This window comes from Carcharodon carcharias, chromosome 14 (genome assembly GCF_017639515.1).
Source record: "Carcharodon carcharias isolate sCarCar2 chromosome 14, sCarCar2.pri, whole genome shotgun sequence".
Lineage (NCBI taxonomy): Eukaryota > Metazoa > Chordata > Chondrichthyes > Lamniformes > Lamnidae > Carcharodon > Carcharodon carcharias.
Window position 1 is genome coordinate 53,454,728 of NC_054480.1, and position 288,358 is coordinate 53,743,085.

At 43.0% G+C, this 288,358-nt stretch overlaps 1 protein-coding gene across 5 annotated transcripts; it reads left to right on the forward strand.

Moving 5' to 3' along the window:
- The first annotated feature begins 80,680 nt into the window (after nt 1-80,680).
- Nucleotides 80,681-241,092, forward strand: bcas1 (brain enriched myelin associated protein 1). 5 transcript variants are annotated; one of them, XM_041205115.1, is made up of 12 exons: nt 80,681-80,929; nt 99,381-99,462; nt 105,044-105,128; nt 150,046-150,584; nt 198,508-198,672; nt 202,663-202,725; nt 205,785-205,952; nt 206,851-206,871; nt 213,063-213,242; nt 224,976-225,029; nt 235,415-235,699; nt 238,413-241,092. In XM_041205115.1, the coding sequence occupies exons 2-12, from the start codon at nt 99,391-99,393 to the stop codon at nt 238,485-238,487; spliced, it is 1,707 nt and encodes a 568-aa protein (XP_041061049.1). In that variant the 5' UTR covers nt 80,681-80,929; nt 99,381-99,390; the 3' UTR covers nt 238,488-241,092. The 5 variants fall into 5 exon arrangements, with proteins under 5 accessions (XP_041061049.1, XP_041061052.1, XP_041061050.1 ...); XM_041205113.1 differs by having other exon boundaries at nt 80,682-80,929; nt 150,043-150,584; XM_041205114.1 differs by having other exon boundaries at nt 80,682-80,915; nt 150,043-150,584.
- Nucleotides 241,093-288,358: the final 47,266 nt, after the last annotated feature.

Here is a 288,358-nt window from a genome sequence, read left to right on the forward strand (position 1 = left end):
GAGAATTGAAATAGGCAATGGTGGCATTTGCTCAGTATTTGTAATAAATTTGGGAATGAACCTTCCTACCAACTGCAAAATTTCAACTGTTGTGAGTAAATTCATTAAGGGTGGTTCAAATGTGCTTTTTCATTCTGACATTAATCTGCTCAACAAGGAACATGCAGAACCTAAGGTCAGAGAGTTTGTAGGGAAACTGAAAAAAAAGCACTTCAACATAGCTTGATAAAACCTTCACACAACAAAAGTGTGGCTACATGGGAAATATCAAAGTGTCACATGTAATATAACAAGTAGCAATGTTTTATACATAGCCTGAATTCTTACATTTTGTACTCAAAAATTGAATAGCAGAAAAATCTTTAATAGTACAAAAAATCCATACCAAATGCTAAAAGAATGTTACTTATTAATCGCACTCAACAGAATGCTGCCTTGACAAACTTAGCAACTTATTTGGACCTGTACCAAATTGTGTTTTGTTGTCTCCAAATGATCAGAGCTGCAATCAAAAAAGAGCCATGATTATAAGTAAGGTTGAAGCAGACACATTTGGCTAATGTTAATGTTAAAGAGTTTACCTGCCCATCTTGCAGCAACAAACTCATGTTTACATTTTCATTGACTGAATCACTCCACAGGTCAGAGAGTGCAAAGAGGTTATCTAGTTACAAAGTGAACTGTTATTACACCAACTAAGCATTCCAAGCTGAAGATATATGTCTTATGACCTTACAGCTAATGGAGCTCTTAATACATGCTCAATACTGGTTTCTTCATGGTTCAGCTTCAGAGGTCCTAAAGTTCAGGTTGTGTTTAAGCCATTTGACAGTCAGCCAGTCTTCAAAATGCTTGTGGCTCTGCTAACAATTCCTTCTTCCATCATTCTGAAAAGGAAAATGAACGCTGAATCTATTGGGCTGGATTTTAATACTCAGGCCTGTTGCAGTGGGAATAGCTGGCAGCAGGTTGGGAACCTGGAAGGTCGTGGAGCAGGTTTTTCTTTAACTGAATCACAACATTTGTATTCTGCTTCCAGGTTTCCCAACCAATCAGAACAAGTGGGCATGATCACAAGCCGCACCTGACTGTTAAAGCCTCCGCAGACACAAGGAAGAAGACTGCCTCTGAAGCCAAGCAAGCGTGACTGGAAGTGGCTGAGGAGGTGAGCAGCAGGAGTGCATTCCCTCCCTCGTGGATGTTGTGTCACAGAGGTTCAAAGTCCTCATCAGGGCAGGAAAAGTGAGTGACATGCATATTCAAGTGGCAATCCCCTCACCATTACTTTCCCAGCCTCATCCTGCACCACACTCCTCAGACCAACTCACATTCCTCTTACTGAGGCAGCTCCTTACAGCCCTCTGAACAGTAATCCCTGACACACTCATTTTGGTGCATCTCACACACATCCTCAGAGTCACCCTCTGGAAATGTTGTGATTCCATCCTTCATTTTCCATTTCTCATACTCACTTCTCCCTCTCCCTGCAGTAGAAGACAGCACAGAACTCCAAGGAGAGGCAGAACAGTGGGTGGTTGGAGGTTGGGGTGGGGGTGGGGGGGCATGCTGGTGGTCCCTCATAGCCAGCCTAATCGTTGTGGAGGACAAAGCATTAGAAATAAGCAGAGCGTTGGAATGCATGGTCATTGACGATGGAGAGACGTGAGTCTCCTGGATACCTGGTGTCAGGATTTTTTTTTATTCATTCACAGGCTTTAGGCATCGCAGGCAGGGCCAGCATTTATTTCCTATCCCTAATTTCCCTTGCGAAGGTGGTGGTGAGCTGCCTTCGCGAACCGCTGCAGTCCATGTGGTATAGGTACACCCATAGTGCTGTTAGGAAGGAAATTCCAGGATTTTGACCCAGCGACAGTGGAGGAACGGTGATATATTTCCAAGTCAGGATGGTGAATGACTTGGAGGGGAACTTCCAGATGGAGAGGCTCATTGGATTCAAAACCCAGGGTACGTTGACCACGAGCAGCTGAACAGTCAGAGCAGAAAAGCAAGCAGCCCATCAAGGATGTCTCTAGTTCTGCTGAAGCCACAGGGCTAGAACCATCTGGGAACATTAGGAAAAGGAAAAGCAAGACAAGGGAAATCACACGATAAAAGTGTTGTAGAGTGTCACTTCTTTGTCAATGTTGTTGCAGCATAGACTTTTGCCCGGATCTTCTGAGGAACATCAATCATGTTCAGATCTCTGCCGCACTTGTAATTTTCTGCACCCCAACTCTGTTTTGCATTTCTGGCCGGGTCTTCTCAACCCAGCTTCTCCAGAATTGTGGAGCATACTATCCCATGAAGAGCTTCATCACTGAACTGGTGCATCAGAGGGCAAGGCTAGCCATGCCCCATTTTTACGGCATTAGCTGCCGTTAGGTAAGTTTAAAGGTCAAGTGGAAATGTGAGTGAATGGGTGAGTGGATGAATGAGCGAACAGGCAGGGTGATAGGGTGGGTGAAGCAAGTGGGTAGGGTGGGTGAGGTAAGTCAGTAAGGTGGCAGGTGGGTAGGGTGGCAGGTGGGGAGGGTGGGTAGGGTGGGTGAGTGTATAGGTGGCTCAGGGGATAGTCAGATTGGGAGGTGTAGTCAGGTCACGGGCTGGTCAGGTTGCATCGGGTGGGTTAGTTAGGTGGTAGTAGCTCATTGGGTCTGGTCGATGGGATAGTCAGCTGGTTGGGGGTTAGTGTCATCGGGAGAAGTAGTCAGGCCGGATCGGTGGGTCAGGAAGGTAGTTTAGGGATCAGGGTGTTGTTGGCTGGTTGACAGTTAGCTTGGTCAGGAGGGGTAGTTGGGAGGTTGGGGGGTAGTTGGGGGGTCAGTGTGAGTGATTGGGATGTAGCTCTGGAGTTACCAGAGAGGTTGACTAGGATTTTTCTGTCTAACATTTCCTGGGTAAGTATCCAGTTAAGTAAATTGGAACTGTCTCAAGTTTCCTACTCTAACTAAGAGTTGGAAACTTTCGGGCAGGGTCCCAGGGGGCAAGGGAATTGCCTTTCAGAAGTTCAAACTTCTTGGGCAATTCTCTTGGAGGTCAGCACATCAGGATTTCCACGGGGTCCCAATGTCCAATGTACATCCGGTCTCAGACAATCCAGAGACTGGAATATTTGGGCCTTTATTTCAAATTTCCATTGCCCAGTCATCCATATTATCCAACACCTGCTCACCTTGGCAGGTTAAGATTCAGCCCATGCTTGCTACAGCTACAACATCAGAGAATAATTCAAGGCAAACTAATTAATCTCTGCTCCCAGACTAATTCTCTTGTTAATAGCAGCACTGAAAATGGATACTCATGCCAAAATTTTAAGCCATTTTGTTCTGACAAGGAGTATGATTCACACTCACATGCAATTATTAGCACTCAACATATGTTACAGTAAATGCTGGTAATTCCATGTGCTGGACTGCAGGAATTTCTAATTCCAACAATAATTGAGACTTGTTACTGCCTGGACTATTGCTAAATTGCTCTAATATCTATAACTCAGATCATCGGCATTATTATTTTAATAATATTTTTTCGTACATTTAATAGGAAATACTTTCATCCATATATTGTCAGCTTGTGAAGGTTGCCTGAAATATGAAGTGACTTGCACAGCAGATATTAACATCATTAGATTCTTCACAATAAACAACTATAGAATCCGAATACAAGTACAACCTTCATAAACTGAGATTTTCTGCCCAAGTTACAGTGGTTTTCTGGTGTTGCTTGTGTAGTTAGGATAGAAAACTGGATAGGGAGCCATACTACTTGGTCTCAGCCCCTTTTTGCACCCATAGCAATTGGGTAGGTTATTCTTGCTGTACTTGCTGTAACAACTAACTACTTTAAGGTGCTTCAGCACATTTTTGCACGAACTAGTTAAGTAATTCACTGCCAGTTTTAATTTAATCAGGCAGAATTTTATTGGCACTCCCAATGGTAGGTAAGGAAGGTGTGGGTAAAATAGTGGGGAGCCACTTTGGGGTCCCCTACCATATGGGGAGGCCACCAGCCTCATTGCAGCATCACTGGGACATCATCGGAGTCTGAGGCTCCATCCCCCGCAGAGGGGTCCCTGGACAAAGATACAGTCCCCACAACCCCAAATATTCCCCCTGAGGTTCTTTGCCCAGTGATCAGTGGGGTCTTTCTCTTCAGCTAACCTGAATTTTTATATATACTTACCTCTACAAGGGCCTCTCCACCTTGAGGAACCTCCAAGGTCCCTGACTTGCCTCAGCAGCATCCAGCTCTCATGATGGCACCGTTGAGGGTTCAGAGCTGTTGGCGCAAGCTGCCAGCCCTCTAATTGGGCCAGGACCTTCAGGAGCCTTCCCATTGTCTTTAATAAGGCAGTGGGCCTTCAGGCAACCAATCAGGAGGCTGCCTGTGGTAAAATCATTGAGCTGGTTCCTCTTCTGGCATGTGTTGGCTCAGGAGCTGCTTTTCAACCTGACATCAGGGTCCTGAAATCCACGTTAAAATAGAGCCCATCATGTCAATTGCGACCACGTCTAATTCACCTCAATCAATGTTGCCTGGTATCATGGAGTGCAAGGATAACACAAGGCTCCTGTCCCCATGATCTCCTGCTGCCAGGAGCACCTTGCTAACTGTAACTTTTTCCTACCATCAACTCTCAAGAGTTCCTGAGTTCTGTAACTCCACTGGCTTCTGGATGATGGAGGACAATAAGATGGTCCACGGTCTCAAAGATTGTGAAGCAATCAAAGAGGACAATTCAGTCCCGTCATTGTCACCATTTATAATGTTAGCCAGAGAAGACAGAAACTGGACTGGAAAAAATAGAACAGTGTTTTGAGGGTGGGAGGGGGTGGTGACAGCATTAATACCCTGTATATTCACAGCAATATAAATAGTGTTATTTATATTTATTTACTGTAACATTTGACCAAAACACTAAGTTGATTGATACTACACTTGATCTTAGCCAAAAGGCCGAGAAACACCAAATTTGAAAAAAAAACACTGCAAAGCTAATTAATAAATTAATTATCTAAGTAGAGATGGCTGGGCAGGTGATGTGCTGTAACTGTATGATGTGGGAACTGGCAGATCCCATTGCAAGCCGCAGTGACCACAACTGCAGCAAGTGTTGGTTGCTGGAGGAACTCTGGCTCAGAATTGATGAGCTGGAGTCCAAGCTCTGGATGCTGCGGCACATCCAGGAGGGGGAGAGTTACCTGGACACTTTGTATCAGGAGGCGGTCACACCCGGTAGATTGAGTACCTCAAGCACGGTCAGTGGTCAGGGTCAGCAGGGTGTGACTGCAAGTGAGGCAGGAACAGAGGAGCCTCAGCTCTTGACCTTGTCCAACAGGTACAAGGTACTTGCTCCCTGTGTGGATGAGGAAGAGGGCTGTAGGGAGGATGAGCCAGCTGACCACGGCACCGTGGCACAGGAGGCCATTCAGGAGGGAGTAGCAAAAAGACAAGTAGTAGTTGTAGGGGATTCTATAATTAGGGGAATTAATAGCTTCCTTTGTAAGCAGGATCGAGAGTCCCGCATGGTATGTTGCCTGCCTGGTGCCAGGGTGAGGGACATCTCTGACCGGCTTGAAAGGATATTGGAGAGGGAGGGGGAGGATCCAGTTGTTGTGGTCCACGTCGGGACAAATAACATAGGTAAGACTAGGAAGGAGGACCTGCTTGGGGATTATCAGGAACTAGGAACTAAATTAAAGAACTGGTCCTCAAGGGTTATAATCTCTGGATTACTACCCGAGCCACATGCAAATTGGCATAGGGACGTGAGAATAAGGGAAGTAAACATGTGGCTAAAGGAATGGTGAGGGAAAGACGGGTTCCATTTCATGGGGCACTGGCATCAGTACTAGAACAGGAGGGATCTGTACCTTTGGGACAGTCTCCACCTGAACCAATCTGGGGCCAATGTTCTAGCGAAAAGAGTAAATAGGGTGGTCAACAGGACTTTAAACTAGAAAGTTGGGGGGGGGGTGGTGGGTAAAATTCCAAGAAGTATGACTAATGGGAAACAAAGCAGCAGGTTAGCGTGTGGGGGGCTGGATTCAACTTCATGGAAAATTATGAAAAAACTGAAAAGAAAGGAGAGCCCAGGAGAAGCTATTTACTTCTCCAGAACACAAAATAGGACAGAGTGTTTGGAAAGGGCTAGGAATCTAACTTCAAGCACATCAGATAAATGAAAAAGGGGAGGGGAAATACAGGACTGAAGGTGTTGCATCTGAATGCACGCAGTATACGAAATAAGGTAAATCAGCTTGTGGCGCAGATTGAAATTGGCAGGTATGATGTGGTGGGCATTATGAAGACATGGCTGCAGGGGGATCAGGACTGGGAGCTGATTATCCAAGGATATACATCCTATCAAAAAGATAGGCAGGTTGGCAGAGGGGGTGGGGTTGCTATGTCAATAAGAAATGAAATTAAATCGATAGCAAGAAATGATGTTAAATCAGATGATGTAGAATCTGTGTGGGTAGAGTTGAGGAACCCCAAAGGTGAAAAAACCAAAATAGGAGTAATGTACAGGCCTCCGAACAGCAGTCAGGATGTGGGGCACAAGATACACCAGGAGATAGAAAAGATGTGTAAGAAAGGCAAGGTTACAGTGATCATGGGGGATTTTAATATGCAGGTAGACTGGGAAAATCAGGTTGGTAGTGGATCCCAAGGAAAGGAATTTGTGGAATGTCTACGTGATGGCTTTTTGGAGCAGCTTGTGGTGGAGCCCACTAGGGAACAGGTAATTCTAGATTTAGTGATGTGTAATGAGGCAGATTTGATAAAGGAGCTTAAGGTGAAGGAACCCTTAGGAGGAAGTAACCATAATATGATAGAATTTACCCTGCAATTTGAGAGGAAGAAGTTGGAATCAGATGTAATGGTATTACAGTTGAATAAAGACAACTACAGAGGCATGAGGGAGGAGCTGGCCAGAATTGACTGGGAGATGAGCCTAGCAGGAAAGACAGTGGGACAGCAATGGCAGGAGTTTCTGGGAGTAATTTGAGAGACGCAGCAAAAACTCATCCCTAGGAAGAAGAAGCATACTAAAGGGAGGACGAGGCAACCATGGCTGACAAGGGAAGTCAGGGACAGCATAAAAGCTAAAGAGAAAGCATACTATGCAGCAAAGGGCAGTGGGAAACCAGGGGATTGGGAAGCCTACAAAGACCAACAGAGGACAACTAAAAAAGAAATAAGGAGGGAGAAGATTACATATGAGGGTAAACTAGCCAGTAATATAAAAGAAGATTGCAAGAGTTTTTTTAGATATATAAAGGGTAAGAGAGAGGCAAAAGTGTACATTGGGCTGCTGGAAAATTACGCTGGAGAAGTAGTAGTGGGGAACAAAGAAATAGCGGAGGAACTGAATTGGTACTTTGCGTCAGTCTTCACAGTGGAAGACACGAGTGACATCCCCAAAGTTCAAGAGAGTCGGGGGGGCAGAGGTGAGTATGGTGGCCATTACCAAGGAGAAGGTGCTAGGAAAACTGAAAGGTCTGAAGGTGGATAAATCACCTGGACCAGATGGATTAAACCCCAGTGTTCTGAAGGAGATAGCTGAAGAGATAGTGGAGGCATTAGTGGCGATCTTTCAGGAATCACTGGAGTCAGGGAGGGTCCCAGAGGACTGGAATATCACTAATGTAACTCCCTGTTTAAGAAATGAATGAGGCAAAAGACGGGAAAAGACAGGCCGATTAGCCTGACCTCGGTCGTTGGTAAGATTTTAGAGTCCGTTATTAAGGATGAAATTTCAGAATACTTGGAAGCTCATGGTAACATCGGGCAAAGTCAGCATGGTTTCATCAAGGGGAGATCATGCCTGAAAAATCTGTTAGAATTCTTTGAGGAGGTAACGAGTAGGTTAGACAAAGGAGAACCAATGGATGTTATCTACTTGGACTTCCAGAAGGCATTTGACAAGGTGCCGCACAGGAGGCTGCTCAGTAAGATAAGAGCCTATGGTGTTAGAGGCAAGGTACTAGCATGGATAAAAGATTGGCTGTCTGGCAGGAGGCAGAGAGTGGGGATAAGGGTGTCCTTCTCAGGATGGCGGCCTGTGACTAGTGGAGTTCTGCAGGGGTCTGTGTTGGGACCACAACTTTTCACTTTATACATTAATGATCTAGATGAAGAAACTGAGGGCATCCTGGCTAAGTTTGCAGATGATACAAAGATAGGTGGAGGGACAGGTAGTATTGAGGAGGCGGGGAGGCTGCAGAAGGATTTGGACAGGTTCGGAGAATGGGCAAAGAAGTGGCAGATGGAAGACAAAGTGGGGAAGTGTGAGGTCATGCTTTTTGGTAGGAAGAAAAGAGGCATAGACTATTTTCTAAATGGGGAGACAATTCAGAAGTCTGGAGTGCAGAGGGACTTGGGAGTCCTAGTCCAGGATTCTCTTAAGGTTAACTTGCAGGTTGAGTTGGTAGTTAGGAAGGCAAATGCAATGCTGACATTTATTTCGAGAGGACTAGAATATAAAAGCAGGGATTTGCTGCTGAGGCTTTTTAAGGCTCTGGTCAGACCACATTTAGAATATTGTGAGCAATTTTGGGCCCCGTATCTCAGAAAGGATGTGCTGGCCTTGGAGAGGGTCCAGAGGAGGTTCACGAGAATGATCCCAGGAATGAAAGGCTTAACGTATGAGGAACGTTTGAGGACTCTGGGTCTATACTCAATGGAGTTTAGAAGGATGAGGGGGGATCTGATTGAAACTTACAGAATACTGAAAGGCCTGGATAGAGTGGACGTGGGGAAGATGTTTCCATTAATAGGAGAGACTAGGACCCGAGGGCACAGCCTCAGAGTAAAGGGAAGACCTTTTAGAACAGAGATGAAGAGAAACTTCTTTAGCCAGAGAGTGGTGAATCTATGGAATTCATTGCCACAGAAGGCTGTGGAGGCCAGGTCATTCAGTGTATTTAAGACCGAGATAGAAAGGTTCTTGATTGGTAAGGGGATCAAAGGTTACGGGGAGAAGGCGGGAGAATGGAGTTGAAAAACATATCAGCCATGATTGAATGGCGGAGCAGACCCGATGGGCCAATTTCTGCTCCTATGTCTTATGGTCTTGATTGATTGGACAATCATCAGATGAACAATAATCTAATCATTGGCACTATCAGGTGATTTTCTCAATGAGAGACAGCACCAGGTAATAGAACTCAGAGAGCATCGTGCTTGATCAACAGCCTATTCTCAATAGGTGAAAATATTTGGATTTTAAACCTACATTTAATCTGAGGAAACATAAACAAATATAGCTAAAATATTCAGACCATTGCTCCTTGTGTCCTTGGATATATAATTATGGTTTTAGGTTGTATTCACTGAAATGCTTGGGTTGTTTTTTTACAGCTACAACTGTAAGTTTAGCATAAGTTTGTATGGGTCATTATTAATCAAGGCCTTCTGCAAAAGCCAGATGTAATATTTATAGAAATGAAACCACAAGGCAGTGCTGAAGATTGTTGTCATCGTCTCTCAGTGCAAGCACATAGCTCCATGTGCCACATTCTCTGATCGAACTCTTGAACAGGGGTCCCATATAAAATGGAGGTTGGCTTTCCATTTAAAAATAAAATTGAAAGTTGTAAGAAAATACTGGCATCCCCTCCCTTCCCCTTTCCCTTTCGCGAGATGACCCCAAAGCTCATTTTAGCCACTTAGCTGCTAGCTAGTGGGTGACCGAGGTGGTAAGTACACCAGCAGTATTTAAATAAGAACCAAGAGTTGAAACTTAGACCATTTCATTTTTGCTCCACCTCCAACTGCTCAACACAAAGTTGGCTCTGTGTTGGTCAATCAGGTTTTCAAACAAAGCAGTAAGAGCAAGTCTAAACAAGGCAGAATAGTATCAATGTGTGATGGTGAATTGGAAGCCTCTGCTGATTTTTAAAATTTTGAATAAAAATCAAGAAAGGTGTGGAACAGTCTGCTGATTCACTATCACCCGATTTATACTGTTGCGCAATGTCAAAATTACATCCATTTCATTTAAGCAACTTGATCCACTGATGTTAGGAAACACTGCCTGTTCATTATTTTCCATATATTATGCAAAGACAAACTGCACTAATTAAAGTTGCTCTGCATGTTCCCTTGCTGTGAAATAAAACATCAGCGATTCATTTTTGGCTTTGCCTTACCATGTCTGCGTTCAGGAAAATTGAGAAATGCAAAAATACAAATGCCGAATTCACATCATAGAGGGAAATCTTTGTTACGTTCCTAGGTTTTGCTATTATATACAGTAACATCTTTATTATCCGGCATGTGCAGGGAATAGGTGGTGCAGGTAATCAAAAATGCCGATTAACAGGGAGCTTCGTTTACTGTTGGAATATAGTGCAATTATACTTGTTGCATGAACTAATATGCAAGTCCCCAGGAAGTAAAGAACAGTATTTTTACTTCTAATCTTCATCTGTACCTTAAAACATAAACTAAAGCATAAAATTATATAGTAAACAGATACGAGTTCCATAATTGCTTCCAGTTGGTAAAATGACGATTAGGAGAACATCAGAAATTCCGGTTAGTAGAGAATTCCGGTTGGTAGAGTGCAAGATAACACAAAAGTTAGATGCTAGATAATACAGGCGGGCCTCTAAATATATTGCAGTTTATAGCAGCGAGGAGCTCTCCTGTAGACAAGGGGCAAGGCCCTAAAAGTTCTTTAAAAATATTCCTGGAAACAGCTGTTTTGTTAGTACAAAAATGCTTTTAAAGGCAAAATATTGAATTACTGAAAAGGATCATCTTATGTAAACCACCTAATCTTCACCATTCTATTCATGTTTGTTTAATCTCAGGGCAATGGTACATGTTAAATTCTAGGAATTTCTTCCTAGATTCACAATATCTCTGAAAGGGTTGAATCTACATGCAAATATTTTAAAGGGTGGGTGTTTAAAGGTCACCTATTTCTCAAGGTGAAAAATGAAAAAGTCCATGTCTAATTCAGTATCAAAATAAACTTAAAAGACCTGACTGAACCCCAGAACTGTTTGGCATTCAAGGTACAATTCATCTTGTTGATAATTTTAGCTAAGAAATTGGCATAAATCCAACATGAGATTTCATCATTCATTTTGTACTCAGCAACTATTTATTAAAATGATCAAGCCTAAGAGTTCTACCTCTGGCTTCCTTCACATGCTGAGTTGCCATTCATGGCTGGGTCATCAAGTTCAATATGAGCTTAGACAAGGTAACTAGTTGACAGGAGAGAAGGAAAACAAGTAAGTGTTCCACCCTTCTAGACCATTCATTTCCTGATCACATATGAGGACCTACACATTATAGAGATGCTTTACTAACTGTTCATAGTGAATCAGTAGGGAAAAATGAAGAACATAGGCTGAATATAGAGATTTTTAGTGTCAGGCTCATTCTTATCAACAAGATATACTTAGAAATTCATAATACTTGAAGACATGAGGGTAGTATAAGGTTTGCAATGTAATGGGATGATCACTAAAACAAACAGAATATTTCATCTCCAGAAACTTAGAGGCCAAATAGAGTTAATTGTGACATAAAAGAGATCACAATCTGAATACCATATTTCATTTGGTACATAACTGATGCTAAAGGTTCTATTGGTCATGTTTGTGATATCAAGTTCTAAATCATTTCTTTGTATCTGTAAGAGTTGAACATACTTTTAAAATGTGACTCCTGTTGGATAAATAGTAATTCTGGTAATACCATGTATTTTAACAACATAAAAATTCAAATCCACAGAAACAATTAGAAATTAGAAACAACGTTAAATATGGCATCCTGGCACTGCAGTGCACTGCAGGGATTTTAATTTCGTATTGGGTTTCATACCTTAGAAATGCTGCTACAAGAGTTGCAGAGCAGAGCTCAGTCACCACTGCAGGTAGCAATGAGAGAGAGAAAATCACATGGAAGTCTTCATTGGCTTCTGTATGCTTTTTCCAGAATTTCTTCTCAAAATCTTTCTAGCCTGCCCACAGTGCAAAAGATATAGGCAAAGTCATGAATGACATTTCCCATGTCATGTTATCTCTCCTCATCCTCATCCTCTCGTTGCTGTTTAAAATAGTCACCAATTCTAAAATTTTCCACCATTCGTACTTTTGTTTGGCTCCTTCCAAATATTGCATACCCATGTTCCTGATTGTTTCTCCTCCTCAGCTGCTCACTCGAGTTGATTCAGATGATGGCATGTCTCTATTCCTGCTTCAGCTTATATGTTGCTGAAATCCTCATCCATGTCTTTGTTACCTGTGGACTTGACTATTATAATGCTCTTCCGGCCAGCCTCCCACATTGCACCATCTGTAAACTTAAGCTCATCCAAAACTTTGTTGCCTAATTCCTAAATCACTCTGAGTCCTGTTCACCCTCTATTTGTTGATCTACATTGACTGTTGTTCTGGCAACGCATTGATTTTAAAATTTCTTGGGTTCCAATCTCTCAATGGTCACCGAACTCCCTAGTTCTATAACCTTCTCCAGCCATACAACATTCTGAGATCTTTGCACTAATCCAATGCTGGCCTCTTGAAAATCCCTGATTTCCATCATTCCACCATTGGCATCCATGCCTTCAGCTGACTAGACCTTAAGCACTCAATATACCACAAAAACATCAATGCCGCATTACTCCTCTTCCTTTAAAACACACTTTACATCTACCTCTTTGATCAAGTTTTTGGTCATCTGCCAATATCTCCTTAAGTATCAAATGTTGTTGAATCATGCTCCTGTGTTATAGTTAAAGGTGAGTTGTTGTGTGCAACCTGAATGTTTTATTTAACCAAGAGTTGAAGTTCAAATTCCACATTTAAAATTGTACCAGAGTAAGAGATGGAGCTACAGGCTTTAGAGTGCTCTGCAGTACTATAGGTGTACAGCTTTAAGAATTAGAATAACATATCAGAATGACCAAGGCAAGGCAATATAGCTTTAAGAAATCATTGTCCTTAATTGCCTTTAATCAAAAATTAATCCCAGTCTGCAAGGATAAAAGATATATATAGTTCCACCACTGCAACCCATATACTGTTTATCTATTGCCCCTTTCCCTGTAGACCTTCATTGGTTCTCTGCCTCCCTTGTCCTTATTTATAAATTCTCTTTTTTTTTGCTCTATCTCTTAAGTTCTAGCCCACACTCTACTGTTCTCTGGGTTCCTGTGCATCCCTGTAATCAAGATAACGGTTTATGTGGCAGCCAACCATGAGGTAAGCTAGTTAGCCTTGTTTAAGTTAAACATTTTGTTAGATTTATATTTTATAAGTTCTTTACTGATAATCTAGGAAAATAATCAACCAACTCTAATATTTTAAGCCAATTCAAGAGGTGAAATGTTTTAACCAGATGTTTTCCCAGGTTCTTAGCTGATGAGTTTACAAACAGTAAGCAAATAACTGCAAAGTCATCCTATTTACTTTGAGATGAATATCTCTAATAGGCTAGATGCAATCTTAGGCTTGGAGGTTAATGGGTGCATTTGTTAATTTAGTTACAAATGTAAGCCAGTTCAGGAAACAGTTGAACTCAGAAACAAACTTTTCAACATATATTTAGGCTATTAGACTTCATGTTAAGAGTTATAAAACCAACAAGAGTAACTATACTGAGAGTACATGCGTAGCATTTAAAAAGATCAGACTTCATCTCGCTTGGTGTGTAATAAGAAATGATGGATGCATCATTCAAACATAAATGAGGGACAATTCATTTGGTCTTCTGATACTTGGCCTGCAGTAGAAAATTATTTTTATAAGGAAAACAATGTAAAAAGAGCTACAAAGTCTAATTTGAAATATATTTTCCACATTTATGTTTCTATAATAATTCTGATTTAGCAGTGAAATTTAATTTTGATCCAATGAGATGCAACTATGCATTTTTTAAAAATTGAGCTATTTTCAAAATCAAGTCATCTTAGAAAGTGGGCAAAATCTCCTACATTACGCAAAGCTATTGACTTGCACGTAAAAGTGGGTGAAAGGTTCTTGGGGGTAGGCAGGAATGTGGAGTTGAGGTTAAAATTAGATTAGTCATTATATTATTGAATGGTGGAGCAGGCTCGAGGGGCTGAGTGGCCAGCTCAAGCTCCTAATTTATATGTTTGTAATATTGAAGGAGGACAAAATGAAATGTAAATGAACTATCAAGGTTAGAAATCAATGGGAATAAAGATTAGGGGAGATATCAAGTGGGATGTTGATCCACTATCGCTATTTTACTCTATCACACTAACATAGGAAGAGTAGACCATTCAGCCCCTTGAGCTTGTTCAGCCATTCAATAAGATCACAGGCTGATCTAATTTTTAAAATATATTTATTCATGGGATGTGAGCATTGCTGGGTAGACTAGCATTTATTGCCCATTCCTAATAGCTGCCTTTGCCCATATTGTTTAATCTCTTTGGTTAATAAAAATCTGAATTGCAGATTTAAATTAACAATTGATCTAGCATCAGTTGTCAACTTCAAACAAATGTCCCAAACTTACTTGCACTTTTTTTTTGTGTAGAAGTTTCTTAATTTCATTCCTGACAGATTCAGTTCTAATTGTTAGTATGGACCCTAATCCTAGACTCCAACCACTGGAAATAGCTTCTCTCTCTCTAGCCTATCTGTTACTCTTATTATCTTAAAAACTTTGGTCAAATCCCCCTCTAACCTTTTAAATTCAAGAGAATTCAACCCTGGTTTGTGTGATCTTTCCACTAACGCACTCACAATGGTACATTTACAGGGATTTACAGCCATGGTTTGAGCCACAGCCTTGTCTGCTGTGCTTTCTGTCAGGGTCCCTTTGGCTGGAATGGTTTAATGTATCCTGACAAAACCTATGGATTTTCCCCATAATTTCCAGCAGTTGTTAGACAAAGTGACCTGCCTTGTTGCAATGGAAACAAACAGGCTTTTCTGCATCACTCTGGTTCTCAAAGCTGTCACTTTTGGCCTGAGGAGGGCCCCCTGTACTTCCAGCTTTTCCTTTCCACCTGTGGGCTTTGTGTAGCTGACTTCTATCCTTGCATTCTAACCGGCTAGACATCAAGACCAGCATTCCATTAGCCATTTGATTTTTTTTGTACTTGTCCATGACAATTGTTTACGTACCTGGACTCCCAAGTCTCTTTGGGCCGCCACTATTTCCCAGCTTTCACTATTTAGAAAGTAGATTGTTTATCATTTTAGGTGCGAAATGGATGACTCATGTTTGCCTACATTGTAATCCATTTGCTATAGTTTTACCCATTCACTTAATCTATCTAGTATTGCAGAGTCAACATCTACCCAATCAAGAACATAAGAGAAAGCATATAAAGACAGTAATTATATTTTGAAAATGAAGGTACAAAAATATCTGTTTAAGCACTTAAAACCATTTGTGAATACAGATGAATGTCTGAGCCATATCAAATCTTAAAAATATAGAATTCTGAGGGCATTATTAACTATATTAAATCACTTGTGGATGAGCAAAAACAGGACAATACTTTGTTAAGCACTAAGTAACATTACAGGTACTGATCTAATTGTTGTTCATTCAGGGTTATCATTGAGTTAAATATGTGTGGACGTTATATATTTGGTACACCAATAGTCCCAAATGAACAAATATGTTTTATCTGGTCCAATCCTAATATTTCTGAGGTGAGAGTGATGTCCTTGAATCACGGCAACATTTGACTGTGTGCGTGTGCGTGTGCGTGTGCGTGTGCGTGTGCGTGTGCGTGTGCGTGTGCGTGTGCGTGTGCGTGTGCGTCAAAGGAAGTGGTTGTTGGAGGCCAATCATCTCAGTCCTGGGTCATTGCTGTAGGAATTCCTCAGGGTAGTGCTAGGCCCAGCCATCTTCAGGTGCTTCCTCAATGGCCTTTCCTCCATCATAAGCTCAGAAGTGGGGGTGTTCACTGATGATTGTACAATATTTGGTACTATTCGCAACTCTTCAGATACTGAAGCAGTTGACTAAATGCAGCAAAACCTAGACAACATTCAAGTTTTGACAGACAAGGATAAGTGGCAAGAATCATTCAAGCCAGGCAATGACCATCTCAAGAGAGAATCTAACCATTTCCCCTTGATGTTCAATGACATTACTATTGCTGAATCTCCCCACTACTAACATCCTGGTTGACTACTGTTGACTGGAAACTGAACTGGACCAGCCATGTAAATACTGTGGCTACAAGATCAGATCAGGGGCTGGAAATTCTGTGACAAATGAGTTGCCTCCTGCCTCCCAAAATTCTGTCCGCCATGTACAAATAAGTTGTATGCTGGAATACTTTCTGCTTGCCTGGATGAGTGCAGTTCCAACAACACTCTAAGCTCGACATCATCCAGAACAAAGTAGTCTGCCTGATTGGCAACCCATCCACTACCTTTAAATATTCACTCCCTCCATTACCGATGCAGAGTAGTAGCAGTGTGTGCCATCTACAAGGTGCACTGCAGCAACTCACTCAGGCTTCTTTGATAGCACCTTCCAAACCCACAACTGCTCCCATCTAAAAGGACAAAGGCAGTAGATGCATGGGAACACCACCACCTGCGGGTTCCCCTCCAAGCCACAAACCACCCTGACTTGGAAATAAATCACTGTTCCTTCAATGTCTCTGGGTTAAAATCCTGGATGTCGCTTCCTAACCTATACCTACACTAGATGGACTGCTGTGGTTCAAGAAGGCAGCTCACTATCACCTTCTCATGGTCCTTTAGGGAAGGGCAATAAATGCTGGCATTGCCCATGAAAAAGTAAAATAAAAGTCCAGGGTAGAAGACCAGAGAAAACTTATCAGCTAATTTGTAATATCCTTTGCATTCATTCATCTCTATCCCTTTGCATCACTATTGATAAAATAGAAACAATGAGTGATCCTCTGAAATTGTCCCTTTTCCATCTAACATGTAAATTCACCATCCAATGCTCTTCATCCTTCCTACATCTTCAGTGTGTGAAATCAAATCATTATATGGCATCTTACTCATTCTTCCTCAGGACCTTAAACCTGTTGAACTCCTTACCACTTCCAATCTTTGCTACCTCTAACAAAAAGAAAACAAGCTTGGTGTCACCTAATCGCTACTTTTTGATTTACCTTATCTCTTTTAATCTTTTGAACCTCAGTGCTGTCCTGTGCCATGAGCCTTGGCCCTTCACCTTGGTTTCTCAATAAAAGATAGTCAAAACCTCAAAGGTTCTAGAGTTCTTTGGCAATCACTTGTATTTTTTCTGCAGAAATTCCAATCTAGAGAGCTGACTAACTGGTACCACCAAGTGGTCGCAAAACTGAAAGTGTTACTGCAATTTATAGCAGTTTTCCAGCAAAGGCTGTGTCTGGATGGTGAAAATCCTGCCAAGAGTTGATCTTGTCGTGATTATGGGGCATTATATTTAATGGGAAACAGCAGAGTTGAAGTGACGGCAGAAGTCTCACTTTGACTCTCCTCCAACAGGAAAGAGGAAATTTAGCTCTGGGTGTCATAAAAATTCTAAGATTGAGTCCTCTCTGTAATTTAACCAATTTACTTTTTTGTTTGACCCAGATTTTACACCAAGAAATCAAAAGATTAACAAAATTAAACTGAACAGTAAAATTATCTATGAATTCAGTGCCGGCAAAATTAAAATACTTAAAACATTCCTTGCAAATTGCCAGTTGTTTGAGGTGAATTAGGCATGTATTAATTAACACATTTGATCTATACTAGATATAATTTTGGTCATAAGGTCAAGCAAACTAGACACTGACAGTAAGTCCTAATAACATGTTCCCTATATTCACAAAATAATTTGTTAGATAGTTCTGCACATAAAAAAAAGATATCTAGTTTCCAGAAGATCTATATTAAAAAAAAAATGGCAGTGAAAGAGATTTCTTCTATTTTGCCTTGGAATTTAACTAGTGAACTCCATGGAGACAAATGTCACAGTGGCCATAACATTACAAGTAACAAAACAAATACATTATAATACATAACAAATTATCCAAGAACATTAAGTCATGAAGGAGACACCAACTGACATCTATTGTCAGATTTTCATCAAAGTCTGGCCAAATGATTTTGGACCAGAAGGCACCAGATAGAACTCACTCCAACTATTACCTTGATTAACTGCCAGGGCCCCATTTTAACTCTGTGTAAGTGATTGGGTTTGGGGTGAGTTAAAATTGGGCCCGCCGATTTCGCATTACTGATCTTTGGGAATCTTACAGAATTTAATTATTCACAATTTTGTCCACTTACTTCACAAGGATATGGTTCCTGGGTGCCCATTGCCCTTCGTAATTTGCCAGTCATCATTTTTTTTTTGTAAACCATGACAGCAATTGCTCGTAGGCTTTCTTAACTAATGGAGGAGGATATCACAAAAATCCAATCTTGTTTTCATCTGAGAGGTGATTTTTGTTCTTGCACTATTTAAGCAAGCATTGTTGTTATGCCACCTCGTTGATTATATCAGTATAATGCACTTGATAGTTGGGCCTCACTGGCGTGCAGTTGGTGAGTTATGAATGCCGAATGGGTACTCTGAGACAGCTCATTGGTCCGGGTGGCTCCTAATGCCAGGCAAGCCAGTGATCCAGCCCTGATAGAGGTTGAGAGGGAGGGCAGCAGAGGGCTATCCTGGGGAGGAGGTTATCTGGTAATTATTGTCGTTTGTGGGACCTTGCTGTGTCAAAATCAGCTGCTAGATCTTTTACATTGTAACAGTGACTACACTTCAAGAAGTATGTAATTGGTGCGCAACATAAATTTAGCTGCTTGTTACTTTTTTCCAGCCAGGGCACTAGAAGAACTCCCCTACCCTTCTTTAAATTCTACCATGGAATATTTTAAATCTAATGTAACAGGTAGTCGATGCATCGCTTTAGTCAAAGTTCTTCCCCATGGTTTCCTACAGTTATACAATACATAAGTAGATTAGGCCATTACAATTTGTACTTTTATATTTGGCCATGCAAATTTCATTACATAATTATGATAAAAGTGGACTTATACATAGATTTAAAAACAAAGTGCCTCAGGATGACTATTACAGTTTAAAAGAGAAAATGTTTTAAAATTCTCACATTGTGGACAACACTGGCAATACAGTGCCTTTACTGCCTATCCCAAAATGGCCTGAGAAGTGAATGGTAGGCTTTCTTCATAGAAATTGTTCATGTTAACAATTGAGTTGCTGCTTCATTCAGAGCATTTTAAGAGTCAATTATATAGCATTGGACTGGAGATTTGTGCAGCTTAGCTCAGTGAGGGTGGCAGGTTCCCTTCTCTGTAGGCCAATATTGAACCAGTTGAGTTTTTAAAATAATCAGGCAGCTTTCCTAACCTTTTTTCTGACATAACCAGATTATTTGAATTTCATTTCAAAAGTTGCCATGCTGGGATTTAACTTCCTTATCAGTGTGTTGCTGGTCTAGTACTACGATCACTATCTCACCCTTAATATGAATGCACATTTCCATGGGCCTGAATCTTTGGCTCGGCGATCGGGGGCGGTTGCTGCTTGCCGAGGCATTAAAATGACGTGTGGTGATGTCGGGCGGGCATCCCGACGTCACCTTGTGTCATTTAGATTTTCAGTTCAGTGACAGTTCGGCCACAGAACTGTCAAAGGCCTATTAAGACCATCTAAATATCAATTTAAACTAATAAACTGAGCTGCCTGTCCGACTTTAACATTGTTAGGCAGGCGAAGAGCTCAGGCAGCCTTCGCATTTATCATGGAGCCTCTTCCACCGGCGGGATAATGTTTCGTGAAGGGTTTATAAATTAAATTAAGTTTTTCATTAATGTTTATTGACATGTCCCAGCTCATGTGACACTGTCACATAAGGGGACATATCTTAAATTTTTTTCTTTAGGTTAAGTTCCCAAAATTTGAATAATTTCCCTGTGGCAGCTCTGTGAGCATGCCTGAAAGAGCGCAGGCCCCAACTCAGGGAACTCTCCTCTCTCTCCCCCACCCCACCACCCCCCCTCCCCCAACCCGCCCGCACAGGGAGTGCTCAGTGCTTCCGTGCGCACGTCACACTGGTTGGGCCTTAATTGGCCCGCCCATTTAAAATGGAAGCGTGGACCTGATCAGGGGTGCCAATCGGGTCTGCGCCCACCCGCGTACAACCCCCCTGACAGGGGGAAAATTCTCCCCATGATGTTTTTACTCTTTTTGTTTTTAAGACTCTCATTTAATTCTGTTTCTGCTTTTGTTGTGTCAGTATTAGAGAGTATATCCATATTCTGCCAACATTTGTATGGTCAGTGGTAACTAAACCAGGTACGACCTGCTGAGATGGTAGTCCTGATAATGAAAACTTTTAAATGGAAATAATCTAAAGATGGCTCTTGAAGATATCAAGTGAGGGTTTTATGACTATTTCCTTTGGCAGTTTGTTCCATTGTGGGATTGTCCTTAAAGAAAGTTTGTTGATGCATTATCTTGGAGTTTCCAGTATTCATCAAGCAGTCCCATGCTGTGGTTGAGGTAAATATGGGAAAACTCTGTCTCAAGATGTAGAAGTAATATCTATTTTACGTGGGAACCGTAATGGAGCCGGTTATCCATTTAATAATCAGGACTCACCAGGGCTCTGACCATGGCCTAGGTCTGAAGTGGATCTGGCCTTGTTCAGACTCATGAAGGAGTTTGGAACAGTCACTGCATTCTTCAACATTAAGCTACAGACTCAATGCCAGTTTTGGAAAATTCAAAGAGCAATCAGCTGGAATGATAAACTGCTAGTTTTGCTCCTCTTAAAACAGCCATGAAGATACATGAAAGAGCAACATAGACTGATGCCTCTCTCTTTTTTTCTTCCTTTTGCTGAGGCTATAATTTCATATGGTTCATGAGAAGTTCAGCTGAGATTAAGAATGCCCTGGGTGGTGGAATATGTGGCACTTATACCAGCTTGAAAAGTGATTATCATGGCATTACATATTGAAATAAAACATATTTTGTTTAAAGTAACATGATCGTTTTCAGTCAACAATTCCTTCAATAATTTTCACAGCATTGTTTTCTACTGAGAATTGGAGGATACTTTTTATGAGCTGCAAGTGCCAAGTTACTCAAGGGACTGTTTACACAGCTGCACTGAAGCCTTCCATCTGGCATACAAATGAGCTTTCGAAATATCCAGGCTAGACTATTCAGGTGTAAAAAAAATTGTCATAGACTGACATAATATATATTCATCCTAATTTAAAGTCCAGTGCTTGCATTTTAGAAATAGCTGCCCTTTTCTGGACCTCTTACTAGTGTGCGTGCTCTATAATAGTTGACAGGGGAAGCACAATTAGAGAAACTCAAGTATTAGTGTTTTGGGGAATAACAGTTCATCAATGAACAAGGTTCCAGGCACAGACATTGTTATTCTTTCGGTGCTATTACAGCACTTCAGAATGTTTGTAACATCAGTATTGAGTGGTACTTTTGAGTTGCATTTTTATATGCAGACAAGAAGGCCAGGTCAAGCTGTACCATTTAAGTGCTTTGTTTAATCAAGTTTGTTTGCTTTTCTCTTCAAATCAATGGCAAATTCAGGACATTTAAAGAGACAAGGGCTGAATTTTCACCAGGATCTGAGCAGGGAAACAGAGCTGGGTATTTTTTCAGGTTGGGATCCCGCTGCCAGTGGGGAAACTGATTAAAGTCACCATTTTCACAAGCCATTAGTTGATATTGAGGCAAACTTCCTGTTCAATTAGAGTTAGTGTGGGCAGGAATGGAGGTGGGTCAGATGAATTATGGGACTTATTTAGACTCCCGACAGCAGCCATCACTGAGGCTGATAGATACCCTAAGGGAGAAATCTGCTGATTGTGACAAAGCCTTCCACAGCACCAGATGAGTGAGCCAAAGAACCAGCATCGTGGCTGTCTTGGGCAGTGCTGACCCTTGCTTCATCAGGGCCAACCTGGATCTAATACTGGAGTCATGAGGGAGAGGAGGGAAGTCCACTCCCAGGAGGGTGGCAGGAGGAGGCCACCAGCCAAAACCAAAATGGCCTAGCTGCAGATTTCTGCTGCCTGGATTCAATGCCTTAGAAGGTTCAGCCTCATACGTTTTCACAGGGTAAGTGCAATGCCCAACTCTCCAGACAGGTCTTAGGGCTTGCACCATCCAGCAGACACACTACCTGTTATATATTGCTGCATTACTTGTAAAGTTAGGAACTATTTAGCTAGGAACTAATGTGTTATATGTGTCACATGTTCCAGTGTGCCACACTTCATGGCTGCACTAGAGACTTGTGTGAAGTAAAGAACAAAAGTACAGCACAGGAATAGGCCCTTCAGCCCTCCAAGCCTGCGCTGATCATGTTGCCCGTCAACTAAAATGTTTTGCACTTCCAGGGTCCGTATCCCTCTATTCCCATCCTATTCATGTATTTGTCAAGCTGCCTCTTAAACACCACTATTGTACCTGCTTCCACCACCTCCTCTGGCAGCAAATTCCAGACACTCACTACCCTCTGTGTTTAAAAAAAAAAAACTTGCCCCACACATTTCCTCTATTGTTTTCTCTTCTCACCTTAAATCTATGTTCCCTAGTAATTCACTCTTCCAACCTGGGGAAAAAGCTTCTGACTATCTACTCTGTCCATGCCACTCAGAATTTTGTAAACTTCTATCAAGTCGCCCCTCAATCTCCGTCGCTCTAGTGAGAACAATGCGAATTTCTCCAACCTCTCCTCATAGCTAATAACCTCCAGACCAGGCAGCATCCTGGTAAACCTCCTCTGCACCCTCTCCACTGCCTCCATATCCTTCTGGTAATGTGGTGACCAGAATTGCATGCAATATTCCAAGTGTGGTCTAACCAAGGTTCTGCACAGCTGCAGCATGACTTCCCAGCTTTTATACTCAATACACCTGCCAATGAAGGTAAGCATGCCATATGCCTTCCTGACTACCTTATCCACCTGCGTTGCCACTTCCAGTGATAAAAACAAAAAACTGCGGATGCTGGAAATCCAAAACAAAAACAGAATTACCTGGGAAAACTCAGCAGGTCTGGCAGCATTGGCGGAGAAGAAAAGAGTTGACGTTTCGAGTCCTCATGACCCTTCAACAGAACTAAGTAAAAATAGGAGAGGGGTGAAATATAAGCTGGTTTAAGGAAGTGGGGTGGGGGGGGGCGGGGGCATGGGGGGTGGGGAGGGGGTTGTAGGGAAAGCAAGCAGTGATAGGAGCAGATAATCAAAAGATGTCACAGACAAAAGAACAAAGATGTTGAAGGTGGTGATATTATCTAAAACAATGTGCTAATTAAGAATGGATGGCAGGACATGCAAGGTACAGCTCTAGTGGGAGTGGGGTGAAATAAGACTAAAAGGGCATAAAAGGTATAGATTTAAAAATAATGGAAATAGGTGGGAAAAGAAAAATTTATATAAATCATTGGAAAAAACAAAAGGGAGGGGGAAGGAAAGGAAAGGTGGTGGGGATGGAGGAGGGAGTTCAAGACCTAAAGTTGTTGAATTCAATATTCAGTCCAGAAGGCTGTAAAGTGCCTAGTCAGAAGATGAGGTGCTGTTCCTCCAGTTTGCGTTGAGCTTCACTGGAACAATACAGCAAGCCAAGGACAGACATGTGGGCAAGAGAGCAGGGTGGAGTGTTAAAATGGCAAGCGACAGGGAGGTCTGGGTTATTCTTGTGGACAGACTGAAGGTGTTCTGCAAAGCGGTCACCCAGTCTGTGTTTGGTCTCTCCAATGTAGAGGAGACCTTCTGTGACCTGTGGACCTGTACACCCAGATCCCTCTGCCCGTCAATACACTTAAGGGTTCTGCCATTTACAGTGTAATTCCTGCCTGTATTAGACCTTCCAAAATGCATTACCTCGCATTTGTCCAGATTAAACTCCATCTGCTATTTCTCTGCCCAAGTCTCCAACCGATCTATAACCCCTTGTATCCTTTGACAATCCTCTTCACTATCTGCAACTCCTCCAACCTTACGTCTGCAAACTTACTAATTAGCCCAGTTACAGTTTCCTCCAAATCATTTAGGTATACTACAAATAGCAAAGGTCCCAGCACTGATCCCTGTGGAACTCCACTAGTCACAGCTCTCCATTCAGAAAAGCACCCATCCACTGCTACCCTCTGTCTTCTATGACCAAGCCAATTCTCTATCCATCTTGCCAACTCACCTCTGATCCCGTGTGACTTTACCTTCTGTACCAGTCTTCCATGAGGGACCTTGTCAAAGGCCTTACTGAAATCCATGTAGATAACATCCACTACCCTTCCATTGTCAATCATCTTTGTCACTTCCTTGAAAAACTCGATCAAGTTAGTGAGATATGACCTCCCCTTCACAAAACCATGCTGCCTCTCTCTAATACGCCTATTTGCTTCCAAATGGTAGTAAATCCTGTCACGAGGAATCTTCTCCAATAATTTCCCTATCACCGACATAAGGCTCACCAACCTGTAATTTTCTGGATTATCCCTGTTACCCTTCTTAAACAATGGAACAACATTGGCCATTCTCCAGTCCTCTGGGACCTCACCTGTGGCCAGTGAGGATACAAAAATTTCTGTCAAGGCCCCAGCAATCTCCTCCCTTGCCTCGCTCAGAATTATGGTCACTTTTCCCAAAATGCTCCCCTCCTGAAACTTCGACCACCTGGCCGGGTTCATGAGCCCAGTTACATTTTCCTCCAAATCATTTAGGTATACTACAAATAGCAAAGGTCCCAGCACTGATCCAATACCAGGTCCAGTATTGCCCCATCCCAAGTTGGACTATCTATATATTGTCTCAGGAAGCCCTCCTAGATGCACCTTACAAATTCTGCACCCCTAGCACTAAGTGATTCTCAGTCAATATAGGGAAAGTTAAAATCACCCACCACAACAACCCTACTGCTTTTACATCTTTCCAAAATCTGCCTACATAACTGTTGCTCAATCTCCTGCCTGCATTTGGGAGGCTTATAGTAAACCCTCAACATTGTGACTGCACCCTTCCTATTCCGGAGCTCTACCCATATTGCCTTGCTGCATGAGCCCACTGAGGTGTCCTCCTGTCATACAGCTGTGATATTCTCCTTAACCAGCAGTGCAACTCCCCCACCTCTTCTACATTCCCCTCTATCCTGCTTGAAACATCTAAATCCTGGAATGTTTATCTGCCAACCCTGTCCATCCTTCAACCAAGTCTCTGTAATAGCAATAACATCATAGTCCCAAGTACTAATCGAAGCTCTAAGCTCATCTGCCTTGCCTGTTATACTTCACACATTGAAACAAATGCATTTCAGATGCCCAGTCCCACTGTGTTCAGTAATTTCTCCCTGCCTGCCCTTCCTCTTAGTCCTACTGTCTATATTCACTGGTTCCCAGTCATTTATTTCACCTGCTGACCTATAGCTCTGGTTCCCACCCCCCTGCCATACTAGTTTAAACCCTCCCGAATGACACTAGCAAACCTCACAGCCAGGATATTGGTGCCCCTCCAGTTTTGATGCAACCTGTCCTTCTTGTATAGGTCCCACCTGCCCTGGAAGAGATCCCAATGATCCAGATATTGGAAACCCTCCCTCCTACACCATATGTGCAGCCACGTGTTCAGCTGTACTATCTTCCTATTTCTAGCCTCACTGGCACATGGCACAGGGAGTAATCCTAGAGGTCCTGTTTTTTAGCTTTCTGCCTAACTCCCCAAACTCCCGCTGCAGGACTTTGTCACTCTTCCTGCCTATTTCATTAGTACCTATGTGTACCACGACCTTTGGCTGTTCTCACTCCCCTTTCAGAATGTCCCATACCCGATCAGAGACATCCTGGACCCTGGCACCAGGGAGGCAACATACCATCCTGGTGTCTCTTTCATGACCACAGAAGCACCTATCTGAGCCCCTGACTATAGAGTCCCCTATGACAATTGCTGTTCTGTGCTTTGACCCCCCTGCTGAACAACAGACAGCCGTGGTGCCACTGCTCTGGTTACTGCTGTTGTTTTCCCCTGATAGGCCATCCCCCCAACAGTATCCAAAATGGTAAACCTGTTAGAAAGCGGGACAGCCACAGGGGATTGCTGCACTGACTGCCTGCCCCTTCTAGCGGTCACCCATCTATCTGTACCTTGGGTGTGACCACGTCTCCAAAACTCCTGTCAATGACGCTTTCTGCCACCTGAATGCTCCTAAGTGCATCCAACTGCTGCTCCAACTGATCCATGCGGTTTGTGAGGAGCTGCAATTGGGTACACTTCCTGCAGATGTAGTTGTCCAGGACACTTGAAGCGTCACAGATTTTCCACATCCCACAGGTAGAACAGTATCAGTCTAATCCAGCCCTTCTATTGTACTAGACAACATGGCAAAATTAAACATAAGTTTCTGATTTTAAACTCAGTGTGATTTATTAATAACACTAAAAGATAACAAGAATGTGTAGCATGGTAACAGTAAGTGTCTGAGTAAACATGAAACAATTTAAATTAATTTAGTGCTGATTTGGAAAATTGACCCACAATAGTGCCAAAAGAGAAACTTAGTGAATTGTGAGCAAATGAAAAGTGAAATATCAACTGGCACAGCAATGAAAGCACAGTTACAGCCCATAATGAATTGGGAAGCTGATGATATGGTAGAGGCATCTGCAAAGTTTAAGCATAAGTGCAGATTGACATTTAGTAGTTTCCTAGAAGGCACTAGCAGTGAAGAGAGGGTCAACTATATCCTTCTGTGGCTGGACATACAGGGTTAAATTTATATAACAGCTGGGAGGTTACTGAAAAGGACAGCAAAGATCCAGACACAATTTTTGAAAAATTCAGCACCCATCTCCAGCGAAAATCAAATCATCGGATCTACCAGTATGAATTTCAAGACCTCAGACTGAAATTAGGTGAGCCAATTGAGAATTTTGTAAAAGATTAAAAAATGCAGCTCGAAAATGTAAGTTTGAGGACACAGATGAAAGGCTGATAGATCAACTAATTTGGGGTTCTGCACACAATGAAATACAGAAAGTGCTAATTGGGAAAGATAAGCTCTCAATATTGCAGGCTGCCAGAGCACATAAAGCCACGAGCAGACAGGAGAAGACCCTAACTATCCGAATGGCTAGCCTTCAATTAAGCCAAGAGAAAGGCAGCAGGGTTGATGCAGTGCAGCAGAAACAAAATGTACACCAAACAGAACGACATTCAGGAGCTATGGACAAAAACATTAATTCAGCAAATGAACTGCATATTGATCAATCTGCAGAACTTGTGGAAAGGCTAATCATTGGCAAAAGATGAGCAGAACAAAAGTAGAAGATGGTAGACAAGGTGCCAGAGCAATTGGATGAATGGACAGGAACAGAAATCAACATTCATACCCTGGAAGATGATGGACATAGGAACCATACAACAGTATGAAATGGCTGGATGTGACAGCTCCCAGAGGAAAAAAAATCTCAACTATTCAGATCAGGAAGAGGGTTAGAGAAAAGCCATAACAATAAATCTGAAAATAAAGATTGATACCAGAGCACAGAGTAACATCATCCCACTCAGGCTATACCAGAAGATCTTTCCTGAAAATCTGGGAGAAAATGATTTGCTTGGTTTCAGAACACCAGGACAATGCCATACCAACAACATGGGGGAGTTGAGATTCAACAGGTAGGACCAACCCATATCCGAGCGATGAACAAAGGCAAAGTTGTTAATTGTATGTTCTATGTCACTGAAACAGATGCTCCTGCCATCATGGGTTTGAACAGTTGCAAAGAGCTGCAGATGAGATAAAGGAGGTGACACTAAGAGTTAAAGAGTACATCCATTGAAAAGCACCCTCTGATCAAATGCAAAGAGGATGTGGTATAAAGATTCATCACCTAGTGAATGTAACACCATTGAAACTGAGTCAAATTAGAGATGAGATCAGCAAAGATGAGAAGGTACAGATGTTCTCTCAGCAAATGATCAAGGGATGGCCTGATAAGATACAGCAAACACAGGCAGAAATACAGCAGTGCTGGTCTATCAGAGGTGACCTCTGGTGTTCTGCTAGCCGGATCCAGAGTAATCATACACAAAACACTGCAGGAAGAACTTCTCCAGGAGATGCATGAAGGCCACGTGGGAATGGAGAAGTATATGCTTAGAGCCAGATCAGCTGTGTACCGAATAGACAGACATATACAAAGACATTGAAAATATGGTGTCTACATGTAAATGTATGCCAGAAGTACAGAAGCACGCAGCAGAAAGCGGAGTTACTAAAGTACCACCAAGATCATGGCATACTGTGGGAGTCAATTTATTCACACACAATCAAAAATGGTATTGCATAGACACAGACTACTCAAAAGTTTCCTTTTTATCCAGAAGGTGAAAGACCTTGAGGGCCATAACAACCATCTCAGCAGTACAAGTTCTGTATGCTGAGTAGGGGATTCCTGAAAGATTGTGATAATGGCACCCAGTTAACATCCAAGGATGTTAAGGAATTTGCTGAACAGAATGGGTTCAACATCACCTCATCACTACCCTCGAGGAAACTGGTAGACACGTCTAGATGATCAAAAGTACTCTTGCGAAATGCCGGGAGACAAAGGAAGACCCAAGCCTTGCCTTTATCGTTACTCCGATCCACGTTGCTCAAAGCTGACCTGAAGTCACCTACAGAGTTGCTAAATGGAAGAAAATATAAGACTACCCTGCCAAGTAAAATACATTCTCCAAGTGACCAGGAGGAAGTGAGGAGACAACTCAGAGGCACAGGAAAGAAGTTCAACACTTCAACAAACACGCTAAATCCCTGATGTGAGCTGTTGAAAGGACAAAGTGCATAAGTACAGGATCCAATCATGAAAACCTGGAGCCAGCAAAGGACGTTGCTGAAGCCAAGACACCATGGTCGTACATAATTGAGACCGAAACCGCTAAGCAAATAATAAAACGGCATCTACATTCGACCTACACTAGAGCTGAAAAAAAAAAGACCATCAGCCACAGCAGAAACCTCAATATCCAGGGAAACAATATTAACACATTACCAGCAAATAAGACAACATTTACAACAGCAAATATGACTCCTGCAACACCAGGGACAACACGCAGAACATCGCCTGTTCAGCATGCCAACTCGCCACTAAGAGCAACGAATGCCAAATCTACAAGGTGGAGGCACAACATCTTACTATCCAAGTGATACCGTGGTTAATATTGTAGAAAATAATACACACTATAAAAGGCTCTTAAGGGTCTCAATTTATTTCCAAAATTCAATTGATAATCTTTATTAGTTTATAAAAGCTAATGACTGGAACAGCTACACTGACAGGAGTATTACATTTTAAAGAAAGAGGGATGTTATATACTGTTGTATTATCTATAAATAGCTAGGAACTAATTGTTGTGTAAGTGTTCTAGGAGCCACATTCCATGGATGTGCTAGACTCATGGGAAGCGGAACAAAACCAGTTCAATCCATCCTTCTATTCTATGGGAATAAATGGCAAAATTAAGCATAAAGAGTTTCTGATCTTTACAAACTTAGTGTAATTATTAACAACATCTGGGAACCTGAAGATGACAAGAATACACAGCACCACCTGAGGAGCATCAGGCAGACTGCTGCTCCTGACCATGGGAGGGTGTTGTGCCCAGGGCATTACTGACCCCTCAGAGAAGCTCTGTGATAGGTCTGCTGAGGATCTGACACCACAGAGGCATGCAGCATCTAATGGATAGGAGCAGATGACTGATTCAGTGTTACAACCGGGTGAGAAGGAGTGAGCTGGCTCCCTTTATATCCCACCACCTTAGCTGGTCACAACAAAGGTTTAAAAATTACTCCTTTCTCTCCTCCTTCCTCCTCCTCCCCCCCACCCCAAATAGATACGTTTTCCTTCAGTCAAAGAGTAAGTTTATTAGTTATTAAAACCTGAGCGGAAAAAGATGAAAGACATGGTGCCACTTACAGACCAGGATTAAGAAGAGTCCAAATAGAAGTTAACAATATGAGTAAGTTCTTTGCTTGTCCAAGAGGCATGGATTGTGGATCACTGCGGCTGTTGAAGTTAGGTAGTTTCTGGTAGAATTTGGGAGTTTGCTTGGTTCAGGTCGGCATTCTCTTTAAGATACACATTTCTTTTGCTTCTAGAGAGATCTTCCTGCCCTTTTCCAGCCTTTTCAGAGCCCAAACGTTGTTTCTTTTCCTTCTTATTCTTCTTTGTCTGTCGGAGCCAGTTTTCAAATTCAATTCTGTATATTCCCAGAAGGGAATTCATCTAGCATATCTTGCATCCCTTGTTGTAATCTCAGTTTTTTGATCTTTCATCTCAAACCTTTTGACATATTTTTGAGATATAAATCAACAGACGTTGGGGGTTATTTCATCCTCGGGGGGGTGGGGGCGTGCGATTTTGAGCGTCTGGTGAGGTGTAACTGGCTGGGTAGTAAGTCCCATCATCTTCACAAAATTATAGTGGATTAAGAATCCAGTACTTTGCATTTTAATGCCTTCCTTTCAAGAATATCTGTTTGAATTGGACCTTGTCACTTTCCCAACCTCAGTATCAGCTTCCATGCAACATCTCAGAGCAGAAAACTGGTCACTTACAATACCAGACATCACTTGTTGTTTTTTCCTTTTTAAAAATACAGCTCCTCTTTAAATAGTTCAATATATCTGTGTTTAGCTGGTGAATTTGTAGATCGATCTCACTCAGCGATCATGTCCATCATGACAAGAGGACAACAGTGCCTTCTTTTGTTGCAGGAGAAATGGGCACATAATAACTGACTGAGGGCCCAAACGGGAGGAGGCGGGCATTCTTCTGCATCGCCCCAATGGGAGATAGTCAGGATAGTAGAGGAGGCAGTTAGGTCTGGCAAAATGGGAGCTCTTGGTGATTTAGAGACCTGGGTTTACAGAGGGCATTAAAGGGTTGTATGAACTTTAGAATAGCATGAACCAGTCAGTGACACTGTTGGTCCAGAGATCTTTTGGGGGTGGGTGGGGGAGGAGGGGGACACCAGCTGTGCTCCAGCTGGTGTCCTCTAGGCATCCAGAGAACCTGGCAGGAGCTGAAGATGTCATGGAGAAGGAGGATGCCATCCCTCGGAGTATCCACTGCCTCTTTAGCCCCTCTGATTGAAGGACCAGCAGGACAAAGAGCCTGAGGTTGCTCCAGCAATGATGTAGTTGTAACAACCTCTGGAGGTTTCCTCATAGGCATCTCCCCGATGACGACGACTGCCACATGCTGAGATGAGTGAGCAGGCTGCCACTACCTTTCCTGGAGCCACAAGGGAGCACTGCATAAGGATGGCCAAGTGCAGGGGTGAGCCAGTCATGGAGAGCACTGAGTAGGTCACTGGGCTGTTTTATTACTGTCTATTGGTTTTCCCTATTTGCATTGTATAAGTTTTAACAGTTTAAGCCACATACCTGGGACTCCTTTAATGGATGTTGAAATGGAAAGGTTGTATGAGGTGGCAAAAGAGATAACAGGATCCTCTACGGTGAGAGCAAAGACTCTCAGCAAATGTGCTTCCTTTATTGGTGGTAAGTGATCAGATGTTCCAGGTTGCATCTTCCGTGGATGTGATAGCGTAGGGATTCCAGACTCCCTTCCATGCCATGTTCCTCAACCTGGATCAGAGAAGCTCAGTTGAAATGTTCCTGAATCAGGAGATCCATGGCATCCTTACAAGCCCTTTGCACTTTGAGCCATGCCTGGCCACCTCATTGTGCAGCAGGGTCATCTTTGTTTACTGTCATGTCTCTCTCTGCCTCCACTTCCTCCTGCTTCTTCCCCTATGAATTGTCTCCTTCCAGGGTCTCACTGTCTTCAAAGTCCACACCCCTCTGGAGTGTCATGTTATGAAGGGCACAGCAGGCCAACATAATGACCATGATCCTTGCAGGAGGGTACTGCATGGCACCACCCTACTGGTCAAGGCATTGAAATAGCATCTTCAGAGCTTGATGGCTTGCTCAATAGTTGTTCTACTGAGCAGGTGGAATTGGTTGTACCAGCTCTGTGCCTCTGTCTGCATCTTCTGCAGAAGGGTTGGCAGCCATGTCTTCAAACCATGCTATGCCCTTTTCCCTGAGGATCCATTCACCAACTTGGAAGTTTGGAATGAAGAACTGCAGTAGCCTGAATTGGAAAAGGAGCCATGGCAGCTGCTAGGAAATTGTGTACTTCTGAAGGAAGCTCTTGTTATGGTTGTAGACTATTTGGATGTTGAGGGAGTAGAAGCCCTTCCTAATGATGAATCTGACTGGCCAGTCAATGGGGGCCATGATGGCCACCTGGGTGCAATCAGTGATCCACTGTACCAATGTGGGTATCCAGTGATGATAGTGACAAAACCCAATACACTCTGTCCCAACTGAGACCACATCTATTGTGAAATGAATGTACTGGCCGGCTATGGCAAAGAGACCATCGGTGACCAGTGAGATGCAATGGTCTGTAGCCATTTGTGAGATACTGCAAATGTTGAAGATGATCTTTGGAAGGACCCAGAATTGAAGAAGTTCAAGGACTCAGTGACTTTGACTGCTGGCAGGGCATAGCTACCAGTGCTAGAAGGGGCAAGGTCTTTGGTAACAAGGGGACAGATCACCATTACCATCTGTCTGGAGAATGTCTCCTGTCGTGCTGATTCCCAGTCATCCCCAGGTAGTTTCATCTTCAGTGGTAGATCCTGTGTTGGCTTTGATGTCCTTCCTGCTGCTGTTTCCCTTCCCATGCCCTCCTAGTGCACAGGGTTCCACCCTTCAGCCAGACCCTTTATCGCTACCAGGCCCCAAATCTGACAGTTGTGTCTCCATTGCCAGCTGCAGCCTTTATTTTGGATAGGAAGCTGCTCAATTGCGATTGGCAGACTTGGCCCCTGCTCTTCTGCCCTTGCAAATCAGCAGGTGATAGCATGTGGGAATTGAACGAGAGTGCTCACTCTCTCTCCATTATCTGCGCAATGCCAAATACTGAGTCTCCCTTTATCCCTTTGACCCTCTTATAGGGCAAAGCACACCCTCGCTAAATTTCCAAAAAAAAAACCCTGTCATGGTCAGACCTGGAGTGGTAGAATAAGGGAGTCATTTTACCCTGTAACAGAAATTCGGGGACTCGAGTCCAGGTTTGATCCCATGGCCATACAAGACAATTGGAGTGGGATAAGTAAATCAGTCCCCAGAAGCAATTTTAAATAAACAAACTGCTATGCAGGTTTTCTAGGGCTGTAGATACTAAAGGGCAAACATGTCCACAATTGAAGCCAGTGTTAATGTTGGATTCATGCTATAATGGAGTACATGCTTTGGTTTGTAATTGATAGCAGCTGCCACTAAATGGGGAAAGATTAGAGAATTATTCCAAATGTACAAAAAACAGTTTACACTGGGCATTGGCAGGGGTTGGTTGGTTGGGGGTGGGTGGGGGGTGGTGGGAAGAGAAGGAAATCTGTGCCTGTACTCTCTGATCTTGCAAATAAACTTGGATTAAGGAAAAGTCTGGCTCCAGATTCATCCTTTCCTCAATGTATGAATAGTGACTCTAATAGCCAGGGCCTTTTGGATGGAAATTGTTTTTGATAATTTAAAGGCTATGTCCCTTGTGGAGTTGAAAAGTGTAGCTAAGGAGTTGGAGTTAATTTTGTCCAACAGCCAGGAAATCTAAAATTTTAAAGCTCCTGGCTGGAGAACTGGATTGTGAACCTGGAGAAATTGCAACAGTCAGCCTAGCTTTAGTGAAATTACAGCGAAAACAGATGGCTAGAGGTAGAATTCTAATCTAGGGGAAAGGAGAAAGAAAAGGAATAGAGAGAAGTGAGAGAACAAGCTTTCCAATGAGAAAAGAAGGATAGGGAAATAAGAATACATGAACTGTGTAGAGACATGTCCCCTGTGCCCATTGAAGGCACCCCTAGATCAAATCTGAGTACCAAGGTATTCAAGCTTGTCCACTTAATCCTTAGGTTTGAGGGAGAGGTGGGAAGCGGCCTCTGTCTCTTTTGAGAGAGCAGCTCAACAAGTAAGGTGGCCAGTAGAAAGTTAGACCCTGTTGTTTGCTCTGCAACAACAATCAGGCAAGGCTCTTAAAGTCTCCTCCTTATTGCCTAATGAAAAGGTGGCAAAAAAGGCTATCTTAAGGGCATATGAACTGACAGGGCTAGACAGACTGGATGCAGGGATGATATTTCCTCTGGCTGGGGGCCACAAGGGGCCACAGTCTCAGGATATCGGGTAGGCCATTTAGGACTACTTCTTATCGTGGCCACAGACAGTCTATACATGGCCCAGCCAGAACTGGACACGTTTTTGCACCTTGTTGTTGAATTCGGCAAGATCTGCAAGAGTGCAGGGTTCCTCTAGCGATAGGCATTGCAGGAGATGTTGCATAGGCCGTGGCTTAGTTCCACATTCACAAGTTGTCGAGCTGGTTGTATATCCCCCTTTTGCTGAGTGACACCTTTGAATGACCTTCACTGTTCCTAAGTCTGTTAAGGCACTTCCAGTTTGCCCAGTTGCAATTAGCTCCTGGGGAAAGGCTTTCATCTGGTAGAATTTCCATCGCTGGGGGTTGTTCGAGGCTGGCGAGTTGGTCTTTCCACAAGGCAATGTGGGCTTCAGATGGGGCTAATTGTAATGGAACAACACTGTTCATGAAGCTCTTCCTTGACTTTAGGTGGCAGGGTGTAGGTGTATGACCATGTAGAGAGTGCCTCTCATCTAATGTTTGACAGAGTCGCTCTTTCTTGCTGACTACCGTTCTTGTTATATCATTTAGGACTGGGATGAGAAGAAAGTTCTCTGAACCTATGAAATTCTCTACCACAGAAGGCTGTGGAGGCCAAGTCACTGAATATATTTAAAAAGGAAATAGATTTCTGGACTCTAAAGGCATCAAGGGGTATGGGGAGAGCACAGGAGTGTAGCATTCTGATAGAGGATCAGCCATGATCATATTGAATGGCCGAGCAGGCTCAAAGGGCTAAATCTCCTGCTCCTATTTTCTATGTTCCTATGGTGTTGGAGACATAGCATCAGAAATTCTGTATCCTTCAAAAATGGCAAGACCAGACATACCTTGCATTTGAACCGCTTAAGCAGCTCGTGAATGATCACTGGATACGATTGCTCAAGGCCGAGGCCACAAATGAAAACCTTAGAAATAATGGTCCTTGAAGTGTTCAAAAACTTCACTCCCTCTCCCTATAAATTTACACATTGAGGAACAGAAAGTGGCAGGGGCCAAGCAGGCAGCAACTCTGGCTGATGATTGAGTTTGTCTACGAGCTCTCATACCAAAGGAAACCCTTCTTTATTCACGCCAACAACCTAAGAGGATAGGAGGTGGGTGAGTGATAGGAAGCCTAGCATCCATGGGAGAGAAGGGATGGCTTGGAAAAAAACAGGGGCCCCTCCTTGGGCCAGAAAGGGTGGTGCTGAAACAAGCCATGAGGCTTGTAAGCCTGTGTTTCATTGTCATAAGGCCAGATTTGTGCTGATTATTGGAGGTAATGGGGAAAGCGCATAGGATTTATTGGGGCACATAGGCCCTGTGGAGAAAAAGAGTCAGTCTGAGAACATAGACCAGGCTGTGGCTCTGACCGCAGCAGCAAGTCCCTGTAAGTGGGGTGAGCCTAGCAAAGTACCTGAGAGTTACAAGGATTTTTATCTCAGGAACGTTGTTCCAGTTTCCCCTGAGCAAGGTGAGTAAGCCTGTAGTCATACTGAGGAATACTGGAGCCAGCCAATCTCTACTGCTGGGAAAAGGCATAACCTTTTCCTTGACACCCTTTGCCAACACTTTGGCCTATACTGCGCTCTCTGGAGGAGAGTACATACCCATACCTTTATATAGGGTATACCTGAAGTGTGACCTTATTTCAGGACCAGTGATCATGGGAGTCATCCCTAGTTTACTTGTGGATGGGGTTGACCTGCTCCTCTGCAATGACCTGGCAGAATCAAAGGTGGTAGCATCCGTGTTAGTTTTAGAGGAGCTGAGAGATCAGGGAGACTGAGCAGACTGAGAAATTCTCTGGCATTTTTCCTGACTGCATAGTAACTCGGTCTATGGCCAAACAAGCCCTGTTAGAGGAGGCCAAACTGGCACTGCAGGTGGATGACCCTGCCATCTGGTTATTCAATGCTTTTTTCAGGAGTATAGAAGACCCTAAGGATGTACTGACTAGGTCTTCATTGGCTGCAGCTCAACTAGCTGACCCGGTGCTAAAAAGGTTAACACTGACTCCCCAAGCCGAAGCTGAAGCAGAGGGAATTGTGGAGTGCTATTTATTTTAAAAATGAGGTGCTGATAAGTAAGTGGAGACCTGCTCACAGACCTGCAGACATGGAGTGGACAGTGATACATCAGGTAGTGGCACCATTGATGTACAGTGGGGTAATATTGATGAAATGCTGATGGCTGGCCATGTCGGTATAGAGAAAAACCCAAGCCTGCATAATCCTGAAAATTTTACTGGCCACACTTCTGCAAAGATGTGGTGAGGCTCTGCAAGACCTGCCATGCCTGTCAGGTAGTGGGGAAACCTTCACCTGCAGTTAAACCTGCACCTATGATTCCTATACCCACTTTTGGGGAAACCCTTCAACAAGGTGCAAGTGGATTGTGTGGGGCCCCTGCTGAAAACAAAAGGGGACTACCAGTATATTCTTACTGTTATGGATGTGGCTACCTGATTCCCAGAGGCCATTCCCCTGAGAACTGTCTGCCAAGGTAGTGGTGGAGGGATTAGCACAATTCTTTACCCGATATGGGCTGCTAACTGAGACCCAGTTGGATCAGCGCTCAAATTTCATGCCTGAAATATTCCAGGAAATCCTAGGTAACCTGGGTGTAACCCAGTTAAAGTCCTCAGTATAACACCCACAGTCACAAGGAGCTTTAGAACAGTGCCTTCAGACCCTAAAAACAATGATCAGGGCATACTGCCATGAGTAACCCCATGACTGGGATAAAGGATTGGATTTTCTTCTGTTTGCCATCAGGGACTCACCCAATGAGCCCACTGGGTTTATCTCTTTTGAATTAATTCACAGGCGCCAAGTGAGGGTCCCCTGAAACTAATCGAGGAGAAATTTTTAGAACAGAAGAAGGAGGTATCCATGTTAGACTATATATCTGCATTCTTAAGCAGCACATGAGAGCCCGTGATGTGGCTCGGGAGCACTTAACCTCCTAAAAACAGCAATGAAAAAACAGGCAGACAAACATGCCAAAGCCCAAACTTTGTGCTTGTACTCCTACCAATACAGTGTGAACCCTTGAGAGCCCAGTTCAGTGACCAAAGGTTACAGTCAGCTGACCTAGCAGTCAGTCTTGTAACCAAATTTGCTAAGGTTTGGGTAACCTACCTAGGACATGTGGTGGATCGAGGACAAGTATTGCCCGGAGCTGCGAAGGTACAGACAGTTGCGAATTTTCCCATCCCCACAACAAAATGGGAAATAATGAGATTCCTAGGGATACATGGTTTCTACTGAAAATTTGTCTTTAAATTCAGTACTTTGGTTGCCCCACTAACAGACCTATTATAGAAAAAATAAAATTAGTGTGGACAGAGTGAAGCCAAATGCCCTTTGAGAAGCAGGAAGCCATTCTAGCAAATGAACCAGTGTTAGCAGCTCCAGACTTCAACAAAGCATTTAAAGTAGCTGATGATGCTAGTGAGCTCAGGGTAGGGGCTGTTCTAACAGAGGAGGATGAATCAGGTATAGAGACCGACTGGGTATTTTTCCAAGAAATTGAATGAACACCAGAAATACTATTCCACTGGAAAAAGAAACTTTCGGATTATTATTAGCTCTCAAACACTTTGAGATATATGTCCAAAATGGCTACACCAAGACCATGGTCTATACAAACCACAAACCCTTGTCTTTAGTGGAAAAATTCAAAACCAAAATGCAAACTCTTGGGATATTTTTTCTCCAAACATATCACTGAAAAATTATCGACATTGCAGGAAAAAATGATTGTGGAGGCTCTGGCTGGAGTTTAAGACCCATAGTAACAGTCATCCAAACCTCCACAGAGGAGGACCAATAGAGTGAATGAGAAGATGTAAGGGTTTGGATGAATGTATGGATGCTTGTTACGGGTTCCAATTTTTAAAAAATTATTCGTGTTTTTCCCCAGTCTTGTAATGAAATGAGTGAATCTCATTTCATTCTGTGTGGTGTGGAAGTGTTACAAGGATTTTTTTTTTTTTCATACAATTTCTGTTTACTTTTTCTGGCTGGATTTTTAAGAATGAGCTGAAAATCTTCTAAAGATAATGGAGGACTACCAGACAGCTCCAATATACAAGCTTGCATTCCACCAAATGGGATGGAACAGAACAGACCCTCAACCCCCTGGGGAGCATGGAAGGCCCCATCTCCTGTTGGCTTTACACTATCCTGAAACTTTATAAAAGTTTCTGAGATGGGACATTAAAATGCAACTACCTGTTCTAAAAACAATGACGACAACAAAAGGACAGAACAACTTACCTAGGATCCTGGGTTCCTTTGTGCCTGAAGCACATCTTTACCAGAGATACAGATCATTAACTGCAGGGCAAGCCTAGAAAATCCGGACACTTTGTATCGGTGTTCACTAAGGAAGAAGGCACTGACAAAATATCGGTGGAAGTGGAGATGGTAAAGGTAATGGATGTGATGAAAATTGATAGGCAGGATATACTAGAAAGCATGGACATGCCCAGTTGTCTGGCCTGGATGTCTTGCATCCCAGGTTGCTAAGGGAAGTGGGGTGGAGATGGTGGAAGTGTTTGTCATAATCTTCAAATCTTCCCTAGATATGAGAAAGTGCAAAAGGATTGGAGAGTGGCAAATGTGACACCTTGTTTAACAAAAAGATGTAAAGACATTTCTAGTCAATAGAAGCTGATCAGTTTAAAATCAGTGATTTGGTGGGGGTGGGTGAGGTAAGGCTTTAGAAACAATAATTAGAGAAAAAAAATCAAAGGTATATGCAAAGGTTTGCATTAATTGAGGAGAACCAGCCCAGCTTTGTAAAACGTTAGATCCTGCTTGGCTAATCTAGTTGAAATCTTTTGATGTAACAGAAGGATGATGAAGGGAATACGCTGTATACTGTCTAAAACAAAAACAAAAATACCTGGAAAAGCTCAGCAGGTCTGGCAGCATCTGTGGAAGGGAGCATAGTTAACGTTTCGAGTCCGCATGACTCTTCAACAGAACTAAGGAAAAATAGAAAAGGGGTGAAATATAAGCTGGTTTAAGGTGAGGGGGGGAGGTGGTTGGGGTTTGGGGACAAGAGAGCTGGATAGAGGGCCAGTGATAGGTGGAGATAACCAAAAGATGTCACAGACAAAAGGACATCTTCCGACTCGGCACTTTACAGCCTTTCGGACTGAATATTGAGTTCAACAATTTTAGATCATGAACTCTCTCCTCCATCCCCACCCCCTTTCTGATTTTTCCCCCTCCTTTTTGTTTTTTCCAATAATTTATATAGATTTTTCTTTTCTCACCTATTTCCATTGTTTTATCTCTACCTTTTTAGACTTTTTCAATTCCTTCACCCCACCCCCACTAAGGCTATCTGTACCTTGCTCGTCCTGCTTTCTACCCTTAATTAGCACATTCCTTTAGATAATATCACCATCTTCAACACCTTTGTCCTTTTGTCTGTGACATCTTTTTTGGTTATCTCCACCTATCACTGGCCTTCTATCCAGCTCTCTTGTCCCAACAGCCAACCACGCCCCCCACCCCCCCCCCCAACCCCTTATATTTCACCCCTTTTCTATTTTTCCTTAGTTCTGTTGAAGAGTCATGCAGACTCGAAACGTTAACTGTGATCCCTTACACAGATGCTGCACCTGCTGAGTTTTTCCAGGTATTTTTGTTTTTCGATTTCCAGCATCCGCAGTTTTTTGCTTTTATCTTACTGTATACTGTCTATATGGGTTTTAGTAAAGTGTTTAACCAAGTACCACATAAAAGGCTTGTTAACAAAATTGTGGCTCATGGAATAGGAGGTCAGTGTCAGCTTGGATAAAATATTGGGCCAAGTACAGGAAATAGCGCATCATGGTAAATGGTTGCTTTCAGTCTGGAGCATGGTAGACAGTTGTGTTACTCATGGGTCAGTGCTAGGACCACTATTCCATTTGATGGATAGGAATATAAATTTTGATATTGGAATATAGAGTAAAATTTTCAAATTTGCAGATGATAAACTTGGAGATGTAGTAAATACCGAGGATTATTCCAGTCGACTGCAACATAGAGAGCCTAGCAGAATGCGCAGGTAAGTTCTAGATGGTGAAAAGTGTGATGTGATGTATTTTGACAGAAGTTTTGAAGGAACAATAAGGACTTAATGGAACAGTTCCAAAGCATGTGCAGGGACAAAGGCACCTCATGGTTCTTGTGCAGTGACCTTTTGAAGGTGATAGGACATATTGAGAGATTAATTAGCAAAGCCTATGGGATCTTGGATTTCATAAATAGAGGTGTTGAATGCAAAAAGAAGGGAAGTTATGCTGAACCTTTTTAAAGCTCTGGTTAGGCCCCAACTAGAGCATTGGTTTCATTTCTAGTCACCACACTTTCGGAAGAATGTGAACATTCTTGAGAGGGCGCAGAGAAGATTTACCAGAATGGTTCCAGGGATGAAGGATTTTTGCTACAATGTTCGGCTAGAGGAGTGGAGTTGTTCTCATTGGAACAAAGGAGTTTGAGGAGAGATTTGATAGAGATGTACAAGATTGTAGCAGTTTTGATAAGGTAGACAAAGACATGTTCCCATGAGCTGATGATACCAGGCCTAGAGGACATAGTTTTAAGGTTTTGGACAAGAGATGGAGAAGGATGTGAGGAACTTTTTTATGCAGCAAGTGGTAATGATCTGGAACTTGCTGTAACAATGGTGGTGTAAACAGGGATGATCAACAATTTCAAAAGGAAATTGGATGGGCACACAAAGGAAATAAATTTGTAGGGCCATGGGGGTTGAGCAGGGGAATAGGACTCGATTGTTTTATGGAGAGCTGGCATGGGCTTAATGGGCCAAATGGTCAGCTTCTTTGTTGTAATGATTCCAAGACTCATTTTGATGTATTGTTATGATTTTACATTCTGTTAAAGATCTGTAAAAGAGGCTAGGATTTTCAATTAATCAGCCGGGCTTGGTGGGAATGGGCGGGGGCACCCACCATCGGCTCCGCACCACGGTTTCACGTGGGCGGGCCAATTAAGTCCCACCCTGCGTGGATCGTGAACAGTAGCGCTGTACCTGTGCGGGTGGGAGGAGGAGGGAGAGCTGGGTCCAGCACTCCTTTGTGCATGCGCGTGAAAGAGCGCTTCAATCTCCCTGAGGCACAGAGCTGCCTCGGAGATTGAAGCGTTTTTAAAAAAAGTAAATAAATAAAATAAAAATTTAATGAAACGTCCCCTCAGTGACTGTGTCACATGAGATGGGACATTTTTTATTTTTCAAAAAATTTTTATTTAATTTGTAAAAGCTTTAGGAAACCTTATCCCGCTTGTGGATGAAGTTTCCTAAAAAACGTAAAGGCTGCTTGGCCTTTTCGTCTGCCCGCCTACTGTAATGTTAGAGGGGCAGTGTAAAATTCTGGTCAATGGCCTTAATAGGCCTATTAATTATCAATGGGTGCGCAGCCGACTCCGCGCGCCTGCCAACCGAAATATCATGTGAATTTGTGATAACGTCAGGACGCAAGCCTGATGTCATTGTGCGTCATTTAACATTCCAGCATGTTGGGTGTGCACCCCCATGCCAAATGGAAAATTCTGCCCAGAGTGCATACATTGGCAGGGACACGGCCATAAAATGCAGCGAGCCATTATAAACCCCATTGACTTCAGCGGGAACGGAAAATCCCACTGCTGCAAAATTCTGTCCATTGTGTCAATTTGGATGCCGGAGATTGGTTTATCAATTTTTTTTAGGAGAAGATTAAGGAAATGCCAAAACTAATTCCCATGCATTTTGTGTTCTGATTATTCTTAACCTTTCCCCTGACATTTTTAGAGAGCCAATTTACAGCTTAACAAAGATGGAAAGAGAATAGCGAAGTTACGTGTACTTGTAGCTGTTCCAAGGTAGATGTGATTCCCTCACAGGACAACACCCATTAAAATTATGAACATGTCAGGAAATTCTGCTAAGATTGGGGATGAATCATGAGCTTGCAGCTTGTGACTCAGTAGGCAGTGCTACCAACTGGGTCAAGCTGACATTGGAACATTGGTAGTACAGTACATAGTAATACAATAACAGTAATGAGGCCAATAATAGAATTTTTGGTACCAGTGGTGTTGATCTGCACTGTCTAAATGCTCCCCACATTATGGGACAGAAGCGTGAAAACTTCTTACCACTTGGGTTTCCTAATAGGACATCATGCATTCTCAAATCAGCTATGGTGTTTACAAACAGCCACCTATGATACCTTTAGGTTTATTTTGGCATTAACTTCAATGCAAATTAGGAGGCTTCTTACAGTAACATTGTGAGTGTACCTACACCACAAGAACTTCAGTGGCTTGATGTCACTCACCACCAAGGGCACTTTGGGATGGGCATTAAATGCTGGCTTTGCCAGCAATGCCCACATTCCATGAGTGAATTTAAAAAAATGTGGGAGAACAGAGCAGCACTCCAGAGAGTAAACATAATTTCCAACAGGTGCTTGAGGAGTGGCCTATAAATACAATCTGAAACTTTGATGGTTTTCTCCTCCTTTAATGCTCTGTTTTACTTGGCACCCAACAGTGAACTCCTGAAAACAGGCTTTGTTTCCACTGTATTTAAAATTTGGAGGAACTAGGTAGGCAGCCATCACCTCTTCCAGGACGTTGTCACCTAAATTCTGGTTTCAATTCCTTTGAGACTCGCAGCACATTATATTTTGTGCCAGATTTATGAAAAAATATTTAAATAAGCTTAAGTCACATTATCATGCAAGGGTTGCTCATTATTATGCACCCCAGTGAAAGAAGCTATGCTAAATTCTGATCAGCTCAAACCCAATTCATATTCAATCCCTACATCTATAAAAGAGGATTCATGCATGTTACACATGCAGCTAATTTCATCTAATTTCTAAAGTAAATTAGCTCTCATACATTTAGGGGCAGTTTTCTCCTTCAGTGCTTTGACTTAAAGCATTGCCTGAACTAACTAAATAGAGGAAAATTAGGAAGGGAGGCATGCCCATAATAACATTGGCCAACTTTTGATTTATTTAAGCTGATGTTTGGAAATTTGGACAGGTTGCATTATGGGCATATGGGCCTCCACAGCTGATTTTCCTTTTGTGCTTTATCCAGGAGGTGTTTTACACCCAAGTATGGAGGGGGAAAATTCCTTGTCACATATGTAGGTCCTGTTTTAATCATTATATTTTAACCATATTGAGTCTGACTGGTAATAAAATGGAGACCCCTTAATAGTGACCGAAACAGGAGGAGGGGAATGCACAGAAGGACATAATTGGAGAACTGAAGGTATGAGAAGATAAATGACTGGAGAAGTTTGCAATGATGGTTAACTTGAAGACCAGGAAGAGGATTTTAAATGTGATGTGTTGATGGACTGGGTGCCAGTAAAGGTCTGTAAGGATGGGCTGATGGGTGAGTAGGACTTTGCATTCTACAGGATATGGGCAATTTTTTTTCGGATTCTTTAGAGTTTATGAACAATTGGAAAACAGTGCGGAGGAAATTCAAGAGGCCAATGAAGTATGGGTAAGGGTTTCAGTGGTGGATGAGCTGCAGTAGAAGTGAAGGTCAGTAAAGTTGTGGAGGGGAAAGCAGTGTTGGTAATGGATTGGATATGAAGTTTGAAGTTCAACTCTGGATTGAGCAGAAGATCATGGTTTTGCATGGATGAGTTTAATCTAAGTTAACAACTGCAAAGGGCAATTGAGTAGATGGAAAGACAGTAGAGTTTGCAGCAGGTACGAAATTATGTTATTGGGTTCCTTGATGTTCATTTGGAGGAAGTTGTGCCTTATCGGTAATTTCATGTAGAAGAGTCCATCTGAAAGAATGCAGGTAGGGTAAGTCCATGGTGGAGCGTTAGAGTTGGGTGCCAAATGCTTACATATGGAAAGGCTTCATGCATCCAGTTGCACAAGAGTCATAAAATGGCCATTTGCAAGTTTAGGCAGTAAATGTTAGTCAATTTAACAATGAAATGCAACAGTTGATGCCAATCATGCCCTTATCTGCTAGCAGGAATCACTAAGTATACAGACTGAAAGCACATGGTGAATTGGACTTTAAATCTTATGTTTTGTATGCCTAGGACTACAATGGACTTCCCCTTTTCCACCTGGCCATCAGTGGAGTGAAAATATTTATTCATTATGTTAAAGTGTCAGCTGTGACTCAATTGGTAGCACACTTGCCTCCAAATTAGAAGGTTGTGAGTTCCCACTCCAGAACTTTACACAAATTAAGGCTGACACTTTAGTGCAGTACTCAGGAGAAATGCTGTATTGTTGGAGGTGCCATCTCTGAAATGAGACATTGAACTGAGACCCCACCCATGTGCTTAACTTGACATAAAAGAATCCATGGCACTATTTCGAAGAAGAGCAAGGGAGTTATCCCTGGTGCCCTGGCCAGTATTTATCCCTCAATCAACATCAAAATAAATGATCTGGTCATTATCGCATTGCTGTTGTAGGAAATTAGTGTATGCAAACCATCTGTCACGCTCCCCACATTAATACAGTGGCTATACTTCAAAAGTACTTCATTGGCTTTAGAGGACTTTGGGCCATCTGGTAGTCATGAAAGTAGCTATGTAAATGCAAGTAATTTTTCTTTATTACATAAAGAATTACAGGTTCCTGGACTGATTTTTAAGACAATGATATAAGCAAGATGGCATAAAAACTTTGAAAAGTGAAATGGTAACTCGTCAAACACAGAAATTAAATCCCCATCATGAACTGTCAATCACTATATCATTAGACCTCCCATAGGTTTGGTGAAATGCTTTGGCTGAATTAGTTTTATTTGCTTTCAGTTCATGCCATATAATGGTGAAATATAAACCAAATATTAATAATACAGCAATTAGCTATTCAAACATTAGAAATATCATTGCCATAAATAATGCTGAAATATTAAATTTCCTAAGTAAATAATCAGTGGGCAGGATTTTTAACTCAGTGGGTGGGCACGCACCTGACCCAACTGAATGTGAAATGATGCGCAATGAAGTCGGCCGATTCTACCAACGTCAACGCGCAGTTGCGTGATAGGTCAGTTGGTGGGTGCGCACCAGGGCTGGCAGCGTACCCACTGACAATTAAAAGGCTTGTTAAGGCCATTAAGTTATCAATTGTGCTGAAGTTTTCACTGCCCATTCAACCTAACGGGTGGGATGAGGTTTCCAAAATCAAATACAAATGAAATAAAAACTTGAATTAAAATCATGTCCCTGAGACAGAGACAGTGAGTAGTGAATTAGGTTCACATGGGAATTCAGTGCATGGGGAAAGAGGTGTGTATACATAGAATAATTCTAAGTTAATTAAGTGAATAATTAAATTAAGCTAACTAATATCATAAGTAACAATGACAGGGCATGTGTTCGATTGCAGCTGTGGAATGTGGAAACTTTTGGACGCCAAGGCGATCCATGACAAACACATCTGCAGAAAGTATAAGCAGCTAGAGGAATTCTAGATCAGGATCATTGATCTGGAAGCTGAACTGCAGACACTGTGCAACACAAGGGAGAAATATTTGGACACTTTGTTCCTGAAGATGGTCACGCCTCTTAGAATAAGGTCATCTGTTTTGGTCAACAGTAAGAGACAGGAGAATGAGACCATGAGTGAGGCAGGTAAAGGAACCAAGCAGACAGTAGTGGAGGAGATTCAGACTTTGCAATTGTCAAGCAACTTTGAGATGCTCACAACCTGCATGATGAAAGTGAGGTCTGCAAGGTGGATGAGCAGGCTGGCTATGGCACCATGGTAAAGGAAACCATTCAAGCAGGGGAGCAAACAGGAATATAGTGGTAGTAGGGGACAGTATAGTGAGGGGGATTGGCACTCTGCTCTGCAGCAAAGAGCAAGAGTCCAGACGGCTGTGTTGCCTGCCCGGTGCCAGGTGTCAGTTAGCACTGACTTCATTGTCAATGTTATAGACATGAGAAAGATCAGATGTGATTTTGGACCAAGGATGGGGAGGAACTTCATGTGAAATTGGTGGTGCTTTGTGCTGACTTGGCATACGCTCTTGATATGCCTTGCACTTCTTGATGATGGCTTCAATGTCATTGTTCATACCCGGCCAAATAGGCTGTTTCTTTAGCGAGCCTTCTCATCCGATCTATGGCCATGTGTCAGTGATGAAGTTGTTGAAGAACATCAAGTTGCAAGTATTCTGGTATGATGACCTGCCCACCTTTAAGAAATGACTGACTTCCTGGGAGTTGCCTAGCTCATCCCAGTAAAGCCAAATGGTCTCACGTGTTCATGGACATGCTGAACTGAATTAGAATATCCTTCAATTATGGTTTCCACAGTTTCTGTAATATGGAATCCTTCACAGTTTCTTCTTTATAGCTGCTGGCATTTGTGTTGCACAAAATATATCAATGGAGCTGCAACTCCTTTGAAACTGCCAATTTTGTCAAAACATTCTGGATATTTCGATGTTAGGTCAAGAACTGAGATGATTTGTTTCTGGGGTTGATCTGCTGTGTAAGGTCTGACTGATTTGCACCCGTCCATGCAAAGTCTTGGCATGCTGGTAGACCTGCGATCACTGGGCCTGCAGTTTCCACAATGTAGAGCATTCGACACCCAGGAGGATGATTGTGCTTGCACTCCAGCACTATGGATCTGACATGTGGAATTAGTGAACTGTTGTACACCAAGTGTGCAGTAGTAGGTTTCAGCCATGGCCTTCCATGGCTGTGGATACATGTCTTTTAGAACGTGCAGAGATAATATATTGGCTCTTGCCCAATAACAAATAGTTACCAACTGTGCTTAGGAAAAATAATTCAATCTTTGGCATGCATTTCAGATGGTGTGACGGCATCTGTTTTCCATGAGATTGACGGCGTGAAAATTATACTCATCGCTTATCATCATGTCAAGCACACCATTGTCACTTCTGGTTTGTGAATCACCTCATGGAAATATTTCTGACATGACACCAGATAATTATTTTATATTGCTTGAAAGTACTCAATGTGTATGATCTGTTTGGATCAGTGCACGGTCCTCTGTAGCTGCATCAGCCTTTGCTCCAGTGCACTGCCGCTGCCAATGGCCCTTTTTCTGCTGCATGCTTTGCAGAATATATGAAAAGCTAGGCATTCCCTTGTTGCATGCAGAAGGCCACACCTTTCACATTTCTTGCTAGGTTTGGGTGTTCTAGTGAGTGCGTCAACAATTGGGGTTGTACTGGGAACCTATAAGCTTTGTCAACCTACGAAAATCACTTCATACTTACATTCATCCTTGAGTAGCTCTTCAATGCTATTCATTTTGGGCTTGTCTAGCAGGTCTCTTTGGAATGCTTCCATGGATGTAGATGCGATCACAATTCAACAATTCTGTCTGTTTTTTCTGCATTTGAAAAATCACAGTACATACCCTTTTCTCTGCATCTGCTGATGAAGTGGTCTATGGATTCTGTAGGCTATTGTTGAAATGATATGAGCTTTAGTCATTGAAAACGGAACTCTAACGTGACTCAATCATTCTTCTTCAATGTCATCCATATCTTTTGGGAATCCTTTAGCTCTTCTGCTGTTAATCCTGATATGTTCAGCAGGTGTATACCTTCGTTCCCAATTTCAAGGTGAATTTTTATGGCTTGTCTGGTTCAGACACGCTTGAATCAAGATATCATAGCTCCATATGCTGCTTAAACAGTCTGAATTTGGATAGTAGGTCAGCTGCAACCCAATTCAAACTGGGGAATTTTGTGGACATTTTGACAATATCACTCTGTAATACCTGGGATGAATGTCGCTATATCCACTTTCATGCACTTTTCTGAAGCTTCGCCCATTATAATTGCAACCTCTGACCTGTTTTTTTTCTTTACTTTTTAAATTTTTTTTTTTGTTTGAATCTTTCTCTCGCTATCAATCCAGCCCAACTTATGAATGTGGAACTGAGCCACAGACTACGCAACATCTCCTGCAATGCCTATTGCTAGAGGAACCCTGCACTGTTGCAGATCTTGCCGAATTCAACAACAAAGTGCAAAAATGTGTCAATTTCTGGCTGGGCCATGTATAGACTGTCTGTGGACATGTTAAGAAGAAAAAAATGCAGCTCACACTTTGGTCACTCGCCTCTCCAGACTGAGCTAACCTGGTGATGGTCCTCTCAATGCATTGGCTCACACACTGAACTGACTGGCTATACGCTGCAACCTCAGGGACCCATCTGCTTACCATCTCTTTAATTGAGCACTTTCTCTACACTGTCTTCAAAGCTTTTCTGTGCAGTCACCACGCTGTATTTTCAACGCTGTCTGATGCTGCAACTCCGTTGCAGTCTGACTAGAATTTCAAGGGTTGTCTCATGCCAAGTAGCATGACCTAAGACTGTTCAAAATATCATACCTGTACTTAATCTTGCTGCCAAGCTGTTTGACCACCCAACGCTGAGCATCATGTCGTGATGTTATAATGATATAAACACCAATTGTTCATAAGGGATTCTGTAAACATGTTGTGGGTTTGGTTATTGAGACTAGGCACATGGGAACATTTATACATAGGTAGGAAGCTTGCAGACATCAGCAAAGGTGTGTGTGTAGCAAAAATGCAACTAAGACTGGATCGCATGACGTACTTCCCTTCTAGTGATGTCATGCTGTTATCCCTTAAAGGCATATTACAACAATTGTGGGGTAAATATTGACCAGGGAACCTGGGATAGCTGCCCTGCTCTTCCTCAAACAAAGTGCCATAGGATCGTTTACATCTACCTGAGACAGCAAATGAGATCTTGGTTTAATGTCTCATCTGAAAGAAGGCACTTATTGTTAGCCTAGATTCAGCATACCTTTGAACTCAGAACTCTGTAACTCAAAGGCAACAGTTCTACCACTGAGTTACATCTGATGTAATATTTGACAGGTTGTTTGTGGTAAAATTCTTTTGACAATACTACTAGTTAAAATAGCAAACACAAAAAGAGCATTTCTTATGTGCATGGGCTTGATGTGCTCATCAACATGTGTGGTATTAATGCAGAGAGCTAGAAGCATTTTGGCTCAAGTCATATATATCATGGTTGAACAGAGAATAAAGATGCCTCCATATTGGGTGGAATTTTAACCCTAGCATGCCATTCCTGTTGGCAGAACAGGAAGTAGGCGCCACTTCCACTCTTGCTTTTTGCTAGTTCACACGCAATCCCAATTTAAAATTTAGTGTTGCAGTGTGTATGGGAAACATGGCGGGGAATCTTTTGGTGCAATCGACTGTCAGCTGACAATACTGCAACTGCAAGTGAACTATAAAAGAGCCTCTTGGTCAAACAGGGAGGCTCTGCATTATGGCCAATAATTTCCTACCCAACTGCATTGCCATTAACATGAGACTTATTGAGAACACAAAGGTGGCACAGATATTTTTCAAATTTAAATTTAACTTGTATATATTTTTCACATTCCACTGGTTTCACTTTATTCATGTGTATATCATTTATTTGTTGAGACTAGCTTAGCCTGAGCTCTAAATATACAGGCATGCCTCATGGGAATTAGGGAAATGTATTTTTCTTTGTGGAAGAAATTGTGTTTTTGTGTTCACTCTTTATTGAATGTTTCTGTTAGGGCCCAGTGTTGTACTCATCACTCCGTGGGACATGACTGAATTTGCAGGCTCAGCTGGCCCTCCCTTTTCTGCATTGTACAGGACATTGTCTGAGATCATTATCAGTGGGATAGTTGAAACGTTAGTGAACTCAAAGCCCTGTAAAGAGTCTACCCTGAGATGGACCCACATGTGGGCAGTACTGAATCTGTTCTTTAGGCCCCTCATTTTCTTACCTCTGACTGTCCCCACCACACCCAGGACATGAGGCCCTTCCTGTTTCATTCCTCCATGCCCCCACCCCCTCTTCACCACTGACTGACCCTTGCAGGTCCTGAGTTTCCATTCTCCTGCTTCCCTCCCTTGTGCTGCAGAGTTCAGCAAAGAAAACAGCTGACCTTAGACACAACTGCACAAAGCCAACTATTGCACGCCACCTTTTTAAAAAAAAACGTGAACTGGGTGCAATGAGATTTTCATGTGCTGCTAAATTATTATGAAGGTTGGACGTAATTGTAAAAATGTTTAACTTACTAATTATTCATGGCATGCAACCTGCCACAGGATGGTGTGAGACCTGATCCGCCACAAACACTCGCCACCAAGTTAATCTCTAAATTTCAACCCATCATCGGAAAAGTGAAATTTCAGCTCCTGACTAAGTCACCCAACTAACATGTTTCCCGCTCTTGCAGGCCCCACAAAATCCCTTCCATTGTCTCAAGAATGTGATAAGCTCAAATTGGCATCCCATTTCCACCAGTACGATATTTTTCCATTTGTCACATTTAGTCATAACAAGATTACAATTTCAGTATAGATGAGAAGGACTATTTAACCTATATTATTTCATTAATCGAGAAACGCCCTTTCAATCCCCTGCACAATCTAATGGTTTCCTGGATGATAGTAGGGTTCTCACTTCCTCTCCTTTCACTTGGGAGTGCATTCCATATGGTACTCACTCGTCAGGGTTAATTTTACCTTTTAGATGACCACCAGCAGAGCATACTGGCCATTTTCCCATACTGAAATGTGGAAATGGTGGTGTAGTGGCAATGTCACTGGACTAGTATTCCAGGTTAATGCTTAGGGACCATGGTTCAAATCCCACCATAGCAGCAAGTGGAATTTAAATTTAATTAATGAATCTGGAATATAAAGCTTGTCTCAGTAATGGTGACAATGAAACTATCATCGATTCCTTAAATAAAAACAAAAAACTCAGTTCTGCTGAAGGATCATGAGGACTCGAAACGTCAACTCTTTTCTTCTGTGCCGATGCTGCCAGACCTGCTAAGTTTTTCCAGGTAATTCAGGTTTTAAGGAATCGATAACAAAAACAATCTGGTTCACTAATAGTCTTTAGGGAAGGAAATATGTCATCATCCTCACCTGGTCTGGGTTTAGTGACTCCAGACCCACACTAATGTTGTTGACTCTTAACTGCCCTCTGAAATGGCATAGCAAGCCATTCAGTTCAAGGGCAATTAAGGTTGGGCGACAAGTGCTGGCCTTGCGAAAGATGGCCACATCCCATGAAAGAATAACTAACAAAAAAGTGAAGATGCGTCCTGATGCATCTCTCCAGTTTAAGGCTTAGGATTAGGAGGCTATTTAGCATTTAAGAAATGGGTGTTGTGTGGCCAAACTTTCAGGCCTCTGATTAGTGCATTTACCTTCAGCTGTGATTATGAAAGCAAGCTATTTGCTTTTCTATGAACCAGATCTTTTATTATGCAGTAAAATTACTTGTGAAAAACAAATCTTGGTACATCAGGGATATAAGCTCATAAGAAATAGGAGCAGGAGTAGGGCATTCAGCCCATCAAGCCTGTTCCGCCATTCAATAAATCATGGGTGATCTGATTGTGGTATTAATGCCACTTTCTTGCCTGTCCCTCATAATCCTCGACAACCTCCATCAGTTAAAAATCTGTTTAACTTAGCCTCAAACATATCCAGGCTCCCCTGCTCTCTGTGGAAGAGAATTCCAAAGCATAATGGCCCTCTAAGAGAAGAAATTCCTCCTCAACTCCTTCTTAATAGGAGAGGCCTTATCTTTAAACTGTGCCCCCTATTCTATATTCCCCCCACGAGAGGTAACATCCATGCAGCATCCAACCTGTTGAGACCCTCAGGAACTTAAGAAGTTTTAATAAGTTAATCTCTCATCTTCTAAACTCCAATGAGTATAGGCCCAACCTTCTCAACCGTTCCTGAAAAGCTAGCTCCTTCATTGCAGCAATCAGAGCAGTGAACCTTCTCTGAACTGTTTCTTATGCAAGTATATCCTCCCTTAAGTTTTTTATTTGTTTACAGGATGTCTGGGCATCACTGGCTTGTTCAACATTTATTGCCCATCCCCATTTGCCCTTGAGAAGGTGGTGGTGAGCTGCCTTCTTGAGCCGCTGCAGTCCCTGTGGTGTAGGTACACCCACAGTGCTGTTAGGGAGAGAGTTCCAGGATTTTGACCCAACGACAGGGAAGAAATGGCGATATTTCCAAGTCAGGATGGTGAGCGACTTGGAGGGGAACCTCTGGGTGGTGGTGTTCCCATATATTCGCTGCCCTTGTCCTTCTAGATGGTAGTTGTCGTGGGTTTGGAAGATGCTGCCTAAGGAGGATTGGTGAGTTTCTGCAGTGCATCTTGGAGCTGATAAACACTGCTGCTACTGCTCTTGAGTGGAAGGGGGAGTGAATGCTTGTGGATGGGGTACCAATCAAGCAGGTAGCTTTGTCTTGTGTTGTGTCAGGTTTCAAGTGTTGCTGGAGCTGCACTCATCCAGGCAAGTGGAGAATATTCCATCCCGCTCCTGACTTGTGCCTTGTAGATGGTGGACAGGCTTTGGGGAGTCAGGAGGTGAGTTAATCACCACAGGATTCCTAGCCTCTGAACTGCTCTTAGAACTACAGTATTTGTATGGGTAGTCCAGTTCAGTTTCTAGTCAATGCAAACTCCCAGGATGTTGATAGTAGGGGATTCAGCGATGGTAATGACATTGAATGTCAAGGGACAATGTTAGATTCTCTTATTGGAGATGGTCATTGCCTGGCACATGTGTTACTTGCCACTTGTCAGCCCAAGCCTGAATATTGTCCAGGTCTTGCTGTATTTGGACATGGACTGCTTCAGTATCTGAGGAGTTGCAAATGGTGCTGAACATTGTGCAATCATCAGCGAACATTCCCACTTCTGACCTTATGATGGAAGGTCATTGATGCAGCTGAGGATGGTTGAGCCTAGGATGCTACTCTGAGGAACACCTGCAGTGATGCCCTGGAATTGAGATGATTGACCTCCAACAATCCCAACCATATTCCTTTGTGCTAGGTATGACTCCAACCCTGATTAACATTGATTCTAGTTTTGCTAGGGCTCCTTGAAGCCACACTTGGTCAAATGCTGGCTTGATGCCAATGGCAGTCATTCTCATCTCACCTCTGGAGTTCAGTTCTTTTATCTATGTTTGGACCAAGTAAGGTGACCAAAACTGCAAATAATACTCCAGGTGTGGTTTCACCAATGCCCTTTACAGTTGTAGCAAGACATCTTTACTTTTATATTCCACCCCCTTGCAATAAAGACCAAGGTTCCATTTGTCTTAATTAATTGCTGTAGTTATTTGTTAACTTTTTGTGATTCATGTACAAGGGCACCAGGTCCCACTGTACTGCAGCATTCTGCATTCACTGTCCATTTCTGTTTTTCGATTCTTTCTACAAAAGTGGACAACCTCACACTTTCTCACATTATACTCCAATCTAGCAAATTTTTGCTCAAATGCTTAACCTATCCATATTCTTTTGCAGACTCTGTATCATCTTCACAACTTGCTTTCCTACCCAGCTTTGTCTCATCTGCAAATTTGACTACAATACAGTTGGTTCCTTCATCCAAGTCATTAATATAGATTGTAAATAGTTGAGTTCCCAGCTCTGATCCCTGCGGCACTCCACTAGTTATAGTTTGTCAACCTGAAAATTATCCATTTATCCCAACTCTATTTCTTCTTAGTTAGCCAATCCTCTTTCCATGCTAATATGTCACTCCCAACATCTTGAGCTCTTAACTTGTGCAGTAACCTTTTTTATAAAGCACCTTATCAAATGCTTTTGGAAATCCAAATACACTACATCTATTAGTTTCCCTTTCTCTATCCTGTTTGTTACATCTTCAGAGCGCTAATAAATTTGTCAACCACTATTTCCCTTTCACAAAACCATGTTGACTCTGCTGGATTGTATTATGATTTTCCAAATGTCGCTTTACCACCTCCTCCTAAATAGATTCTAACATTTTCCCAATGACAGATATCAGACTAACTGACCTATGGTTTTTCTGCTTTCTGTCTCCCTCCTTTCTTGAATAGTGGTGTTACATTTGCAGTTTTCCAATCTGCTGGGAACTTTCCAGGATCTAGGGAATTGCAAAAGATTACAACCAATGCATCCAATATCTCTCCAGCCACTTCCCTTAAGACCCGAGGATGTAACCATCAGGTCCAGGGGACTTAACAGCCCTTAATCTCATTAGTTTTCCTGGTACTTTTTCTCTAGTGAATGTGATTGTTTTTAAATTCCTCCCTTCCTTTTGGGCTTTGCTTTTCTTCTATTCTTGGGATGCATTTTTTTGCCTTCTACTATTAAGACAGCTACAGAATACATGTTCAAAGTCTCTGCCAGTTCCTTGTTATTGATCATTACTGATTCCCCAGTCTCACCCTCTAAAGGACCAACCCTCACTGTTACCACTCCTTTTTTTCTTTTCGTACACTTGTAGAATATTTTACTGTCTGTTTTTATATTTCTTGCTAGCTTTCTTTCATACTCCAGTGTCTCCCTCATTTTTTTTAGTCTACATTTGCTTGTTTCTCAATTTTTCCCAATCCTCTCGTGTACCACTAATCTTTGCAGCATTGTCCATCTTTTCTTTCAATTTAACACCTTCCTTAACTTTCTTTATCCACGGATGGGGCATCCTTCTTGTAGAACCTTTTTCTTTCTCAATGGAACATATTTTTGTTGAGCTACAAAACATCTTACCTTCTCTACTGTTTTACCTTTTTAACCTATTTTCCCAGTCCACTTTAGTCCACTCTGTCTTCATACCCTTGTAATTGCCTTTATTTATATCTAGATTGTACCATAGATGTTTCTGTCTATGACCACAATAGAGAAAGAGAGATTTGTATTTTAATCGGTGTAGTTGCATATTTTAAAATATCAATTCTGTACATTGATTGTATAAATAAGAATATCCAACAGAGACATTTACTTCTGTCAGTTTGTGATAGATGTTATTTTAGGCTAAAGTAAATGACAAAGCAATAAAATTATCTGAATATTATAACTATCATTGGTCAGATTTTATTGAGACTGACTCAGGGGATTTATCAGTCACTTGAAATTATGTGAACACCTGGCCTTGCACATTGTGTCGCTTTCTTTATACCTTTAATTTTAAAATGTTCTCACATGTTAACATTTGTTTCCTTTAAAAGACACTTTGTACCATCCGATGTTTGAACATCTGTGCAACAGTTCTAATTGTGAGAGAAAATCAAATGGGATTTGATCCAACCCCAATCAGGTTGGAAAACAGAATGGTCTCCTTAGTATCCACGAAAAATGAAGGTTGGAGTTATCAGAATATTCCAGTAAACAGCTACACGCAAACACGGAGACACAGAAAAAGTAATTGACTCTCTGCTGGTGTGCTTCATTCAAACTTATGATAGGATGTACATCAGGTCTGTATCGATTTCCTTTTATACTATGTCCATTTCTGAAAGAACAGCTGTGCATTAATTCAATAAAAATTAAACTTTGATCTTGTTTGAAACTTTTGAGAGATACAGTTAACAGTAACAGGAGTAGACCAAATCTTTATTTGGTATATATTATATACACAACAGTTTGAATTCATAACTCATATTACATAATGTAACATATTAAAGCTCTTTGAAAAAAAGATAATATATTTAGCTTGTATTAAACATACACTGAAAGGTGGCTAATTTTTATTTAAGAAAGTGTCTAATTGAATAGATGCCAAAAGTAGCAGCCGCTTGTACAGGAATATTGACTAATAATGAATAATGTCAAAGTACCAGTGAACGCTCAATGCCTGTGCAATCAGCAATATTCACATCTTCAAGAAAGGTAGGGTAAGCTGTACTTTGGGTTTGGGTAAAATTAAAGAAAGTCCAAGGACATTATTAGTGAGAAACCTGTGCAAATTCATTTTATGTAATTGCCCACATAATGGTTGGCATTTTAATATTTGTATTGGTTTTACTTTCCTTTCTCAGTGAAAATAGTAAATACCTTTTTGTTTTAACAGTTTGATGGTTTCATGGGATAACTGTAAATGGAATCAACCTTCAGACATCATTGTGTCAATTTGAAGCAAAGCAAATAACTTTCGATGATGTGAAGAATGCAATTTTATATATGGGTGCCTGACAGATGAAAATTTATTTTTATATCACTGTAGACAAAGTCAGTAAGGAGACCTTACTTAAATAATGCTATGCCCAAAGCAATATACCTGTTCACAAAGGCTTTAATATTTTAAACACTGAATTACTGAGCACAAGCTTGCCTTTGCACTTTGCATTAATGCCAGCATAGACCATTTGAGCCAAATGGGCTGTTTCTGTAGCTATAGATTCTAAGACCAATTTTTTGCTGTAGCAGGTATCTAGCAGCATCTACCATTAGTTAGATTTGCCTTTGCATGTTTAAGTTTTTAAATTGAAAATGTGAGCTGACAATGTCTTGGAGAGAAACCAGGCATCAGGAGCCTAAAGGAACAGGGCAGGCAATTGTGTAGCTCATTAATCAATCAAATCAAAGCATTATTGTGAAATAAATAGAGCAAGAACTAAAAAAGTATAAATTGAAAATCAGGAATACAAGGTTGAACAGGTATAGAAAGAGAAATGAAGTGATGGAAAGTAAGATTAAATTAAAAGACCAAAAAAGGCAGAACAGAAAAGGTTTTAAATTACATTTTTAAAATAATCTCCAGGAAAAATTAAAACTTGCAGAAATGAAACTCCACACATGTAGTATTTATTTTTTAAATGCTGGAGTGGTTGATTTTCCGTAATTAGCACTTATCACATGTTAAAATGGTACTTTAAATGTTTTAACTTTTTGTGGTAGGTTTAGTTTGTAACTACCTGCAACTTCACAACTTTCAAAGCATTTCAAGGGTGAGTCAGGCATCTGTTTTCATAGAGCTAATGGTGGAGCTGTGCAACTCAGACAGCAGCTTTTCAACATTTGAACTTAACTTCAAAAGAGGCTAGATGTGTAGTTATTGTACCATTTGTGCAGAAATAAAGGCAAGTGGATTAGTCTTGCCATTATCACAGGAGATTCTTTCTTCGAATATTCGGGTTTGTGGTTGAAAAACTATTGTTTTAGACTGCAGCATTATGTAAGATGGAAATCAGAAAGGCCAGAGACAAGAGCACTGGAGTAGTTTAATTTATAGTTGATAGCAGATGAGCGTTTTAGCAGCAGGAGTGGTGGCAAGGTAAGGGATAGAACAAACAGAACACTACGGTGACATATTAGGATTCAGCCTGTGTGAGCCAGCTCAGAGGATGGAATCAGGGGCTAAGTTGCTCAGTTTTTTTTTTGCCGGAAATGAACATTCAATGCTCTTGCTGATAATTTAGAAAAAAAAATCAATTAAAATTTCCTGTTGGAGAAGCAGGAAGCTTGGTAGAAAAACAGAACTACATGCTACCAGAATGCCTGTGTACAGTATATTGCCAAAATGAGAAAGAAAAGGGGATCAAGGATAGACTCTTGGGCACAATTTGGTTTTGCAGGGTTAAGAGGAAAAGTCATTGCAGGGACTCTGCTAGTAGGTTGTAATCAAATGGAGCAGTGTCACATCATTCAATGAACAACACTTGCTGCAGTTTCCAGATACAATTAGGTGAACAGTTTAAATTCAGCATTTATGCAGTAGATGGTTAAAATATATCAATAGTTCATGGTGGATGCTTTTCTGTCTATGCCTTTGCTAAGCTACTGGCAAAATTTCCATTCTTAAATTGTGGTTTCATTTTTCATGCAGATTATAGCAATTTTTAAAAAAAACTATTTGTCTTAGTTTCAGCTCTGTTGCTAAACTACTGATACCACTTCCGCTAAAAGTCAATACCAGTATCTACATTTTCCTAAAGTGTTTGAAAATCGATAAAACACAATCATTACTACATAATTAGAAAACCTAACAGCTCCACACTGAATGATACTTATACTAGAATTGTACAGTAAGGTCATAATATGTATTATATCAATGTGCAAGTGTAAATAGGTGACATTGATTAAGAATATTATATCATACAAATTACTGCAGTGAAATATTTGTTTGAGTGTGTTATCTGATAGTGGTAAGCTGTTGTGAAATAAAACTGGTAGTAACTAAATATATCCATAGATGGCACTACTGGTCAGTTTAATATAATGTAATGATTTTAATGAATGCTTCTATTGTATAGTACTTCAGAATAAAAAAAAAACAAAATTCTTATCCCTTTAAAGGCAATGAGAAATGCATTCACAGCACATTTTAACATGATGTCTGAATTTTGCAATGCACAGTTTGTTACGCTATATCCTGGAGATGTGTTATTAAAAATGATAAACACGATGAAAATTGTACACCAGAAAATGAACAAACATTATCAATGCTTGCCTGTTGAATAAATAGGCAAGTGAGAATAGGCGTGTACATTCTTTTCAAGATATCACAATACATATGGATAAGGGCAGCAAATCATACAGTCATCGGCAACAAAAAAAAGCAAGTTACATTTATATCACCTCACTACAGTATCCAACTGTTTTGCAGCTGATTCCAGGATTTTTGTCTCCACCAGACTCTCTGTAGCTCACTTCCATTCTACATATTGGAAGTATGCAGTCTGGTTCAGGCTAGTATTGATGGAGGCCTAACAACAGATTGCCCACTTATGCTATCAGTCATAGATGCAGTGAGTATTCTCAGCAGGCTAGAGCAACTGGGGACAAAACATTATTTTAAAAAAAAGATAAAGTGCTTTTTGCGCTGGATAAATAAGCAAATGTGCTTGATATCCTCCTCTAATTCAGGCCTCTTGTGTATCCCCAATTTTAATTGCTCCGCCATTGGTGGCCATGCTTTCAGTTGTCCCAAGCTCTGGAATACCCTCCCTACACCTCTCTACCTTGCTACTTCACTTTCCTCCTCTAAGCCAAACCTACCTCTTTGATCAAGCCTTTGGTCATCCAACCTAACGCCTCCTTGCATGGCTTGTGTCACAGCTTGTTTTTATAATGCCTCTCCTCTGTGAGTCACCTTGGAATGTTTCAATACTTTAAAGGTGCTGTATAAAATATAAGTTGTTGTTATAGAAAGAAATGGTTTTTCTGGATTACTTGGGGTGGGGAAACTTCAAAATAGAGAAAATAAAAATAATTTTAAAAACAAATTAGTTTGTTCATGTAGTTTCTTTTAAAGAGAACCTACTGTAACAAACAAAAAATTAAACAAATATCCTAAGGTCCTTTTTCATGATTTCAAAAATAAATTACTTCTTCCTATGCCCTACTCCTCTAGTAACCTAGAGGTCACCTCTGGAAGAAAGGGAGTAAATTACAATTATCGTGGCAAAGTGGAATTTTGAGTCAGACGTCACTGAGAAGTAGAACTGGGGAGTTTCAGATCAGGGCATTAAGATCTGAATATGACAGAACAGTCTATAAGTTGGAGAATACGATGGAGCAGCTCTGAGCTGGAGCTCATGGTACTGGAGTTCCCTGAATGCAGGAGTCTCTTGGAACAAAGGCTTAAACAAGGCAGCTTAATGCAATGGTGGCCTGAATTCAGGAGCACCTTTTAAAAAGTGCCTTGAACTGGGGAGAGTACCAAAACAATGTTTTGAGTCAGAGCAGAGCATAGCACAGTTGTGGCCTCAGCCAGGTAGCATGATGTAGATAAACAATCACTGAACAATTTCCCCTTTGTCTCACTTCCTCCAAATAAAAGGCGTGGCTATGGGTATTTGCATTGGCCCCAGTTATGCTTGTCTCTTTATGGGGTATGTGGAACATTCCTCATTCCAGTCCTAATCAGGCCCCCTCCCACAACTCTGTGTTAGTACCACTTCATGCTCTCGTCTGGACCTGCAAAAATGTATCAATTTTGCTTCCAATTTTTACCCTTCTGTCACCTTCGCATGGTCCATCTCCGACATCTCCCTTCCCTTCCTTGACCTCTCTCTCCCTCCATTTCTGGTGATAGACTGTCCACCAATATTCATTGCAAGCCCACTGCCTCCCACAGCTACTTTTAACTACAGCTCCTCACACCCTGCTTCCTGTAAGGACTCCATGCCATTCTTTCAGTTCCTTTGCCTCCGTTGCATCTGTTCCGATGATGTCACGTTCCAAAATGGCACTTCTGACATGTCTACCTTAACTGAGCTTTGCCACCCACTGTGGTTGATAGGGCCCTTGATTGTGTCTGACCCAAATCCCATGCCTCTGACCTCACGCCTTCCCGTCCTTCCCAGAACCATAATAGGGTCCCCCGTTCTCACTTTTCACCCCACCAGACTCCTCGTTCAAAGGATCATCCTCCGCCATTTCTGCCAACTCCAGCATGATGCCACCACCAATCACATCTTTCCCTCACCGCCCCACCCCCCCCAACCCTCATACCGTCAGCATTCCATAGGTACCGTTCCCTCTGGGACACCCTGATTCACTCCTCCATCACCCCCAACACCTCATCCCCTTCCCATTGCACCTTCCCATGCAATCACAGAAGGTGCAACACTTGCCCCTTCACCTCCTCCCTCCTCACTGTCCAAGGGTCCAAACACTCCTTCGGTCTGTCCACAAGTATGACCCAGATTTTCCTGTCGCTTGCTATTTCAACACACTGTCCTGTTTCTCTCTCCACGCTTGCTGAAAGACCTGCTGAGTTTTTCCAGCATCTTCTGTTTTTATTTCAGATTTCTTTTATATTAGCATGATTAGTCTTGGACTCAGGACCTTGAATGGAGGTGCTAAGCAATTAGCATTCTAGACCAGAGCCTTGATCTGGGAATGTAATATATTAGGGCTTTCAGCCAAGGCTTGGTGCCAATCTTACCACTCAGGCAAATGGACATGTTCTCAGACAAACCAAATCTCAGGCATACAGCCATATATTTGCTAATTAAATGTTGACCACAACTATCAATTAATGCGAAAGAGTGATGGAGCAGTGCCCTGCATTAGTAAGAATGAAGGAGTAGGGCCTTCAGCAATCCTGAAATGGAACTTGAGTAGACTGTTCATAGAAAGTTACCTCTGACAGAAAACCAGTTATGTTCTGAGGGCCATAGTGTTGTATTCCACTAGATCTCAATATTTTAGGGAATACAGAAATATAGATACTATCTATTATAGTATAATGGTCTGCCACATGCAGGTTTAATGTAGGACTGAGTATGGTACCGCTCACAGAGTGATGTAAGAAGGCGTATGACCAAGATCTAGGGTCAGTGTGATGTTGAACAGAGATGTTAAGACCTAGACATGGAGATCACCCCTTGCCTGTACCCTTTACTGTATATGTGTACAGTTATAAGTAGTTAATAAAGACTTGCTGTAAATATACAGAAGACTATGAAGACTTATTTAACAGACACGTTCTGTAACCAACACCATCCCAACATGGTGTCAGTTCAGGATCAAAAACCCACAAACTCACGAAAATGATGAAGGACTAAGAAAAAGAAAATAGTTAATGGAAATTCTGTCCTGAAAGAAGCTCCCAACTGAAGCTGAAGACATTGAAAAAATTCACCAGAAAAAGCTCCACAGAAAAAAGCCTGGGAGCTGAAAGCAGAGATTTCACTGCAGCAGAAGACTCAATAAAACCTCCCTTGGAAGTCCACTTTCAGTATGCAGAGTCCAGAACCTGCAAGTGTAAGCTAAATCCTTGTAAATTCTAGACTGCAGCTTACTAATCCAGGGGCAGAGGTGCCATTTGAACAAAACTGATCATTAATTCCAATTCTGATTCCAAGCCTCAACATTTTGCATAAAAAGCATTAGTTGAATTACTCAGCCTCTTGAAAACGTTGTGACCATCCAATTCATAAAGCAGCAAATCTGCATTGAATTTGAGAGTATCGCTACTCTCAACAGTAAATTGCTGAACAAAATAAGCCAGTAGAAGGCTGACCCACGTAGGCATTATGAAAATAATTTTCTTCCAGAAGCACGCAGCCACTATCTTGCAGAGCCTGCCAAAACCAGCAAGCATAGGAAATCCTTTGTACTGAAGTGATCAGCAATGCCATCTTGAAATCCTGTAAGTTATTAAAAGCTGTACCCACACTTTAAACATCTTTAACATGGATCTCAATCACGCACTTCCAACTCGATTTGGACTCTTTCCCCCCACACCCCCTCCCCCACACAAAGGCCCAAGCCAGTCACAAAATTGGGGTCTTTGAGATTTTTAAGATACAGCATCATTTCTGGTTTAAATAAAAAGTCAGAAGTAAAGCAAGTAAACACACTTCTTTAAATGGGGCCAATTGTAGATGACATAATTGCCCAACAGGATATTAATGAGTCATCTGCCAAATTTGATGAGGTTTTAAAATCCTTTGACATTTATTTCAAATTGTTATCCAATAAAATATCGGAGAGAGCTAAATTCAATGATAGGTTCCTTCATAGTTGAACTCTATCAATTCCTCCTCAAACAATCTCTACAGGATGGCAAAGGGTGTGAATATGGAGATTTGAAGTCTGAGCTCATCCAAGACAGACAAAATAGGGATGGGTCTTGTAGATGATTCACTCTCTGACCTCCTACAAGCAAAAGATGATCTAACCCTAGACAAGACAATCCAGATAGACTATCTGAGTTACGCGAGCAACAAGGGATAATCCTAAGGTGAAAGAATACAACATGGGACAGAATCCAACATTTAGTCCAGCCTATCAGGTCACAAAGATGCAGGGACAATCCAAGTTGGAGAAAGCAATTCCTGAACTGTCCAACAGAGCAACCTTGCCAGTACTGCGCTGAGAAGCACATTCACAAGAGAGATCAGTGCTCTGCGAGCACTGCTCAATGCTTACACTACAACAGATGGGGACACTTTTTGGCAAATTGTGTAAGTCAAAACCCCAGCACCACACAGATAGCCCAAAAGCTATCCGTGAGGTCGAGACTGAAAACACAGAAGAGAGGCAGCATGCTTTTGGGTGAGGTCAACGATTGCAGTTCTTCATTTTGGAATGCTGGCATCCTAGCAAATGGTCATCTAACATATTTAAAATTTGATTCTGGTACCAGTGTGACAGTCCTGTCAGACAAGGGGCCATGACTCAAAGACCTCTGGATTCGAACAATGGATATTTGACTTTACAGGGCACGGGGAGTCTGACTCCCGATTTTGGACATGATCTCGAAACCACTGAGGTATGGCAGCAAACAGATTTTTGAGCTGCTGTACATCATCTGGAACCAGCCTTTCTCTTCTCCTGAGCAGGGATGCCTGCATAGCCCTGGATCTCCTCCACGTGGCAGAGGATGTCAAGACTACCACTGTCATTAGCCAGCCAGAACAGCATGGTGCTGAGTACTCAAATGATAAAGAGTATTTAGACGTGGATTTCACCTTTGAACTCTTCTCTTTTTGTGGAGCAGTTCTGTGCATTATCACTCCAAGTCTGGGAAAGACCCCAGTGGTCAGACCAACATACTGCCCACGAAATTACCATGATGCCTCCAGTGGAAGCAATACTAGAAAATGCCAAGTCTGAGAAGCCACCTCCAACTACGATGATAGAACAGCTGGTCAACACAGCAATCATTGTTCACACACTGCAACTTCCAGCCAACATGTCACAACCGCAAGTGTAGCTGGGACTTGGTAGCAGGCTCTCATCATTGACAAACAAAAACAGGTAGGCGCACCACTAAACCACCTTCCCGCCACAGGAATGCTCTTCCTCGGCCTCAGAGGACCTCAAGATGGCCCACATGGAGAAAGAAGGAAAATCAGCACCATGGAGACGAAAATCATGTTCGATCACCACGCAAGAAACGATAGAGAATAAGAGTGGTCATTGATCAATGCAACAGCCGAACCAACCAGGTATAGTTCAACCTTAAGCAATGGAAGAAAAAAATGAAGCATGCCTAAATGCCAGTTTAGCCATCAAGCTAACAGCAAGAACCAGAAGCAGCAGAGCCTGCCACTTCTCTGACAGAACAGTGAAAGAGATATGGAAAGATTATAAGGACCCCAGGCAGCCGGAACCTCTAACTTTAAGGACTAGAAGTGGGCAGATGGGGTAGTGAGAATGTTGTAACAATGCTAATACAGTCATAGCAATAATGTTGTATAGCATTAAGGCAGTGACAACAAGGTAAATGCATAAGATGAATAACAATGTAAGGCTTGAAGTAAACTAGTGTAATTCCATATCCCTGGGACTTGGGGAAGGTCTAGTATAGAAGGTCTGGCACATACAGGGTTAATGTGGGACTAAGTACAATACCAACCACACAGTGATGTAAAAAGGCACATGGCCCAGACCTAGTGTCATTGCGGTGTTGAACAGAGATGGGTTAAGACCTAGACATGGCTCCTTGCCTGTACTCTTTACTGTAGAAATGTATATAGTTACAAGTAGTTAATAAAGACTTGCTGGAAACATATAGAAGACTATGAAGACTTATTTAACAGATATGTTCTGTAACCAACACCATCCCAACGCCTGTTGGTAAAGATTTTCCTTTTTACCTTTCCTTCTGTTCTAGGAATTATAACCAGTGGTGTGTTTCTGCTTAATTTTCCCTTGACCTTGAAAATATGTCCTTATAATCTCCCAAAGTAAAAATTATTCCAAAAATGGACCAACTTTTCAAGTTGTTTAATGTTTTTTATACCTCACCTGAATCTTCCATTTTCAGCTTATACACATCTGTTTCTATGACAAAATTACATAACCTTGACTGGTCTTCTAACCTCATAGCCTTATTAATTGGAACTCTTCCATAATATTCCCCTCCATCTTCTCCTTTCCAACAAAAAGACTCTTGGTTCTCTGATTCCATCCTCATATTTATTCCTTAGAATGATTAAACTATTTCTTCCCTGTGCTTTTTATTGTTCAACTATATCCTACCCATAATGAGGGTTCCAGAACTACACACAATATATGAGCTGTAATCTGACAAACACTCTATTTGGTAAGAGAGCCTCCTTTGATCAACTTTCTGTTTCTCTTTTTATATAAACTAATATTCCACTTGTGTTTTTGATATAAAGCCACACACCTGGCTTGATGTCTTGAGAGATTTATATGATTAGACTCCCAGATCCCTTTTCTGATTCACCTTTTCAGTATTTTCCAATTAACGTTATAATACATCTTCTTCTTTTGTTTCTTTAAATGGGTGATTTACACTTACCTACATTGAATTCCATTTGCTAATTGTCAGCCTATCTATCCTGTTTCTCTCACCCTGTACTTTGCCCTCATTTCCACAGTACTAAGCAGTTCCATTACTTTTAGGGAAATCCAAAACTGCGAGCTGAAGGATCGCAAGATTACAAGAGACTTCCAAAGATCAATGATTTTAAAATCCAATTCCATGGTTTGATAGTACTGTACCCCATTTGAGACCAAGCATTCAGCATGGATCAGAGGCTGAAATTTTGAAGCTTCTTGGTTTGTTTGGTTCAGTGTCACACCACATATGGCATTTATCCAGGTGATGCAGCCATTGCGATGAGAGTGAGGAATTTGCATTCGGTAAAGATCACTAACTGGTATTTAATCCTCCAGTTGTATTTTGCATAATAAAAACAAAAAATGCTGGAAAAACTCAACACACCTAACAGCATCTGTGGAGAGAGAAGCAGAGTTAACATTTCAGGCCATGACCTTATGTCAGAATTGAGAAATGTTAGAAATAGAATAGCTTTTAAGTAGATAAAGGTGGAAAAGAGAAAAAAAAGGAAGTTTTTTTTTATAGGCAAAAGATGGGAGACATGAAATAACAAAAGAGTTGGGGCAGTGCCAAGGGGTGGAGTAATGGGACAAGTAAAGAGACAAAGGATGGATCCAGAGGAGGTAGTGCATGGTAGAATAATGAACAGCTCTCATCTCGAAAACAAAAACAAGAGAAACAAGATTAAGGCCAGCATATGCAAAGAAGGGGAAACAAAATGGGGGAGAGAGAGATTACAGTCTGAAATTATTGAACTCAATGTTGAGACCAGAAGGCTGCTAAGTGCCTAATCAAAAGCTGAGGTACTGTTCCTTGGCATGTGTTGGCCTTGTTTTTCTGGTTTTTGCTTTCAGGATGATAGCTGTTCATTATTTTTCCATACATTAACTTCTTTGGATCAATCTGTTGTCCCTTGTTCCATTACTAGACCCCTTGGTTCCTGCACCAATACTTTTGTCTTTTAATGTCTCCTGTCTTCCACTCTATCACGGGGCTTCCCTTTTGTTCCTTTTTCTACCCTCCTCAATTTACCTTCTTAAAAACAGTTCCATTTCTAACTTTTCCCAGTTCTGATGAAAAGTCATGACCCAAAATGTTAACACTGTTCCTCTCTCCGTAGAGGCTGCCAGACCTGTTAAATATTTCCAGAATTTTCTGTTTCTACTGCAGATTTCTAGCAGCTGCAATATTTTGCTTTTTTTGTATGTATATCAAAAAGGCCACAGAGTATGTATCATACAATCCAATATATTGAATTGTTTTTTTTACATGTCTGTACCTATATATTGAAATGATAGATGAGTGAATTAAATGCAAGTATAACTTCTTGTTTTATCAAAATGACAACTAGATTATGAATTATGATTTTTTTTTTGTGCCTTGCACTTATAATTAGAGATCTCACAATTAGAGATCTTTTCCAAACCTATCAAACTTCATAAAATGTTTTTATGTGTTCCACTGATGTAAAACAGCACCACCATCTCTGCTTTTAATAGTTATTTCAAGCATTCCTCCTTCAGAGTGGAAAAACCTGTATAACTTTAGTAGCCGCACCTTTTTGGATGCTTCACATTACAATGCATTGCTTTCAGAACAGATTCAAGGAGTTTTCTGTTTCCTTATAGAACATTGACCCCACTTACTCACTGGATGAGTTATTAAAATGCTTACACAATCAATTGGTGGGGTTCAACAGAAAGTGAACAAGGTCATGAAACCTGTCAAAACTAGCCCATAAGTGGTTTACAACACAGATCAGTCATCAATTTAGGGATTTTAAAAATCATTAGGACCAAGGCCAGAAAATTTGTCTCTGCACTGGTAGTTTTGGTGCCATGGATGCCAACAGCATGGCGTCTGTCTTGCTCCAACACACTTAACTAGTGCTGAAGCTCATGTTGTTGTGGGTGACAGCACGGGCATTATGAGGAAGCAGATCAAGTCAGTCAGTGCCTAATGCTGATTTTATGCCCAACTTGCCATTTTTGACCCTGCACCTCTAGTTAACACCCTCTCTCAAACACTCACATCTAAACGAGTGGGACACCCCTAACCTTTGCTATTTAAAGGCACCCATCCAACTTGTCGGCTAGTTGCTTCTTACTATCTATTGGCTCTTGGGGAGTGTGTGGGAGTAATGAGTTGTTAGAAATGTACAGGAAAGTTGATAAAAACTGTAGGGACTGGTGGTGAACATTGGTAGGACATGGGTTCAAAGGCCTCTGGAATTGGTCCCAGTCATGGAGGCTATAGTTGCAATCCCCCTTAGACTGGAGCAGATGCAACAAAGGTGAAAGGCTGCTTGAAGATGGAGGGGGCCACTCTCAGCAGGAGGCCTTTTCCATCTAGGGTCTTCAACTAAGCCAGGAGCAGTGTGTTCAGTGGCTTCACTTCACTAAGGTGTTGGTCCCAGAACTGTGTCACCTTTTGGAGCCAGACCTGCAGCCTCCAAGCAGGTCAAGGATGGCACTGTCACTGGCAGTCAAGGTGACTATGGTTCTGATTTTCAGAATTGGATCCTTCCAGGCTGGGACAGGCAACATAGTGAATATCTCACACAGTTTGTCATCCATCCCTGCATTTGAGCAACCCCAGAGGCTCTTCACACTAGGAAATTGACTTCTCTCAAAATAGAGAGAAGGAGGGGCATGCAGGTGGCTTTGCCAGGGTAGTGGCTTTCCCCACGACGCAGGGTGCCATCGACTACACACACTTGGCTTTGCAGGTGCCGCACCTCAATACTGAGATATAATCACTCACTCAATGTATAGTTTGTGTGCAAACCACACCCAGATCATCATGCTGCTGAATGCCCACTGTACTGATGGCAAACATGATTCATTCATCCTGTGCCAGTGTGTTGTGCCAATAATGTTCCAGCCACCACATTATACCACAGATTAGCTGCTTGTCAACAGAAGTTATCCACCATATACCTGGCTGGTGACCCTCCACAATTACACCACATGTTGACAACAGGCATACAATCACAGCCATTCTGCCATGAGGAATGTCATCAAACAGACCTTCAGGGTGTTAAAACTACAGTTCCGCAGCCTGGATTGTTCACGAGGAGCACTCCAAAACCGACTGGAGCAGGTAACCTGATTTGTGTTAGAATTTTACATCCTTCACAGCTTGGCCATCATGAGGGTGTAGCCCTTGTCACAATGGGTTTGGTGAGGAAGAGGGAGAAGAGGAGAAGGAGGAAGAGAGGAAGCTGTCAGTACATCCACATTCTGAACAGGTTGTCTCTCAGTGCCCGTCTTGCAGGTGCCTTTGCCTAGCTTAGTGCTCCTATGCAGTGCCATCCAGTGGCTGCAGCGTGGATGGTAGCAAGATTCTGCTTTTCAGTGGGGAGCACTGAAGACGGAACCCACAAGCTGTTCTGAGCCTTCAGATTGCACCACTTCTTTCTGGGTGACATGAGTCTGGGCAGGCTGGCCGATGGGCAACAGCAAGGGAGCTGACGGAGTGGTAGTGGTAGGAGCACAAACGCTGTCACCCTGAGAGAGAGCAGCAGGTTCATGCTTTACAGACCCACTGCCATTTTCCTGGTGCAGCACCTCAGCATTCCTAGTAATCTGCTGGAACACAAATTGCTGAACTGATATGAGAGCCTGCACACCCCTTTGTTCACTGATATCCACAACCATGGTGGCAACAATCTGAAGCTGCATTGGAACAAACTCAGAATTCTTCTGTCTTTTTCTATATGTCACCCATCAAATTCCTCATCTGAGTCCTTTGCAGCAGAATCCATGTGAGACCTTGCCCTCTAGGGAGCTGGCACCCATTCTAACTTTTTCCCCTAGCCTGGCTGCAACCCATTCATCCCAGTGTAAATCACACCTCATTGCTACTTTCTAAATGACCTGCAGTGTCAGTGCCTGACCTAGTGGCTACAACTGTCCCATCAAGTGGTGGCATTTCCTCATCTTCAGTTTGTTCTCTTTCTAACCCTTCAGCCTCCCTCACCATTGACAGGCAAGATGGCAGTGCCTAGGTATCTGAAAAGCACATTTGCAGAAGGGGAGGGTAACAGTGAGGGGAAAGCAAATGATGCAAGATTACACTATTTGCAGCTTGTGCAGCAATACAGTTGCAGGATGAAGTGGGATTTTTTTTCAAATTTATTCTGTCACAGGGGGTGGGCTTTGCTGTCTAGGCCAGTATTTACTGCTCGTCTCTAACTGGCCTTGAAGATGGTGATGAGCTGCCTTCTTGAACCACTGTCAAATTAGCCTGGGTGAGTTACTGCAGTGCATCTTGTAGATGGTACACATGGCTGCCACTGTGCATCAGTGGTGGAGGGAGAGAATATTTAAGTGGAGGATGGGGTGCCAATCAAGCAGGCTGCTTTGACCCGGATGGAGTCAAACTTTGTGAGTGTTTTTGGAGCTGCACTCATCCAAGCAAGTGGGGAGTATTCCTTAAAAATTCTGACTTGTGCCTTGTAGGGTAGACTGACTTTGGGGAGTCAGGAGGTGAGTTACTTGCTGCAGAATTCCCAGCCTTTGACCCAGTCTTATAGATTCTCTCTTGACGGAGGTGGTCATTGCCTGGCACTTAAGTGGCAAGTAACATTTGTGCCACATATCAGCCCAAGCCTGGATGTTGTCCAGTTCTTGCTGCATATGGACATAGGCTGCTTCAGTATCTGTGGAGTCCCGAATGGTTCCAATAATTGAGCAATCATCGGTGAACATCCCCACTTCTGAATTTATGATGGAGGGAAGGTCATTGATGAAGCAGCTGAAGATGGTTGGGCCTAGGACACTACAGAGAGGAACTCCTGCAGTGATGTCCTGAAGCTGAGATGACTGACCTCCAACAACTACAACCATCTTCCTTTGTGCTAGGTATGACTCCAACCAGCAGGGAGTTTCCCCCTGATTCCCATTGACTCCAGTTTTGCTTCTTGATGCCACACTCGGTCAAATGCTGCCTTGATGACAAAGGCAGTAACTCTCACCTCACCTCTGGAATTCAGCTCTTTTGTCCATGTTTGGACCAAGGCTGTAATGAGGTCAGGAGCTGAGTGACCCTGGAGGAAACCAAACTGAGCGCCAGTGAGCAGCTTATTGCTGTGTAATTGCTGCATGATAGCACTGTCGATGAACCCTTCTATCACATTTCAGATGATCCAGAGTAGACTGATGGGGCTGTAATTGATCGAGTTTTTGTGGATAGGATGTACTTGGGCAATTTTCCACATTGCTGGGTAGATGCCAGTGTTGTAGCTGTACTGGAATTTGAGAAGGTGCATTAGGCAGAAACATACAGCTTCAGCAAATCTGCTGGCTACGGCCTCAGTGATGGGCATCATGTCTTCAGCATCAATTACTGCCAGCATCATGTCTTCCATGAAGGTCAGCACATTCGGCTGTATTGCATGCTACCATCCAGTTGCAACTGATGTCTATTATGAACCACCTAGCTCTGCAAAAGAGGGACAAGTTGTCAGTGAGTGTGGTATAATGGGTGAAATTTTCTGTGCCTATTGGCGTCAGGTGTCTTGGTGGGCGTGAGCAGCCAATATGGCAGGAAGACCAAAAATCAGTTTCACGACATCGTGAACCAGACTGCAATCATCCCCATTGCCTGTTAATGGCAGGCCACCTTTCTCACCACCTACTTGCTGCAATCATCCCACCATGCTGGATCATCCAGGCACATCAGTGTGATTGCATGCTGATGTGTTTCACAACTGTACATAAGCAACAAGCACCTGGCAAGCTGCACTTCACTTGGGACTTCGCTTGTTTGCTTACCTCGCTTTGGATAGCACTCAGTCATCAGCGTCTGGCTTCACAGACAGCACCACATCACTTTTACAGGTGCACACAGGCAGGTGTCTACTTACAAGACCAGCCATAAGGTAGGATGGCTGTTCAACAGCTGCAAGGCTAGGGCTTGCTTAGGGAAAGGGAAGAAGTGACCTCAGGCAAGGGAAGAGGCTGCAGGGCTAGGGAATTACTAGGGAGGAGGTATCCCAGAGTATGTGTGGGGACACATGTTGATCTGTGCAAGTGGCCTCCAGAGGCTGAGGGGGCAGTCTCCAGAGGAGATGAGGCCAGGTGGAAATGAGGGTCTGTGTGAGAGAGAGAGAGTGATGTCCCTTGAGTTGGCAGTGAGTGAGAGGCCAGTGAATGTTTGATTGACTTGAGTGTGAGAGTTTAGAGTGATGAGATGGTTGCCTTACCCTGGTGACATGGATGAGATCACTCATCCTCTTTCTGCACTGGATGGTGAATCTCTTCTGTGCAGTGTTGACATTGCCCAACACTGCCACTGCCTCCCAAGCCAGAGTGGTGGCACAGATGTGCCTCCTGCGGCTAGAGTGGGAGGAGGGCGTGGGAGGTAGAAGACATTGTGACACGTTCCACTGGTATTCGGAAGGCTCCCCAGGGATGCAAAACTGAATTTGGGTGGGGGGGCGTGAGGGGGTCTGCAGTCTTTTTGCCTTTCGGGGCCATGTCTTCTGTGCAGCAGTCCTGGGCTGGAAGCTCTGAGAAGTGCGCGCGCCAGCACTTTAAATTTGTGCCCAGCGTGAGGAAGCAGTGAGGTGATGGTGTGATAGGTGAATTGGAGGCCACCGGCCAGTGAAACGGCATGTTTCCTGGGAATGCATAATTAATGAGGTGGGATTGGGATGATATGGTACGGAAACCCGCCATTGTGGCCAGCAGGTATAATGTCTTTTTTCCTGCCTGCTACAGCACTTAGTGCAAATCTGGGACGATTTCACCCAATGTGTTTGGGTGATGTGGCTATCATTGCTGAATAGCTAGCAGGGTCTGTAAGCTGAGAGATGTGAGTGTGTGGTTTCCAGCAGTACTATGTTGTGAGGGTGAGATGAATGAGATTTCAGTTGTGGTTTATTCAGATTGTTGATAGGTGAGTGAAGGATGCATTCAGTGATTTTAACCACTTGTGTGAGGTCATGAAACATCTTGGGCCCTGCATCCAGATCTTCACCACCATATTGGTGGCATTGTTCGGCCACCTGCTCTCACCACCTCCTGAGCATTTGTCTGGTGGGCATCATGCTTCCCTGGGAGAAGTGAACCCCTCTCCTCCTGTAGTTTTCCTTCACCTATTACTCCAGTGATACACCCAAAAAACATGGGGACACGTTCTCCAGCTTGTTATGCCATTTGTGTTCTTCCCTCCAGGTTTCCCAACCTTGTGCAAACAGTTTCAGTAGCTGTTGCAGCCAGAATGCACCTCGTCTTTGAGGTGCAGCCTGATTTTAATTAGGCTAGTTTTGAGTGGTGCTGCCCTTGCACAAAATTGGGCCCCTGATGAAGCATGCAGCCACTCAGCTGTGCATTCAGCACTGAACTGCATGCCACAGTCGTGCTAATGAGCAGGCAGCACAAAGTTTGCATGGTGCCTGCATCACTATGAAAGGGCACATGGTAATCTGGAGTTCCTTCTCTACACCCCTCCGCCTCTCTACCTCACTTTCCTCTAAGACAATCCTTAAAACCTTTCCCTTCTACCAGGCTTTGGTCATCTGATGTAATATTACCTTTTGTGATTCTGCATGATACTTTGTTTTATAATGCTCCTGTGAAACACCTTGGGATGTTTTATTACATTATAATGCTAAATAAAAATAAATGATTGTTGTAGCTGTTATTGTAATTGCACAATGTGATCCCAGTGCCCACTTTCAATTTTGCTCTCTGAAATTCTGAAATAAACAGCAGAGAGAATGCTGCAAATGCACAAGTTTTGATGAAGATCATACTCAAAACATTAGTGTATTGTTTATTATCCAGCCGCTTTTATACAATATAAAGGCAGTCTCTTCCACGTCCATGCCCACGTCCTAATCCACCTGCTTTGTTTATCTAGTGCTTTCTGTCTTTATTAGTTGATTAGGTTTTCAGCTTTGTGTACATGTTAAATATTCAAAAATTCCACAATTTCCAGTCTAAGGATCATCAACATGCATCAACAGATTTTCTCTCTACCAATGCCAGTAGGAACCACAGATCAACAATTCAATTATCATTTTTGTGGGAGCTTGCACTGCAAACAATACTTGCCAACTTTGTCTACATAGTAACAGGACTGATTAGTTATATATGAAGTGTCTTGGGGCATTTATGATAATATAAGAGTAGTGATGCAATATAAATTCTAGTTCTTCCTTTTGAAAATGCGACTGATCAGAATCAGGTCCAACCTGCTGTGTTCTCTGTAAGTCACAATTCCCCATTCTCTATTTTGTGCACTGACCACCATTGACTATATCAACATTGTATAATGATGTGTTGTAGCTCAGAACAATTGCACTAAAAATTGCATTTATTAAAATAATTCCTAAAATTTAAAACCTATCAAAAAATACCGGTGCCCTTCATTATAAAATGTTTGTTTCTGAGTGCAAAAGAAACCGTTTAAATAATTCACTATACTTACACTAAATAAGGCATGATTTTCGAGCTTGTAATGTGTGGCAAGCAATAGGTGTAGCCAGAACACAAACACTGTATCAAAACTCTTGTTCCACCCATTGTGTCCATACTCAAATTCTGTGGTTTGTTGTATTGTAATATACAGGGACATAGCCAATAACATTCATCAATCTGACATTGACTCATTATTGACACAAGATGTTTATTAACTATGACTTAAGCGTTAGTATGTATGAAATCCAATTAGCAAGAGGGTGTCAAGATCCTAATCACACCCCAATCTTTCAGGACTTTTTTAAAGAGAAAAGAATATCAATAGGTTCCAGTCGCACAGTCTGTTATTTTCTTCCAAATGCAAGTACGCTAGAAAAAAAACAAACTTTTCAAAACATACATTTCTAATCAGACCATACTAAACTATAAAAGTAAGCAATCTTCTAAACTCAGGTAAAAAAAAAAAGGGCACAATTTTAAACTGCTGGCTGCCCACTTCTTGCCTGTAAAATGAGCAACGGAAATTTGAAATCAGCGAGAGAAGCCCCTCAGCCAAGGCCCAACTTAAACGGGCTTGTATAATTCTATATTAAATTTAAATCACTGGGGGGATCAAAGTTGAATTTCTGGCTTGGACTTCACCAGTGAGGAAACCAAAGTGTCTCCATGCACAATGGTGAACCTACTTCCACAAAAATGCAGGGTTCTGACCGAAGAAACAAGGTACCCTAGCTTAGGCAATCTCATCTATTGCCAGAAGGTTTCTAGCAATGGCTTCTCTTCCCACTCCCAATGTCAAATATGGAATTCCTTAGGTCCCTTCTCTTCTTTATGTGCTGTTCCCCAATTCTCCAGAACCCATTAGCTCCACTGTAATGCTGTCAAATCCAGGACTTCTGTCAAACCCTATTCCTAGTGCCACCAAAGCATAGGACAGTTCTCAAATAAAGTAAAACCCAACTTTCTTTCTAAGCACTGCTAAATACCAGATGGATGCCTCCACTAGAGCATGCTGCATACCGTTCCACTGTGTGCTTTCAGTTTTAACAATGGTAAGGGATACAGTAATAACTTATATTTATATTGTGCCTTTAACATAGTAAAACATCCCCAGGTGCTTTACAGCAGCATTTTAAACATACCATGACACCGAGCCTGATAAGGAGTTCTTGGATCAGATTACCAAAAGCTTGGTCAAAGAGGTACTTTTTAAGGAGTGTCAAAAGAGTATGTGAAGTAGAGTGACAGAGCTTGGGGCCTAGGCAACTGAAGACATGCCACCAATGGTGCAGTGATTAAAAATGGGGATGTTTAAGAAGCCAGAATTAGAGGAGCGCAGATATCTTGGAGGGTTGTGGAACTGGTAGGAATTACATAGCTAGGGAGGTGCAAGGGCGTGGAGGAATCTTGAAACAATTTTGAGAATTTTTAAAATCAAGACATTGCTTTACTGGGAACCAGTGTAGGTCAGTGAGCACAGGGTGAATGGGACTTGCTGTGAGTTAAAACACAAACGTAGAGTATAGGATGACCTGATGTTTGCACAGGGTTGATTGTGGGAGGCCAGCCAGGAGCATACTGGAATATTCAAGTCTAGAGGTAACAAAGGCTTGAATGAGGGTTTCTGCAGCAGATGAACTGCAACACATGAAGTCAGACAACGTTACAGAGGTAGAAATAGGCAGTTTTAGTGACGATGTAATTTGTGATTGGAAGCTCATCTCGGGATTAAATATGACAAGAAAGTTGCAAACAATGGTTTAGTCCAAGACTATTGTCAGGGAGAGGGATGGAGTGGGTAGCTAGGGAACAGAATCTGGTGCAGGGATTATAATTAATGGCTGGCTTCTGTCCTCCAGTAATTAATTGGAGAAATTTTCTCCTCATCCAATCATCATCTGTCCCTCGATTTGAGGATGACATCTACTCAGGGTCATGAGTTTCTGCAATGGGTCTTCATGTGACTGAGCAGGCCAATTTTAACCCACAGTTCTTTGAGTACATGAGGCAGGATATCCCACAAGGTAGTGGGATTTGAGTGCAGGCTTTGCTTCCTTTACTTTCCTTCTCTGCGTCATCATTAAGACATTGTGACTCAAAGCTTGATGGACAAGTTGTCACCATTGGTATCAAACTCCTCTCGGTCATTAATGTCAATGCTTCCATGCTTCAAGGGAGCCCTCAAAGTGTCTTTGAAACATTTTCTTTGTCTTCGCCTGCAATGTTGGCAATTTGAGAGTTGAGAAAACAGGATCTGATGGGGGAGATGTTTTCAGCCATCTGAACATAATGTCCAGTCCATTGAAGTTGATTTTGCAGGAGTCATGCCTGAATGGTTATGGAGCTAGATTCAAGGACAGTAGCATTTGTTTGATGGTTCGTCCATTGAATCCAGAGGATGCATTGATGATGGAATTTCTCCAGTGCTCCTTTGTGTCACTGATGCACAGTCCAGGTCTCACTGCAGTACATGAGTGTGGTGACAACATCTGTTCAGTATCTTTCGACTTTTGTTGACTTGTGGAGGTCTTTATCGTAGTTTGTAGAAGGCTGAGCTGGTGTAGCTGATCCAGTGTTGGATCTCATTGTTAATGGTGGCCTTTTGAGAGAGCTGGCTGCCAAGGTGTGGGAAGTGCTCAATATATTCCAGGGTTTTTCCTTTAACATATATGGGAGGTGGAATAGTTGGCTAATTGGTGTGGGTGGACGTGAGTTTTTTGTTTTGGCAACATTCAAGGACAGGCTGAGTTTCTTATCTGCAGAATTAAAGGGATCAAGAGTGGCTTGCAAATCTGGTGCATAGTGGGTAATGACACTGCAGTCATCTGCAAATTGTAGCTCATGTATGTTTATGATGGGCAGTTTAGTTTTGGCACCAAGGCGACTGAAGTTAGAATTTTCCATCTATCGGTATTTAATGTTGGCATCAGAGGGCAGTTAATCTTTGAGGTGAATAGCAACTGTCAGGTAGATTGTAAATAGTATGGTGGCTATGAAACAGCCTTGCTTGACCTTGGCCTGGATTTTGGAGGTGTTTGTTTCAGATTTCCCACTAAAGACAGTTGCAGTCCTACCATTGTGAAGCAACTGCAGGATTATGAAGTCTTTTGGACATCCAAATCTTTGCAGCAAAATCTGCAAGACTATTTACTGAGTGAAATGCTTTGGTCGGGTCGATGAATGCAATGAAGAGTCCCTGGTGATGATCTCAACATTTTTCTTGGGTTCGTCCAGCAACAAAGACCTCCACGTTGGAGGCTCCTCTGGAAGATCTAAAGCCACACTGTGCCCCTGGGAGGATTTCCTCAGCCAAAGTAAGTAGGTGATTCATCAGAAAGCATGCTAAGATTTTCCCTGCAATGGAAGAGGGAAACACCTCAATAGTTTCCACAGCATGATTTATCTCTCCTTTTCTTGATAATTAACAATTGTTCCATCTTACAATACAAAGTCAAGAACATCACACTATACTCTAACTATGGACCAACCAATGTCTTGCACTAGTTCAACATACTGTATGAAATATTATGTTTATAATATGCATAATACATTTCCTACAAATCCAGTGCCCAAATTGGTAATTTTACATTAAGACGTTGCAGATTAAGGCATGAATCTTTAGATCCTGCATGCCTGTCATTTTTATTTATGCCATATCAGGTCTTCCAAGTTCAGCACAGTGGTTAAAAAAATTAAATATGATGCATAAATGCCTGATGAAGAATTAAAGGGAATAAATTAAACATTTAATTCCCACTAATATTCATAAATGTGCCTGATGATCATCTTTACACAAAATTCTACAAAATGTGGTTAATTTTATAAAAATTGATTTATTTCATTTTGAAATATTATGAAATTTGTGGTTTAGTATGTGGTGCTGCAGCACCTCATGTCACTTGGCATAAACAGGTCACTGCTTGCCTTTTTTGGCCTGGAATGGTAAATAGTCTGAGAAAATCCAAAGAGGGGGAGAAAATATATTTAAATACTTTTAAAATAATGAAAATCTACATCTAAACGCTTAATTTGATATGAAAGGAATGAATAAAACACATTGTTGAACATTACCATAATATTTCAAGTATGCTGGCTGTCTAAAGCAATTAAGGATTGTCAGAAAACAGCTATGAATGACCCAATCATCATGGCATTCCCTCTACTTTATCAAAATAACACCATTCACACTGAAATATGCATTAAATCCTCCTACTCAGCTTGTAGTATTTTGTGAAACTATAAACAATAGATGCTGCATTACTGTTAACTCTTATTTACTAAGTTACAAATACATAGAATGAACATAGAACAAGTGTTTCAGCACTGGGGGGGGGGGGGGGGGGGAACGACAGTACATCATGCTGCTCACAAAAAAACAGTTCAACCAATGCTATATAATATTCCAAATGAATAATTGAGAAATACAATCACATGAAATTAACAACAACAAAATGCTGGATCAGATTGGGTTTAAAATGAAAACCAGAATTTTTGGCACAGCAGGAAACAAGTCATTTTTTTTGGTGTTTTAGTGGAAATTTTTGGAGCAATTTTTAATTATCCTCTCAGTAATTTCTGTTTCTCTGAAAGCATCTTATTGCCACAGCATGTCACATTAAAACCTGAAAAACTTCCAGGATTGCACATTCTTAAAAATGCTGTTCCTAATGTACGTGACTGGTTAAATTGCTTGAAACTTCAATTCTCAAACTTGAAAGAAGAATTATATGATGCTTTGCTTAAGTTCCAATTGTTTGAGCTGAGTTCCTTCTCTTCATACCTATTTCTATTTTTCAGTGTCTATGAATGAGATTGGCAGGATGTTTAAGTCTAGATAGAAATTAGCATACCAGGTACACGAATGTGACTAATATTGGATGTAATTTACTGATTAAGTCCACTTAACCTTAGAGATCTTTTTCAGCTTGAATCTTGGCTATTTCAATACCATTGAATGGGCATGTGTGTCATCTTCTAATGCACACCACTTTACAAAAGAATTGTAACAAGAAAGTTACAGCTGCTATGTGTACTGCCTGTGATCCTATCGTAAGTGTAATGAGTAAAGACTCAGGGCACATGTAGTTCAGAACAGCTCATTGAAACAACTCAAAACATCTTTCATCATCATAGCTTGTACGAACTGGTTGCTGCCTGTCACTTACTTTCTTCTAATGATTGTAACATTCTAGTGGCTGATATAAAATATGGAATGATTCAAGAGATTGTTCCTATTGTTATTCATACTTCTTACACCCTCTGTAAACTGGAAATTTTCCAAAACTTTGCTGCTGGTTTCCTAAATCACTCTCAATTACCCTTGTGCTTGCTGACTTACATTGGCTCCAGGTTTGACAATGTCTCAATTTCAAAATTCTTATTTGTTTTCAAATCTGTCCATGGCCTTGCTCTTACCTATCTCTAAGCTCCTCCAGCCCTGAACTCTGCCAGATCTCTGAACTGCTCCACTTTTGGCCCCTTGCACATCCCTGATTTTAACCACTTCACCATTGGAGTCAATGCTTTCTGCTGCCTAGGCCCTAAATGCTGGATTCTCTCCCTAACCCTCTCAGCCTCTCCTTCCTCCTTTTATGGTGCCCCTCAAAACCTACCTTTGTCAACTGTCCATTATTTCATTCCGTGGCTTGGCGTCAAATTCTGTTTGATAACAGTCCTGTGAGGCACCTTGTGACAATTTATTATGTTAAAGGTGCTATATAAATGAAAGTGGTTGTTAAATCAGAATGGTTTTATTTTTCAACAATGCTCCATCTCTGCCACAGGTCTCCTTTTTGCAGTAGCTCTGGAAGGTCACATACCAACCTTTTTTAATTATTAAAAATCTCTAACTCTATAGTTGTCATGATGGTGTGATGCTGGATATTTTCAGAAAACATTGTATAAATGTAAAGGATAATAATTCAATTAAACAAAACTAAAATCTAGAAGTATATATAGCCCTTTACTGCATTGGGGTTCATGCACATCACATGCCAAGCCAAAATCAATTCAGTGTCATGCACTTATCCGCCCTGGCCATCAATAATTTTGTATACATTTACCAAATGTATCAATATGAAATTATCTCGCATCTTAGATGCTTTCTTTTTATATTGCTTCTGAACTCAGCTTTCAAAACATTCACATGTCAAACACACATTTGTTGCAATGTAATGAAAGGGTAGGGCAAAAGTTTAGTCGAAGGTTATTCAACTGAAACAATTTTTAGTTTAGTGTCGTGCACAGATTAGCAAAAACAGCGGCTGTATTGTATGTCCTTAAACTTCTTGTCTGAAACGTTATCTCAACTCCTGCAAAGAATTTATGCTGCCAGCTTTTGTTTCATGTAAAACGTAGTACAAACAGCGGGGTATCATCCCAGTTCATTACTGACAGAAAAGTGTTACCTCGATATTTGAAAGATATGTTTCTTTTTGAATTTTGATACAGTTGCACTGTTAATTTTATTATGTCCATTCTTTACACTTGTTAGGCATAGATTTTTTTTGTATCTTAACTTCCTGCATTTTCCCCGTGACTGCTTAGTCATTGTTATGGAAATAGCGAAAGGCTAAAAAATATTTTGCATTCAGTTAAAAGTGTATTACTAAGGAGGTTTGCACACTATAGTAACAGGAAAAAAATCCCTTCATAAATTACAATTTTCTTATTTTAGTTTGATTACTTTATGCAGTGAATCTCTTACAGTATTTTCTAGTTTTTAACTTGTTGTTAGCTGCTCCAGTATTTTAGATCGTCCACTTTGGTTGGCATGAGTTGGCCTTATGTGGGTTGGGTAGATATTTTTCATTGTTACTAAATTTCTGCTGCAAGTTCTCTTGAGAAACTGTTTACGTGTTGGATTTTTTTTTCCCGAAGTGCCACACCAACTCCAAGCACGATCTGACAAGGACTGCTGTTGGCAGTGACAGCTCCACCCTTAAGCAATTGTGTTAAACTTTAGTTCCTAGGTAGCAGTTTGTAGCCGGCGAGGCTGGCCACCAGTGACAAGAAAGCCGGCCAGTGGAAGGAAACGATAGCAGTTGGCACTTGAGTTACCACTTCTTGTATGTGACTGCAATCGGATCTGTGCTGAGGAGAGCGAACTACAGGTACTTTATTGCAGGCAAGTCTTACCTCTTTTCCTTGCAAATTAATCCACATTCGTCTGGAGAAAGACGCCCCGCCTCGCAAATTTAAGAGCCTATTGCGACATTTTAAAAAATGTGCCAGAACGTGATTGAAGTCATGATATTTTCAGAGAGCTTATTTCATAAATTAGAATGTATATAAACATTAAAATACGAAGTTTTGGCAAAACTGAAACAAAAGTGAAGGAAGATTACCCTTTCGTTTTCAGAAATTATTTTTTATCTTTGGGAACAATAATATTCACACTTATCGGTACATTTGCTGAGGTACAACAAGTGTAAAAAGGGTGCCTTTTTCACAGGCTCAAGTGTTCAGCCGTTGTCCATTTTCAAGCCCTAACCAGTCATTTGCTGTTGGATTGTGCTATAGACTATCCTCTTTCTGCAATAGCTGGACAAATTACTATTGATAGTGTAGATTTAAGTGATACGAAAACTACAGAATATTACACAGTTTAACATTGCTTTGTCTGTAACTGACCATTTTAAAACGGCTTTTATAACATTGAAACTTCATAGCTACCACGTGGTTGGGGTGACAACTAAGGCATGTGAGCTGAGTGCATACTTTTTAAGAATGAGAATGTATATTGTTGCAGCAGCATGGGTGCATACAAAACTACTCCCAACTGAAGGTGTAGCTACTTGTCCATAATGACCAGCAAAAGCTAAGGTTCTCCAGGGAGATGTCTACTGACTTCTGCCACCGACTGAAGGATAACTTACAGGCAAAGTCTTCAATCAGCACTATAGTATCCCCATGGTTGCCAGTATAACAGCATCTCTCAGTTTCTGTGTCAATTGTAGCTTCAAGGTCCAAGTAGAGTTCTAGTATAAAAGCAAATACTTTAGATTGTTTATATTGATGCCTGCTTCCCAAGATGGTCCCGTAATTCATACATTCTCCACAAATCCAACTTTACTGAGGTTTTAAAGGATGGAAGGAAGCCTTGATGATGAGGCGATAATCCTATGTCTTGCTCCAGTGGTTCATGGTGTCACTACATATTGACACCACAGGTAATAAATTACAATGGTGCCTATAGCCAGACCTGAGTGCTGGTTGAGTACTGAAGTTGTTCTTCAATTTCTGAACTATTTTGTCCCTCACCCCATCCACTTGTCTCAGTTTGAAACAGACTGCTTTAAGGCATCCTAAGCAATGCCAAGCTCAGGTTCTGCCATCAAATAGATTGCATTCCAACTTTGTAAACTTTGCCTCTGCCTCTACCTCAAAATCACAGAATCTTAACAGCGCAGAAGGAGGCCATCTGGCCCATTGTGTCTGAACCAGCTCTCCAAATGAGCATTATGACCTAGTGCCATTGGTCTGCCTTTTCCCTATAGCCCTGCAGCTTGTTTCTGTTTAAATAATCATCTAATGCCCTCTTTAATGCCTCAATTGAACTTGCCTCCACCACACTTCCAGGCAGTGCATTCCAGACCCGAACCACTCACTGTGTGAAAAAAGTTTTTCTGATGTCACATTTGCATCTTTTTTTCAAATCACTTTAACCCTGTGCCCTCTTGTTCTTGATCCTTTTATGAGCAGGAACAGCTTCTCCCAATATACTCTGTCCAACTCTCTCATGATTTTGAAAACTTCTATCAAGCCTCCTCTCAGCCTTCTCCTCTCCAAGGAAAACAGTCCCAACTTCACAGCCTCATCCATGTCTTTCTTAATTTATTCATGGAATGTGGGTGGCATTTATTGCCCATCTCTAATTGCCCTTGAGAAAATGTTGGTGAACTGCCTTCTTGAACTCTTGCAATCCATGTGCTGTAGGCATACCCACAGTGCTGTTAGGGAGGGCGTTCCAGGATTTTTACCCAGTGACAGTGAAGGAACGAGCAATTTATTTCCAAGTCATGATGGTGTCTGATTGGAGGGGAACATCCAGGTGTTGGTGTTCCCCTTTATCTGCTACCCTTGTCCTTCTAGATGGTAGTGGTCATGGGTTTGGAAGGTGCTGTTGAAGAGGCCTTTGGTGAGTTCCTGCAGTGCATCTTGTAGATGGTACACACTGCTACTACTGTGCATTGGTGGCTGAGGTAGTGAATGTTTGTTGATGGGGTGCCAGTCAAGTGGGCTTCTTTGTCCTGGATAGTGTCGAGCTTCTTGAGTGTTGTTAGAGCTGCACTCATCCAGGCAAGTGGAGAGTATTCCATCACACTCCTGACTTGTGCCTTGCAGGTGGTGGACAGGATTTGGGGATTCAGGAGGTGAGTTACTTGCTGCAGGATTCCTAGCTTCTGACCTGTTCTTGGAGCCAGGGTGTTTATGTGGCTTGCCCAGTTCGGTTTCTGGTCAATGGTAACCCCCAGGATGTTGATAGCGGGGGATTCAGCGATGGTAATGCCATTGAATGACAAGTGGAGATGGTTAGATTCTCTGTTGTTGGAAACCGTCATTGCCCGGAACTTGTGTGACGCGAATGTTACTTGCCACTTGTCAGTTGTCCAGGTCTTGCTGCATTTGGACATGGATTGCTTCAGTATTTGAAGAGTCATGAATGGTGCTGAACATTGTACAGTCATCAGCAAACATCCCACTTCTGACCTCATGATGGAAGGAAGGTCATTGATGCAACTGAAGATGGTTGGGACTAGGATACTATCCTGGGGAACTCCTGCAGTGACCGCCAACAGCCTCAACCATCTTCCTTTGTGTTAGGCATGAATCCAGCAGTGGAGAGTTCTTCCCCGATTCCCATTGACTGCAGTTTTGCTAGGGCTTTTAAATAAGTCGGGTGTCCTGGCCCCAATCATCCAAGCAACCTGTTTCAGTCATTTATAAAGCTCTATTTAAGAAAATAATTCTTGAATTTCTGTCCTAAATTTATCAATTACATTACATTTGAATTTCTTGCCTGACAACTCTAATGTATCTGAAAGCTCTTTTGCTTTATTTTTTTCTATCCTATTGAGAATGACATTTCTTTAATATCCCCTCAGAAATATTTCTTTGTGAGATTGAAAGATGTTAGCTAAGTAAATCACTTCTCAAAGCTCCTCTGTCCAATTCTGGGGATCAGCTTCATCTTTCTCTTCTTCACTGTCTAGGACTTGAACGGTCTGTTATCATGTCCAGAATAGTATGTAATACTTCAACTGCCATCCGTCCAGCACACTATATCATTCCAGCTTGACTTCTGGGAATTTAAGCTCAACTGACTTGGAATATAACACAGCATCCTACTTACTTTGCTACTGCTTCTCACATTGTTTTTAGCATGGTGAACGACAAGTCAACTAACATTCCTCAGTCTCTCTCAACACCCTCTTGACAATATCTATCCCTCTTATTTTTACTTCTAGTACATAGAATTATGCAGTTGCCCTGTACAGTGCCCATGGTACATTACTTTGTATTACTTTCTATTATAATGTGGCAATAGCCTTCGGTTGCCCAATTATCTGGAGGGCTACAAAGTGAGCAGGATAAGAAATATCCATCTATTGAGCATGCCGCCATTTGATCTTAATCCTTTTGTGCCTCACTGTGTTTCTCTGCCTAGTCTACTTTTGCTGTTTGGAGTCCATGTGCAGAATTATGATGCTGTGATAAGAGTACAATAACGTGCAAAGATTTTTATGATTAATTATGGAAATAGTTTCAAAAAGCACAGCGAGATGATTGCTATTGTGGATACTGCCATGACCCTCTGGCCTGAATGTTACTTCGATCCTAATTTACATCTAGTTGTTGTAATTCCTGGGCACTTACCTGGGATTGGTGGCTGCTTTGCAGATGGCTGGCTGGTGATGATCAGTTCCAGAAGGTTTTTGAGGTGTCATTGTGACATTCCAGGCCCAAGAAATGTTCCATTGACAGTTGTGCTGGGTGTGGTGTTGACACAGCACTGACATCAACATGAAAGCCAAACAGCAAAAGCCTGACCTCTATCTTGTCTCAGGTTGTTGGAGAATGTGGGCTTGTAAGGTGCCATCATCTGCTTCAGCACAAGTTGATGTAGCTGTCATTCCTCCTGCATGTCTAGCTCCGCTGCTGCATGATAAATTCACTTAGAAGAAGCACAATGTATAATTGTGCAAAATGGTAATGAGGAAAGGTTATTTTATATTTATGCGGAAATTATAGATAGTTATTTCAATTCACAGGACATGGGTCATTTGTGATCTGCTGTGCCAAATTAATGGTGCATTCCCATTCATTCTAAGGATGAGAATGACAGTAAATGCACATGCAGTGGACTTTTGTTCAGCTGCTCCCACACTTTTTTGAGATTTGAAGGTACTATGTGATTGTTTGTAATGACTGACAGGATTTACCCCATATGCTCTTTCAAAGGCCTTCTTTTGAGTATATTCGCACCATTTTGGCTGGTACTGTGATAACGTAACAAGCAGCTTCCACTATATGATCACAGCCCCTATCTCTGTTTTTATATGGTATTTAACTCTGAATGGCCTCCTTCTGTACTGCAAGATTCTGTATGATTCCATATCCAGGAGATTAGGGATGCCATTCACCTTCCCAACAACTTTTCAAGATGCTTAGTGCCACTTGGCCTTCATGGAAATGTGAAAAAATCAGTCCAGCTCTTCAAAATCCCATCAAATAACTCTGAAGGGGCCTGGGAATAAAACAAACTTTCATTCTGTAGCATCGTGCATAGGTTCCTGCTGAATTCCACCCTCCACAGCACTGTTCACCTCTGCAGCTGCTATACCAATAGTTAGATGGCTATTACGCCACTTCAGAATTGTGAAACACATGGGATCGTGGTGTCCTGGCCAATATCGATCAATCAATCAACACAGTAGAAGAGATTATTTTCATTCACCTCATTACTGTTGGTGGGACCATGCTAAGAGCAGGGTGAAATCCCGATTTCCGGGACTTTCCCAGTCACTACTGAACTGGCCTCTACTGGGCTGGGAAAGTTCTGCCTCCAAATCTTTCAAATGCTGCTTATAAATCTCTTGTGACAGATTGTCATAATTTGCTTTACAATGACAGCAGTATTATCCCATGTCACCATTGAGCACTAACAGTTTACAACTTACATTTAGTCGCTTCAAAAATATATTCACAGCAGAGTTGTGGAGCTTGTATCAAGTAAAGCTCTGCTTCCAAAGTAAAAAATAAAACTGGCACTCTTTAAAAGAGAAGGGAAGTTTGGAAGATTGTTTTAAAAAAAACCCTTTTTATATAGAGGAAGATAATGCCCTCAGTAAAATTTAAAATAAAAGGAACAATTATTCCCAGCTGGTAGAACATTAGAATGTTTGGGCTCTCTCATGGGCAGTGATCTGGAATTGCTCTATTACAAATAACAGGGACTGTGAATTCAAACCAGTTACCTACGGATCTGCGTGTCTGCAGGTAATTAGAAAAAAATATTTCTTTGTTTCAGAATAACATGTTTTTTTTCCTGAATATAGTGAGTGCGTTGAATAAAAAAAACTCCTAAAATTTTCTTCTTCAATCTGTTTGACAATGCTTACAATAGTATCTATTCTGCCAGTTAAAATATAGAAAACTTTTTTTTTCAAATGAAGCTCCAGTAATTCCACTATCTTGCCAGGATCCTTCTATTATTGTGAACATACTGAACAAATTGCAAATTTATTTTTGTCCCTTGTTTGTGATTCTGGTCCCATTTCTGGGACAGTCACTGTCGAGGCTAATCTGGAGCAAGCCTGGACCAGCTTGGTTCCAGCAGCTTTAAACAGATAAAGAAGTGGAGGAAACTGAGGATATTAAGTACACAGTATGCTGGTAGACAAAAATCCGAATAGAAATTGATCTGAAGGTTATGGAGATAAGAACAGGTGATTAATTATACCATGGAACACAGTGGTTCCTGTGATGACTGGGACCATAGAAAGCAATTAGCCTTGGCTGACTAACAATATAGGTTTCATTAGCAGATTTCTGGAGTTTTGCACCACAAAGAAATTCAGAACATAATTATTTATGTTATTTTCTTTTTAATTATTCACTTAGATCTTTGACTAAGGTAAAGTCCATAATAGTGCAGTTTGTACATGGTATGTGTAAGAAATCCATTTTAAGGACTACATAATTTAATATTGTGTCAAACTAATCCTACTTACTTATGTTCAGTAATATGAATTAGAAGAAGAAAGCAATACCTGTGGCAAACAAGGTAAAACAAAGGTACTTGGTTCAAAATGAAGTTGTGCCAACAAATATTATTTTCAGAAAGATTTGAACCATCAATGAATACAACAAGTATGCAAACAAGATGTGAATCTTTTCATGATTCATCGAGCAATAATGGCTTGTTGATAATGCAAATCCTATGCCTCTGTGTACATTAATTTTGTAAATTTGACTAAAGATTATGTTTTAAGAAGGACATATTGCAAGCCATTTACCAAAAGCCAAAACAAATTCTATCTTAATGGTATCACTGTGTTTAGTTTTATTTAATAGTGTTCACTTAGAGATTGTGATTGTCAAAGAGATGTGAGAGACTAATTGCAGATTGGGTGATTGTTTTACTGATCACCTCCTTTTGGTCTGCAAGCAAGACCCTGATTCTCTGGCTGCTTGCTAATTCAATTCTTCAGCTCACTCCCACTTGACCGTTCTGTTTTTGGTTTCCTAAGCTGTTCAAATCAAACTTTAGGAACACCAGGGGCAGGATATTGAGGTCGGTGAGTGGGGGGGGGGGGGGTGGGGCCCGCTCGTCAATGCGTAAAATGATGCGAGATGACGTTGGGCGGACCTCCCGATGTCACTCCATCTCATTTCAATTTTCAGGTCGGCAGGGGCTCAGCTGAATCAGCTGTGCACCTGCCGATCTGTCAATGGCCAATTGAGGCCATTTATAAAGTAATTAGACTAGTTAATGGACCTGCTCATCCAACCTTAAGGTCGGCGGGCAGGCCGGGAGCCCTGGCAGGCTTCAGAAGAAGCATGATACCTCATCCACAGGCGGGATGAGGTTTCCTGTAAGTTTTTAAAAATTTAATAAAAGTTTACTTAAAAGTGATGGACATGTCCCAACTCATGTGACATGAGGGGACATGTCAGGGAAATTTCATTTCTGTACATGTACCATGTTTAAATTTGGCGCTTAGCCTCAGGGAGATGAGTGTGCTCTTTCGTGCGCTTGCGAGCACACTCCCAGCTTAGAGAATTTGTCATCTACCCCCCACCTGCACAGGGAGTGTATAGTGCTTCCTGGCAGACGTCATGCTGGGCAGGTCTTAAGTGGCCTGTCCACATAAAATGGCAGCACGCCTCCGATTGAGGGCGCCGATTGGAGGCATGCCTGCACGCGCCCATTCCTGAACTTGGCCCACCAATGGGGGGAAAATTCTTCCCCTGATCTTTTGATCAGGTATTTACAGCCTTTGCAGCCTCAACATTGAGTATAAATCATATCCATTGCTCACATTTTCTCATGCAGCAGGTGCTGGTAATAGTTCTGCTGTAACAATTTACACCTCCTTTGGACCCTTTTATTTCTTTATTCATTCCATTCCCACTCACTTTTACTTTGTACCATTAACCCTCTAGCCATTTAATTGCAGGGAACTCTAGCCATTTAACCACAGGTTCACAATGGAGAGATGGCAGAGCTATGAAAGAATTATTTTGCTTAAGTATTTACCAGGGAGTTAAAAACAATAGGCATGACATTGAATGATGAAATGAGTATTGAGAAGTGTGTTTAAAGTAAAAAAGGTGTATTGAATAAACTAAATAAACTCAAAGGCCATAAAATCCCTGCTTGAAGTGGAATGCATCCACATATTTTAAAAGAATCCAGGGAAGGGATAGCAGAGGCATTAGTACATATATTTAACAATTTGTTAGAAAATGATGTAGTGACAGAGAACTAGCAAATAGCTGAGGTAACTCCTATGATTAAAATGGGGAGCAGAATATGCCCAGGGAATTATAGACCAGCCAGCTTAACATCCGTGATAGTAAAAATACTGGAATTCACACTTTAGGAAAGAAAAGAAGAACATCTAGAAACAAAAAATATAAGTATGAATAGTCAGCATGGATTTCAAAAGGGAAAATCTTGCCTGGCCAACCTTGTTGAATTCTTTGAGGAGGTAACAGAGAGAGTTGACAATGGTCATACAGTACAAATAATTTAACTGGATTTTCAAAAGGTCTTCAATATGGTGCCCCATGATAGATGAATGGAGTCAGAGAATGTGGAGTCAGAGGATATGTGGCAGAATGGATTGCTAGCTGGCTTCAAGATAGAAAGCATACAGTGAGAATAAAGAATAGTTATTCATAGTGGCAGAAGGTGGGAAGTATGTTCCACAGGGATCAATGCTGGGGCCACTGCTGTTCACAGTTTACATTAATGATTTGGACTTTGGAATCAAGGCAGAATTTCTAAATATGCAGACAACACCAAATTGGGGAAGGTTGTCAATACTGAGGAGGACTGCAACAAATTGCAGGAGGACATGAATAAATTTGCAAATTGGAGCAAGTATTGGCAAATGAAGTTCAACACAGATAAATGTGAGGCATATTTTGGTAGGAAAAATCGGAAGGTCACTTATTACTTGAAAGGTGCAAGTCTAGGCGGGGTAGAGGAACAAAAGGATCTTGGAGTACAAACATATCAATCACCAAAAGTTGCGCCACAGATTAGTGTCATTTAAAAAAAAAGTGCTAGGCTTTATTTCCAGAGGAATGGATTTGAAAAGTATTGAAGATATTCTAAACCTGTGTTGGATCTTGGTTAACACTAGATTACCACATGCAGTTCTGGTTGCCATATTATGAAAATGATACAGAAGTACTGGAGATGATGCAGAGAAGATTTATAAAAATCCTGTGAGAAATGTGTGGGTATACATATCAGGAAAGGATTGACAGGCTGGACCTCTTTGCTCTTGAAAGGAGAAGGCCATAGGGTGACCTAATAAATTTATGAAAGGTTTTGTTGGAGTGATTAGAGAAAGCTCAAGTGGAGCAGAAACACCTGTATGGTTGGGCTGAGTGGCCTGTTTCAAAGCCATATATCCTAAGTAATCACTCCTGCCTTCCACACTATCACAGATATCAGCCTTGCTCTTTCCTTTGCTCCATCACACCCCACCCCTTTTCCCTTGGCTCTGAACTTGCTTAAAAAAATCTGTTACATCTCTAACCTTTTCCAGTTGTGATGAACACTTATTGACCTGAAACATTTGCCAGAATTTTACACTCCCCCAGGGATGGGTTGGTAGGAGAGTGGAGCCCTCAAATTGGGTATCATGGCAGTGGCACTGTTCCCACCATCTACCCAGCTGCTCCTGTGTGTATTTTACCTGTGGCAGGGGAAGCTGTTATGATCAGGTGAGGAAGGGTTGAATGACTCCTCTCTTTTTTCCCTCTCCTTGTTTGCATGTAACAGGTTTCTTTTTAAAAAATGAATATACTTGCTAATTCAGTGAGTGTTTAAGTGCTGTGACCATAAAATACATGATCAGACAGGTTTTCTTGAGCTTTAAAAAGAAAAGAGGATAGTTTTTATTGTACTTAATCCAGTCTTAGTAAAATAATAAAAGTGCTCTGACTTTCACACACACACACACAAGTTTGAAGTTCACACAGACACAAATAGATTACAGAGCGAGGAGGTTAGATTAGATAATTTAGAGTCCAGTAAATTAAAGGGCTATACTTGAAGATTCGTGACCTGGTTGCCTTCAGGCTGAACTTGGCAGTCCTGATGCTATCACTAGGTGGCCCTGCTGCTTTCAGCATTGGGGCAGTTTAAAGTTGTAGACAGACTATTTAGCTGTTCTTCTGAAGACAGCAGCACTGGGTTAAGTTCTTTTTAACATCTTGGTCTCTGGTACCTGTATAGTCAAAATCAGCAGACAGGGCTCAGAAACTTGCAAATTGGATGGAGAGAGGGGCAAGAAACCCACTCAGGGTCTTGTTCCTTCAGCATCTCAATTGATTGTCTAGTTCTACAGAGAAAACAGGTGCTTAAACACACAGAATTGGCTTGTTACATGACCTTATCTCTCCAACTGCCCAGTGACCTAAATATGGTTGTGGCCAGTGTATTCCAGTGACCTTGATTAGATCGTGGCTGGGAATTCCTCTCTCAGCCAGGGTCCCATTGTCCAAGAGATTAAATTTAATGATTTAACTCCACCCAGGTCATTGTCTGGCCACTTTGCTAATAGGATAAGAGATGGCCCCCAGTCATTTCTTTCAAGACCATTATTCGTGGTGCGGCTTTGCAGACAGGTTGTCTCCATTTCAATAGTTTTGGAATGCAGCCAATACAATGATGTAAATGTGCAGCTATCTTTGACTATTATCCTAAGGCACCAGAATGTGGCTTTGGACTTTATAAAAATATATAATCAGAGTTTTCAGTAAATTTAAATATCATTTTTTCATATAAAGCATAGTTTCACAACAAGTTATTGGGCGGCCCACTCACCCATAAGCTTGTAAGTGGCCAATTAATGGCCACTTTAGAGCCTCCTCCCACCACCACTCAGATTTTTACCCACAGCGGGGGAAGCTGCCTCCCAGTATCCAGTCTGCCCAGTACAACCTTACAAGAATTGTAGCCAGGCTGGTTGGGTGGGTGGGGGTGGGGGGAGGGGGAGATTGTGTTTGCCTTCTGGTCAGGCACCCTGTGCCCATCAGACATCCCTTCTAAAAAAATTCTACTCTCATTGTTTCCCTCCAGCCTGCCTGGTCTATCATGGTCCCACCTGCCTCCTCACTGGGGCTTCCAAACTAGCCCTGGCAAGTCTTTGGACTTACCTGTATGTCCGGGCTTTACGCTGTTTGACTTTGGGGACTGCCTGCACTCCCAGCAATGGCCACCACTCCTGGTAATGCTACTGGGACATTTGATTGGCTGGCAGTTTTCAGAGGCAGGATTTCCTCTTTGATGCAGTGGAATATCGCGTCAAGCTAATTAAAGACCTGATGGCCGTAAATCGGTTGCAAGATGAATTGGCCAAGTCCATGTGGGCTCACCACCAAGTTTGTGCCAGCAGATGTGGTCCCAATGTAACATTCAGCCCATTAACTCTATTTCGTTTGCCACAGATGCTGCCTGACCTGCTAAGTCTTAACAGCACTTTGTTTTTATTTGGTGTTTGTAGGAACAGGATTCCTTAATTGATTCCTGCAGTAGTATTACTAATATACCAATTAAAATCTATTTGGAAAGTTTTTCTCTGCACTGTCTCACTACAGCCTTCCCAGGAGATCTGTTGGTAAATACTATGGCCTGAAACTTCTGGTGGAGTGGCAATTGAGTCAGATTGCCACTCTGCTCGCAGTTACTTACCTTGAAATTCAACAGCTTCTATCTTGCCTGACCTTCCAATTCAGGCCAGGCAAGATCTGTGTAATGCAATTGGCTCCCTAGGCTTACAGTCGAGGGCAGCTCAATCGCAGTTAAGTAATCCTCGCCCCTTTTTTTAACTGCACTCACTGTTGTAAACCAGATATGTTTAAAGGTCCAGCCAAGTTTAAAGTTCTTTCACAAGTCAGGGAGAAGGGAAGTATATAAGGTAAGTGTTAGTATTTGGTAGGGGTTGGGGGATTGGGTTGGGGGGTCGGCCCTGGAGGTAGTTGGGTTGGGTCTGGTCTGATTTAGGAGTTGGGGAGTGGAGTCGGGTTGGGTCGGGGGAGTCAGGGGCCGGGGTGGGCATGAGGAGTTGGGAGGGGATTTGGGAGACGTGGGGGTGGTCGGGAGTTGGGGGAGTGTCTGGAGTAGGGGGGAGTTAGGAGATGGAGGGGGAGTTGGGACACAGAGGTGGGGGTAGTTGGGAGTTGGGGGGAGTCAGGGGTGGGGGGGAGCTGGGAGTCGAGAGAAGCTAGAAGTGGTGATAATTCTTCTAACTTTTTCCTGGGTAACAGTCAGAACCATTCGAAGTTTGCGATTTTAACTGTGTTTTTGGGTGGTTCCCAAAGCAGGACAATTGCCCAAAGGAAGTTTGAACTCACCAGGCAGTTGCCATGCTGTCCTTACCTGGGAACTTCCAGGAGTGGGTGTTTCCTAGCCCATCTTTGGGCTATCCACCAGATACACCACCCTGGAGCTCAAAAGTTACGGCCCGGTACTTATTCTTCTAATCTGAGAAGTTCCAAGATTTGATGCCTAGAAAAAGTAAACAGATTAGAAACATGCCAACGTAATAAAAATAAAAGGAGTATTTTCTGGAAGCACAGCAATTTCATTTTGGTTATGAACTGAATCAGGCAATTTCAATTTGTACTGCAGTCTAAGTTCTGCAATCCTCATTCTGTGAAATTGGCCTGAATTTTCCAGGCCCATGGCGGAGCAGGAGTGAAGGCAGTAGGTGCTGAGTGGGGAGGCTGTTTCAGGGTGGCTCTGTCACCCATTCCTGCTGCCAGGAATGTTTCCCAGGAACAGCTGGGGAAGCAGAACACAGGCTAGCAAATTCAAATAGTTAAGGACTCAATTAGGGGCGACTTTGTGGGCTCTGCTCTGATTTGAGGAGTCTGCCATCTTCCCCCTCTAAAACATTGAATTATTTTTATACCTCCATTTTGAAGCATCCTTGTATTCTCTGACCTGCCACAGCAGCGCCCACCTCTCCTGGTGGAGCTGCCAAGGCTCTGGAGCAACCATCCTCTGATTGGACTGGCAGCATTGGGTGCCTGCCCTGAAGAAGGATCATACGGACTCGTAACGTTAACTCTGTTTTGCCAGACCTGTTGAGTTTTTCCAGCATTTTCTGTTTTTATTTCAGATTTCCAGCATCTGCAGTATTTTGCTTTTAGCGTGGGTGCCTGCCTGCTGCCCTTAATAGGACAGCAAGCGTGAATGTGGCCAATTAGAAGCTGCCTCCTGGAAAATAGCTCCCACTGATATGGCACCCAGAGAGTGCAAGTTTGGGATCCTTATTTGCTTTTAATTTTGGGATCCCTCAGCCCATGAGAAAATCCTGCCCATCTTCTCAGTGGGGGATGGTCTGGTATAAAGATGGAAGACACATTCACGACACAGCCTGTCAGAATGTAATTGGCCTGTGGATCCTTCCACTGCTTCAGACTTTTCTCTAAGGAATGAATGTGAAGAAATAAAAATGACATCCTCTTATTGTAACAGGATCACTTCGTAGAGTAAGATCGATGTTTGGGACAATGTAGAAATGAAGAGGACATACTGCAGTTTATTGATCTGTGTCTCACATGGGAATACTTAGAGCTGTTACTAGGTTTGCCTCATTTGAAACAGCCAATATTATGTCGATACAAAGATGAGTTTTATTTTGAAGTTGCTATTTTACAGGAGTGGCTTTCTAAGCCAGCTGACTAAGCTCAATATCCAGAAACATAAATCATGTACTAGCTAAGACCTGCAAGCGTGAACACCATGTACTCGTATGCCCACAGATAATCTCACAGTAAATACTGGTATATTATTGTGTAAATTCTGAAACATTGCCTGTTAGGATGACTGTTTCTAACTATTTACTAATAATCTGGATTTTATTTTCTCATTTAAACTCCCTCTGATTCCTCCTGTTGCCCTGCTTCATTTCTTTTTCACCCGCTTTTCTTTTCTCTTGGTCCCTCTTGGCCACTTTCATTTCCTTTTACTCTCTCATTCTTCCTTTCTGAATTGCATATATTCATTATATTTCACATTCCCAATTCTCCTTTCTCATTCATTGGCTTGCTCATTCCTTCCTTCATTCTCTCATTCCCACCATCTTTAATTTCCTCTCCCTTTTAATCCCCCTCTCCTTCCTTCTTTCTGAGTAATGCTCAGTTTTAAAGAGAACTTTTATCAGTTATCATCAAAACACAAGCACTGTAAGATACTCCAGTCACCATGGACACAACAGTCTGAATTTTCGCTTTGAGGGCCGGAAACAGGAGCCTTTTCCAGGTCCTGAACCCATTCCTTGGTGGTGGGGCGCAACACTCACTCTTTGGGGTTTTAACCAGGGAACCCCTGAGGCTGGAATTTTGGCAACGCTGCAGGACCCCTGATGATGCGCCTGAAAGCCAGGGCCAACCCCGCCTTGGCTGTTTGTGGGACCCCTGCTTGTAATTTTCAGCAGTCCGGCAACTAATTGATTGCCGTCGAGACTCCTGTCCCTTTAAAGAAAGGGTGCCCTTGTCCAAAACCTGCTGACCAACCTGAGGGCTGGCAGCTCAGCGGTTTCAGAAGCAGCATCGGGAGGGACTGTACCCAACAGAGGATGCCATGGAAGCAGGCTACCCTTGTGCTCGGTAAATGGGGCCTGAGAGGTCGCCAAGGCCAGTTGTGAAGGCCCTGGTGAATTTGGGGAATGGTGAAGGCAGGGGGAGTTGCCGTGGGAGTGGCTATTGATGTTGGGAGCCCTTCTGTTTATCATAGTGTGACCAATGAGGAAGGCTATCACCTGAGCACGCAGGGAGACTGCCAGGATTTACCAGGCAATCTCTGGACTCAGGAAAAGGCCCACTCGCCATTGGTAAAACGTCAGCAGCAGTTGGAAGAGGCCCTAAATTGGCTACTTAAGTAAATCAATTGGCCTTTGGGCAGCAGGGCCATCCTCCACCATTCCTGGCACTGGTAAAATTCCATAGTGGCAGGAAGGCACTGGTCACTCTGCACCCCACCCCCCACCTTTTCACATCATGGGCAGAATTTTCTGCCTTCTGGGTGGGCAGGCCTGACCTGATCTCCAGCGGGTGGGGAGCTGATCCCCTCCGAGAATTGGGACCCGCCGCCATTTTATGTGGGTGGGCCAATTAAGGCCGCCCAACGTGATGCCCTGCAAGAAGCGCTATGTGCTTCCTGTGTGGGTGGTGGGGGATTCCCCAAAAGCGAGAGTGCACTGTTTTGCACATGCGCACGAAAGAGTGCACATCTCCCTGAGGCTAAGTGCTGCCTCAGGGAGATCGCTGACAGTTCTAAAAACATTAAAAATAGAGAAAAATAAACCTTAACATGCTCCCTTCATGTGACAATGTCACATGAGATGGGACATGTTTATAATTTACGTTAAACTTTATTAAACTTTTTAAAACCCTACATGAAACCTCATCCTGCCGGTGGATGAGGTTTCATGTTTTTCCTATTCCCCACCAGGGCTCCTGGCCTGACCGCCAACCTTAAGGTTGGACGGGCAGGTCCTTTAATTGTTTTAATGATCCTGTCAGTGGCCTCAATTGGCCTTTGACAGGTTGGCGGGCCTGCAGCTGATTTTGCTGTGGGCCCGCCTTCCTGAAGATTTAAATGGGGCGGGTTGACATTGGGGCCTTCCCCCCTCATGTCATCCCGCGCCATTTTACGCATCAGCGAGCAGGCCCAGGCCCCTGCTCGCCGACATCAAAATTCAGCCCCATGTTACACCGATCCCGTCCCACCCCCACCCCACTCAAATTCCAGTCCATCGTTCATCCATAGAGGGCTGGTAAAATCCAGCCCATAAATGGCATGGAGATTATTGTAGAATTACACCCATAACCCTCTTAAAATGCTCAATTATAAATCAGTGAATAACATATTTAATTTTGATGTGAGGGGATTGCAGTGGATCAGCCCTGATACTAAAACATTGGTTTTGGGCTAGGTTGAAGCCGGCTAAGAAGGCTAAATGGGAGGCTGGTCAGCCTAAGTTTACATAATAAACTTGAGCCCAAATTAGTATCAATAGATATTTTGTGCTGCTGTTCATAACATTGCTGTAGCAGAGAAGATTGTTCAGTGTAAAAGTTGTAATTCTCATACCTGCTGGTCACCTGTAGGCTTGAAGGACCTGAATTGACAGAGAAAATACCTCTACACTGCTGTTGCCCTGCATTCTGTATATTAGAGACAGACCCAGAGCTGTCTCCCATCCACCACCACCCTCCTTCATCTGGCTGAAATTGTTCTCACATTGAGAAATTTCTCTTCAAACTTGCCTCACTTCCTCCAAATATAAGGTGTTGTTATGGTACCCACAGGAGCACAGGAGTCTTAGTTTTGCCTGTCTTTTTGTGGGGTATATGGAACATTCTTTGTTCCAGGCCCGCTTGGGTCTCCCCTTCAAATCTTGTTCCAGTAAATTGATAACTGTATCACTGCCACTTCCAGCTCTCACCCACAACTAGATAATTTCATCAATTTTCCTTCCAATTTTCAACCTTCTCTCACCTTCACATGGTCCACCTTCAATGTAACCCATTTCCGCTACCTCCAGTGTGATACCACCATCGTACAAACATATGAACATATGAATTAGGACCGGGAGTAGGCCACTCGGCCCCTCAAGCCTGCTCCACCATTCAATAAGATCATGGCTGATCTGATTGTAATCTCAACTCCACATTCCCGCCTACTCCTGATAACCTGATAACCTTTCACCTCCTTGCTTATCAAGAATCTATCTACTTCTGCCTTAAAAAGATGAAAAGACTCTGTTTCTGCTACTTTTTGAGGAAAAGAGTTCCAAAGGCTCAAAAATTTCACCTCATCTCTGCTTTAAATGGGTGACCCCTTATTTTTAAACAGTGACCCTAGTTCTAGATTCTCCCAGAAGAGGAAACATCCTCTCCACATCCACCCTGTCAAGACCCCTCAGGATCTTCTATGTTTCAATCAAGTCACCTCTTACTGTTCTAAACTCCAGCAGATACAAGCCCAGCCTGTCCAACCTTTCCTTATAAGACAACCCGCCCATTACAGGAATTTGTCTAGTAAACCTTCTCTGAGCTGCTTCCAATGTGTTTACATCCTTAAATAAGGAGACCAATACTGTACACAGTACTCCAGATGTGGTCTCACCAATATCCTGCATAACTGAAGCATAACCTCCCTTCTTTGGTATTCAATTCCGCTTGTAATAAACAATAACATTCTATTTGCTTTCCTAATCACTTGCCATACCTGTATGGTAACCTTCTGCGATTCATGCAGATCCCCCTGCAAATCAGAGCTCTGCAGTCTCTAACTATTCAGATGATATGCTGCTTTTTTATTCTTCCTGCTAAAATGGATGATTTTACATCTTCAAAAAATGTGAAAATAGGTTGTGGAACATCTGCACTCAGCCCGCAAGCATTGCCCTGAGCTTCCGGTTGCTTGCTATTTTAATTCACCACCTTGCTCTCACACTCACATTTCTGTCCTCAGCCTGCTTCATTGTTCCAGTGTAGCTCAACCCAAATTGGGGGAACAGCACCTCAGTTTCCGATCAGGCACTTTACAGCCATATGGACTCAATGTTGAGTTCAACAATTTCAAACCATGAACTCTGTCCCCTATTTTGTTTTCTTTTTTTTGCCATGTGCCAGTTTGAATCTTGTTCTTCATGTTTTTGCTTTTGGACAGAGCTGCTCATTATTCTGGCATGTACTCTCACTCTGGACAAATGCTTTGTCTGCCTAATGCAATTGTTACCACTCCCTTAGCCTTTTGTTCCAGGACATCTTTGTCATTTCATCTCTCCTGCCCTCTACCCTATCTCAGGCCTTCCCTTTTGTTCTTTGGCATCCTCCCTCATCTCATTTCTACCCTCCTTCAGTTCTGAAGAAGAGATATATTCAACTTAAAACATTAACTCTGTTTCTCTCTCCACAGATGTTGCCAGACTTGCTGAGTATTTCTAAAACATTTTGTTTTTATTACATAGCTGTACACTGCACTCTACATTAGAAACAGACGCACACCTGTACAATGTTGTGGCACTCCATTCTGTGCTGTATAGTGTCAGACACACAACTCCACATTATTTTAAACTGTATTCTGTGCCATTCTTGAAACATACACATTTTGCAATATTTGAAACACATTAGATTTGCAAGCACATGACTCTTGAACAATTTTAAAATGCCAGGAGCCTGAAGCAGAGAAAGCCAGCTGGAAGAATCAGCTCTAAACTTGAGGAGTTAGGACATTCCCAACCATCCTGTGCAATGGTTCTTTCACTGAAAAGAATAAATGGTTAAAGTTTTAGGTGGACTACACACTTGACTGTGGAATGTAGGTGGTTAGGGATGAATACATTGGTATGAATATTTAGCTTGGTATCTAAAGTTTTGCTGGATTGCGTTGGGTTGAAAGAAGTTTCAAAGTTTTTATCTCCTGAAGGTTCACCTGCAATATTTGCTTTTCTCGTTTGTTGAGAAGAACTCATAACATGTACGTAATTTATTCCGAGGAACAAATCCAAACAATCTTTCTTACTCTTAATACTATTTTCTATCATTCTTTGTATTGTGCGGATTCGTGCTTTTTACATTTTATAGCTACTGTTTGAGGATTGAGAAAATCTTGGGCTTTTCAATGTTGAAATAACCTATTGGGCTTGTCTGATAAGGGTGAATAATGCAAACTAGGGAATTTCAAATTTAGGACTGACATCAGGATATTCTTCATGCAAACGTTGTTCATTGCTGTTATTTACATTACAAAATTTAAATTGTGTCTGATTTGAAATTAATGGATCTTCATTCTTGATTCTTCATTTAAACAGTTTATTCATCATGGGCAGTTTAATATCACAAGAATCTCAAGATGAATCTGTGACGGAATCCTCAGCATTGAAACAAGCCACGGTAATCCTAGTATCTTTCTTCAATACACATTTATTTTATTTTAATTTTGCAGTGTTGCTTTCCAAGTTTGACATTTAATGCATTTCTATAGTAATTGTTTTAAATGATTAATTTGACCTTCAAATAACATGATAAAGAATGAAAACTGGATGGTGTGTGTTCTGGGAATGCAGGTGAAGTAATATAAGGTGAAATTGAAAGAGATCTGGGGCTAATGGTAGGCTCACGACTTAACATGTCCAGTCATTGCAGAAAGGAACAATAAAACTAATGTGATGCTGAATTATATGGTTAAAAAAAGTGAAGTTGGGAAAGTCATGTAACAATTGTACAGTGTTTTGGTTACACAACACCTTAAATTTATTATTGGATGGAACTTACAGCGAGAGCATAAAATGGAGGACAATGGATATGCTCTTTGTTTTACACACTACCCTGATTTCCCTTCCATGGGGTGTATAACGGGGATGGCCACCCTTCTACCACCTGTTTTACAACTCCTGCCAAAATCAGCAAGACACAAGGACTTCTTTGCATGATGCAGCCCAGAGAAGAATCATGAGATTTATCCTGAATATCAGAGGATTGAGGAACCGCTAGAAAATCTTGGGCTTTTCAATGTTGAAATGAGCTATTGGGAGTGTCTGATAATGGTAAATAATACAATAATGACATGCAAGATATTTGAAGCATGACTTTGAGTTCTCTATAGCAGTGAGACGAGGACAAACCAGTGAATTTCAAATTTAGGACTGACGTCAGGATGTTCTTCTTCAGGCAAAGGTACATCTTACATGGAATGGACTTCTAGGTAGGAGGTAAATCATTTAAGAGTTGAATTATGAATCTTGTGAAGGGATACAGGACGTTGTTGCCTGATGGATTAGCTAAGTGGATTTTAGTCGGACTGCAGTGGATCATGCCCACAATTTCATGTTTGTAATGTATGCGTCTGAGTAACCTGCCAAACAGACATCCAGATAGATAGATAGATTCAATACATCAGCAAATTGAACATGTCCTATTTTTATGATTGTGAATTGTTTGGTGGGGGAAGTAAAATAGGAAGCATAGAAGGCAAACAAAGTATGGAAAAGATGTGAGAGCAAATAGAATCTTCCTCCATTTTACGTAGTATGTGAATATTTCTTATATAGTTTGGAATAACATCCGTTAATCGCCGCATTTATAGAAATTCACTGTGTAAGTATTGCACAGTGACAACACTGTAATCTGCTACCAAAGGTAATCTTGTATTACTCTCCTGTCAGTTATTGAATGCTGTAATTCTTTAGTGATGCTATCACAAAGTTTGTGTTATACTCATGAGTCATATGAACTGGGGCAGACTTTAATGGGTGGGGTGTTTGATCAGATGGGAGAGTGCAGGGTAGAGACCATGCTGCATTCCCACCTCCAGCCGATTAAGCAGAGTGGAAAGGCTTGTGTCTGACCATATTGCCTGTATGCCAAGTGAGGGCATAAGTGTGCAATTAATGCCTACTTGAGGGCTTCATCCTGCCACTACAGGTATTCAGCCAGTAGCATGGGGAGGGGGGGGGGAAGGGTTGGGGTGGTGTTGGGTCACTCATGCAAGGTCATTCAGTGCCTGACCGAGGGACCTGGCATCGGGAAGGGAAAATAGGGTGGGTGCTCAACCCACCACCTTCCCACATGCCCCTAAGCTCACCCTTATAACATGATCTGCAGAGAGTCAACCCCTTGCCCTTTCCTCTGACACCCACCTCACCGCCCACCCCGTTCCCCGCAATCCCAAACTCGCCCTCAATTACCTTTCACCAGTGATCTAACAATGATCTCTGGTATGGGCCCCAAATGTTTCACCAGCAGCAGCCAGCACTCCAGGATACAGTATAATGAGAACTGCCAGCCTATAATTGGCAGCAGGTCTTGGGGATGCAGGATTTCTGTCCTACATTTTTTCAATCTTTTCAAAGGATATGGGTGCCACTGGCTAGACCAGCAATTTTATTGCCCATCCCTAATTGCGGTGGTGGTGAGCTGCCTTCTTGAACTGCTGTAGTTCCATGTGATGTAGGTACAGCGCTGTGGGTATACCTACACCATGTGGACTGTAACAGTTCAAGAAAACGGCTCACCTGCATCTTCTCAAGAGCAATTATGGATGGGCAATATATGCTGGCCTAGCCAGCGATGTCCACGTCCTGTGAACGAATAGATAAAAAATACAGTGGGGAAATAAAATGTGGGGTGTGTGTACAATAGAAGGCCTGCCTTTGAGATTCAAGGTGATTTTAAGTGGTCTGGGAGGTCATTCAGTTTCAACACACAGTAGAAAAGCTTTACTAATAAGTAGCAAGGAATTGCCACTGGCTCATGTGCCTGTTCAGGATTGTAGCCCTTGTATTGTCCTCTGGGCTTAGTTAACCAAAAAGCTTTCCTTTAACTGTTTTGGTCTTCTACTGCTTTTTATAATGGACCCAGATATTCTATAGACTTTTATTTCATCCATTGCACTGCCGAAATTGCAACAGAATTTAACAAAGAAACTTGACAGAAGCATATTGTGACTTGAGAACAAGCATTTATTTTTCTTCCTAAACATGATTTGAAAGTTCATGTGAGAATGAGCATGCAAAATCTAACATCATCATACTGTCAGGAAAGCTCTGTTCACATTGAAATTAATGCCATAGCTGTGTTGAGAGTTGAATGCTCTAAGTAATGTGAAGACATCACCATTGCCCAGAAATCCTCAATAGAGATATGTATTTCTAATTTATGAGAAGGGAATATGTGCTTTTGGTATTTGACAGGTTTATTTTAAAATGCTGAAACTTTTCACTGTTTTCTTGCAATTGCTGTGATTTGTAGGTTGAACAGGGTTACATGTACTGTTGTGAATTTTCCGGCCTTCCTGTTGGCATAACAATAATGAGTTAGACAGGGCTATGAATTGAAGTAAAAGCAAAACACGGGAGATATTGGATGTCTGAAGTAAAAGCAGAAAAACCTCCACATTTGTGAAAAGAATTAACGTTTCAGGGCAATGACCTTTTATTGGTTCTGATAAAAGGTCAATGGCCTGAAATATTAACTTCGTTTCTCCACAGATGCTGCCTGATCTGCTGAGTATTTCCAGCATTTCCTGCTACAAAGAATAGAAAGTTGTGGGTGTTACTATTGTTATGTGAGTAAAATATATGCATAGACACAATGTAACTGATTTCCTTTGGCTTGGTTTTAGAGATTAGCTATGTTCTTTTCTAAATCCGATCAAAAAGAGGTGCTGAGCTTTTGTTTTCTGATATCGCACAGAACTTAGTTTTGCCCTTGGCACATTGGCATTAACAATTTGTACTTAATAATCTCAACCCCATAGAATTTGAGTGAGATCTGCTGCACCACCACAGTATATACAATTTTAGGTCAATGAGCTAAATTCTTTATTCTTCGTGAGAAGATTTTCAGGATAGTTCATTTACCTTCTAGAGGAAAACATAGAAACGGAGCAGGAGTAGGCCATTTGGCCCTTTGAGCCTGCTCCGCCATTCAGTAAGATCATGGCTGATCCTCTATCTCAATGCCATATTCCTGCTTTCTCTCCATACCCTTTGATGCCCCCAATACCCAAAAACTTATTAATTTCTTTCTTGAATATACTCAGTGACCCGGCCTCCACAGCCTTCTGTGGTAAAGAATTCCACAGGTTGACCACCTGGGTGAAGACATTTTTCCTCATCTCAGTCCTAAATGGCCTGCCCCGTATCCTGAGACTGTGGCCCGTGGTTCTAGACTCATCAACCAGGGGAAACATCCTCCCTGCATCCAGTCTGTCTAGCTTTGTTAGAATTTTACATGTTTCAATCAGATCCCCTCTCATTCTTCTAAACTCTCGTGAATACAGGCCCACTTGAACCAATCTCTTCTCATACGACAGTCCTGCTATCCCCGGCATCAGCCTAGTGAACCTTCACTGCACTCCATCTGTGGCAAGTATATCCTTTCTTAGGTAGGGAGACCAAATCTGCATGCAATACTCCAGGTGCGGTCTCACCAAGGCCCTGTATAATTGCAGTAAGACATCCCTACTTCTGAACTCAAATCCTCTTGCAACGAAGGCCAACATACCATTTGCCTTTCTAATTGCTCACTGCACCTGCCTGTGTACTTTCATTGACTGGTGCAGAAGGACACCCAGATCCCTTTGTACATCCATATTTCCCAATGTATCACCATTTAAAAAATACTCTGCCTTTCTGTTTTTCACACCAAAGCGTATCACTTCACACTTCCCCACATTATACTACATCTGCCATGTGTTTGCCCACACACACAACTTGTCTAAATCACCCTGAAGCCTCCTTGCATCCTCCCCAAAACTCACAACCTGCCCAGTTTTGTGTCCTCAGCAAACTTGGAAATATTGCATTTGGTTCCCTCATCCAAGTCATTTATATATATCGTGAATAACTGGAGCCCAAGCACTGATCCCTGCGGTACACCACTCGTTACTGCCTGCCACCTGGAAAAGGACCCATTTATTCCCACTCTCTGTTTCTGGTCTGTCAACCAATTCTCAATCCATGCCAGTATATTACCCCCATTCCCATGTGCTTTAATTTTGTCCACTAGCCTCTTATGTGGGACCTTATCAAAAGCCTTCTTAAAATCCCAATACTCCACACCCATTGGTTCTCCCTTATCTATTCTACTAGTTATATCTTCAAAAAACTCCAGCAGATTGGTTAAGCATGATTTCCCTTTCATAAACCCAGGCTGACTTTGTCGAACCCTGTTAATGCTTTCCAAGTGTTCTATTACCATGTCTTTTAGGGGGAGGTGGTGGTATAGTGGTATTGTCACTGGACTGGTAATCCAGAGACCCGGGCTAATGCTCTGGGGACCCAGGTTCGAATTTGAATTCAATAAATATTTGGTATTAAAAGTCTAATGATGACCATGAAACCATTGTCGATTGTTGTAAAAACCCCATCTGGTTCACTAATGTCCTTTAGCGAAGGAAATCTGCTGTCCTTGCCTGGTCTGGCCTACATGTGGCTCCAGACCCACAGCAATGTGGTTGACTCTTAAAAATACCCTCTGAACAAGGGCAATAAATGCTGGCCTAGCCAGTGATGCCCACATCCTATGAACGAATTAAAATAAAATAGATTCTAGCATTTCCCCACTACTAATGTTAGGCTAACTGGTCTGTATATGTGTCTGTGTATATGTATGTATCCAGGAAGATATGTATGTGTACTGGAGAATATACAATTCCCAACATAATAGTTCTCAGGAAAGTTTTTTTTTCTAAACAAATTTATGGTCAGTGTTTTGTGTCTGAAAAAATCTCAAAGGAATTAGTGAATACAGAATTTGTTACACTGGTGAGGAAACCTTAACACAGTAATTCACATGTGACTTTGTCAATCATAAATTAGACTTTCCTCATTCAATTATTAAAATGTGTATGATATGAATATAGTTATTAAATTGCTTAATTGTTACATTCATAGCAAGGCAGCGTCATCTGCCGTACCAAATACATTATAAAATTTACCTTTTGATAATGATAAGCATTTTCCTTTTTCAGACTGAAACGGATGTTACGATTGCTCAGAATGGTCCTACTCTCGGAAAACACTTGCAGAACTCAGTTCAAAATGAGAGTGTTGCTGGTATGTATGAACCATTCAAGAGGTAAATCTTGAGTTAAGATGAACACACCCTTTGTACCATTACTCTCCATGTTCCAGGTTTTTGACATTGAAACTGATTCTGTAGAATGCCAAATTTAGAACAAACCTGTCCTGAGGCCTGGTAACATTAAATTAACATACAGAAAATTTTCATTTGAATTTGTAGTTTTTACAATACATCTTTCTTGTCAGAAACTTCAGATGGCTTGAAGCTCAGGAACCAATTTTATGCATTCGCATGATATCAGATCGCAGCTCACTGTATAAGGGTAGCCATTATCCCACAGGGTGGCTTTGATGTTATTGATGCCTTATTCCAACATCAAGCTTGCATGGCGAGCAAATGGCTCAAACTCATGAATGAGTTTAAGACAGCCATTTTGGGCCCTGAAAAGTACCCAGCCTAACTCGGATTACTCTGGAAGGGTAAGGTGTCTCAAAAATTTGAGCAACAGGTGAAGCTAGCTGTTGCACGCTGTTACTATGCAGTAGTAACAAGAGTGGTATTCTCTACTAACAAGATGCTGCCATCAAGCCAAAAAGACATCCTGCTATCACACAAATAAGTAATGTGGTATCTGAATTTCAGTGCTGGTGTGATGCCAGGTATATAGGCCATATATCCCAATGACTGGCGAACAATATCAAACAGCGTGTCCCTTCAGCTGTTCACAACAGGTGAAGTACAGATCACACCCAACCAACCCATGCTTGCAAACTCAAAACAGTGTCCAACTTTAGCTATGATTCTGTGATTGGACATTACTTGCTAAACAACCCTGATTGTGCTAAAATAACACTGAAAACCAATTTAAGATTATCAGTCGGGCTCACAATGTGGCTCACTTATGCATGGTAGAAGCCACATATATTCACACACAGGGCCCTGTCCTTTGCAGACAGGAGGACCACAGAATCACAGAATTGTTATGGTGTAGAAAGAGGCCATTCAGCCCATCGTGTCTGCAACAGCTCTCTGAGCATTTTAGCTTAGTGCCAATCTCCTTTTCCCCGTAACCCTACACATTGTTTCTATTTAACCATCCAATGCCTTCTTGAATGCCTCAATTGAACCCGCCTCCACCATACTTCCAGGCAGTGCATTCCAAACCCTAACTACTTGCTGCGTGAAAATGTTTTCCTCACCTCATATTTGCTTCTTTTGGAAACAGAAAAAAACCCAGAAAAACAATGGACCATGTCGACTCATCATGCCATTTCCAACTAAACAAAAACTTGGGGGACCATCATTCTCTGGTTCATTCCCCATGGCAATACATTGACCAATCAGAGTCCACTTGCCAACCAATCCGCGCTCTCTTCTCATGCAAAATAAATTGTTGTTCCCTTTGCTGTTGGTTTATCTTGCGTAGCTATCCTGATGAGTGCAAAACGAAAAGCTTTGAAAGCTTCAGTAGTGTAGAGGTTTTGTCCATAAGCCATAAGATGTAGGAGTAGAAGTAAGCCATTCGCCCATCATGTCTGCTTCATCATTCACAGATCATGGCTGATCTGATAATCCTTAACTCCACTTAACTGCCTTTTCCCCATAATCCTTGATTCCCTCATTGATTAAAAATGTCTCTCTCTCAGCCTTGAATATACTTAACAACCCAGCCTCTACAGCCCTCTGCGGTAAAGAATTCCACAGATTGACTACCCTCTGAGAGATGAAACTGCTCCTCATCTCTGTCTTAAACGGGTGACCCCTTACTCTGAGATTATGCCCTCTGGTCCTAGGCTCTCCCACAAGGGGAAACAACCTCTCAGCATCTACCCTGTCATGCCCCCTAAGAATCTTTTCTGTTTCAATAAGGTCACATCTTATCCTTCTAAGCTCCAATGAGTACAGGCCCAACCTACTCAACCTCTCCTCATAAGAAAATCCCTCCATACCCGTGATCAACCTAGTGAGCCTTCTCTGGACTGCCTCCAATGCCAGTTTATCTTTCCTTAGATAAGGGGACCAAAACTGTTCACAGTATTTTAGTTGTGGTCTAACTAGTGCCTTGTGTAATTTTAGCAAGACTCCCCTATTTTTATGCTCCATTCTCTTTGAAATAAAGGCCAACATTCCATTTGCCTTACCCATTACCTGCTGAACTTATATACTTGCTTTTTGTGATTCATGCATGAGGATCCCCAAATCCATTTGTGCAGTTCTGCTTGTTAATTTAGCTCCTATCTGTTTAAATTCTTTCAGCAGAACCTCCTTTCTATTCCAATCAATGTCGTTGGTACCAACGTGAATGACGACAACTGGATCCCTCCCCTCCCACTCCAAGTTCCTCTCTAGCCCTGAGGAGATGTCCGTAACCTTGGCGCTGGGCAGGCAACTCAGCCCTCAGGACTCTCACTCATGGCTGCAGAGAACAGTATCCATCCCCCTAATTATATTGTCCCCTACCACTACTACCTTTCTATTTCCTCCCCCCACTTGAATGGATCCCTCTACCACGGTGCAGTGGTCAAGTTCGCCCATCCTTCCTGCAGTCCTTGCTCTTGTCCACACAGCTTGCAAGAACCTTGTAACTGTAATACACTTACAGGGGCCGAGGCTCCTCGAACGCTATCCCCAGGTCCCCATACCTGCCTCACCTGCAGTCACACTCTCTGGCCCCTGATCACAGACCAAATTTGAATTACCTAATCTGAGGGGTGTGAGCACCTCCTGGAATAAACTGTCCAGGTAACTTCTCTCACTCCCTAATGTGGCGCAATATCTGCAGCTCGGACTCCAGCTCCTCAACTTGGATCCGAAGTTCCTCGAGCTGCAAACAATTATAGATGTGTTCGCTCTGGATCATCTTGCTGTCCAGCAGCTCTCATATGCTGCAGCAGCAACACATCAGCTAGCCTGCCATCACTTATCATTTTTTAATATAATTTACTAATTAATTAGTCTAGTACCTCTGCTCTTTACACTTTATTGAAAATAATGTTTACACTAGTATCGATCTTATACTTAACAAGCTACTTTTAAGAAAAGAAGAGAAAAAAGACTAGAGACCTAAACATAAACTAACGACCTTACTTTTACTTTAAAGAATAGAAATACTCACTAATCCTACTCACCAATCTGCTGCTTTCTCTGCCCTCACATCATGTTGTGGTTTGTGATGTCACTCTGCCACTGGTCTCACAGCAGGTAGGCCTCTCAATCCACGCCTTTTATCCTCTCCCACTCATCTCTTGCTCAAAATATACCATTTTGAGCCCAACAACTGCATGCACTCACTCCGAGGACTAATAATCCAGAGACCCAGCGTAATGCTCTCGGGGCCCGGGTTCGAATTCTACCACAGCAGATGGCGAAATTTGAATTCAATAAAAATTCTGGAATTGGAAGTCTGACGATGACCATGAAACTATTGTTGATTGTTGTAAAAACCCACCTGGTTCATTAATCCCCTTTAGGGAAAGAAATCTGCTGTCCTTACCTGGTCTGGCCTACCTGTGACTCCAGACCCCCACAGCAATGTGGTTGACTCTTAAATGCCCTCTGAAATGGCCTAGCAAGCCACTCAGCTGTCAATGTGGGTGTACCTACATCACATGGACTGCAATGGTTCAAGAAGGCAAATCACCACCATCTTTTCGAGGGCAATTAGGGATGGGCAGTAAATGCTGGCCTAGCCAGCAATGCTCACATCCCATGAACAAATAAAAAAAGGCTGTTTTTTCAGTAATACTCAAGTTCTGTACTACCAAATAACAATTTTATGATACTTGTAGTATTATGCACACATCTCAATCCACCCAAGGAAGAACATGTTTTCAATTCTGATGCCTGCTGCAACATTGAAGAAGCCATTAATCTATCTTTACACACACAGGTTAGTTGGGATCAAAATTAAAAGCTCGATTTTTTTTTAACTCTAGGCTGGTTTTAGGTGTGTGAATAGTGGTGTGAGTTAGAAAATCACACATTTCTCTAGAAGTGAGACCTGGGGCATTATAACTCCAGGGTTGACTTAAATCCCGCCAGCCCACCCATTCCGGGTGGGAAGGGACAGAAAATCACGTGGTCTGGATGTCACTCAGCAATAGCAGGTAGATGCCATTTCAGCTGCTGGGGTTGGCCTGAAAGGATCTTGAACTAGAGAAGAAGCATGAGTCCACATTAAGGGAGGCCTCAGTGTTCCTGGTAGGGTCTGGAGCTGCACTTTTGTTTCTCTTGGTGCCACAAGAAAATAATAAAAAGTTTTAAAAACCTGAGCTATTTGATTCTGGCTCATTGGGAAGCTTCCTGCTCAAGCCACCAAGTTAAAATACAGTCAGATGCTGATGATGCGATTGGCATGTGTAAAAACAAAATGACCCTTCTAGAATTGGACACGTGTCCTTGTTACCCGCTCAGTTAAAATTGGGAACAGTCAGTTAAGTAACCTGGATGACTTTAATTAGTTTCTACTGGACAGCAAAGATTAAAATCACTCCACCTAGAAATCTCACACTGAATTGATTTACTCAGATATTTATTTTGGATGAGATGTTAAATTGAGGCCTGGTCTGCCCTGCCCTATCAGGCGGACATAAAAGATCCTGCAGCACTATTTTGGAGAAGAGCAGGGGAATTACCTCCAGTGTCTTGATATATTGATCGCTCAATCAGCATCACAAAAACAGCTTATCTGGTCATTATCACATTGATATTTGTAGGACTTTGATGTATGCAAATTGACTGCTATGTTTCTTACATTAAAACAGTGACTACACTTCAAAAGCACTTCATTGGCTGTAAAGTGCTTTGAGACCACCAGCACTTATGAAAGACACTATATAAATGCAGAGGTTTTTTTTATACGAGTAAAGCATATTGCTGTTCCAACCTTGTCACTCCCGACGTTATGATATCAGAATAACTAATTTCACTATTTATATATATATATTCCTCTTTAGTGCAATTATTGCTGCATGTGATATCTATGGCTGGGGTTTTCTGGCCCTGTTGCAGGCGAGGCGGTGCCCCAGCTAGAAGTCCATTGACTTGTGGTGGGACCGGATGATCCCGGTGGCGGGCCGGTGTGGAAAATCCCGCCTTATGTTTTGCTGCAAGTTTTGATGACCTCCAGGAGTGGATTTTAACTGTTCCAACTGAATTTATGCTCTGAATAATTTTCCTTTTTGGTGAAATCACACCAGTGGGAACGGTTAAAGTGAACTACAGTATCTAAAATCTTAATTGTCACCTGCCTAAGAGAGATAATATTTGCAGAGCATTTGGGTGAAGGGGTTAATTTATAATCATATTAAAATTGATAGACGCACAAGCTTCTGCCCCTACTCCACTCACTACACTACCTTATGGTCACATCAAGTTGGGTCAATGTTGTCTTAAACATTAAATTATTTTTAGTGGTAATGGTGCCATTTTATTTAATATTGAAAACTTTTTAATGATGAATTGAGTTTGTGAATATACATTTTGCAAATCCTGTGTGTTTCTGTCATCGTGCACAATGATGGCTTGAATCATCTCGTATGGGAAGCAGTGAACAACTTAAGTCACTGATGTGCCTCAGGACCCTGAGGAGGTCCTGACACATGTACATGCATGGCATTTACCCTGCAAGTTTAAACATTCGATTGCTGGTTTTACCCTGTCCAGGCTGCAGTCCATTCCCTACAACAGTGGGATCAGATGGCCAGAATCATGCAGACTTGGGCTCTTTGCCCCGTTTTACGCAGATTTACTTAGAGACTTTCCTATAAGGCATAAAGTCTGCTGAGGAGCACAACTTGAAGTAACTCAGCTGGAGTGTCAAAGCCTGCAGCACTGCAGCACTCATGACGATGCTCACCCCACCTCCCCTGACGATGCTCACCAACCCCTCCCGATGATGCTCACCAACTCCTCCTGACGATGTTCACCAACCCCCCCGACAATGTTCACCAACCCCACCCCCGGTGATGTTCACCAACACCCCCGGTGATGTTCACCAACCCCTCCCAGACGATGTTCACCAACGCCACCAATCCTTGACGATGCTCGGTCCATCCCAAAAAACATTAAGTGTGGAGTTGCAAGTAACTATTCTCCATGAACAGTTTGTTTATGTGCACAACCAGAGAAGTACTGGTTGTTATTCTGAGACATATGCATCTACTCTCGAGTTCACTCGATAATTTTGATATAATACCACAGCAGAAGTAATTAGACAAAAGGAATAAAAAATTAATTTGTTACCATGAAATTTTTTGAAGCAGACCAGTAAACATGTATTGGTGCTGATTGAAATAGAAGTAGTAAAACCCAAATCTCCACAGCTTATTGATGAGCAGGAAATATTTTTCATTCTTAAAGAGGACAGAATCTTCAGCCCTCTCGAGTGGCATGATTGAAGGATGGCAATTAATCAGGCAGGAGGGTGGTGAGTGAGCACCTTACCAGTTTCCTAGGCTTGGCCTAAATAGCCAAGTGGTTATGGTACTGGTCTTGCAACCCCCAGATCAAGAGTTCAAATCTCACAATGGCAAACTATGAAACAATGTAACTTCATCTGAAACAGATGGAAACAGGTTTGTACTCGAAAGAGTTACCAGTTTCCTGCCTCTCAACCTAATTAAATCCAGGGTGGGAAGGCCCATGGTCAGCCTTCACAGCTGCTGCCAATTGAATTCCTTAAGTGGACAATTAATGACCACTTAAGGACCTCACCCTGCTGTTATTAGTCCTGCTACGGTTGGGCCTGTCGCCATGTGGGAAGCACAGAAAGTAATGCTGTGCAGGCTGCTTGCTGTCTTCCAGGGGGCGGGAATAGGCGTTTACCCCTCAAAGGCATTCAATGCCTGATCGAGGGCCCGCTGAGAGCCACCCCCCTGCCCTTGCTGCTGACACCCCTACATCCCCTATCCATTGACCCCCACCCCACAAAACCCTTTCCGCGTTATTTACATGTGGCTTGTGTCACTGCACGACCGTGGGCCTCTGGTGACTGTTGTTCCAGCAGCAGCCACGGCTTCCACCTGTAACGCTGCTGAAGAGCTGCTGGACTCTAATTGGCCTGCAGCTCCCTGTCGGCTTGACCTCTGCTGGGGACCCTGATCCTGGGGAGTGGCCTGCTGTGGTGGCCACTCAAGTGCCTGATTGGCTCATGGTTCAGTAGGCCTCTCGCCGGCTCTGCAGCCGGCAGGCAAGACCCCTGTCGCCTCCAAGATTCCGCTCATAGTCAGTCCAAGCGGAGAAATTGAGTCTAATTCTGACTTGTAGTACTAGTTCTCCACCAATAAATGGCTCTAGTGCACTTTGTAAACAAGTACAGAACTGTTTACAAAGGAAACCAAAATCATTCCTGCATTGCCAATAACCCTCTTAGACTAGTGTTGGAAAGAGGTAATTAAATAATCAGAATTACTTACATCTGAATTGTTTCATTAGGCAAAATTGATTCTGGTTAATTGAAACACCAACTTGCTATATAACCAATGAGCTGAAAGACTGAATGGCTTGTAGGAAAGCCTGCTCTATTGTAGGCCACAGCTGAACATAAAGTAAAGATAGACATTTAAATATTATTAAATAGAGTTTAAACCCAGAGAATGCCATTTTGCTACATAGGTATTGGTGACATTTTTGGTAGCTGTAAAACAAATATGAATCCCCAGATAACTTCAAGTTATGTTTTCTCTTGGATTAGTAATGCAAACACTGAAGAAATACACCCAGCGTTAGTGAATTACCAGGATGTTGCTGTTTAAAGATTATTTTGTGGAGTAATTGGCATTCCGCCATGGGTTGACACCCAAAGTTCAAGTATATATATCAGATAGTTTTGTGTAGTGGAAGGAAGTTGAGACCAGTTTTCTGCTGTTGCTATAGCAGTTCTCATGTAGGAATACTTTTAACAATTAAAAAGTCATTATAAATAAAAGGCAGAGTTCATAAGTTAACCTGAATTGAAAACATTAATTATTTAAAGTTGACTACTTCAGTCCTGTGTTTTGAGGTGGGTGAGTCATGCAGAAAGGAAACCCTTCCTGATCTGGCACATGATAACACCATTAAAATACTGACCCTGAATACAGATTCGTTTTACACTGCATTTGAAACCATGATAGCCAAGTTATTCTATTTAACATATGTTACTTGATAAGTTAAATTTGTGCTGCTGAAGCAATTAAATATCCAAGCTAGAGCACAATATGTATCATATATCTTTCTATTCAGATTAATGAGAGAAAAAGAAACAAATATAGATTATAATCTAGCATCACTTGGCATGGCAGGTTATATTACAATATTAAAAAATGTAATATTTTAATATTTTTATCCTCATGTTTAAATTCCTTCCTGCTCTTGCCCTACCCTATTCTCAACCTCTACAACTCACTCCAGAATACTGTTCCTTCGAGTCTAGTCTCTTAAACACTCTTGTGCTTTACCCTGCTATTGGAAGCTGTGCCTTCAGCCTTCTAATCCCCGTGGGTTGGAATTTCCTTCATCTCCTGAAACAAAAACAGAAAATGCTGGAAGAACTCAGCAGGTCTGGGAGCATCTGTGGAGAGAGAAACAGAGTTAATGTTTTGAGTCCGTATGACCTGAAGAAGGGTTATTTCCAGAGCATTTCCCAGGGTACCTGGATTACTAGTCTAGTAGCAATGCCACTATGCCACCGCCTCCCACTACATGTTGACCAAGAGTAGACTCATGGGGCAGTATTTAGCTGGGTTGGATTTGTCCTGCTTTTTGTGTATAGGACTGGGTAATTTCCCACATCGCTGGGTAGATACCAGTGTTGTAGCAGTACTGGAAAAGAATGAGAGGTGATCTTATTGAAACATATAAGATCCTGAAGGGTGTTGACATGTGAATGCTGAGAGGCTGTTTCCCCTTATCGGTGGCTCTAGAATGAGGGGACACAGCTTAAAACGAAGGGGTCTCCCATTCAAGATGGAGAAGAGGAGAATTTTTTTTCTCTGAGGGTCATTGATCTGTAGAGGTCTCTTCCCCAGATAGCAGTGGAGGCAGGTTCATTGAATATTTTTAAGGCTGAATTCTTTTGAAGGGTCATGAGGACTCGAAAAGGCCAATTCTTTTCTTCTCTGCCGACGCTGCCAGACCTGCTGAGTTTTTCCAGGTAATTCTGTTTTTGTTTAAGACAAATTCTTGATTGATAAGGGAGTCAAGGGGTATAGGGGTAGACGGGAAAGCAGAGTTGAGACCATAATCAGATCTGATCAAATGACGGAGCCGGCTTGAGAGGCTGAATGGCCTACTCCTCTTAATTTGTATTGTTCTCCTTTTATGACCCTTCTTAAAATCCACCTTTGACCAAGCATTTATCACTTCTAATGTTTGACATGGCATTCATTTGCATCTGATTCTGACTCTATGAAGCTCACAAGAATGGTAAACAGTAAGCAGGATAGAGCTTTGTGAAACTGATGCTTTCACCTCTGGTTTGTGCCCTAATGTTGTGCATAGCAAAGTCCAATCTCTAGGTCACGGCTTGGATTCATGTCTAAATTTTCTGTTGATCGGAGTGGATCTCATTCAATCCAGGGTGCTGTAGTCACACATGTTATCAATTAACTTTGATGTACAGGCACCAGCTTTGTCACCCAGCGGAGCTGTATTCCATAGATCACATTTAGACTTACTGAAACAATCCAATGATTGTTCATTAATGGAAAATATACAAAAATCACTGCTGATGGTGAGGCCTAAACATGTTTTTACTTATTTAACACAACCATAGCTGTTTCACATATATGACAGAATAATTAACAAGTGGTGAGTTACAGTACATCAAGTACACCATTGCAAAGTGTTCTGTTTTACTGAACATTCTCACTAAAATGTGAAAAGAATTATTAAATCTCAGTAACATTTTATAACTGTTTTAACTGGGTGCATGAATGGAATGAGATGTTGTTCCCTTGTGCTGCATATTTTTAACACTACACATCTCACAAAGGCAGCCAATTTTGAAATCAGCGTGTGACAGATTTTCCTATACAATCAAACTGTCATCGTAGAAAATCAAATGAAAAGTCTGAAACTATGATCATCTGTGGATAGTGAAATGGCCAAGTACTTGGGTACCTCCTTGTCACTGAGCAGGAGTGAGGCAGGATTGAGAAAGTTGCATAAAACAAACTGCATATATACATCTCGTTACTTCTATTTCTTTTTATTCTCTACTATTTGCTTTCTTTTTCATCATTCTGTCTCTGCATTCTTCTTTTGTTCTATCTGAAGATATCTGCAGAATTGATTACCTGATGAGGAAATTGCATTTAAAGTCTGGAAACACCAAAGGTATGTAGTACAAAGGACTATTCTCTTGTGGTTTAACTTCCCTAACTGTACTGGCCACGTCTATCCCTTTATTGTCTTTAACTAATTTCACCATTCAGTCTACTTTGTCTTTTTGATCATTATTAACCCTGTTTTTCATCCCAATTTTTTAAAGATTTTGTGCGCCTCTGGACGTCTTTTCCATCCATTGTATTTCGCTCATGTAAAAGCTTTGTTTGAGCTTAGGTTCTGTTCCCCAACGATGTTTTTTATTTCTGTTATCAAAATGGTTTGTCCCTAACTATTAAATTATCGATTGTCACACTAACTATACCTCAGGAGTTGCATGATCCAATATTAACTGACTCAAGGTTGACAGAATATAAGAAAGTAACAGGTTGAAGTTTGGATTAGCTATGTGATTGGCAGTGATGTTTTCAACTGATTAAAGTGAGAGAAATAAAAGATATAGACCAGCATATAGGGAATGTGCAAGGAAGTACATAATTCACAAATAAAAATGTTCTGTGCAGTGAGGACTAGATTATCAATGAAATAAGTACAACATCACAATTCAAAAGAACAGTAAAATCACAGCCCTCTTCACCTTTATACTATGGTCTTTGTGACAGAGATTCAACCGAAAAATGCAGTTATAAAGATTATCTAGGACTGGATTTTTGCGACTGAGTTGGGTAGCTCGGGTTGGGAAATTAGGGTGGTGGTGCAGGGACAGGTTTCAGTCGGGCCTGCCGACCTCAGAAGCAGAATGTAGTTGGCCACAGGGCAGGCGAGTGTCAAGGTGGGCTGGTTAGAAGACCCATCTTGGTTCTCTGAGACTGAGTCCCTGTTGTTTCAGATAAGCTATCAGGCACTCCAGCCATCACACCTTGCAGCCCCAATACCTCTGCATGGTCATGCAGAAGTAACACCTTTATTCAAAAAGGGAGACAAAAAACATGTCAGTTAGCTTAACATCTGTCATTGGGTAAATGTTAGGAGTCTATTATAAAGGATGTAATAGCAGAGCATTTAAAAATGCATAATATAATCAAGCAGAGTGAGCATGGCTTCATGCCTGACAAATTTGTTAGAATTCTTTGAGGAGGTAACAAGCAGGGGAGGCAGCACGATGAAGACCCAGCACAGAAAGGGGTCTGCGGGCTGCGCATGAGCGACTGGGGGGTGTGGCCTCTGCATCTCTCATTCACAAAGCGAGTTAAAGGCACGTGACTTTGGTTCAAACATTGCTCAGAACGCATGCATCTATTTGCATGTTTCTGAGATGTGGTCTTGTGGTATAAGTGTTTTCTGTTGAGCTTTGACAGTGAAGAAGTGCACTGGGGACTGAAATTATTACATTTTTGGCCTGCATTTTCTTTTCCCAATGATGGTGAATGCTGGGATGTTCACCCCCATTGAGGGCCACAATGGCAATGCAGCTTCTGGTGATCTCACTTGAGCCAATGTCTGGAAATTGTGGCCGTCCTCATTGGGCTCTAGACGAGTGGAATCTACACAATGCATAACATACTACTTCAGCTAGGATTTAGAAAATTCCATGACATGATATTGTTGATGTCAACTGTTAATTGCAGCTTAGTCAAGTTTTGTCACGATCGCTGGAATTTAGAATTTTTCCCCGTGGTCAAGCTCTGATTGCTTTTGATGTCAGTTGAATGCTTTTGGGTGCTTTGAAGATAATTGACAGATGCTAAATGATCACAAATGATGTTGCTTGAGTGCTGTTGATGTCCATTGATGATGAATGATGTCAGTTGACCTCTACTTGAGATGTCAAATGGTGGATAAATGACCACTTTTGAACATGGAGGTTGTCAAATGATGGCTAAATTATTGCTTTTAAACGGAAATGATGTCAAATGATGGCTAAATAATTATAGATGATCACAAATGAGCACAAATGAATGTTGTTGAGCACAATTAATGTCAACTTTCTGGTGGGGCTGCAGCAGATGGTTTATCAATCAATGCAGGCCAGCAGAGGGTTCTTCAAACTCAGTGACAGCTGCAGCCTTTGTTTTAAGTTTGAAGGGCAGGAGATTTAAAAAGACTTCAGATCATGAATGTTATGCAGACCCTATCCATCCTTCAAGAGTGTTTATATCTAATCCATCAATTTCTGACTCCCACGTTGTGGGGTAAGGCTCTTTCAACAGCCAAAATGTGGTCTGCTTGACCTCAGTACTGAGTGCATATAGTCCTGCTGAGTGTGGGTTTCCCTCCTGTGCGAATTATGCGCTGTCCTTTACCCCTAAGTGCAAAAATTGGATCTGGCGGACTTCCGATTCTGGGTCTCATCCGCCATTTTAAATCCACCCCCTATCTTTTAGCAAAAAGTCGCAGTTCTAGCAGTCCTAGAATTTGAAATCCATTACCATGTACAAGCAACCATTACACATCTTTTTTAGCATAAAAGGTAAATATTTTCCATATGGACTGTGCTTATTTTCCAGCTATTACAGAACAACCTTAAGTTCAAATATTAGCTATGATTCATTAGAAAATATCTGTATCTTATGTTATCAAGGTATGAATCATTTAAAAAAAAACAGAAAACACGTACATTTTTATATGCTTTATCTTTTTTAAACTTTATCGTGACTATCATTTTTCTTGAATTAATCACTGTAAGTACATAACTGAAAGACAGAGAAGCTTGACACTCCTCAGCAACTTATACCACTGTTGACTTTTTCCACAAGAGTTCTAAGGAACAAGACACTAATTTCAACAAATAAATTAACATACAATTGAATAAAAGCATCACGTGGCTTGTTTACCTTGTGGGTGTGGAACTCTGATTTATCGTTATTGGTAGGTTTGGTGTGAGGCTCTGTTAAGCCACATAATGCTTGGTAATTGAGCACTGCCGACTAACAATTTGATGGCACGATGCAATGCCATCTGTAAGCATTTGTGTAATTTATAGGAAAAGAGGGCCAATGCAAATAAACTTTAAAAAATACAGGTCAAGTTAGTGAACTAAGAAGGAGGAGATCAAATAGTTCATTAACACGTGGATAATATTTATTCCAGTAATAAGAGTTTTCAGCCTGGACTTTTGCTATTGAGGCGAGCAGCTTGAGGGGGTAAATTTCCCAATCCAGCTCAGTAGAAAGGTCCCTAAATGGTGCACTCTTGGCTCCAGGGGGCTGGGTGCAGGATAGACACTGGAAGCAGACTGAATGTGGGGGTGGACCCTGCATGCCAAATGTGTCTCGGGCACAGTATAAAGGACCCTCCTGTAAGCAGTTCCCACTGTGAGTCAGGAAGCTAATAATGTGCTGCTGAATCATGGAGAAGACATCTGTTACAAGTCAGGTGAGTAATAACTAATAGTTGTCCAACTGGTTATTGACACTGGAAGAGATGGCCCATCCATAGGAAAATATAGAGATTAATGCTGCCTATTGCCCTTGTGTTCTGAAGGAGCACACGATAGTAACCTCAAGGCTGGCAAAGCTTCACTATACCAAGCCATGGAGATGGCAGCATCTTGGCAGCATCAGCAGATCCCAATACTTTGCGTTGACCCAGATTAGCATAATGCCTAAGGGGTCACATGCAGAACCTTTGCCCTTCCACCTACCCTTTCACCACCCATCTATCAGAATCCAGGCATCCAATTGCGCCTTGCCCATTATCCTCACAGCAGCACATTATCATCACAAATGAGTGTGACTCAGAGGGAGCAGGTCAGAAGGGTCTAGTGTGCTTGAGAGCATAACATGCCATGTTGGCGTGACAGGAACATATGCCAGGCCATCCTGCATTCACGAAGCCTGCTCTCCACCAGCCCCCACCCCAAACACCATCAAAATCAGTCAGTTCTGAGCTGGAGAATCAGGTTCCTGCATGTCAGCAGACATAACTTAAGTGTGGCAACGAATGAAGCTAGAAGCCTTACTTACCCATGCCTTACTTACCTCATTGTCATGCCAAAATGTCACAGAGGATGCCAGCTATGAAGGTACGGGAGGCTTGGCGCTCCCCACTTCTGCATCAGGACCTCCAGCTCCTGGCTGAAGAGATGCCGCACAGGGGGAGGATCATATACCCCAGAGGAAGGAGAAATGCATCCAGTGTGAATGAAGAGAGCATGGCAGGAGATTGTATCCACCATGAGTGAAACAGTCAACATCAACTTTCCTGGATTCAATGCTCCAAGAGGTTCCATGACCTACTGCGTGCTGGCAAGGTGAGTTGTTTGCTGGAAGCACACAGAGATCCCACTGATCGATGACATCTGAACGATGCATCTGTTGGAGCAGATCTGGCACAGTTATCCATGCTATAGAAGAGGTATGTGCAGGGCACACATGTAGGTCCAAGCAGTTATGGATTGCCATGGATATGACAACTGTGATCTGTCACTACATGGATGAGCTTTGTCCCAGCTGCCACAATAGAATGGGCTTACATCACTCTTATATTGTATTTGCAGGACAAGAGAGTTCACAACACCAGAGAATTAGTCTGAAATGCTGATGCATCCGTGGGGCTATGGGTGATTCACACTGTCGAGGAGATGGCGATGGAAATAGCAATGGTGCCAGCTGAGCTCATTATCGGTGCTGGAGAATTACCCTTAGCAGAAGGCAAAGACTGTGTTCAAGGCACTTTTGAACATGATGTCAGTTGTGGAAGTGCTGCTGTTAGTGCACCAGGCTAATGAGCTCAGCTGGCACCATTGCTATTTCCATCGCCATCTCCTCGACAGTGTGAATCACCCATAGCCCCACGGATGCATCAGCAGTTCAGACTAATTCTCTGGTGTTGTGAACTCTCTTGTCCTGCAAATACAATATAAGAGTGATGTAAGCCCATTCTATTGTGGCAGCTGGGACAAAGCTCATCCATGTAGTGACAGATCACAGTTGTCATATCCATGACAATCCATAACTGCTTGGACCTACATGCGTGCCTTGCACACACCTCTTCTATAGCATGGATAACTGTGCCAGATCTGCTCCAACAGATGCATCATTCAGATGTCATCGATCAGAGGGATCTCTGTGTGCTAGGCAGGAGGGGACATTGGTCTCAGGGGGAGTTCAAATGGTGGGTTTCATGAAAAGCATTCTGCAAAGGTGGTTGAAGGCATAGCCTGGACCCATGCATGCTCTCAAAATGTCAAGGGCTTACTCCAGTTACCTCTTTTTATGTCTCACACAGATCCCAGGAAGAGATGGCCAAGGATGCAGTCACATCTGACCATCCCACTAGCACAAGTATAGAGTTGGTGGCTCATGGTGATGGGCACCGCACTAGAGTGCAGCAGGCAGTGTCAGAGTCAGAGACATCTGTGAACAGTCCCCCTCGGAAGAGGGAGAGCAATGCTGATGATGCTCCAGTAGGCATTGAGGTAGGCCTTCGGGTGTCACTTTTTGGGGCACAGTACTTGGAGCATTGGCAGCAGATCTGTGGATATAGAGCGGAGTTGCCTGGTGCAATGTGAGCTCACGCACTTTGAGTGGAGGAGTTTATTGAGGTGATGAGGTCGTCCATGTTAGGGAAGGAAAGAGTTAAAGAAGTTCAATTGCTAATTATTAAGTTGTTTAACTAAATAACCATTTGATTGTATAAAAGGGATAACAGCGGAGACTAGTTCTCTTGGTGGAGAGTTTTATGACCAGCTGTAAAATTCTGTCTTGGTTTCCGTCTTCATTTCTAAACAACTATTGGAACTTAGCAGTGGTACAGAGAATGGTTACTGCTTGTAAGTAAAAGATTAGAAATTAAGTTTTCTTTGGAAAAAAGACTTTACTTGGTGTTAACTTTAAAAACAGAGTGGTATGGAGTCACTTAAAAAAAGAGAATGGCTGACTCAAAGTGTAGAGTTTCAGGGTTTGATACCCATCAATGTTTTCTGAGAGTGAACCCGATGAGCAATGGAAGAATGAAGTAACCATTCGACACGGGTTACGTCCTGGCCGAAGAAAAACAGGGAATGGCCTTGGCACTTTCGCTACCATACAAAAGCAAAATAACATACAAAGTATTTTCAGAGTTGGAGCCTGAGCATTTGGACGCAGATGAATGTTTGGAAACATCATTAGATTTTATGGATAAGACCTATCAAAGAGATGATTTATTCAGTGCTTACGAAGCATGATGCAATTTTGACAAATTTGGAAAGTTGGAGAAAGTTCCATAAAAGATTACATAATGGAATTCAGTAGATTATATGCAAGATTGCAAAAGTTCCATCTCGAAATTCCCCAATCGGATTTGGCAGTTAGGTTACTAGACTGTGCCAAAGTATCGAATATGGACAGGCTTCCAGTTCTAATGGGAGTTAAGTTTGCAGAATGGCACACACTACAAACATTTCTTTCTGGCAACGTTCATGGCGCAAATGAGCCGTTTGGCGGTAAGACAGAAAATGGAGGATACAACGTTAACGGAATGGCGAGACCGTTTAGAAACAGGACTCGGGCGTCTGCATGAAATGAGATTTTTAACTAGAAACAATGGGGACAGAAACTGCTTGGACAATTTTTTTAATTATCCATTCATGGGATGTGGGCGTCACTGGCTAGGCAATTAATGGGCATTTATTGTCCACCCCTAATTGCCCTCATTCAGAGAGCATTTAAGAGTCAATCATATTGCTATGGGTCTGGAATCATGTGTAGGCCAGACCAGGTAAGGACAGCAAATTTCCTTCTCTAAAGGACATTAATGAACCAGATGGGTTTTTATGACAATCAGCAGTGGTTTCATGGTCATCATTAGACTTTTAATTCCAGATTTTTATTGAATTCAAGTTCCACCATCTGCCATGGTGGGATTTGAACCTGGGTCCCCAGAGCATTTCCCTGGGTCTCTGGATTACCAGTCCAGTGACAGTGCCACTACATTAAACATGAGACAGAAAACTCAGAAGAAGAAGATGGAGATATTGACCAAAGAGAGGGCATTATATTAGTTACAAGAAGTTTCAGCCCAGTGATGAATGCCTTGATTGCAGAGTCCTTCAACTGTGTGGTGCTAGATAGCGGAAGCACGACTGGAATAGATTGGTTAAAATGCTACCTGGACTCCTTAAATGACAAGGACCAGAATAAGTTTGAAGAATTTGAGAGTTCCACCATTTTAGATTTGGAGATGATAATACCCTAAAATCTTTAAAAGTGTAGTGATTCCCTGTAAGATAGCTGGAATCAATCATTTCATCAGCACGGACTTAGTGTCTAGCGAAATACCATTACTGTTGAACAGACCATCGATGAGGAAAGCGCAAATGAAACTGCATATGGAAAATGACAAGGCCATTGTTTTTGGAAAACCTGTAGATTTACAACTTATGCAATCTGGACAATACTGTATTCCTTTAATGAAACTTTACTTTTCTACTAAGGAGATAAAAGAAGTGTTATTAGCATTATGGGGATAGTAATTTGGAAGACAAAAAGCAAATTGTGTTCAAATTATATCAGCCATTTGCCCACCTTTCTTCACAAAGATTAAAAATTTTGCTTAGGGATGGAGAGTATGCTAAACAATAGATGTTGAAGAACACCTATAAATGGGACAGGGAGATCAAACAGCAACAGTCCAGAGCGTGAAAGAAGGCAGGATAGAGGGTGTAGCTTAATGAGGTCAAGGAATATGGCACAGACTGGTAATGCTACAAGGAGCAGAAGCCCATGCGATCGCGAGGTCTTAGTAGCTTCAAACAAATTAGACGATAAATTAATAAAGGATGCCAAACAGCAAGAACTACATAGTTGGAAAGAATTTGAGGTATATACAGAGGTGCCAGTTAGGGAACAACTAGCTTTGTCTCAAAGATGGATATGCATAGAAAAGGTGCTTCCCTGATGGGACTTATAAAACCACGAGGATTTGAAGAAAAATTGGGTAACCGGCATATAAAAGTAGATTCACCTACGGCAGGCAAGGTCATGCTGAAGATCTTTTTAGCTCTATTAGCTACAAATGCTTGGGAATGTAAGTCCATTGATATTAAAGCTGCATTTTTGCAGGGACACCAACTTCAAAGGGAAGTTTTTCTCCATCCACCAAAAGAAGCATCAAATGCAGAAGGGACTCTCTGGAAGCTAAATAAATTTGTATACGGTTTAAGTAATGCCTCCAGAGTTTGGTATTTCTCAGTGAGGTCAGTTTTGTTAAGGTTGGGCTGTCTTCAGTTGGAAGCAGACCTGGCAGTGTTTTATTGGCACTATGGAGGAGAAACTTTATGATACATGTAGATGACTTTTTGTGCAGTGATAGTAGCGAATTTGAAACCGCTGTCATTAATGTGCTCAGAACGGAGTTTAAAATTGGAAGTCAGGGGTCTGTTGCATTTAAGTACATTGGATTGGAAATCAGGCAGAGTGGATCACGTCCTTTTACAAGAGCAATCTTATTTGGGGAATGTCAATCCCATTGCAATTAGCAGTGGCAGGGCCTCCCAGAAAGGTGCAGCAGTTTCTGAAACAGAAAAAGAGGAACACAGAAGTCTAATTGGGCAACTCAATTGGCTAGGCAAACAAACAAGGCCAGACGTCAGTTTTGATGTTTTAGAATTGAGCACTAAAATGAATGACCCAAGGTTGAAGAAATCATCCGGGCAAACACAACATTGACAAAATTAAAAATGGAGCAGTGTGTTTTGAAATTCCCATCTTTGGGTAATGTTAGAAAATGAAACATTGTATTCAGTGATGCGTCCTATGGATTTTCGAATGCAGGAGGATTTATAATATTTCTCAGGGGGAGAAAGCTAAATGCTGCCCTTTGGCATGGGAATCTAAAAAGATATGAAGAGCTGTAAAAAGTACATTAGCAGCAGACACTCTTACCCTTGTTGAGACGGTAGATATAGCATTCTTTATATCAAAGATACTGACAGAAGTTTTAAATGGAAAAGGCTATTCAGGAATGGTACCTATTGAATGTCTTCTAGATAATAAGTCACTTTGGAAAAATGTTCACTCTATGAAGTGCATTGATGAGAAGAAATTGCAAATTGACATTGCAAGCTTAAAACAGGTGCTCGAGAATAAGGAGATTGCCAAGATCAAATGGATTGATAGCAGCTATCAATTATCTGACTGCTTCACCAAAGGAGGGAGCAAGCTCCAAGAAGTTATTAGCGATCCTCAAAAGAGGATCGCCTTTTTCTTTTTAAAAGAAAAAAATACCAGTTTTATGCAGACCTATCTATACATACGTTTTTTTTTAAGGAGGGGAATAAAGTCAATTTATTGAATGAAAAAATATATATTGATGTTTGTTATTACAATTTTTTTTGTGATTATATAAACTTGAGGGTTACTTTCTTTTAAGAAGAGGGGAATCTGTTGGGGAAGGAAACAGTTAAAGAAGTTCACTTGCTAATTATTAGGTTGTTTAACTAAGTACCCATTTGATTGTATAAAAGGGATAACAGCTGAGACTAGTTCGCTTGGTGGAGAGTTTTATGATCAGCAATAAAACTCTGTCAGAAGGGGCCTGTCTTGGTTTCGGTCTTCATTTCTAAACATCTATTGAAACTTAGCAGTCTGTCTTTCGGGAGCTCGACCTCATGAACTCCAACCATGAGAGAATGGCCAATCTCATGAGATAAATTCAGTATTCAAGAGCAGTGTGATGCCCTGCAAAGGGTGCCATTTTTTACATGGGTTGGGGTAGGAGGTGTAAATTTGTAATGTGTAATTCTAAATAAATATAAATGTGTAAAGCTTGGCTTCCTGGATAAAACAGTCCACACTGTCTTAACTAGTGGTGAGGGCATTACTATTGGCCTTTGTGCTTCAGTTTGTAGTACTGTCACCTCTCAGGCAAATGATTGTGAGTTCAAATCCCAATCCAGAGACTTGGGGTAGATTTTCTGTTTTGGATCAGGACCCCGAAGTTGGGGTCAAAAGCAGATCCTAACCCCTCACTGTTTTGGGAGCAGCCAACCAGCATCGATTTTGGCTGGATTAACCAATTAGTGGCCAGCGGGCACATACACCATCCAATTTATGAGGCCCTCTAGCACAGAAGAGGCTGCAGCCTGCTGTTGCAGGTGAGGGAGAGAGGACGCATCCAACTTGAGGTGACGTCTTAGCACTTTTAAAATAGTTGAAATGAAAAAAGCCACACCTGCTCATTCACAGTTGTGGAGGGGAACCCCACCACAGGCTGGCCTGCGCCAACAGCTATGGCCAGATTAGTGGGAAAGGCCTCAAATTAATCCTGGAATGATGTCCTCCATGGTCTTCCACTAGAAGGTCACCTCCAAGCATCTGCTGTACTCTTGATGCCATATAGGGCCCACAAGCTGACTGACAACAGTTTTCTAATTAGTAATTACCTCTGATACAGTGAACATGTTGAAAAAAATATTTTAAATGCAGCTGCTTTTGTAGCTTTGAACTCTTTGCTGAGGTTTGTCATTTACAGACAAGTCACAACACTGCTTAAAGATTCAAATGCGGAGTCAAACTTTGAAAATGGATACTTCGTGCTCTATTACTTCTAAAGTGAAATATGCTGGCAACTAAATATTTAAGAATTTCTAATCCATTTTTGTGTATGCTTTCCTTGAAAATATATATTTGATACAAAATATATTCAGCATATAATAAAATGTAGTGCTTAATTTAAAATAATTTTAATGCTTCTGTATGGAAACTTCAAATCTAGCGTCTTTCACATCTATAGCTGTGTTCAAGAATTACAACCCAAGCAGTGCATTTCTTGGCAAATGTATGCCATTTTAGATAATGTATGCCATTTTAGATAATGTATTCTGCATCTATTATACAACAGGTTTATTGTAGTCATGAAATGCTGACAAGTCACAAGTTCTGCAGGCTTCTGTCATAGAGCTTGCATTGTGCATTGTGTGATATAGTACTTGTATGGGTTCACTTTCAGACCTTCCCTGGGACACGTCCTACAAAGCCCACATGGTGTCAGCTGCAGTTAGTTGTCATTTGTACTTCCTTTCACTGCAGTCAATTATCATATTACAAGGCACAGAAATGATTATAGTTCTTCTACCAAATCAAGGCCAATGTGAACTGAGTCAGGTAGTTTTCAAATTGTTTAGACTTCACTAATATAGGACCTGCTCTTTGAAAATAATATCAGATCTCATATGTCTAGCTCAGTGTTGAGTTGTAATTGAGAAGTGTGCTTTATGGTGGGTGGCCAAGTAGCAGTAATGGATAAGGGAGATTAGATAAGAATGAGTGAAGCCTTCTGAGGAGCAATAAAATATTGCAAAGGAAAGAAATGGTGATTCAAGTTCCGAGCCGGCAATTCAGTTTTATTCTGGTTGGGGCACCCTTGTGACCACGTCCTCAAAGTGGAGAGAATGTCTTCTGACCAGTGCTTATGTAGTTCATAGCATTGACACTCCATATGGTATATATCTCCAAAGGACGTAATGCTCAAAGCATGTTTGCAAACAATTATTTGGTATGAGAACAAATGTAACTAGCTTTTAAGCACTATTGCATTAGCCTGTAAAAACATTATGGGTTATTTATGAGCAGAGTCAAACATTAGAGATCTTCAGAATGTCACATGGAGTGATATGGAGATTCTCCTGAACCACTGGCATAACTTTGGAACTAGGGAGGAACAGCATAATTAACTAAACAGGGATGTTTATGCTAATTCTTCAGGGTTTCTGCTGAAATTATGGCATGGATTTGGGAGAACCTTTGTGGAAATTCTTCCCACATAACTTGAAGCTGCACATTGAATTACTTGGGGCCTGTAACACAGAAATTGGACATTCCCAACTGGTCTGCATTGTCATTTATATTTCACAGAAACCTCCCCCATCCCATTTCATCTAACTCAATCAGCATATTTTTCTATTCCTTTCTCCCACATATGCTTGTCTAGCTTCCCCTTTAAATACATCTATGCTGTTTGCCTCAGTTACTCCTTATAGGAGTCAGTTCCACATTTTTCCATTGAGTCAAGGAACCAGATTTTTCCATCAGCGGTGGGTATTGGGAGGCAGAACAAATCCCGCCACCATCTTTAGGCTGCCAAGAAGTGTGATCTTCATGGGGTCAGGGTCTGAATTACTTTATAGACAGTCTGCTGCACAATTAGTGGCCGGGGCTGGGGGATGGGCAGGAGTGTAGACGGGACACCAGGGAAGTGGGCCACGTTCCGACCCAAATTGGCAGCCATTGTTGTTGGCAGCAGCATTGTTTTTGCCATCCCATCTCTGTTCTGTCCAAATTTAGGAAAACCTGGCCCAAAAGGTTTCTTCTAAATTTCACATTGGATTTATTGGTAACTATTTGATAGCGTTGGTCTCCCCCTCAAGTGGAAACATCTTCTGCACATTTATCTTTTCAATCTGCTTAATGGTTTTAAAGGATAGTACCAAAACAAAATACTGCATATGCTGAAAATCTGAAATACAAATAGAAAATGCTGGATGTACCCAGCAGGTCAGACAGCATCTGCGGAGAGAGAAACAGAGTTAACATTTATAGTCAATTCTGGTACCTGTTAAATGGATCCAAGCCAGATGGTGAAGTACAAAACTAGATACAGATATTTAACTTGTTACTACATTTATTCACAGAATGCAGCATACTAGACCTCTGTCTCCTAACTGCTACCCCAGTGTTCCAGCTGACTCTCTTACATGCTTTCCGTTCTTAATCAAACAATGCCCACCACCTCTGTATCTTCAATAACATAATCATCCAACCAATAACATTCATATTTATGAATCTTTTTTGCACTTTCTCCAACACCTTCATATCCTTTTTATAATGTGGACCCCAGAGCTGTGCATAGTATTGTGTTTGACATGTTTTAGAATTTTAAATTTTTTTTGTACCTTTTTCATTGAATGTATTACTTGGTCTTCTTGCCTCTACTGGCAAGAGTTCAGGAATAATGATCCTGTGCTAGGAGACAACAGGAAACACCCAGGTGTGAATTTCCTCTCATTTTTCTCTTTTCTGCAAGAAGGTGTACCTTCAAGTACCTTCACCGCACATACTGCAACAGTTCAAGAAGGTGGCTGATCACCACATTCGCAGGGTCAATAAGAGATGGGCAATATATGCTGGCCTTGCCAGTGACACCCACCACCCATGATTTAAAAAGTCTCCATTCAGCTCCTGCCTGTTCATTGTAGTTTAGATTGGAAATTTTCATGGGATGTGGGTTTCACTGGCAAGGCCAACATTTATTACCAATCCCTAATTGCACTTGAGATGGTGGTGGTGAGCCGCCATCTTGAACCACTGCAGACCATGTGGTGTAGGTTCACCCATAGTGCTGTTAGGGAGGGAGTTCCAAGATTTTGATCCAGCAAAAGTGAAGGAACAGTGGTATTGTTCCTAGTCAGGATGGTGTGTGGCTTGGAGGAGAACTTGTAGATGGAGATGTTCCTGAGTTTGATTCTGAACGATTGTTGTAATGCTCAGTGCCATTGCTCTATCCATTTCAAGCACTTTTAAATAACATAATAATTGAAAGTTGTCATGGTAAAATGTAATATTGCTTTTATACTACAGTTAGCAGCCTCCAACTAGTAAGTGCACTCTCCAGTTTGCCAGTACGACTGCAACAACAGGGGACAACTCTGCTCATGCATAGTTGCACACTTTTATAGAGTTTTTGGCCAGGGTTTTCCGATCCTGCCTGTGGTGGGCGTAATAGCAGGTGGGAGAAGAAAGTATTGTGGGAGTGAAAAAGTCAGTTTCCTGTCGGCATAAAAACAGGTTGCGAACATCCTCTCTAGCCCTCAATGGCGACGCACTTTTCCCTTCGCACCGTGTTGGGAACACCATTTGAATATATTAGAATATTATGAATGCTCATTATCTAGGCAGCTTACCGGAATCACGCTCCCACTCTGGATCAAAAGGCCACACCAGCGTCTAATCAGACAGGTGTGATTCACAACTGCAAATAAGGAATGTGCACCTGGTGACCTGCACTTCGCTCGTGACTTTGAGGTTTGTTCACTCAACTTGCATTGCACAGCACTCATGGCACCTTGGACTGCATGCCGACTTCACGGGCACCACCATTTCATGCTCAAGGGGATTTACAGAGGCAAGGCTCTATATACTAGACCAGCGGTAAGGTGGGGATGGGTTGTAATGTGCTACAGGGCAAGGGCTCAACTGGAATGGGGGGGGTTGCAAAGACAATACAGAGGCAAGGGAAGAAGCTGGAGGGCAAGCACAACTGTGGGGAGGGGGATGAATGGGGAAGGTTTTGCTTAAATACATGACTCGGGGGAGCAGGGCAGCATCCTCTGAGCCAGAATTGGGAGAGAGTCTCTTACAGAAGGAAATAAGCTCGTTGGTGCCAGTCTGGGAGGAATGCGGAGTGAAGAAGTGCTTCAGCTCACTTTGCTGAGCTTCCAAATACAGTCTTTGCCCCAGTCCAGGGATGGGGAGGGCATGTCAGCCAACTGTCAGTCGTGCCCAGCATAGTGTGTGGAGGGCATCATCATCACCTTACGAATGGTGGTCTGGGTGGTTTCTGGCATAGTACTTGGCCACAGATGGTACAGTCACAGTCAGGGGAGGCATCTGCAGCCTGTAGTTAGGGAACCAGTTGTGTAGGGGCAGGCACCCGATGGTCTCAATGGGGGGCGGGGGGGGGGGTGGGGGCGGTCCCTATATATGATGGTACAGTAGACTTCAGTAGGGGAGGGATAAGGTCTACATGGAGCATAGGCACATCCATCTCAAATGACTTTGGAGGGTGGTGGTGTTGGAGGGGTTAACAGAGATAGCAACCATAGTTACAATGGGATCACGGATTACAGGAGAGGACTGAGAGTAATAGGAGGGAGGGAAACCTGGACGTTATGCTCCTCCAGGATGATGGGAGGGCTTTCCATGGTCATGCAGGGAAGAGTCAAAGCTGGTCTGGTAATAAAACCTGAGGACCACCATCTTGGAACCTCAGAAAGTGAAACCAAGAAAAAATGCTGTTGGGGAGGGCTTCTGGGAGGAGTGGATCACAGCACTGGGGGGCCAATTAAAGGCATACCCACCTGTAGTCTGCATTACCACATGAGGAGGAAGGTGCAACTGAGGTATGTTAGGAGCATCTCAATAACTATAGAGGCAAACTGGAGCCTTCAATGTAATAGCACATTGATGTGAGATTAATTCCAATGTGTTCCAGTCATTGCTCTCCCTGCAATAACCCATTGTACCAAATCATGGTAATTACCCAGTGTGATAATGACTCCAAAAACACGTGGGCATCTGGACGAACCGGAGAAGCCTCTTGGAAACCCCACCTCAAGAGGCTTGCAGTTGCCAGGGTCATAGATGAGAACTCCAAAGCTCCCCAAAAAGAATCTCTCCCCCTCACAGAGCATGTGCCCTCGTGTGTATTGTAAAGGGTGTAGCCACTGAATCCACTGAATGAGTAATTTATCACCTTGCATAAATGCATGACATCCAAGTGCCTGGCCAAATCCATCTTATCGCAGTAGGTCTACTGAAATGCTGCAGAAGGTTGGGAGGGGGTGGTGGGATGTGATACTGAGAGAGGTTGTTGTGATGGCCAGGATTGTATCGGCTAATAGGTGCCTAGACTATGACCAAGTCCTTGAATCCACAGTCACTCACAAGTCAGCGACAGAAAGAGAACCTTTGGAGGCTGATGCTCAGTCATGCCTTTCCTTTAGTGTTCCTGTGGAGAAGAACCCTTCAGGAAGATGGAGGGTGAATTTAATATTGCTGCATTATTGCATACAGCCAGGAACAAAGTGGGAGAAGAGTGCTACAGCAGCGCCAGACTTACCAAAGGGAGGACCTTCACCCTGACAAGCTAGGGGAAGCAGGGTCCCCTCCCGACCCAAAGGATGAAGGTCACAGAGATGCTGCACATAGGTGCCTCTCAAGACTGACAGTGTATAGAAGGCGCATGTCTTTTCTGCAGATGAGTGAAACACAGTGTCATTGATGCCTCTGCATGTCCAGGGATCTGGTGGCTGACACCTGCCACATTCTTCATGAGTTGATGCCGCGGGGTCAGAGAGGACATCCATTGCCAGTGGCTCTGAAAGTCACCGCCGCTCTTAACTTCTACACAAGTGGCTCTTCCCAGGGCTCCAGTGGCTATCTCTGCACGATCTCAAGCTTCCAGTCACAAGTGCATACAGGAGGTGATGGACACCCTCTTTGCCAAGGCCCACAATTTTATGCATTTTGCTAGAGATCAAGCTAGCCAGGCTATTTCTGGATTCCCACAGGTGCAGGGTGCCATCAGCTGCATTCATGTGGCTATAAACGCTTCTTGGCAACAGGCACAGCAATATATCAACAGGAAAGGCTTCCACTTGCTCAATGTGCAGGTGGTCTGCAAGCACTCGAAACAAATCATGCAGGTTTGTGCATGACACCCAGGAAACTGCCACGACTCCTACATCTTGAGTAGATCGCAGATCCTGGACATTTTCGAGGGACTGCAAAAATCCAGGATTGACTCCTCTGTGACAAAGGCTACCTGCAAAGGATGTGGCTAATGACACCCGTCTGACGGTCACAAACTCCAGCTGAGAGAAGTTACGATTCCCATTCTGCCACACGAACATTGGTGGAGTAGACCATTGGCATCTTGCAGATGTGATTCCGATGCCTTGGCAGATCTGGCGGAGCACTTCAGTACATTCCCCGAGGGTCTCATGAGTCATTGTGGTTTGCTCCGCCTTTCACAACCTGGCACTGTAAAGTGGGGAGGACTTGCCAGGTGCTGACAGTGTTACAGGAGGGAACATGTTTTTAACATTTGAAAAATCTTCCTTTTTTATTTTCAAAAATCTTCATCTTCCAGAGACAGCTCTGTGCTGCACATGAGTGCATGCACGAACTTCTGCGTTTGCCCTCCTCCGCCCCCACATTAACAGGCCCACCACCGTGACATGAGAAGGATCTGCACATCTCCTCTGATGAAGAGGACATTGAGATGGATAAGAACAATGAGGTTGAGGAAGGCGAAGCTGCAGGGGAAGAATCCATAGCACAGGCCAGGCGAGACAGATGTGCACGTGAGGTATTCATAGCCACCAGATTCAAGGACAACGATAGTGAGTAGCAGTGCTTATCCTCTTGGATCAGTGCCTTCCATGACGGGCCCACATCACCACTAGCGTGGCTAGCCTTCTCAACCATTCTCTTCACTTTGAGATTGAGTATTTACACATCCTGCTCACCACATCCTCATCATTCTGAAGGGTGATGAAGTCATGGGGGCATGTGTCCTTGCTGAGATGAGGTGCTAACTGGAGGGGCTTGTTCTGGCATCACATGACAGAAGGTGATGCCACTTCAAGTGTCTCTGCAGCATCCCAGTAGCTAAGATAGTCTACAAGAGGCAGGAATTGCACTACAGTCCTCAGTGGACTCATGGCAGTGTACCTTCGGTCTGACAAAGCACCTCAAGAAGATCCATCTCCAGCAATGGAAAAATGCCTTATGTGTCACTTCAATGGTGATACTGCGAGGCTAGACTTGGGTCAAGGCTGGCGAGAATGTTCAATAGGTGTTAATGCTTGTTCAAAGCACTCAGTCCTCAGCGCCACCTTTAATCCACGTTACATTGAGACTCTCCGTTCTCAGTTAGGAAGGCGGGGCTCCAGTTAGATTGACCTTTCAATGGACACAGATCACCTCACGATGACCATCTTCACATATTTGCCTGACAGGCATTAAAAGCCTCCTTTTCAACACCATCAGTTTCCTGTTATGCCCGGGCCTGGCCCTTGCAACTCTGAAGATGCAATCACACCATGGAGCCCTCAAGGTTCCGCTTTGTTGATAATAAAGAGCATACATCAGCTGCATTACATCCTAGCTCCTAGCCCATTTCTGCCCTCAGCATTGCCTTTCCATCAAGCTGAGCATATGTGTATCGAGATCATGTTCAACGTTTCCATTGACCTCAACACATCTCCATGGGCAGAATTTTGCCCTCGGTGGGTGGGCTTTGCGGGGCGAGCGTGAGCAGTCGGGAAGCTGACCATCATTGAGTTGAGGACCGTGGCTTCACGCAGGCGGGCCAATTAATGTGGAGGTGGAGGAGGGTAAGCGCAGAAGTTCACGCGTGCGCACGGGTGCAGCACAGTGCTGTCTCAGGGAGATGAAGATTTTTGAAAATAAGAAAGATTTTTAAAATGTTAAAAATGTGTCCCCTCCTGTGACACTGTCACATGAGCAGGGACATGTTATGAATGAAATTTAAACATTTTTATTTCATTTTTGTTTGCTGACAAAGTTTCCTAAAAAAAAATCCAATGACTGCTTGGCCTTTCTGCGAAAAATTGAACTTAATTATTACTTTAATGACCTTAATAGGTCTGTTTAATTGTTGGTGGGTGCGCTGCCGACTCCGCGTGCCCGCTGACCGAAATGTCATGCGAGTGTGCGATGACGTTGGGATGCTCGTCCAAAGTCTGACCACCAGACCCCCCTCCCCTCCCCCACCAAGGCCCCACTCTCACCACCCCACCCCCAGGCCTGACCCAACCCCTGACCTGACCCCCTGACCTCCAATCCACCCTTTCCGACTCCTCGACTTCTGCGCCCCCGACCTTTTGCCCCTCCGACTTCCAATCCTGCACCCCCCCCCCCCCGCCGAACCAAATCCTACCCACTTACCTTCTCCCTGGTCCGTCAAGGACCTTTAAACTTCAATGGACCTTTAACTTAGCTGATTTTTTGGCAGCTCGTGTCGTTAAAAAAGGGGATGTGGCCTCTATCTCTTCGACAGAGCTGCCCTTCAATGCTAGGTCCTGGGGACGCGCTGCCCTATTTGGATCTCAGCTGGCATGAGTCAGAAGGATGGAGCGAGACAGGATGGAAAAAAATTTAAGATAAGAAACTAGGAGCAGCATGGCCATCTGATGGTGATTGCCACCCTGAGCTCAGGCCCATTGTTAGAAATACAAACTTTAAGTGCCCTAAGCTAAGGAGTTTAAAGAGTTAAAGACACTGGCAGATTTACGTCTGTTTCATGGTTGAAATTTTTTCAAAATATAGGCCTGAATATTTAAGATGGCGGTGGCTGAGCCCATCCATGGAGTCAGCAGGGAACACAACCCCACCCCCCCCCCCCCCCCCCCCCCAACTCCACCCCAATGCCGTTTTATGTCCTAACGAGCGTTGATTAGCATAAGGCAGGAATTCCGCCCTCACTCAATCAGATTGGCTGGTAGCTCTCCAGTCCCTCCAGGCACAGCGCTACAGTGGCCACATGAGGCACTGCAGGGAGCTGCTTGGAACTTAGTCCCAGGACAGGTTAATGGCAGGGGTGCCAGGGCAGGGAGGGTAGGCAACATCTGGAGGGGTCATCAAGGGGGCGATCAGTATCTCGGGGGTTAGCCAGAGAGTGTGGGAGGGCCAGAGGTCGCCTGGTGCTAGGGAGAGGGGGCCCCAGTCAAAAGAGGCCTTCTGCTGGAGGCCACCCCCCACCCCCCTCAACCATCGCCCGAGATCAAACGCAGTTTACTTTTGGCCTCTCCCTGGAGCTGTCATCTACCTGCTAGCCTAAAAGTTGAAGCTGGTGGGAGAAAGATCTTTAAGGGACCTTTAAGTGGCTACTTGAGGACCTTAGCTGGAGCAAGGACTGGCTTCCCACTCGAGGCCATGCCCGCCCCACTGTAAAATCACTACCAGCGTCAGGGCGGGTGAGAATCTGGAGAGGATACCGTCCATGCAATTGTATGCTCCCCCACCCCACCACCGCCTCAGAACGCAACAGGGGCAAGGGGGTGTGGCGAGCTTCAAATTCTGGCGTTTGAAACTACCAGCACGGTTCCTATGGATGAATCATTAAGGTCATGGGAATCAAACTTGCATGAAATAACTGGAGTGCTATCCACGTTAGCTGTTCTCTCTCTGTAGGTTTAACTTGTGTCCTTTATTGGTTAGGTGTGTCAGTGTAACATCCTTGTATCTGTGTTTCCATTGGAATGCTGAACTCTCCAAAGTCTTTCAAGTAATCACAGAATTGTTGTGGTGCAGATGGAGGCCATTCGGCCCATCGTGTCTGCACCAGTTTTCTGAATAAGCATTATGACTTAGTGCCATTCTCCTGCCTTTTCCTGGTAACCCTGCACATTGTTTCTGTTCAAATAATCGTCTAATGCCCTCTCGAATGCCTCGATTGAACCTTGCTCCGCCACACTTCCAGGCAGTGCATTCCAGACCCGAACCACTGTGTGATAAAGTTTTTTCTCACATCACATTTGCTTCTTTTGCACATCGCTCTAAATCAGTGCCTTCTCATTCTCGATCCTTTTATGAGCGGGAGCAGTTTCTCCCTATCTACTCTATCCAGTTCCTTCATGATTTTGGACACCTCTATCAGATCTCCTCTTAGTATTCTCCTCTCCAAGGAGAACAGCTCCAACTTCTCGAATCTATCTTTATAACTGAAGTTTCTCATCATGGGACCATTTTTGTAAACCTCTTCTGCACTCTCTCCAATGCATTCACATCCTTCCTAAAGTGTGGCCTAGCATAATGTATGCTTTATTAACTGCTCGCTCCACCTGTCCTGCCACCTTTCAATGATCTATGCACATATACACCCAGGCCCTTCTGCTCCTGCACACTCTTTAGAGTTGTACCCCTTATTTTATATTGTCTCTTCATGTTCTTCCTACCAAAATAAATCACCTCACACTTCTCTGCATTGAACTCCATCTGCCACCTATCTGCCCACTCCACCAACTTGTCTAGTTCTTTCGAAGTTCCACACTGTCCTCCTCACAATTTACAATGCTTCCAAGTTTTGTATCATCTGCAAACTTTGAAATTGTCCCCCGCACACCAAGATCTAGATCATTAATATATATTGGGAAAAGTCAGGGTCCTAACTCCGACCCCTGGGGAACTCCACTACAAACCTTCCTCAAGCCTGAAAAATATCCATTAACCATCTGCAAAATTATTTAAAATCAGTGACCAGCTGGTCTCACAGGTCTTAGGTAAACAAATGACAAAATCAGAACCTTACAACAATTCATTGCTATTTTCAATGATGAAAATATAATGATATGCAAATCAATGTGAATTTTATGTGCTACCCATTATGGATGCTACAGTTTTAATGTGGCTAACATTTTCCCTCATTTAAACTGCTTAAACTTGTTCTGTTGCTCAACTACTTACTATTACTATCCTTTCCAGCAAAGATAATTAATTTGCAAAATCATGTTTACTTTGAAGTTCGATTCATTTATCACTGCATTCACTTCTAACATAGATAAAGCTATTTAAATTGTCTATAATAAAATAAAAGCAAAAAACTGCGGATGCTGGAAATCCAAAACAAAAATAAAAATACCTGGAAAAACTCAGCAGGTCTGACAGCATCTGCGGAGAGGAACACAGTTAACATTTCGAGTTCATATGACTCTTCAACAGAACTAAGGAAAAATTGAAAAGAGGTGAAATGTAAGCTGGTTTAAGGGGGGTGGGAAAGGTAGAGCTGGATAGAGGGCCAGTGATAGGCGGAGATAGCCAAAAGATGTCATAGACAAAAGGACAAAGAGGTGTTGAAGGTGGTGATATTAACTAAGGAATGTGCTAGTAGGTGACATTAAGAGTAGAAAGCAGGACGAGCAAGGTACAGATAGCCCAGTGGGGATGGGGTGGGGGGAAGGGATCGAAATAGGCTAAAAGGTAGAGATAATGGATGGAAATACATTTAAAAATAACAGAAATAGGTGAGAAAAGAAAAATCTATATAAATTATTGGAAAAAGATGGGATTGGAAAAGGGGTGGGGATGGAGGAGAGAGTTCACGATCTAAAATTGTTAAACTCAATATTCAGTCCGGAAGGCTGTAAAGTGCCTAGTCGGAAGATGAGGTGCTGTTCCTCCAGTTTGCATTGAGCTTCACTGGAACAAAGCAGCAGGCCAAGGACGGACATGTGGGCATGAGAGTAGGGTGGAGTGTTGAAATGGCAAGCGACAGGGAGGTCTGGGTCATGCTTGTGGACAGACCTAAAGTAGAGAGACCAAACACAGACTGGGTGACCGCTTTGCAGAACACCTTTGGTCTGGCCGCAAGTATGACCCAGACCTCCCTGTCGCTTGCCATTTCAACACTCCACCCTGCTCTCATGCCCACATGTCCGTCCTTGGCCTGCTGCATTGTTCTAGTGAAGCTCAACGCAAACTGGAGGAACAGCACCTCATCTTCCGACTAGGCACTTTACAGCCTTCCAGACTGAATATTGAGTTCAACAATTTTAGATTATGAACTCTCTCCTCCATCCTCACCCCCTTTCCAATCCCCCTTTTTTCCAATAATTCATATAGATTTTTCTTTTCCCACTATTTCTGTTATTTTTAAATGTATTTCCATCCATTGTTTAATCTCTACCTTTTAGCCCATTTCGATCCCTTCCCACCACCCCACCCCCACTAGGGCTATCTGTACCTTGCTCATCCCGCTTTCTACTCTTAATGTCACCTATTAGCATATTCCTTAGCTAATATCACCACCTTCAACACCTCTTTGACCTTTTGTCTATGACATCTTTTGGCTATCTCCACCTATCACTGGCCCTCTATCCAGCTCCACCTGTCCCCCCGCGCGCCCCCCCCCCCCCCCCAGCCTTAAACCAGCTTATATTTCACCTCTTTTCTATTTTTCCTTAGTTCTGTTGAAGAGTCATACGGACTTGAAACTTTAACTGCATTCCTCTCCGCAGATGCTGTCAGACCTGCTGAGTTTTTCCACATATTTTTAAATTGTCTATAATGTTACCTAAAACTTTATTAATTTGCACAGAAAACCACAATGAAAGACCAGAGACTGTAGACCCTGATCCATCTATGTTGTATCAGTTCTTGCTAATGCTGTGTCTGGTTAAGAAAATTACTGAGTATACAGCCCCCACCAAAACTCTTTATAATTGCTCTCTTCCTTTGACTTTTAGCTTCTGATACTAAGGAAATCAAGTAATTTGCACTTTGAATCAACAGCAACTTATATGAATATACAGAGGTTTTAAATGTCAGTCTTATCTTCACATTAATTAACAAGAGTTGAACATTTCAGTGTTCTATTGGTTTTACTAAAACAAAGCAATTTTACCTCTTAATGTTTTTAATGTGATTTCAATATAAACCTTCCCATCATATAAGGAATTCTTGCCTATGCTAATTTTTGTAATTTACGCATTTGTTCAGGACAGACACAATTAGTCACTATCAATGAGAGAGGCTATGAAGTTCTATAACTTGAGGATGGATAAGGGATTATGATGAGCAATTCGGTCAACCCTTGCTGTCTGCTAATTTAAACGACTGTGCTTGCAGCCAGTGCTCAGTGCGCTGTTGATTGGCTGCACAACTGAGCAAGGGGACACAGAATTATGAAGCACTATTTAAAGCCAGCCTGCACCTCTTAAAAGGGAGGTGCATTTTGGCTGAAAGGTGTGCTGGGAAACACACACAAATGGTTAAACATGGTGGAGAGTGGGCTCCAAGATTTTCTGACATGGCATTGGATGCTGTGAAGAGGAGAAAAAGAGTTGGCTTCAACGCACAGAGAGTGAGGAGGCCCTCCAGTACATGAAAATACAGTGGGAACAGTTAACCATGAAGGGCAATGCCTGGATACGCCACTGCAAGATGTTCAATGACCTCACATGGCTGGTCAAGATCAGTGATTGGATCTGATTTACAAGCTGCAAATGGTGTAAGCATGCAGTCTCTGGTTTTCCTCCCTCCCCTCACCACAGCCTTATCCTTCCTTTTAGGTACCCAAGAACTGCAACCTGACCAGGCAGAGATGGAATAACAAGAGGTGGAAGAGCAGGAAGCCAGTGATGAAGAAGAAACACTGTCACTCAAGCACAAAATACTGATACTATGCACACTTTATTGAGAGGATAAACAGATCCTCCGAGGCAGTGCCAGCTTGCTGAGGAATGGGCGAAGGTGCTGTCGCGCACACATTCTTCTGCAGAGGCCTCAGATAAGGACTTCAACAGGATGGCCTACACAAGAAGGCTGATTGCTATGCATAATGAAATGTTTGTTGCATTGGTAGGCCTGCCAGAAAGCCTACTACCACTGCCAAGGACTATGAAGGAGTCCAGCACTGACTGGACATGACTTTGCACAGAGCTTGGAGTCCATCGAGTGTGGAGGTGGTGATCAATTCCATTAGCACACTTGCAAACCCAACAAGGATGCAATGTCTAATGATCAATGTCTCAGCTCTGTTGCCACCCTGAGTAGATGCTGCAATAGGAGAGCTGAGACTGAAATCATGCGAGGTCACCTTGCTGCCATGGAAGCTCAGACTGCTGCCTTCACAACTGCAGAAACCAGTGTTCAAAGGGGTTTACAAGGTATCACAGCAGTTCAACAATCTGCCCTTCAGCCAATTACTAGGATTATTGAAGCACTGCCCCAGAGGAGTGGGAGTGTCTCATTGAAGCACAACCCTGCTGTCCTCTCTCAGGATGACAGTATTTCTCCCCCCACTACTCCCAGTGGGCCAGTGCCCTTGCGGTTGCCCATCAGCCAGCCAGCACAGACCTCTGCCGTGCATGCCAAGTCAGTGTAGTCCAAAGACAGGCATTCTAGAGCCAGAGATTTTTAAAATTCATTTACAGGATGTGGGCATCGCTGGCTAGGCCAGTGTTTATTACCCATCCCTAATTGCCCTTGAGAAGGTGGTGGTGAGCTGCCTTCTTGACCTGCCGCAGTTCCTGTGATGTAGGTACATCCACACTGCTGTTAGGGAGGAAGTTCCAGTTGAGGCTGACCCATAGACCATCTACAGTATCTTCCATTGTCTCCTCCTGTGCTATAGCCATCCTACAGGTGGAGTTTAATGCCCCCTGCAGAGGTGAGTTAGGCGGCAGGGTCACCATGTACTTAGGTGGGATAGTGCAGAGTGGAGATCCTGTTGTCTTCTCAACTCCCCCCAATCAAGCTCCAGACAGGAAGGGTGGAGGGCAGCCTTCCCAAATGGAGGCCAATTGAGGCCCTTAAATAGCCAATCACCCCGCTGCCACAGGTATTCAACCAATGGTGGGCGGGGAACTTGCCACCTGGAAAGGCTGCCCAAAATTGTAAACTTGTTGCATTTGGCTGTGGCCTGGGGAGGGGGTTCCCTCAGAAGAGGGTAGCCCACAGAACACCCTTGCTTTCAACCCCCTGTCCTCTTCCTCACTGGTGTCCCCTCCCTGCTACCCCCAACCCACCCACACTTGCTTCTCTGCAGTGACCCAGCGTCAATCCCTGGTGAAGGTCCCCAAATGCAGTGCCTGTGATCCCAGTGGCACTGCCGGTACTGGAGAGTTGCCAGCCTCTGATTGGCTGGAAGCTCTCAGGGCGGGTTTCCCAACCTGCTTGGGGCTTAATTCGACAGGAGGCTCAACGTGCCCAAGTGTCTGATTGTCTTGGAATAGAGTTGGACCTCTTCTGGAAAGTAACGCAGAGTTCCCACTGATGTTCTAGCTGATGGTTTCCCCTGTCACCAACATTAAATTCCACCCTATGATTTTCTGAGCTACTGGATTTTTCTGGAATTACTGGAATTTCTTGATTACCTTCTGGTTGCCGTGCATCGCATAGTAATGTAAGGTGCCCACAAAGCAGTGTGTACACAGTCAATGGCACCCTGCACCTTGGAGAAACCTGCAATCCTCTCAAAGTCAGTTTCTCTCTGACAAGAGAGAATGAAATGTGTTTGGCACTGTTGAAATACAGAACCTCAGTGACCTCCCTTTTGCAACAGAGGATGATGAACTGGGAGTCACAAACATTATATGCCACATCCTGGAGCCAAATGCCTAAAAGTTCATGGGCCTTTGTCACCTTCATAGTCACTGGGAATTATGTCCTTGATTTTCTCTGAGGCTGCAGTTGTGGCTGGAGCAGGTGGCAGATTTCAGTGAAGACATCCTTGAAGGAGTGCTTGACTGGCACCCCATCCACAAATGCTCACTCCCTCCACTGCCGACGCACAGTGACAGCAGTGTGTACCATCTACAAGATGCACTGCAGGAACTCACCAAGGCTCTTTAGACAGCGCTTTCTGAACCCACAACCAATACCATCTAGAAGGTCAAGGGCAGCAGATGCTTGGGGATACCATCACCTGGAAGTTCCCCTCCAACCACTCACCATCCTGACTTGGAAATGTATCGCCGTTCCTTCATTGTCGCTGGGTCAAAACCCTGGAACTCCCTCCCTAACAGCACTATGGGTGTACCTACACCACAAGGACTGTAGCGGTTCAAGAAGGCAGCTCACCACCACCTTCTCAAAGGTTATTAGAAATGCTAGCCTAGCCAGCGGCGCCCACATCTCATGAATGAATTAAAAAGGAATGGAAATGTCTCGCTGTTTTTCTTGCTGAGGTTCGGGCAGGAGAATTGCTGCCTGAACACTCTGGATGGATGTGGCCTTCTGTTCCTCCTCCTTTTTCCAGCAGCTTGTCCTGTGATGTCACCTCTGCTTATTCTCCCTATATTCTGTAAGCCAAGTGGGCCATGTCCTGTTGCATCCATGTCTGGGACCAAGTGCTTTGTACAGAATGTCTCAAGTCAGGATAACTGTAACAGCAAGATAAAGACCACTCCCTGAAAACTGCAGCAACTTTGAACAACTCTGTGAACCACCAAAAACTATAATCACATCAAGAGCCAGCAGAGATCAAATTTAAATAGTGCTCATGGGGACTTCTTTCTGCAGCTGAACATATTCAGCTGTGCAAGGTTAAGGGAATGCATTAGATAGTGTTGAACTACAAAATGGCAGCACTGGACTCAGATCATTCTTAAAGGCTGATTTGATGTCACAATCTGCCTGCTCTACATACGTCTGCAGATGCCCCCTGCACCTGCATTTTGGAGGCAAAATGTCACCTGTAACATAGAAAAACCAGGAGCTACGGAGCCAACTTTTGTGCTAGAATATTTTGATAAATTGTTGGACCATGGAATTTTTTATACATCTTAGTGAACAGATGTGTTCTACAAGTTGATTGAATATGGTTGGTTGCAGTTGAAATTTAGAAAAGCACTGTAGCCTAAAACATTGGGAAATGTTTGCTTCATTTTCACATTTAATTGGAGTTTTTTAGGGCCAGAATGCAGACTTGAGAGGAATTCTTTGCTAATGTTCTGGGGCAAAATTTCAAATATGGAGCATGGGCCAACTGAAATGGAATTAACCTTCTGAAAATGAAAAAAACATCCCTCCAGAAGTGATCATTCTAATTGGACTTCCGCACTGCAATGAGAATATTTGGTTCATGAGTAAACTTTTTTTTAAGTCTAACTCTAAAGCTGTTTAACTAACTTTTGACCACCACCCTCTCCTTGGTGCTGTGCTAAGAACAAAAGTTGTTTTCTAAATGGGTGTCTCAGTTTTCATTTCTTTTCAGTCGTCAAACCATTTGTATACCAAACTCCTGAACTGCTGTACGAGGCGATTGAAGTGCGAGCAGCAGGCTTTCTATCCGTTATCTATTCCACTACGCAAGTGAGCATTTTTCTTTCCATCAATCTTCTGCTTTTAGAAACATCTGACCTGCTAAGTGTCATTTTTGTAGATGGCAAGTACATGTTTTGGTTTTACAACAATTTACAATTCCAAATGTTTAATTAAGTTTGCAATCTGTATAATTATTGCTGATCATAAAGGTCACTTCAACATTGACTAACATTAACAATTCTGTTACCTCTGGCTTCCTAATTAAGGTGGTGATTCAATTCTGTGGCCTTGGTTGCTCTTCAATACTTCCAGCTTAGGTGCCCATTCTTTATTCATGAGCCTAAATTATGAGCCTCAAAGGGCTGATTAGCTACAGGAACTGCCACATTTAAGGATTTTTATATGCATTTTCCAGAGAAAAAATTTGGAGAAGACTTATGTTTATTAGATGTAAAACGCTGAAATGAAAGATAGTTAAAATGTTAATGAGCTAGGCCTACGGCAACTAATTAATAGTTTCTTGAACCCCCCCCCCCCCGCCCCCCCCAGGAAAAAAAAATGTGGCCAGAGTCCAGTAAACGGCTGAGGCGGAATTGCCCCAGGTTTTCCAGCCTGTCATCAGGATGATAAAACTCAGCCTATTGATTTCATACAGTGAGATCATGCCTTGGTGAATTTTTTTTTACTCCTGGTCATTTCAAAATGACTGTGGACTTAGCTGTAGATATTGTACTAATGTGTGATGAATGTTTAAATATTGATACAAAAAGAATTCAGTACATCATCAGCACAATGTTTTTTAATCACCTCTATTCCCTTAAAATAAATGACATGTTGGGCAAACCTCAAAGCAATACCAATGAATGTATTGTATTTTAACAATGTTTAAAGACTTCTAGTAAGAAAAGTAAAATATTTCATTTTTCCTGATCAAGATTTAATCAAAGTGAACATTATATTTGTCACTATCATTTAAAGTAATAACTCCTTTATAACACATTAAAGGACATATTCTGTTATTCCTGATAATAACTTATCCTTGGAACCATTATATTATTTTCCTTGTTCATAATCAAAGGAATTTCCTCAGTCTTCATCATGCTGAATGCTGTGTCTTGTATTTCTGCATCTAGCTCACGATTAATGAGAAACATTCTTGCAAAAGTGTGGAACAAAATGATTGTCAGACAAGCACTATAAAGTCAATTTTGTGAATTTGTGCTCCCTCTGTGGAGTCTCATGAGTGTGGATTGGAGAAATGGCTGTAGAGGTCATACAGTCTAATTTTCTGGTGCTTCATTTTTACTAAAATTAAAATTTATTCTCGGATGTCATCAAGAACTCGCTAATTATTACACAGGCTTGATAAGTTGTTCCTAACCATGCAGTCTTGTTGAAGGCATTGTCAAAATTTAAGTGAAACACAAGGTTTCATACGTGAAAACAAAAAATGCTGGAAAAACTCAGGTCTGACAGCATCTGTGGAGAGAGAGAGAGACAGAGGTAACAATTAGAGTCCGTGTGACTCTTCTACAGATCAGATTTTGCCTTTATTTAAAGTTTTATACATGTTAAGTATCATAGAATCATAGGATGGTTACGGCACATACGGATCTAGGCCTCTTAGCCCACTGTGTCCTCTGTGTTTCATTCTGATGATCAGCATCTATTAAAGTTTGTCAGTGTGTCCTCAACAGGCCTCTGAAAACAGTCTTTTTTTTTCCTGAAGTGTCTTTAGTCTAAATTTCCTGAAACATAAGTGTAAATATCTGCAGGTTTGTGAGTTCAATGAAGGTATGAATGGGCATGCCTTATGTTATTCCATGACAAGTTGCCTAACAAGGATATTAAGGAATATGGTGGTTCTGCCGTGGTCAAGGATTTATGGAAGTTAAGATATGGAAAAGAATGACTTCAAACAAAAGAAATTAAAGGAAAAATTCAACAAATTAAATATCTTTTACTTTAAATGTACATACAAAGAAGAGTTAGCTAGTTCACTAGTTAACCACCGGATCATGACCTGCTGGGCGTCCATACCTTCGCTACAAGGATATTTGCAAGTGAGATATGAAGATGGTGGTAATTGACACAGACAGCAGGGAGACTGTCGCTGACGGTCGTGACCTCTGGAGGCTGACTGTTTGGAAGGGCATTGGAAGAGTTGAGCAGAAATGAAAAGCTCAGCTGGCTGAGAAGAGGTCCCAGAGAAAACAAAGGCCAGCAAACCCTGCACCTTCTCAGCCCAATGTCTTCCTCTGCAGCAAATGTGGCAGAGGCTGCCATGCCAGAGTGGGGCTCCTTAACCACATCAGGCGATGCTTAATACAGAGTTGACCAATACGGTGCAAACCATTGTCTTATGAGAAAGAAGTCAAGATTAAGGGAACAATTTGAGTAGGATAACCCCATCTTACATCCTCCAGTACAATGTACTGTACTGTCATATGTTTTGGTAAGTTGGATGGATCCAAGTCATGCGATGGAAATAAAAATGCTGGAAATATGAAGTAAGTTGACTGGTATGTAGAAAAACAAGACGAGTCCATACTTCATCGCCTGTTCCAGTTTCAGTGAAGGGTCTACATTAAAGCATTAACCTCACTTTCAGATTTAGGAAATCAACAACAATAATATTTGAATCTGTACAAGACTAGAGAAGGAAAGATAGAAGTTGAGGACAAGCGCACTTGATTGGGAAAAAATAATATTATGGCAAAATAAAAATTGACCTTGGGTTGACTGGAAGGCAAAATAGACCAACAATATAAAATACTTAAACAGGAGTTGAAACATAATATATACAATCATTTTCATATTAATAGTATTGGAGACTGGCTGAGCAAAGGCTTTTATCAAATTTGAAACTAAAAAAGGATTTGGTACTTAAGAGAGTCAATGATGGAAAAAGGAAGCTAGAACATGTGCGAAACTTGGGCAGAAAGTTTCTTTCTGAAAACTTGTGCAATTTTGAGTACCATTTGGACCCAGATTGCCTATTATGTTCAGAGCAGAAACTCCACTCTGGTTTTGTAACTGAGATTTAGCTAAGGTTTTGTACAATGACAAAATAGTATGCTTTATTCTATATAAATTATCCCATAAATACATTTTAGCATTCTATTTATTTTAGCTAAAGCATCTCCACCAATACTGATTCCTCTTTCTGATCGTCTGAGCCAAGCTCCTTGCTCATTACTGTCCTTGTATCACTATTATCAGACTTTTCCCAGACCCTTTCCATTTTATCTGTCTTTTCAAAACTGCTTTTTCCCCCACAGGACCCCAATGCCTGGTCAAAAATCAGGTCTTTCACCTGTACTTGCCAGCAGTGGGTCCTGCTCAGCAATTTTGCCACAGAGGGCTCCCTGATTGGCCATTCCTGGGCCCGTTGACAAGCAAGGACAGCAGGCAGCCTCCTAATGTGGCAGCCCAATCAGAGGGCCAGCAGCTCTGAAGCCTCAGCAGTATCACCAGAAGAGACGGCTGTTGCTGAGGAAAGCAGGAGACCCCAGGAGTTGGGCCCGATAAGTTTCAAAAAATTATTTTTAAAATCAGGTGGCCGATGGTTCGAGGGGCAACCATTTCCCTAACCTCCATTGGGCTGTTAAGCACCCACATTTAGCTGCCAGACCAGCTTCAAACTTCCAACAAGTTTCTCTGCGTTACCATACTCACTGTTCCTCTATTGTTGTTAAGCTCTCTGTCTCTTCCTGTCACACTTTATCAAACCATTATACTGCTCTGTGGCCTGGATTTTTCCCTTTAGATTTCTAAACATTCCCTCACCTGAAATTTCCCCCTTTAAATTTATTTTAAAGCGCTATCTACTGCCCTGGTTATTCAATTCACCAACACAGTGGTGCCAGTCCAGTTTAAATGGAGCCCATTCCAAAAGGACAGCTATCTCTGTTCCCCCAGTACTGGTGTCCATGCACCTTGAACCAAAACGCTTGTCTTACATGTCATTGACCCAAGTATTCAACTATCTAAGCTCTTTGACTCCATGCCAATTAGCATATGGCTCAGGCAGTAATCCAGGGATTACTATTTTTGAGGTTCTTCTTATTAATTGGACCACAGTTCCTCAAACTCCCTAAGCAGGACCTCTTCCTAGTTTTACCTGTGTCATTGGTTTTAACATGGCCCATGACAGCTGAATCCTCGCTCTCCCAATTCAAGTTCTTCAGCCATGAGGAGATGTCCATAACCCAGCATGGTGCTGGGCCTTGGATTGTGTCTGTGTCAGGCTCCAGGTTGTGTCTGCAGAGGGCATTATCGGTTCCCTATCATGACCATATTCCTTTTTATTCTCCCCACTTGAATGGTGTCCTCTGCCATCAGGCTGGATTTTACACTCTCCTGCTAGTAGGTTTGAAGGCAGGGACACGTAAACTCCAGTGGGTGATTTTCCTGTCACCTACCTGCCTCTCTGACCTGTCTGAAAATTTACGGTGCGTGGGAGAGGTGTCGGGCAGCCCACCTGCCGTTGGCCTATTGAGGTCCATAGACAATTAATAATTGGCCACTTGAGTGCCTCAGCCCGCTGCCACTGGTATTTTACCTGTGAGAGGGGGAGGCCCACACCATGTGGGAAGTCTGGCAGCTTTAGCTGCATGGACTGGTGTCAGGCAAGGAGTGGCCTCTGGGCCCATTGGAGTCAGCACCCAAGATCATTCCCCCTTTAACCCTCCCCCTGGACTCTTGAACTCTATCCCCCTTATACCCTTGTTGTGACCTCCAACCTCGGACTTAAGTGAGCTCCTTAGTGTGCTGAGACTGCCTGTAGTCCCAGCAGTGGCCACCGCCTCCGACTGGCACTGCTGGGACTATAGAGTTGCCAGCTATCCGATTGGCTGGCAGCTCTCTGAGGCAGGCCTTCTTCCTGAGTGTGGGGTGGAAGTCTCGTCTTAAAGCAATTAACGCTGTTCCCCCTAACCTTTTAGCTGTGGGGTGGTTGGGGGGGGGAGCTATGGCATCCCGTAAAACCCAGCCAATGTGTCGTAGTTAAATTGTCCATTCTCACTGTTGTCTTCCATAAAGCTATCAAGTACCTCATACCTGATGAACAAGGTCAAAGACTGAGGCTCCTCCTTCATTGCCTCCTGAGTCCGCTTACCTGCCTGATTCACAATCGCATCCTCCTGTCCCTGACCACTCACTAAATCTAGACTACTATCTAACCTAAGTGGTGTGACTGCCGCCCGGATCAATGTGTCCAGATAACTTTGCACCTTCCTGATACATCTCAATGTCTGCAGCTTAGACTCCAGCCCAACAACTCTGAGACAATATTTCTCAAGCAGCCACTTACCACAGACCTGGTTGCTTGGATCTCACTAGATTCCACATACTCCTACATGCTGCAGCTACAACACACCACCTGCTCTGCCATCTCTATCTATCCTTGTTTTATCTACTTAATGCATTCAGGTTTTTATTCACTTAGCACCTTTAGTTGTATTAACTAATTAGTTTATCAAGTTTAAATTATTAACTCAATGAAATAATATATTCTCCAGCTTTTAATGTAAACTACTACTTGAGCTTAATGAGCAGAAAATTGTAATTCTCACTGACTAATACCAGCTGCCCTATAACACCACTGCTTGATTTATTTTTTGCTCTTTCTCTTTCTCTCTCCACTTCTCTTATCCCCGCTGCTCTCAGTCAATGATCCCAATGCCACTTTGCTCATGGGGCCCCCACTCTCACTCCTTTTATCCTACTGCCCTCTGTCACTGGTCCCAATCTCGCTGTGCTGCTCACCTGAAGTTGCCGCGCTATTTGTACATACATAATGGTGAGCACCATTAGCCTCACCATTATTTTGACAGTAAATTCTGACTCACTGTCGACCAGGTTTACCTTATCGGCTATGCGGATAATTTTTTTAAAATGCAGTCATTTTGGTAAGGTCGTCCTTCTTCCAGAAGCTGTATGGGTGTCCCTGATATGAGGTGGAATTTAGTTGTGGTGAGGGGGGTCTGCCTACCAGTTGGAGAACCGGTGGGGGCCCCACATTGCCTTTCCATGGGAGGCCCGACCCTATTTCGGTACAGTCAGGCTCGTACTTGCACAGCATCGGACCTCCCTTCAGATTGAGCTCCCAGGACCACGGAAATCCCACCCCTGTGAGATGCCAGCCAATTAAAGCCAGCAGCTCTGCAGTACCAGCAGCACTGCCCAGCGCAGTGGTCACCACTGATATTGCACTGTTACCGAGGCAGAGGATCGGCAATGGATCTTCCAGAGTCAGGTAATTGGGGAAGGATGGGCTTCACGGGGAGGGGGTGCCAGACAGGGGAGGGAGTGGGGGAGCAGCAGCAAGGACAGGGTGTGGCTTCCTGCAGGGCCTCTCCTTCCCAAAGCTGGGTCCCTTATTTAGGTACAGAGCAGCTGAGAATGAGGGGTTGTCCCTGGAAGGCTGCAGGCAAACCTGATAGGCAGGGTTGAATACCTGCAACCCGCACCCTCCCACCCAATTACACGGAGCCTCCTCCCTGCTTCCAAACTCACCTGTAGGGGGAGGAGACCTTAAATTCCACCCATTGCTATATGCTGTATCTGTAATTATTCCCTTGAGCATCTTGTCTATTCCTGACATTAAGCTAATGTGCCTGTAGTTAGCCAGACCTGCCTTCTTATTAAAAGATTGGAACTATGTTGGTCACTTTCCAATTTAAAGGAACAGTTTTAGACTCCAATAAACTAATAAATTTACAGGCAAAGGACTCACATAGAACCTGTCCCATCCGGTAACTTTTTTTGTGTTTTATCTCACTTTTCACCCACGACAATCCCTAACATTTTCAACATGCTAATAGCCAGCACACTTCCAAGTGCTGAGATTGTAATTTGGCACAATATCTCATAATCTCACACATCTTCCTTGATATTTTGAACAACTGCATTTAAATTCTACAAAAGCAATGTATAATAGAAAATGTTGGAAACACTCAGCAAATCAGATAGCATCTGTGGAGAGATCAAGTCCATGACCTTTCATCAGGATATTTAAATTCTCCTCAGTTCAGACTGTAGGAGCTTAAGTTTGAGGAAAAATCATGTTTGTGCCAGGTAGATGTAGACATATTCAAATTAAGAATGTCACTGACATGTCAAGCCCGGATATATCCACAATATTCTGTGACTGATTATTAACAGGATCTTTGTTCATGTTTTGCAGTAGACTCAGTAGCAGATGTTAAACAGGACACTGGGGCCTTCACATCGGAAAAGACAATGGAGATTAGTGCCAATACTAATGCGGAGGAAAAAGAACTTGAGAAGTCTGCCAAGCCAGTTTCTAAATCTAGATTTTCCATGTCCTTTTCTCGCACTGTACCAGGGCGTACTAATGGCCCCTCTACAGAGCCAATATCAGGAACCGGAAAGCTCCAAGCCAATCAAGAGAGCGCTTCAGTGAACACAGCATCAGTTGATAAAGTGAATCTTCAAGAATCCTCCTCACAAAACGGAACTCCTGCTTTAAAGCAGCAACAGCTCTCTGCTGAACCAGCAGATGCAGCAGAACACATTGTAAAAGAAACAGAGCAACCAAAACAAAAAGAAGTAAGCTTCTTTGACAAACTGTTCAAACAGGGAGATAAGGGCAAACCACAAAATGAGAACCAAGGAGACCTGAAGGCTGAAAGTCAGCACTCAGCTGATGCTGATAGAGAAGCTACAGAGCTGATACACAGACTGGATAACGTACACCAATACTTGGTGAGTACTACCTGCTTTCATTCAATTAAACTAACATCTACAACTGAAATTGAAGAAAACTTAAAATTGTTTAAATGCATTTTGTTTCCGGACATGTTTTAAAAGGTTATGGAATTAAAATTAAAAGGGGTAGAAATACGACATTCCCATTTTTGCGTGCAAGTTGGGGCAGGCACATAATAGAATTCCTGTCCTTTAGTAGTATGGCCCAAGATACCCCTGATATTGGGTGTTGGGCCTCATTAACATCAAGTTAGTGCGGTGCAAAGAATAAATGAAGATCGTACTGCTGGTAGCATCACAGGTGACCTCAGACTAGAAGGGGATTGGGGAATTGTGGCCTGGTGGTCGAAGGGCGTTGACAGGGATTGGAGGGAGGGGGAAGTGGGGGTGCGATAGGGAGAAGCAGTGATTGTGAGGGGCGGTGGGAGTAGCGGCTCAGGTTTGTTAAATGTGGGACCAAGGGGAGCACATAGAACCATAGAAAAGTTACAGCACAGGAGGAGGCCATTCGGCCCATCTCATCCATGCCAGCCTGAGGACACCCAGGTGCCCTTTCTAATCCCAACTTCCTGCACCTGGCCCATAGCCCTGCAGCTTACAGCACTTAAGGTGCCAATTGTTTTTCATAGTTGATGGTGTCAAGGTTTCACTGAAAGGGACCAGCGCTAACGACCTCAGGACAAACCAATCATGCATTGGGGGGATCAAATAAGCTTTAGGCCCCTTATCTACTTACATAAAAGAGCTGATACGTGTAGCACCGTGCAACAGTTTTGTTGCCTTTCCTCATATGGCAGGCATCAGATTTCTACCTGAAATGCGCGCACACTTCGTACCCGCCATATTGAGGGCATAGAATGCCAGTTATTAACTGAAAAAGCAACATTGCATGGCTGAATTCATTCTTTTTGTTGGCTGAGAGGGTAACATTTTCTGTAAGGTTCAGTAAAGCCACAGGTTCAGTAATTTTTCTCAAGTGATTTAGCCGATTTCCATAGTACCATTACAGTAGCTGCAGCTCCACTAGGCTAGATAGGAAATACAAACACCAGTGTTCCTGCTTCTGATCATGGTTCGGCAACTCCCACTGGAAAGAGCGTGTGTACAATTTCACTGAAACTTAGGGTTGAACTCAGCTGGTATGGCCCCCAAGACAAACGGACATTTGACACAAAATTAGCCATTTTGATGAAGTAGGAGAGGATGCTGAATGTCTACAGAATCATTCCACCTTCTGGAGATGAGAAAAGAAAGCTGGGGGATGATAAAATATAGAAATATTAAAAGTATCATCCTGGAAATAAAAATTTCCCCAGTACGAGGTACTTACCCTGTTTATGATCACATTATTTTCTAAATTCTTTTGGTCTCATTCCTTTCATAATTTCTAATCCGGTAAATTGGGTATTCACTCTGTACAAATACACAATGTATTAATTCAAATGTAAATCCCATTTGATATGTAATAATTGAAAGAGCTTAACTTCTGTACAGAGTGTCCTAACTACAGTATAAATTTAAAATCAAATAATATTCATTGACAGCAAAGTGAAGAATGTTTAGAGGCATCAGGAACAAGTTTAGTTTCTAATGTAGTTTAAACACCATTTGCATGAGCTGTGCTGATTACTAAGTATTAACAGTTTAGAACTGGAAATAAGTGAAACAGAAATCAAATCTTATCAGAAAAGAATAAGTGCGAGGTAGATTACTGGCTTAAATATGCAGTTCTGAATAAGAGTGAGATGCAGTGATCCCTGTGACATTGTAGATGCACTGGGCCCTGACAGTGCAGATGCAGTGATCCCTGACGCTGTAGATGCACTGGGCCCTGACAGTGCAGATGCACTGGGCCCTGACAGTGCAGATGCACTGGGCCCTGACAGTGCAGATGCAGTGATCCCTGACACAGTAGATGCAGTGAGCCCTGACACAGTAGATGCAGTGAGCCCTGGCACAGTAGATGCAGTGAGCCCTGGCACAGTAGATGCAGTGAGCCCTGGCACAGTAGAAGCAGTGAGCCCTGGCACTGTAGAAGCAGTGAGCCCTGACAGTGTAGAAGCAGTGAGCCCTGACAGTGTAGAAGCAGTGAGCCCTGACAGTGTAGATGCAGTGAGCCCCGACACCGTAGACGCAGCGAGCCCCGACGCTGTAGATGCAGCGAGCCCCGACGCTGTAGATGCAGCGAGCCCCGACGCTGTAGATGCAGTGAGCCCCGAAACTGTAGATGCAGTGAGCACTGACACTGTAGATGCAGTGATCCCTGATAGGCTTCAGGACCCCGACAGCAGTGTTAAATAAGGGCCAGAAGCCTGGACTGTGGGGAAAGTAATCTGTGACTTTCCCTGAATCTTTACCTTCTTTGACTAAGCTTTTGATTATATGATCTAATACTGCTTTATGTTTGCTCACCTTATCTGAAAAGTTTGACTCTGGAAAGTTTGGGGGAGTGGGGTTGTGTGTAGAAGAAAATCGCTCCTGGGTGGGGGTTTTGGGGGAGTGGATGAAAATTGTTCGTGGATGGCTGGCGAGGGAGAAGATTGGTCGGTGGGGTGGTGGGGAATAAAATTGCTCTGGGGGTGGGGTGTTGATGGCGAGAGAACTGCTGCAAACTGAGAGTGGGGTGGATGTGCATGGCAAGGGGGCAGGGTTGTGCTGCAAGAGTTATAGGCTATAAAGTAAAACATAAAACTACCTCACCAAAACAGGGTCTGCTGTTAGCACAGTTTAATGATGTTTGAAGCTATAAAATTCAGAAATATGGAAAATAACTGTATGATCGCTTTTAGTGTCCGAATGCTTAAGCGATGTTGCTAATCGCAAATGTTTGAGCACTGCGATTTGGGGCTTTGATGACATTGATAATCTTTTAAATCTTTTAAATTTGATGACATTGATGTCAGTTACATTACTGGCAATGTTAAAGGATAACTAAATGATTGGTTTTGAGTGCAATTGATGTCACATAATGGCTAAATGATTGCTACTGAGTGCAGTTGATATCCAATGACAGCTAAAGGATTGCTTTTGAGAGCAATTGATATCGAATGATAGCTAAATGATTGCCTTTGAGTACCATTGATGTTAAATGATAGCTAAGTGATTGCTTTTGAGTGCAAGTGGTATCAAATGAGTGCACATGAATACTGTTGAACACAAATGATGTCAAACTTTTCAGGTAGGGTTGGATATATAGCCTTGGTTTCCAATGCTGATCACCAACCAATGACCCCTGTTGGCTTAAACTTGTGTGAATACGAGGAGAGAACAGGATTGGACTCAGCTGTGATGCCCACTTAATTTCAAAACCAGTGTTTTGTAGGTCTGCCATTGTCCTTTCTCATTAGCTAAGAACGTGGAATTGAGATGAGAGTCTCAGCAATGTCATGGCAACTGAAAGGAGGCTGCATTTTCCTCTCTCAGGATCTGACTATTTTATTGCTTCTGAGCCATCGTAAAAGTTAGATATGGAGCCAGGTTTTCTGCAGCCTGTCGCGGTGGGAACCATGATGGCTAGGCCAACTTAGTCATGGGAGGAGCCCAATACTTTGTCCTGGCAGCAGGAAGACCTCCCCCAATTCGGACAGAGGGCAGAAGGGACTGACACAGGACTCTCGGTCGCTGGCTCGTTAATGAATCAGTTGACAGCCATCATCTCTGAGCCCACCACAATTCAGTGGTGACTCAGGGATTAACTGGAGATTGCAGGAGTCTCCTGTGCCCTCAGAAAGCCCACCCAGTGAACCCTGTTTGGTTTTCCAGCAACCTCCCGGGGGATCCTTTATAGCCAGGCACACTGTGTTGATTGACGGACCTGGCATTGGGCAGGAGGATTTGATGGCCACTGAAGGCCACCCACCTCCCTTGCCTCAGGCACTCCTGCCCCCCACCCCACAATCCCCATCCCACCTTCAATCACCTGTGGCCTGGAGTACTTCTGCGATCCTGGACCTCAGGTAGGTGCAATGCTGCCAGCATACATCGCTCTCACTGGCACTGATAGCATGATGTGCTGCTAGCCTCTGATGGGCAGAAGTCCAAACCCACATTTTCGCTGAGGCAGGAGACCTTTAAAGATGACAGGTGAAGCTCGTTTCCCAGATTACTGCCCCATTCCCATTTCTGGCAATTTTGGTCAGCATGGGCTAAGGGTGCAGGCAGCCAGCCTGCTCGCAGCGGTCTCACAGCAGAGTTGACCAGTTCAAACCCCTCCCCCCACAATTTTGATGGAGTCGGGCTATTCTGTTAAGAGATGTGGTTGATGGCATCTCAGGGAAGTCCTGAACCACAGGTAATCCTAGTTCCAATTCGGGAACGGAAAAATAAGCAGCCACTTGCTCTTGGGAGTCTTTGATCAGTCGGCCATTTGTTTTGAAATTTTTTTTTAAATTTCCCTTCAGTTTCAATAGACTCCTTTGTCTAGATCTGTAATAGCCTGTTTTGGCCCCTCCATTTTGAATGCTTGGCTTAGTTTCAGAAGCTAATCAACTAGTTATCTCAGCAGTAGGTTGTGTACACAGTTTGACTGACAGTTTTAAGAGGTTATTAAAGGATTATCTGCTTTCAATGTAATTTCTGAATAGACATTTGTTTTTACAACTAAGCGACAACTTGAGGGAATTCAACTTTTTTCTAGTGGCTCTGCAGTTTCTTTATCAATAGGAAGTGTATTTGAGTGATGGCTCTATTAGATTGTTAGAAGTTTAATTTTTTTCATGTCCATTTCAAAGACTTTCCATTGCTATTACATGACTTCTGAGTTTTGTCCATAGTGGATGCTGTATGAGTGGCTATGGAGGCTAAATAGGGGGCATGGAGGAGGCATAGGCATTATAAAGGGGTGTGGTGAGTATGAGGGGGAATGGAAATATGAGGGGCATGGTGGGGGGCTGGAGGGTGGGTGGGGTGGGTGGGAAGAGGGATAGAGGGCTTGACAGTCATGATTACAACTGGGCTGATATCCCAGTAAATGATGGTGGACCTTCTAGCCGGCTGGCCTCATCATCCGCCCACCTCTGCCACCTCAAGCCTGCCGCTGGAGGAGGTTGGCCCAACTCCATCCCACCCCCACCTCACCAAACTAAAGTAGGGTGGGTGGGGCTTCCTTAAAGGAATCGGTTTGCGGATCTGGGAACTTTCCCGACCCATGCTTCCCATCTCCTTCATGAAAGTTAGACCTTAAGTATACATTCCTAGAGTCTAAATATTAAAATCACATCCTATAACTTAAAACTCAACAGTTGTTTCAAGTGAGTCCACTGAGCTAGAAAATGCAATTACAAATGGACATTTCAGTTAATCATGTCAGATCATTCAGTCAGTTCAAAACTATCCGTATCCTGAGGTGTGTTTCACAGACCAAGTGGATTCATTGTTTTTGTGTGAGGCGACCTATCCCATTACATGACCAAGGATAGAACAGATGCACTATTGCCATGAAGCTGAATGTTGTCCCACCTGTCTCCCCCCACCACCCCCCCCACCCCCACCGACCCAGCATATATGTATATTCTCTGATACCAATGATCAGCCACATTGCCACCATCAGCATATTTCCCTTGACATAAGATGATAGACATGGCACAAATCAAATCTTTTGGGTATAGCGTAGCTTCATAGGATGTACAGAAAAGACCAATTTGTGAGGGGCAGGTTCTGCCAAGAGTACTGCATATGAAGTGATTATCAGGCATCATTGTGGGTTGTTGTTTGAAGTGTTGGTGCCTGTTGCCCTGGTGCTGTAGCCACTAATCATCATAGTGGCCATGTCAGCTAAGGTGATATCGCCATTTTCCTCTGTTATAGCTATTGCCTCCCAGTTGCAAAAATTGAAATTAAAGGCCTTAATGTCACACTTACAAGCTTGCTTGAGATGGAGCTTTGGCTTCCTACTGATCATCTGGCTCTAGCTATCTCACAATACAGAAGATCCTTGGGTATGCACCCTGCGAGTATGCTTGAGCCAGCGAAGCCGCCTCTGTTTGATGAGTGCCAAGATAGTTGGGAGATTTGCCTTTGAGGGGGCTGCCACATTTGTGATTTTGTCCTTCCATGAGACACCCAGTTGCGCCGCCAACAGTGAAGATGAAAGTTGTTGAGCTTCCTTTCTTGATCACTGTAAGTCATCCATGTTTTACAGCCATATGATAGGCGTGTACAACAGGCCTCATAAACCCACATCTTGGTCTGAAGATCAACTACGTAATCACGAGTAATTTGTAACTACCCTTTACTTTCTTAACCACCAATAAGGAATGTGTAGAAGGATATGTAAAATAGGGCTGGATTTTACGGCCCCCTGGAGGGGGTATTTTCAGTGGAGGGGGCATGTGAAATATGAGAGGTAGTAAGCTCACCACCTTCTCGGTTACCCCAGGCTGTCCCCTTTGTAAGTGGGCAGGCTGTTGATTTTGGCACCATTTTTAAATTGCTGGTTAATGTTCAAGTTAGCTTGTTATCAAGCCAATTGACCAGAATAATATACTGCCCATGCCATAATATGGTTGATGTGGGCAGGTGGGCGGGAGTGGGCAGTCTGGTTTTTTAAGGAAGCTGCTTGAAGAGTGGGAAGGAGGAGGGGTATGTCCTGTGCTCATCTGGGATTCCCCCCCTCCTGCCGTAAGATACCACTCACCTTTGTTCCACTCCCATCTAGGCTCAAAAACCCACCCCCCTCCTTGGGCTCTGGGATCTGTGTCCCAGATCCCAGGGACTGCTTGATCTCTCAGCAGTGCCCACTACTGAGTTCTAGTGCTGCTAGGATTGCTCGACCTGCCGGCCAGCCAAATTGGCTGGCAGTTCTCAAGGGTGGAACTTCCTCCCACTGAGGGACTGAAGTCCCACTCCCTGCTTGTTTCGCCCACCGGCAGCACATTATGGCTGCGGAGTGAGCTTCTTTCAGGTGTGTCAGCTATCATCAATATGCTTAAACCACCATGCCCACGCGCCCACCTCCCCCCACTCCCCACCCCCCACCGAAATGGAGCCCATATTTATGGAAATTTAGCTTTAAGAGGACAAGCCATTCTCAATTCAACAGTAATCCAGGCTACATGTATTTATTTGCATAGTTTAATAATTGCCCATTCTGACGCAATTTCAGGTTTTAAATGTGGTTTCCCTGGTACTTAACTTTTCACGTATATACATAAATACACGGGGGAGCTTTAACTGCAAAAAACAGGTGGATTTGGATATGGTGAAGGTTAAAAGTCTTAAAAATCAGAATCCCAACACCAATCCTGCCATTTCCAGCTGTAACAGTTGATGGAAAACTGGCTATGTGGTCAACCCACTACAAGGAGCCAATTTGGCATTTTAAGTACTATATTGTGGCTGCGAGCCTCATTATTCTACTACTTTTGGAATTTAACTATGGACGGCCGGGGATCCCTGAGACTTGGACCAGGCATGGAAAAGAGCCGTTTCATCACGCTCCACATGCACTGGGGAGCCCTGCCTACTAGGCTTTCCCGTGCCTTACCAATGCCCCTCTCAGCTCCCAATGGGTCAGTACATTAAAATCAAGGCCACAGTTGTTACTTTGTGATACACCTTGCAAAAAGTTTCACAAGAATGGTTCCAAGGATGAGGAACTACAGGTATGAAGATAGATTGGAGAAGTTAGGACTGTTTTCCCTGGAGAAGAGAAGGCTAAGAGGAAATTTGATAGCAGAACTCAAAATCATGAGAGGTCTGGACAGAGTAGACAATGGGAAGCTGTCCCCATTCATGAAAGGATCAGGAATGAGAGGGCACAGATTTTTAGTAATTGGCAAAAGAAGCAAAAGTGATATGAGAAAAAACTTTATCACGTGGCGAGTGGTTAAGGTCTGGAATGGACTTTCTGAGAGCGTGGTGGCGGCAGGTTCAATCGAGGCATTCAAAAGGGAATTAGACAAGTTTTTGAAGAGAGAGAATGTGCAGGTTTACGGGGAGAAGATGGGAGAATGGCACTAAGTGAATTGCTCATTCTAAGAGCCAGTGCAGACACAATGGGCCAAATGGCCTCATCCTGCACTGTAACAATTCTGTGATATAATGTCAACTTGGCTCACTTGGTATCACTTTCAGCCCTGTCTTGAAAGGTTATAAGTTTAAGTTCAGCTTCAATACATAAAATAGGCTGACACTTCAGTCAAAGATGCCATACTTGAAATATTAAATACTGAAGGGCAAAAGGCCATCCAGATTTAGTACTTCAGTTCACTATCCAGTCACCTCTGCTGTAAAGTGTGGGTGTTAGATGAATATTAAATAGGAAATAGAATTACATCTCCAAGCAATTAATTTTATACTTCTGAACATTCCCTGTGACAATATATTTTAATTGACATATAATGTTAAGCTTAATTTGAAAACACGTTATCATCAATTTTGTGACATATTATGACATGCCAGATGATGTGTGCCAGGTGGACCAAATCCATGAGAGAAACTTGATCACACTTATCACAACGGTTTTGTAATTTGTATTTATTACAAGACGTGTGCACTGAATTCAGGTATAATAAGTCCACCAAGACCTTTAGAGATTTAAAAAAAAATGTAAATACTTATTAACAAAATAACAGATCTCAAGCACATACATAAGACTACAATAATAGCTCCTAAAATTCCTAATTAACCTGACTCCCAGTGACGCCATCATTAAGGCAACTGTCCAAAAATAGGTTTTAGGTTTTAAACAGATCTAGCAAGTTAACACAATATCCTGGACAGTGGAATTCCAATTGGCTTTTCTCCAGCTCCAGTTTTGGCAGACAGCAGACAAATGCTGGAGGCTTTGTTAAGGCTATTTCACACGCTCCTGTGAGATCTTACATGGCCTTCATCTGACACATAACCTTTCATTCTCCCTTTTATATGTTTCTTGCTTTATAATATGCAAATTCTGTTGTTCTTTGAAACTGTATCTTCCTCATAACACAAAAACTCCCATAGAGCAAATATTACCAGTTACCTTTGGGAAAATTAAACACATTCCTTAGGTTTGCTTATCTGGCTAGTTGTAAACAGACTGGGATTGCTTTGAAATCCAAATATCCCTTCATTTATCTAAAAATGCAAATTTCCTTCACACCTTACATGCTGAGCCAGCAATCCATGTTTACTCATTAGCATGTCAACTCCAAGCTTCTTTTGATGAGTTAAACTTGTACTTGACTGCAATTATAATTAAATCATACACGGTCAGACCCAACAATACTTACCCCCATAAACCTACTTCACAATAAACCAGAAGAATATTATGAAAATTATTATACTTTCATGACACCTCCATCCTTATGGAAAAATGAACCATCATAATTTAAAAAGATGGCTTCATTTTCTTAACCCATCTTACACTATCTACTATACTTAGCTATATATCCACACTATTACATTACCAGATGCATGCGTTAACATAACAATATATATAAAAATCCTGTGTATCAACAGAGGTCATTTCCCGTCAGTGTCCAGGTTTTAAATGTCCAATTTCCCCTTGAGCTTTAAACTCTCGACAATGCATCTGCAATTAGATTTTTTTCGTTCAGCCACATGTATAATCTGTAAATTAAATGGTAGCAGTAATAAACTCCATTGGAATAGCCTTGCATTTCGGTCTCAAAATCTGTTCAGAAATTTTAAAGGATTGTGGTCTGTGTGAATAATTGCCTCTGGCGAATTAGTTACAACATAAATCTCGAAATGCTGGAACTAACACCAGACCCAGTGTCTCCTTTTCGATCATTGAATATTTTCTCTGTTTTATGTTCAGCTTTTGTGAAAAATACCCTATCGATTTCTCAATTCCAGTTTTATATTCTTGCAACAGTATAGCCCCAATGCTCACATCACTTGCGCCATTGGCCAACTTAAATTGCTTGGCACAGTTGGGTACTGCTAAAACTGGTGTAGAGGTCAATATAGTTTTTGAACTGTCATATTCCTTCTGACACTCCTGTGTCCATTGAAACTTCTTGTTTCTTTTTAATAGTTCAATCAAAGGAGCAACCACACTGCTACAATTTGGAATAAGTCTTTAGTAAAACCCACTCGTGCCCAGAAATCTCAAAACTTGTCATTTTGTTGTAGGCATGGGGAAATCCATGATGGCTTTGACTTTCACATCTCTCGGAGCCACCCTACCATGTCCAATGTTATGGCCTAAATATGTAATTTGCGCTTTTGCAAATTCATTTTTAGCCATGTTCATCACCAAATTCGCTTCTTATAGTTGATTAAATAATTCTTCCAAATGTTGTAAATGCTCTTCCCACACTTGACTGAAAACTATCAAGTCGTCAATTTAAACAGCACAACTGCTCAGCCCTGTAATTACTTTGTTTGTCAGCCTTTGAAAAGTTGATGTGCATTTTTCATACCAAATGGCATGACTTTAAACTGATATAGTCCAACTGGCATCACAAAAACCTCCTTTGCTCTGTTTGATAACGGTACTTACCAACATCCTCTCAGCAAGTCAATCTTTGTGATAAATTTTGTCCTATTTTCTCAATGCAATCTTCCAATTGTGGTATAGGATGTGAATCTGCTTTTGTCACTGCATTCACCTTTTGATAGTCACACAGAGTCTTTGTGTCCCATCTGGTTTCAGTACCATCACAATACTGCAACTAGACTCAATGATATCATTTTGAAGCATGAATTCAATTTCTTTCTGTAATTGTGATAACTTTGCTGTATTAATCGATAAGGATGTTGCCTTATTGAAAATGAATCTCCTATACTCATCATGTGTAGCTAAATTTGTCCTCCCCAGCTTATTCCCACACATAGCTTTGTGTGACTACAATAGCTTTTCCAAATCACTTTGACACTTGTCTGGAAGGTAACTCAATATTACATTAAAATTTTTATGTACCCTCTCATTATCCAATTTGATTAGAAGGAAATTAATTTCAGAATCCTTCATTTCTATCTCTTTATCCTTATCTACCACCACTAATACCTCCCTTTGTTCCTCCTCCCTGTCAAAGTACTTTTTAAGCATAATTACATGGCACACCCTCTGTTTCTTCTATCTAGAGTATTTATTAAATAATTTACTTCACTCAGTTTTTTTTTCAATCCTGTAAGGCCTAAACCTTGCGTTTAACAAGTCACTCAGTACTGGTAACAAAACTTAACACTTTTTCCCCAGCAACAAAACTACAAGCTGTGGCTCTCCTATCTGCCTTCCATTTCATCACTTGCTTTGATATCTTTAAATGTTCCCTCGTTAACTCAGGTGCTTTGTTCAATCTTTCTCTGAAGTTTGATACATAATCCAGGACAGTGGTTTCTGAATTTTGACCCACCAATTTCTCATGAATTAACTTTAGTGGTCCCCTTATCTCGTGACCATAGACTAATTCAAAAGGACTAAATCCAGTTGATGCATTAGGAGCACCCATAATACAAATAACCAGATGGAATTCCCCAACCCAATCCTGTGGATAGTCTTGTCTATAAGCCCTCATCATAGTTTTTAAAGTTTGATGCCATATTTTCAAAAGCCCCTTGTGATTCACGATGGTAAACTGTTGACTTAAACTGTTTTATCCTCAAACTGTTCATTACTTCCTTAAACAGCTGTGACATGCTATTTGAATCCTGATCTGATTGTATTTCTTTTGGTAAACTATATCCTCTAAAAAAAAAAATTTAGTCAACTCTTCCACCTTCCACAATTCTCTTTGCTTAACATTTTGCAAAGGTATCGCTTCCGGAAACCTTGTAGACACATCCATTGTTGTCAGCAAGCCTGATTTCCACTTTTAGTCTTAGGGAGGGGTCCTACACAATCAATCAAGACCCTAGTAAAAGGTTTGTCAAATGCTTGAATGGGAATTAAAGGTGCCGGCTTAATCACTGCTTGTGGTTTCCCTGACATGCATGACATGTTGTACAGAGCATGTCTACACCTTTGTGCAATCCAAGCCAATAAAAATGTTTTTGTATTTTTGCCTGTGTCTTTCTAATTCCTAAATGCCCCCTATTGGAATTTCATGAGCTATTCTTAGTATCTCAATTCTACATCCAGGTGGTATAACAATCTGATGCACTTTCATCTATTTTTGAGCTGCTGAAACTTGATACAGTCACCAATTGCAATAACATTCTGGAGTACACTCTGCCCCTGTCTCTGAATGCGCTGTCTGATATAACTGCTTTATTTGTGGATCCTTTTGCTGCAGCTCTACCAACTGCTAAACACTTCAGCTGCATTCTCTTCCATTCTCTCTTCCTGAACAATCTTATCAAAGACAGTATCAGCTAATTGAATTTCAGTACCTTTCCTCAGCCTTATAACTTCCTCCTCTTCCTGTTTCAATCTGTGAGCTTATGATCTCATTACTACACTAACTGGAAAAAATCCAGGATACTCTTTCTCTAACCCTTCTGTTGAATGCACCTCCACAGGCTGCCCAACAACTACTGTAGGCATCACCCACATCTGTGATCCAGCTATATCATTATCTAAAATAAATAGAACTCCTGCAATGGGCAATTTTTCCACTACTCCAACAATCAACTTACCTGTTTTACACCTACTCTTTAAATTTACCTTTTAATGGAATAGGTTTAGCGTTCCCATGAGCCCCATTTATTATCACCTGTTCCTGCAATATTCCCCCTGAACAACAAATATCATTCTCTCATAACATTGAGGATTGCCTATTTTTACCTGCTGCACCCTGTTCACATGGAAAGACTTCCCCTTCACATACAAAATCTTTAAACATTTCTGCAACCCGCTCCTCAGAACTCCCTTGGGTCAATTGTGAACACATTCCCACTTCTTTACCTATCACTAATTATTCTTATTTTACCTGTACACAAACCACCATTTTTTCTGTACACAATCCACTGGTTTTTCCTGTGCTTGGACCTCAGAACCAACAGCACTTTTACTTCCAGAACATTTTTGCATTCCAATTATTGTAACAGGTTTTCTCTGTAATTTCCAACACATGGACTTCGTTTGTCCAACTTTATTACAATGAAAACACCTCAATTTTTGAGCGTCACTTGTACCCTTAGCACCTTCCTTTTTATTCTGAGAAAAAACTTCCTGGGAACTCCCACCTACTCCTTCTCTTCCCTGATTACCTACTTTCACCTTCCCACTTTCTATCCTTCTCTGATTTAAAAGGGTGATGAAAGAAAGGTATAGATCTATGAACTAACTCATAATCATCAGCTATCTCTGCTGCTTGTCTTACCGTTTTAACCCTCTGTTTCTCCGATGAGTTCTCACTACTGAGAGAATTGAATCTTTAAATTCTTCCAAAAGAATTATTTCTCTAGGAGCTGCATATGTTCTGTCTACTTTTAATACCCATATCCACCGGTCAAAATTACTTTGTTTTACTTTCTCAGGCTGTTACCTTATATTCCTAAATTTCTGCTTGTACGCCTCAGGAACCAACTTATATGCACTAAAAAAGCTTTTTCTACTGCCTCATAATCCATCGACACTTTTTCTGACAGTGAAGCATAAACCTCATGAGCTCTCCCCACTAACCTAAACTGTAAAAGTAATGTCCAGTTTTCTTGTGGCCATTTCATCTGTTTAGCTATCTTCTCAAGTGAAATAAAGAATGCCTCTACATCCCTTTCTTCAAACTTCAGAAGAGCTTGCACAAATTTAAGCATCTCCCCACTGTTTTAGGTCGAAGGCTTTTCCATCATCAGAGCCTTGCTTAACATATGAGGTCCCTTTTTTAAAGTCCAGATCTTTAACCTGGTATTCTCTTTCCCTTTCCTTCTCCCTCTCCTCCATTGCTAACTTTCCCCTCTGGAGGTCAAGTTTTTGCATTGTTACTTCTCTTTGAAATATTCTCTCTTTTTCTTTTTCATTTTCTGTTGCCTCTAGTTCAAGTTTTTTTCATTTCCATTGCTTGTTTAAATTCAAGCTTCTTCATTTGTAACTGAAGTCTCACTACTTCTAACTGTGACTCACTAATGTCAGGTATCACTTACAACTTCAAATGCTGTGCTATCACTTCAACTATATCTGCTTTCTTTGCCTCTACAAGTAACTTCACCTGCAACTTATCCACCACTTCTGTTAACTTATCCTTCGATACTTTTTATAACCCAATCAGAGTTTAAAAGTTTTAGCCATGGATACAGCCATCTTTGCAGTCTCACCGCTTAAAAATCCCTCACATCAACTCCTGAATTCAATGTGCTACTCGGACTCGTAACCTTAAGATTCACTAACTCCAAACCAATCAAGGAATTTCAAACATCTCACAAAAAACCCCAATTTGTTATGATGTGAAAGATGGTATGTGCCAGGCAAACCAAATCCACAAGAGAAACTGGTTGTGCTATCACAATAGTTTTGCAATTTGTATTTATTATGAGATGTGTGTACTGAATTCAGAAGTAATAAGTCCACCAAGACCATTAGAGATTTTTTCAAAAACAAATTAAAATATTTATTAACAAAATAACAGATGTCAAGCATGTACGTAAGACTACAATTACTACTATAATAACTCCTAAAATTCCTAACTAATCTGACCCCCAGTTACAACCCCTTCAAGGCAACCATCCAAAAATAGATTTTAGATTTTAAACAGATCCAGCAAATTAACACAATATCCTGGACAGTGGAATTCCAAATGGCTTTTTCTCAGCGTCAGTTTCAGTAGACAGCAGACTTTGCACAAACGCTGGAGGCTTCATTAAAGCTTTTTCACACACTCCTGTTAGAACTTACATAGCCTTCATCTGACACGTCACCTTTCATTCTCCTTTATATATGTTTCTTTCTTTATAATATGTAAAGTCTATTGTTCCATATGCTTTTGAAACCATATCTTTCTCAAAAAATAAAAATTTCCATGATACCAATATTGCCAGAAACCCTTTGGGAAAAATAAGCACATTCCTTAGCCTTGCTTATCTGGCAAGTTGTAAACAGGCTGGGTTCCTTTTGAAATCCAAATATCCCTTTATTTACCTAAAAATGCAAATTCCCTTCACACCTTACATGCTAAGGCAGCATCCATGTTTACTCAATAGCATGTCAAGCACCCAGCTTCTCTTGTTGAGTTAAACTTGCGGTCTACTTGACTCCAATTATAATTAAATCACACACAGACAGACCTAACTATACTTACCCCCATAAACCTACTTCACAATAAACCAGAAAAATATTATAAAAATTATTATACTTTCATGACATACTAAGACCAACATGATCTTCATAAGTTAAAAACAGAAATGGTGGAAAAATCAGCAGGTCTGGCAGCATCTGTAGAGAGAGAAATAGAGTTAACGTTTTGAGTCCAATATGACTTCTTTGAAGGGTCATACTGGACTGGAAACATTGGCCCAGGTTTTCATTGCGTCGGGTTGATTCAGCAGCCTTTTAAAATGGCGGACGAGTCACAATTCTAGGATTCCTGACACAATTCCTGGGCTGTCTGATTTTTGGGAGTGCCTTTAAAGGGTGCAGGCTGCTTATTGTCAGAAGCCCGCATTCAACACTCCTGAGCAGGCTGGCTCCATTGCAGAGATAGGCATCTCTTACTCCTTTGCAATTGTCATGGAGTTGGGCCAGGTTTTAAAGAGTGAGGTTTTTTTTTATTCGTTCATGGGATGTAGGCGTTGCTAGCTAGGCCAGCATTTATTGCCCACCCCTTGAGGCTGAGTGGCTTGCTAGGCCATGTCAGAGAGCATTTAAGAGTCAACCACATTGCTGTGGGTCTGGAGCCACATGTAGGCCAGACCGGGAAAGGATGGCAGAATTCCTTCCAGTGAAACAGATGGGTTTTTACGGCAATTGACAATGGTTTCACGCTCATCATTAGGTTTTTAATTCCAGATTTTTTATTGAATGCAAGTTTTGCCATTTGCTGTGGTGGGATTCGAACCCAGGTCCCCAGAGCATTACCCTGGGTATCTGGAGTACTAGTCCAGTGACAATACCATTTTGTCACTGCCCACCTTAGAGAAGTTGTGAACCTTAGTGTGCATGGAGGGACCTTTCAAAAGGTAAGTTCAAAAGGTCCCCGTCATGTCCCCTATGCCAAATGACATTACCTCCACCCTCTCCATGCCCCCACATGCCCCCATGCCAAGCTCTCCCCGTCCACCCACCCCCTATGTCTCCTCATGGCCTCATGCCTGGCTGGGCCCTTCCACCCACCCCTTTCTCCCCCTCATGCAAGCCCTGGCACTTCCATGACTATTGACCCACTGTACATTTTCTATTTGATTGACAGCTTAGGCCCTCTGATCTCTTCAGACAGTTTCACTATGTTTGTTGACATAAGCAAATAGAATTAAGTACTTGTAGTTTGTGGTTTTTGAGATTTCAAAGGGCCTGGATGATCGACACTTTGATCAACTTTCACTACAGACCTTTTTCTTCATAGGAGAACAATTCTTCAATGGAGGACATTTTTTCAAAACTTATTTTTATACATCCCACTTTATAATGTGATGTCCATTGGTTCGAGAAAGTGTACAGTGGGTCAATAGGCATATAAGTGCCAGAGCCTGGCACAGGGGGCATGAGGTGACATGGATGGGGCATGGGGTGTGATTGTTAGGTGAAGGGGGTGTGACGGGTGAGGGCTGGAGGGCGTTTTCTTTTGGGACAAAGTCCCACCTACATCCGTGATTCCTCTGACACCTTACATCACATCAACAATTTCCAGTTCCCTGGCCCCAACCGCTTCCTCTTCACCATGGACGTCCAATCACTCTACACCTCCATCCCCCACCAGGATGGTCTGAGGGCCCTCAGCTTCTTCCTCGAACAGAGGCCCGAACAATCCCCATCCACCACTACTCTCCTCCGTCTGGCTGAACTTGTTCTCACGCTGAACAATTTCTCCTTCAACTCCTCTCACTTCCTCCAAATAAAAGGTGTGGCTATGGGTACCGGCATGGGCCCCAGCTATGCCTGTCTCTTTATGGGGTATGTGGAACATTCCTTGTTCCGGTCCTACTCCGGCCCCCTTCCACAACTCTTTCTCTGGTACATCGATGATTACTTCAGTGCCGCTTCATGCTCTCGTCGGGACTTGGAAAAATTTATTAATTTTGCTTCCAATCTCCACCCCTCCATCATTTTCACGTGGTCCATCTCTGACACTTCCCTTCCCTTCCTTGACCTCTCTGTCTCAATCTCTGGTGGTAGACTGTCCACCAATATCCATTACAAACCCACCGACTCCCACAGCTATCTCGACTACAGCTCCTCACGCCCCGCTTCCTGTAAAGACTCCATCCCATTCTCTCAGTTCCTTCGCCTCCTTCGCAACTGTTCCGATGATGCTACCTTCAAAAACAGTTCCTCTGACTTGTCCTCCTTCATCCTTAACTGAGGTTTTCCACCCACGGTCGTTGACAGGGCCCTGAACCGTGTCCGGCCCATCTCCCGCGCATCCGCCCTCACACCTTCTCCTCCCTCCCAGAAACATGATAGGGTCCCCCTTGTCCTCACTTATCACCCCACCAGCCTCCTCATTCAAAGGATCATCCTCTGCCATTTCCGCCAACTCCAGCATGATGCCACCACCAAACACATCTTCCCTTCACCCCCCCATCGGCATTCCGTAGGGATCGCTCCCTCCGGGACACCCTGGTCCACTCCTCCATCACCCCCTACTCCTATGGCACCACCCCATGCCCACGCAAAAGATGCAATACCTGCCCCTTCACTTCCTCTCTCCTCACCGTCCAAGGACCCAAACACTCCTTTCAAGTGAAGCAGCATTTCACTTGCATTTCCCCCAACTTAGTCTACTGCATTCGTTGCTCCCAATGTGGTTTCCTCTACATTGGAGAGACCAAACGTAAACTGGGCGACCGTTTTGCAGAACACCTGCAGTCTGTCCGCAAGAATGACCCAAACCTCCCTGTCGCTTGCCATTTTAACACTCCACCCTGCTCTCTTGCCCACATGTCTGTCCTTGGCTTGCTGCATTGTTCCAGTGAAGCCCAACGCAAACTGGAGGAAGAACACCTCATCTTCCGACTAGGCACTTTACAGCCTTCCGGACTGAATATTGAATTCAACAACTTTAGGTCGTGAGCTCCCTCCCCCATCCCCACCCCCTTTCTGTTTCCCCCTTCCTTTTTTTTTCCAATAAATTATATAGATTTTCCTTTTCCCACCTATTTCCATTATAAAAAGAGAAAAAGGAAAAGAAATATATTGATTTATTTATTTATTTTTTACATCTTTTATGCTCTCCCCACCCCCACTAGAGCTATACCTTGAGTGCCCTACCATCCATTCTTAATTAGCACATTCGTTTAGATAATATCACCAACTTTAACTTTAACACCTATGTGTTCTTTTGTATTATTGTTGTTGACATCTTTTGATGATCTGCTTCTATCACTGCTTGTTTGTCCTGACAACCACACCCCCACTCCACCTCTCTCTCTCTCTCTCTCTCCGCCCCCCACACACACACCTTAAACCAGCTTATATTTCAACTCTTTCTTGGACTCGAACTCAAGTTCTGTCGAAGGGTCATGAGGACTCGAAACGTCAGCTCTTTTCTTCTCCGCCGATGCTGCCAGACCTGCTGAGTTTTTCCAGGTAATTCTGTTTTTGTTTTTGTTCCCTCAGCAATGAGGCGGGCCTTTTAAACAGCTCGCCTCCGCAACCAGCAGTCTCTGTGGGTGCATCCACACTTCCTCTTGGATCAGTTGGCCGGCTGCATCCTGCACCCAGCCCCCAGCAATAAAGATTCTACCTTTGTGGGCACTTTCTCCCAAAGAGATCTCCCAAGGTGGGCGGGCAGAGCAGGGGTTTTCCCAATTCCCTCTATCCGGCTCGAGGTTGAAAATTTAGGCCATTAACTCTGTTTCTCTCTCCACATAGGCTGCCAGGCCTGCTGAGTTTTTCCAGCACTTAATCTTTTTATTTCAGACCTCCAGCATCTGCAGTATTTTGCTTTTATGATCTTTTTCAAGTTATTTTGAGCAGGAAGCCTATTTAAATAAACTAGGATGGAGACCTGAGAAATTTAAGGTAAGCTGCATCTGAATGACTCATACAGCCCTCCCTCAGCACTGCAAAAGTAATCTTAGGCCTGGATTCACTCTCCCGAAGTGGGTGTGCAGAACTAGGAAATCTCTCAGTTTGGTACACCGGCCTCAGAAAAAAGTGGGCTGAATGGCAGGATCTTCATTCTGGAGGAGTGGGTGAGGTATGGACTTAGGCCCAGTGGCCCAGGACACAGGTCAGACGCAGCCGCAGGGACTGCTGAGTGCTGAAGCAGACTGTTCAAAAAGGCCAACCTCAGTTCTCTGGAATTTTGTCCCAGTTGTTTTCTTATTGTCTAGGCCCTTTAGCTTCACCCCTCACATCCCTTCACCCGACCACCCCCACCCCCACTCCCCATGACCACCGAGCCAAACTATGCCCCCCACTCAACCCCAATGGACCCATGCACCCCCAGCCATCCTTATAGCCCCTCTGCCAATTTTGTGCCTGCTCACCAGCTCATAACAACTCCTGACTCCCACCAATCCTCATGGCCCCTTATAGCCCCTATACTGACTTAGTGTCAATTCATGCCGCTCCACCCGCCACCCTGTGCCCTTATACCTTCCATGTAAGCTCACCAAGTATCCACCATGGACAGATTCAAGAGCCATGCTGAGATGAAATAAAATAAAGCTTTAAATATTTATTACACAGTACACTATAAAAAACTCTAATTCATGGAAGGCCATTCTCTGCATTTAAATCTCTTTAATATTTATTCCTTATAATAACAAACATTTATATTCATAAGACCTAATGAATGACAGCTAATCCTGTAATAACTTCGTTGAGCTGTCAACCAAACTGTGAAGGTGCAGTCATCTCCACCCCCCCACCCCCCCCAAACTGTGCTAATGATAGCTTATTCAAACATTCAAACATTAATAATGCTGTAGTCATAGCAATTAGGGTTATGTCAATAAACAACTATTGAAACTGCTAGATGAGTTTTTTTTTCAACTCAGACACAGGCAGGCAGTTTTGGTTTCATTTTTTAAAGGGAAGAGCATTTAAATAACTTTAAGAGCCTTTAAGAGTGTTTATATCTACTCTAAACATTGGTAATTCACATCCTGAGGGTTAAGGCCCTTGCTGTAGTGAAAATGGGGTTTGTTTGAACTTAACACAGGGCAGAATCTTGCCCTTGGATGGCGGGTGGGCAGCCGGCTCCTGCCACTGAAATGGGGCCCACTGCCATTTTGAGTGGGCGGGCCAATTAAGGCGCATGTGCACAAAAGAGCGCACTTCTCCCTGAGACAAAGTGCTGTCTCAGGGAGACCAGTGACAGTCCGAAAAACTTTAAAAATACAAAAATTAAAAAATTATTAACATGTCCCCCTCATGTGACAATGTCACATGAGATGGGACATGTTAATAAAGACCACATAAACATTATTAATTTTTTAAAATACGACATGAAACTTCATCCCGCCAGTGGATGAAGTTTCTTCAATAATCTGCAGCCCGCTGGGGCTCCTGGCCTGTCCGCCAGCCTTAAGGTTGGACGGGCAGGTCTTTAATTATTTTAAATAGCCTGTCAATGGCCTCAATTGGCCATTGACGGGTCGGCGGGCAGACAGCTGATTTCGCTGTCCGCCCACCTTCTTAAAAATTTAAATGGATACCTCCCAAAGTCATCCTGCATCATTTTCCCCTCAGTGACCAGGCCCCGCCCCCAAATCGCCATGGGGGAATTCCTGGCCACACAGTTCAAATGGCCCTACTGAATTTGGAATTCCCACATGTGGAAGTTACATCCCATGCCTGTTCTCCAGCACAACCCCCACAAACCGCCCCCCCCCACCCTCCAATGAAAATGTTTTCTGTTGGATATGGGGGCCGGAATTCCAAATCCTAGGTCTGTCACCATTTTGGATATGTTGCAGAATCCACAACTCTGCGAAAATTCAGGCCTTAGCCTGGATTCTGTGCTGAAGTCTCTGGACTGGGGCTAAGCCGCAACTTCTGATTCTGAGGTGAATGATTTACTACTGAGCCAAGACTGACATGTTGGCTGAAGAAAACGCATCAACCAGGACACCAGAACTCCCTATTTTGCAAACAATAACCACCTAACCAGCAGAATAGGCAAAATAGGTCTCCGTTTACCATCTTGTTTGAAGAAGTATCTCTGAGAAAGCAGCACTTTCAGTGCTACACTAGAATGTGAGCTGCTTTTGTGTGCTGAAGATTTTTAAGGCCTTGGACTCTCTTAACTAAATCTAAAGTGAGAGTCCTCCAAATTGAGTCAAAGCTCAAACCAGGTTATTAATTCACATGTTTTTTGTGAAGGGGAGGGGATATTTAAAGTCTCAATTCCTCTGTTATGGCCACCCAGTACCCACAGCTCACAGAGTGGGTGTGCAGCATATTCTCAGGAGACTTTGAAGGTAGCTTTCAGTTGACAATTGGAAGATGCGCAATACCAGTACAGAAGGTATTATCAATTAGTTTTCCTTTCTGAAGTGGCTTTTGTTTCCCATTCTAGTTACAATTTTATTTTCTCTTAGCTTTACTTGTCAAATTTTCATTTGCAGCATTTTCATTTGCATTGAGTAAGTAGGGTCATGAGGACTGGAAACGTCAACTTTTTTCTTCTCCGCCAATGCTGCCAGACCTGCTGAGTTTTTCCAGGTAATTCTATTTTTGTTTTGGATTTCCAGCATCTGCAGTTTTTTGTTTTTATTACTTTCAGTACTCACTTTCAGTGAGTGATGTTACTTCATGGTCGATTATGACCTATGCAAACCAATCTCACAAAGCACAGTCTGCAACCTGAACAAAACAGCTGAATGGATTTTTTAAAAAATTAGCATCAGCTTTAACAAGTGAATATTGACAGTTATTTGGGGTTCAATATTGTTGCCTTCCAGTGCAGTCAATATTCTACTTACATACAAACTGCACATAAAAACAATAAAATGCAGAAGGTTCCCACTTCAGTCCTTAGTTGGTGTTGAATTAGTTGATCATAGTTGATGCAGCAGTCAGGGCAGTAGAACTGGTAGTTTGGGGGCACGGGGAGGTGAGGGGTGGGCTGTGGAAATCAGCCATTACTTCCATTTCAGATTGCTATTCAGGGAAAAGCTGGTGAAAATAAGATTGAGCTTGAGAGTAAGGCACTCACTGTCAAGGCTCATACAGAAGAATGGCCCTTTGGCAAATTACCAAGGGCTTGTAGCAAGAGTCCATACCTTTTGGGAAAATTGGAACAAACAGCAAAACTACCAGGAAATGGCACAGTTAACATTTTTATATCAGGATTTCCTTCCTGCTACACTCCAAAGACTGTTAGGTTGATGATACTCTTTTGGTGAGCCCTTGATCTATATCTCAGTAAAGAAGCATGAAGACAACAGTGCCCAGCTCATGGCTCACCCATTCTGAATTTGTTTACTAATAGAATAGTTTCATTCCTGATATGGGCACAAGGGAAGGTTTCATAGGTTTAAATTCAACAGCTCTTTTATTTGCATAGTACAAAAACATCTCACCCCAAACAAGCATTCCTTCAGTAACTACAGTTGTCCCTTATGATTGCGAGGCCCACTGAATTAATCAATTAAATAATCTTTTGTTCAGATTGTGCATTTAGATTGTACCTTATCAGTCTAAGGCATTACCTAATGTCAAATAAAATGTAAATTGGTGCAAATATTGGCCACTGGAAACTGATGCAGAAAATTTTGGAAATTATGAGCCTCAGCCATGAATGCCTGCTGTGTATTCTGCTATAGGTGCATCACAGCTGAGTGCGATCCTATTTTGATTCCACATCCACAGAGACTGAATTTACAGCCGGTCCCATGGGGCAGATCAGAAGCAGGAATTTTAGGCCTCATCAAGCATGAGCACAGAGATGGGTGGGTGCTGGCAGACTTGCTACTTCGCAGCTCCATCCCCATTGCCCCGGGCATTTTCCCAGAGGCGCAATTAGGGTCAAAAGGCTACCTGCATGCAAGTGGCTGGCATTGAACTAATCAAAGGCCTACTGAGGCCTATTGTTGGAGGCCTACTAGAATTTTCCAGTCAGCCTCCAGGTCTCACAGGAGATGAAAGACAGTTTAGCTGTCTGAAGGCTTAGGGGCCCTCCATGCTGGATGCTGCATCAGTTTTTGATTTTAAATTTGAAAAGGCTGGCGAGACGGTGCCTCCATCTTGGAGCAATTTCTCCCTCACTTAATTGCCATGGCATCTTGCTGCTGCTTGCATGTTGAAGGGCCTCCCATAGGCCTTCGAGGATCGACAACTGTGCTCACCATTGGAAGACGAGCCTGCCATCTTGCTATTTAATTGGCCACTCCCAGGAAAAGCACAGATAAGTGACTTTTTCCCACATAATGTGGGCTTTTGACCCACATTTGAGCCTGTATGAAAACCCTGTCCCAAGTGTGAGAATTTTCTTCTCTTTTTCCAGGGCACTGGGAGCATTTCTTGTTACCCTGACACAGCAGAGATCAACTAACTCTGCACATATTTCTGATCTATCTAATTTCCTCCAAGGTTCCCCAGTTTCTTTTTCCCCATTTCCAGCTCAGCCATCCGGGAAACCGTGGTGGTTATCTTCTAGAACGAGTCACGTTCTTGAACAGTTGTCATCAAAAAATCATACACGATTTTACCTGGAGAACTGTTGTGCTGACTAAGTGTTATATTTCGTATGAGCTTGTCTCAATTCTTCAGGATATTGTGCTTCCTAAAAGGACAAGATTATATAATTTCACACATAGTGATATCATCACATGATGGACTCTTAAATATTTTGAAACATTTAGTTACTACCCAGTTGGGACATTTAAGTGCTGATTATGCGTTATTTAAATAAGCAAGCAACCTTCATTACAGACTACCATTTCTGTGGATAATTCTCAAGAGATTTGAATTATAATTATTGGAGCAGAAGTGACAGTTTTGTGTATATATTGCACCTTTTATACTTTATGTGGCTTCAGGGTGTTCTGAAGTACTTCACAGCCAATTAATTGTTCTTGAAGTGTTGTTTTGCACACAAATGTGCTAGCTAACTGGCATAGCATTGATCCCATAGACTAGTTAGCCTGCTTTTGACGATTTTGATTGAGGGATAAGTGTTGGCCAGATACTGGGAGAACTCACTTGTATTTGTTTAAGTGGTTGCATCTGCATGAATAGGCAAACTGTTTAACCGCTCATCTGAAAGATAGCAACACTGACAATGCAGCAGTCCTTCAGTGCTGTAAAGGTGTCAATCTGAATTCCCTGCTCAAATCCTGGAGTAGAACTTGAACACACAACCCTTTGTTTTATGGGACAGGATTTAGGGACCAATATGGTGCTGTGAACTGAGGCAGGCAAGTGGCAGATGGATGTTAAATCAACAAAGAGGCCAATTAATGCCATTGATCAGAGGCCTATTGGAATTATTAAATTTGTAGAATTGTAACTAAGTATCTCACAAAATCTCAATTAAAGTGCATGCTAACACAATGAGGGAAATTTTCATGGTAGTTAACACTGAAAAAACATTAACTCTTTAGAATTTGAAACTTGGATGACATAATCCAAAATGCTCAATCAATGATACTGCTGTCATAGATGAAAGAAAACTAGACATCAACTTTAAATTCTTATGTAATCAAACTGCCAATAAAGTTGCCAATTTCTGCATTGGAAGCAGAGGAAAATATTGGGCAATAATGGAAAGAGTAGAGCAGTAGGTTTGATTTTGGATTTCTAGAGTAGACGCAAACAATGGGCCAAATTAATAAATATCAATGGTTCTATTAGTAATACTATTAGATTGTATTTGTAATTTAGAATCAGTTCTTGATCACCAATTCCAGTAACTCAGTTGCAAACAGCAGCCAGTGTCAAAAATGTGCATACTCCATTAATATAGAGTAAGGTATGATGATATAGGACAGCTAGACCTGATTGAAATCAAGCCCAGTGTGTTAAATCTACAGCTGTTGGTCTTTGCTTTGGGATGCTAAATAATGCTTCATAATGCTTCCTTGTATTATAAGTACTAGCTGGTCACTGTTAACTGCTGTACAAATAGTCTAAGAAAATATACTCTACCAAACTCAACAGTGCAGTTCATACACAATGCCTCATAAAAATAGTCACAGTTTTGATATCCTGGAGGAGGAAAGTTTGAAGCATATAACCTACTTCAGGTACAACTCTATTAAGTTAAATACTGTGTAACAGAGCAGTAACACTTTAGAACTGTTTTATTGTCCTTGTTCAGAAAATTCTTCAATATCATGAAGGTAAAATTCTTGTTTTTTTTCAAATGAAGAGACAGCTATTCTAGTTTAGTTGATTTTAACAGACTCAAACAAGAATGGTGTGTGACTGGACAGTTTTGCTGAAGATAATACAATGGGAATCTGTCAGAGGGAGTGAATTGACATGGTCAATCACAGTGCTCTTCTCACAATTACCAAAAGCTAAATTTCTACCTAATGTTTATTCCATTCCATTCCGTGAGTGTTCTCAGTGCAAAGGAAAATCGGGCATGGCAGTGCGGTGGGGCGATGACCCAATATCACCCATTTTACAGCCCTGCTGAGATTGAAAATTCTACCGATTGAATGTTGGACAAACCTATTGACTCTTCTCTCAGCTATGAATGGTATCTGAATAGCAACACCCCACAACCTGGTCATCCAGCTACATACCTGTCTTCCACTTCTATCCGCTGGCCGCTGGTTTAGGATATTTTAAAACAATAATTAAGATCCTTTGTAGGGTAAAGCATAAATCAAAAACCATGATGACTCCATAAAATGAAATAGTAGAAAGATAAATATTAAAGAAATATAAAATATTATATGAAGATGTATGAATTACTCAGGCAGATACTAGAATGGAAGCAATTGTGTGGGGAGTCTAGAATCATGCCCTAGCTTCAGTTGATGTTCATTTTAGAAGTTTCCACCAACTGTTCTTGATCAAGTCATCAGTTGCATCATGAAGCTCTGGCAGAAGGATGGAAAATTCTCTGCAGTTCCACCTCAGTCTGCAGCGTAGAACTTTCAATAGTTGCCCAGAGGAAGAAAAAATATATTTTCCAAGCACACGAAGTTGCTCCTTTATCGGATGTGAGCTCTGTTAAAATAAACCAATTCAAATGTTGTGGAAAGAATGAAGCCTTTTTAATTAATTCCACATCTGATCCCTTCTCAGTTTGATGTCTCATAAAGCATTAGGGAAATTTGTGCAAATCCCACAATGATTATGTACTTTACTGTAATGTTTTTTATGAAAGTAGCTATTTCTAGTACAGCTGGTTGTGATCCCAGCAATGTGAGTGCATTGCTAAAATGACAGTAAAAGCCGATTGCTTCCATTTATACAGCTCTTGCTCAGCAAGGAGTCTTGTACAGCATACTGCATGCTTTTTTTCTTTTAATTACTTGCAGCACCTGTTGGACAGATAGGGCTGGATTTTGCAGTCCCAAAATGGGAGCAAATGGAAGAGACAAAGCCAAGAAAAGGCCACCGAGCTGTGTGGGCATAAGTCTCAATTCCATTTCCACTGGCGGCCATTTTGTGGGTCGCAGGAAAAGGCGTGAGGCAGGAAGCCCACCCACGCTTATTGAAAGGCCCAAGGTCAGACCTTGCAGGATTTTGTTGAGCAAGTGGGCTTCAAAGCCCTTTGTTACTCACCAAGTGAGCAGCAGCATGAAGGGCCATGGTGGCGGCTCGGAAGGCCAGGAAACCTCTTTAAAATAATAATTAAGATCCTTTGTATGGTATACCATCAATCAAAAACCATGATGACTCCATTAAATGAAATAGTAGAAAGATAAACATTAAAGAAATATAAAATATTATATGAAGATGTATGAATTACTCAGGCAGATATTAGAATAGAAGCAATTGTGTGGGGTGTCTAGAATCATGCCCTAGCTTCAGTTGATGTTTATTTTAGAAGTTTCCACTAACTGTTCTTGAACAAGTCATCAGTTGCTTTAAGTTAGAGGAGTTTCAGAAGCTTAAGGGTAGCATTGGAGGCGAGTTAACATTGAGAAAGGTCAGCAAGGGAGCAGGTAAAGGCAGGAGTATCAAATTTTGGGCATGCATCGATTTTGATGGGCCCTCTCACAGAAAGCCCAGGAGCCCCGTATCTGCATTTTTGAGTGCCAGCAACTGAGGCTTAGAGCTGTTCCCGGCGCTGATAAGGGATCTCTTGGATCTCTTGAAAAGATCAGCAGACCTGCCTCCAGCACAAAGTGGGGCCTTCCAATGGGAAAATCCCATATTTTCGCAGCCTGGCGACAGAGGCGGGGGTCGCGATAGCAGGATTAGTCCTGTGTCCCGCTTCCCACCTCTGACATGAAAATGAGGCTGTGTCAGAGGGTGCATTCAGACATAAAATCATATGACAATGGCAGTAAAGAAGGCCAAAAAGTATACTTCATTCACAATCAATAACCACTATTGTTACAGAATCCTCATATTCCTTGTCTAGCAAGGTCTTTCATTGAAGTCTGCATTTTATCTCACTCAGTCTCATACAATCATGAAAGCTGCCCCAAGATTGATCAACTTCCATGAAAGAATGAATGGGGAGTCAGTAGGGTTTACACTGGCCAAGTTAGTGTCAAAACTTTCAGAAATATTGGCTTTGTAGCCAATAACTTGCCAAACATTTTCTTTGAAGTTCAATTTAGACAATACCATTACTATCTTCATGCATTTTAAGGAAGACCCAACATGTACAAAATTTTGTGCCAACTGTTACTCAAACAGAAGTATCAGGGAGAGATACCCCAAAAAACCATAACTGTTTGCAACAAAATAATTATTTTGAAATAGCGTGCCAGTTTAAGAAATGATAAAGAACAAAAACTGAGAAGGGAGGTGTGTAATAAATAGTGATCATTTTTAGAATGCTTTGAATAATAAAATGTCTGTTGATTCAGTAAGAAAAGCTTTGTGTTAATCCTAGCACTGGCATTCTCCATTATACTGCAAGTTCTTTTCAAAACATCTGCTAGTTCCGACACAAGCACCTCATTATCCTGTGCTAGAAGCTAGTATTTCAGTAACAATAAATGATTCATTTTAATACGACATTGCTGTTCACTCAAAGTTCAACACTGCATCAATTTACAGTTTATTTTCCAAAGGCCATAAAACAATAATAGTATTTTTCAACTTTCTCCTTCGTAATTTGTTTTTCTTCTTGCAGCAGAACTGAAAGTATTCTGTTTCAAATTCCTCATGATGTGTGAACACTAAGATCATTGAAATTTAAACGTTGCTTCTTTATAACCAAGCACAAAATAAGATTGTTTATATATGGTACAACAGGAGGGCACCAAAGTGTGCTGTCTACACAAAAACCCTTATGGCAAAATGTTTTAATTTACTTTTGTGCATACTTTTGAACGTCCCAGCATGAATGCATGTTTTTCTAAGGTTTATATATGTTAAATGTTATCAACATTTATTATTTTTCTTTCAAGTCCCTGTAGACAACATTGTGTTTGGCTCTCAACGAACCCCACTCACAGAGCTGGCTGAGGCATTTCATATTTTGGTGGATATCGAATTAAATTGCCTGGCTAATTAATATGCTTACTATTAATTTTCAGTTTAAATTCACAGAATATACATATCAAAGATATAAATTAAAGTAATAAAAATCTACTGCTTTGTTAGCCTGGAGCAAAACTGAAGGTGTGGTGCCAAAGTTCAAATCTGGTTAAAGTAAATAATCCCCTTCTTGCTGAGAATGTGCTGGAAACCTTGGAAGAAATGTGAAGTTTTAGTGTTGCCATAAACATATTAACTTCTCCAAATCCCATTTATAGTTATTTCTTTCACTGCATTTCCCATTCTATTCCTAGCTATCTTTTCTTCTGCTGGTCAACTCATGCTTAATATGGAGTAAACATTCCTGGCCTAGTCAATGCTTGAAACAACAATAAGGTCCAGCACTTCTTATTTCCCCATTCTTTTCAACAGCACTGCATGTGTAGTAGAATAGCAACAGCTTGCATTTGTATAGCATCCTTGTTGTAGAAAATAATCCCTAGGGACTTCACAGCACGGTAATTAACGTGGCTTTTAAATCAAAGGGTTAGATTAAAGGCATGACGTTTGCTCCAAAGGAGATGCTTTAAAGAGGTAAAGGAGATGGAGGGGTTTAGGAAAAGAATTCCAGAGAATGGGGCTGAGCAAAATGAAAACACAGCCACCAGTGTTGAGACGAAGGGGGGGAGATATGCAGAAGGGGTGAGAATCAGAGGAATAGAGGTAGAGGCTGGGAGGGGAGGAGAGTGGAGCAGAGGATTCTGTTGGACTATGGAAGGTTATAAAGATAGGGAGGGGTAAGGCCGTGAAGCAGTTTGAATATGAGGACGAGAATTAAATATTAAATGTATTGATGCACTGAAAGCTTATGGAGCTCAACTCGGAAAATAATAGTAGGTGAGCAACACATGGTGCAGGGTGGATACAGGTAGCAGAGTTTTAGATAAGCTTAAATTTATGAAGGGTGGAGGCCAGCCAGGAAAGTATTGGATTAGCTGAATCTGGAGGTGATAAAATTTGATGAGAGTTTCAGAAGGAATGAGGCTGAGGTAAGGCAGTGATAGCTGATATTACACAGATGGAAAAATGCAGTGTTTGTGATGTGAAGGATACAGGGATCAGAACTTAGCTCAAATAAGATATCAAGATGGCAAACTGTGTGGCTCAGCCTTAGTCAGTGACTGAGAGAGGTGCAATTGGTGATAAGGGTCGGGTTTATGGTGGAGGTCAAAGGCCATGGCTTCAGTCTTCCCATAAACTGGAAGAAATTGTGGTTCATTGAAAGTGGACATTGCATCAGCTGTTGGACAAGACGGGCGGTGGAGGGATTGAGAGATTGGTGAGGTGGTGGAGATATAAAGCTGGGGATTCATTATCATACATGTGGAAGACTATAGATGATGTCGCCAAGGGTTAGATGATGTAGAAGATCTGGCAAGGAAATATCCTTGGGAGACACCAGAGATGATTTGGATATTGAAAAGTGAAATAAGGGATATCCCAATGAGCTGGACAACAGAGGAAAGGCAGTGGGCGAGGATGGTGTGACCAACAATATCAAAAGTTACAGAGAAGCTGAAGGTAAGTAGGGGACTGCAGCACAATCAAAATCACAGACAATTTTATTTCTGAATTTGGTTAAAACTGTTTTGATGCTGTGCCAGATAGGGAAATTTGATCGGATGGATTTAAATGCATAGGTGCAGGAAATATGGGCATGAATGTGGGAGGCGACAAGAGTGAAGCATAATTTATTGGAGATGTGAATGATAGTTTGCAAGGACAGAGGGAGCTTTTTGAGGTAGATGTGATAAAGTAGTTTTGAAAGCAAGGAGGACAGTCCCTGAGTGGAGGGAACCATTTACAATTGCAGATCCAGGACAAATAAGTTGCTTGGTCAGCAGTTTACTGGAATGAAATCAAGGAAGCAGGTGGCCAGTGTCATGCAGAGAGCACGATTTGGAGATAGGACAAATACTAGAGAAACATGTGCGCTCAGGGATAGGGTGGGGAGAGTCTGGTGCATGAGGAGAAGTGGGGTGTGAAGCAGCAAATCAAGTTTAACGCTTGTTCTCACTCTTAGGGACAAAGGTCTCCAGGAGCTTTTCATGTTTTCTTAAAATTAAGACTGGAGCATACAGGGAAGAGGAGTTTAAGACGGTAGTAGAGAACAAAGCCAGGGATTATCTTTGCTCTCTCGGATATTTCTGGAATGTAGTCTGTTTTAGCAGAAAAGAGGGAATCCTAATCGTGTTTGATATGTTCCAGCTAAGCCTGACAAACATCTTAGATTCTCTCACCGTTGTGTACTGAGTTAGTCATTATCAGCTAAGGTGGAGGAGCTACAGTTAGCCTCCGTGCCTCTGGTTTAGTAGAAAAAATACAAATAATCTAGTAGTGTTCCGACTTTCAGTTGTTATCCAGCAATCCCTGTTGGGAGTCCTATAAAGGCATGCAGTGCAGAAAGCTCAATATGCCTCATAAGATATTTTTAAGGGATCTAATAATAGCATAGTTTATAATTCCTGAATTGACAAGTATGTACCACCAACACAAGGATCCAAATGAAACACATAAATGGTAGGACACTGCAATTGGACCCAAACCTAATGCAATTTACTGATGATTCTCATAGTCCAGTGTGGTGGTGTTGTGTTGCTGATCACTCAGGGAGCTAAGTTGCTGTAGCAACACACACTTTTACATGCATGTTGTAGTCTGGAACATGGTGATAGTACAAGTTCTAGCATACTTTACATCATGTGACTGACCAAGAATCCTTCCCGCTCTTACTGCCTGCCTTGGCATGTGTTGAAAGGATTTGCAGGTTGACATTCAACCTGTTTGGCTATGTTATAAACTCACCTTCCTTGGCTGTCAAGTCCTGGAGTGGGACTCGAATCTGGAGCTTCTGGTTCAGAGGTAGGAACTCTGATTCTCAAGCAGTTAAACCTATAACGGCTTCATTATGATAGTGGTCACAATATCCAACAACTTCAGGAGAGGAAGAAATGAGAGAAAGTTGGTGAGGATTTTTTAAAAATCTGATAGGCAGCCCGGTGTGTTCCCTATTACCATGAGACTTGTTAACTTCTGCAGAGCAAAGAATTTCAGAGGCAATCTCTTCCTTCAAGGCAAACTAGAGATATATTGACTCATTTCACTTCCCCGTCTCTCCCAACAACAAACCCAAAAACACTTCAAAAACGTGTGAACAGATAACCCACCCACTGACTGATTTAATGCGGTTGTGGTATAAACAGATATTTCAACTTAACTTAAAGTTACTCTTCTTGAACTGCAGATACTAAAGACCTGAAGCTTTACAAGTTATTTAAAAATAATTTTTTTTTTTTTACATATGTTGCAACCAAATCTGGAGGTTTGAATAAATTTCTCTTTGGCTTTAAGAGTTTGAATTTTTTTAAAAATTGTTATTTCTTCAACTCAGTTTGTACTTAACCGTATGTAAAGCAATATGAGGAAACAAGCCAGTCAGATCTCTTGAGTTAACAAGGAAGGAGTTAGTTTAATTGTTAAAAACTTACTTGGGTAAACAATATAAGACTTATTTAAAAGGTAAAAACACATAACGAGTCCCATGTCTCTCTCTCTCACATACGCACACACATACACACAAGCATGCAGAACAGAACAAGTTACAGGTTGGTGGAGGTGGAATTGATAAGAGTTGAAGTCCATAAGAAAAGAAGAAATATGCGTTCCAACGTTCCTTTGTTGATTTTGAAATTCTGGGGTGTTACAGCTGATGTAAGATCGTTGTTTTCCTGGAGGCAATCTCTTTTAAACTGTAATCCCTATTTTTCCAAAGTAGATATTATGGCATAGGGATAAGGTCCCAAATTTGATAATAGAAGAGTGAGAGAGATGAGGTCACATTCTGTTGCCTTCTAGATGTTACTGTCTTCTGCAGACTTCTTCTGCTGTAACAAACAGTTAAGCGTATAATCATAGCTTTTCAGACGTGGGGTTTCGACCATGTAATAGCTGCTATTGGCACATAATGGAGGACAATCAATATTAACAAAGGAGCTTCGATCTCCCATTGGCAAAGCTATCAAGATGTCATTGAAGCAGGTAGCACCCTTCTTACATATTGGGTTTTGTTAGTCCTCCTTTGTTCCTGACAGTTTCTGGAGTCATGAAGTCTGCTAGCCTATTGTCGTTATGTTTTGCAGAGAGTTTCGACAATGGCAGGGGTGAAGTCCATTAAGCAGACTGCCCAGACATGTACCCTAGTAATCCATGTTTAGAAGCTGTTAGAAACCTGGTCAATTTGTGGGTCAGGTGATTTCTGCAGCAAATTTAAAACAATATGAGCTGAATTTTATGTGCCCCCATTGGATGTGTTTCCCGTAGCAGGGCACATCAAATAGGGCAGGCGTCCATCCCACCACCCTCCTGCCTACCCTGAGCTTACCCCCATAATACAGAGAACGGGCAAGTGTCGAAATCAGCAGCCCACCCTCCATATTTAAATGAATAATCAAGGATATATTAGGCTTATTATCAAGCACATTGACCCAGATAACATGCTGCCCATGCCAGAAAACATTTGGCATGGTTAGCCAGGCGAGAGTGAGAAGCCTGTTTTTAGCACTCAAATGCTTAAAGGGCAGAATCATCCCAGATTTGCACTAAGTGCAGTGGCAAGCAGGGAAAATGATGTTTTACCCGCTGGCTGCAATGGCGGCTTCTCATGCCGTATTGTCCCAATCCCACTGCATTAACTATGCATTCCCGGGAAACACACCATTTCCATGGCGGGCGGGCTATCATTAGCCCACAATGTCATCACCTCGCGGCTTCAGTACACCGGGTGCCACATCTTAAAGTGCGGCCACTTGCACACCTCTCAGTGCTTCCAGCCCAGGACTAGGGAAGAAGGCTGCAGCCCCATGCTTCAGTGACGCATCCTTCGAGCACCTTTTCAATGCTGTGGAGGCCTGTCGGAATGTCCTCTACCCCCGCTCTGACCACAGGATGGGCAGCAACATCACCAATCCAGCATGGGATGCAGTGGCAATGGTGGTCAGCCACCCCAGTGCCACCAAAGGATGAAGGGTCTCATCCATTCGGCCAGGGTAAGTCCCTCTTCTCATCACTCTCAACTCACACACTCACAAACCCATCGCACATCCACAGGGATCTCACACCTCAAGGGACAACACCAGTAACTCTCACACACACCCTCACATCTCCATCAAGCTTATACCCTCTGGAGCACACATCCTCATTCCTGTTCATGGCTCTGCTCAGCACACAAACATTCCATGCAGTGTCATGTATCCTGCTCACGCTCTCTCCACCTGCATTTCCACGCAGGAGAAACCTGCTCACATCAGCAGGGAGAGGTCCCAGACCAGGGGTGAAGTGACCCGCATTAGGTCCCTCATTCACTTTGAGGAGTGTGCCATCGCGCTGACTGGAAAGGACGTGAACTGTGCCTGCATGGATCGTGAAGTCAGCAGCAACCACCCTCTTGGGTGCTCCCTGCACCAGATCATCCCTCTCTCAACACAAATGTCAGTGCTCTCTTTCCTGCTTTTGATTCTGCTGCCATGCAGTAATTTTCTCTGCTTCGGTACATAGGGAGCTCTGCCAAATGACTGACACCCTCAGCCAGCCAGTCCCTCAGCTCCATCCACATCCTCATCTCCGGCCAAGAGGACACCTCCTCCATTGAAGAGTTGGAAATAAGCAGCCTGGAAGACCCATCACAAAGCTTACATACACCCTACACCAGCACATAGAGACACACCTCGGTGGCACCTAGGTCTAGAGCAGGCCTGGGTTCACAATCTGGTGATCACTGCACGGACACATGTCCGCAGCAGGAGGAGGCAGGTTCAGCCAAGCTCCCCGGCACTCGGAGGACTGCTGTGGAAGAGGCACCTGTGAGGTCCAAGTCAGGTGAGGAGCCTCTCATTCTTCCAACATCCTGGAGAGTCAGCAAAAGACGGAGGAACATCACACAGAGCTGTTGGAAATCCTCAACAGAGTGTCACAGAATCAGAGGTGTGTGTTCACCAGCTCTCTGATGTGCGCATATGGATGTCTGCATGGGAAGGATGGCAGATGCCATGGAGACCCTGGTCCAGCAGAACATGGAAATGTGTGCAAACCTGCACTCCATTGTGGGAATCATGGGTGAGTTCCTGCAGTGACAACGCAGGAGGGAAACAAGGCAACTTCATGTCCCTCCAGGTGCTCCTTCCCCTCAAGGAGTCAGGCCGGGGCCCCCGGGTGCCTGAAGGGAGGTGGAGCAGCACCTGGACACCCCTGGATCATCCACTCAGGAATCTCGAAAGCTGTCCTCTACCTCCAAGTCCCCTTTGCCTGTGGCTGCCTAAACCTCACCCTCTGTCATCCCAGAGGAAACAGCTGGCCAATGAATGATTCTGGAGGGAGAAGTGTTTTTGTGGCTGAGCCTTTCGGAGTTTCGTGCAAGTACTCTCCCACACGTTTGGATCCTCACTCATCTCAATATCCTGAGCATTTTCAATGCTGCCTGCTATTCGCTTTCAGCTGTCCGTCTGAGCTGAACTGCATCTCTGCTCACCCAATGATCACACTCCCATGCAGCACCTGATCTCTCCCATCATGACTATCGTTTCACTTTCGATTTAGACAGCATGGTCTTGATTCAGTTTTTTGGCCGCTCCCCTGTCTTTTCCCCTTACTTCTTCCCCTTAATCCTTCCCCCTTCCTGATTCCTTCCTTCAGCCCTACTTCCCCATGTTTCCACACCCCATCCTCCCTGCCAAACTCCCCCCTCTCCACACTCCTTCCTCCCCACCGGACTCCCCCCTATCTGCTCTCCTTCCTCCCTTCGAACTCCTTCCGTTACACCGTTCACCCCCCCCCCCCTTACAGCTACCTCCCCAGTTGCCATCCTCTTCCCTGTCGCTCCCTCCTCCCTGTACTCCCTCTCCCCTCCCAACTCACCCCTAGATACCTTTATTTCCCCCTCTCCCAACCTCACGCTATCCTGACACCTTCATACATATGAACATACGAATTAGGAGCAACAGTAGGGTACTCGGTCCCTCGAGTCTGCCCTTGACATCAAGGCCACATTTGGCAGAGTGTGACATCAAGGAGCCCTACCGAAACTGGAGTCAATGGGAATCAGGGGCAAACTCTTCATTGGTTAGAGTCATACCTAGCACAAAAGAAGATGGCTGTGGTTGTTGGAGGTCAGTCATCTCAGCTGCAGGACATCACCACCTCAGGATAATGTCCTCGGCCCAACCATCTTCAGCTGCTTCATCAATGATCTTCCTTTCATCATAAGGTCAGAAGTGGGGATGCTCACTGATGATTGCACAATTTGCATGATGTTCAGTGCCATTCGCAACTCCTCAGATACTGAAGCAATCCATATCCAATGCAGCAAGACCTGGACAATATTCAGGCTTGGGCTGACAAGTGACAAGTAACATTCGTGCCACACAAGTTCAGGCAATGACCATCTCCAACAAGAGAGAATCCAACCATCGCCCCTTGATGTTCAATGGCATTACCATCACTGAATCTCCCACTATCAACATTCTGGGGATTACCTTTGACCAGAGACTGAACTGGACTAGCCATATAAATACTGTGACTATAAGAGCAGGTTAGAGGCTAGGAATCGTGTGATGAGTAACCCACCTCCTGACTCCCCAAAGCCTGTCCATCATCTACAAGGCACAAGTCAGGGCTGTGATGAAATACTCTCCGCTTGCCTGGATGAGTGCAGCTCCCATAACACTCAAGAAGCTTGACACCGTCCAGGACAAAGCAGCCCGCTTGATTGGCACCACATCGGCAAACATTCACTCCCTCCACCATCAATGCACAGGAGCAGCAGTGTATACCATCTACAAGATGCGTTGCAGGAATTCACCTTCGACAGCACCTTCCAAACCCAGGACCACTATCATCTAGATGGAGAAGGGCAGCAGATAAATGGGAACATCACCACCTGGAAGTTCCCCTCCAAGTCACTCACCATCCTGACTTGGAAATATATCGCTGTTCCTTCACTGTCGCTGGGTCAAAACCCTGGAACACCCTTCCTAACAGCACTGTGGGTGTACCTACACCACATGGACTGCAGCTGTTCAAGAAGGCAGCTCACCACCACCACCTCAAGGGAAACTAGGGATGGGCAAGAAATGCTGGCCCAGCTAGCGAAGCTCATATCCCATGAATGAATTCTTTTTAAAAATTAGTCAAAAGTGATTTCCCTTTTACAAAACTCTGCTGACTTTGCCTGATTGCCATGAATTTTTCTAAGTGTCCTGCTATAACATCTTTAATAATCATTTCTAACATTTTCCCTATGACAGATGCTAGGCTAACTGGCCCCTCCCAACCTCACCCCACCCTGACACCTTCATTCCCCCTCTCCCAACCTCACCCCATCCTGACACCTCCTCCTCTCCCAGATGATCCTAGACCGCCTCTCCCATCCCCCAATACATCTTCCTCTCCGAAACACAGCCGGACCTTCCTCTGCACCCATGAGTAAACCCTCAATGGGGGCTTTCCAACTTCCGTGGGATGCATTGCCACAGAGCCTTGAGAATCCACCCAGCATGCCATGAATATTCCTCCAGTGTTGCTGTCGGGCTCCAGCATCTTCTGCTCCTCAGATGTCCGCAATGTGAGCAACACCCTGGCAGTAAGTCCTGACTCCTGCACATCACACTTGTCAAGATGTGTCCTGCACCAGCGTGCAATCACGCTGATGTGAATAGACGATCCAGCGGGCAGGGGAATGAGTCTGGTGGGCTGGCCTGACAGTGATATGCAGATGAATTACAATGAGGTTCCCGGCGTCCAGTGGTGGGAAATGCAGCCCACCATCGACAGGGTGAGCAGATGATCACAAACTGCTTTCATGACTCCGTGAACCCAATTTTTGGATTTCTCGCCGTACCTTCCGCTCATGCCACTGAGCACAGCCGCACCAGCAGGCATGGACCATTGCGCCCAATGCATCAAAACGAAGCGAGCGATGAGGGTCGCTCTTCAGGGGCTGCCCTTTGCTGATTGCAGGTCAGCCCCCCCCCCACCTTTAGGTCAAATTTCCTACCCACTACCTAACTTAAAACTGCCCCTCCATCTCCACCCCCCTCCCCGCCCCAACTCCTCTCCCTAACCTACCCAAACCCTTTTGGCCAAAGGCCCCAGACTCAACAGCTCTGGGGATCAATGGGCCTTGATAGTCATCTTCTTCTCCTGCATTCCTGGCAGCAGCTACTGATGCCTTCCTGGATTGGCCTGCAGCTCCAGAAGGCAGGACTTCCTCCCCAGTGATGGACAGAAGTCCCACTCGGCCGTCGTTATTCCATCCTGCAGCACTCTACGGCTGCAGGGCAGGTCGGTGTGGAACACATCGGCTCCACACCAGTGTTGTTGATTCTTGAGGAGCGGAGGGCATGCCATCCATTTTTTGTGATTAGATGTTATTTAATAATTTTTGGCCAGAGGACACTGTGATGGTATGCAGGAAATAGATTCAAAGGTGGCAAATTGTAGAGCAACTGGGCCTGAGTATCTGTTCATGGACAGCTTGCCCAGAGCAAAGAGGCTCTAGATATCGCCTCCCTTCCTAATCTTCCTCTTTGCAGCTTCCGAATGTATGTTGGGAAGAGATGTGCCCTCATGTTGTAGATGGAGCAGCAGACTACCTTGAATTTGGAAACATGTTAGCACCAAACAGTCCGGGCATATCACGTAGAGGTTGCGGGGAGTATTCCGGCTGGCATCTTTAAAGTTTTGGGCCTCTGTCATACCTGCACCAGTGGTGCTACAGAGTCAAATGTTATATCCATGGGATCTTTTGAACTCCAGTTCAATGGGAATCAAAGTTGATGGAATAAGTCTGCTGTCTGCCCAAAGCTGCTGCCAGGAATCCCAAACTATTTTCATTCTCTTTTTTGCATCAATTGAATGCCGCTGGCAAGTTAAAGGTGCCCCACTGCCCAGTTTGACAGTTGTGGGAGTGTAGGCAATCGACCAGGTTCCATGCTGAGTCATTGGCAGCTTGGGAAGATCCAATCTGAGAGCATTAAGCATGCTTAAGCTGGCAGTGGGCCCCAGTATATTTGTGGAACCAGATGGAACATTCTTGCTTCCCTGGCTGCACAACAATTCTCCCTCCAGAAATTCTGGGCTTCCTCTTGATCAGTTGAGTTTTCAAGGAATGCTGGTTAGGCTACTTACCACCTGCTTCAAAGGGATAGAGTATGCTGAACGCATGCCTCACATATTTGTACAAGAAAATTGTAAATGGAGCCTTGTGACCATCTTAGGATGTAGAAGGGTTGTAGAGATAAGCCAGGGAACTGCAGACCAGTGAGTCTTACATCAGTGGTAGGGAAACTATTGGAGAAAATTCTGAAGGAGAGAATCTACCTCCACTTGGAGAGGCAAGGTTTAATCAGGGATAGTCAGCATGGCTTTGTCAGAGGGAGGTCAGGCCTAACAAATTTGATTGAATTTTTTTAGGAGGTGACCAAGTGTGTAGATGAGGTTAGTGCAGTTGATGTAGTTCATATGGTTTTCAGCAAAGCCTTTGACAAGGTCCCACACAGAGACTTATAAGGAAGGCAAATGCACATACAGAATAATTTGATAAGATGGATTCAAAATTGGCTTAGTTGTAGGAGATGGAGGGTAATGACAGTAGGCTGCTTTAGTGACTGGAAGCCAGTTTCCAGTGGCGAACTGCAGGGATCTGTGCTTATTATTCGTCATTTATATAAACAACATAGATGACTATGTGGGGGCTAGGATTAGTAAATTTGCGGATGACACAAAGATTGGCAGGGTGGTTAGCAATGAGGTTGAGTGTCTTGGGCTACAGGAAGATATAGATGCGATGGTCAAATGGGCAGCTAAGTGGCAGATGGAATTTAACCCTGAAAAGTGTGAGATGATACACTTTGGAAGGAGTAATTTGACAAGGAAGTATTCAATGAACGGCATGACATGAAGAAGTTCTGAGGATCAAAGGGACCTTGGCATGTGTGTCCATAGAACCCTGAAGGCGGAGGGGCATGTTAGTGGGGTGGTGAAAAAGGCATATGGAACACTTGCCTTTATCAATCGAGGCATAGATTACAAAAGTAGGGAGGTCATGTTGGAGTTGTATAGAATCTTGGTGAGGCCACAGCTGGAGTATTGTGTGCAGTTCTGGTCACCACATTATAGGAAGGATGTGATTGCACTGGAGAGGGTGCAGAGGAGATTCACCAGGATGTTGCCTGGGATGAAACATTTAAGTTATGAAGAGAGGTTGGATAGACTTGGGTTGTTTTCGTTGGAACAGAGAAGACTGAGGGGTGACTTGATCGAGGTGTACAAGATTATGAGGGGCATGGGCAAGGTGGATAGGGAACAACTGTTCCCCTTAGTTGAAGGGTCAGTCATAAGGGGACATAAGTTCAAGGTGAGGGGCAGGAGGTTTAGGAGGGATGTAAGGAAAAACTTTTTTACCCAGAGGGTGGTGATGGTCTGGAATGCCTGCCTGGGAGGGTGTTGGAGGTGGGTTGCCTCACATCCTTTAAAAAGTACCTTGATGAGCACTTGGCACATCATAACATTCACGGCTATGGGCCAAGTGCTGGTAAATGGGATTAGGTTGGTAGGTCAGGTGTTTCTCACATGTCGGTGCAGACTCGATGAGCTGAAGGGCCTTTCTGCACTGTGTGATTCTGTGATTCTGTGACTTTGGTTTGCATGTTTAAGGTGTTTATGCTGCTCCTGCATTAACAGGCCCATGTGCCCCTTCACTTTGATGTTCAGCTGCCAACTGCTCATTTTTCAGGCAAGAAGCATGCGGCCAACAGTTGAAAATCGCCCCCCCATGTGTCTCTCATTGGATCTCACTGAGACAGTCATAGTTTGATAACTTTTATCATTTGCATGGAGCAAAGAAACAAACATTGTTCCTGTTAGTCAGAAACATTTTGCATATTATTTGCATTCACCTGACTTTAGATGAGTTCCGAAACGTTTCTTGTTAATAATTTATTAAGTGTCATCTGCTCAGTTCTGGCATGTAAAGTCCAGTTGCAAGATCATAAATTATAGTTTAGCCTTTCACATAATTTCAAAATATGTAAATGTTTGTATTAAGTGGATTGAAGTTACCTTTCCAGTTGTCAAATCGATAACTATACAGCCTAATGTGTTGCAGATATTCGAATACCTAAAGAATCTCAGGTTCAATCTGCTGCTTCTGCCATCTTAATTAATTTTAACTGAAGCAACTATTGGAGTGCTGTTGAATCATGCACATCAGTGGATGTTAGATGAGGATAGCATTGGGCTTCACTCTAATGCCCCCAATGCAATATCCATGGGTGAAGGGGTGGAAAGGGAATCCAGGGAAAGGAAGGCCCTGCCTCCTCCAATCCAAAGGAAATCTAAAAAAAATTTGGAACTTATCTCCTGGACCAATTCTGGCCCAATCCATATCAAACCGGTTTGGCCTAATGGCGAGTCCATTACTGTTCCCCTACTCAAGCCCTCAGCTATAAAAATAGATCAGGCCCCAATAACGTAATCCTTACCTCAATTTACAAATGGGCCCAACTAGGGTCCATTGTTCCGCTCCCCCCAAAAGGATAGGTTGCAGTTTAAACTGGATGGGAAGTTACTATGACTGGAGAGAGTGCATTCTTCCCCTCATTTTTACTGCACCTCCTCAGCTTGGTTTTTGTCAAAACTGGGGCCGCAGACAATGAAGTGTATTCAGCGATTTGAAGTGACTGTTTCTATCAGTGATGTTGGCAATGCAATTAGAAGCCCCGACCGTTGTTATAGTTTAGCCTTATTTGAATTTCATAAGCACGCTGCTCACACATCCAAAGCCACTTTCCAATTAGGGAAGGAGGGGGAGTTGAGGATTATCAGATCAGCCGTGATCTCATTGAATGGCAGAGCAGACTCAATGGGCCAAATGGCCTACTTCTGTTCCTATGTCTTATGGTCTTATGGATTCCTCTGTAAATCCCAGCTGGCCCAGGTAAGTTAAGGGGCGAAAGGCGATTGAGAGGCAGTTATGCGCTGTAATGAATGGATTTTTTTAGGGACACCAATGTTCCTCCTGACACCGCAAAACGATTTCAAAACTCGGACTCACTTTTGAGTGGCCTGTAGCAGTTCTGTTAAGGTTAGGCCAGCTGAACAAGAAGGTACCAATGCTCAGACAATGCATAGCACACACTTCATCTATTGGTATTTCTTATGCCCCCAATTTTCACGGGCTAACGAGGCTCCTGGCTATTCCTGGAGTGACCCTGGGCAGCCCATTTCAAGGCACTCACCAAACTCATGGTGACACAGATAAAAGCAAAAAACTGCAGATGCTGGAAATCTGGAACAAAAACAAAAATACCTGGAAAAACTCAGCAGGTCTGACAGCATCTGTGGAGAGGGATACAGTTGATCTTTCGAGTCCATATGGTCCTTCATCGGAACTAAGACATATAGAAATGAGATGAAATATAAGCCAGTAGAAGGGGGTGGGACAGGAGAGCTCGATAGGGGGCCAGTGATAGGTGGAGGCCAAGAAGAGACTGCCAAAGATGTCATAGACAAAAGGACAAAGGGGTGTTGACGGTGGTGATATTATCTAAAAGATGTGCTAATGGGGATATTAAGGGAAGCAAGCTAGTGGCAGATGGCCCTAGTGCGGGTGGGGTGTGGGGAACAGATCAAAATGGGCTAAAAGGTGGAGATGACATAACAGATCAAAATAAATTTAAAAATAGGAGGGAAGAGAAAAAATTCGTTGTAAAAAAAACAAAAAAAAGTTTTTAAATTATAAATTATTGTAAAAAGGGGGATCAGAAAGGGGGTGGGGATGGAGGAGAGAGTTCATGATCTGAAATTATTGAACTCAATATTAAGTCCGGGAGGCTGTAGAGTGCCTAATCGGAAGATGAGGTGCTGTTCCTCCAGTTTGCGTTGAGCTTCACTGGAACAATGCAGCAGGCCAAGGATGGACATATGGGCATGAGAGCAGGGTGACGTGTTGAAGTGGCAAGCGACAGGGAGGTCTGGGTCATGCTCGTGGACAGACCAAAGGTGTTCTGCAAAGCAGTCAACCACTGTGTGTTTGGTCTCTCCAATGTAAAGGAGACCGCATTGGGAGCAGCGAATGCAGTAGACTAAATTGAAGGAAGTGCAAGTAGAGTGCTGCTTCATTTGAAAGGGATGTTTGGGTCCTTGGATGGTGAAGAGTGGGGAAGTAAAGGGGCAGGTGTTGCACCTTCTGCGGATGCATGGAAAGGTGCCGTGGGAGGGGGGCTGAGGTGTAGGGGGTGATGGAGGATTGGACCTGGGTATCACTGAGGGAACAATCCCTATGGAATGCCGCCGGGAGGTTGAAGGGAAGATGTGTTTGGTGGTGTCATCATGCTGGAGTTGGCGGAAATGGCGGAGGATGATCCTTTGAATGCGGAGGCTGGTGGGGTGATAAGTGAGGACAAGGGGGACCCTATCATGGTTCTGGGAGAGAGAGGAAGGTGTGAGGGCGGATGTGCAGGAGATGGGCCAGACACGGTTGAGGGCACTGTCAACCACCGTGGGTGGAAAACCTCAGTTAAGGAAGAAGGAAGACATGTCAGAGGAACTGTTTTTAAAAGTGCCACCATCAGAACAGATGTGACGGAGGCGAAGGAACTGAGAGAATGGGATGGAGTCCTTACAGGAAACGGGGTGTGAGGAGCTGTAGTCGAGATAGCTGTGGGAGTTGGTAGGCTTGTAATGAATATTGATGGACAGTCTATCACCAGTAATTGAGACTGAGAGGTCAAGGAAGGGAAGGGAAGTGTCAGTGATGGACCACGTGAAAATGATGGAGGGGTGGAAATTGGAAGCAAAGTTAATCAATTTTTCCAGATCCAGGCGAGAGCATGAAGCAGCACCGAAGCAGTCATCGATGTACCGGAGAAAGAGTTGTGGGAGGGGGCTTGAGTAGGACTGGAACAAGGAATGTTCCACATACCCCATAAAGAGACAGGCATAATTGGGGCCCATGCGGGTACCCATAGCCGTACCTTTTATTTGGAGAAAGTGAGATGAGTTTAAGGAGAAATTGTTCAGTGAGAGAACAAGTTCAGCCAGATGGAGGAGAGTGGTGGTGGATGGGGATCTTTCGGGCCTCTGTTCGAGGAAGAATCGGAGAGCCCTCAGACCATCCCTGAGTGCTCTCCGGTGGGGGATGGAGGCGTAGAGGGTTTGGACATCCATGGTGAAGAGGAGGCAGTTGGGGCCAGGGAACTCGAAATTGTTGATATGATGTAGGGCATGAGAGGAATCGCGGATGTAGGTGGGAAGAGACTGGACAAGGGGAGAGAGAATGGAGTCAAGATAGCAAGAAATGAGTTCCGTGGGACAGGAACAGGCTGACACAATCAGTCTGCTGGGATAGTCCTGTTTGTGGATTTTGGGTAGGAGGTAGAAGCGGGCAGTTCGAGGTTTGGAGACCATGAGGTTGGAAGCTGTGGAGGGAAGATCTCCAGAGCATATGAAGTCACTGACAGTCCTGGAAACAATGGCTTGATGTTCAGTGGTGGGGTCATGGTCCAGGGGGAGGTAGGAGGAAGTGTCAGCGAGTTGACGCTCAGCCTCTACGAGGTAGAGGTCAGTGCGCCAGACAACAACAGCATCACCCTTGTCAGTGCACTTGATGACAAAGTCAGGGTTGGAACTGAGAGAACGGAGTGCGGCAAGTTCAGAAAGAGACAGGTTAGAGTGGGTGAGAGGAGCAGAGAAATTGAGACAACTGATGTCACGCCGACAGTTCTCAATGAAAAGATCAAGAGAAGGTAAGAATCCAGAGGGAGGGGTCCAGGTGGAGGGAGAATATTGGAGGCAGGTAAAAGGATCCATTGAACGAGGAGAGGACTCCTGCCCAAAGAAGTGAGCGTGGAGACGAAAGTGGTGGAAGAAGAGTTCAGCATCATGCCGAGCCTGAAATTCATTGAGATGAGGGTGTAAGGGTATGAAACTGAGTCCTTTGCTGAGCACTGAACGTTCAGCATCAGAGAGGGGAAGGTCAGAAGGTATGGTGAATACACGGCTGGGGCTGGTTGGAAGATGGGATGGGGACAGAGGGACGGGCAGGGGTGGAGGGTCCTGGGTGGGCATTGGTGTTGATGAGTTGTTGGAGCTTGCGTTCCTTTGCACCTAAAAGTTTCTTGTTGAGGTGTCGGATGAGATGAAGAATAAAATGAAACGGGGGGGCAAGGACAGCTTAGAAATAGGGTGCGTCGGTGCTGCTGGAGGGAGAGGTCGAGTGTGTTCATATGGCAGCGCATGGCACTGAGTGTGGATCTCAGGATGTGACGAGAACAGCAGTCCGAGGAGCGTTGTATGTCGCGGAGATACCTGTAATCCTGGGTGGGTTCGAAACATGAGGGGTGGAACTTAAGTTGGAATTCATGTGGGGTAAGTCGGAGACTTATGGGTACCCGCATGGGCCCCAGCTATGCCTGTCTCTTTATGGGGTATGTGGAACACTCCTTGTTCCAGTCCTATTCAAGCCCCCTCCCACAACTCTTTCTCTGGTACATCGATGATTGCTTCGGTGCCGCTTCATGCTCTCGTCTGGATTTGGAACAAATTTATTAATTTTGCTTCCAATTTCCACCCCTCCATCATTTTCACATGGTCCACTTCCCTTCCCTTCCTCGACCTCTCAGGAATCACCAATTTCTGGTGATAGACTGTCCACCATTATTCATTACAAGCCTACTGATTCCCACAGCTACCTCATCTACAGCTCCTCACACCCCGCTTCCTGTAATGACTCCATCGCATTCTCTCAGTTCCTTTGCCTCCGTCGCACCTGTTCTGATGATGCCATGTTCAAAAACTGTTCCTCTGACATTTCTTACTTCTTCCTTAACCACCTACTGTGGTTGATAGGGCCCTCAACTGTGTCCGGCCCATCTCCCGCCCTCACATCTTCTTCTCCCTCCCAGAACCATGATAGGGACCCCCTTGTCCTCACATATTACCCCACCAGCCTCCGCGTTCAAAGGATCATCCTCCACCATTTCCACCAACTCCAGCATGATGCCACTGCCAAACACATCTTCCCTTCACCCCCCCAGCGGCTTTCCTCAAGAATCGTTCCCTCCAGGACACCCCAGTCCACTCCTCCATCACCCCCTACACCTCAACCCCCTCTCATGGCACCTTCCCATGCAACCGCAGAAGGTGTAACACCTGCCTCTTTACTCCTCCACTCTTCACCATCCAAGGACCCAAACACCCCTTTCAAATGAAGTAGCACTCCACTTGCACTTCCTTCAATTTTATTATACTGCATTTGCTGCTCCCAATGCGGTCTCCTCTACATTGGAGAGACCAAACGCAGAATGGGTGACTGCTTTGTAGAACACCTTTGGTCTGTCCACAAGCATGACCCAGACCTCCCTGTCGCTTGCCACTTCAACACGTCACCCTGCTCTCATGCCCATATGTCCGTTCTTGGCCTGTTGCATTGTTCCAACGCAAACTGGAGGAACAGCACCTCATCTTCCGACTAGGCACTGTACAGCCTTCCGGACTTAATATTGAGTTCAATAATTTCAGATCATGAACTCTCTCCTCCATCCCCACCCCCTTTCCGATCCCCCTTTTTACAATAATTTATAATTTAAAAACTTTTTTTTGTTTTTTTTACAACTAATTTTTTCTCTTCCCTCCTATTTTTAAATTTATTTTGATCTGTTATGTCATCTCCACCTTTTAGCCCATTTTGATCTGTTCCCCACACCCCACCCGCACTGGGGCCATCTGCCACTAGCTTGCTTCCCTTAATGTCCCCATTAGCACATCTTTTAGATAATATCACCACCGTCAACACCCCTTTGTCCTTTTGTCTATGACATCTTTGGCAGTCTCTTCTTGGCCTCCACCTATCACTGACCCCCTATCGAGCTCTCCTGTCCCACCCCCTTCTACTAGCTTATATTTCATCTCTTTTCTATATGTCTTAGTTTCAATGAAGGGTCATACAGACTCGAAACATCAACTGTATCCGTCTGCGCAGATGCTGTCAGACCTGCTGAGTTTTTCCAGATATTTTTGTATTTGTTCATGGTGGCACAGATGTTGACTAAGTGCTGTCGTTCCAGTTTTATCATGCTATCATTTCCTGTCCAACAGGGAGGGGAGATTGCAAATCTGCCTCAATCTCTTTCTTTAGTTCAAATAAAAAACAAAGTAGAATTTGAAAAGCTTTAACTGCTACTGATGTTTTATTTTCTTGATAGCAATTAGCTTGATTTTCTCACCGCTGTGTTTGTATGTGTGAAAAAGAGACATAGGAAAACATCCAGGAGATAATCACAAAACCTGCATAGTCATTGTTTACAGAGGCCCCTTGCAAAATCACAACCGTTGCTCACACACATGCTATTCCCCTCAGTCTGTGGAATCAGACCCATGCCCTCACCCTCCTTTCACTGCTGAAGCCAGGAATCATTAGTGAGCCAAACATGACTCATCCGCTTGTTTGGCCAAATCCCAGCTCCTCCCTCCACAGCAATTCCAAAATAATACTACCAGATTCCTGCAGCCCCTCAACAGTGCTGTCAAGCTCCAAGACCATACATACCCAGTGAAGCCTAGGACCATCCCCCAGAGCTATAGGGACACAAAATTGTTTGCATAGAGTGCTTTTTTTTGTAGATTCCTGGGGGCAGACCGCTGTGTGGGCCCCTTCCTGAACAGTCCATCCAGGTTTCCTCAATGATATCAATGGAGAAATATACAGTGGTTGTGTAAGTAATTTGCCCCTGGTCAATCTATGTAGTATGCAAAGCAGTGCTACGCAAACAAATTTTTCCTACATAACGTCCAACTCTGTCTGTATTGCTGTTGGCATGCAAGATTACTTCCAAATGAATTTATCTAAACACCCTTTTCCTTCCCAGTATTACCAGTGATTAGATATCCACCTCCACTTGGTTGCATCTTGTACACCATCTCGCTACATATTTGCAACTTCAAAAATCATGCAAGATAAAAATAATTATTTATATATCAAGGCAACTTTTGTATTCACAGTAAAACCAAAAGATTTGTGAAATTCAATTCCCAAAGTATCAGTAAACATCTAGCATTCTAATAAAAAACAAACTTGATTTAGTAACCCTTAGCCAATGGCCCTGATTTATCCTCTATGTGGAATAAACATCCACCTCGTTATAACACAGCAAATCTTCTGACTCATTGCAAGCTACAGTTCAGGAGGCTCACTAGTATATCGTAAATATGTGAATATGTACTGTACAATGCATATGTACTGACAACTGTGTATTGCAGGAAACTGGTGACAGCAGCAGGGATCATACAACATTGTCATATGGTGACAAAGTATCTCAAAATTCAGCATCAAAATCACCTGAGAACTTCAAGGAGCCCGAGAAGGAAAATAAAGCAGATACACCTGCAGACGATAATTCGGTCATGAATTTCTTCAAAACACTTGTAAGCAATCATAGCTTGTTCTTTTGAGCCTTGATTTTTAAGTCCTGTGGTCAAGGACATCCTGCAGATGTACAAGGAACATAAGTTCATTTCAGGAATCCAAGGCCTGATTTACACAAATTTCAATGCAAGGTCAATTCTCTTCTGGTGCTATTTTTTTAAAGGTAGACATTTAAATTTAAACATTTAACACTTGCGAGGATACTGAGGAGATTTGCCAGGATGTTGCCAGAAATAGAGAATGTTAGATACGAGGAAAGATTAAATCAGGTGGACTTGTTTCCTTTGAGGCAGAGGGAGGCTGAGGGATGATTTAATGGAGGTGCATAAAATTACAATGGGTCTATGAATGGAAAGGAAGGACATATTTCCATTAACAGAGAAGTCAATAACTAGGGAGCATAGATTTATAGTAATTGGTAGAAGGGAATTAAGGAGAATTTTTTTGGTAGGGGCAAAAACCCTCATCACATTTTAAAAATAATCCTTTGGTATGCACTTGGAGTGCTTTGGCCTACAGGGTGATGGACCAAGAGCTGGAAAATGGGATTAGATTAATTTTATTCTTTCATGGGATGTGGGCATCACTGGAAAGGCCAGCATTTGTTGCCCATCCCTAATTGCCCTTGAACTGAATAGCTTGCTAGGCCATTTCAGAGGTCAGTTGAGAATCAGTGACATTGCTGTGGGTCTGGAGTCATAGGTGGGCCAGACCAGGTAAGGAGAGCAGATTTCCTTCCCTAAAGGATATTAGTGAACCAGATGGGTTTTTATGACAATTAATAGTTTCATTGTCACCATTGCTGAGACTAATGTTTCATTTCCAGGTTTGTTCACAGAATTTAAATTCCACCAGCAGCCATGATGGGAATGGAACCCATGTCCCCAGTGCAATAGCCTGAGCCTCTAGATTACTAGTCTAATGACATTACCATGACATCACTGTGTCCCCATTATAGCACTTTTTTTGGGTGGTACAGACACAATGGCCCGAATGGTCTCCTTTTGTGCCAGAAATTTTGTATGTTTCTATATATGTATGTTTCTGTATTATTTTCAAAGTATTCATGGATTAAATTTGTAAATTAATACCAAAAAGCATTCAGTAATCTTGTCCATAAGATGTTGTAACTGAAACTATGTGAATTGTACTTTTTCTGCTTTTCCTTAGTACAATTCGTCACATTGCCCAAGCATTAAAGGTTATGTTGAAAATTGTAACTGATAGTGTCTGGGAAAGCACAGAATTAAATTGAAGATGACCAGTTTGGATTCCCGGGAGGAAGAGGGACAATCAAGCAATCAGCATTATAAGATTGTTGAGTGAACACAGTTTAGAGTTTGGACAGGAAGTATATGTTTTGTAGATTTTGAAAAAGCATTTGAATGTGTTTACTAGATTAATCCCTTGACGGTGCTGAAAGACATTGGAGTAGACTGGAGAGTTAGATGACTGTTAAGAAATCTGTATATGGGACAAACAGCAACAGTGAGAGTAGCCAATGGGAAGTCAGAACCATATGTAACCATGTGTAATTGAAAGAGGAGTACAACAAGAGTGCATCACCAGTCCTCTTCAATCTCTATAAAGAAGCATTGATCAAAGAAATGTTTGAAAACGTGGAATCTGGCATTAAGGTGGGGGGGGTGGGTGGGGGAAGAGGGGTGCGTGGGGGCAAATGAAACATCAGCTAGATTTGCAGATGACAAAACAAGCACAGAAGAAAGATTACAAGAATGAGTAGATAAAATAGACGAGTAACAGCAGGAATGAACTTTGGAATGAAAGTGAACATTGGCAAAACCAAAGTTATGTTTATCTCAAAATTATCAAGAAATATTCATATATTTATTGAAGTAAAAGAACCAGAACTGGTGCAAGAATTCAAGTTTTTAGGGAGCAGAATATCTGCAGATGGAAGGTGCAACAAACAAGTAAGAAGAAGGATAGTGATGGGAAAGGCCATATTTAGTAAGCAGAGATAGTTGCTAATCAAAAAGTTGAATAAAGTATTGAAGCAACTTGTAAAGAGGTTGAATTGGAGTGTTTTATCTGAATGTGAGACTTGGACCTTACAGAAAGAGGAGCCCAGCCTGTTAAATAGCTTTGGAATGTGGGTTTGGAGGAGAATGGAAAGAGTCAGCTGGACAGAAAAAGTAACAAATGAAATGCTGAGGAGAGTAAATGAAGAAATTTGTTGAATGTAATTAGGAAAAGGTAGAGAGACTGGGGAGAGCACATCTTAAGAGGAAATGGACTAGTAAGAGACATTTTGGAGGGAAGATTTCAAGGAAAAAGAGGAATAGGAAGGAAAAGAATATCAATACTAGATGACTTGAAAATTGAAGGAAACTATTGGAAAATGGGAAGACTGGCATAGAGAGCCATTGTGAAGACTGTGACCCAAGGACCTACCTTCAGGCAGAGTGCACGTGATGATGATGAAGTCATATTAGACTCGAAACATTAACTCTGTTTCTCTCTCCACAGATGCTGCCAGACCTTGGAGTTTTTCCAGTATTTTCTGTTTTCATTTCAGATTTCCAGCATCTGCAGTATTTTGCTTTTATATTATTATGATGCTTTACCTAAGGCATGAAAGTAAATGGAATAAGACTATTAGTTTTTTAATTAAATCCCTTTGTGACAAAAAGAAAGAAGAATAATTTCACAGTCAAAGGATTTTTTTGAAGTCAATTGTTTTTTGGCAAGCATGGTAGCTCATCTGTGCACTGGGAGATCACACAAACTAATAGGCAGTGAATCTGCTTGGTATTGTTAGTTGAGGAATGTATGCTGACCTAGAGATCTATTCCTGGGCCTTTGCTATCCAGAGAATTTTGTTCCCAATGTAAAATACTGAAGATGCTGGATCTGAGATAAAAAAAAATCAAAATACTGGAAATCCTCAGCATGTCTGACAGCGTCTGTGGAAAGATAAACAGAGTTAATGTTTTAGGTTGACGACATTTCAATTTCAGTTGCTGTTTGCTGTTAAGGGATATTTCCTTTTTTCCCCTCACTTCTTGTGATTGCTTTATTTTAAACCATAACATTACCTCTGGAATCTACATGCATTGATCCTTGGAACCACCCACCTTCTTCCCTCCCTCCCTCCCACCCTCCCCTTCCTCATACTGCCCCTTGGCAATAACATCCAAAGATATGGGATCAAGCTCTGCATGCATACTAATTCTCACCTCTACTTATTGCCTGTCTCAATTCATGCACTGCTTCTCTGTTGTCAGACTGTTCATCCAACATCTAGTTCTGAAGGTGCAATTTCTCCTGTTAAACATTGGGAAGCTGAAAACAATGTTTTTTTTGGTCCCCATTACAAACTCCTTACTGTCACTATTGATTCCAACTCTCTTATTCTCTCCATCACAAAAATAACATACTTTCATCCCTATAACCAACCTCAGTCCATGCCTCAGTCCATCAGGTGCTGAAGCCCTGATCCTTGTCTTTATCACCTTTAAGAACATAAGAACTAGGAGCAGGAGTAGGCAATTCAGCCCCTCAAGCCTGCCCCACCATTCAATACAATCATGGCTGATCTCATTTCGTCCTCAACTCCAATTTCCCGCTCTCTCCCCATAACCTTTCAACCCATTACTAATTAAAAATCTGTCTATCTCCTCCTTAAATTTATTCAGCGTCCTGGCATCCACTGCACTCTGAGGTAGTGAATTCCACAAATTCACGACCCTTTGAGAAAAGTAATTCCTCCTCATCTCTGATTTAAATCTACCACCTCTTAGCCTAAACTATGGCCTCTCATTCTAGAATTCCCCAGAAGGGGAAGCATCCGCCTGACGTATACTTTGTCTATCCCCTTTAGCATCTTATATACCTCAATTAGATCTCCTCTCATTCTTCTAAACTCTAGCGAATATAGGCCTAAACTGCTCAATCTCTACTTTAGACTCAACTATTTTGGCGTTGTTACACAGAAATAATAAAAACATCTGTAATTTTCATTATAGGTGACACCAACAAAATCTTCTTCCAAGACAGAGCTTGGCTCACAGCAGGCCTCAGATGACAAGGTAAACCTCTTATTATTGTTTCCTCCTTCCCTTTGTGGTTTGGTTATACCACATACCATCTGTCACCAGTTATTAGGTGAGCAGCAAAGGAGCAGAAGCATGATGAAGAAAAGGAGGAAGAAGAAAGAGAAAGAGAGGAAGCGGGCAACGAGCACAGTTCCCTTCTGCCCATACTGTCCATGGAGAGCTAACTTAAGTGCAGTACCAGGAAGCACAACCCCTGTTCCATATTGCCAGACAGTCTCACACTTTACCTTCCCTCTGTCATTTACCATCACAGCATCTGTTTGGCCATAATGCAAAAATAACAGTCACAAAAATTAAACATTTCAAATCAAATTTATGAATGAAATCATGCCATATTGTTTACAAACATAAGTCAATCACATTTTTGCATTTCCTTGGTGCCTGTCTACTGAGTACCATTACCTGTCCTAGTCCTGCTTTGTAATGCTACCCCAGAGGTTGCAGCATGGCTGGTGGATTGCTGCTAACTTTCAGTAAAGGAGACTGCAGGTGGCTTTGGAGGATGTAGTTTCAGAAAGCACAGCTGTGCACTGCACCATCTCAGCTTGGGTGATAGCAGTCTCAGCTGGCTGACTGACAGGCAATGGCAAGAACACTGGCAGTGTTGCAGTGAAGGGAGGGCAAATGCTCTCTTCTTGAAAGAGGACAGTTGGTTTATGCTCCATGGAGCCACTGTCGCTCCCCCCAGGCAGCATCTCAATAATCCTGGAAATCTGTAGCAGGACACGTTGCTTAACTGCTGTGACACCCTGAAAGGCTCTTTGAACACTGTGATCCACAGCCATGATGAAAGCAGTCTGGGCTTGTATAAAAGCAATCTGAGATACTGCAGCACTTGGACATTGAGTGCTGCACTTGTGCTGTGATGGAAGCTACAACAGGCATCAGATGCTGCATCATGCATAGGTCCGTAAAAGTGTTGATAGAGTTGGCCACCACTTCCATGCTGAATGGCTAGCTTCACCTATTGCTCAAAGTTTCAAAATACTTTAACCTTCCAGGGTCATATGATATAGACTGGGCAGTTTTCAGATCTGATAGTGGTGATCTTAGGCCCATTTATGAGTATGCTTTCTGTGTATCACACAATGTGCTGGTCAGGGTAGCCATTATCCCACAGAATAGCTTTGATGCACCCTATTTTGGCATCAAGCTTGCATGATGGGCAAATGGCTTGGGCCCTATTTATGAGGTTACCAATAAGACCAATCTTATAGCATGTGGAGCAGTAGGAATCCCAAAGCTTATATCGACTTGTGAAGGTAGGCTTGTGGTAGACAGTAGTAGAGAACTCTTAAGCATATTTCTCAACTTGCACGTTGAGGAAAGGGAGCTTGTTAGATTACTGCATTTCAAGGATGAATAAGAGCGCAAGATGGAGCACATTCAGGAGTGTAAGGAAATTCTTACACGCACCTGCAGTTTCAAATATAGCAAACGTGTCATCACCATATTCTGATATGTAGATGACACGTTTGCCATCTTTGAATCTGCAGCTGCATGTATTCATTCATTGAATTTCAGTGCCGGTGCAATGCCAGGTGGGTAGGCAGTATGTCCGAATGACTAGCGGATCATATCAAGCAGCATGTCCCTTCGGCTGTTCGCAATAAGCAGAGTACTGACTATTCAACCAACTCGTGCTTGCAAAACTCAGAACATAATGTCTAACGTTGGATATTATTCCGCAATTGGACAGCATGTGCTGAACAATCCCGAGTGTGCTACAAACTACACTAACAGACAATTTAAGATTATTATTCAAGCTCACAATGTAGCTCACTTACATTCGCTAGAAGTTACCTATATTCATATGCAGGGGCCTGTTCTCTGCCATCAAAATCAATATGTCCAGACATTGCACCTACTTTGCTTTTATAAAATTGAGTCTTTGATGCCTTCTATGCACTTTGCAGTATTGCCATTCACTCCAAGCATTTACAGAACAATGACCAAAACAAATGTCTGTACAATAGGAGATCTTGAAGGATAGGGAGAATATAATCTTAAATAACCCAGGATGTAAATCACAAATTTAAGGCTCTGCAAAAAGTTTGTTATAGAGTTCATTTTACATTAGTTTTCAATGAATTATTTCCATTTAAAAGTTTTCATTATCAGGGCCTCAATTTTTCAGTCGGCATGAGGGGCGGGCCTGACATGTCGGCACGTAAAATGATGCGTGATGATGTTGGGCGTGCGTCCCGATGTCATTGCGCCCACTCGCGATGTTTTGTTCAGCGGATGTGCACCAGAGTTGGCTGCACACTTGCCAATAACTGATAGACCTTTTAAGGCCATTAATGAATTAACTAATGTAATTGTTCATGCTGCTCGTCCAACCTTAAGGTTGGCGGGCAGGTAAAAAGCCAAGCGGCCTTCACGTCTTTTAGGAACCTCATCCACGAGTGGGATGAGGTTTCCTAAAGCTTTTACCACTGAAATAAAAAAAAAATTCTGAAATATAAAAACATGTCCCATCATGTGACACAGTCACATGAGGGAACGTTTAATTAAATTTTCAAACATTTATTTATTTCAAAAGCGCTTCAAACCTCCTGAGGCACAGAGCTGCCACAGGGAGATTGAAGCACTCTTTCGTGCTGGCCCTGACTCTCTCTCCTCCCCCGGCCCGCACAGGTAGCGCTGAGAGCTACAGCTCTCGCCTTACGCTGGGCGGGCCTTAATTGGTCTGTCCGTGTAAAATGGCAGTGCAGAACCGATCGCGGGCGGCGGTCGGCTCCACGGCCACCTGATCCTGCCGAGTCGGTCCGCCGACTGAATAATTCAGGCCCAGGACTAACAATACAGCAGGTAATGCCTGGTTCAGTTAGCATTACCCATAGAAATATTGGCAGAATATGGATATTAGCCTGTGATGCAGATACAATTAAAACAGAAGCAGAATGGCAATGGTTTTCTTGATTATAAGTATCTTAAGGAAAATTTGATTTTATCAGCCAACTCAATTTTGAGGTTAATCATGTGCAAGTGTGATAATGAAAAATGAGTAGATTTTGTTTTATTGATAGAATGAAGTAAATGGTGAACATAAAGAAGCAACAGCTAAATCCCACAAATTAGAACAAAAAGCAGCAGAACAGAAGATATCCAAGACAAATGATGCAGATTCCTCCGATAAAGCAAAACTGGAAAAGTCACCAACACAAAGTCCATTTGGAAAGCTGTTTAAGCAAAAGGTCAGTAAAAGCACAGTAATTTCATTACTTTAAACATTTTAATCGGGTTAATGATAACCCTCAGCTATTACTATGATCTTCTGTATTGTAATCTGTACATACATGTGTTGCTCTCCTGAAACACCGAATGAAATAACTCTTGATGTTATAGTTGGACAGCTCACTTACATAGTTAATTACAAATTTAATTCTGGACATGTAGCAGCCTGTCAAATCCAAGTTTTCATTATAGACACCTTTAACAAATGGCAAACTAAAAACCAAGCCCATTTACTAACCACAATACATACAGATTAACTACACAGGTAGAAGAAACTGTCAATCAGAAACCAACAAATCACCACCACTACAATTTAACACTTAAAACAGAAAGTATTAAAGTAATAGCATCACATTTTTTGAAATTATGGGGTTAATTAGGAGACAGCAGTCTTGCAGCCCTATCTCTGATTGGTATCCCTTTCAAGGGATCCTGGCTGGGGCTGCAGAATTATAGCTTATGTGTAGTAGTCCAAGTTAAATCAAAATGTTGCACATATCTCAGGTACATAGGCACAAATAAATCTGATAAAGAATAGGATCTTATTAAACTCACATGAATAATTATGAAATTTCACTTCCTTTTACAAAGAGATGAAGAGAAGTGTAAGTATAACTGTTGATGAACAACATTTTAATTGGGAATGTGTGTTGGATATTCAGCCTTGCATGTGGCTGTCCTATTTCTGCTGTTACATGGTTCAGTCTCAAGTGAGGTCAGTTCTGTGGCAGTGGCCACTGCACATTACTCAATGCAACTGCACCACCCAGGTATAACATTTCTAAAATTAGTTATTTTTGACAACATAAAATCTTATTTAATGATCAATTCATTTTGGTCTCTTCTTTCTTCACTCAGACCATCAAGGAAGTACCACAGGTCAGTACAAATCAACATGTAAGTTAATTATCTACTGTAAATTCTGTGATCCTCTGAAGCCAGCAGAGACACTCAGTTGAAGGAAATGTGTCAAAGATGGGATAAGTGAATTCAATCCCAATGCCATGATGTGTTCTCCAGTCAAAGGAGTTCCTTCCTGGGAATGCTGAATTTAGCCTTTTGTGTACTGTACTACAATTGTATTAAACTGTCATGCTAGCTATAAATGTTAATATAATGGCAGAATTTATATCACACTAAGTGCTGTTTTTCTTCTAATTTTCTTTTTGGGAGGCCATTTATTACCATGCGTCATTTTCTATTTGGGAGGGCACAGTGGTCTGTGTTGACTTCTGTAAGACTGTTATTGATGCCATTGAGATCAAATAGCGGGAGGTGTGATTCAGATAGGGCATGTCAAAAACATCTAATTTTTCTTACCCCTCAGATGAAATGTCTTGCTTCTTCATCTGCCAGCTCACGTCAAACTAGCACGCTTCTAGTTACATTATTTCACCATACACAGTGACTATAACTTTGATTTATGAGAAGAGTAAGCATAAACTGGTTTTATAGATTTGTCAGTTTCTGCATCCTAGGGATAAATTGTTCCACTTATGTTGCAGAACCAGGAAATTTCATGTACCAATGCATGGTCTTCTATATCAGTTATCTTCTGTCTTTCGTCTATTTCTTTTGCCAGGGTATATTTCAAAGGTAAGGTTCCTCTGGTTCTGTTGCTTTTTGTACAGTGTGAGCTCAGGCCATAATTGATGAACCATAGGAGGGCCATGACCAACAAGCCAAACTCTATCCTCACACAATAAGCATATGAGCCATACTTATAAACAAGAGTTTAACAGAGTGAGAACCATGGCTGTTATTTTTTTTCCTTCTCCCTAGACTCCAAATGTTAAAAACATTATTATCACAGCTAACATATTTTGCAAGTAATGCACAATATCTTCTAGAGACACAAGGTTGGAAATGTTGAATCTGAGGCAGTAAATAGCTGTTCTTAAATTTGCTTTGTCTTGGCAGGTGAATATTAAAAATAAATTTAGTGAGCACTTATCCAGTTCTTGAAAAATAAAAGTCATTTTTCCCCATTTACCCTTTGTATTATCATATGGAAATATTAATTATGAACATTTTGACACATTTTCAGAACCACATCATTTTACATATCTTGTCACATAATCAGTATTTAACAAGGAAAGAATAACTTGGCAACTGTAACCACAATTAAACCAGGTCCAGGTTAATGATCTAGAGCAGGAACCTGAGCTGAGATTTTCTTTTCTTCGCCTAGAGTCTCAGAGTCAACTTAGTTGCTGCAAATTGATATCAGCTAAATCAGTACAGTGGCTCTCTAAGGATCCTTTACATGGCTCAACACCACACCAGGCAGTTTATTTATGCACTGCCCATCCAGCTTTTGATTGCTTAATAAGTTGTTTTGATAATTATATCAACTTTATTATTTTTCTGCTACAATTAATGACAGATATAAGCAATATCAAAACTATTGGGGATAGAATACTTTTGGCCACACTCCGATGCTGATGCAAAAACATCAACTGAATGGCTGAGTTATAAGAGTTTTCTCGGAAAAGTTTAGAACACAGTTGCTATTAGAATTCCAATAAGGCACAGATTTTAATCATACTTATCCATGTGTAATACAGAATGGATATACATTTCTATTTATAGTTGGTTCCCTGAGGCTGTCTGATAATTTAAATGCCCATTGCACTGATAACTCTCACGGAATATCACAGAGCAAAATGAATGACAAAGACTTGTCTCCAACTTGTATTCTGTGGATTAATGCCCAGTTATATACATAACTCCTATTGATATTTCCAACAAGAGAAAAATAATTTAATTAATAATTCTTTAGTGAGGCCTGCATTTATTGCCCATCCCTAACTGCCCTTGAGAAGGTGGTGGTGAGCTGCCTCCTTACACCCCAACAGTCCATGTGGTGTAGGTACACCCACAGTTCTGTTAGGAGGAGAGTTCCAGTAAAGAAATAGTGATATATTTCCAAGGCAGGACAGTGAGTGGCTTGGAGGGGAAGCTGCTGTGATGGTGTTGTGAGAATGGATGTTTTTAAATATTTTTGGGGAATATTGTATTATTCTGTAAAGAAGGCTGGATGTGTGTGTGTGTGTGTGTGTGTGTGATTTAATTAAGCTGAGAAATGATTGATAGGAGTCATGTTGTCTGGGGGATTTAAAAGGTTAGGGGTGTTAGGTTGATGTACAGGTAAATGGGTTAGATCAAACATTTGCATTTTTAGGTAAGTTGAGATTTGTTTGAATAGCAAAGGAGAGTCAGAGGTGAGTAAGAAACATGTTTGCATCTTGCAGGAGTTCCAAAGATAAACAGTAGTGGGGATGTTATATTTTATTGACCTGAAAGCAAAGACAAAATAGAGACATAAAAGATTTAATGTTTGGAAGGATTTGAGATTCAAAGAGGTGTGAGAACAATAGAACCTCAGATAAAAGGCGGGGCGGGGGAGGGGGGGGGTGGGGGGGTGGTGGGAAGGTATTTTAGAGTTAGTGTGGAAAGCTTAGGATGGAGATAGCTGGAGCTGTTTGAGCTGTTGAGCTATAGCTGGAGCTCTGGACTGGGAGAGGATGCCATTTGATCCAGCCATCCAGTCAAGCCAGAGAAGTCTTGGGCTGCAACAAGCAGTTTTATTCTGAAGTGGTTTCCACTGCAGAGTGGAAGAGGGTAGTGGTTATGTGGTATGCTTTTATTGAAGCTACAGCAGTTTGCCTTGGATAACGTTACTGGTTTTTATAGTTAAACATCTATATGGTAGTGTTGCCTGGAAGGCGCTTATTTGTAGGCTCGACAAAGTAGAGAGTTTTTTGGGGGGAATGTTTTGTAAGGCTAACTTTAATTGTGTAACTGTAATCTTGTGTGCTTAAGTTTTCTTTTATTCTTGGATTAACAAAACTTTTACTTTTAATTTTTTAAATCCCAAAATGTGCTACTGGACCTCTTACTGCTGAGGTCAGTACATCATCTTCTCGTTTTCAGAATATTATAAAAAAAGGGTAAGGCCCATAAGCCAGGTTTCCCTCTGAGGTTTGGTTTGCGCAGCAATTAACACCGGCTGTGGTCATAACAGTTTTCCTATGCATCTGCTGCCCTTGTCCTTCTAGGTGGTAGAGGTTGTGGGTATGAAAGGTGATGTAGAAGGAGCCTTGGTGAGTTGTTGCATCCTGTAGGTGGTACACAATGCTGCAGCTGTGCATCAGTGGTGGAGGGAGTTAATGTTTAAGGTGGTGGCCAAGGTGCTAATCAAGTGTGCTGCTTTGATCTTGATGATGTGGATCTTTTTAAATGTTGTTGGAGCTGCTCTCATCCAGGCAAGTTCAGGGTTTTCTACCACACTCCTGATTAGTGCCTTGTAGATGTTGTACAGGCTTCGGGGAGTCAAGAGGTGAGTTATTCACCACAGAATTCTCAGCCTCTGATGTGCTCTTGTAGCCACAGTATTTATTGTGTAGTTCAGTTCAGTTCTGACCAATGGCAACCCCCAGGATGTTGATGGTGGGGCATTCAGCAATGGTAATGTCATTGAATGTCAAGGGGAGATGGCGGATTGTCTCTTGTTGGAAATCATTATTGCCTGTTGCTTGTGTAGTACAAATGTCAGCCCAAGCCTGAATCTTGTTCAGGTCTTGCTGCATATGGACAGGGTCAGCTTCAGTATCTGAGGAGTCGAGAATGGTGCTGAACATTGTGCAATCATCAGCGAACATCTCCATTCCTGACATTATGATGGAGGGAAGGTCAATGATGAAGGATCTGAAGATGGTTAGGCCTAGAACACTACCCTGAGGAACTATGCAGTGATGCCCTGGCACAGAGATAATAGACTTCCAACAGCCGCAACCATCTTCCTTTGTGATGGGTATGACTCCAACAAGTAGAGAGGGTTCCCTCAATTCCCATTGACTCCTGTGCTCCTTGATTAAGTTTTGGGACTGTCTCTAATTCAATGTTAAATGAGATAGTGAAGAGTCATGTGATCTGCTTCGAATTCTGTCTGATGAAAAGCCGAGTTGGCTTGGTTACCCTGTGGACAAGGAGGCCCGAGTCAAGACTTACTAAGAGCAAGCTTCAACATGTTCACACTTGCAACAAAGCCAAGACCAGTTGGGGCTGCCTGTGGGCAGATCTTCTGTCTCTGAGATTTTGGACAGAGAGAGAGAGAGAGAGGTCTCACAGAGAGACAAACGGCTGCAGCTAGTGTGGTCAGCAGAGAAGAGAGTGTGTACTTTCAGTGGACTACCAGGCAGAATTTAGAGTGGATTGTGGCATAGTGGTGATGTCACTGAGTTAGCAATTCAGGGACCCAGGCTCATGCTCTGGGGAATGGGTTCAAGTCCTATCATGGCAGCTATTGGAATTTAAATTCAATTACTAAATCTGGAATATAAAGCTAGTTTCAGTAATGGTGACCATGAAACTATCATTGATTGTTATAAAACCCCATCTGATTCACTGATGTCCTTTACCTGCTCTGGCATACATGTGACTCCAGGCCCCCAGCAATGAGTGACACTCAACTGCCCTGAAATGGCTGCTAGCAAGCCTCTCAGTTCAAGTGCAATTAGGCTTGGGCAACAATTGCTGGCCTTGCCAGCAATGCCCACATCCCATGACAGGATTTTAAAAATCCATGGCAATCTAAGGAATCCAGAAGATTTATTCTGGCGGAGGCAGGGAGAGAGGGGTAAAGAGTCGTGATTTTTCCAGTAGTTGAGAGTTTTAATGATCGTGCAGTGTTACGACTCAACAAAACAAAGAGAAGCGAACTCATTGGCAGCTGGGGTGATGTTGGACTGGCTCCTGTAAAAACAGCAATTCTGCAGAGTGCAAGCAGTGAAGTATAACTGTGGCATGGGTTTTTTGGCCATGTTAAAAAGTTAAAGAGGGTTATCTATTCTATAGTATTCATTGCCTACTAAATTGTGTTTAGTTGCTTTTAGTTTACTTGTTGTAGTAGAAGTCTTAAGACCTTGCCATGTGATCCTTTCAGTTGGTCACTGGGAATTCAAATCCCACGTGTAAAGTTATCGATCTCTATGGGAACTGTAACAATATTTTTTCTCTGGCTGCTTTCTTTATCCTTCCCTATTTCCACTTCATAAAGGTGATGGTCATATTTTGCATATTTCCACTATTGGCTGCTGGCCTTTTGGTAACTCATCCAAGAGGACATTCTTCATTTTTGAACCTACCCCTATGAATAGTTCAGCCATTTGGTCCAGATTTGATATCTATGGTGTGCTGAGTTATCTAATAGCAACTGGACAGCTACAATTGGCCTCAGCACTCCTTAATTAGGAAGGAAAAATTCCCTCCCCTCATTGCTGGAAAAGTGAATGTCTGAATGTGGGTATGGATAAGATTGGGCTCCATTGAGAAGTTTCCTATGCTGAATAGTTTACTAGCACTCCCTATTGAGGCGTATGTGTGAATAATGGCTAGTTGGGAAAGATACTGAAGGGCATCCAGCACGTATGAAACCATTCCCAAGTCAACAATTTTAGGAAAGGAGAAGGGGAAAAAATTGTTGGAGAGAATTTGGTTAACAGAAACAGGAAACAAATATAACTGCTGTATTTGATAGCGTGGATGAATACAGAAAGTCTGTCCTCACACATTCATGCATCTAGCAGAAACCACAATTCAACACATGTTGATTTTTCCTCCTTCCTTGTCCAGGATGTGAGACTGGTTATTGTAGCCCATAATTTTCTGACTGTTATTGAGTATTTAAATATAATCCAGGGCAGTAGAGCTGAATAACACACAATTCTGTACATTATCAATTGGGCTATCAGGACAGCACAAATCATTACATAGTGATAAATTGAAGTTACATTTTTGAATACTGGTTATTGACACATTATTGTAATGTGATTTATTTAAAAACAATACATGGTAACTTTTTATGCTGTCATTATCCAGATGGTAAAATGTTGGCATCAGTGATATATAATTACTGTAGAAGCTTAGGTCAAAAGTAGTCCACCATGGATCCAGGATACTGGACCAGTACTGCCTGTGCATATCGTGTGTTTAGACAATGCTGCATTTTCAAATCTGTATATCATTGTAATTTCACCAATAAATATAATATTTTATTTATTATTCAGGTTGAACAAGAAAATGTGATCAGTACAACTGATGCAAAATCCGAAAAAGGCATATCCCAGCCACAAAAACAATTCTCAAAACAGGAGATTAAAAGTCCTGAATCTGCACAGAAAGTGAAATCTGAAGAGGAGGAAGTTAAACCAGCTAAAAAGAGCTTCCTGAATTTCTTCAAACAGATGGTAAATAAACAGGTGCACCTTTATTAACATATATCCTCCAGTCCTGAGATCTTGGCCTGAATTTTAACCTAAAAAACAGACATGTTGGGCAGAATTTTGCCCTTGATGGGCGGGCGGGCCCCACTGCTTCGGCGGTGGGCGAGCAGCTGATCGACGACGCCGAAACGGGCCCGCCGCCATTTTAAGTGGGCGGGCCAATAAAGGCCCACCCAACGGGCCTCCTGACAGGAAACGCTGTGCGCTTCCTGTGCAAGGGGGGTGGGGGGGGGGAGGGGTGATTCCCCAACTGTCAGAGTGCGCTCTTTCGCACATGCGCACGAAAGAGTGCACATCTCCCTGAGGCAAAGTGCTGCCTCAGGGACATCGCTGAAAGGCTGGCAAATATAAAAATTAGAACAATAAAAAATTCATTAACATGTCCCCCTCATGTGAAAATGTCACACGAGATGGGACATGTTAATGAAGTAAACAAAAACTTTATTAAATATTTTTAAAATCGCTATCAAACCTCATCCCACCACTGGGTGAGGTTTGTAAAAAAAACCACCTACCCGCCTGCCTGTTGGGCCCGTGTGCCGAGCCAAAGTTTGCACAGGCCCCTCAAAATCGTCGATGATTGGCAAGTTAAGGAACTTAATGAGGCCTTTAATTAATGGCGGGCGTGCGTCCCACTGCATAGCACACCCGCCGACTGAAATATCACAATGCCACGCGCTGACGTCGAGACGCTCGCGGGACATCAGCACGCGACATTTCAAGTGCTGGCGGGCTCCGCCACCCACATGCCAGCCAGAAGAGTCTGCCTGTTGAGTTGACCTGGAAAACCTATTTCCTGACCTAAACTGATTTTCAAATCACCCATTTCTAGCTTTAACTGAGGAAAGAAAGTGAGCAAGCAATGGACCTAATTCAAGGTAGTGGGCTGCATCTTTAAATATGGCAATGAGACTGCAAGCTTCATTTTCATTCAGATTAACTGCTGTAGGCTGGGTTTTCCAAATGTCTGGGAAGCTGGCAGCTTCACCTAGGTGAACACTTGATGAATTCAAGAGATAAATGCCTTCACACCTGCCTCCTTGATTCAGGTACTTGGCACTCTCTCAAACATCTTTCCCCCGAAGCCGCAAACCCACCATGTGGCCTCTAGCTTCAAACCATCCCACGATACCCCTTCCCGCCCAACAAGAGGCCTCCCCAGAAGGAAAAAACAGTTTGGACCAGTATTCTTATTTCCCAGTTTTTATTGTTTTTACCTTCTGCGTCTGATTATGTAGTAAAAGGGTCTGGCTCATGAAAGGTCAACGTGGGACTGAGTACAGTAACACCCACACAGTGATGTAAGAAAATACATGACCCATACTTAGGGGTCAGTGTAGTGTTAGACAGAGCCGCATATAGAAGGAAGCATGGAGACAGCTCCTAGCTTGGACCTTTATGTATATATATATATATATATATATATATAGTTTCTAGTAGTTATTAACTACTTACTGTTAAACTACCGAAGATTACGAATATCTTAATAACTCCTACCGAACAACGACCAACACCTGATAACAGACTCAACCCCTCCGTGCCTCCCCCCATCCCTCCACAAGCCTCTGAACTCTGATTTCCTAACATCCTTGCGCTCTTCCACCAAGAATCCGACTCTACACCCAGGCCTCCGATACGATCCTCAGGCCATATGTTTCCCCCACCATGAGGGCTCCAACCGTCTCCTGCCGCAGTTCCGGATCCCTCCTGCCCCAGCCCTCCCCCTCCGCACTCCCGGATCAGCATCCCACTCGATGGAACCTTGCCCTAGTCACCCCACTCCCACCCTGCCCCCTCCCTAATCTGCCACCCCTTCCCTGGTTGAGCACCCCCTCCACTGTCTGGCATGGAGTCATCTGCTGCGGTCTTCACTAACCTGCACCTTGAGGTCCAGACGTCAATCAGCTGGCCTCTGGACAGCGAGCAAATCACTGACATGCTGTGGAGTTTGTGGGGAAATCCTGAATTACAGATTCTTTATGATTCTTTGACGCACCTGCTCCCAGTGGGTCAAGCGGGAAAAAAAAATCCCTTCTTTATGTAGATATGTCTATTGTCTGGTAAGTATGACTTTTCTTTTCCTATATAAATTACCTGAAGTGATCTTTTACTCAGTTAGACTTGTTAGAGACTGTACTTGGGGAAGTTATTCCAATATAGAACAAAATACATCACATTGACTGGAAAATAGGCAGAGTACAGGTACTGCAGAAAAAAAAGGGTTTATGCCATCTGGAAAGCAAGAAATAGAAGGTTAAAAATAGAGGAGGAAATGTCAAAGACAGATTTGTTTCTTTACTTTTCTCCTTTAGTGAATAAAAACTTAATAGTTGAAGAATCCACTCCTAATTCACCAAGGAATAGTGTTTGTAAAGCTCCACAACTTCTCCATGGCAAGGTTACATAACCTTTTGATAGATACCATTTGCTGAATATTGTGGGATAAAACTACGGAAACATAAGGTACTAGAAAATGCTTTTTCCATGGTGTTAAATAAAATGGAAATTTGTGTTTTACTTGGTAGAAAAATATGCCACCCTTGTTTTCAAAATGCCTCTATTGAGATCCAAAATAGCTTGTTGTCAATAAAGAGGAGCATGGAGGAATTCAGCACAAACTTGGCACAGGATTTTGGGCAGAGTTTAGAAACCATCTTCTTCAACATGCAAGTGGTGGCTAACTTCACAGGAACACTTGCGGACCTACGCATAATGCAGCATCTGATGGCCAATGTCTCAACTTCTATTGCAACACAAGCAGAAGCCAGAGTGCTACAGTGGAAGTTCAGACTGAGGCCCCATGAGCATGCCGCCACAAAGGCTCGGATTGCTCTCATCATGGCTGCAGAGTTTTTTTTATTCATTCATAGGATGTGGGCATTGTTGGCTAGGCCAGCATTTATTGCCTTGGTTCAGAGAGCTTTTTTTTAAAAAGTCAACCACATTGCTATGGGTCTGGAGTCACATGTAGGCCAGACCAGGTAAGGATGGCAGGTTTCCTTCCCTAAAGGACATTAGCAAATGAGACAGGTTTTGACAACAATCGACAGTGGTTTCATGGTCATCATTAGACTTTTAGTTCCAGATTTTTAAAAATTGAATTCAAATTCCACCCTAGTTTTCAAAATGCCTCTATTGAGATCCTGTCTCATTTCTGGACTCAGTTCAGAGACTAGGGAATATGTGTGCAATGGAGTTTTCAGCCCTAAACTGTATGCTGAACATGGGCATTGTAACAGAACATTAACTATGTCAGATCCAACATCATTTTCCAACATTAATTACAACAAAAAGTTCTGAGTAAAGTGCAGTAGGAATGCAGTAAAAATGCCCAGGGAAGTTGCGGGATTAGCCATAATGGAAACACCAGCATGATTCTCATTAGGCAACTACAGTCCTCAGGAATCACAAAAGTTTGTTTTGCTTTTGCTGTTTAGCTATCACTTTGACTAATAGTTAAGCTTGGTGTATACTTTGGTAAGTGGAACAGCTTTCTGCTGCTCAGCATGATGAGTAAGTGTTCCTCTGAAGTTTGACATTGCTGTTTTCTATATTACATATATATTATTTTGCAAAGTGAGTCCCATCTCCCGGAGTGACTAGTCTCTAATGTAGCATTGGAAAATCTTAGGACTCACTCTCTGCCATGTTGTTCATAATTCAGTGTTCTGCTTTTGTAACTAGTTCCAGCAGCTGCTCTGGCCAGAATGTACCTCCCCTTTAGGAGGAGGTGGTGCTAGCTTCTTATGATTTTGCACGCACTCTTCAGGTGTGCAGCCAGAGCTGCTCAACGGCATCCTGCGAGGTCATCTGCAGCTTCCCTCACTGAAAGACAGCAGCTTTCAACCAGCCACACTGCAGCCACTGCGCAAGAATACTAGGCCAAGCAAAGGCACAGGGAGGACAGGCACGAAGGGAATGCACAAGAGATCTTTTTTGTATGCAATACGGCAATGTTAGATTTATAAATTTGATTTGAAACATTTGTGGCAGCTTTCATTTTAGCGCTGTGGCCAAGAAAATGCTGTGATAAGTCAGTTACAGGGGGAAGGGAGATGCAGAACTGTTGTTTAATGGGGAATTGGGGTTGGCATTCACTGGTATCACAGTTGGATGAGTTGATCATGGACAGCCCAGCCTAAAAGGAGCTGCATTGGTTGCCTCCTTCCTTCCTCTTCCATGTCCTCTCCCTCCTCCTCCGCTTCCACCATCACCACTTCCTTCTCCTCCTGCTCCTCAGCTTGTCACCATATAAGTGTACCCTCATAATGGCGAGGTTGTGTAGCATGCAAGCAGACCACCACGAACCTTGCACCAACTCTGCTGCATACTGCAGGGCTCTTCCAGTGTGGCCCAGACATCAGATGTGTTGCTTGAGCGTCCCTGTGGTCTGCTCAATGACAGCCTTCTGTATGCCAGCATGGCTTATGTTTCATGTGTTCTGCCCATGTGTGCATGGTTGTGTGCTGGAGTTATGGACCATGTGGCCAGCAGATATCTCTCATCATCCTCTGGTTTGTCGTGATGGCTCAAAGACTGATGGTGCAGCTGACTGTCTCAGAATAAAAGCATCATGACCCCTGCCAGGATATCAGGCACTGACCTTTTCATTTGCTGCGTATGGTATTGAGGGAGTGGGATCCCTTCAGGTTGCAGTACCACTCCGAATTGACGTGCAGTGCCGCAATTGTCACTCCTGTAAGACTGGTGGTGCCTCATGGCCTCATAGACTTTACATAGTCCAGCAGCAGTTATTTTGTTGTTTTGAGACAACATAGGCAATTTAAAAATGCTCAATGATGATGTACCTACACTTCCGGAATTTTCTTTTCCGACAATATGTACTGATTAAAACCTCCCTTTCCTCGATAGCTGACATGGATGCATGATCTTCCCCTCCCCTGCTTTTTGCTCTCAAATTACATTCTTTTAACTGTTCAGGATTGAACAGAATTTTACACCTCACGGGTGCCCGACGTCATTTCATTTGGGAGCAATCTTCAGATCAGCGGGCGGGTATCAGAGCCGTGCCCACCATCAATTAAAAGGCCACTTCAGGCCATTAAAAAGTCAGTTGTTCGCGATTTCACACTCGTCACATGGGCAAAATGGGCAGGCGGCCAACATACTTTTTAAAAAACCTCATCCAAGGGTGGGATAAAAAGAGTCAGCTGCATTGCCATTGTGAGTAGTCAAGAGTTTAGGAGATAGTTTGCAGCTGGTTGCTTAATTGAACTTGACAGCTTCATCTCTGTTCTGAGCTTCATTCTTAGCATTTCCAGACTTCATTTCAGGACTCCTTGGTGTCTCCAAGGCTCCTGGAGGATTTTGACCATGTGGACTCTTCCAGGTATCAGCCAGCCTTCTGTAACCCTGGTAATGGGATTGTGGTCTCTGCAGGTGGCATCTCCTCCACAAGGGTGGTAATAGAGAGGACCATAGATCTTCTGAAGAAGCACTTCTGATGCCTGGACATTCAGGGGGAGCACTACAATACCCTCCAGAGTGGGTGTCACTGATAGTGGTTGCATGCAACACTCTCCACAATCTGGCACTGGCAAGGGGGCACCCACTGGAGGAAGAGGATCTTGAGGCAGCTCCACAGGTCACAGAGGATGAGTCCAGTAGTGAGTCAGAATAGGAGGTTGGTGAGGAGAACACTGAGGCCATAGAGGCAGACCTCTGTAACCTTTAGAGAGGCAGGGACACGTTGATCCAATGCTCCTTCAGCGAGGCTGCCAAAGATCTGCTTCGACTTCATGCCAGGGCTGCCGCCTCCATCCCGGATGTCTGAAATGACCCTTTCCTTTGAACCCAAAGTCCACACAGGGCCTGTGCAATAAAGTTTAAAGTCACTCACGTCCAGCATTAAGTACTGACGTGCCCTGCACCAAAAAAAAAGGTGAAGCACACTCAGGCCTTTAAGACAAAAGCAAAAGTTATATCATTTAGACACTCACAACAAATGAACAGAACTATATCTGGTGTTAATAGCCACACAAGTCATTACAACAAAACATAGCAGAACAGAAGATCACTCGGGAACAGTTCCAGTTGCGTTCTTAAACCTACGTTTATGAGTGCTACATTTTGGCGTCCCCCATCCCCACCCACCCTCGCTGGCACTGGCATTGGAGGCAGCCTGCTGACTCTGCTGTCTTGTTGGCCTTGATGACCTTGACAGTCATCCTCTGGCCAGTGGAGCCTGTGCTGACCCTGCCTGGGAGGGAGTGGCCAATGCCACCGCTGGCATCTCCCCAGTCATCACGGCCACAGATGCCACAGTCATTGGCAGAGGGGCAGAGGTGATGCTGCCATCATCCAGAGTGCCCTGAGAGGAGTTTTCAGAGACAACAAGCAGGTCATGCGCCAAGGTGACATCGCTCTGGACCTCCCTGCAAGCCATTGATGGATGAGCATTTAGCTGGATTACTGGGTGCCTCATCCATCTCTCACAATGGCACTGACCACCTGAGGTCCTTGCCTGTGTGAGGGTTGCTGGTCTGAGCACAACCCCAGGAACCCCTGCTTCTGTCCTCGGAGCTGCCTCTCCATGAGAGTCACCATCCTTTCAATGGAGGAGGCAGTGCTCTCGGCAATGAGGGCCAACGCCGTACTGATGCTCCGCGGGGACTCCTCCACAACAGAGTACATTACATGCATACCCTCACGGATCTCCGCCAGATCCTCCCGCACATCCTGCTGGACATCCAACATCTGCCGCCTAATGGACAACTCCAGGGGCTCATCAACTGCCTTTGACTCAGCATCATCCTGGTCTCCAACAGTCCTCCAACTGCTGGCGCCCTGGGCACTGTCTGTCTCCGGTGGTCCTCTGGCATCAAGGGTGACTCTTTGGGTTCCTGAGATTGAGTGTGTGCTGGCGAATCTAAGGGAGAACAAGGACATGTCATTAGTTTAAGGCATCACACTGTCACTGTGCATGTCAGGCACCCTGGTGAGACAATGGAGATCTGCATCATGGTGCTATTGTCTTTCAATGGGGACTCCAGGTTTGAGGCCCCCATTAATGATGAGACTACACACAATTTGACAATCTCACCTCTGTGCACTGCACTCTTACCTTCGTTAGAGACCCCTGCCTCTCTGCAACCAGCTGAACGAGGTGGGTGGCGGCTCTCCAGCTCCAAAGCATCCATTTCATACCTCGTCATGATTAGGAGATTTGGGGGGCCTCCACCTGTCTTTGACCTCTCTATGTTGTTATGACTCCTCTTCTGAAAGGACAGAGGAGCATTGATTAGTTCACCCTCTGCTTGCAGCACCCTTGTAGCCTGGCCAACCCCACCTGAGGAATACCTTGCAGGGCACATCCGAGTCGTGGCCTTCGAGCTGCAAAGCACTCAGGCCAAGCAACCAGGACTCACGCCCTTGGCCAGCTCCAGAATCAATGACTGATGGCACTCAGACTAACACCCCTGAGCTCCACATGGGGACAGCCAGCCCTTAACACTTCTCCACACTGATCCATGCCAATACGGTACTCACCCTTGCCAAGCGCAGCAGGTTGTTGAACGTTTTGCCGCACTGCACCCATGTGTGTCACACAAAGTCGTGGCTGCTGACCTCGGCTGCCACATCCCCCCAAGATTTTTGGTCTGGAGCTGTGGTCCCCTCCTGCCATCCCTGAGTACAAGGGTGTCTGCCTGACACCCATGTCCTCCACTCATCCGAGAAATGGGGAGGCCAAGTGCCCACCCGATATGTCCTCCTGCCTGACGTTTCCTAGTGAGGCCATTGTTCCAGTCTCCGGAGCGAATAAATATTCTCCCCTGGCAGCCTTCAGGGAGCTGCCTTTGCCAGTTTTAAAGTGCCTGCTGGGTCACCATTGGACCCGGTGCCCGACGGCCCCCGCCTGGCCCTTCCCGACAATGCAGAAGACGCGTTTCACGCTGGGCGAGGCTTAATTGGCCATCCAGCGTGAAATTGTGGTCGGGGCTGATTGCAATCAGGAGCCCATTTCCCATCCGCTCCCGGGCCTGTTGATCACGTGCGCTCAACAAGGGAAAAATTCAGGCCAATGTCTCTCTCTTAGGCATTTTGAATCGGTGAATGGTGTGTGTATGTCAGGATTGCGGGTGTGATGAGGAAAACACTAAGAACTTTTTGCGTGGGCACTCACTGGCTGGAAATGATTTTGAATGGTTCAAAGTTGGTATTACCCAATGGTCAGACAATGTCATGTAATGTTGAGAATGACATCATAAGGAGGCGTCCAATAGTACTTTTCTTACAGGGATGCACTCACCAACTTGGGAATAATGGATGAGGCTGGTAGAGTGACCATTTGGAACTGCCCGACCTCTAATTGGTGGATCTTGATATCATACGTTTTTGAATGAAATCCAAATTGATCGTCAAATGCCACAAATGGACAGACCTTCCATCAGGTTGGGCCACAGCCTTGCGAACAGTGTGAGTTTCGAAATACCAGATCTAAGAGTGTCTAGTTCTGGAACGGGGCCAGATATGCTGAAATCTGGACTGTCCAGTACGAAGTCAGGTCCAGAAGTATGCCTGCTAAATATGCCATTTCAGAGTCAACATGGCACCTCCAGCGGCGAAAAACTAGCTGCTGTGCATCTGAATTTTGCAGTCACCTTCTTTAATTGTGGTTGCCAGATTACATTAGCAGTGCAAACTGGGATCCTTTTGAAACAGAGCAACAACACACATTTGGAGGCACATACTCACTGACGATGCTGACAAAGAAATGGGATGTTAATAATAGGACCATAGAATTTTACAGTATATACGGACTCCATTCAACCCATTGTGCCGGCTCTTTGCTAGAGCAATCTGAAACTAATCCCACTGCCCTGCTCTCTCCCCTAGCCATATATCTTTCATGCTTTCAAATATTCATTCATTATTTCCAGGAGAGATGCAGCAGTCTCTGCATCAACTACTCTGCATTTCAATCGCTGGGCCTTTTTTGTTCTTTTCCTACTTCAGCATCTTTGCATTGGTTTTATACTCATAGTCCTTGTGTTTCTTCCTGAAGTGCATTACCTCACACTTCTTCACGTTACATTGTATCTGCCATCTGTCTTTCTAATCTGCCCACCTGTTTATTTTCTCCTGGAATCGTTTGCAGTTCTCCTCAATGTTTGCCAAAACTCCTACTGTTGTATCAGCAGTAAGTTTAAAATGTATCCTTCTTAGTCTAAATAATTTATATTGACCAACACCAAAAGTGCACACAGCTCTGAACCCTGGAATTAACCATTTCTATTTCTAACAGACCTTTTGCATGCTGAAAAATATTTAATGTTTCCCAATGCCTTTGTTTGTTTTCAGGAAACTTTTGTGGAATTGCAGCAAGTATCTAAATAACAAATAGCTGAAAACTGCATTTTTGAAAATTTATACAGGATTTATGAATAAAGGTCTTTACAGCAGCTATATACTTCTGAAAATAATTTATTTAGTTCTGCCAGTCAACAAAGAACATTATTCTTTTTACAAGTACTGATTGTTAGAAGCAATATTGGCTGAAAATGTGAAGGTTGTAAGCAATAATCAGTTACAGATATCCACTGTTATTTCATTAGAAACATTCGTGAGTCGTGACCTAGGTAGAATGCAGTTAGCGTTGTTTAGGACCACATCAAATACCATGTGGCACAAATTAAGTCATGTTCCAATTTAGACCAGAAATTTGTATCATTGATGTAGGCACACTTGTTACTAATCTAGCATGTAGCAGGCACAATTCTAATTAGGCAGCGCAAAGGACATAATTTTACACTAAGCCAATAATGAACTATATAACAAAAAGTCAATGGGACTAGGAAACACTAAAAGTTGATTAATTTGAGTTGGAGCCTTGCCTCTGGCATTCTCCCAAAGCCTTTATGAAAAACCTCTGAAAAAAGATACTGTCAACCACTGATTCCAGCACCAGATTATGGGCAGGATTTTCCCGTCGGCAAGTGGGGGCGGGGCCCACTTGCCGACGCATGAAATGACGCGCAGTGACATTGGGCGGAACTCCCGACGTTACCGTGCCCCATTATTTTTTTCCAGTAGGCAGGGGCGCAGCAAAATCAATTGTGCACCCACCGACTGTCAATGGCCAATTGAGGCCATTGACAGAGTAATTAAACTAATTAATGGACCTGCCTGTCCAACCTTAAAGTTGGTGAGCAGGCCAGGAGCCCCGACGGGAATTAGAAAAAGCATGAAACCTCATCCATGGACGGGCTGAGGTTTCAAGTAGGTTTTAAAAAAGGTTAATTAGGTTTTTGTAAAAATTAAGGACATGAACCAACTCATGTGACAGTGTCACATGAGGGGACATGTCAGGAAAGTTTTATTTTTCTATTTTTAGCTTTTTTACATTTAAAGCCAATCTCCCTGAGGCAGCACTTAGCCTCATGGAGATGAGTGCGCTCTTTTGTGCGCGTGCGTGAAAGAGCGCACTCTAGATTTTGGGATTCTTCCCCCCCACCCGTCCGCACAGGGAGCGCACAGCGCTTCCGTGCGGTCATCATGCTGGGCGGGTCAATTCGTCGCGCCCCCAATCAGGAGCGCTGATCGGAAGCGCGCCTGTACGCGCCAACCCTTCAACTTCGCCCCCGACAGGGGGAAAATCCTGCCCCATGATCCCCACTGGAAGGCATAAGTGTATACATCAGAGATGAGTTAAAGACAGGAGCAGATTTGCTATGTTGTCATTGGAATAACTGAACAGCATTCATCATTAAGACTGACAAATGATACATAAGCACTTGGGGTTTACCAGTAAATAACACCCAGTAAACTACATCCCAGTTGGGAGAAAAACCAGGAAAAAAGTTTACATGCTGAAATGAAGTTTCTTGATAAAGTTAAAAACCATTTAGTAATTAAGTAAAATGCTCAGAAAAAATGACTATGAGAAACACCTACAAAGTACTCTCCCCATTTTTTAAAAATGCAAGTATGTGTAGACAAGTCTTAAAATGTTGGCTGTAACATTGGGGGGCATGGAATCATCATCTCGCTCTTTCTTCTATTGATTGTAAAGCTAGGTGAGATCAATCAGGACCTTAATACAAATATGTAGGTTCAAGCTTCCAGCTTCTGAGATTTGCCAACTTGTGATTTCCATCCTTTAAAATGAATGATGGGCTGGCAATCACAGAGGCAAAAAAAACCCTAAGGGTGAATTAAAAAGAAAAAAAAACAGCAATACTGAAAATCTGGAATAAGAACATAAAATTCTGATGAAAAGCATGAAAACAAAATATTGTGACCTGTCTTTTCACCTTGTAAATGTATTGTCTGTGGAATTTCTACATTTTTAAAATTTTTCTAAAGAGACATGCTTCGTTTTAATTAAAAAATTCCTCCTTTATCAGTAGTTTGTGATAGATAGGAGTAACTCATGCTTTTTCCAGAAGTTTTTTTCATTTCAACACATATTACAGAATATCTTCATGGGAAGAAGGTAAAATTTGATGAACACTAAAAGTAACCGTTTGAACAGAAACAGAGCAATGGGGAGCCAGCAGAAAAAGAGCCGGTAACAAGTTAGCTGACATGTTGTTTGCTGCTGCTGTTGATCCTGAACTCATCGGCTTAATTGAGACATACATAGAACAGATATCAAGAAACTGAATGCAGATCTTATTTAAGAGTCAATTCAATATTTTTTCATAAAGTAATGGCAGTTTGTATCTATGATTGCAGTCAGTCAAAGAGGATGAGAAATACGCTGAATCTGCAAAAGGTTCTGAAGGAAAGGTAAGTGCCTCTATTATTTTCCATAATGAACAGGGCTCCGATTTAGTAAAGTACCGGTGGATGTCCCATGAATTACGGAGAAATTGAGTTGTCCTCAATGCACTCGTGACATTATAGGTAAAGATATGGAGATCTGCACCTTCTCAAGTTGGTGAAGCTCCATCCAGTGGTAGAAGTGTGAAGGGAGTTAGCAGAAACACGCTGCAGAGTCTTTCTCCAAAGAGAGAGTGACCTACGCTGGCAAACTGCCAAAGGTAGTCAGGATGGATTAAAAGAACTATGGCAGGAAAATAATTTTACAGAGCAGAAACGGGAAGCCCCGGAGAGTGAAAAATAGGTCCCGTGAGGATTACAGCATGACAAGTTTATACTGATAGTACCATCATAAATGTATGTTGATTCTATGATTATATAAAGATGACTGAATTTTTATCTTATTCTTGGAATGTAGGTGACATGGGCAGGGCCACACTTATTGTCTAGCCCTAGTTACATTACAATGTATTGCCACTTCATTCATCACTGCGTTGTGTACTGCCACTCTTTACTGCACAGTGCACTGTCACTCCTTACTACACAATGTTCTGTCACTTCTTACTGCACAGCGTTCTGTCATCCCTTACTATGCAGTGCACTGTCACTCCTTACTGCACTGTGTACTCCCTCCATGTTGCCCTCAAGGTAAGCCCCCTGGCAACACCACCCCTCCCCTCTGCCACCATCCACCATGATAGGTGGGAGAGATGTGTGGTTTGGGAAGGAGCCTGGTTAAACTGTCAAATGTGCAAAATTTGATCCTAACCCACAGTGCACACACCTGTTGTCATTTGATAGCACAATTGTAGAGGTATCCGAGTATCCCATGGAGGGGAGTCTCTGTATTAACCTATTTAAGGGTTCTCACAGTGCAATTGGAAGTCTGATTTAAAGTTCACTGTTGCTGAGCAGGTCCCTCTAGAGGTCAGGAACCTGTAAAATGAAAAGGAGGCAGGAGCTACAGTTCCAGAGGTTAAGTGCCTTTTCTAGCACTCCTTGTTGAGAAAAGCTTCATCCTCCTCCTCCCTACATTCCCCACAGATTGTGACCTCAGTGCACTCCATGATGTTCTCTCTCTTTCTCCACTATGATGTTCTACTTTCCACTCCCACATCCCAAGCCCCCAACACAGCTGTCCTTCCCACCCCTCCTTGCCATGGCTGACCTTCCACTTTCCTCACTCTGATGGCTGACCTTCCCACCCCTCCCTGCCATGGCTGACCTTCCACTTTCCTCACTCTGATGGCTGACCTTCCCACCCCTCCCTGCCATGGCTGACCTTCCACTTCCCTCTCTCTGAGGGCTGACCTTCCACTTCCCTCACTCTGAGGGCTGACCTTCCCACCCCTCCCTGCCATGGCTGACCTTCCACTTCCCTCACTCTGAGGGCTGACCTTCCCACCCCTCCCTGCCATGGCTGACCTTCCACTTCCCTCATTCTGAGGGCTGACCTTCCCACCCCTCCCTGCCATGGCTGACCTTCCACTTCCCTCACTCTGATGGCTGACCTTCCCATCCCTCCCTGCCATGGCTGACCTTCCACTTCCCTCACTCTGAAGGCTGACCTTCCCACCCCTCCCTGCCATGGCTGACCTTCCACTTCCCTCACTCTGAAGGCTGACCTTCCCACCCCTCCCTGCCATGGCTGACCTTCCACTTCACTCACTCTGAAGGCTGACCTTCCCACCCCTCCCTGCCATGGCTGACCTTCCACTTCCCTCACTCTGAAGGCTGACCTTCCCATCCCTCCCTGCCATGGCTGACCTTCCACTTCCCTCACTCTGAGGGCTGACCTTCCCATCCCTCCCTGCCATGGCTGACCTTCCACTTCCCTCACTCTGAAGGCTGACCTTCCCATCCCTCCCTGCCATGGCTGACCTTCCACTTCCCTCACTCTGATTGCTGACCCTCCCTGTCCCTCATTGTGATGGAAAACCCTCTATCCTCCTCCCCTCACCTTGGAAGCTACTCTTCCCCATCCCTCGCTGTGATAGATGACCCCCCTTCCTCCTCCCCTTACTGTGATGGATGACCTCCCCCATCCCTTCCCACCACATGGCCAATGTTCCCATCATCCCACCATGATGGCTGACCCATGATTGCCAGGAACCGTGTACAAGGGTCCCCTGCTGCAGCCTCCTGCTTCTGCTTTGAATTCTCTGCTGCCTGCCCAGGCCATCCATTTGGCCAGCTGCTAAGCAAGAAGCAGATTTTTAAAATGATAATGTAGTCCTGTCATTAGGTTCAGCTGGCCCTCTGTGTTCCTGGCCTCGCTAGGTACTTCAGCCACCTTCAACCCTCCCCACATTCTCCCACCACCACCACCACCACCCCGCACCCCACTCCTCCCCCAATAAAAATTGGGGCCATTGTATTTGTACACCATTGTATTGTGGTATTGGCAAAGCAACACAAATACTGCACAGCTACGAGCATCTGCTAAACGCTGGGACTGCCCTATTAAACTATCCCAACATATTTTGATACGTTTACAGTGTCTACAGCAAGTGAAGGCTATCTACTATGTGGTGTGGATTTGTGCTTTCATATGTTTCCAGAATGTGTTCCTAGAGGCTCTCTGAACATGAAGAGTTATCATCAACCTAGTTTCAAGTCATGGTTTGATATTGGAAAATACTCACATATTTGAAAAGTCAATGTTCCAGATTATTTCATTCTCATTTATTTTTTCCAAATAGCTGTGAAATGCTAATTTTTTCTGCTCATTCTTTTCAAATTGTATTAATTGAACTGATGATAGCCCCTTCTTTGCCCTTTTTAAAGATAATGTAATTCCTTGATGGTTAATAAAGCCTGTGCATAATTTAACCATACAGACTAGGAGGCCTCACATTGGATTCCTTGTCTGTGTAGAGTTAACTGATGTCAAGCCTCAGTTGACATCAATAGGTGTGAATTGAGGAAGAAATATGATCAGGGTTTGGGTTCCTGATTGCTATTTTAACAATGTCCACTGGAAAGGTGTGCATGCGTGTACGTACGCATATGCGTGTGCAGGCTTCAGCCAGACAGGATCATGGTCAACAGTGATGATGGTTGAAGAGTCTGTTCGGGCCCACATGTGAAAAATAATCATTGAGATATGTACTGGAGGGCTACCAATGAAGCAAAACCCGAGCAAGGACTCAACACCATCAGGAAAGAAAGAAAGAGGGACATCTCTCCTGTAAATTGTCCATTTCAAAAACTTCATAAAATAGAATTGCTGAAATAAAAGTAAAATCCCAAAGAACATTCCTAAATTCATAAAGGTTCTTTGGGCAAGATTTTAACTCACTCAAACCCCATCCACTTACAAAGGTTAAAATCAGGCCCATTGTATAAACTACAAAGTTGTAAGCTGATTTTTTTTTCCAGTCGCTGTAAGTAGTTGACATTCTAAAGAATTTGTACTAAGATATGACCAAGGCTAAGGGTCTATCATGGTCCTTCCTTCAAGTAAACATGGGGCAGGATTTTACGCCCTATGTGCAGGCACGTGCCCGACCCAATCGGGTGTGCGTCCCGACATCATCGTGTGATCTTTCGGCCAGCGGGCAGGTGCAAGAGTTGTCAGTGCACCCGCCAACAATTAAGAGGCCTATTAAGGTCCTTAAGCAGGTAATTAATTTGTACTTTTCGCCAACCGTCCAACCATTTGGTTGGCAGGTAGGCGAATCGGTCGGGCGGCCTTTGGATTTTTTATGAAACCTTATCCACGAGCGGGATGAGGTTTCCAGAAGTAATTTTTTAAAAAATTTAAGCATTATTTTAAACATGTCCTTCATGTGAGTGAGTCACATGTGGGGACATATGTTTCTGTCATTTTTAAAATGTTTATTTTTGTGTCCACAATTCTTCAGCTCCTTGAGGCAGCCTTCTGCACTTGCACTCCTCCCGCGCCCTCCCCGGCAGCGCTGAGCTTCCTAGCATGAGTTTCACATTGGCTGGCCATTAATTGGAATCGCAGTCGAGGCCCGATTGCGGGAGGCGGACTGTTTCGTGGCCAGGCCCACCCGCCGTGCCCATCCAACAACTGGAAAACCCTGCCCATAGAAAATTACACCCATGGTTAATCTTTTTCTTAAATGTTTCTGAGTGCGTTTGTTTCGGAAAAGATAAGTCATCGCACAGTGCCTGGCTTCCTAGTCAGGGGAATCACCTGTTTTTTTTTCACTTACACTTGGCTCTGAGCACTGCTCTTACCATTGCTTTCAATGGGAAAATCAGAGCTTCTAAGAATCATAGGTTGAGCAGGGCTGTAGAATAGTAATACAACTAGCAGCCAAATCGAGAGGGCAAATACTGCTTGGAATTTTCTATATAAATTTACAATAATTTAAATAATTTGGTTAAATTGTGGGTATTTTTTCCATAAATACATGAGAGCGTAATCCTTAATGGTTGTTAATAAAACTTTATTTTTGTGCCTTTTCGGTAACAACAAGAAATATCTTGCATGATAGCCTATTGTTTGTATTTAACAGTTGTGGCTTTGTTTTCTGCAGTGAGGTCACTTTTCATCCAGTGATTTTACAGGCAAAAGATGTGTTGGCATGACTTTACTCTTTACATAATCGATGTTAATATAAAGAACCTTTGTAGCTAATTCTGTGGCTGAAGAAGCAACTGAGGGCCCATCTATGTACGTGTCACTCTTTATCTGTAGATGTTGTAGCTCCAGATTTATGCCATTTTATTTAGATTAAAGTTACAAGAAGCTTTGGATTGTCTGCAGCAGGGGAAAGTTAGCAAAGATTGTAAGGATAATAAGGCTGTTAAAAAAAGGCAAACCAAACATGGTTTATTTCTAGAGGGGTAGATTTGAAAATCAGAGAAGTTACGATAAGCTTGAATTGAATCTTAGTTTGATCACACTTGAAGTATTGTGTACAGTTCATTTGATATATTATAAAAGGAATGTAACGGCACTGGAGAGCTGGAGAGAGTGTAAAAAAGATTTACAATCATAACACTGGAAATGCAAGGTTATGCCTGTCAGAAAAGGATGAACAGCCTGGATCTTTTTTCTATCAAAGAAAAAGACCTGAATTTTTGCCATGATATGAGGGTCTACAACTTCTCCAAAATGGCACTGGAGGTCCAATAAATGAAGTTGTGCCCCCAATTCTGGCATCTGCCATATTTGGCAGTGCGGGTGCAGGATTGGTTGTAAGTGGGGGCGGGTTGTAGTTTGCACATCTGTGGTTCAAGGAGTGAGCTGCATATCTTAAGCTGCAGCTACCTTCAGTCAAATCTAATTTTTGCTTGTAGAATGTCCAAAACATGACTTGTGCACTTTAAACCTATCAGGTGGAAGTCTAAAGTTAGCGGTGTTCTTTGAGGAGGTAGGGTACCCTTTTGAATAGGTCCAGGGACACCTTTGGGAGAGATAAGGTGTCCTTTGGGATGTTGAAAGTAGACAGAATGTGCATAAAAATTGGATAAACTCATTGGAACTGTCAAGCTCATTGGAACTATGGAGCTGTCAAGGGAACTATAAAGGAATTTAATTACACTGACCTTTAAATTTTTTTTAAAAGTATTCAAGTTAAAAAAGACAATGCTTGCTATTTCACTCTGTCTGTTGACATAAGCCTGAGGGTTATCGTTGTAGGATTTGTGCTGCATGGCTGACTTCACAACCTGTCATTATCACAGTAGGCTGCCTGTCAACTCACAGTCTGCTGGGCAGCTCCAAATGGTTATGGGGCTATGAATACAAACGCTTGTTGTTTTAAAGGATTAAGTGGTTGAAGGAATTTAAATGTAGTGAATGGGATTTTATCAATGAGAGTATTTTTTTTTAAGTAGTGGATTCATCAGTAGATACAAAGCTTTATTTTATTTCCCCTCAGGATGGGCACTGAGGCCTGCCCATGATAGATACTGAGTGAGTTGGCATGGAGGGTGTAAGGGCACAGGATGGTGAGTGGAAGGGCATGGATTAGTATGAGTTGGCACTAAGTTGGCATAGGAGCTACATGGTGGTGGCATGGAGGGTATGAGGGGCCATAGAGGTGGGTGGGGTCATGAGGTGGCATGGTTTGCATGTATGGGGCATGGGGAGTGTGTGAGGGGATGTGTGGGGTGAGGGCTAAAGGAATTTTTTTGTTTTATTGTATTGGTTTGTTTGCTGCTGGGACAAAGTGCTGGATCACTTTTTGCCCAGATTGCCTAAGTCCCTGTGTTGCCTCCAAGTGGGTACGATTCCTGTTACCAGCCACCTCACACCTGGACTGCTAAAGAATGGGGAGATGTCAGATATCCTTAGGATTAAAGGGTTTGGAGCCAGAGCATTATACTAAGCTCCAGGAGTTGTCCCATACCACAAAATGCAACGAAGTGGACTATGAAAAGAAAAAAAACAATATGAGTTGAATTTAATGGCCTTAGCAGTGGGTCCACCCATTGGCTGGAGCAAAACCCCATTGTGGCAATTCCCAGGTGCCCCAATGCAATTAAAAGCCAATCTGGCGCCTACCTGGTTAGTTTCGGGGTTCCTCAGGAAATGAGGATGAAATACCTGCACCTGTGTGAAAACAACCCGCCAAAACACCATGGAGACTTGAACGAATTATTAGTGCATTTGAACACAAAGGACAGGATTCTGCCCCCCCCCCCACCATGTCGGGGGCGAAGTTGAAGGGCGGGTGCGCACAGGTGTGCTTCCAATCAGTGCCCCCGATCAGTGACGTCCACACAGAAGAGCTATGCACTCCATGTATGGGCAGGGGTGGGATATCCCAAAATCGAGAGTGCCTTCTTTCGCGCATGCGCACAAAAGAGCGCACTCATCTCCTGGAGGCAAAGTGCTGCCTCAGGGAGATCAGCTCTAAATGTAAAAAGCTAAAAATAGAAAAATAAAATTTTCCTAACATATCCCCTCATGTGACACTGTCACATGGGTTGGGACATGTCCACAATTTTTACAAAAACTTTATTAAAAATTTTTAAAACCTACATGAAACCTCATCCCACCCATGGATGAGGTTTCATGCTTTTTCTCATTCCCGCCAGAGCTCCTGGCCTGCCCGCCAACCTTAAGGTTGGGTGGGTAGGTCCACTAATTAGTTCAATTACTCTGTCAATGGCCTCAATTGGCCATTGACAGGTCGGAGCATGCGCAGCTGATTTTGCTACGCCCCCGCCTACCAGAAAATATAAATGGGGTGTGGTGACATTGGAAGTTCTGTCCGATGCCACCGCGTATCATTTTACGCATTGGCGAGCGGGCCCTGCCCCCCCGTTCACTGAAGGGAAAGTCCTGCCCAAAGTGTGAGACAGATGACGGCAAAATAAAAGCCCAATTACAAAATTCTCCAGCTCACTGGCAGCAGGGAGTGGGATCAATGGAAATGTCCCACCTCTGAGCCTGCTGACTAAATAGATGCCGGCAATATTCCTTAATGTCCAGCTAGCAGGCTCATTGGGTGCGATTTTAACAGACTTGCTCAGTTTTTTTTTATTCTTTCATGGGATATGGATGTCGCTGGCTAGGCCAGTATTTGTTGCCCGTCCCTAATTGCCTTTGAGAAGGTGGTGGTAAACCGCCTTCTTAAACTGCTGCAGTTCATCTGGTGTCAGCACACTCACAGTGCTGTTAAGAAAGGAGTTCCAACATTTTGATCCGGTGACTGTGAAGGAACGGCATTAATGTTGGACCCAATGCTTTTTTATGCTCGGTGCCTAAATTGTGCAATCCTGTGATGCAATGTCTTGTATATAATTGTGCAACCAGATAATGGTGTTTGAACAGGAGGTGAATTAACGTAAAAACAAGCTTCAACTGCCAGGAAATAAATGCTTCTGTAGGCAAGCAGCTACCTAAATAAAGAATCAGCTATGCACTTGAATTGAGAAGATAGGACTTTTTATGTTCTTTGAAATTGTTCACGGCTTGCTGCTGAATTGTATATTGAAAAGAGATTTGTGGAGAAGATGTGTTTAAAGTTTCAGTTAAAAGTAAATCATTTTGCAATTTCATATCTGGTTTCAAGGATCAAATGTGTAATTGCATCTAATCTGAGACTGCAGTGAGTAGTTGGAGGATCAATGCTGTATATCATAAAAGTTTGGTTTTTCATGAATTTGCTAACATTCCACGATTACCAAAGTCACCAGAAAATTCCAACAGGTGGTGGCAAACAATACAGGAATTTTTCCTTACGTCTTATGGAGAAATTATTGGCTATTGCAAATATGTATTGTTACTATCTGTTGCTAAATTGTCTTATTGAAGGTTAATTTGTTTACTACTCCTCCTAGTTCCTGAGACTCTACTTCTTCAGTTCCTCTTCCCAGTTCAAGCTGGTACTCTCTTCCCTTTTCCCCCAATTCAATCGGACACTTTTCTACCCTTTCACCGTCTTCACACTCTTCTTCCCCAGCTCGTGCTGACACTTGCCTCCCCTACTCTCCAGTTCACATTGGCATTCATCTCCTTCTCTTCTTTTGCCCATCCTCCCCCTATCCACGCCACATAGTTAATCTTCCCAATTTGTCCCTTATAGCACTTTAGGTTTCCAAATGGATGGTACTGCTTGGAAAGCAGCCAAAGATGTATATGACAATTCCAAACCTCTCTGACGACCAATAGATTGAGATTTTTCAGCCACTGTGTGCAGCAGAGATATCGCTCCTGGACCAGCAGCAAAAGCAATTAACAGCTAGTCTGAGCCAAGAAAAAGAGCAGGTTGATTTTTAGTGATGCTATTTTCACAATGTGCCTCATTCTTGTAAACTCTGCAAATGATAAAAAAAAAGCCCTTGCTTTTTCAGCCAACAGCTTGCAGTGAATTATGGCAATAGAGTTGTTTAGTACAGGAGACCAAAGCTTGCAAGCAAGTTCAAGTGATCCAGCCTGTCATGTACTTTGTCAATATGTGAAAAGAAACATGCATTTTTAAAAAAAATTTGGTAAAATATGAATTCCACTTCCATTTTAACATTTATTATGGATCCTGCTTCCATAGACTGTGTAGTAATTTTAAATAAATTCTTCATAGGCCAGGATATTTCAATCCCGTCCCGCCATTTGAAGAGTTGGTGGGGAACACATTTCCGCTGGCACTGCCTGCCTCCCAGCCATTTCACGCTCAAATGAGCATTAATTGACTGCAGACGAGACTTCCGCCCCTCGCTGGAGAGGAAGTATTGCCTTAGCTACTGGCCAATCTGATTAGCCAGTAGCTCTCTAGTCCTTGAAGCGATAGAAGCTACAGTAGTCAGAAGTGGAAGTTCATGAAATCCATGGCACCCAAGTCCCAAGAGTGCATGGAAAGGTGGGTTTTCGGGATCTCAGGGTGGGGAGCATAGGGGAGGCCTGTGGCGGGGGTGGGGGCGGAGGTGGATAGTCAGCGGATAGGAGTGTTGTGGGATAGGCTGGAGGGGAGGGCAGTCCAGCAGCCACCAGAGGCTTCTCCCACACCCAGGAAATCCTCCCGCCAGCCTAAAAATTGAGGCTGGGCGGGAAACAGCCCTTAAGTGGCCAATAATTGGCCACTTAAGGGCCTCAACTAGGGCAAGGGCAGGCAGCCTGTCTGAGGCCTCACCTGTCCCAGCATAAAGTCGCTGAGAGGTCGGGGCAGGCAGGATCCCAGCTGGAAGCCCGTTTGTGCTGTTTCAAGTTTCCCCTCCCACTCCCCAGTCTAAAAACCTACCAACCAGGGAGTGTGAAATTCAGGTCACAGTGTAATTGTCCTTTTCTTATTCCTAAATTCAGTTTTTGCATTAGATTAATTCCAACAGCCTCTTTTTTGTTCTATTCTAATCCTTCCATAACTCACAATGTTTAGCACTCACTCATGCTCTCGTCTAAGCCACAGTTAAGTCTCTGCTGATGCCTTTATATCATAACACCAAGCACAAACAGTGCCTGATTTTATTTAGATTACTAAATGAATTCATGCACAGAAAACTCCAACCTGGCCTGTTTGTCTGGTAATCTTATTCTTTTTAAGACTTCCATTCCCTGATCTGTTTTTTATTATCTTACTGTTTCTCCATAATCTTTCCAATGCCCTATTCTCATTAAATTACCTTTTTGCTTCCTTGTCTTGTTTTCCCCTCCACATCGTCATATTGGGTTAAATTCCCTGCTGCTTGTTACTCTCCCAGCAAGGATGTTGGACCTAACACTATTCAGGCAAATCCCATCCATGCTATTATGCCAGAACAGCTCCCCATGTTCCAGAAACCAGAACCTTACTTTCCACACCATCTCTCCAGCCACACACTTGCCTATTTGCTATGACTGATATCACATCAGTCTGTCTCCATTTACAGAAAATGGGAAGGTTTCATGTCACTACTTCAGGTTCTGACTGCATTACTTTCTCTTTATTCAGGACTCAGGCTTGGCGGATGACCCGACAAAGAAAGGACACGAGACTAGAGAAAATTCAGTGCCACCAGCAAAGAAAGGCAAAGACAGTTCAAGGCAGAAAAAAACAGCACCAGAGGGCAATCAAGAAGAACCTCAGGGAACAAAATCTGTGGAAGCCCTTCCTCCATCACAGCAATCAAACACAGTTTCAGTGTCAATACCGAATGGCAATAATATCAAAGCCACAGAAGCGCCTGAGAAGAGACTCGAAAAGAAGCAATCATTTGGGGTGTTTCTAAAACAATTGGTATGTTAAAGAAGCTCAGATCAAATAAGTTTCCAAAGCCTTTGCAATTTAAGCATTTAGAAACTAAATTAAATATTAATTCATGTAATTTATGGAATTTGAGCGTTTTGGCAAACCGTAATGATAGATTTGTTCCCTCCCCTTTGCTGTTTTATCTTTCCTGACTTGCCATTTTTGCCTTTGTATAGTTTATCCCACTGACTTGATGAAAGAATTGTAGTGTCAGCGAATTTTCATGAGAATTGTAACCTTCTACATGAAAGACTGTATAGAAATAAAGTCTCGTGACTATATAATTGGTAAATTCAAACAGCAATAACTAGTAAGGACTCAGATGTACAAACAACACAATTTACTTTGCTGCTGTAGTTGGAAAAATAGACAAGTTTTTTTATTGATTCACACTTTTAGTTATTTTTCTTTTGCTTGTCTAAGTTTCCCCAGCCGTAGTACTTGCCTGTCAACTGAGAAATCAGTACACATGTTTCCAAACCTGTGCCATTGCCACTCCAAATCAGCACAGTGAGTGTTATAGATTAACTCACAATTTAATTTTCCTTTTAAATGTATTTAAAATTCTACCTCAGGCAATATGCCTTCCTAGATAATTCCGGCTATGACTAAGAACCTGTAAAAAGTTGCATTGGAGATTAAAAATAATATAGTCGCATGACTTTGCAGCAGGAGTTATCAGTGAACTGTCACACGAGTGTGACCAACAGGGTTACTTTATCCTCACTGTCTTTCCAAACAGACCACTTGCTATTAGTGGCTTACATTCATTGACTAATAATCAGATTATAACAGTTTATCGTTACTCACAGAAGTGTTACTGTTGTGCATTGTATATAGCCAAAATGATTAGTTGCATAATTTACAGATCACTAGTTAGACAAATAATACTGTAGAATTAATATCAGAGTGCCACTATACTCCAACATTTAGATAAATCTACCTACCTAAAATCCACCCGACCTCAGCACGAACACTGATTAACCCCCAGCTTGGATCAGTGAGCACAGCTGGTCTTGCGTTTAGATTTTCCTCCTGCTTTATGTAATAATCCCTGGTGGGTAATGCTTGTAATGTCTGGAAAAATACACCAGATATAACAGAAGGTGGGGGCTTAATGAGAAGAGAATTGAAAGATCATCTACTAAAGGAGAGGATCTTTTTCAATAATTACATTTAGGTTTAGACTTCACAGTCAAGATGGATGTTCTTATGAATGGTTCACATTATATGATTAATAATCAGAAAAACTGAAATTAATCGACAGTTTTATCTTATATAAGAGGTTATGGTTAAGACTTAAATATTTTGAAAGAGCTTTTTTAATTTCAAAAATTAGGTATAGAATATAATAAAAATACATACTTGCAACTAACATAATTTGTTTAACCTTCATATGCAAGTTAACTATGATTGTAATGTTTAAAATAAAGCAGCAATATAACCTTGAAGGGCATCATAGTCACTATTCATTATCAGTCCTGAAGTATTCATTTGAAGTGTCTGGTAATGAGCACAGATAAGTAATGATCAAGATGTCCAAACAGAATTATTGGATCACTATTATTATCATCAATCCATATGGTCTTGCTGTTTGTTTTGTTACATATTTTTAGTGTTTCTTTTTGTACTTCACCAGCACCATTTTAAAGATTTAATCCCCAAACCCTGGAGGTTTGTTAATCTCACTTGGGCAGCATTAAAGTCATTTAAAAATAAACAGTAATTAAAATACTTTGTTAAATCTAAAAGGGTGTGCTAAAAATAAAATATACACAAATTGCTTAAAGCTCAAAGCCTTTTCAGGAAGGTGAACATATCTTAATTCAAGTCATATGAAAATATAATGCATGCTGTGATTTCAGTTTAGGAAATTAGGAAGGGAAAATCAAAAAGGAATTTTGTTGCTGATTGCTATTTAACAGCCATTTGTTTACAGAGCCCATATGCAGATGGCAGGACTGTGATGACCTTCGTGGTTGACTAGTCTCAATGTAATGGCTCAAATTAAAAATAACGTCCACTTGTGTTGAGGTACCACACTAATAGCTAATTTGGCAGACAACTAAAAATACTCATCATAAATTTTTTTCTGGAACAATATTGTTTTTCTTTGAAAAGAACTAACTGTTCTGCAATTTTCCACAGTCCGCTAAGCTGAGTTGAATGCTGTGGGTAGTTTCTGTTTAATCAGTGCTTGTATTCAATCAAATATATCACTGTTATTGCTGCGACAGAGAGAGGATAAACAATTAAAAGAAAGTTTGTGCTGTGTTAGCCAATCTGAAATATGGCTGTGGTAGAGGCACTATAATGGACTATAGCGTCTTGGGTTAGGGAAGGAAAAAAAAATCAAAGTTCCCATTCACAATTGTTAAACGGAGCCCACTATTGGAAATGTTCATTTGGTGAATGGCGTGGGAGGACAAGTTTACGTCAGCTGTGATGTACTCCACAATTAAGCAGCCCACCAGCTTACACTGTCAATCTCCTGGACAGTGGCCTATATCTTTGCAACTGTATCCCAGTAAGAGAGGCTTCTTTCAACAGAGAGGGAAGAAAATTAAAAGAAAGTAAGTGTAAAATACAAAGTCCTTGACATATCCCTGTCGCTGATGTAAAAGCGCTAACATCATATGTAGATTGTAAAAACTGCTGTTGCAGTTGTCAATGTTTCCATCTTTATTTTTATGCTTTACAGGGAGGAAAAAAGACAGCAGATGTTGCGGTGCAAACAGATCCCGTTGTTATCCATCCTGCAGGGAAGACAAAGTGATATCAGCCCGGTCGCCCTTTCATTCCAGGAAGCTTAGCAACATGCTTTACTACTTGGTGAAATCACATAATGTAGACAGCTCTGACTGTCCTCCTTGCATCTGTTAGCACTCAGGGCATGCCCAAGAATATAGTTCGGATCATATTTATAGTTAGTTAATTAGTGTACTTCCGGAAGATTTCAGGATCTTTAAAGCTATATGTGATAGATTTAGACCATTTTCTATGTATTAAATAAGCGTATTGTTAGAAATGCATAATTTGACTGAACATTTTCATAATTTCTTTTTAATTGTTTTTGTAATAACATCAAGGGCAGAATTTTAAGGACCCCTGCCGACAGGTTTGCAGCTGGGGTGGGGTTTGTAGAGGCAGTGGTGGGGCGGGCTGTAAAATTCCCCAGTTGGCCTTCCTCCCATCTTTCCCCAACCTGTCTGCCGTTTTATGAGGGACTAGTGGGGCTGAGGACGACATGCCCAATCTCACCCCAATTAAGGCCAAATTGGCCACTTAAGGGCTACTGCCCAGCCGGCCTCAAATCTGAGGCTGCCAGAAGGAGATCAGGGCAGGGGGAAGCCTGGCACGTCACCCTACATGGGTCTGACAACACCTGTGGAGAGAGAAACAGAGTTAATGGGGAGAATTTTCTTGCTGTCGGGCAGGCCGGCTGCGATCGGCAGGGCGCCACCATTTTGCATAGGCGGGCCAGTTAAGGCCCGCCCAACGCGATGTGCACCCGGAAGTGCTCAGTGCTTCTTGTGTGGACGGCGGGAAGAAGGAGAGTCGGGGCCTGCACTCTTTCGCGCATGCACGCAAAAGAGCGCAGAAATCTCCCTGAGCCAATGGGCTGCCTCAGGGAGATTAAGGAAAGCCATAAAAATTTGATAAATAAAAAAAAATTATTCAGACATGTCCCACCTCATGTGACATTGCCACGTGAGGTGGGGCATGTATATTAATTCACATGAAACAATTTATTAAATTAATAAAACCTTCATGAAACCTCATCCAGCCCGTAGATGAGGTTCCTTGAAAAATGCGAAGGCCGCCTGGGCTCTTTGCCTGCCCGGCAAACTTAAGGTTGGACAGGCAGTCCTGACATGTGCCTCAATTAGTTGATTAATGGCCTGAATAGGCCTTTGATAGCTTGGCGGAAGGGCACCCAACTCCGGTGCTTGCCCGCTAAACTGACGATCGGAATGATGTGCTATGATGATGGGACGCACACTGACCAGAAGATTCAGGCCAATGTTTCAAACCTGTATGACCCCTCAGAACTCTGAAGAAGGGTCATACAGACTCGAAATGTTAACCCTGTTTCTCTCTCCACAGATGCTGACAGACCTGCGGAGTTTTGCCCAACATTTTCTATTTTTAATTCAGAATCCAGCATCCGCAGTATTTTGCTCTTATCACACTACACGGTCCTCAGGCAGGAAGAGCACCCCACGTGCAAGGACTGCCCCCTGTGGGCAATGGCAAGACTGCCATCCCCCAGGGCCTTACCTCCCTCCCTACCAAGAGACCTCCGTTGTCGCCACCTCACGACTCCCCCTGCCAGTCTCACCTGTGTCTGGGCACATGGGCAATCCTAGGTCTAGGGTGGGTGTAGTACCAGCAGCAGCCACCACCTCCCTGGAGGCGCTTCCAAGCAATGAATATCTGCCGGCCTCTGACCAGAAGCTCTCGGCAAATAGAGCTTCTGCCCCGGGGTCCTTGATCTCGGGCAAGTCCCACCACTGCTCAGCTGAGTGCCTAATTGGCACTTAAATCGGAGGGCCTTCCTGAAAAGAAGCAACACAAAATTTTCGCTAGGTCTCCCATTGGTGGACGAAACCCCCACTGCCTCTATTAAATATTGCCTTTCATCAATACACTAGGATGAGCTACACAGTAGTCGCATATTTTATGCTAAATCTGTACAACAGGGGGCATCCAACCCTTATTTTAAGGAAAGAATGAGACAGCTTTTGATTTTAATGCATTTCATTAACTTTTCAAATGATCTGATGAAACCATTGAACGCCTGCATAATTGGTAGAAACTCTTAACTTGTTTCGGATATTGTAATTTTCAGAAGTTGAAATCCTTCATGAATATTTTGCCAATATTTCAGTGCTTTATATGTTTTGGAAAGTAATTTATAATTTGATCAATTATGTTGACTGACACATTAGCGATGAAATACTTAGGATAATTTCAGCCTATATAATTTAGTTTATATGCCTTAATTTCCTTTATCCTATTTCCTTTAATTATTTCATTATTATCCATAGTTAATAAAATAATTTTAAGTTATGTTCTGAGTTCAACAAAACTGATGAAACTTAAAACTTCACAAAAAATCACCTTTTATTTCCTCACAAAATAATTATGCTATAAAGTTTTCATCATGTGTTAATTATGCTATTAAAACACTCACAAGTTCTCTGAATTGTTGCCAACAAATTCTGAACAGTTTCTGGGCATTCCCTTTCAGGCTATGAATGCATTCCTTCTGATTCACCTTTAAACAGTTAATTACTATTTAGAGCACTTAAAAATATTTTCATTGTACAAACCCTTATTTGTGTTCTTATATTCTAATAAAGCAAGCTTTTATCTGATTTATATTCTACCTTTTGGCAGTTCTGTTCACCCTCTGTAGAGTGATAGCTTGCTTTGTTCAGTTCGCTATTGAGATCAAGCAGTTCTTGATTTATAGTTTCAGACACTTTGTAAATTAACTCCCCTTTACCAAGTATTATTTCACTAACTGAAGAGTAATTTCATATATGGTGTATGTTTAAGATTATATTATTAGTCCCTTTTACCCTCTTTTCCTGAAAGTAATGATCCTTGATGATGTTCTGACCCATGGGAATCAGTCGTCCTCCAGTACCTAACTCAAGCCGCTATCCTTCATTTAAGAGCTTAAACAGTGAGCGTTGGCAACCTATTTAAGTAATGGGATTTACAGCTAAACACAAGCCTTTGCTCACCTAACGTCCACAGAGATATTCCAACAGATATTTCAGGATAACGATCAAGAGCAGGAACCCTGCCTGATATATTTTCCTCTCCCGAGCCCAGGGTTGCTGAGCAAATTGAGATCAGCTGATTCAGCACATACCAGGCAACAAATCCAGGAATTCCTTTGGTAATTTTCCTTAATCTTGTTTTCTCAGAGCCTAGTTAAGGAATATTGCTCTAAAACATTACAATGTGTGAATCCTTTGAGTCCTATTGTAACACTTTCATATGAAGAATGTCGCCTTGGAAGACCGTGTTCCTTTTGCTCAGAAAATAATGCAAATGAGGAAACCTTTTCTGAATTCAGATTTAGAATAAATATTTAAGATTGACAGTTAATGTTCTATTATGAATTTCATTAACTTTTAAAGTAAGAGAAAAAATTAGAAGATAAATGGCAGACTTTTGAGAAATATTAGTTAAATTCATCAACATTTAATGCTAATAAATGGTCGCTTAGAATAAATGTAGGAATTTTATTGTTCCCTGCTTCAAATGAAATCCCATTTATGATAAAGAACATATAGCTTGAAAACTGGAAACTCTTCAAAGGGCTAATTTTGCCGGCAGTGCTCTTCCTAGCACTCCCTCTGCTGGCTGCATACCGATAGACATTTTAAATGTAGCCATGGTCATAACGAATGCCATCTTTTACTGACCAGTTGTACTCCTTTAAAACATCTTATTAAGGGATCAGTGGATAACATTTTACAATACAAATTACAATTTGTTTTAGAGCAAGTCAAAAAAACAAATTAACCCTCCAAAGCACACTCTTTTCAAATAGCTTGGTTAGCAGTGAAACAATATGTATGTGGCAGCATTCTGTTTTGCAAGACAATGGTTTGTTCTGTGGTGGTCAACTCTGTGTTAATCATCGCCTGCTGTGGCTCAGGAGCCCCAACTGGCATGGCATTCTGTGCCAGATTTGCTGCAGAGGAAGACAGTGGCTGAGAAGTTGCAGGATTCGCTGACCATTGTTTTTTCTTCGCCCTCTTCTCAGCCAGCTGAGCTTTTAGTTTCTCCTCGCCTCTTCCACTGCCCTTCCAAACAGTCAGCCCCCAGAGGTCACAGCCATCACTGACTGTCTCCCAGTTCTCTGTGTCAACATCTGCCATCTTCATATCTCACCTGTAGGTGTCCTTGTAGAGGAGGTATGGACTCCCAGGAGGTTGTGACTTAGTGGTCAATTTGCCACACAGAGGGTCTTTGGGTATACAGCCATCATCCATCCAACAAACATGGCTAAACCAGCATTGGCTTAGCAACAAGTGTATGCTGATGAATTTAGCATGCTCCGGGACTATTGGGTTGGTTGGAAAGCAGTTCAGAGAAGGTTTAAACTGGACTATTATCTGGAATGGGAAAGTTGTCTTAAGAGGAAAGGTTGGACAGGTTAGGCTTGTATCCGCTGGAGTTTAGAAGTGTAAAAGGCGACTTGATTGAAACATATAAGATCCTGAGAGGTCTTGCCAGCGTGGATGTGGGAAGGATGTTTCCCCTTGTGGGAGAATCTAGAACTAGGGGTCATTGTCTAAAAATAAGGGATCGCCCATTTAAGACAGAGATGAGGAGGAATTTTTCCTCAGGGTTATGAGCCTTTGGAACTCTCTTCCTCAAAAGCTAGTGGAAGCAGAATCTTTGAATGTTTTTAGGGCAGAGGTGGATAGATTCTTGATAAACAAGGGGGTGAAAGTTTATCAATGGTAGGAGGGAATGTGGAGTTCAAGTTAAAATCAGATTAGCTATGATCTTATTGAATGGTGGAGCAGGCTCGAGGGGCCGATTCCTGCTCCTAATTCGTATGTTTGTCTGACCTCTTCCTTCCAGGAGATGTTGAGGATATGTCTGAGACAACAAAAGTGGAAACTGTTCAGACTTTTCTCCTGCCTAGCATAGGTTGTCCAGATCTCACCCTTGGAGAGGAATGCGCTAAGGACCCAGGCATGGTAGACTCAGTTTGGTGCCTTCAGTCAGGTTGCCGTTGTTCCACATTCTCTTACTCAGCTTGGACATAACAGCTGCAGCATTTGCAATGTTTGTGCTGTTTTCAGCATCAAGTGACATTGCTAGTGAATGTGATGATTGTTAGTCATTTTTAAATAAAGCATAGAATTAATGCTGCTTTACTATTAGTTCCCACATTGTTCCTTTATCTAAAGCATCATGCTAGGTGCCCAGTTGTTTTTTAAAAGAACCCCTATTTTCTAAATTTCTTTGCTGAAGGTGCTAGCAAGCTCCAGTTCCTTGTAAGAGTAACCATTTTTTTTTTTGTGCGCCGGTGAGTCTAGTTAGACCATCTGACTACATGAATTATCATAGCCAAACCGGATCCTGTTTTCATCTGACAGGTATATACTCAAGGGTAGGATTTTTAGGTCAGTGTGTGAGCACGATTGGCGGGCCTGGGAGCGGCCAGGGAACAGACCACCAACCGTGACTGGCCCCCAGCCGCGATTTCACACTAGGTGACCAATTAATGGCCAGCCAGCGTGAAACACAGGCCGAAATGGTCAGTGCTGCCTGGGCTGGGGGCGGGAGGAGGACATGTGCTGAATTCAGCACGAGCATGGGAGAGTGCCCATAGAAATCTCCCTGAAGGCAGAGAGCTGCCTCAGGGAGCTGAAGACTTCAAAAATATCAAATGAAGATTTTTACATCCAGAAAAAAATGTCCATGCAACACAAGCTGTCACCTGAGCATAGACCATGATAAAAATTCTTTGCATAGATTTTTATTTTTATTTTATTTTAATACCAGAAACCTCATCCCGCCCTTGGATGAGATTTCCTGAAAAATGCAAAGGCTACCTGGCCGATTTGCCCACCTGCTAATTGTACCATTGGACGGTCAGCGAAAAATCCCAGTTATTTGCGCCATTAATGGGCTTAATAGCCCTCTTAATTGTTGGTTGGCGCACTTCCAAGTTAGCACATGTCCGCTGACCGAAGTATCGCGCAAGTGCACAATGACGTCAGGACGCTCGTCCAATGGGCATGCACCTGCCCGCTCAGTGAAAATTTATGGCCCAAGCATATAGGCTCAGGTACTGAGGTGTACACAGTGGTAATGTCACTACTAGTGACCTAGAGGTTCAGGTGAATGGCCTGGGATACAGTTTCAAATCCACCTTGGCAGTTGGAGGAATTAAAATTTCATTAAATAATAAAATCTGGAATTGAAAGCTGGCCATGAAACTATCACAGATTGTTGTAAAGTTTCCCTGGTTCACTATTGCTCTTTAGGAACGGAAATCAGCCATTCTTACTGGCCTGGTCTAAATTTGACTTTAGATCTAAAGGAATGTGATTGACTCTCTACTATCCTCTGAAATGGCAAACCACTCAGCGATGTTTATATAAAAGAATACTATTTTTAAAAACTATATACTGTATTCACTGTAAGCTCTGAAACTGAGCTCCAGGTCATTGTCAACTCCTTCAGGGAAGCATATGAGAAAAGGGGCCTTTCAGTAAACACCTGAAAAACTAAGGTCCTCTCCCAATCAGCTCTCATATCACAACACCTTCCCTGTCAATTAAAATCAAAGGCAAAATCCTACAAAATGTGGACCTTGCAATGAAGTGATATGGTTGCTAATGCAAACTCCATTGAAATAGCTGTGCCTTATGAGTTTTCAATTTCTCCACAATTGTTAAGGGTTTGTAATCTGTGTAGACTAAGGACTCTCTATATCCATTTTGGATATATATTTCAAAGTGATTGAGAGCCAGTAACAGTCCCAGAGTTTCCTTCTCTACAGTGGACTACCTCTTTTGGTTACTGTTCAATTTTTTTTGAGAAATATCCAACTGGCCTCTTGCTGTCTGACCGATCATCTTGGAGCAGGAAGGCACTTACCCCTATGTCACTGGCATTGATTGCCACTTTAAAAGGCTGGTTAAAGTTTGGAGCTGCCAGCACAGGTTCAATGATTAATATGGCTTTCAGCCTTTCAAAAGCTGGTTGACACTTTCTTGACCACACTGCCTCTGCTTCTTTTCTGTAACAAGTCTGTCATGGGGCAACTATAGTACTGAAGTTTGAGATAAAGTTACAGTAGAACTCACATATCCCCAAAAAAATGCACGGGGATAGGGAAATTCATCAATGCCTGTACCTTCTCTGTCCTGGGCAACACCTGACCTTGACCCAAAACATGCCATAAGTAGGTTACCTGAGCTTTAGCAAACTCACACTTAGCAATGTTTACCACTAGATCAGCAGGCTGTAACCTTCAGAATAACCTTCAGGGCCTCTAACAGGTCTAGGTGGTCTCTCCAGGTGTCACTGTTTACCAGCAGATCATCCAGGTATACTACACAGTTGGGTGGGCCAGGCACTACCTGGTTCTCCAGCCTTTGAGAGTTAGCTGGAGCATGTCTTAACCCAAATGGCATAACTCAGCATTAGAATGTCATCTGCTGTGATGAAAGCTGTTATTTCTTTTTCCTCGAGTGGTTAAGAGAACATGCCAGTATCCTTTTAACAAGTCTATTTTTGTTATGTAAGTGGCATTTCTTACTCTATCGATACAGGTTTCTAGGCGAGGAATCGGGTAGGAGTCAGCCTGGTCACTGCATTAACCTTTCTGTAATCAATTCGGAGCCTGGTTGAGCCATCAGGCTTGGGCACAAGCACAACTGGGGAACTCCAGCTGCCCTGGCTGGGCTCAGTCAAGGTGTGCTCCAGGATGTATGCAACTCCTCAGATACTGAAGCAGTTCATGCCCATATGCTGCAAGACCTTGATAACATTCAGGCTTGGGCAGATAAGAGGCAAGTAACATTCAGGCCGCACAAGTGCCAGGAAATGACCAACTTCAACAAGAGAGAATACAACCACCTCCCCTTGACATTCAATGGCACTACCATCGCTGAATCCCCCACCATCAACACTCTGGGTGTTACCATTGACCAGAAACTGAATTGGACTAGCCATATAAATACTATGGCTACAAGAGCTGGTCAGAGACTGGGAATTCTACAGCGAGAAACTCACCACCTGACTCCCCAAAGCCTGTCCACCATCTACAAGGCACAAGTTAGGAGTGAGGTAGAATACTGTGCACTTGCTTGAATGAATGCAGTCAAGATGTTACTTGCCACTTATCAGGTTGCAATTATAATGGGCGGAGCTTTGGAAAAGCATGCAAAAGTGGCTACAGCAACAGTCATCCTAGGTACTATTGGAGAAGGAAGGTCAAAGTGATATTGTCAAAATGTCCACAAAATTACCCAGTTTGAATTGGGATGCAACTGACCTACCACCCAAATTCAAAATGTTTAAACAGCGTACAGAGCTATGGTTCCTAGATTCAAATGTGTCTGAACCAAAAAAGCAAGCCATAAAAATTTCCCTAGCAATTTGAACATGTCAGGACTAACAGCAGAAGAGCTAAAGATATGGGCTACATTAGAAGCCTGGTTGAGAATCAGGTTAAACTACCTAAACAACCTATCGACTACAGTTCTTGTCATTTCAGTAACAGCCTAAAAAATCCAGAGGACTTCATCAGCAGATGCAGAGAACTGTGATTTTTTGGAAGCAGAACTACTACAGATGATCATTGAGGGGGTGGAGAGGAAGGTCCAGCTGTAAGTGGGAAAGGAAGATCTACCGGTGTGTGGGAGAGGTGAAGGTGGGGAGATGAAAGGTGATGGTAGGAGGGTCGTTGGTGATGGGAGAAAGGATGGGGGAGCTAAATAGGAATGTTAAATGTACCATGCTTGCAAATCTGAAAGTGAAAAGAGACTAGTGGTGGGTGGGAACAGTTGCTTCATGGGACTGTCATCAGCATGTGGGCGGAGATGCAGGCAAGATGGGCAACTGAAAGGGAACCCCAGCAGACAGCGTTGAAAATGCTCTGGACAGTGAGATGAGTGTGATGTGGGAAGGATGGGAGAATGCTTTCACATGATCCCAACAGCCCTAACCACTCACACACTTCTCTCTCCAGAATCAGTCATGGCCCAGCTGTGTGTAGGGGGAGGACTTGTGAAGCCTGTAAATGTAGCTGAAAGACACCATTATACATTATTTAATGAATGTGAGTACATTTTCAGATTATAAAGTGACAAAATGCGTTCTTCCATGTAACCAACTGTGATCAGAATTTCTTATCTTTTCTAGGTGTAACACTTCTAGCAGGGGTGTGGAGACAGCTTGTGCAGTGGTTGGCCCCATTGCCTCTGATGACTTCAGCGTGGGTCATCTGGAGAGCTGAGGCCTTGGGGGCCCCAGCTTGCTTTGGCTGTCCTCCTGTGGGCCAGTTACTCCCTCTGGGGTGAGAAGATGAGGTTGAGGGGGTCACAATCGAAGGGGACTCGGAGGGAGTAGACAGCCGCTGAAATTCCTGACTGGATGACCCAGGTGTATCTGGCTTCTGCTTCTTCCTTCAGGTGCTCGAAGGTCTGGCCTGACTCCTTGAGGGAAAGAAGCAGCTGAAGGGATGTCAAGGTGCTTCATTTCCCCCTCATGTTGCCGCTGCCAGAACTCGCCTATGGCTGCTGCAGCGGAGTGCAGGTCTGTGTGCATCTCCACATTCTGCTGGACCAGGGTCTCCATGGCGTCCGCCATCCTTCCCATGGAGACCTCCATATGCGTACATGTGGGCACCGCTTCATCAGAGAGCAGATGGACGCACTCCTCTGAATCACATACCACTCTGTTGAGGCCTTCCAACAGCTCTGCGTGATGTTTCCCCAGCCTTCTGCTGACTCTGCACGATGAGTTGGAAGGCCGAATCCAGAGGCTCGTCATCTGACTTGAACCTCACAGATGCCTCTTCCCCAATAGTCCTCCAAGTGCCGGGGAGCTAGACTGAACCTGCCTCCTGCTGCAGGCATGTTTCCGTGTGGTGACCACTAGATTGTGAACCCAAGCCTGCTTTACGTCTAGGTTCAACAGAGGTGTGTATTCCTGCACTGGTGGAGGGTGTGGGTAAACACTGTGACAGATCTTCCAGGCTGCTTATTTCCAGCTCTTCAATGGAGGAGGTGTCTTCTTGGCCGGAAGTGAGGACCTAGATGGAGCTGAGAGACTGACTGCATGAGGGTGTCAGTCGCTTGGCAGAGTTCCCTGTGAACCAAAGTCGAGATAATTAGTGCATGGCAGCAGAATCAAAAGCAGTAGAGAGAGCACTCACAGTTGCGTTGAGAGAAGGATAATGTGGTGCAGGATCCTCTCCATTGCCACAGGCACGGTTCACGTCCTCACCATTCAGTGCAATGACACGCTCTTCAAAGTGAGTGAGGGGTCTAATGTGGGCCACTCCACCCCTGGTCTGGGACCTCTCCCTGATAATGTGAGCCAGCTTCTCCTGCTTGAAAACAGATGGAGAAAGTGTGAGCAGGATGCATGCCACTGCATAGAATGTTTGTGTGGTGAATGGAGCCATGGACAGGATGAGGACAAGAGTTTGAGAGGATATGAGCCTGATAGAGATGTGAGGGTGTGTGTGAGAGTTAGTGGTATTGTCCCTTGAGATGTGAGTTCCCTGTATGTGTGATGGGTTTGTGAGTGTGAGTTAAGAGTAATGAGAAGAGTGACTTACCCTGATGAAATGGATGAGACCATTCATCTTGCTTTGGCACTGGGTGGCTGTCCTCTTTTGCAGGGCATTGACACTGACCACCGCTGCCACTGCCTCCCATACTGGATTGGTGACCTTGCTTGCTGGCCTTCACCCAGAGTGGAGGAAGAGGACATGGTGTCCAAAAGGTGCATAAGGAATGCGTCACTGAATCTAAGGTCTGCATTATTTTTGCCCTTCGGGGCCATGTCTTCTGTGCAGCAGTCCTGGGCTGGTAGCATTGAGGGGTGTGAGTGCGACTGCTCTTTAACTATGGCACCTGGCATGAGGAAGCAGTGAAGTGACAGTGTGATGGGCAAATGACAGCCCGCCTGCCATCAAAACGGCCTGTCTCTCGGGAATGCATAATTAATGAGGCAGAATTGGGACGATAAGGCATGAAGAGCCGTCATTGTGGCCGGCAGTTGAAACATTCTTTTTCTTGTCCACTATCACACTTAGTACAAATCTGAGACGATTCCACCCATTGTCTCCATTTCAATGGTTTTGGAATGTAGAAGGTACAATGCTGCAAATGTGCAGCCATCTTTGACTATGACCCCAAGTCAACGGAATGTGGCTTTAGTCTTTTTTTAAATCTCCAACCGGTAAATTCAAAAAAAACATTTTGTTTTATAAAGCATGATTTCACAACAATCTCAAACCAGAGACCAAGGTCATGGCTTACCTGCTTCTTTCTGCTTTGGAGACTTGGACAACCTAAAGTAGACATCTCAAAACACTGGAGAAATACCACCAGCCTTGCCTCCGCCAGATCCCCCAAATCCAATGGCAAGAAAGCTGACCCAACTGCAGCATCATGCCCCAAACCAACATGCATCAAGGCGCTAATCACTCAAAACTGTACGGGACATGTCTTTTGTGTGCCTGACTCTCGAAGCAACTGTTCTCCTCGGAACTCAGTCATAGCAGGAGACTCCCAGGAGGACAGTGGAATGTTTTAGGAATGTCCTCAAACCATTCCTGAAGAGATCAAACATCCCTGCTGATTCATGGGAGTCTCTGGCTTGTGACTGACCAAAATGAAGAAGATTAATTCAGAAAAGTACTGAACACATCAAGAAACCTCATTGGGAGCATGCAGAGTAAAGTCAATATGTCAGAGAGAACACATAAACCTCAAAGCACATTGGCTACCCGGCCTTCCAAGCACCACCTGCCCCACATGTGGCAGAGTTTGCAGATCATGCATTGGATTTATCAGCCATCTCAGAACACATCAAGCCAGAGGGAAAGCAAGTCATCCTCAGTCTTGACGAACTACCTAAGAAGGAGGTATATATAAATAATTTTCATCAAGAAAATCAGTGGTTATGGATCAGAAATTAAAATGATTTTTTCCCTCCAAAGTTCCAACAATAGTTGAGATCCTAACAGCATAAGTTCAGAATCAAATTGGAAACCATCATAAATGTAGTGTCTTTAACCACTTGGTCATTAGGTGTACTCAAAGTTTAACTTCAGTAGAACCAACAGTGTTACAATTAGAGTAGTTCCAATATAGATGTTCTTCTTAATGCACTACAATGTCCATGCAACTTTTAATTGATGTAAATGCCTATATTGTAACTGATAAGTATACAATAAAATAGTGTTAGGATACAATTACCATGAAGGTATATGGTTTAATTGGCAGTCACTTCTAACAAAAGGATGGGTTATGTGACTAACAGCTACTTAAGCAATAACCAGTAATGATTCCTGATCATTCCCACATGTTGCATAATATTTTTATAATTGTGCAATGCTCTTTAGCTGTTTCAAGGAATTATATTGCAATCTTGAACAGTTTCTCTAGAAACTTTAAGCCATTCTGATTGACAGAACAGTTTGGATTTCTTTTGTTATTTTCTTTACTTATCCGATTTTTTCATCTTACTCCTCCTCTCCTTACAGAAGTGACTTGTGTTGAGGTATATATTCCGTGATAGCTGTTGGATAGTAGTCATGAGGAGATCTACAATCATGTTCACCCATCCTCTCTTTTTCCCAAACCTCCTAATTATACATTCTCTCTCCCTGCTAGAAATAGTCAGCTTAAGCCTCAAATACAACTATTTTTAAAATTCACATGAAACTAATTTAATAAAGCACCAGAGACAGAAATAACATTAACACTATAATTCATAAACAGAGTAAAATCTTTGAGGTCAATTTTCAGCTCTTCCTTAACATTCTATATATATTATGCCCTAACTGCCCATTCTCCATGCCTGATTCCATGTTGATGTAATCAACTGTAGGTTTTAAAGAGACACCCAAGTTACTGCTTGTACGTTATGTTTTATTGCTGCCTTCATTATGTCCTTGGTCATTTCCCTCTCCTCACAGTGTCAACCTCCTTGTTGACCACAGTTGCTGATACCTTATCCATGCAGCCATTATTTCTGTCTGAAACTGGGTATAACTGGTGGCATGATATTTAACTGCTGGGTCCTCAATCTCTCTTCACTTTATCTCTGCAAATATAAACTTAGAGCAGAGTTTTCTGAATTATGTTCAAGAGTGGGAAATCTAGCCAGAGGTACTTTGGCCAATTATATTCCCTCTAATGCCATTCCAGCTCATAGCAGCCAATTCAGCACATACTAGGGATCAAATGAAAGACTTTATAGCTCAGCTGCTCATTGGATAAACTCACTGAGTCCTCAAGGGAATGATCTACATCCTCTTTAAATATTTTGAGGTGCAGTAGTTAATTAAATCTTTTAATAACATTGAATAGAATATCCATATCGTACCAACCTTTGATATAATTCATATTGACAGGATATCCAACATGGACGAATCAGATCATTCCAATAAGTCTAATTGGAATACGTGTCATCCCTTAAAGTTTTTATACATGATGAAAGACACCCAGGACCCTTCCTGATTTAAAATAAACAATTTCATATACTATGGGTGGAATGGGCAGTGGGTGTAATAGGTGGCGTGTGTAGAAAATATGGCGGGACCCACTTTATGATGGTGTGAAGGCATATCGCGATCTTACGCTCAGTCTGCTGATGGCAGGCCGCATTTCCTGCCACAGGTCAGCGGGGAGAAAATTGTAATACATTAGCATATAATTAAAAGGCCAACCTTCCAGGCTATTTGTCCGTCCACGTTGGCAGGAAAGCATGCCAACGTGTTTCACAGCAGCACACAGGCGACATTCACTTTGGGGGAACTGAAGTGAGTGAGCAGCAGCTTTCTCCACAGCTTGCCCATAGTTTACAGGCCTCAGGGGCGACGGGGAATGGGGGAAACTCGGAAGTGACTACTGAGGGGTGGGGGGGGGTGTCTGGGGGCAAGTGTTGGCCAGCCTTGGAGGCGATTGCTGAGGAGGGGAGTCAAGTGCTGCCCTGGCGCTGCAACCCATGCACAGGCAATCAAGGCAGAGCACAGGGTAAGCAAGGGAAGTAGCCACACATTAGGGACACACGTATAAACTGACCATGCCTCTACAACTAAGTCAGATCCGGCACAGCCACAGTAATATGATTGGGGTCAGGCTCCCAGCCTGCCTGCCCATGCCAGCAGTGCAAAGGCACCAAAGGTCCGCCAAGCGCTCCATACCTTCCCCCGCCCCGGCACAGACTTTGAGTCCGCCGCCACTTTATTGGACTGCGGAGCAGTTGGATTGCACACGTTGTGCAATCTCTTTACCAACGCTGGCCATGTAGCAGTCACTGCTGGAGGCACTCACAGCCCCTTGAAATCTCAGCATCCCCATTTGGACCAGTGTCCCCCATGTTGCAGGTTGACAGGGCAGCCATGCAGCGCACTCATCTCTGGCCATCTGAGGGATGACCAGCACTCTCCGGGAAGCATTATGGGGTGGTAACGCAGGGCCAGGAAAGGTGCTAAGTGCAGCCATGATAACCAAGTCTTTCTCTCTTTCATCCTGACACGATTCTCATGCAGCATGAAAGAGAGATAGGTGTGATTATCATGGCTGCATTTAGCACCTTTCCTGGCCCTGTGTCAGAATCATGGATCCTGGTGACCTTGCTGTATGCCTGATGGCCTACAGAGATCGTAGAAGACGAAGGAGAGAGCAACTGAGGCACCTGGCCGTGCAAAGGCAGGAGCAGCTACCTCATGAAGTAGGGGCAGCAGGGGCTTCCGCACATGCTGTGACTGGTTGGCGCCTAGCGACACCCAGGGTCTATAGAAGTCTCATGCCATTCCTGCAGGTGACTGAAAACCAGTGTTGACAATGACTGCACATATCTAGGGAGCTGGTGGCTCACATCTGCCACTTACTGCAGGACTTGGTGCCAAAGGACATGGAGGTCATCCACTGCCGCTGGCTGTGCAAGTGACTGCGGCTCTCAATTTCTATGCCAGTGGCTTCTTTCAGGGCTCCACAGGTGACCTCTGTGGGATTTCACAATCCGCCACCCACAAATGCATCTATGAGATCATGGATGTCATCTTCTCCATGGCACACAACTTTCTGCATTTTGCCCAGGACTGGGACAACAGGATGCAAGGGCCATTGGATTTGCCCTGATCTCGGGACCCCCACAGGTGCAGGGTACGATTGACTGCACTCATGTGGTGCTCAGGTCTCCATTACTACACTCAGTGGATCTCATCAACTGCAAGAGCTTCTGCTCGCTGAATGTGCAGCTGGTATGCAACCACCAGAAATGCACCCTGAAGGTATGTGGTCGCAGATCCCTGCAGTCTTCCAAGGTCCACGGAGGCTGCAGGGTTGGCTCCTTGGGGACAAGGGCTACCCGCAGAGGACGTGGCTGACGACACCCGTGTGATGGCCTCAGACTGCAGCAGAGCGACGCTATAATGAGGCTTATGCAGCAGCTCACCACTTGGTGGAACAGACCATTGGGATGCTGAAGATGCGATACTGATGCCTGGACTGGTCTGGTGGAAAATTAATATTGCATTCTTCCAAAGGATTTGTTTTCTTTTGTGTGTTAAGCTTAACAAGAGTCTGCATGAATTAACAGATGAGTGGAATTGGTAGAAGGTGGCAACCAGCTTTAATACCTCACTTCCCAAAATGGGTAAAAATAAATTAGCAACAAAAACACTCAGTTGAAAAAAGTCAGTTGAACTCTTGTTCAAGGCAGGAGAAAAGAAAACTGTGCAATGAAACAAAGAAATATAAATCAAAATAGCACTAACTGAAATTCAAAATTGGAGTTACTTGGTTAAATGTTGAATGAAAGAGAAATTTTAAATGTCACCACAATAACCCTGGGGCCTTTTAATGCCTGTACTGCAGATATTATAGTTATTATATACCTGTACTTTCACTTAGATGTATATACCTGTACTTTCATTTAGACAAAGCAATTGCTGTTAATATACAAATGCTTCCTCATCGATTTAAGTCTGCTACAATTATAGATCAATGTTGTGGTTAGATCTGGGATTTATAAAAGCGACACAATTAAAAGAAATTATGTCAGAGCTATATTAAAGGAAGAGTAAAACAGTTTTGAGATGAGTCAGTATAGACATATGGGAGGGCAGACTCTTACATGGATTAGCTTAGAGTAGAGAAATGTGCTTTTAACCAAACTTGCACAGTATTGGGTATATACTACCTAATAAATCAAAAACAAAATTGCTTATTTAGCTGACTGGAATTAAACATATGGCTGTTATAAACTTTTTTAAAGCCAGATTTCCCTTACTCATTTTTACCAGAAGGTACTTTCCCATTAAATATGTAAATATTTAGGCCCCGTTCTTTACCGGCCGGGGGAGTGGGGGGGGTATTCCAACTGTGGAGGAGGAGCTCAGAATAGGATAAATCTGGGTTTCCCTGAGCACTGTAAAGTTTTTCCAACAAGTATCTAGCCCAATTGACAAGCTTGGCTCTCAGTTGGAAGGGAAATGCTGCAACGGAAGCCACAGCCCAGGAGGAGGTAGATTTCCTGCTGCTGGGGCAGAGTTTACAATGGGAGCAGTGGTAGGTACAGTATGGTTTGTATGATTGAGAGTTGATCATGGAGAATAGTGGATGTCAGTGATCACAGGCAGAAGCCCAATTATGGGGTCATGGTTGGTGATCGTTAGAGGGTGTTGGTGATAACATGTGGGGGTGTCTGATTGTGGGGAACAGTCTGATTGCAGGGATGGAAGCAGGTTGGCTTGGGCAGCTGGAGCAAGCTTGGACCTTCTTGGCCCATAAGCAGTGCTGGAAATGTTTCCTTTTGCACCATTGGAAACTGGCAAGCATACAAACATACAAAATAGGAGCAGAAGTAGGCCATTTGGTCCCTTGAGCCTGCTCCGCCATTCATTAAGATCATGGCTGATCTGTTTGTGTTTTGAATTCCACATTCCCATCTACCCCTATAACCTTTGATTCCCTTGCCTAACAAGAATCTATCTACCTCTGCCCTAAAAATATTCAATGACCCCGCCTCCACCACCTTCTGAGGCAGAGAGTTCCAAAGTCGCACAACCCTCTGAGAGAGAAAAAATTCTCCTCATCTCTGTCCAAAAAGGGTGACCCCTAATTTTAAGACAGTGCCCCCTAGTTCTGGACTCACCCACAAGAGGAAGCATCCTTCCCATGTCCACCTTGTGAATACCATTCAGTATCTTACATACTTCAATCAAGTCACCCCTCAAGATACTTCACAGTCAGAGGATTACTTTTGAAGTGCATTCACTGTAATGTAGGCAAATGCAGCAGCCAATGTGCATACAGCACATCTTTTGCAATCTCTCCTTAGCCTCCACCTATCACTGGTCTTCTATCCAGGTTCACCTGTCCCACCTCCTTTAACAGTATATATTTCACCGCATTTCTACTTATCTTTAGTTCTGAAGAAGAGTCATACTCAAAACGTTAACTCTGTTTTTCACTCCACAGATGCTGTCAGACCTGCTGAGTTTTTCCAGCAATTTTTGTTTTTGTGTACAGTTAAGGTTAGGGAAGATGCAAATGAGCCAACAATAGAGGAACAGAGAGTTCACGGAATGTTGTAAAATTGAAAGATATTGCAGAGATAGAGAGGGGGTGAGACAATGAAGGTATTTTTAAAAATTTGTATTTTAAATTTCAGGCACTGGGGTCTGGGAGCTGTAGTATAATGCAGTATATTAGACTAAGTCCCACAAAGGGTTAACTGTAATAGTCTGTGATGCCATAAAAGGAAAGTGACATATACTCATCTGATCTTAGGAACTAAGGGAAAGCAGCATGGAAACAAATTAGTGTAAGGGAGACTTCTCATAACTGTAAATATCTTACAATAAAGTTAGAGGGTGGAATTTTCCAGTCCTACCAGCAGCAGGCATTGTGGTGGGCGGGACTGGAAAATTCGGAGTGTGGCCAAATGTCAGTTTTCCACTGACGTAAAAACGGATTGCAAATTTCCACTCCCGAATTCCACGGTAGTTTGGGCTTCCCACATGCCATGTCGGGAACCGCATTTGCACCTCATGGACGTTCATTAAAAACCCAACTCGTCGGAATCACACTCCCACTCCAAATCCAATGGCCACGCCGACAACTAACTGGACCGGTGTGGATCACGACCAGATATAACTGACGTGCAACTGGCGAACTGCAGTTCACTCATGACTTTGAGGCATGTACACGCAGTGTTTGCCTACCTCTCACTGCCCTGCACTCGCAGCTGCTCCGACTCCATGACAACGCTGCTCAGGCAAGGGAAGGGGGAGGGGTCCTATAAGGTACATGTTTGACTTGAGATAGGGTGAGACTAGACAAAGGCAAGGGAAGGAGCTGGAAGGCACACACTTGACTGGGGTGGCGGTGTCTCAGTGGAGCACTGGAGGGAAGGGGTGAACAAAAACAAATTGGGGGGAGAGGGGGATGAAAGGAAGAGAGGGCTTAAGCCTGGGGCAGTGCGCACCATGATACAAGGTTGTGCCTGGCACATATGTCCTGCTCCCAGTCCAGGGAGGTGGAGGGCCTGGCCATGCTGTGTCAGTCATACCCAGCATGGTGTGCAAGGCATGGCCAGTCCCTCACACATTTGGGTCCTGGGGGTGTGATGGCTTGGTGCAGTGCGGCAGCTGACACAGTCACAGTCAGGAAAAATATCTGCAGCCTTTAAATGGGGAACTGGTAAGTAAAAGGGGGGCACTCAATGGCCTTATGGAGGGGGGAGCGTCTCGGTAGGTCACAGCGCATAGGGCCTCAAGATGGGGAGGGGTGAGATCGACATGGGGCATCAGGATATCCACAGAAAATGGTTCCGGGAGAAGGACAGGGATATCTACAAGAATAGCAATGAGCTCCAGGATAAGAGGAGAGTGACAGTGCCCTGACTGAGTCTTAGAGTGCCTGGATGTACTCATCCACATCCAATCCCTGTGAATGCACTGTCATGTCTGGAGTATTTAGGGGGTGGGTGGGGGGTTAGGGGGTCAGCTTCCAGTGATCTTCAAGGATGTGCTGCAACTGCAAGGAAGGATCTGGGGATAGAATGCCTGGAATGAAGGCAGCCCAAGGGCTCCCTAGCTTGGTGATGGAAGATGATCATTGCAGGGTTATGTTCAATCATGTCTCTGTTCAATTTTTCCACTGTGATGAGGAGGAGTTGCAGAATGGAGGCAGCAGGCAAAGCTGCCTTTTTCATGGCTCTCCTGAATGAGGAAGAGAAGGAGGGCCCATTGCTGTCTGGCAAGCCAAATGGAAGAGACTCGCCCTGAGGAACATGGGCCAGCGAGGCCCCATGAAGACCCAGGAGCTGAGGAGAGATCGATTCCACTAAGGCATTTGGCATGATCCAGGGTGTACCTAAGACCCTCTTATACCTGCAGATGAGTGAGAGACAGTGCTGAAGATGCCTTTGCTTGTCAAGGATTGTGGTGACTCACATCTGCCAAGTTCTTCAGGCGGATCTGATGGCCCATGGCTTAGGAGGCCATCCATTGCCACTGGTTCTAAAGGTGACCACCAAACTCAACTTTTTTTGAATGCATATGAGAGATCACTGACACCCTATTCAGTAAGACACACAATTGTATCCAGTTCTCCCTGGATGAAGCCAGCCAGGGTGCAAGAGCAGTGGGATTTGCAATGATTTCCAGCTTCCCACAGGTGCAGGGTGCCCTCGACTGCACACATGTGGTCTTAAGAGCTCCCTAGCAGCAGCCACAATGAGTCATCGACAGCAAAGGCTTCCACTCTCTCAACGTACAGCTGATCTGTAACCACCAGAAGCAGATTATGCAGGTCTGCACAAGATACCCTGGGAGCTCACATGACTCTTACATGGCGAGTCTCTTGCAGGTGCCACCGATCTTTGATGGCCCTCAGCACATTCAGGGCTGGCTCATCGGTGACAAACACTACCCCCAAAATATTTGGGTAATGACCCCCGTTCAGCGGCCACAAAGTGCTTCAGAGGAGAGGTACAAAGTGACTCATTCCACTGCACATTCCTTGACTGAACAGACCATTGGCACCTTGAAGATGCATTTCAGATGCCTGGACCAATCAGGCGGCGCTCTCCAGGACTGATCCCAGAGGGTGTCCAAATCATCGTGGTTTGCTGTGCTCTACACAATCTGGCACTCCAAATGGAGGATGAGTTGCCACATGGAGAGATGGAGGAGCTGTATATCTCAACTGATGAGGAAGACATTGAAAGGGATGAGCTCAATGAGGGCGAGGATGTTGTCGCCCCACAGCAAGAGGCCATAACACAGGCCAGACAAGGCAGACATGCCTATGAGACATACAAACTTACGAAATAGAACCAGAAGTAGGCCATTCGGCTCCTCGAGCCTGCTCTGCCATTCAATAAGATCATGGCTGATCTGTTTTTGTTTCGAGTTCCACATTCCCACCTACGCTCGATAACCTTTGATTCCCTTGCCTAACAAGAAGCTATCTACATCTGCCTTAAAAATATTCAATGACTCCGCCTCCACCACCTTCTGAGGCAGAGAGTTCCAAAGTCACACAACCCTCTGAGAGAAAAATATTCTCCTCATCTGCCCTAATTTTAAAACAGTGCCCCCTAGTTCTGGGCTTACCCACAAGAGGAAACATTCTTTCCATATCCACCTTGTCAAGACCAGTCAGAGTCTTGTATACTTCAATCAAATCACCCCTCACTCTTCTAAACTCCAATGGAAACAAGCCCAGCCTGTCTAACTTTTCCTCATAAGACAACCCGGTTGTTCCAGGTATCAATCTAGTAAACCCCCTCTGAACCACCTCCAATGCATTTACATTCCTCGTTAAATAAGGAGACCAAAACTGTACACATTATTCTAGATGTGGTCTCACCAATGCCCTTTATAACTGAAGCATAATATCCTTATTTTTATGTTAAGTTCCTCTCATAATAAAGAAAAGTACTCCATTAGTCATCTTGATTACCTGCTGTACCTGCATACTAATCTGACAGACATTACATGGAGGTCATTGAAAAGTTCACTTAGTTGGAATGACTCCAAGGCATTTAAAACATATAACATCTACAGAGAACAGACTTCAATGCAGCAGCAACAGGAAAATAAATAAAACTCCAAAATCTATGCTCATGAGGCTATAGAATATGATCCTCTGATGCAAGTCTTACATTTGAATTGTTGATAGAGCAACTGGCTTTGTTCATGTCACTTCTGTGGACAGAAAGGTCACTTACTGAGCTGAGATTGGGTGAAACATCATAGACCTGAGGCACATGATGGGAGATATGTGAGAAGGTAGGCATTTGTTAAATTTGGATGAACTCAGAGCAAGGCGTCGATAGAAGAGCCATTCACTAGACGAGTCTTCCAGAAAAGCAAAATATATCTACAGTTGTGCACAGTGAGTGAACACCCATGCCACCATTGTGCACTCAGTATTTCATAATTTTTCTAACCCTTCTACTATGCCTAGGTGCATCCTTGACATCCACAGCAGCGGTGGAGGCAGCCTGCTGACTGCTGTGTCTTGGTGTCTGTGAAGAACTTGGCATGCATCCTCAGGAGGCCTGAGGCCTAGAGGGCCCCAGCCTGCTTAGGATCTCCTGCTGTGGGGCAGGTGCATCCTCCTCAGCCTGAGCAGCTGGAGTTGCTGGGGTCACAGGCAGAAGGGATTTGGAGGGGCTGAACACACTCGGAGGGTCCTGGATGGATTGACCCTGGGTGCCTGGTTGACGCTCCTCCTCCCTGTGGCTGCCTGAGTGCTTCTCTTTTGACTCCTTGATGAGGTCTTGGTGCCCTGTCCCCCTATCGCCTAGCCACTGGTGAATCTACTCATGGATATAGCAATGGTGTGTAGGTCTGAATGCACATCCGGCATAGAGTGCTGGACCAGGGTCTCCAAGGTGAACGGCACCCTTCCAATGGTGCCCTTGATACGCTGGCATGTCAGAGCCATGACATAAGACAGAACATGGATGGACTCTTCTATCCTCCATTCTAATCTGGTGACAGCGTCTGACAGCCGTGCCTGCTGTTCTCCTGCCTATCTTTGGAGCTCCAACATCTCTGTGAGGGCCGACTCCAGAGGATCGTCATTGAACTCCGATTCAGCAGGAGCCTGGCCTCCAGCCGTCTTCCAAGCATTGGTGACTATGGCTGTCACTGCCTCCACCTGCTGTTGATCTGATTCTGTGATGTGCTCAGCAAATGGTGACCCCGAGCCTGCTCTAGAACTAGAACCCACCGAGGTGTGTGTCTCTGTACTGGTGGAGAGTGCAGGTGAATGCAGTGATGTATCCCTCAGATGCTTCCTCAGCTTCCTTATCCAAGGTGCTCTGGGGGCTGGAGCTAATGGACTGGCTGGAGGTTTCTCGTGGCCTTTCCTTACTCATGGCTGTAATAGAGAGAAGAGATAAAAGTGAGAATAGAAGAGATAAAAGGCTAGAGAGTCACCTTTATTAAAGAGCACTCACAATGTTGACGGGTGGGCGATGACTCTGGATGGAGCCTCCCTGGCTTTTTGCGAGAAGCCAATCATGCCTTCAGTGCAGGAATGGTTCCTGTCCTCAACAGCCAGATCTGCCCCCTGCTTCTTGAAGTGGGTGAGTGGCCAGAACTCCGGCAGATCCCTCCGGTCTGGGATCTCTCCCTTTTGTTATTCATTCTTTGTCCAGTATAAGTATAGATGGACAGACTGCAAGCAGGACGGATGTAAGAGCAGATTATAAGCATGCATGCCACCTGTGTGTGCTGAGTGGTCCTGTGTAAGGGCTGATGGCATGACTTGTGCAGGATGTCACAAGAGATAAAAATGTTAATGTGTATGTGAGAGAATGAGTGGTGATCTCCTTTCTCCTGGTAGTGTGTGAGATCCCTGTGGACTGTAACCTTGTGAATGCCTGATGGCCTTATGACAGTGAGAGTTGAGAGTGACGAGATGGTTGACTTGCCCTGGCAGAGCAGATGAGATCATTCATCCTTTTTCAGCACTGGAGAGCAATCCTCTTCTGATGTTCATGGGCACTGACCTCTCTGGTGACCGCCTTCCAAATCTGCATGGTGAGATTGGTAGACATCCAGCTCCCATCATGGGGTTAGAGGACCTCCCGCCAGTCCTGGACTGCCTGGAGCAGTCTCCCCAGGCACCTATCGCTAAACTTAGGAGCAGAGGGCTTGTTCCTTCTGGGAAACATCATTTGTGACAAAAAGCCCTGGGATACAGAGAGTGAATGAGTGCATGGGTGTCATTTGAATATGGCAGCCAGAACTTTGACCCGATGAGGTAATGGCAGGGCAGACGAATTCCATCCTGCCCTACAACAAGATTCAATGAGCTGCTCATTTATGCATAAATAATTAGCTGAAAAGCGGATGATCTGTCACGGCAACTTGCCCCGCCAACCAGCAGGAGACATGCCTGTTATGATGTAGCAGGTGATATGTGCCAGGAGGACCAAATCCACGAGGGAACCTTGGCCACGCTATCACAATGGCCTTGCAATTTGTATTTATTAAGAGAAGATTTGTGCACTGAATTCATAAGTAATGAGTCCAGTAACACCTTTATAGATTTTAAAAACTAAATTAAAACAATTATTAACAAAAGAAAAGATTTCAAGCACATACATAAGATTGCAGTTACTTAAACTATAATAAATCCCAAAATCCCTAATTAACCTGGCTCCCAACTACACATCCCCTTTAAGGCAACAGTCCCAAAATAGATTTTAAATTTAAATACACAGGCCAGTAAGTTTACCACAGCACCCACTTGACAGCGGAATTCCAAAGGCTTTTTAACACAACTTTAGTTACTGGACACAACAGACTTCTGCAAAAGTGGCTAGAGGCTTCCTTCAAGTCTGTTATATGGTGTGCCTTTCAGGATTTTACATGGCCATACCGCTACATAGTTTTCTATACCTCTTTATATGTGTTTTCTCTCTCTCTAATCTGTAAATTCCATTGTTCTATATGTCTTACTTTCTCTATAATATAAAAATCTTTCAGATTGCTAATATGGTCAGTATCTTTAGCAAAATAAACACACTGCTTGGCTTTGCTTAACTCGTTAATTGTAAACATCCTATCATCCCTTTGAAATCCAAACAACCCTTTCACTTATCTAAAAATGCAAGTTTCTTCACACCTTACATGTTAAGTCTTCATCCATGTATAATCATTAGCATTTCAAATGCCTTTCAGCCCTAACTTCTTTCAATAATTTCAAGCTTGCCATCTATCTGACTGTAATTCAATTAAGTCACGCGGACAGAACCACCTACACTCACCCATAAACCTACTTTACAATAAACCACAATAATATAATGAAAAAATGTTAGTTTCATGACAATGACGACTTTTCGCACCCACCACCACACTTAGTCTCCACAGCAGAAAATTCGCCCAGAATGTTTGCAGGTGGCTGTCTTTGGGAGTTATTGAAACTATTCCAACCCAACAGCCGAGACAATACTATAGCAGCCAGTGTAGATCAGGATGGGGCTGAAATGTGAATAGACTTTAGAATTCGGAGGAGAATACTAACAGCAGAGTTTTGGATGAGCTGAAGTTTATGGAGGACAGGAAGTGGGCCAGGTGGCTTCGAAGTATTGAAGACTAGAAGTGGAAAACATGCATGAAGGTCTCAACAGCAGATCTATGAGGTAGAGGCTGAGGTTAGTGATATGGAGATGAAGGAAAGTTTTTGTTGCATTGGAGAGACTATAGAGTCAGAAGCTTAACTCAGATGTGAATCGGATGCTGAGATTGCTAACAGTCCTGTTCAGCCTGAGACTGTGGCCACAGAAAAGGATCATGGTATGGGCCAAGGCCCTTAATGTTTAACTGGAGGAAATTAAGGCTCATCTGACTGAATGTTGGACAAACAGTTTCACAGCTTAGAGGCAGTGGGAGGGTCAAGAGAGGTGATGGAGCGATGGAGCAGATAGTGGAGTGGTTGAGAGGGGTAGTGGGGTGATGGAGCTGAGTGCAGACAGTGGAGGGGTCAATGCGGGTGGTGGAGTGATCAAGAAAAGCAAGAAGGGATAAGACACCAAAGTCATGATCAGAATTCTATTCAGAGTTGATTGGTGCCATTTTGATACTCTGAAACGTTTACAAGTGGATTGAAGGGATTCATATAGAGAGTTGCAAGTGAGAAATGGATCTGGGAGACAACAACGCCGGAGAGAAAAAGGTTAAAAGTTAGAAAGGGCGATGGTGGCGTAGTAGTAATGCCACTAGATTAGTAATCCTGAGGCCCAGGCTAATGCTCTGGGAATACGGGTTCAAATCACATCGTGGTGCCTGGTGGAATTTGAATTCAATTAATAAATCTGGAATATGAAGGTATTCAGTGATGATTGCCATGACAATTTTCATTGATTGTTGTAAAAACCCATCTAGTTCACTCATGTTCTTTAACAAAGGAAACCTGCTATCCTTACCTGCTCTGGCCTCTATGTGACCCACAGTAATGTGGTTGACTCTTAACTGCCCTCTGAAATAGCCTAGCAAGCCATTCAGTTCAAGGGCAATTAGGAATGGGCACCAAATGCTGACCTTATCGGTGCCATATGCCATGAAAGAATAAAGAAAAGTGAAGCGAGATTTAATGAGTTTATTGAGAAGGCATGGATAGAGATTTTGAATGGGAGAGAGGAGTGAGAACCATTTACAATATCCGTTAGCATGGGGACCAGAAAGAGAAGTTGGGTAGGGAGGGATTTAATTGAAATGGGATGAAGGGATTGAAGATAATCTTATAGATGAGATTAGCTTAGAGTAGGTGCAGTAGATGAGGAGGAAAGTAGGGCAAGATGAAGGTTCAAAGTTAAAGTGGGATGGCAACTGGGGGAAATTTGATGTAGTGGGGAAGGGGGAAAATTGCTGAATATATAGTGAGGAAGAAGTTTCTGAGCTCTTTGCACTTTGTTGCTAGTGGTGAAGGTGGTGGGGGTAGAAGAATCTAAAGTGCCCTCCAGAGAAAAGTGAGGTTTGTAAAACTTGATGTGACCAAGGCCAGGGGTGGGTGGTTAAACGAAGCCCATTGGATGGTGGGCAAGTTCTGGAGTCTGTTAAATTCAGATATGTTAAATTGTCCACAATTCTGCCACCTACATCCTAAATCTTGCTCACCCATTATCAATGTCCTTGCTGACCACCTGCCTCTAGTGCAACGGATTTAATATTCTGATTCTTGTTTACAAATCCATCCACAGCCTTATCTCCCTGCACACACTTCCAAGTATCCAGCTTGCACCCCTCCACACTCACCCCCACCTCCCCACCCACCTCAATTCTCCTAAATCCATTTTGTTCCTTTGTGACGTGTTTTGACGTGTTTTATCATGTTAAAGGTGCTGTATGAATGCAATTTGTTAATATTTTTCCATTTCCTTCCCTTCAGCAGGCTATATATCATCTTCAAAGAATTCATGCAAAATACCTCTATTGTTAAATAATGTGGATCTGACTTCCCTGTTACCTAGGCCCATTTAATGCTTGGACTTAAATAAATAACTTCTCTGCATTTTTTAACATAAATGTTACACTGTTTTCTGAATGTAATGATTTCTGTTAAATCTTCAGTTTTCAAGGACACTCCCCTATGCTCAAGGAGCTTATTACAGTTTGAGCAGTGCTCCATAGGAGCAGTGTGTAAGTTGTCATCAGATGCTCGCAAAATATGCATATTTCAGTAGAGCCATCACAAGTGAACAAGTGGCGCCAGTGATAATGAGGAGGGGATGACAATACTGGGATTCCTGCTACACGAGGGCTTTGTGGGTAAATCAGCATTTGCTCCAGTTTCAGTTTCATGGAACCATAACATACACACAATTCCATTCATTGCCAAATTTTTCTGGAAATTATACCGGTTAAAGTGGCTACTTAACAACTTTGCAGCTATGAAAGGCTGCATTATAACAGGTGAATCGTGATAGTTACCTTTCACAGTTCATGCTAGGTGAAATCACCCTCAGGAAAATAGTGTCCAGGTGCCATTTTGAATAAGAGTCATTAAGTTCTTCAGAAAATATAACTATTAACCCAAAAGGCTTAGCTTTCATGATTCATTTACCCTAGAATATTTGAGCAATTCTTCATGTCTTAAACCCTGTAGGGGAGTTGTCTTACTTGACTTCAGGGTAATTTGTCTGCAAAGGTCAATAAAATTACATTTCTTTAAGAATATGTATCCCACTTTTCTATTCTCGTCCAAAATTTCAGAATTGTATCGATTAAATTACAGCTAATATATTATAGCATTCTAAAATATAGTATTCAACACATTCAAAACAGTATGTAGCAATGCAGAGTTTGATTTTTTTTAACGTATAAAACAAGGTTCGATCCTTTTAAAAATAGCTCGCTAAAAACCCAGACAATATGTGAAGATCTGTGAAAGAAAATTGAGGCCTTTGAACTGTGGATACTAAGACATATACTTCAAATTCTGCATGTAAGCATAAGACAAATAAAGAGGTGATTGAAATTGCAAGAGCAAAAAGAACTGTAAAAAGTGACATCCAGAAAAGAAAATGTCAGTAATTTGACCATTTGATCAGAGCTGGAAAGCTACAGAGATCTCTTCTAGAGGACAAAGTGGACGACAGCAGAAAGAGGGGTTGATGTAGGCATTGTTGGATGATGGACATCACAGAATGGTTGCAGATGAGCTACAGTGGATGTGTGAGGATGGCGCAAGACATACAAACACGTCATGCCCTGACAGCAGATCTTCCGGTAGTAGCTACAAGCATCAGCAGCAGCAGAAAGAGTTGGCAAATTCTGAATTTTGGACACTAGGTGGCATTTTCTTTTGAATAGAAACTCTTCTCTGCAGGAGAAACTAATGCATCTGTGTTTTACAAGCTGTTGAAGTAATGTTCTGAATTCTGATGGATGGGAATTCCCTTAGTGTAGATGGGCCAGGAAATGACAGAAATCATATCCTTTCCCCAATAGACACACCCCTGCCATCCAAAGGAGTATCCTCAGTAAAGAGGTGTGAAAAAATACAATATATCTGCCAAACCAGCCTGACTTCCTTCAGTGGGCATTTGTTTATCCATTGCAATGAAATAGAGTGGACACTAAATGCATCATTTGGTAAATCCATTTTTAAAAGCAATGTTTATAAGTTTTTCAAAAAAAATTCACACCATAATGAGAAAATTTCAAAACTGCCTCGGAACAGGAAACACTTACTCAATTGAAACAGTGTTGAAAGCAGCTTCTGTCTCATCTTATCTCTGCTACTGCTAGAGAAAGTGGAAAATCAGATGACAGGAAGGTACCATCAACCCACTTCCCCATCTTTTGGTGCTGAGAAAGAGGTGAGAATTAGAAACCTGCTAATGTCACAAATCTATCAGACAGATCAAGTTGAAAATCAGGATTGTGTGAAAATCATATCTACTAAAGTTCCTGCAAAGAACTTAAACTCTCTTTCAGCAGAAAGGAAAGTGCTCATGTGCAAGAAATGTGAAATAACAACAAGTGTGAAAAATCAATGGGAACTGTCAGACATGAAAAGCAGGCCAGTCAGTCCCTGAAGAAGAAAATCAGGTTAATGTTTTGGCTGGGATCTGAGACCCTCTGTTAGAATTCTGTCAGAAAGCCACTTCAAAAGCAACCCTGCCATTTTCAAATTTTGACTGACCTGCTGTCTATTTCCAGCTCATCTGTCTTAACATTTCTTTCAATTATTCAAAATATTTTTTTGCAGATATATTACATTAAGTTTTTTTTAAGCCTCCCTCAACCCACTTCCATCATATCTGGTGCTTAATCCAGGATGTGGTATACAGGATCCTATGATTAAGATGGAAATAGATGATGTAATAGTTTCAGCTGACAGTAGTCAGAATTATTTGCCCTTTGCTTAGAGTAATTCTCGTAGTGGCATTCTCGTTCCGTGGTTTATATCTATTAGACAGAAAGAGAATGCCAGATGAACAATGTGAGCTTTCATTCCACTTAATTTGTTAACTTATTGTTGTCGAACTGCCATATTTGGATGGAGTTCTGAAGGTTAAAAGCAAAACAGTATGATACATACACTGTCACTGATAACATTTGCTGTTGTTACTTATATAAAGTTGGAAACTTAATAGAGAATGGTTGCATCATTCAAAAAACATTTAGTTATATGCTGGCTAACTTAGTAACTCAAGTCACTCATCAGAAAGGCTAGTGTTACCAGACAAGAGCTGGTTATAATTACAGTGGAACATCATCACACACCATTTGCCTTACCTGGAGTGCTACATCCAATCTATTTTTTGTGATGGATGCTTTAGGATCCGGGGAAGTCCATAATTATAGGTTAGCAGTATCAGAATCATGATTTGTCAACCTGAATCAACTTTGAGCAGGCATAAATCAACACTCACCGCTATTATCTAAAATAGGAATAAGTTGCTTAGATTTACAAATTGCCTGCTCTAAGACTCTGATTGGAAATAAATGGCTTTACTTTCTTGGGCGTCGCTGCCTCCCTGGAGGTTGCCAGGTCGGCATCTATCCCCTCAGCATTCTCCTGAGCATGCTCATCCTCGGACTCACGACTGGACTCATCGTCTGCTGTCAGAACAGCTGCGTCAATATCTTCTTCCTCCACTGCATCTCCCCTTTCCAGTGCCAGATTGTGGAGAGTGCAGCATGGAACCACAATCAGTGACACATGATCTGGGGGTATTGCAGTGTGCCCCCTGAATGGTCCAGGCATCAGAAGCGCATCTTGAGAAGACCGATGACTCTCTCTACCACTGCCCTTGTAGAGGCATGGCTTCTATTGTGCCACTACCTCTGTTCTTGGATGGGGGAGAGGCGTCATGAGCCACCTTTTGAGGGGATAGCCCTTGTCACCCAGCAGCCATCCATCTAGCCGGGCTGGAGCACTGAAGAGCCCCAGCACCTGGGAGTGTCTGAGGATGTAGACGTCATGGGAGCTGCCTGGGTACCTTGCACAAACTTGCAAAATCTGCATCCTATCGTCACACACTATCAGCACTTTCATGGAGTGGAAGCCCTTCCTGTTGCCGAAGGCTCCTGGCTCACTTGCTGGTGCCTTGATGGCCAGGAGTGTGCAGTCGATTGCACCCTGGATGCGGGGGAACACAACAATCATGGCAAAGCCTCTGGCTCGCTGTGCCTGGCTGGCCTCATCCGTGCGGTAATGGATGAAAGTCAATGCACGCCTGAACAGAGCATCTGTCACCAGCTTGACACAACTGCGGACAGCTGATTGGGAGACTCCATAAAGATCGCCCACCGACCCCTGGAAAGAGCTGGAGGCATAGATGTTGAGGACAACCGTGACCTTCAGCTCCACAGGCATGGGATGACCACCCAAACAGTGGGAGCTGATCTCATGGCTGATCATCTGACAAATGGAGGTCACTGTCTCCCTTGAGAGGCGGAGCCTCCTTTGGCACTGTACCTCAGACATGAGGTAGCTGCATCGCCGCCTGTATACCCTGGCAGTAGGTTAGTGGTGTCTTCTGCAGCCTCTTCCAACTTGAACTTCCTGTTGGCCATGCGCCCCTTGTGCCTGTGCCAGTCTGCCCACAGATGGCTCCCTTGGAGGTTGAATATGGACTCCTGGCCTCCTCCCCCTTCAGGCCCTCTCTTCCTCCTCAGAGGAGGTGCCTCCAGCAGAGACCACAATCCCTATTCCCAGGGTAATGGAGAGCTGTCTCTTACCTGGAAGGCCCCAAATGTTATGATTCCTCCAGTGTCCTGAACTGAAGCCTGTTCTTTCTGTCAAAGCAAATCTGAAGTGAAATGAAGTTGGCCTGTTCACACAAGCAAGTAGCAGTAAGTAATAAACTAAAGTTCTTACAACTCGCATACTCACCCCTCTTATCCAGCCTTTGGATGAGGTTTTTAAAAATGTGGCCTACCGGCCTGCCTGTTGCACATGTGCAACACCCTGAAAATCGCACAGGCTGCAAAAAATCGATGTCAGTTGCTGCCTCAAGGGCCTTAACTGGCCCATTAGTTAATGGCAGGTATGCCTCCGAATTCATAGTGTGCCCGCCTTCCGAAATATCACGATGGCATGTGGTGATGTCAGGACACATGCCCGATGTCACCACGCATCATTTTACATGCATGCGTGTCGGGCCTGCCCCCATATGCCAACTATGAAATTCTGCCCTCTGGCACTTTGTGGGTCATTATAATAAAATAGACACTGAGTTAAAGAAGACTTTAGTGGTGGCCATTAGCATCGTGGTCAAAAGGATAGATTTGAAGGTGTTGCTGAAAGGAGAACAGGGAGTTGGAAAGCCGTAAGGGGTCTTAAACCATAATCAACCAGGATAAAGAGCTTTCAAAATAATCAAATGGACCTGTAAAGGCAAACACGTACCCTTTGGATTGTGCCAAGAGAGACTCACAGTGAAGTAAATCAGGTCATTGAGTGGTAAAGTAATTATGTCATTTCCTCCTGAACACATTACAGGGCTTTTCTCTTTAATGAAGCTCTCATTATGTCAACAGCAATTTAGTGAAAGGATTTTTCTTTAATTTTATACAGAGGGAAAATAAAGGATGATACTATACACTAAGTTTATATTTGTTATTAATTGTGATTTAACAATCAGGAAACTAGAATAAAGACATTGAAAAAGCTGTCCTCTGTTTGTCACTTAATATGGAATTAGAATGTAGTTTTGATGTAGGATTTCACTACAAACAACATACAGAGGAAATCCTCCTTTAGGTTCAAGTATAAATCAGCCAGGATTCTTGGCACATGAAGCTTAGACCATGGTAAAGCAATTGCTTGCCTAGAGACACATTACAAACTCTTACAAATTTGAATGTATTTATAAAGATGAATATCCATTTTCTTTAATATTTTTGTATTCGCATGACAATGTGGGGAGCATGCAAGGGTAAATCAAATGCTTCCCCGTGGAAGGGAGGAAAGAGTCAGGCACCCTGCTCGCTGCACAGAAAGGAAGTGGATGTATGAGAGAAAATTTCAGCTTCTCCCTCAGCTGGGAAAAGTGTATGGCACAGAGAGCTCTAGAAAAAGATATAGATGAGGATTTCAGCAGCAGATGAGCTGAGGCAGGGACATAGTAGTACAATGGAATTAGCCCATCTTAGCGATAGAGAACTTATGTGGTCAAAACTTACCTCGGGGTCAAATATGAGACCAAGGTTGCAAATGATCTTATTCAGCTTCAGACTACTGCCAGGGAGAGAGTGAGAGATGGAAATGGTAACTAGGGTGTGAAGTTTGTGGCAGGGACCGAAGATAATGGCTTCCATCTTCCCAGTATTCTGCTAAAGAAAATTTCTATTCACCCACTACTCAATGTCAGAGGAAGAGTGTAACAGGTCAGGTACAGAAGAGGGGTCAAAAAAAGTCGTGGTGAGACAGACCTGAGAGTCAGCAGCGTACATGTGGAACCAGGGCCAGAATTTTTGGCTCAGCGAGCAGGGCTGGGGCCGCTCGCCGAGGCATAAAAAGATGCAGGATGATATTGGGCGCGCGTCATTTAGATTTTCAGTTCGGCAGGCGCGCAGCCAAGTTGACTGCGTGCCTGCCGAACTGTCAAAGGCCTATTAAGGCCATTTAAAAACTAATTAAACCAATAAAATGAGCTGCTGTCCAACCTTAAGGTTGGCAGGCAGGCAAAGAGCCCAGGTGGCCTTTACATTTTTCATGGAACCTCAGCCACAGGCAGGATGAGAATTCATGAAGTGTTTATAAATTGAATAAATTTTTTTTTAAAAAATTCATTGACATGTCCCAGCTTGTTTGTGGGTTACATATTTCAGGCTGAGGAATAGAGGAGTATATAATACCTAAAATGTGAGCTTGCTTGGATCACTTCCTTCTTTAAAGCAGTTTCACTTGGAGATGTGTTACATTATGATGGTGCTTTAGCACCAGTGTCTTATCTAATTTCTTTTATTTTCAGTTGGGGATATGTAAAATTGATGTTCCAATCTAGGACACCTTACCAATCCAACAATTACATAGTTGGCTGAGGTGGGGTGATGATGGTGGAGTGGTAATGTCACTGCTGTAGTAATCCAGAGGGCCAGGTTAATGCTTGGGGGACAATGGGTTCAAATCCTACCATGGCATTTGGTGGAATTTAAATTCAATCAGTAAAAAAACTAGAATTAATGATGACTATGAAATTGTCATCAATTGTTGTTAAAAACCCATCTGGTGACAAATGTCCTTTTGGGAAGGAAGCCTGTGATGCTTAACTGATCTAGCTTACATGTGACTCCAGATTCACAGCAATGTGATTCACTCTGAAATGGCCTAGCCACTCAATTCAAGGAAAATTAAGGATGGGCAACTAAATGGATCACCTTGCACCCCCCCCCCCAGCCCCCGATGCCCATACTCATAAAAATACCCTGTATTTTCCCTTGCCTTTAAAGGTTCTATAGTCTGTCACTCCTCCCAGAAGCCTAGACTCATCTTACAATTCGGTGATCCCTCATTAATTGTGAACCGATAGGCCAGGGTGGTATTTGTTGTATCATGCCAAGACAACAGGGTACAATCCACATTCAGTGTTAACCAAAATCCATCATGCTTTAGTAGATAGCGTGGGTGTTCTTCAAATTGTTTGTATATCGGATCTATTCCAGAGCCTTGCATCATCTGGTAGGCTCTAGCTGGTGCATTTTCCAAAGCTGATTTCAATTCTTTGTTAGTAAGAGTATGTCAGTACCTCTGAGATGTTGTTCCTGTCCTTGTGCTCATCCCATAGGGCCAAGGTAGCCAATCCCATTTGGCACATCATATTGTAATCAGTGACCTCATTCCACCACTTCTCCAATTGCCCTTTGTGGGTGAAGGAGATATGGTTATTTTTCATAATATATTGTCCTTTTTGGATTATATTTACTGCAAAAGCTGTGTACAAGCTGCACATGATGCCTCTAGTAAGACTTTGATTCTAGTTGACCTCATAGTTTCCCTGTATTATTTATTTTATTGTATCTATTCCAAGATACTTGACTAACTCCTTGATGGAGAGCAGTGTGTTCTGGTGCTTCCTCAAAGCTGCCACCCCCTTTTTGGTGCATTTTTGTCAACAATCCTTTTAGTTGTCTTTTCATTAGCTGATCATACTCCCACATGTTTTCTATATCTAACCTATTCACTCCTGCCAACTCCACCATGGCTTCTATTTCTAGCTATTCTGTCAAACCTTATTTTATTTGCCATTTAATGCCCTCAAGCTTTCTCAGATCTCAGACCCTGTTTCCAATTCTTCACCAGCAATTCTTTTACCAATTCTCCTACCATTTTGTCTACTAATTGTGAACAACCCCTTAACATAATTGTGTTGACATATTCAAGCTCATATTTAGCACAACCCATACAATCTCAAAGCGCACATCATTATAGAATACAGTTCCATGATCTACCAGCCTTTTGATGCTGGGGCTACTTTGTTAAATCAGACAGGTTCTTTTCCAGTTTTATTTTTTCTTTTGTTTCAACACTATTTGTCTTCACATTTTTCCTCCTTTTCTCCTTCCATATGTGGTCTCCATACTGATGACCATCATTTACCTGTGAGCACAAGAGCGACATCCAAAATACAGCATCTGAACATTTTTATATGGTTTACACTGAACCCCCGTGTACTGGATTTTCTTTTCCTATTTTGAATGGCAAATTTGAGATTGGTCTCTTCCAATTTATCCATGATTTCATACAAATCTTCCAGATTAGTCTTCCAGGAAACTGCCCACCCTGCCCCACCTAATTTTAACAATTCAAGTAGTTCACTTAAACAACAGGAGATGTTCTTCCTTTGTTTTTGCAGTTAGCAGCAAATCATCTACATATTACAGCAGGCATTTTGATTTAGAAAATTCCCACCCAAAAGCAAATCTAAGTGCTAGACACTTTAAAAGTGTGAGATCAACTGCTTTTTAAAAAAATAGTACAGCAAGCTATTAGCTCCACTTGGTGAAACAGTTGGGGGTAGAGGTGGAATGAATCACACAATAACAGTTTGCAGAAGCTTTCTTCTAATTTTTGAAAACTCTTTTGTGAGTTTAACACTTGGATTTCATTCAAAATGAATCCACACCACATGCCTTCAATTTAAAATGTATAAAGGCAGTTTTCCTTTAAGTCTCCCGTTCCAGAGATGTAATCATACAAGAACATATATATATTCATGCACCTCAAAGACATTGATTTGCATAATGGGTTATGAACTCTGAAAATGCCTGATATTCTCCTGATATTCCCAAATTGCACACCTAGGGACTATTCACATAAGTTGCATTACTAGCTGTCCGCAGTGCAAATCCACAGAAAAGCAGCCTCTTAATTTAATCAAACATTCCAGCGAATTACTCCAAATCAGTTCAAAACCAGACACACAAAACAGCAGCAGTTTCTGCTGAAGCAGTTATTAGTTGATAACATCACCGTTAACTTTCAGGATCATGCAGCTGGCCAGCTTACACTTTCAAATAGACTTTCAGAGACTGAACAAAGAATCCAGTAGCCTCCTCCTTTTGATATGAAAACAGAAAATGCTGAAAACACTATTCCCTTCTCAAAGCAAATTTAACTTTCGCTATGGATGTTAACCTCTTTCTCTTTTTTTCCCCTAACTCTTTTGTTATACATCAAGGTTAAAAAATTCACTTATATAGCAACCATGATTATGGTCCTACGGGTGCTGTTTTAAATCCAGAAAAAGATGTCCAGAGTGCACGTACTCACTTTTGGTATTGGCCGTGCCAGATGCCATTTTGGTAAGGGCATTAGCACGGGCACCAGAAATATGAAGAATAGGCAGGTCATGACATCAGTCAGTGTGTAACTTTGATTTGACACCAGCACTGCCATTTTCAAACTGAACATCCGACTAACACAATGTCTTAATGTTGCACAGAGGAACATGCATTAAAAGCAGAAAGGACTCCTTCAACATTAATTAACAAGATCATTGACTACTTTCAGGTTAGTTGCTGGTTTATTTCTATTGGCTATTGCTGTATTTGCAGAAGTATTTGATGGTTTGTACTGCTTTTTAAAGTTGCTGAAGTCTACAAGAAGTGCATGTGCTGAAGGCCGTGGTATAACTTAACAATTCTGCTCAGGCCACTTGCTCACAGACATGGGTGTGCTTTAGTTTCTATCCCTTTGGCTTGTAGCATGACAGGGAGAATGAGCAGAAGCAACACAGACGAGGACAAGCTGCTCGATGAGGGAAGAGGAAGTTGGGAAGAAGGACTCTCAGCAAGCGGGCATATCACCCAGGGATTTCAGGCAGCAATTCTCCTACTTCAGCCTCAGCAAGGAACAATACATCAGAATTCTCCTCTGCTTTACCAAGGAGCCCAATGAAATCTCCATCTGTTACAACTGACCTGTGGCACAGTTGGTAATATTCGTGCCTCTGCATCTAAAGATTCCAGTTTCAAATCCCACTGAAGCACAAAAATCAAGCCTTGCACACTGAATGAATGCTACATTGTCGGAGGTGCTGTCTTTTAAACTGAGGCTCCCAAGCTGCCTGCTCTTCTTCAAAATAGTGCTATGGGACCTTTCACATCCATCCAAGCAGGGATGTCCATAGACTGATCCAACTGTGGTACCAGTGAATGCAACCCCAATTCCCTATTCAGCAGCAGTCTTACAGTTCCTCTGTTATTGACCATCATAGTATCCTCTCGACCACAACACTAAACAAAATCCACCACAAAGCAAAGATTCTAAATCACTTTTAAAAAATGGAACCATCCAATATTTCATGCAAAAACCAACTAATGACCCCTGTGCATTCCCTTAGCACCTGCCTTCCGTGTGCCTTTGCCTGCCCTACTGCTCCTATGCAGTGGCTGCAGCATGGCTGGTGGAAGGCTGCTGACTTTCAATTGAGGGACTGCATGGCTTTGCAGGCCAATCTCATGCAGCTGTGGTCCTAGAAGGCCCAAATTTAGACTGTGCCTTTTCAGAATAGACGGTAGCAGCCTTGGCTGGTGGCTGAAAGGCACCATTAAGATCAGTGTTGGAGTGGTAGTGGTGGGAGAGTGAATGCTGTCATCTTCAGCAAAAATATATTTATATTGCAGTCTGAGGTTCACTTCAGCAGTCAGGCATTGCCCGGGTTCTGTTTGTGCTATATTGGAAGCTCTGATATTAGTCATCAGGTGACGCATCATGATTGGATCCGCAAGTGTTTTTGTGGTGCTGACCACCACTTCAACACTAGAAAAGTTAGGATCTAAGCTCTGCACAAATACCTGTACCAGATTGCTCCATACTCCTTGATAGTGATGATAGGCTGTCCGACAGACAATGCACCAGGCACTTCTCTGTACATACTCATCAGCCTTTTCCTGTAGGTACCCCATTGAAGTCCATATGTCTAAAGTCTCTGCAACAGAGGTTGTGTGTGACCTTATCCTTTGGCAAGCTGATCCTTGTCCTCTGCTTCGACAACAGGCCACTCCTGCCCAGTTTCATACCACATGTTGCCTCTCAGCTATTCTCTAAGGTATGTGCAGTGTCAGCATTTCACCTGGAGGCTGTGAGTGTTCGAGCAATTGATGGTGTTTCTTCCTCAACATTGTCTTCCACTATTGATGGCTGGGCCTTCAGTTACCTGGGGACTAAGCTCTGGAATACCCTTCCTAAACCTCTCTATCTCTCTTATGTCCTTTAATTTTGCATAAAATGCGGTAGCGGGAGGGAAAAAGGACGTTTTACCCGCTAGCCTCAATGGCGGGTTGTTGGCCCATATTATCCCATTCCCGGTGCCTCTTTAATAACGCATTCCCAGGAAACACACCGGATTATTGGCGAGGCGGCTTCTGATTCACCCGCCCTGCCTCACCTCAGACCTTCTGTGATCTGGTCCCCATATTTAAAGGACGTCACTACACAAAGCTAGCTCTCTTTAAGGGATTGCAAGCTGCTGCAAAGTCATGGCTGTCCAAGGGAGGAAACATGCTGCCCCCAAATTTAGGGATGCCTTTCTCGGGCGCCTGCTGGATACTATGGAGGCCCGTCGTGAAGTCCTCTAACCCTGATCTGGGCAAAGACTAGCAAGCAATGCCCCCAATCCAGCATGGGATGTGATGGCAGCAGTGGTCAGCGCTGATGCCCTGCTAAAGAGGACAGCCACCCAGTGCCGAAAGAGGATGAATGGTCTCATCCATTCTGCCAGGGTAAGTCGTTCTTCTCATACTCTCAACTCACACACTCACAAGCCCATCACACATCCACAGGGATCTCATTCACTGCCAGTTCAAGGAAGATCACTATTCACTCTCTCACACACACCTTCATCTGCCCTGTGATTGTGTCCTCATTCTGTCCATGTCACCACATTACCCAAACATGCTAGGCATTCTTCTCAGCTGGTCTGGCAAGTGTCCTGCTTACACTTTTTATATCTGTTTTTATGCAGGACAAGCAGGTGCACAAGAGGGAGAGGTCACAGACTGGTGGAGGAATGCCTGAAATCAAGGTCCTCACAGACTTTGAAAATAGAGTCATCCAGCTGGCCAGCGATAATCTGGACCATTCCTGTGCTGACGATGAGGTCAGCGATGCTCTACCAAGTGAGGATCCAGCAATGTAACGTCAATCTGACAACCATGCTGTGAGTCAGTTCTCCTGTTCCACAGTCTCCTGCCATGCACTAATTATCTCTCCTTGCTTATGCAGGCACACCTGGGTAGCAGCCAAAGGGGTCCTCAAGCCCGAATACAGCTCTGAAGAAGAATCTGATAACACGCTAATTGAAGACTCATCACAGCGCTCACCCACACCTTCCACGTTCGCAGAGCCTCGGTGAGACTTAGTTCTAGAGTAGCCTCGGGGTCAAAATCTGGTGAGCACATCACACTGTCTGATCCACAGCAGGCGGCAGCAAGGACTTTCCAGGCTTCAGGCACTCAGAGGACTTCTGGAGGACAGAAATCTGCTAACTGCAAGTCAGATGGTGAGCCTCTGGACTCGATCATGTCACAGTTGCTGGAACTGCAAAGGCCAGCTCGGGAACATCGAAAGAAGGGTGCAGGCCAGTTCGATCTCACTCCAACTTCCCCTTCTCCTCAAGGAGTCAGCCAGGGGTCCTCGGGCAATCATAGGGAGGAGGATCAGCAAATGCACACCTCGGGGCCATCCATCCAGGTGACTCTGGGAGTGCCTGTCCCATCTGAATCCCCTCTTCCTTTGACCCCAGAAGCTCCAGCTCCATAGGCTGAAGGGGGTGCCACTGCCACAGAGCAGGACACCGAAAGAAGGCTGGGGACCTCCTGGTCTCAGCCCTCCAGAGGTCACCCACCAAGGTCATCACAGACGGGCATAGCAGTCAGCAGGTTGCCTCACCTCTGCTGTGGACGTCCGGGGAGCACCAAGATGTAGCGGCAGGGTTAGGAAGGTAAAGATGTAATTTCACAGCATGGGCACGGGTGTTAATCACTTGTACTTAATGTTCACTATTGTAAATAAACTCCCATGAATATCTCCTTGCCTTTGGCTCCTTGTTATGATGAGCAGTGTTTGTGTCACTCAGATGTAAAACCTTGGTTCCTGCACAAGATAAAGGCAGTTGTCTCAGTCCAGGGGCTCTTCCCTGTGCAGTGTAACCTTCATACCAAGGTGATGGTCCGTCTTCACACTCATTGGACTCATTAGTGATACCTGCACCTCAATGAGGCTTGTAATTTATGGCCAGAATGTCATGGGCAGATATCACAGAGTTCCGTCATTCTATCTGTGTGCTCTCACCACTTTTGAGGTGGGGCTGGCCCCCATCTCTTCAGCATCTGTGACCGGTGACACTGTGCTCCTGAAAGTGTCAAGTGCTGAAGGCGGACAAAGGATCAGGTGCATTTAAAGTTTCACGGCTGCATCTCCATGATATGACCCTGATCACAGAGCACAAGCGAGCTGCCCTCAGCCAGACAGGAGTATGACATTCACAGAAACTGTGAAGATCTATGAAATGCCCTTGCTGCATGTCATCATCATCATCCTGGAATCTAGTGACTGTTAGGGCCTCCGCTGCATCTCCATGACATGAACCTGAGCACTGAGGATATGTGCGATGCCATCAGCCGTGCAGGAGTCAAATGTTCACACATGCAAGGTGAGGATGTCAGGACTGTCCTCACTGCATCTCGTCATCGTCCTCCACGAATCTTGCAGCAATGAGGGCCTCCCGAGCGCGCCTGCCTCACCTGGCCAGTGAGATGGCCTCTTCGCCGGCATCCTTGCCTTCGAGGACCATATCATGGTCATCCCCTTTGATGTCCTTCTCATCAGAGGATACATGCAGGTCCTCCATCTCCTCCTCAGTCAAATTTTCCTCCCTTGCAGTGTCAGATTGTGTAGTGCACAGCAAGCAATGATGATGCGCAACACCCTCTGGGGACTGTATTGCAGTGCTCCACTGGACCTGTTGAGGCACCAAAACCTCATTTTCAAAATGCCTTATCATTTGCGCCACCAAAGTTCAGGTCATGTCATGAGCCTCGTCATACCGTCACTCTGCTGCAGTCTGAGACCGCCGCAAAGGCATCATCAGCCACGTGCTCTGCTGGCAGCTCTTGTCCCCAACCACACAGCCTCTCTGGTCCTCAAAGATGTCAGGGATCTGAGACCTGCTAAGGATGTAGGAGTCGTGGACAATGCCTGGGAATTACGCGCAGACCTGGAGGATGTGTTTGTGGTAGTCACACAATGAACATTCAGAGAATGGAAGCCCTTGAGGTTGACATAGTTGACTGCTTGTTGCCATGAAGATCTAAGCACCGTGTGAATGCAGTTGATGAAAACTGTGGGAAACCTGAGATCTGTGCAAATCCCTGCACTCTTGCTTCCTGGCTTTCCTGATCCCAGGCGAAATGCACAAAGTTCTGTGCCTTCACGAGATGATGTCTGTGACCTCCTGGATACACTTGTGCATGGAGGCTTGCGAGATCCCACACAGGTCACCCGTGGACCCCTGGAAGGAGCCACTGATGTAAAAATTGAGCTCAGCAGTCACTTTCATATCCACTGGCAGTGGATGCCCTCAATGTCCCTGTGGCGCCAAATCCTGCAGCATGTGGCAGATGTGACTGACCAGTTCCCTAGTCAAGCTCAGTCTTCAGCAACACTGATTCTCATTCATCTGCAGGAATGACAGGCATCGTCTATAGACCCTTGGTCTAGCGAGGCGCCTACTAGCGACGGCTCGCTGTGGATCTTCAGCTGTATGCGCATCAGACCCTGCCGCTCCTTCATCTTGAGGGAGGCACTCCTCCATTTGCCAGGCCAGGTGCCTCCACCATTCTCTTCTTCTTCTTCCCTGGTCTCTGTAAGCCATAAGGCATACCACTAAATCACCAGGCTCTATAATCCTGCTGTTCTCCTCCTGCAGGATCAAAGAGTGGGTTAGCATGTGTGTACTAAGACTTGGTTAAGTTTGACGGTACCTTCATGCATGCAGGAGAGTGCTGGCCACCACTTGGATGCCAGTATGTTGTACGTTCATTGGCTGTCCAAAACCCCACCCACTTCCACCCCACTCCACTTGACCGATTGACGGCAGCTTCGGCCATTGGACTACATGCTGTGCTCTCAGCTCCAGCACAGGCATTCTCCTAACCTGCACTGCAAGCCTGTGCTGTTAGCTTAAACAATAATGGACACTAGTCCACAGCTTAATAAAGACATTGCAATGGGCTGTAAGCGCCTCCACCAATGACCGGCAACTTTTCACAAGGGGATGGTACAACTTGCTCAGTTGGCCAATTGTTCTGCTGCTCCCTAAAAGGCACATTAATTTGCAGTCTGCACCTGAGGGGTGAAAAGTTCTAGAGCATTTGGTGGCACTTTCATGCTTTTGTGTTGCTTGAATGGGCAGAAAAGCTTCAGAGGCCCAACTCCAATCAGGCAATGGAGATGCAGCTGAACGGCCTCAGCTGCGGCAGAATGCTCACTTTTGACAAATTTTTTCAAGTGCTGCTGTGAGCGGTAAATTTGATTTGGGGGAATGATTCCAGTGAGCAGGGCTTATAATTAGATGTAAATATATTAAAATGATAGTCCCTGCATGCGGTAGCAGGAAACATGGCCCGCCATTGACAGGTGGAGTCGCTGATTGCAAACTGGTTTCAGGACGGCGTAAAATCAATTTTTGACCTTTTGCCATGTTGTCCCCTCCCACCAGCCATGACGCCCGATGCCAATGGGGCTGGAAAGTTCCGGCCTATGTGTTCGTTATGTAGTGTCTTATTATGTTGTTGCTGTGGGTTATGGAAGGTCGTAATGACATAGCTCCTGTCACAAGGCTCTTCTGAATTGAGTCCTTGGTGGTTTAGGGCTCACTTCAGTCAGGTGTACCAGCCCAGGTTTTCAAAGAAAAATCAAGGCTGACTTGCCAATGGTGATTAATTATAAAATTGAATTAAGCATGAGTTTTAGATGCTCAGTTTATTAAGTTCAATTTGAAGAGAAGTTACGCAAGCAGAGTACAATCAAGTCTAGCCCTCCAGATTCATATATTGCACCTGTATACCTATTGTATGACTAAAATCTAAACATTGCAGCCTATTTGCACAATAATGTATTCTGCTTGACTCCCTTGTTCTGCCTTATTGCCCTTGCCATATGACTTCACATTTGCTTCCTCTTCAGTAATTTTCTTTCATGCCTGGACTTGTCTTTTATCATGAGCGACTTCCTGCCTTTGAAATTAATTTAATCTGTTGTTACTGGGCTAACTCTTTCAAACCTTCTCCTATCTTCCATGTTTGAACAGGAATGCATATGAGTAATTTCCTATGATTTTCTGTTCACAATTTCCCAGATACGTTTTCAGTGAGCGAAGCTCTTCACTCACAGTACGAAATGGAAAAATTATCCCTATTGTTCCACAGGCACAGCTTTATTATTTCTTGGTAGCCAGGACTGGAAACAAACCCAGCGAGGCATAGAGAGGTGAAAAGAACACTTAGGAAAATGCAGCACACTGGTTTGAGATTGGCTAAGAATCTCTCCTTTTAAGTCCCAATGATTTATATAGCCCAAGGCATGTTATTGTTTAGGAACGTTTTGGCCTATGGGTGACATGCTATCACTTGCACTGTATATAAGTACTTTCTCTGCATTTCACGTTAAACTTCTCAGAATCACAATTCATGTGCATTGTGTTGCTCTGTGCTAAGAACCTGAATTAAAGGTTAGTCGATATAACTACATTGATACCAGCTTTATTATGTTGATAACAGCTTTTAATGAATTCAGTAGGTTATAAAAAGTATTGCTGGACAGGTACCCCAAAATGATGCTTGACTGCCCTGAAAGCTTATTGCATGGTAAGAAGTTTCTTTTGAATTTAGTGATCTTTTCATTTTTTCTAATAGGAATGAAACAGAATGAAGCATTGGCTATAGATGAGATGAAATAACTCTTAGTGATTTACAACTAAAAGCATTTATTTAACCAGAATGACTTCAAAGGATGCAGAAAGAAAGCTTTGGGTTCCAAAAATACTCAATTCACAGGCTAGGCAATCACTTCAAAGCACAATTTTTTAAAAGTTTCTTTACTCCTTTGTGAAAAATTTTTTTTTAACCTCTTTATTGCTTAACCTACCTGTCCTATGGATTTCCTCTTCATGGTGTCAGCCTGGGCTCAGTGATAACATCCTTGTCCCTGAAGCAAAAGATTGTGGGTAAGCCCCACTGCAGAGACTCATGTATGATACTGATACTGCAGCTCAGTATTGAGGGAATGCTGCACTGACAGATGTGCTGTCTTTCTGTTGAAATGTTGAATTAAGGTCCTGTGTTCCCTTGCAGATAGATGGAAAAGATCTGGTGGTGCTATTTGAAGAAGAGCAGTGGTGTTTACTTGGTGCTCTGACTAACATTTATCCCTTTACTACAGGCATTAAAAAGTATATCATTTATCTCATAGCTATTTGTGGGATTTCTGTATGCAAATTGTCTGCCTTTTTTCCTACATTAAAACAGTGGCTACTTCATTGGCTCTTAATCACTTTGGGATGCTCTGAGGTCATCAGAAATGTTATATCAAATATATGTTATATCAAATATATCAAATGTCGTATCAAATATATGTCCTTTATATTTCTGACTACTACTAGATCTCATGTGACAATACTCAGTAAGTGAACAGTCTCTTTTAAAAGGGCAGGAGTGATATTTAATAGTATTGCTTTGTTAATAGTGTGAAATGTGATCTATCCCTTATAGGCTACACCATCTAATTGCTGTAATTAGGCACATATTGAGGTCATTTAGAAATAAATTCTTCTTGGGTACATCCTGAGGACAATGAGAAGATGTGATTCCTTCATAGATTGGTCCAGCAGGAAATGCTGGATTCCTTTTTTATATATTCTTGAGATTATTTTGCAATGCAATTGATTGTGATATTTGAAGTATGTCAAGGTGATGAGGGGAAAGATTGATGGAGAAAATAGAGAAATGTGGCAAGCGAGATATTCTATCAATACAAAAATTCCTCATGAGGAAAAGCCTTTAAAGTACATGTTTTGCTTCATCCTGTAAAAAACTTCTGTATGCAACTATAAACTAACAATATTAACACATCCCAAATGGTGCCATCAAATTGGATGAAAAGGAAGTGTAAAAATGAAGCACCACACACCACAGGACTATATCAATTCTGTTGCACAAGCAGGAAGTTCTGCAAAACCTACTCACCAATTTTACCAGCTGTATTTGCATGTCAGCTGCTCCAATAATAGATTAGCTGCAGCACTAGTTGAGAATGATGCATGTAAAACAATTATCTTAAAACTGTCCTCTTAGACTGATAGTTTTGAAGCTGAGTGCTGGTTTAGGCAATTGATGTATTCAACTGAGATATAAAGATTAAAAAAAGACATTACAAAATGAAAATTTGAAATCAAAGCAGGAGAGGGTAAAAACATACAGTGCTTGTACAAATTCAGAAAAGGAAAACAAAGAGTAATGTCTCAAATTTAGATCTTTTGCCAACTCTACTTTTGTTCTTATTTCTCTTCCATTTTCTTGTTAGTGTAGAACAAGGTAGAAGACACGTTAAGAAAAATGAAAGAGAAATAAGAACACAGATAGCACTGACAAAGGATCTCCAGACTATTATCTACATTTATATAATTAATGTATTTAAAGTCTTATGCATGCACAAATTGCTGTACAGCTTTTTCCATTGTAAATTCCTATGTCCAAATTAGTAATGGAAACTATTTTTTATATTTACAAAATGTCCTTGGAAAGTGAGTGATGCAGCAGGTATTGTCCATTTATCATTGGTCCAAGAATATGGTGAAGGAACAGTGTTGGAGGAACAGCACCTCATCTTCCAATTAGGCACTTTACAGCCTTCCGGACTTAACATTGAGTTCAACAACTTCAGATCATGACCTCTCTCCTCCATCCTCATCCCCTTTTTGATCCCCTTTTTTCTAATAATATATATGGTTTTTTAATATATACATATAGTTTTCTTTTCCCACCTATTTCTATTATTATTTTTAATATTTATTTCCATCCATTGTTTTATCTCCACCTTTTAGCCTATTTCGATCCCTTCCCCCTACCCCACCCCCCACTAGGCCATCTGTCACTTGCTCATCCTGCTTTCTATCCTTAATGTCACCATTAGCACATTCTTTAGCTAATATCACCACTGTTAACACCACTTTGACCTTTGTTTATGACACCTTTGGTAATCTATCCTTTGCCTCCACATATCACTGGCCCTCTATCCAGCTCCACCTGGCCCACAGCTTATATTTCACCACATTTCTACTTCTCTTTAGTTCTGATGAAGAGTCATACGGACTCAAAACGTTAACTCTGTCTTCCTCTCCACAGATGCTGTCAGACCTGCTGAGTTTTTCCAGCTATTTTTGTTTTTGTTTCAGATTTCCAGCACCTGCAGTATTTTGCTTTTATATTCTTATATGGTGAAGGATCTTGTCCATGAACAACTATATTTTTTCATGGATGGTGTTCCCACAATACCAGGGGATTGCAGGATTCTGACCAAGTGATGATTTAAGGAAAGGCATTGTATGTCCAAGTTAGGAAGGAATGTGACTTGGAATTGAGTGTGTTCCAACAAAATTGCTGCTCTGAAAACCTTGTCAGGCTGTAATTATACACTTGCCTTGATGGAGGTGCTGCAGCATGGCCATCACCTGAAGACTGCACTTCAACTGGACTCTTGGGGAATATCACAGGAGATTGAGTAGTAATACAATAAAACTTTGGAGACTGTCATGATGACTTTATATGTCACAATTTGACTGTTATGCTCTCACACCATTTCTGCACATTTGTGTTTTAGTTTTAAACTGCATTTTAGTCTGTAAAAGCACTTTTACATTCAGTCTCCAGAATCTAGATAGCACTTTGGCATTAAGCACCACCACTGTGTCTTTACCAATCACAAAATCCTCCTCACATCTACATGCCACCAGCCTGCGACTCTAGCTGAATTCTGCAGGACATTCAGGAAACCCATTTTTCAACTTCACAACAACCCTCTTGAACAGAAGCTCACCTCCAGATTAAAATCCAGTCCAACTGGTTCATGGTGCTTTCTTTTAACCTAGGAGCCAGAAATTTATTAAGAGCCATAATCGTGGTCTATAACTCTGGAGTTTGCTGACAGGGACAATTACCTGGGATTTTCTTGTTTATGTCACTTTCCTAAAGAGAGTGACCCAAGGAGGATGTTTTAAACACTGCCTCATCTTAGCAGCTAGCCATTTTAACTGTGTTCTAGATTGTAAGAGCAACACCACAGCAGATCTCCAAAATATGTAGAAGAGTATTAAATTTGGGTTTCAAATACTTTGTTCACTTTGTAAGCAATGGCCACCAACACTCGTGTAATCTATATCTTTCATTTATATTAAAAAATGACAACTGTGTTCAGAACAAGGCAAAATAACAAAGCCCCTTTTTTAAGTGAGAGATAAACATGTTAGTTCAAACCCAGAAGCTTTTTTATTCAGGCAAGTCTCCTGGCCTGAGCTTCATCAATCCAGGCTACAACATGGACCCAGCAACAAGGAGTGTGTATCCTGGCAGCTGCTTACAGAGAAATCATAATGGTGATTGAGGAGGTGGGTGAGACCTGAGCCTCTCCATCCTCTGGTCTGTCCCTGACTGATCACTAGTTCTGTCATGTAAGTAGGATAAAATGGCATGAAGGAGAAAACTCAGTTTTCTTTAGAATTGTAGTCACCGTAGTTGAAATTTAATTGTTAACATTTTTAATTGAGAATGTTAAATTGTAGTTAGCATATGTATAAAAAAAGTCAGTATTTAGTAATTATTATCATCAGTAGTCATTTTTTTTTCATGACACTTTGATTGGCTATACCACCTGTATGACGCCTGACATTTCCATCTAGTGTTTCTCCCGGTTGGACAAAGCTGCTTCCATATCTTAACAGCTGCTGAGACTGACACCTGCCAATAAGAAAGACTAAAAATGTATGAGGGAAATATGCTCATAAATGTATTGGAAATAATGTGTCCATTATATAAAGAGCTAAATTTAAAGAAACTGTTGCTGAATGCTCACCCCAAGCAATGCCTAGCTGGGTGATCTATTTTATTAAAACTTTATAACTTAATTTTTAACAAGAGCTAATAGATCCTCAACAGTGTTTCTCAAGGTGATCAGGTGTATCCTGCTGTAAGAGCTAGCTGAGATATAGTGGAGGAGAGTACACACCACTCAATTACAAGGAAATATTTTTTGATTATTTATTTTTTAAAATCATAATGAGGCTTTGAATGTGCTCTGGTTGTCACCTCACCAGTTAGATTGGGACTGCACCTGATGGTCCCTTCCAGCACTGAGCTCACCACAGCATGCTGACGTTGGAGGGCACATCATTAGTATAGGGGCAAGCACCACTTTGGGCCCATCACTGGCACACACTGCACCCATGCCAAGGCAAACTTCTGCTTTTATCTGCCCAGTAGGAGTAGGTCATTGGCTTTGGTCCTCCCCCACCTCGTGCTCAGCCACAGCGAGAGTCCAATCAGTTTCTGAGAAAGTGGACCATTCTGGTTGCATGTCGATAGCATTCAATGGTGGAATCAGCATGCATCCATATGGGGGCTGGTGTGCCTCAACTCACCCAATGTACCGGCGACACTACCCATTGAGTCCATTTTTGGGGGTCAGGTGCAAGAGCTCCCAGTTTAAAGCTTTCCTAAAGCTGGATCCACTCCTTTCCCATCACTTACTTTGTATGAAGTGAATGAAAATTCTGCCCCTACAGGTCAAATTGGAAACTTCCAGTAGTTGCAGTGATTTGCAACAACCAGGTGTCTTCGTTTTTTTATTCATTCATGGGATGACTAGACCAAATGGCTCGACCAGCATTTATTGCCCATCCCTAACTGCCCTTGAGAAGGTGTGGTGAGCTGCCTTCTTCAACCACTGCAGTTCCATGTGGTGTAGGTACACCCACAGTGCTGTTAGGGAAGAAAGTTCCAGAATTTTGACACAGCTACAGTGAAGGATGGTGAGTGGCTTGGAGGGAAACTTCCAGTTGGTGGTGTTCCCATGTGTCTGCTACCCTTATCCTTTAGGATCATAGCTGTCGTGGGTTTGGAAGGAGCTGCTTAAGAATCCTTGGTGAGTTCTACCACAGGAGGCTCTGGAGTCACTGAATATATTTAAGAAGGAAATAGATAGATTTCTAGACACTAAAGGCACCAAAGGGTATGGGGAGAGAGCAGGAGTATGGCATTGAGATAGAGGATCAGCCATGATCATATTGAATGGTGGAGCAGATTCGAGGGGCTGAATGGCCTACTCCTGCTCCTATTTTTTATATTTTTATGTCAACGATAGCCCCCATTGATTAACATCGACAATGTTGATAGTGGGGGATAGCGATGCTAATACCATTGGACGTCAAGGGGCGATGGTTGGATTCTGTCTTGTTGGAGATAGTCATTGCCTGTCACTTGTGTGGCATGAATGTTACTTGCCACTTGTCAGCCCAAGCATGAATCTTGTCCAGATCTTTCTGCATTTGGACATGCAGTGCTTAGTATCTGAGGAATCATGAATGGTGCTGAACATTGTGCAATCATCTGCGAACAACCCCACTGCTGATCTCATGATGGAAGGAATGTCATTGATGAAGCAACTGAAGATAGTTGGGCCAGGACACTACCCTGAGGAATTCCTGCACTGGTGTCCTAGAACTGTGATGATTGACCTCCAACAACCACAATTGACTCCAGCCAGCAGAAATCTTTCCCCCGATTCCTAATGATTCCAGTTTTGCTATGGCCCCTTGATGCCACACTCAGTCAAATGCTGCCTTGATGTCCAGGGCAGTCACTCTCACCTCACCTCTGGAGTTGAGCTCATTTGTCCATGTTTGAACCAAGGCTATAATGAGGTCAGGAGCTGAGTGATCTTGGTGGAACCCAAGCTGAGCGTCAGTGAGCAGGTTATTGCTTAGCAAGTACCACTTGAAAGCGCTGTTGATGACCCCTTCCATCACATTACTGATGATCAAGATTAGACTGATGGGACAGTAATTGGCTGGGTTGGATTTGTCCTGCTTTTTGTGTACAGGACATACCTGGGCAATTTTCCACATAGCCAGGTAGATGTTGTTTTCCAAAGAGTTCTGGTAGTCTAACTATTTCTGCAATTAGTTCTATTTATATTTATCCTTGCATGCGACTAAATTTTGAAAATATTCACCCTTTTTTCTCCTTTCCTGAAGACATTGATCATTTCCTGGGATATGATACCATGGTTGCTAGTTGCTGCTTGCCACCTTGACCCCCTAGTCAAACATGGGACTTCTGACAAGAATGAGCAGGAGCTACAATGT

Coding starts and splice junctions, on each gene's coding strand:
- bcas1 (XM_041205113.1), top strand. CDS start 99,391: ATGGGCAGTTTAATATCACAAGAATCTCAAGATGAATCTGTGACGGAA. Junction 206,872..213,062: donor CCATCAAGGAAGTACCACAG/GTCAGTACAAAT, acceptor TTTATTATTCAG/GTTGAACAAGAAAATGTGAT. Junction 225,030..235,414: donor CAAAAGGTTCTGAAGGAAAG/GTAAGTGCCTCT, acceptor CTCTTTATTCAG/GACTCAGGCTTGGCGGATGA.